Below are 288358 nucleotides of genomic sequence, written 5' to 3'. Positions count from 1 at the left end.
TTTTTACTACCTTAACTGAAACATGAATCCATAGTCATCAGGTCACTTGGCATGTCACTTAGTGGCTTGAGGTTCTCACTACCCAACTTAAAGAAGACCAAGTCCCCAACTAAAAACTCTACCTCCATTTTATCATGATCTACCCAATATTTCATCCTTTCTACAACATTTTTCAACTAAATGTGAGTCATCTCCAATTTTTCCTTCCATCCCTCCATGAACCTTAAAGTTGATGATTTGATTTCATATTAGTATTGCAAAACTAAAAGGGGTTACAACAATTATTATCCATTTTGCAACACAAATTAACTATAACGCACTGGAGAACTTTTCAACATGGTATAGCTAAACTAGATTGCATCCAACAAATTTGGAAGTCAATACGAAGTTATAGTTTTCTTACCTTGAAAAAAAATTATTATTAAAGTTAAGGGGTCAATAAAGTGCTTCCAGGTAACCATGTCTTGATGCCTTTTGGATTCTAATGCTTCAAGTGAGTTGCATCACCCCTCACCAACACTATGAGAAAAATGACATATAGGAAGGACTTATATAGATATATTGATTAACTTAGAGTAGAGGGATAATAAAAAGTGATCATTTACATTATCTACAATATCCACCAACTTGTTTGCAAATATCACCAACGTGTTTGAAAATGACATGATAACTAACTACATTCTCCCTCAGAATTCATACACAAGAATAAATTTAAAGTCATCCATTTTCAATATGTTAAAGTCTGCAAGGCCCTTCCACTTGTCTAATTGTACTTGAACTATGGATGCAACCGTATTTGTTTCCCTATCCTTAGTATTGACAACCTTAAATGAAACATTAATCCACAATCATCAGGTAACTTGACATGTCGGTAAGTGGCTTGAGGTGCTCACTACCCAACTTAAAGAAGACCAAGTCCCCAACTAAAAATGATACCTCCATTTTATCATGATCTACCCAATATTTCATCCTTTCTACAACATTTTTAAACTATATGTGAGTCATCTCCAATTTGTCTTTTTTTCCCTCCATGAACCTTAAGGTTGATGGTTTGATGTCATAGTATGGTTGCAAAACTATGAGGGGTTACAACAATTACTATCCATTTTGCAACACAAATGAACTATAACTTATTGCCGAACTCTTCAACATGTTATAGCTAAATTAGATTGCATCCAACAACTTTGAAAAATTATTTTTGTAGGCATTGGAAAATGATTTTCCAATGCTCTTATAGGAGCTGGAAATGATTTTCGAGCGCTCTTGTAGGCACTAGAAAATCATTTTCCAGTGCCTACAACAATGCTAGAAAATGGTGATATTGAAGTGTTAATGCGACGTTATAGTTGTCTTACCTTGAATTTTTTTTATTATTGAAGTTAAGGGGTTAGTTGAGTGCTTCTAGGTAACCATGTCTTGATGTATTTTGGAGTCTGATGCTTCAAGTGAGTTTCATCACCCCTCACCAACACTAAGAGAAAAATGACATATATGAAGGATTTATATAGATATATTGATTAAATTAGAGTAGAGGGCTAATAAAGAGTGATCATTTATAATATCTATAGTATCCACCAACTTTTTTTCAAATATCACCAACTTGTTTGCAAATGACATGATAACTAACTATATTCTCCATAGGAATTCCTACACATGAATAACTTTAAAGTCATCCATCTACAATATGTTGAAGTCTATAAGGCCCTTCCACTAGTCTAATTGTACATGAACTATGGATGCAACCCTAGTTGTTTCCTTATCCTTAGTATTGAATACCTTAACTAAAACATTACATGATCCAAATATAAGTTCAAATTTAATTGCTAAATCCTTACCCAAGTTCATTACAATCAAACATGAATTCTAGTTCATTATAAGTATATTCCAATAAGAGCTAAAAATCCTTCAAAACTCTGGCAGAGGCAACACAAGTATTGGATTCTTTGTTCAGATTGTAAAAACCATTATGTAATAGAAGAATGACATATTGATCTAAAAAAAAATAGAGCACCACATAATGATTTTTGTAACCTCTAGATGGAAAATCACTTAGAGCAGAGAGGAAACTATACTGATCTTGAAAAGCCCACAATACAAAAAAGTTTTTTCCCAACTAGTTCTGAAGCCTTTGTCCTTCTTTTTCATACATTATATATCGAGATGTATAAAACTTTAAGCTCCATAATATCCAAGAAAGAAACCATATAATATTACAATCTTTTCATGACACAATTTACTAAACAAAGTATATCCCTATCTACAAAAAACCATTAGCAAAAAACCCTAGCTTGTAATGGCCTCTGTTGCCTCTACAAGGATTCTTAGCTTGTCTTGTTTTGCAATTTCCCTCGTGGATCTTGCTATTTTCTTTTCTTCTGTGGAGTCTTCTCAACTACTGGAGCTCTTTTTATTTTCTTTCGTGGGGTGTTCTTAGCTACTGGAGCTCTTTTTTTTTTCTTCCGTGGGGTCTTCTCAGTCGCTGGAGCTTGTGGCACCGATTCCACTAACAACCCATCCTTATCTCTAGCAGGTTCGTCTTCCTTTTCATCTTCAATGAAAATAGGCTCCTTAAACTTGGGATTCAGTTTACCTTTAAACCCCAACCTTAGTTTGTTCGTAGGTCTGGTTCTTGGCCTCGCATAATTTGTTCTAGGGTCAGGTTCTAGACGATCTTCACCCTTATTTTGGCCTTCCTCCATGGTCTCATCTTCCTTAGTCTCCTATAATTATGACAAGTGTCCTATAGTCCTTCTTCTATAAACCCTAGAAATCCTAGGGTTTTTTCTCCTATTAGGTTTTTCTGTTGTTTGTCCAACAGCTTGTTGACTTATCTCGGCCAGTATAGCAACAATTTTCTTCTTATTATTGTTGGATTGTGTTATATTCTTTCCACATAGTTAACCGGGGGGTTAGAAGGGGGCGGAGCCCCCCCTTCGTTGCGCTGATTGCGTAGCGGGGGGAGTCATAGGGGGTTTGAGGGGTGCAGGTAACCCAACTCTATGGGGTCCAAGGCAGTGCCTCAGGAAATTTTGTTTTTGGACCCTATATTAGGTTGGGCGCACCTACCTATGGTTTTGTGCAAGATTTTTCGCACATGGTTTTGGATGTGATGGTTTTTGGTCCATGTTTTGGACGCGATGGTTTTTGGTCCATGGTATTGGATGCTTCAGCATGTGTAAATATGTATTGTAACATTGAAAGGAACATAATGAAAAATAAAGTTGGTAGTCTCAGTTTTGGGATCCATGGAAAATCTCTGTGTATATGTGTTTTATGTGTTATGCTAGGAATTCGTATGTAGGTAATTTTTGTATGGGGTTAAAACCTGAATTTGGTATCAGAGTTGTTTTGGCTTCAATGGGACGCCTTTGTTGCTAAGGGGTTTCGCTCGGGCCTATGGTAGACCCTGTTCAGTGGGAGATCTGCGAGATTGATTCTGGTGGTAAAAGAATATGACGAGCAGTGGACAGATAGAGATCGAAAAATTTAATGGTCAGAGTTTTGAGTTGTGGAAACTCAAGATGGAGCATCTGTTGGTGGATAAAGATAAGTGGATTGCGGTAGATCCGGGTACTAAATCAACGGGAGTGTCCGATGAAGAATGGAAGAAGTTGGATTAGAAGGCAAAGAGCACAATACGATTGTGTGTCTCAGATTCAGTATTTCTGAATGTATCAGGGGAAGATACGATGAAGGCTTTGAGGGAAAAGTTAGGGACTTTGTACCAATCTAAGTCTCTGGTGAATAAACTGTTCCTGCAAAAAAAGCTGTATAACCTGAGGATGAAAGATGGAGACTCGGTGACAGAGCATCTGAATGCATTTAATACTGTGGTAAGTCAATTATTGTCTGTTGATTTTAAAATTTCAAATGAAGATAAGTGCATCAGTTTGTTGTGTTCTCTACCAGATTCGTGGGATAGTTTGGTTATTGCAATAGGTAGCAATGCAACTGCCTTGCAGTTTGATGAAATAGTCTCATCCTTGCTGACGAAGGAGATGAGACGGAAAGATATGGAGAGCCAGAATGGTGATGCCTTGTCTGTACGAGGACGGTCCCAGAACACAAACAAAAATAAGTCATCGAGTGCGAGATCTAAATCTAGAGGGAGATCTAAATCTCTAGGAAAACCTTTAAAGGTGGTTTGCTGGAAATGCGGAAAGGAAGGGCACTACAAAAGGGACTGTAAATCTAAAGCTCCTGACAAAGGAAAGCGATCTGATGATGCTCCTTCTGCAGAAGCGAAAACCACCTCTGATGAAGGTGGGGATGTGTACTTGGTTTCTTCAAGTACACATGTAGATCATGAGGCATGGTTGATTGACTCAGGTGCATCCTTTCACTTCACTCCCCATAGAGAGTGGTTCTGCGAGTATGAGAAATACGATGGTGGTGATGTCTTCTTAGGGGATGATAACAAGGCCAGAATCATTGGTCGCGGAAAAGTAAAGTTGAAGTTGCAAGGTGGAAGTGTTAGAAGACCTCCCGGTGTTCTGCATATTCCTGCATTGGCCAGAAATCTGATTTCTGTAAGCAAGCTAGATGATGTAGGTGTAAAAATAGTGTTCGAGAAGGATACCTGCAAGATGGTTCGGGGAGCACTGGTATTGATGCAGGGAGTTCGGATTGGAACTCTGTACAAGCTGCTAGGTAGCACTGTTGTTGATGGGTGTAACAATGGTTCCTGAAAGTGGAGCAGAAAATCTAGTGGTCTCTGGAGAGAAGACCATGGTGTGGCATCAAAGGCTTGGAAATATTGGAGAGGCCTTCGAATACTTCATGGTAAAGGTACGGTAGAAGGTATGAGTAATAGCTCTCTAGATTTTGATTTTTGTGAAAATTGTGTATATGGGAAGCAGAATCGGGTGAGTTTCCCCTTTGGTGGTAAGAGGGCGAAACGTATATTAGAGCTTGTGCATAGTGATGTGTTTGGACCTATGAAGGTTCCATCACTGGGTAAGTCTGTGTACTATGTATCATTTATAGATGACTTCTCAAAGAATACATGGATATATTTCCTTAAGAAGAAACCTGAAGTCTTTGACAGGTTTAAAGAATTTAAGGCTTTGGTGGAAAACCAGACAGAGAAGAAGATAAAGGTGTGGGGGACAGATAACGGTGGAGAGTTCTGCAGTAAGGAATTTGAAGAATTTTGTAAGAGTGTGGTATAGCATGGCAGAATACTACTCCATATACACCTCATCAAAATGGAGTTGCAGAAAGAATGAACATGACATTGATGGAAAGGGAAAGAAGCATGCTTAGTGGTGTTGGGTTCGGACAAGAATTCTGGGCAGAGGCGGTGGAGATAGCATGTTACCTGGTCAACAGCTCACCTTCATCAACATTGGAGGATAAGACTCCACAAGAGGTATGGACTAGTAAGAAACCCTATCTTTCACATATGAGGGTATTTGGATGTGATGCATATGTACATGTTCGAAAGGAGAAAAGAACAAAGTTGGATAGTAAATTTGAAAAGTGCATCTTTATTGGGTATAAGGATGGTTTAAAGGGTTATAAGCTTTGGAACCCAGTAACAAGGAAGGTTGTGTACAACCGAGATGTGGTGTTCAGAGAGGTGAAAGATGTTATTAAACATGAATTCCAACCAAAGGAACTTGCGAAGATAGAGTTTGAGCTTAAGGAGGAAGATTCAAACTCTATAACAGAGGAGGAATCAGAAGATGAAGAGCCACAAACTCCGGGTGTGCGAAGATCAGTTCGAGAAAGAAGGCAGCCAGAAAGGTATATTCCATCTGCTTTGTGTTCAAATTTTGCTTTATCTATTACAGATGATGATCCCAGAACTGTGAAGGAAGCAGTAGATTTAGAGGATGGAAAACTCTGGAAAGAGGTCATGGTTGATGAAATGGCATCTTTGCACAAAAATGAGGCATGTGATCTGGTGGAGTTTCCAGCTGGAAGGAAACCCATTGGAAGCAAATGGGTGTTCAAGAAGAAGACAAATGCAGAAGGAAAGGTGGAGAAATACAAAGCTCGGTTGGTAGAAAAAGGTTATTCCCAGGTGCCGAAAATTGATTTTGGTGATATTTTTTCTCCTGTTGCCAAGGTAACTTCTATTAGATTACTTTTATTTGTTGCTGCCACTTTTGATTTTGAGGTAGAATAGATGGATGTGAAGACAACATTTCTCCATGGGGATCTAGAAGAGGAGATCTACATGAAGCAATCTGAAGGCTTTACGGTGAAGGGTAAGAAAGAACTGGTATGCATGTTAAAGAAGTCTCTGTATGGGTTAAAATAGTCACCAAGGATGTGGTATCAGAAATTTGATACATTTATACGGGGACTTGGCTTCACCAGAAGCAAAGTAGATCATTGTGTGTATTTTAAATTAATTGGTGACTGTGTTATTTATCTGGTCTTGTATGTGGATGATATGTTGCTGGTTGGAAATGACAAAGAAATTATCCAGGATTTGAAGACCCATTTGCCCTCCAAATTCGACATGAAAGATCTTGGTGCTGCAAACTATATTTTGGGCATGGAAATTAAAAGAGATCGGACAAATAGGAAGCTCTGGTTAAGCCAGAGGAAGTATGTTGAGACAATATTGCAGAGGTTTAATATTCAGGATAGTAAACTGGTGAAGGTTCCTATTCCTGTAGGTGAAAGTTATCTGTTGAACAGTGTCCCAAGACACAAGAAGAGGAAGAGGACACCTCCCGTGTTCCATATGCAAGTGCAGTCGGTAGCCTGATGTATGTGATGATTTGTACTAGACCAGACATTGCACATGCAGTGGGATTATTGAGCAGGTTTATGTCAAAACCAAGGAAGGAGCACTGGACAATAATGAAGCGGGTTTTGAGGTATTTGCACGGCACTAGTGATTATGGTTTGTGCTACCAAGGAAGACTAGGATTGGAGAGAGTGTTGGATATTCGTGGCTTTGTTGATGTAGACTGGGCTGGAGATCTGAATTAGAGAAGATATACAAGTGGGTATGTGTTTAACCTATTTTGAGGTGCAGCCAGTTGGATGAGTAAGAAACAACCTGTAGTGGCACTATCAACTACAGAGGCAGAATACATGGCAGCCACTCATGCAAGCAAGGAAGTAGTTTGGTTGCAGAGATTGTGTTCAAGTATGGGGTTAGTACAGGGAGCTATAAGGATAGACTGTGACAACCAATGTGCAATTTTCTTGGCAAAGAACCCTGCATATCATTCAAAGACAAAGCACATTGATGTTCAGTATCACTTTGTGAGGGATATGATAGAAGAAAAAAAGGTGTTGATGGTAAAGGTGGACACTTTGAAGAATATTGCAGATGCATTGACAAAATTTTTGAGCTCTGAGAAGTTCTCTTGGTATAGAGAAGTAATGGGCATTGTAGGGCTGGATAAATGACTAAGCTCTCTTGTGGTCCCTTGTGGAAAGAAAACAACAAGTGGGAGAATGTTGGGTTGAGTTGTATTCTTTCCACAACTAGCCCACGTAGTTAATCAAGGGGTTAGAAGGGGGGCAGAGCCCCCTCTTCGTTGCGTTGATTGCATAGTGGGGGGAGTCACAGGGGGTTTGAGGGGTGTAGGTAACCCCACTCTATGGGGTCCGGGGCAGCGCCCCAGAAAATTTTGTTTTTGGACCCTATATTAGCTTGGGCGGACCTACCTACGTTTTTATGCATGATTTTTTGCACATGGTTTTGGATGCGATGGTTTTCGGTCCATGGTATTGGATGCTTCGACATGTATAAATATGTATTGTAACATTGAGAGGAACACAATGAAAATTTCAAGATGGTAGTCCTTGTTTTGGGATCCAGGGGAAAATTTCTGTGTATATGTGTTTTATGTGTTATGCTCTCACATTGTTTATTTTATGTGTTTTAGAATTCGTATGCAGGTAATTTCTATACAGGGTTAAAACCTACACTTATGCCATCTGAAAAAGGGGTGTCCCAATGTACTCCTCAGCTACTGTGCTTTCTTGTTCATTTCATGGATGTATAAAATCTTGATCAAATCATGGTGGTATACATCTTGTGGGTACTGTTTGGTCAATTTAGTGTATTCTAAATTGCTATTTAAAATGTCAATCCGGAATTCGTAAACTGACGAAGTGAAGTGTACTATATGTACTAGATAACCATTTCCTTAGTCTTTTGTCGTTTTTGAGTTTTATAGTTTGTTTTTGGATTTATCTTTTCCTAATGTGTGATGGCGAAAATGAAAGTTAAGTGTGGATGGTGATGGTGGTTTCTACAGTGATTTCGCCAAACTTAAAAGTGATCAAAGAGAAAGCTTTAAAACAACTATAATGAAATCAATTCTTAAGAGGAAGTAAATGTATCAAACAGTGAACTAATGACAATGGCCCAGTATCCTTGCTGCTGAATGAAAAGAAAGTAAAAACTGAACTTAAAGCAACTCAAATTAAAAGCAAAGTAGCTAATTCACACTACTTCAACTCTTCAGATCCTTTACCCTTCAGCTCAATCTACCTTGTGGGAAGCAATCATGAACAAGTCAAGTAATATGATATCTAAATGGCAAGAAATTAAATTGCATAAAGGAAACTAATCACACTACTTCAACTCTTCAGATCCTTTACCCTTCAGCTCAATCTACCTTATGGGAAGCAATCATGAATAAGTCTAAGCAATATGATATCTAAATGGCAAGAAATTAAATTGCATAAAGGAAACTAATCACACTACTTCAACTCTTCAGATCCTTTACCCTTCAGCTCAATCTACCTTGTGGGAAGCAATCATGAACAAGTTTAAACAATATGATAACTAAATCACACTACAATAAGTAATATTCTGATTCCTTACTAATAGAGCCACTTGACTATAGAAAGAAACCATAAACAAATGAGTAGTATGATGTCTAAGTAGCAGAAAAAGAAATAAGCAAATCACAACTTGAAAAAGGACAGTGCTGGAATTAAACTTCAGAAAATGGAAATTAGAAGGAAGGACAAGATGATCTGATTTGTCAATAGTTATCAAAAAGATGAAAATTTGCCCGGGCTGCCTAAGAAAACCTGTAGAAACGTTGATCAGCTGACAGCTATAAGAAAACAAAAGTGAAAATATAATCAGCAGTGAATTAAAACATCAAAACAACATGTTATATACAAGCTAGTAATTATAAAAACAGAAACATAATAAAATCAAATGACAACTATACAGGGCTTAAGTGCGCAGGGGCCCTCTGCCACCTCAGCCAGTCAACGAACAGTCAACAAGAACGAGTTCAAGAAAGTAGCCTTCTCATGTATTAAAGCAACAGCAACATATATAAAACAGAGTACAGTGGGGTGATAATAGAAAACAGTTCAAAAATTACATTCCCAAAAGCTTCTTTATAGCGTTCATCAACGCGTTATTTATAATGAAAAAGTGCTGAACTGACTCACTGAATCCTATGCTATTAACTACGTTGCCAAAGACATGTAGATCTCCTCAGCCGAGATCTAGCGTAACTGTCATCATGCCTATTAAATCTTCGGAGTGGTAGCTGTTGGATTCAGGTTACGGGGATGATCTCCAGGTGTGCCGATGTCTCCGTGGGCTGAGGACTGGGCCACGTAAACTCTCACGTGCTCCAAACAGAGACGTGCCACCGCTAAATACCTTGGTTGGCTTTGCCTTTGACCCTCGTTGACCGTGACCTTCTATGGATGATTTGGCAGATTTGAAGGGACACGTTCCATGTACCCGTCACCTGTAGCTTGCCCATGTGGCTCGTTTCTTCATAGGACACCTGTAGCATAGCTTTTAACAAAATAGCTGCGGAATCTTGTGCTGGCTGCGGAAACCTGTGCTGGCTGCGGAAACTGACAAGTTTACGCATCTGCCTGAACAAAAATGTAAACCAAACAACAGTCATAAGTATAGTTAGAAAACCATGTCAGAAGCTCTTTTTAGACTATAATGCAATGATTTAACAGCTTGATGGATGAAGTAAGTGGAAAAAGAAGGCTGAGAGGGTGTATGGGAAGATGCAGGTTTGAGGCTCAAGATACCCCCACTGTGAAGGTGTTGCATGTTCTCATGCAACCAAAATTTAGTTATTTCCCTCTAATCCATATGCTCTGAGGCTTCTGCTAGGACATCTAGCCCTCTTTTCTTCTTCTTTGATGCTAACATCATCCTTGGTTTCCTGACTAGACATTTGAACTTGAGATTAATCAATGCTCTACTTAACTTTTTTCACTTCTTCTTCAGTTTCCTATTTTTCTTTTGCCACAGTCCTAAATGGAGCATAGTGTTATCATGGACAATCTTGTCTACTTTACTTTGCTCTTTGAGTGCTTCATTTTCCTGTTTGATATGCCTATTTAGGACTTCTAGTTCAAATACTTCCTGTTTCAAAGACTGAACTTGTGCATCTAGTGGCAGAGTGGTACTTGGTCCTGCAGCTGATTGTTCTAAGGATTCCAGGTAGTTATATGCCTCTTGCTAATTAGGATCTACCTCAGGTGTCTTTCTCGGACTAGGCTCAAAATCTGGTGGAGGAGGAGGACTGCTCTCTCTTTCCGGCCGAAAAGGGCTTTCATCCTGTGGAGGACTTGATTCAATGCTTGGCTAGGCTGGAGATTTCTCAAGTGTCTCTTCACCTAAATCAATAAAATGAGACTGTTTTTCTTGGGTTTTATTCACTTTTCCTTTTAGCCTAGTGCTCCTCTTTAAGTATGGACTAGTACTCTTCTCTTGTGCACTCTGTTTTCCTTTTTGCTTTTTCTTTGCTATAGCAGCAGCTTGAAGATGTACTAATCTTTCTGACAGAGGTTGATAATCCTCCTCTATGGATTGCTCAGGGGATGGATAGACTTCTTGAATGGTTATTTTGCCTTTTTCTTTCTTCTGTTTCTTATTTTTAGCTCTATCTTCTTCTTCTTTGTGGACAATTTCTTGAATTTCTATTGTAGGGGAGTCTTGGACTGTAATGTTCTTTTCTTTCCTCCTAATTTTCCTTGGAATCTTTGGTGGACTGCTTCCAGAGGCCTCAGACGGCTCTTGGAAGTAGTTTCTTGTCAAAAATTGCTCCCAAGTATCCTTAGTTTTCTTTAACTGGTCCTCAATAAGAATTTTTATGAATCCATGATGGTAGAGATGAGATTCAATGTTGCCTATGTGTTTTTGAACTGTAAAACTCATCTTTTTCAAACTCAATAACAGAAAATGAGGCAAATTAAGAGTGTGACCCTCTAGGAAATTCATCATAAGTCTAGCATGATACATATACATAGAACCAAAACGACCTTCACATGTGATAAATTTCTGGATGACTAACAGTAGACTAGACCATTCCTCTTTTAGTGCATGAACATGGATGCCTCTTGTAAATACGGTGGTATCCATACCTTGGTTTTGTAGCATAATTCTCCATATTTGATCGTCCACACTTCTATTTTTAAACCACCTTTCACCTTCTTGAGGTAGGCCTGTGGCAGCTGCTACTGTGGCCTCGGTCACTATAAACTTTAAGTCTCCAATCTCCACTGTTTGTCCAACAAAAGACCGCGCAAAATCTTTGGTCACCTCCTTGTTATGGCCTTTAAACTTTTGGATAAATCGTAGCCATCTGGCTTTCTTCAGCAATTCCTTAGTTTGAGGATAACCCTCCAAGTATTTCGGTCCTTCTGGCTCGGCTCTCAGTAATTTTCCCATCTGCTGTTTTAAATTCCAACTGAGATTTCTTCTGCGTGTGAGGGTTCAGAAAAAAAACGGCTCTGTTACAGGGTTTAGGATAGACTGTAGTGACTGTAGTCGGGGTTTTAGGATGACTGTAGTGACTGCAGTTGGAAATGGAGAACAGGGAATGGAAGTACCCGAATCACCGGAGGAACAGAGGGTGAGCAGCAGTGAACAAGTTCAAAATAAAATGCGAATGCATGCGAGAGGTATGGTATTAGTGGAGTGGTAAACGAATGGAATCGGATTGATGACTGTGTATGAGATTTTTACACGTCTCAATAGACGGCTGCGGAAATTACGGCTAAGAAGAACCGTAACACAATAGGTCACGTCTCAAGAGTACGGGTAATAAATGGAAGTGCAGTCAGTCTTGAGTTTAAACTCGGAATAATCATGAGACCATTGGAAAAATGAATGCAAGGTGTGTGGAGTGATATCGTGGAATAGGAGTGGTAGTGGAGCTATCGTATCAAATCATTGCACATAGTAGAACTTGTTATGGTTTGATAACTATGCGTAATTATGACTTGAATTGTTATTTGATAAAGATTTTTTGATCATACCTTTGGAAACTTTGTCAATTTTTCCTCAAGGCTTCTAACCAATTGCTCTTCCTTGATGTTTTGGAGATGCCCCATGTCTTTAGCTCAATTACACCTGCATTTCATGATTATGGCACTAACAGTTGACTGTAAATTTGAAAACAGAGTGATGCTGGCTGCGGAAATCATTTCTGGCTGCGGAAACTGCTTCTGGCTGCAGAAACGGTGTCCAGCTGCGGAAACTGAGACAGCACCCCCTTAACTGCACAAATATAGTTAGAGAAGAACTAACTGAATGAAAATAGTCCTGAAAGGGACTTTTATTGATGAAGTGAAATGGAATGAGTGGAATGAAATGAAAATGAAGTGGAGTGAAGTGAAATGGTAATGAGAGTGAGATGGAGGTGAAGTGAGATGGAAAATGAAATGGAGTGAAGATGGAAAGAGAAGGAGAGGAGATTTTTTTGGAAAATATAGAGTGTCAGGTGTCCCTGATTTTCACTCTACATTTTCTGTATAAGACTGCCAATCTATGATTGGTTTTCAGGCTTATACGATTTTATTTTTTTTTTTATTTTTTTTCAAAGACTAGGCTGATGGGGGAGAAGGATTCTTCTCCACCAGCCTTATTGCAGAATTCTCCTGGAACATTTTGAAAAATTCCTCTTTTGAGAGTGGCTTATGATAAATTTTCAATCAGTGGCCATTCACAATGAGAGGAGTTTGAAATTCATCAATAGTCTTGATTCTTACCGCTCCATTGTTAAAGACTTTGTCAATCTCATATGGTCCAAGCCAATGAGTCTGAAATTTTCCTTTGAAGTCTTTAAACTTGGAATCAAACAGTAACGCCCAATCTCCTTCTTGAAACTTTCTCTCTTTGATGTATCTGTCATGCCACTTAGCTCTTTGATGTTGAACTAGATCAGTCCTTAAAATTGCATCTTGTCTGATCTCATCTAGCTCATTCAGCTGCTCCATTTTGTGCTTTTGGGCTTCTGATAGATTCATCCACAACTGGACTGCCATCTTAAAAGTCTTGATTTGAAACTCAATGGGGAGCAGGACCTCCTTCCCATAAAAAAGTTCATAGGGAGAATGTCTTGTTGTATTCCTCCATGTAGTTCTGTAGGCCCATAAGGCTTCAGGAAGCCTTTCTGCCCAATCTTTTCTGTGTAGATGAACAGTTTTGGTGATGATGCTTTCAAGAACTTTGTTTGTAGATTCCACTTGGCCATTTGCTTGCGGATGGTAAGGAGTAGATTTTCTATGCTTGATTTTATATTCTTCCATCAGCTTCTCCATCAACTTAGATGTAAATTGACTTCCCTGATCTGTCACAATTTCTCTTGGGACACCAAAGCGAGTAAAAATATCCTCAAAAATAAATTGAACAACTAAATTTTCAGTGGCAGAAGGCAATGCTTTGGCTTCTACCCATTTAGTGACATAATCAGTACATACCAATATATACTTCTTTTGTTTAGATGGTGGATTAATGGGTCCAATGAAATCTAAAGCCCATTTTTCAAAGGGTTCGATGAGTACCTGTGGTTGTAATGGAATTTCATTTGAAAGAGTCGGTCTCCCAACTCTTTGGCAGCTATCACACCTTCTGACATATTGTTTTGCATCTTTGAAAAGGGAAGGCCAATAATATCCTAAAGAAAGGATTTTATAGTCAGTCGTCTTGTCAGCAAAGTGTCCCCCGCATGGTTCATCATGACATGCCTTGAGGATGTCAGGCATTTCATCTTCCCGAACACATCTTCTGATCACACAATCTAGCCCTGTTTTAAACAATTCATTAGAAATCCATGAATAACTTGAGCTCTCCTGAATAATTTTTCTTTTTTCACCAGGAAATAGATGTGGAGGTAGCTTCCCTGTAACCAAGTAGTTAGCAATATCTGCATACCAAGGAGTCTTAGTAGTTACTGCAAACAAATATTCATCTGGAAACTTATCCTCTACAGGAGAATCTTCGTTAGTATTTTGGATTCTAGACAAGAAATCAGCTACTGTATTTTGTTTCCCTGGTCTATCCAACACAGTGATATTGAATTCTTGTAAAAGTAAGAGCCATCTTGTAACTCTGCCATTAGTAACAGGTTTATTCATAAGATATCTAATTGCAGAATGATCAGTATGGACAAAAGTTTCATAGCCGGTTATATAGTGTCTAAACTTATTGATTGCATGAACAACAGCTAAGAACTCTTTCTCAGTCACAGTATAGTTTAACTCAGTGGGAGTCAAATTTTTACTGGTGTAGTAAATGGCATAAGGAACTAAATCCTTTTGTCCTAACATAGCTCCTAGAGCTGTATCTGAAGCATCTGTGGAAATATGGAAAGGAAGTTTCCAATTTGGACCTCTCAAAATGGGTGCTTCAGATATTCTTGTTTTCAAAGTTTCAAATGCAGATTGACAATCAGGATCCCATTTGAATTCACAATCTTTTGTAAGTAATTTGAAGAGTGGAGATGCTATTTTGGTGAAGTTTTCAATAAATCTTCTATAGTATCCAGTAAATCCAAGAAAACTTCTAACATATTTTTGACAATTTGGAATAGGCAACTTGGAGATGACTTCAACTTTTGATCTATCAACTTTAATCCCATCTCCTGAAATATGATGTCCTAAAACAATCCCTTCAGTAAACATCATAAAGCATTTTTCATGACTTAATGATAGGTTTGTTTCTTTACATCTTATAAGGACTTTTTCCAAATTCTCTAATGCCTCTTCAAACGAATTACCATAAACTGTAAAATCATCCATATACACCTCTACACAATCATGGATTAGATCAGAAAATATTCCTAGTACTGCCCTTTGAAATGTTGCGGGTGCATTGCATAATCCAAAAGGAAGTACTCGATAAGCAAAAGTTCCCCATGGACAGGTAAATGTGGTCTTGTCCTGATCTTCAGGTGCTACCTGAATCTGATTGTAACCACTAAAACCATCCAAAAATGAAAAATACTTTTTGCCTGCTAAAGTATCTAATACCTGATCGATAAAGGGTAAAGGAAAGTGATCCTTCAAAGTTTCTTTGTTCAATTCTCTGTAATCAATGCATACCCTCTATTAACCATTCTTTTTAGGTACTATAACCAAAGGAGAAACCCATCGGCTATCTGAAATTGGATAAATGAAGTTCACATTAAGTAACTTTTGGAGCTCTTCTTTCACTATCTCCCTAAGGTTTGGATTCATCCTTCTCTGAGGTTGTCTGATTGGTCTACTGTTTTCCTCAATATAGATGTGATGAATGCAAGTCTTAGGGTCAATACCTTTCATATCGGTATACTCCCATGCAAATGCAGTAGAATGTTTTTGCAAGATTTTGGTTAGTTCTTTCTGTTGTGATCTTTCCAAATTTTTGTTGATATTCAATGTTATTCCTGGAAAGATCTCAATGGTGGAACTACCAAATTCTTCCATAGAGAAAAGAGACATTTGTCTAGATGATAGATACTCAATGTCAAAATCTAACTGAAATTGTGTGTGGTCATATTCTGAAGATGTTTCAAAATTTTCTAGTGTGTTCAGAATTTGACTATCTTCATTAACTTCAGAAATGGTAAAGACAGGTTGTATAGTATCTTCATCATCAATCCATTCATTATCTCCTATTTCTGTGATTGCTTTTGCTGGAGGATACAGATTGAATTTCTTTGTCGAGTTACCATCAGAAATATACATATCTCCAGACCTACAACTGATGAAAGCATCGGCTGTGGCTAGCCAAGGTCTTCCTAAAATGAGAGGATGTCCTCCTAAATTACTCTTTGGAGTTAAAATCATGAAATCCACTGGATATTCCTAAGAGTCTAAGGAGACTGAAATGTCTTCTAATACACCATCTGGTTTAATAATTGATCGATCTGCAAGTTGCAGTAAAGTAGGTGTAAAGAGAAGATTAGGAAGTTTCAGCTGTTCCATAGTCTGTCTACTCATAATGTTGATAGCAGCCCCTAAATCAATCAAAGTGTTTGTAATTTCAACCTCATTGATATGTCTTTTGACAATTGGACTACCGGGATCTACATACTTCTGCATAGTAATTTTTCCCATCATGATGTCTGCAATTTTCCCTACCAGGTGGATTCTTCTTGTGTCTCTAGGTTTCCTTCCTGGTCTTTTAAGACTCAACTCCTTTATTGTTTTTGCTAGAATAGGAATCTCTTTAATGGCTTGTAACAAGGGAATCTTGATACAAACATTCTTCAATTCATCTAGAAAATCATAGTCAGGCAACAAGATTTGTTTTTCCACCCCTTTGTCAATTTGTAATCTTTCAGGAAAAGGAGGTGTGGATGAAGATACAGGTTGCTCAACTATAGGAGCTGTAGGGGTTAGTTCTTCTTTTTCTTTCTGAGTGTTTGGGTTTTGAAGAGATGCTTCAGAACCCTTATTGGCTTCAAGAGATTCTTCCTCAGAAATGCTTTGATTTTGGGCATCTATAGAAGGTTTATCTAGAATTCTACCAGATCTGAGTTGTACATCACTGAGAGGAACAATCATATAGGAAGGAAATTGTTGACCTTCTATCATGTAAGAATTTTTAGGGTTTTTATTATTGGGGTTTGGCAATGGCTGAGAAGGAAGTTGATTTGACTTCTGTTGGAATGGAAGCAAGAGTTGAGAATTTGGGTTTTGTTGAGAAGGTTGTTGTTGTTGAAATGGCAATGATAGTTGTGGGTTTTGATTTGGAAATTGTGGAGCCTGTTGGTTTTGAAAAGATGGAGGATATTGATAAAATTGAGCAAATCTCCCAAAAGGATTTTGCATACCTTGTACCCATGATTGAAAAGGATTTTGAGGTTGGGACCAAGGTTGTTGCCAAGGTTTCCAATTTGGTGAGGGTTGAAAGTTCATAGAGTTGTTAAACCCTTGATTTTGTTGCCCCTGCCAAGGTCTCCTTGCAACAAAACAGAGAGACTCAATTGTATTTGGATCTTCTTGAAAGACAGCTTTGAGCCCAGGAATTGAAGGACAATCCTTGGTCTCATGATTCTCTGAACAGATCACACATGTTTCTAAAACTTTTGCATCCAAGGGACATTCCCTGAGAGCATGTTTTTTTCTACATTTTGGGCAAAAGATGGCTAAAGCTTCAGCTTTTGCTTTCTGCTTGTGGATCTTAAGAGTGTCTAGTTGCTCACTAAGACTCCCTCAGATATTAGTTTTGAGTTCATCAAGCATATTGCCAATCTTAGCCCTACTTATTGATCCAGTTGCAGATTTGTTTGCTCTGATGAGAGAAGGATCTCTAGGCCCTTTTCCAGTTTTAGATTTTCCTCTTGAGAGATGGACACATAGTTCTGCTATGTCATGAAGTGGAAGTTGAGATATGTCTCCTTTTCCCATCATGTTCAAAATATCTATCCATTCATCTCTAATGGCTTTTAATAGAAGGGCTTTCAAGGTCTCCTCATCTAAGTTACTCATCTTTGCTCTCTTCAGATTATATTGGAATCTTTCAAGTAAATCCTCCAAGTTTTCATCTTCTTTTTGTACCATTTTAAATACTTCATCCTTGTGGTTGGTAGGCATATAATAATCCATGTATCTATCCAAGAATGTTTGTTTCATATCATTCCAAGTCCTAATGGATTGAGTGAGTAATCCCATGAACCATTTCAAAGCAGCTCCTTTCAATGTTGAAGGAAACAATTTGAGTTTTTTAGAGTCTTCCAGATAATCATAGGTTCGACACACGACCTCAAACTCAAATAGAAATGTTTCAGGATCTTCATTTCTTAACCCATGAAAGTTTGGGAGGACAGATGGTGAAATAATTTTCATTGTTGCTCGAGAATCCTCATCGACTATAGGAAATCCAAATGAGTTATCTCCATCCCTATTTCCCCCATTGTTACCTCTACCTCCTCCATTATTTCCTCCTCCTCCTCCTCTACCTCTACCTCTACCAAATCTGTTAACTCCCTCTTCTGTCATGGTAGTTTTCTCAGAGATTTCAGAGTCCTCTGGTTCTTCTACTAATGGCGAACGAGGAGGAATTTCTCCCTCTTCTTCCTCAGGTGATTCTACTTCTTCAATTATAATGTGTCTCCCTATAGAAGAAAAGAAAGAATCTTTTCCTAATTCAGATTCAATGGATGGTGAGGAAGAGTCCCTTAACTCAACTACTGTCTCTTGAATTCCAGGAATCCTAGGGCTAGGAGTGTAGGTTGGAGATGATGGAGGTGTCTCTTGTCTATTCCTTGAGGTAGAAGGAGTTGTAAAAATCGAACTCTTGGCTCTAGCTAAAAACCTTCCCCTAGAATCTCTTGCTCTATGCATGTCATTTTTTTATTTTTCTTCAAGTCAGGCTAATAATTCTCTTTATGATCTTCCAGGTCACTCTAGGTGCAAGAAGAGAGCATACTCAAGAAACTATTAAACCAATAACTTTCTCTTTTATGATCCTCCAGATCACACTAAGTGCAAGAGGAGAGCATACTTTGAGAGGTTATCAATTTTCCTTCCTTGAAATTTTCTTGTTGTTTTTTTAAGAAATTGGCTACCTAATTTCACTTCCCCGGCAACGGCGCCAAAATGTTTGGTCAATTTAGTGTATTCTAAATTGCTATTTAAAATGTCAATCCGGGATTCGTAAATTGACGAAGTGAAGTGTACTATATGTACTAGATAACCATTTCCTTAGTCTTTTGTCGTTTTTGAGTTTTCTAGTTTGTTTTTGGATTTATCTTTTCCTAATGTGTGATGGCGAAAATGAAAGTTAAGTGTGGATGGTGATGGTGGTTTCTACAGTGATTTCCCCAAACTTAAAAGTGATCAAAGAGAAAGCTTTAAAACAACTGTAATGAAATTAATTCTTAAGAGGAAGTAAATGTATCAAACAATGAACTAATGACAATGGCCCAGTATCCTTGCTGCTGAATGAAAAGAAAATAAAAACTGAACTTAAAGCAACTCAAATTAAAATCAAAGCAGCTAATTCAGACTACTTCAACTCTTCATCCTTTACCCTTCAGCTCAATCTACCTTGTGGGAAGCAATCATGAACAAGTCAAGTAATATGATATCTAAATGGCAAGAAATTAAATTGCATAAAGGAAACTAATCACACTACTTCAACTCTTCAGATCCTTTACCCTTCAGCTCAATCTCCCTTATGGGAAGCAATCATGAATAAGTCTAAGCAATATGATATCTAAATGGCAAGAAATTAAATTGCATAAAGGAAACTAATCACACTACTTCAACTCTTCAGATCCTTTACCCTTCAGCTCAATCTACCTTGTGGGAAGCAATCATGAACAAGTTTAAGCAATATGATAACTAAATCACACTACAATAAGTAATATTCTGATTCCTTACTAATAGAGCCACTTGACTATAGAAAGAAACCATAAACAAATGAGTAGTATTATGTCTAAGTAGCAGAAAAATAAATAAGCAAATCACAACTTGAAAAAGGACAGTGCTGGAATTAAACTTCAGAAAATGGAAATTAGCAAGAAGGACAAGATGATCTCATATGTCAATAGTTATCAAAAAGATGAAAATTTGCCCGGGCTGCCTAAGAAAACCTGCAGAAAAATGTTGATCAGCTGACAGCTATAAGAAAACAAAAGTGAAAATATAATCAACAGTGAATTAAAACATCAAAACAACATGTTATATATAAGCTAGTAATTATAAAAACAGAAACATAATAAAATCAAATGACAACTATACAGGGCTTAAGTGCGTAGGGGCCCTCTGCCACCTCAGCTAGTCAACGAACAGTCACAAGAACGAGCTCAAGAAAGTAGTCTTCTCATGTATTAAAGCAGCAACAACATATATAAAACAGAGTACAGTGGGGTGATAATAGAAAACAGTTCAAAAATTACATTCCCAAAAGCTTCTTTACATCGTTCATCAATGCGTTATTTATAATGAAAAAGTGCTGAACTGACTCACTGAATCCTATGCTATTAACTGCGTTGCCAAAGACACGTAGATCTCCTCAGCCGAGATCTAGCGTAACTGTCATCATGCCTATTAAATCTTCAGAGTGGTAGCTGTTGGATTCAGGTTACGGGGATGATCTCCAGGTGTGCCGATGTCTCCGTGGGCTGAGGACTGGGCCACGTAAACTCTCACGTGCTCCAAACAGAGACGTGCCACCGCTAAATACCTTGGTTGGCTTTGCCTTTGACCCTCGTTGACCGTGACCTTCTATGGATGATTTGGCAGATTTGAAGGGACACGTTCCATGTACCCGTCACCTGTAGCTTGCCCATGTGGCTCGTTTCTTCATAGGACACCTGTAGCATAGCTTTTAACAAAATAGCTGCGGAATCCTGTGTTGGCTGCAGAAACCTGTGCTGGCTGCGGAAACTGACAAGTTTCCGCAGTTGCCTGAACAAAAATCTAAACCAAACAACAGTCATAAGCATAGTTAGAAAACCATGTCAGAAGCTCTTTTTAGACTATAATGCAATGATTTAACAACTTGATGGATGGAGTAAGTGGGAAAAAGAAGGCTGAGAGGGTGTATAGGAAGATGCAAGTTTGAGGCTCAACAGGTACCAAAATATCCTTTTTCTTGCAGAGGCCACCATATTAACCAAACATTGGTGAAGGTAAAAAGGCAGTTTCATCCTATTAAAACCAGCCAAATGTACAAGAAATCACATATGGTATAAGAAAATTTTGGAAAAACGACCATCACATGTTAGATAAAGTTGAATCTTCCTCATATGATCAACCCATTCTAGCTTTAAAATATTTATGTGCACCCCAATGCTCCAGCAAGGATCATGGCTATCGTCCTTCAAGAAATAATTTAGATTTACTCCTTGCACCATATGTCTCGTAAAAAATCTTTTCCCCTTAGCTGGTGTTTTCGTTGCCTAAATGATGCTTTCTTTTTTTGCTTGAAATAGCAACCCTTTAACCCTAGCGCTATTGCTATCAAACGAATCAATGAAATCACTGGTGAGCTTAAGATCATACCCGGTGAAGAGTTCAAAAATCGGCTCCTAATTAGCTTCTCTGAAAATTGCAAATGTGTTAGCCCCATACACCTGTAAGAGCATTGCTCCATCTGGATCATACTGTTTTAGGTGGCCAATTTTACCCATTTGTGCAGTTAGCAGGTTTGAAGAATTTACCAATTGAACTTTTTCCCCTTGCATGCTTCACCGCCTTGGAAATGGTTACCAACGCCTCAGAAATGGCTGCCACCAACTTAGATATTATAAACCCTTGTTTTTCATGCATTTGGTTGCCACCGAATCATATTTGATTAACACTTGTGTTTCATGCACTTGGTTGCCACTGACTCAGACTTGATAAACCCTTGTTTTTCATGCACTTGGTTGCCACTTTATGCAGTAGGCTTACTTTACCAAACATCTAATTTACCAACGTGTACAATAGTGCCGAAAACTCACATTGCAATGCTTTTTCTCTTCAAATCTTCAACAATCTTTGTTAAAGGAGCATTATGATATGGGATAATATCAATAAGTACCTATTTCCTCACTATTCCCCTTGTTGGTTTGTGGTTTCATTAAAGAACATGGTGGAGACTCCAATCTCATCCTGCTCTCTTATGGTTCTAGTTGGGTTAATTGTCTTTTATTCCAGCCTTAGATTTACCACATTTCCCCATTTGCTCTAAATATATGGGAATATTTGGACATGCATCCTTTAAATAACTTATCAAACTCATCAATGAAAACTCAATGCCCAAGCACATGTGGACACCACAAATAAAGGGGTAAATAAGTTAAATGCACCCACACAACAACGATAGTTATAGCCATGGTTATTAGATTGGGTTATGAGAGTTTAGGTGCGATGACAACACCCACTTTCCCCATAAACCATGGCCCCTCTTGTAAGGACATATGACATGGGTCCTTGGGAATTAATAGTTTAAAAAGCCTTTAAAACTTAGAAGAAGGTTAAAATTTATGGACCATGTTTTCATGAGCCAATCGTAAAGAACTACAATGAAAGGCTACAACCCGTTACATATGTATATGAGACCATGGGTTTTGTAATGAATAATGTATTCAATAACCCCCTATATCTATAATTTTAAAAATTAATTAACATTGAAAAATCCCATGTATGGAGCGAAAGAAGAGGAGGAATTCCATTTCTAAGCGCGTGCCTCTCCTCGACACACCACCACATTGGCATAACAATGACCACATATTGGCTTACTCATAGATGGCATATTATCTTATCAATATGCATTTAATTGCTTTCCAATACATAGGATATGTTATTGGATTCATCTAACTAAACATAACAGAGAGTATGATCTAACTAAATGGAAGATCTGAAATCACAATTCTAAGGTGGCAACTATGTTATGATCATACTAATAGTTACATAATATAGTTAGTAACATAACATCATCAACCCAAATTCAATGAACCCAACTCCCTCACATTATGTTAGATCATTGAATTCATTGAATATCTAAGTTAATAAATATATCTATATAATTCCTTCATATCTGTCATTATTCTCTTGGTGTTGGTGATGAGTGATGGAACTCACTTGAAACATTAGACTCCAAAAGACATCACCATTTTCTAGCATTGTTGTAGGTGTTGGAAAATAATTTTCTAGCACTGGAGAATGATTTTGCAGCTTTTTCCAAATGCCCATGCATAGTTTCTTTTTTCAACCCATTTCAACCCAAGCACTACTATGGGTCTCCTAGAGATAAGGATTGAAAGAACCTAAGGGAAACAAGTAATGTTTCCAATGAATTTTCTCTTTGGTTTGCCATTATTCACACATGTTTGAAATCACATCCTCAAAACAGATCTTTGCTTAATGAAATTTAAAAAATATATAAAATTAATAAATATAAATATTAAAGAATAGGGACAAATATATATAAACTAGAAGAGGCAATGACATTTTTTTGTGAGAATAGATAAAAGTAAAATTGTGACTTTTTAATATTGAAGTAATGAAGTATAGAATAGAAAGAAATAAATAAAAAGTCAAAAGTTCTATATTATTAAGTTTTACTTATGTTTTACTTTTCTTGTTATTAAAATCTTTCCATTTTCATTTTGTTAAGCTTTCTGACATACATATTTGGGAATTTTTCTCACATCCATTTTACAAGTTTAATATTGTCCATAGTCACATTTTCAATTCAATCAATAAACCCATATGTACATTTTAGGGTTGTATGGATAAATATATATAATGAATTTTAATTTGAAATTATGAAATTTTGTGACTCATGAATTTTAATTTGAAATTATGAAATTTTGTGACAGGTAATAATGTAAGTTTGACAAACCACATATTTTCAAACTACAATTTACAATAATTACTCTTATTCTTTTTTAATATGATTGTCATATTTTTAATTTCACATTTTATTTTGTTTTTTTAATTAGTTTTTGTTCCTTATCTTATTTATTATACATGGTTTAAAAATAATAAAAATTCAAATTATATTTTATGATTATTTTTATTATTTTAATCATTTCAAATCAAATTAAAGTTTTAATAATTCTCTTATCGGACTTTTTTCTCTACTTTATAAATAATAATAACTAGACCCAAAACAAATTCTTAAAGTAAAAAAATTCATTAAATTAAAAAACCATAAATAAAAAATATATTTGTGAAATATTTAGATTTCAAAATATTTGTGGAACATAATTAAATTACACCAATTTGTAAAAAGCAAAATATTAATAGAATATAATAAACCACAACAATTCGCTACAAGATAACAAATTCTGCTATTTTTTTACAACATATCCATCCTATATATGTTCGGTGTTCCCTTCCCTGCTTTGGGGTATGCTAGTTGTAACTATCATAATGCAATCGCTAAGAAGCTCAAATTTGGTGAAATTAAGAATACATATAAGATGGCAGGCCGTGGTAAGAAATTTGATTAGTGAAGGCCCTAAGTATATTGGTTGGTAATTTGTTTTTTAGGTTTTTGCGATTTTGATAATTGTTAAATTATTTTTCGGATTTATAGTATTAGGTTTCTGTGATTTTCATAATTATGTAAATTATTTTCTACATTCATAATATTATTTTATTTTGATCCACATTTCGAACCAACAACAGTGATGAGTACTTGTTTAAAAAAAATAAAATACAAAACCACGCCAGAATTTGGGATGTTGGGGGACGGGGCTGTGAACCCCAGCTACCGATCTAGAAGCGACGTCTATGAAATCGATTTAATCTCCCACACTTTGAAAATTCCAGGCCAATGTCAGATCTCAGTCTGAAGATGCCATAAAAGTCTAAATATTCGTGCTGTAAAATTCTTGAACGCATTCCCTTAATATAGAGATCTGACCATTTTTAAACATCACATCCTCGTCCAAGTTTTCTATTGCCTTTTGGGATGCTTCTACCTCTGCATTTAATCTCACGACTTCAAAACCAAATCGCTCTGCTTCTTCCCGTATCATATCCCTGTCCTTTGAAACCTTGCACAGATCCTCTTTAAGGGCTTCTATTTGTTTTAAACATCTCTGCAAGTTCTCTTCTAATCCACTTATTATTTCATCCTTCCTTCCCGGCTGAGACTCCAAATCTGCCACCTTGTGGTTTGCACTTCCAAGCAGATTTTGCATCCTTTTGATTTCAGCCTTGGAAATCTCTTGATTCTTCAGAAGCATTGCAATATCTTCTTGCAAATGTTCCACTTCAAGGTCTCTCGAACCAAGTTTTTCTCTCACAAGTCTGGTAATCAAAGTTTGGGCTTTGAGCTCATTTTGCAGTTCACTCAACTCGTAATAGAGGTTCTCCAACTGCCATTCTGTGTTGAAAATATAATTTCAACAGCGATTGCCGATATCGCATATCGGCAAGTCGGCATATCGGCAGGTTGAAGCATAGGAGGCAGGCAGTGGCAGCGATATAAAATGTTGCCGACGAGCGATCGCCGATATCGCATCGGCAAAGTCAAAGTGAAGGGCCGATATCGCATCGGCAAAGTTGAAGTGAAGGAGTCATAAGGAAGCTCTTGTGTTTGCGATGAGCGATCGCCGATATCGCATCGACACTTCGCTATCGGCAATATCATAGGGTCGGGGACTTTGACATGAGTAAAGTTGCGATGCGATGGAGTGGACCCGATGGCTTCCCAAAACCAAATTGCATAATGTTTGAAATTCACCCGACGGCAAATATTAAATGTTGCGTGGAGTAAAGCTAAGTTTTGGTTGACCATACGTCTTAATGAAATGTCATAGTGGTAGGTAGAATATTAAAGTTTTACATAGAGTTCGTAAGTTTTTTTTATGAGAAGGTATGGGCGTATGTACTTATCACATAAATTCTGTATGGGATAGGTGTATGTAATTTATTACTGTGTTGACTTGTGTTTTCATGTATGGCACACGGGAAGTTTAAGAGTGTGAGTTCACAGTAGAGTAAAAAAAAATTAGAGTGGTGAAGCGAAAACCATGTGTGGTATGTATTGAACACACAGCAGTGTGTAAAAAGATAGAACCAGGGTGATGTAATTTCAGGTGTAAGAAAAACCATGTGTGGTTTTGCACAACAGTGCATAAGGATAATGGTGGAGCGAGTTTTTGTAACTCTGTAAGTTTTGTTTTTACAGCAGCATGTAAAAGTGTTTCACACCAGTGAATGTAAATTTTGTTTTACAGCAGTAAGCTCATGTAAACTTTTGTTACAGCAGTAAGTTGTTTTTCACAGCAGTGAATATGAAAATGGTTTTACAGTGGTAAATCCCTCTCAGTAAAAGAGGATGAAGTTTGTATCGGTTTTTAATGAATAGAAATTTCTTATGGTGAAATACTCTGATTCTCTGAGTGAAATTTTTTTTAAGTCTTCTGTGCATAAAAGATCCTGGAGCAAAGTAAAAACAGAGCATTGCCTCTGTGTGTTTGAATATTTGGTTTTTGGTATTTTCCCCATTTAAAAGAAAAATACCCAACAGTGGTATCAGAGCAGGCTTAGGCTCTTGAAGGTGTTCAAGAAGCTGAAGGGAGAAGGTTGTTGCTGCAGCAAAACTTCTCAGTTAGACAGAAGACTCAGACAACAAAGGGTTCAGGTATTTCTCAAAGATTTTTCTTTGTGCTGCTGCTGAAAGAAACAGTCATTTTTTTTAAATACACAGTCAAGGAATGGCTAGCACAAGCACTGGTATGGGTTTGTTTAACACCCAGCTCCCACAGTTTAATGGGAAGAACTATGACTACTGGTCAATAACTATGACAGCCCTGCTTGCTTCCCAAGATTTATGGGAAATAGTTGAAGAAGGTTTTGAAGAACCAGCAGATGGAACTGAGTTCAATGCATTAACTCAGGGAGAGAATGATCTGCTGAAGAACAATAGGAAGAAGGACTCAAAAGCCCGTGTGTTGTTGTATCTAGCAGTAGACCAGAGTATGTTTCCAAGGTTAGCAGCAGCTAAGACAGCCAATGAGGCATGGCAAACCCTTAAGACAGCCTATCAAGGCATGGAGAGAGTGAAGACAACAAAACTACAATTGCTGAGAAAGAATTTTGCGAACTTGAACATGAAAGAGTCAGATAATATTGACTCATTCTTCACTCATGTGATTGGTGTAATCACACAAATGAGAACTCATGGAGAAACCATTGAAGACAGAAGAATTGTGGAGAAAATATTGAGGGTCTTACCCTCAAGGTTTGATGCCATAGTCACCACCATTGAAGAGACAAAGGATCTCTCAAGATATTCAGTAGATGAGCTACATGCATCACTGATAACACATGAGCAGAGGTTGAGTAGGAATGAAAACTCATCCCTTGAGCAAGCCTTCAAGACCCAGATGTCCTTTGGAAGAGGCAGAGGTCAAGGCAGAGGAAACAAAAGAGGAAGAGGCAAAAGCCAGAACAGAGGTGGAAGGAACAGCCCAGCAAATGCACAAGGAAGAGGCAGCAATCCAAATCAGAACCAAGGTCAAGGTAGCAGCCAACAAAGAGATCAACATCATGCTCAAAGACAAAGGTATGATAAATCTAATGTTCAATGCTATTATTGCAAAAAGTATGGACATTATGCTAGTGATTGTAGAAAGAAACAACATGATATGAACAGCAGACAAAATGCAAATGTTACAAGAGAAAACAGCAGTCAAGACAATGTTCTGTTAGCTTGTAACATGGCTGAAACACATAGTGAGGACATATGGTTTTTAGACTCAGGTTGCAGCAACCATATGACCGGAAACATTGCCTTCTTTTCTGCCCTAGATAAAAATGTGAAATCAGAAGTCACACTAGGAACTGATAGTAAAGTGTCTGTTATGGGAAAAGGAGAAATAAAAATACTTTCAAAGCAAGGAGAAAGGAAAACCATAGCAGATGTCTACTATGTCCCCGGAATGAGATGTAATCTCTTGAGCATTGGACAGCTTGTCCATAAGGGGTACAATGTTTTCTTTAAAAATGATGTGTGCACCATCATGGATATACCACCCAGCAAAAGATGCATTGCTGAAGTGAAGATGACAAGGAACAGGATGTTCCCTCTCCGGATCAGGGCAGACATGAAGAACAAGAAGGAAATGGCAGCAGTCAGCCAAGAGGCCTTCCAGAGCGTGCCAAAGGATGAGAACTGGTTATGGCACTTGAGATTCGGGCATCTAAATTTTGGAGGCCTAAACTTATTGAGCAGAAAAGGAATGGTAAGAGGATTACCATTGATAGAGAAACCGGACAGCCTATGTGAAGGCTGCATTTTGGGAAAACAACACAGAGAAAGTTTTCCATCAGGGAAAAGCATAAGGGCAAAGACACCCTTAGAGATTATCCACTCAGATTTGTGTGGACCAATGCAAGCTCCATCATTAGCTGGCAGCCTATATTTCTTGACATTCATTGATGACTGTACAAGAAAAACTTGGATATATTTCCTTAAAAACAAAAGTGAAGTCTTTGAGAAATTCCAAAATTTCAAAGCACTTGTGGAGAACCAAAGCGGGCTGCATATAAAAGTTTTGAGAACTGATAGAGGAGGTGAGTATATCTCCAAGGAATTCCTAAGATTTTGTAGAGAAAATGGAATACATAAACAGTTCACAACTCGGTACACCCCACAGCAAAATGGAGTTGCTGAAAGGAAGAACAGGACCATCATGGATATGGCGAGGAGCATGTTGAAGGCAAAGCATTTGCCGAATGAGTATTGGGCTGAAGCTGTACATTGTGCAGTTTATATATTGAACAGGTGTCCTACAAAGGCAGTCATGAACAAAGTGCCAGAAGAGGCATGGAGTGGGAGAAAGCAAGGAGTCACCCACATGAGAGTTTTTGGGTGTGTGGCCTATGCACACATACCAGATCAGCTAAGGAGGAAGTTGGACAGCAAAGGGGAGAAATGTCTTTTCATTGGATACAGTGATGAATCCAAAGCCTACAGGCTGTACATTCCATCTACCAAGAAGTTCTTTGTAAGCAGGGATGTTCAATTCATTGAGGAAGAAGCTTGGGATGGAAGCATAGAGAAAACATTGAATGTCAAAAACTGTTTGTCTCATGATGAAGATGATGAGGAGGTGGTTGAAATACATCCCCAAACAGCAGCGCCAACACAAGGACAGCAAGGGACACCATTGAGGACAACACAAGGACAGCAAGGAACACCATTGAGGATCAATGAGAGTGTTTCTCCAAGCACACCACAAGGAGGAAATTCAAGTGCATCTTCAAGCACTTGCACACCAAGTGAAAGAGGTAAGAAGTTTAGAAATCTAAGTGAAATTTATGAAGAAGGAATGAATTCCTTATTTGCCTTGTATTGTCATGTTGATGATCCTATTCATTTTGAAGAAGCTATTAAAGATAGGAAATGGATAGAAGCTATGGATGAGGAGATGAATGCCATAGAGAGAAACAAAACATGGGATTTGGTTGAGTTACCAAAAGGCAAAGAAGTCATTGGTGTGAAATGGGTTTATAAGACCAAGAGCAATGCTGAAGGCAAGATAGAAAGGCATAAAGCAAGGCTGGTTGTTAAAGGCTACAAGCAGCAGTATGGAAGAGATTATGAGGAGACTTTCGCACCGGTTGCAAGGATGGAAACCGTGAGAGCAGTGCTGTCCATAGCAGCACAAAACAAATGGAAAGTCTACCAAATGGATGTGAAATCAGCATTCCTAAATGGAGTGTTAATGGAAGAGGTCTATGTGGAACAGCCTCTCGGATATGAGAAGAAAGGTGAAGAGCACAAAGTGTGCAAATTGAAGAAGGCTCTTTATGGGCTGAAGCAAGCGCCAAGAGCATGGTACAGCAGGATAGATTCTTATCTATTGGATAATGAATTTGACAAGTGTGAAGGAGAACCCACAGTCTACATCAAGGAAAAGGATGGTAAAATTTTAATTGTTGTCTTGTATGTAGATGATGTTATTTTCACTGGAAATGATATTTATCTCATTGAGAATTTTAAATCAGTCATGAAGGATGAATTTGAAATGACTGATATGGGTTTCTTGAGATACTTCTTAGGCATAGAAGTAGAGCAAAATGAAAAAGGAATTTTTATATCTCAAGCAAGATATGTAAATCAAATTTTGAGCAGATTTAAGATGGAAGAATGCAAGGCAGCAATCACTCCCACAGTAATGGGATTAAAACTCAGCAGAGAGGACAGCAACAAGGATTTTGATCCTAGCCTGTATAAAAGTATTGTTGGCAGCCTTATGTATTTAACAGCAACTAGGCCTGATTTAATGTATGCTGTTAGTTTAATTTCCAGATTCATGGAGAGACCAAAGGAGGCACATTGGCAGGCAGCAAAGAGAATTTTGAGGTATGTCAAAGGTACCAAAATGTTTGGCATATTATATAGTGTCTCAGAAAGTTCAGATTTAATTGGTTACACTGATAGCGATTGGGCTGGAAGTGTAGATGATCGAAAGAGCACTTCCGGTTATGTATTTCATATGGGTTCAGGAGCCATTTCATGGGCTTCTAAGAAGTAGTCCATTGTAGCATTGTCTACAGCAGAGGCTGAATATGTGGCAGCTACAGCAGCAGCATGTCAAGCAGTGTGGATGAGAAGAATGTTGAGAAGCTTAGGCCAAGAGCAGGCAAAAGCGACAGTCATCTTTTGTGACAATAGCTCAGCTATTGCATTGTCAAAGAATTCAGTGTTTCACAAGAGAACGAAGCACATTGATACAAGGTTTCATTATATCAGAGAATTGGTAAGCAATGGAGAAATCAGTTTACAACATTGCAGTACTCAGGAACAGGTAGCAGACATTTTGACAAAGCCATTGGATCAGAAGAGCTTTGAATTTTTGAGGAAGTGTTTGGGTATGATTGAATGCCCGACAGTTGAAATTAAAGGGGAGTGTTGAAAATATAATTTCAACAGCGATCGCCGATATCGCATATCGGCAAGTCGGCATATCGGCAGGTTGAAGCATAGGAGGCAGGCAGTGGCAGCGATATAAAATGTTGCCGACGAGCGATCGCCGATATCGCATCGGCAAAGTCAAAGTGAAGGGCCGATATCGCATCGGCAAAGTTGAAGTGAAGGAGTCATAAGGAAGCTCTTGTGTTTGCGATGAGCGATCGCCGATATCGCATCGGCACTTCGCTATCGGCAATATCATAGGGTCGGGGACTTTGACATGAGTAAAGTTGCGATGCGATGGAGTGGACCCGATGGCTTCCCAAAACCAAATTGCATAATGTTTGAAATTCACCCGACGGCAAATATTAAATGTTGCGTGGAGTAAAGCTAAGTTTTGGTTGACCATACGTCTTAATGAAATGTCATAGTGGTAGGTAGAATATTAAAGTTTTACATAGAGTTCGTAAGTTTTTTTTATGAGAAGGTATGGGCGTATGTACTTATCACATAAATTCTGTATGGGATAGGTGTATGTAATTTATTACTGTGTTGACTTGTGTTTTCATGTATGGCACACGGGAAGTTTAAGAGTGTGAGTTCATAGTAGAGTAAAAAAAAATTAGAGTGGTGAAGCGAAAACCATGTGTGGTATGTATTGAACACACAGCAGTGTGTAAAAAGATAGAACCAGGGTGATGTAATTTCAGGTGTAAGAAAAACCATGTGTGGTTTTGCACAGCAGTGCATAAGGATAATGGTTGAGCGAGTTTTTGTAACTCTGTAAGTTTTGTTTTTACAGCAGCATGTAAAAGTGTTTCACACCAGTGAATGTAAATTTTGTTTTACAGCAGTAAGCTCATGTAAACTTTTGTTACAGCAGTAAGTTGTTTTTCACAGCAGTGAATATGAATATGATTTTACAGTGGTAAATCCCTCTCAGTAAAATAGGATGAAGTTTGTATCGGTTTTTAATGAATAGAAATTTCTTATGGTGAAATACTCTGATTCTCTGAGTGAAATATTTTTTAAGTCTTCTGTGCATAAAAGATCCTGGAGCAAAGTAAAAACAGAGCATTGCCTCTGTGTGTTTGAACATTGGGTTTTTGGTATTTTCCCCATTTAAAAGAAAAATACCCAATATTCTGAATCTTTCTTCCCATTCATGTTTACCATGAGGGCTTCATTGCAAGCAAGATGGGTGTTTTCTTTCATATCTGAAACTTGTCTTTGCAAAGCAACATTCTGCTCTACAAGATCTCTGATTCTGTCCCTCAATCGCAATTCACCGAACTTGATCTTCTCTTGCTTATTTGACCTCCTATCCAATTCCAACTCTTTCTCTAAACTTGACTGGAATCCAATCTTCTCTTTCTGAGTCAACATAAAAGCTTCATTTGCAACATATCTTTCAGCCATTCTACCTCTGATTTCACTGGCTAAATCAAGAGCCAAATCCCTTTTCTCCTGCAGCAATGTCTTCACCTTTTGCTGCAATTTCTCTACAGCAACAATCATAGACTCTGCCTTGTTGCAACCTATTTCTCCTTTTCCACCACCATATGATGTTTTTGTTAACTCCTCCTGCAACAACAACGACTGAGCTAGTTCCTCTGCTGCTCTTGCTTTCTTTTCCAACTCTTCTGTATCAGTAAATATATGTGGAACAACATTTTCATGTACCTCTGCTGCTCTTGCTTTCTTTTCCAACTCTTCTGTATCAGTAAATATATGTGGAACAACATTTTCATGTAAGGATTCAGCCCACATGATTTTAAGCTTTTGTGTATCATCATCTTCCTCTTTATTTTTCCTCAAATTCAATGACTCTGAAGATTCTGATTCTTGTTCTTCTTCTTCACTGGTCCAACAATGGTGTTTCACAAGCGATGTTGTTGATGATGATGGAATAAGTTGTGGAAACACAACCTCTTTATCCTCAACAACATCGCCATCTCGGCTATTATCTGTAACAAAGGTAACATTATCCTCTACTTCGCTTGGGGAAGGCCTAAGTCTTCTTCTTGGTGGCCAACAGCATCCTAAATTAGTAGTATCCACCATTTTTCCTTCATTAGTTGGATTTGGCACTACGCAAGTGCTTTTAGCGGAACGAGATGATTTCGATTTCGATTACAATCCTAAAATCCTGAGCATTTTTGTAAAATTGGCTTCAACCACAACCTCTACTGAATTTGTCAAAATTTAGTTATAAATCGTTGTTCGGTAAATGCTAAAAATTTGCAAGTTCAACGTCAAACTTCAGAATTTTTTTCTTGCCACGACAACTATTTATCTGTTATTGATATAAAATCACAAGTTTTGAATGGTATAAGTACCAATTACAGACAACAGATGACATTCAAAATTGTTAACATTTTTCAGCTTGGTCGGCTTGCGTCAACATCTTTTCGAGGTTCAATTCGTTATGAGATCTAATTAAACTATATATCAGTGATATCGCTTGAATGAAATATAATTGTAATAGTTTGAATGATTATGATAGATTTTACATATTTTTAATTAATTCTATGGGTTATAATAAAATTTTATATCTTAGTAAAATCAATTTTCTCAAATTTCAGAAAATTTTTGTACTTATTTTAATTTACGATATTACTAAAATTAATTTTCTTAATTTTTAGATTTTTTTTATATTTATTTTAATTTATAATATTGATAATGATGATGGTTAACGTTCATTGAAACCAAATTGATCTATGGGACTTACATTAAGAAACACATTAATAAATATGGTTGATATGAACTCATAAAAATATATTAATAATATATTTAACTATATATTAATTTTTTTAATATATTAATATAAATATTATTATTAATATTTTTTTTTGATAGGTAACCACTCAGGGGGATTTGAACTAATGATTTATTGCAAGGAGTGCCTTAACAAAGAAAAATAATATTAATATTAATAATAATAAAAATATTGTTTTATTAATGTTAATGTTGTTATTAATTAATAATAATTTAAATTATATTATCAATAATAATAATTTTCATTCATCTAAATAAAATTTAATAATATTAATATAAATATAATTTTAAATGTAAATTTAAATACAATTATAAAAATATAATTTGCTTAAATCTTCTCATTTTCGAGTTTTTACATGTCCGTTATTCACCCCATTTCCAGGGAGGGTAGCACAAGAATCGAACCCAAGATCTCCGGTTCGGTGAGACTTCATTTCCACGGTCATTGCCACTTGAGCTACCCCATGTGGACTAATTTGCTTAAAATTTTAACTAGCACATTTACATTATATATATATATATATATATATGAAAAATTTTATTAAAATATTAAAGTAGTTGATATATGGGAAAATTTTATTTGTATTTATCTTTGATAAATATATAATTAATAAAAAATAATATTATTACAATAAAAATATTATTGTTATTTTTTTTTTGAATAGAGACTAATTTTATTAAGATAAGAAGAGTATAGTACAATCAAGCTTGCATGCAAGCGAAGCAGAAAAGCAAGGGAGCCAAAGGAGATAGGCTCCACCTTGCTCCTTGGCGACAAACCAGGAGAGGGCTATAGAGAACACGGAAGAACAAAAAACTGGAACTAAGCAGAGAGAACTACCCTGAGGGGGCAGTTACTATCACATGACCTTTTTTTCCTTTTTTCTTGCTTACTTTGACCCATCCAGTGGAGTTTGGCTGAGCCGTAACGAGTTGAAGACTATTCTGCCCTGGCGGCGGAATATCCTTATCAGAGTCTGAGGATGAAGGAAGATGAGAATGTTTCTGAGATATCTGAGAGACGGAGGGGTTTGCCGGATCGTCCAAGGGAGCTTCCAGCGGAGTCTCAACGTTCTACCCATTTGCTGCAATTTCCTCCTCATCCGAACTGGAGGAATCTGAATCGTCCATAGGGGGGGAGGCACACAGGGATTCCAACTTTTGGACTTAGGTTTGCGCTTCAGATTCTTCTTTTTGTTGAGGTACTGGAAACGGGAACTTTGGAGGTGCCCTGTTTGATGACAATGGCGGCAACAGAAGGCTGTATTCTCGTAATCCAAGGTTTGAGTCCAGTGGAAATCTCCATACTTGAGATTAATCTGATCCGGCAGACCTTTGCTCATATCTATTTTTGCACAAATTCTACCGTAGGTGTAGAGCCCATTTTCCTTCCGAGAAGAATCTACAACCAGGTAGCCTCCTAAAGTGTCTGCAATGGCTATGAAGACAGAGATATGCCATAGATGCGCCGGAAGGTTCGGGAGCCTGACCCAAATGGGAATCTTGGTGATAATAGCTATAGAAGGGTCGAAGTCTGGAAACCAAGGAGTGAGAAAAAGCCCAGCGGAGCCCCAGAACCAAGGACCTCCCGTTAAGGCCTTCTGGTAATCTTCATTTAAGTCAAAAGCCACAATGAAGAATCCTTTTGAACATAAGTATATCTGTCTTTTTTTAGTCCAATTGGTATGGATCCATTGGTATAGATCTGATGTGCGAGGCCATAGCCCATTAAATCTGCATATAAGTGTGGATTATGCAAAAAAACTGATAGCGATCATCAATCCCAGGATGGGAGAGATTGATAGAAGGAATGTCCTCTGATTTGTCTACCAGAAAAGGCTTTGGAGCCCCAAATGGATGGTTTGCTGTCGAAGAGGGCTGCGAATGGGCAACATCTTTGCGGACAACATCTTTATAAGAGAAAGAAGGGGCAGAGGATGTCTGCCTAAATGAACCCCCTCTCAAGCGAAAGGTAGCTACAATAGAGGCATCCCTCTGAATTTTGTAATAGGAGAGAGGAAGGGTATTCATAAGTTGCTTACCCTTGTATAACAGTCTGAGGTAAGATGAGGGGATCCCTAGCCGGCTTTCAAGATTTTGCAAAAGGTCCTACACAAGATCCGTTGCGCGTACCCATTGCATTGTTGTCTTTCCCGAGAGGTTGACTTGGATCTGGAAAACATGTGATTCTTCATGCAAATCTGGTTCAGATCTGGCCCCTGCTACCCGGCTCCAATAGGTCCAGGATTTCTTAGAACCATGGCAAGGATAGGTAGGGGCATTCTCCTGAAATGCATTCAAAACAACAGGCCCAATAGCAAGCGCGCTACCACAGCTAGCAACAGTAAGCGCGCCGCCATTGCAAGCAATCACGGGTGGTACTGCTTGGGCAGACGCCTCAAGAAAGGGCTCCAGCCATACGCGTCCACTGCGTTCATTTCTTGCCTCCGCCGACCCTCCTGTGTCCTCGTATGAATCTTGGTTCAAGTATGGCAGCCAAGCGCAGAGAAGAAGTTTCTCCCAAAAAGCATGGCGGCGCGACTTCTCTTCTCTGTGAGGGCGGTGGACTTGGCTCGGGGCTCCACTGGTAAAGGAAACAGCTTTGCAGCTTTGGATCAGGGCCTAAAGACAGTCAACTGCCTGGTTCTGGAACAAAACATCGTGTTTCGGCTCAAACCCTAGCACAGGAGGAAAAGAGCAGTCTTGTGAAGCGAGGAAAGCACTCTGGGGAACGAGGGGAGTCATCCTCAAGGAGATCGAGAATCCTCAAGTCTGAAAAATATTATTGTTATTATTATAATTAATATTAATTATTAATTTATGTCAACTACTATTTAATATATAATTTTATTTAATATAATGTAATTATTTAATAATAATATTAATTGATAATAGTAGTAATATTAATTAAAAATAATACTAATAATATTAATAACCATAATTATTTATTAATAACAATAATTATTTTAGTAAATATGGTTGATATGCACAAGGCTTTATTTGTATCTATCACAAAAAAAATTAATAAATATATTATAAAAATTTCTAAAAAGAACTCTAAGAGGAGCGTTACCAACACCCTCATCTCCCCTAGCGCAAATAATGAGCTCCAAAAGGTAAATAAGAATAATGCAAATAATGTTGTGAATGCCAATAATAAGAATAATCCAAATACTTTTGTGAATGCTAATAATAATATAAACAACAAGTTGGTTAATATTTCCTCTTATGAGCTAAATAAGGACGAGTTGGAAGTCTTAAGTAAAGGGCTCAACTTTGTTATAGCACCCAAACACATTTCAATTGAAGATATTATCTACAGCCTTGAGGATGGAATACAAAGTCTAAGGGATGAAGATAGAGAACAAGTTAGACAAGATTGTGCATTCATCTTAAGAAAAGTGAAACCTTCAAAAGACAGCCTTAACCATGGACAATATATTGCCCTAAGGAGCTTGAGGAATAATGAGAGCATTGTCATCTTAAAAGCAGACAACAGAGGAGCAATAATAGTAATGGAAAAAGAAGAATATGTCGCCAAAATGAGGGACCACCTATATAATAGTGGTAGTTACAAGAAACTCAGGGAAAACCCTATTTTTAAAATCACCAAGGTCACGGTCAAAAAAGCCATCAAGGATTGTAACTTTGATGATAAAATTAAGAAGCGCCTTTCACCATACCGTGAAATTACCCCTCGAATTTATGGAGCTCTCAAAATTCATAAAAAAGGTGTTGAAAATGGCAACAAGAAATGCTAAAAATAGCATTGCTATAAATAGCATTTCAGGATATACTCCAACTCTGTTGGAAACAACAAAATATAGCATTGCTATAAATAGCATTTCGGGATAGATTCCAATTTTAATTAGTCCCTAAATTAAAATTACGAATTTGGTCTTAGCAGTTGTTTGAAAAATAATTAATTAATTCATCTTGAGTTAATTAGTTGGAGAAATTCAAACATGAAGTCTTTGTGAAGACATGCAACAATTATCCCTTTGATTGAGGAAATTATCCCTTAATTAAGCAGATAAGGATGAGTTGTATTTGAGTTGTAATTAGTTAGCTCAGTTAACTAAGTTAAGTCCAGTTAAAATAGTTCCAAACAGTTGGAGGAACTAATTGTGAGTTCAGTCAGTTAATGCATGCATGCATGCAACTAATGTTCTCCAGATATCTGAATATTCTCTCATAAATAACTCATGCATGTCAGTGCAGAGAAAAACCCAGTTGAGATTAAAGGAAGGGATAGTGTACTATCAATTGGAGGATTTTTCTTATAAAGGAAACTCATGTAGAAGGAATTATCTCCTTCAGGATTGTGCAGTTATTTTAGAGGTCAGTGTTGTGTGCCAGAGGATTATTCACACAAGTTGCAGCTAGAGGACCCAGGAGAAACTGCTCAAGGAAATAAAAGGCTTGGAGGATTGAAGGAAGGAATATGTGTTGTTTATTTTGTCTATGAGCAGTAGTGAGGGATTTTACTGAGAGCTGGATAGCTTGTGAGCTAAAGCTTTGTGTAATTCTAAGATATTTCCACTTGTATGATAATACAGATAGCGGGGTTTTTAGCTGAGGCTTTCCCCTGAGTATTCTTCTGTGTTTCATGTGTATGATTTCTTCTTCTCTGTTATATGTGTTCCGATTGATCTTGCTCAAATTGATTAAGCTTCTGCAAAGTTTGATAGTAGAAGTAGATCAAGTATTTTGCTTTAGTATATTGCAGTATTAGGTGATCTACGATGAAAGTTCTACATGGTATCAGAGCGAGGTTTTGTAGAAAAAGTTCTACATGGTATTGGAGCAAAGGTGATCAAAGCGGAGAATAGTATACAAAGAAGGGAGAAGTTCAAAGTTCAAAGTTCTTGATTGTAGGTACAAAATCAATTTCTTATCACATCTCGAAGTTCACCAATGGCGGTTAATGGCTTGAGACTTGAGTATGCCCTAGATGGCAACTCGAATTACATAGCATGGAAGGATCGCATGGAAACGGTATTAGAGGACAATGGTTTGAAGGACTTCATTGATCAAGAAGTCCCCAAGCCAACAACAACTAATGCCCAGGAATTGGTAGAATGGAAGAAATGTGTGGCGAGATCGAGGAGGATTCTTCTGGAGGGAGTTCGAGACCATAATGTATCAAGTCTCCATGGGAAGGAGACTCCATTTTCAATGTGGAAGACATTGAAGGATCTATATCAGAACAGCACCGACCGGAGAAAGCTGGCACTAAAGGACAAGCTTCGGAAAATCAAGCATGAAAAGGGCGACACGATCTCTACATATCTGAACAAGCTCACCACCTGTAGAGATGAGCTTGGAAGTGTAGGAATCACGAAAATCGATGAGGATATGGTAAGTCTTTCTCTCCTCAGTCTTCCTAAGAGCTGGCATAGCTAGTAGGACTCAGTGAATGAAATAGAGAAACTTCTAGATTGGGAATGACTGTGGTCAGATTTGATGCAGGAGGAGCTCAGGAGGAGCACTAGAGATGGTTCTTCATCCAAGGAGGATGAAGAAAAATTTGCCTTAGAGAGTAAGGCAAGGAAAGGGAAGGAGAAGGATCCTCAACCCAAATCGAGTTCTTCTCATGGAGGGAAGAAGATTGACAAATCTAAAGTGAGATGCTTTAATTGTCATGAAGTGGGCCATTATGCAACTAATTGTCCATTGAAGAAATCCAAGAAGGGATCCTTGGAAGGATCTGAAGGTGAGGCATTGGCCTCTCAGTTCGAATTGGATTTTACCCTCATTGCATGCATGCTTTCATAGATGATGGGTTGTGGTTGGTTTCTTGACAGTGGAGCCTCATTCCACATGACCGATGATAAAAGTTTATTCAATACCTTGGATGAGAAGGACCTCCAGATGCGCATAGAGATGGGTAATGATGAAAAGTATAGTGTTTCAGGAATGGGCACGATTGCTTTTTAAAGGGAGCATGGAGCTCACATCACCTTGATAGATGTGAAGTATGTGCCAGGACTGAAGAAGAACTTGGTATTGATCGCGATGTTAGAGGACAAAGGCTATGATGTAGTCTTCAGTAAGGGAAAGGTTTTCCTTAGACACGTCACCACGAGGCAAGTGAAGTAGATTGGCTCATGAGTCAAGAACTTGTATGCTCTTGAGGTTCAAGATGCATGCAAAGCCTTGAAGAGCAAGGCAATTGTTAGAGAATTGGTGGTTGAGAGTGAGAGTAAATTAACTCTCAACATGCAGTGCTAGAAGAAGTCTCAGACAATTATGGAGGAGCCACAATTGGTGAAGCAGCTTCAGGAGGTTATGGAGCAACCAAAACTAGAGAAGCAAAGAGGAGACCGAGTGGAGGCATCCACTCATGTAGAGGCCTCCACTAGGGGGAGATTTCGAGCCAAGTGGGAAGAGGGATCACATGCATCCATACCTCCACGTGGGAGGTGGGGCGATGTGGAGTGACAGTCCCAAGAAGGCTAAAATAGGGGTATGATCCTTGAGGCACCTAGCCTCTTTGATTAGACCTTACTACAGGAGCCTCGACGAGGAGTAGCAGGACTGACTAAGTGGGTAGAGACAGATGCAGATGGAGCGACAAAGGAAGCTTCAACATCAGAGGGTGTTTCTAGCCCAACAGGGAGGTCAGTTCGGAGATCAGTTACTTACTTCTCAGTAATTGAGTTGTAGTGTAGCAGTGGGCAGCACGATGCAACATGATGAGAGGAGGTGCAATACAGATGTAGTGCTAGGATATAGGACCAACAACAAAACGAATGCAGCAGGAGGAATCAGTGTGATTTATGCAGTTAGAGATCAAAGTGACAGAGGCTAGAGTAGTCAGATATTGAAGAGCACAAAGGTGCAAAGTTTTCAGTTGACAGAGGCAATAACAGTCAGAGACTTTGATGACAGAGGCATCCCTCTGATTCAGGTTGGATATTTTTGTGTTCCTAGAGTTTCTCCAACAACAACACTTGAGAGAAGTGTTGCATGCAAAACATTCCAAAGGTTTAGGATCAGGTTCGAGTTGAATGCCTTTCTTGTTGAGAGGGAGTGTTGAAAATGGCAACAAGAAATGCTAAAAATATTGTAGGAATTTACAGGGTAAGTTCCTCAGAAAGAACACCAAAAGGACACCGCTCACAACCAGATCACAGATCAATACACCAATATTTTTGACGTGGTTAAAACCCTCAAAGAGGGAAACAGTCCACGGCCTTAGCCAACGCGGCCACTTCAGGCAATTTATTAATCAAAGAATGAAATTTTACATAAGCTTCTCTCATGCACGGATTACCCTACAAATGACCCTCCATGCGCTTTAAATAGAATTCATGGACCAATCGGGTGTCAAGCCACGGATCAAGTGTCGGTAATACCGAGGAGAGAATGAACCGTCGGATCACTACATATCGTGACTGTCAGATTGTAAGTTACAAAATGTACAATGGTAAAGAAACACACTTTACCTAACTCTATACCTAACTCTATACTAGACCAAGTTGTACTTAACTATTTCCTATGTGTCGGAATATCCTAACATCCCCCCTTAAGAACAACTTGGGATAGGATTGAAGGATTTACAAATATGACACAATAGGAGAAGGAAGGAGGCACTAGAGCCTATCCCCCCTTAGTGACAACTTCCTGAACTCCAACCATAAATCGAAGTTTAGTGAACTTCGCCTCTGTGAGAGCCTTTGTGAAGATGTCTGCAACTTGATCATCTGTTGAACAATATTGCACTTCAAGAACATGGTCGTGAATGAGCTTTCTGATGAAGTGCATGTGCAGCTAAATGTGTTTGCTGCGCTGATGTTGAACTGGATCTTTGCATAGCTGAATGGCACTTTGATTATCACACCAAAGTGTAGTCGAATGTTGCTGCTGAAAGCCAAATTCTGACAGGATCTGACGAAGCCACAAGGCTTCCTTACTAGCTTCTATGGCACCACGATACTCTGCTTCTGCTGATGAAAGAGAAATGGCACCCTGTTTCTTGCAAGCCCATGTAATAGGTCCTGAACCAAGAGTGAACACATAACCGACAGTAGACTTCCGATCATCAGGGTCACCAGCCCAATCGGAATCAGTGAAACCAACCAATAGAGGAGATGCTTTGGCACTGTAATGAATCCCAAACTGAACTGTACCTCGAACATAACGAAGTATTCTTTTAGCTGCTTTCCAATGACTTTCACGGGGGTTTTTCATAAACCGAGCAACAAGGCCAACAACAAAGGAAAGGTCAGGACGAGTATGGGTTAAATACAAGAGTTTTCCTACAAGTTGACAGTATAATGTAGCATCAACTTCAGGAGAAGTACAAGTGACTGAAAGTTTGACTCCAGACTGAAAGGGAGAAGGGGCTGGCTTACAGTCTTCCATGTGAAAATGACGTAGAATATCACAAGCATACTTGGACTGGGAAAGGGAAATACCCTCCTTGGGTTGCAAGACTTGAAGACCGAGAAAATAGTGTAAGTGTCCTAAGTCTGTCATTTCAAATTTCTTTTTAAGGCTAGACTTCACATGGTTTATAAGGTTGGGATCACTACCAGTAAGGATAAGATCATCAACATAAATAACAAGGATGAGAAGAGAGGTGCCCACTTTCTTGGTGTATACAGTATTGTCAGAATGACACCTAGAAAAGCCAGATTCTAAAAGAAAGCTATCCATTTTGGCATACCAAGCCCGAGGAGCTTGCTTGAGACCATAAAGAGATTTCTTAAGTCGACATACAAGGCTGGAGTCTGTTTGTATGAAGCCAATGGGTTGTTCCATATAGATTTCTTCATGCAAGAAGGCAGATTTAACATCCATTTGATGGACTTCCCATTTGAAAGAGGCAGCAAGGGAAAGAACAAGGCGGATAGAGTTCATTTTTGCAACAGGGGAGAAGGTTTCAGTGTACTCAATGCCTTCAACCTGTGAAAAGCCCTTAGCAACAAGACGAAATTTATGTTTATCAACTTTCCCATCTCATCCATACTTGGTTCTGTAAACCATTTGCATCTAACAAGTTTTCGTCCCTTTGGTAAAGGAACAAGATCCCATGTATCATTTGCCAATAATGAATGATATTCTTCATTCATAGCTACTTCCCAATCTGGATGGCCTGAAGCTTCTTCAAAAGTGTCAGGATCATAATTTACAGGAGCTTGAGCCAGTAAAGAAGAGGCTCTCTCGAACTGAGAACGTGTGCGTCGCTGATCTGTAGGATCACCGGCAAGATCACCTGCTGCATCTCGAGTAGCACGAACCCATTTTGGAAGCTCAGGAGCTGAAGGAGGATCCTGAGATGGTGGGGGAGGATTGTCATCCTCAATTTCATCATCTGAAGAGGAAATGTTTTCAAAGGTAGAAGAGATAGGGAGAGGTGGCACATCCGCCGGACTAGGCTCGCAGGCCGATATATTTTCATCAAATTTTACATCTCTTCTAATGATAACATTTTTGGACTTAAATGGAATAAGTCTATAGCCTTTGACATCTTCAGAATATCCAACAAAAGTACATTTTTCACTCTTAGGTTCTAAAGCTTTATGCTTTTCATCTGGAATATGGGCCCACGCTTCACTTCCAAAAACACGAAAGTGACTTACATCTGGTTTGATTGAGCTCCATGCTTCTTCTGGAGTGATATTCTTAAAAGCCTTAGTAGGAGTGCAATTTATTATGTAATTTTCATAGTTAATTGCTTATGCCCAAAAACTAAGACTAAGTCCTTGAGATTGTAGCATACAATTAGCCATTTCCTTTAAGGTGTGATTCTTCCTTTCAGCTACACCATTTTGTTGTGGAGTGTATGGAACAATATGTTGCATTTGAATTCCATTCTCAGTGCAAAAGTTTATGAATGTGTTTTTAACATATTCTCCACCATTATCAGATCTTAGCTTAAGAATTTGATGTCCAGATTGTTTTTCAACAAAGGCCTTGAAGGCCAAAAAAGTGTTAAATACTTCGCTCTTGAGTTTTAAGAAGTATACCCAAGTGCGTCTGGAGAAATCATCAATGAAAGTTAAGAAATACTTGCAGCCAGAGAATGAAGCAACTAGAAGTGGACCACATAAATCACTATGCACAAGCTGTAAAGGGGCTGAGGCGTGCCAAGAGGCACGTTTTTCAAAACTGTCCTAATGATGTTTTCCGAGTACACATCCGGAACAAACACCATCTCTGCAAGATACCATAGGAAGACCTGTCACCATATTTTCTTTACATAGATGCTGAAGGGAGCGATAGTTTAAGTGACCAAATCGCTCATGCCAAAGTTTGCTCACTTCATCGTTATGAGCAACAAATACTGAGGGAAGATTTGATGACCCAAAGTTGTGAAACTTATACAACCTTGTAGAATCATCAGCGATGCTAGTAGCCAAAATCTGTTTAGGATCTTTTAAGTCCTTGATTACAACATCATGAGGTGAAAATTCAACGATTTTACCTTCACCTGAATGAGTTATCTGATATGCAGATAGAAGGTTGCAGGATAAGTTTGGAACACATAATACATCATTAAACTGACCATTGTCTAGATGAACAGTTCCAGTCCCTACAACATTAAGAGATCTATCATCACCAACATATATATTTTTGGTGTTACAATCATTTAAAGAAGAAAACATGGCTTTGTTTTTGGCCATGTGATAAGAAGCTCCAGAATCAATGAGCCACTCATGAGAATGAGAAGAAGAAGATACATTTAATGCATAGCCAGACCGAGATGCTTGACAACCACATGCAGAAAGTGCCATTCCTAAAGATGAAGTTGAAGTTGAAGATTGCCCCAAATGGATGTTATGCTTCTTCATTGCTGCTTCCAAGGCTTCCATCTTTTTAAAGCATTTTGATTCTAAGTGGCCATCTCGATTAAAAAAATTGCAATGTCTATCAGTCTTCTTCCCTTTGTTTTTATTTGTCTTATCATTTTGTTGAAATGATTTTTCATTTTGGGGCTGAAATTTCTTAGGACTCTTGTTTGGTTTAGGACCATTCTTTTTAGGATATGACTTCTTAAGATTCTTTGAATTTGGTTGCTGCTGGGCGGCTAACGCTTTCTTGGAAGAGTTTCCAAGATTAAGAAGACCAAGGTGTAAGAGTTTTTCTTGTTCTCTTATTAAAGAATCACAAAAAGAGTCAAAGGAAGGGGGCTTGTAGTCTTTTCCTTGAGAAATGAAGGCTTCTCTTGTAGAATGGAAGGTGGAAACAAATACAGAGTAGGCTGGTCCCAACTTAGTAAGGATGGAATAAATAAGGTTACTATCTTCTTTCTTAACCTTAACACTTTCCAAGAGATATCTAAGGGTCTTGAACTTGGACAAGAAATCTTCAATGCAAGAAAAATTATTAGGGTCCAATATAAGCAACTCATTTTCAAGTTGATGGGCTCTAATTTCATTTTTAATCCCAAAAACTTTAGTGATTTGTTCCAATGCTTCATTAGGAGTATCAAGTTCTGCAATATGGAATCTAAGATCAAGAGAGATAGACATCCCTATCAAACCACGTGCTTGATCTTGTCTATTTTCCCATTTAGCAACCTTATCTTCATCCTTCGGTTTCTTCTCTTGGCCTGTGGCTATTCTGTAGAGACCTTTACTTCTAAGTAAATCCTCAATGTAGGACAACCATTGGAAGTAGTTGGTGTTGTCAAGGGTAACTTGGTATTGACTTTCCATTTCAACAGAAAATGAAGCTAAAGATGCTGAAAGTAAGTGTTCCAATGGATAGATCTCGAAAAATTAGGCTGGTTTAAAAAAAACGGCTTTGAAAAAGGCTTCCGGATGAAGAAGTTATGGCTTTTTGAAAAAAAGTTGTTGAAGTTGCCGACGAAGTGCGGGAATGTGCGGAAATGAAAAAGTCCGCCCCCACAAAATGGAGACTTGAACCCAAGACCTCTACTCTCTTAAAATAACTTTGAACCAATTGATCTATACAAAAAATTTGAGAGAGAGAGAGAGGGGGGGGGGCTTTGGGTTGCGTGCTTGCTTTGAGAAAGCTATTTTTCCCTACAAAACAAAAAACACAAAACCCAACATGGACATGCAAAGAAAACGAACCTTATGGCTCGAAGTTAGCTTTAGCCGAAAAACTAAATATTTTAAAAAATGAACCTTGTGGCTCAAAGTTAGCTTTGGCCGGAAACTAAATATTTTCCTCAATGTTTCTGATTTTCCGAGATCACCCTAAGGCGCAGGGAAAAGAGCATACGCATGAGAAAAATCCTTCATTTCTGTTTCTGATTTGCCCAGATCGCATAGAGTCACAGGGCAAAGAGCATATGCAGAAATGAAAGATATAGATCCGGTAATAAAAAGGCTAAATAAACCGAAACTGAAATAAACAGAGAGAAAATAACAGTAAACTGCAAATAAACACTGTATACCTCCAGATCTTAAAAATGACGCAGCTAGGGCTACCGGAAACCTTTTTGCGTGAAACGAAAGGGGTTCCTCACTGGAACAGATGCTCTGAACACAACAGAGCAGTCCTCTCGGCCCGAAAGTAGTCAGAAACAACAGATCTAGGAAACGGCAGTCGGATGCAGTTCTACCGGCTTCAGATTTGGATCACCAACGAACGCGGCCCTCAACTTGGCTCTGATACCATGTAGGAATTTACAGGGTAAGTTCCTCAGAAAGAACACCAAAAGGAAACCACTCACAACCAGATCACAGATCAATACACCAGTATTTTTGACGTGGTTAAAACCCTCAAAGAGGGAAACAGTCCATGGCCTGAGCCAACGCGGCCACTTCAGGCAATTTATTAATCAAAGAATGAAAATTTACATAAGCTTCTCTCATGCACGGATTACCCTACAAATGACCCTCCCTGCGCTTTAAATAGAATTCATGGACCAATCGGGTGTCAAGCCACGGATCAAGTGTCGGTAATACCGAGGAGAGAATGAATCATCGGATCACTACATATCGTGACCGTCGGATTGTAAGTTACAAAATGTACAACGGTAAAGAAACACACTTTACCTAACTCTATACCTAACTCTATACTAGACCAAGTTGTACTTAACTATTTCCTATGTGTCGGAATATCCTAACAAATATCATTGCCATAAATAGCATTTCAGGATATACTCCAACTCTGTTGGAAATAGAAAAAATAGAAATGCTAAAAAAACATCACTATAAATAGCATTTTGGGATAGATTCCAATTTTAATTAGTCCCTGAATTAAAATTCGAATTTGGTCTCAGTAGCTATTTGAAAAATAATTAATTAATTCATCTTGATTTAATTAATGGAGAAATTCAAACTTGAAGTCTTTGTGAAGACATGCAACAATTATCCCTTTGATTGAGGAAGTTATCCCTTAATTAAGGAGATAAGGATGAGTCGCATTTGAGTTGTAATTAGTTAGCTCAATTAACTAAGTTAAGTCCAGTTAAATTAGTTCCAAATAGTTGGAGGAACTAATTGTGAGTTCAGTCAGTTAATGCATGCATGCAAACAACTAGTGTTCTCCAGATAACTGAATATTTTCTCATAAATAACTCATGCATGTCAGTTCAGAGAAAGACACAGTTGAGATTAAAGGAAGTGAAAATGTACTATTAGTTGGAGGAATTTTCCTATAAATGAAACTCAGCCATGCAGAAGGAATTATCTTCTTCAGGATTGCACAGTTATTTCAGAGCTTAGTGTTGTGTGTGAGAGGATTATTTATACAGGTTGTAGCTAGAGGACCCAGGAGAAACTGTGCAAGGAAATAGGAGGCTTGGAGGACTAAATGAAGGCATATGTGTTGTCTATTATGTCTATGAGCAACAATGAGTGATTGTACTGAAAGTTGGATAGCTTGTGAGCTAAAGCTTTGTGTAATCCTGAGATATGTCCACTTGTATGATAATACAGATAGCGGGGTTTTTAGCTAAGGCTTTCCCCTGACTATTCTTTTATGTTTCTTGTGTATGATTTCTTCTTCTATGTTATATGTGTTCTGATTGATCTTGCACAAATTGATTAAGCTTCCACAAAGTTTGATAGTAGAAGTAGATCAAGTATTTTGCTTTAGTATATTGCATTATCAGGTGATCTACAATGAAATTTTTACAAAAGGTGCCCCCCTCAGATCCATTGTCAATACTATTGGGGCACCCACATACAAATTAGCTAAATATGTTGCAAGCACTTTAGCTCCTCTGGTCAGCAAAACTAGTTCATACATCAAAGACTAATCATTATATGAAGCTTATAAGGAAAGAGAAGTTGGATGTTGGTGATAATATTGTAAGTTTTGACATTGTTCAACTCTTCACAAAGATTCCTTTGGATGAAACTATCCCAGTGATAAAAGAGGTCACTGACCCCCAAACTGCAAAGATTGCAAAGATATTTCTTCATTCCACATTCTTTACCTTCAAAGGAGAATTATTTGAGCAAACATATGGAGTAGTTATGGGGTCCCCACTATCCCCCATAGTAGCCAATCCTTTTATGGAAAAGTTTGAAAAGAAAGCCCTGGATACCTTCCCTCTGAAACCAAAATTTTGGATTGGGTTTGTTGATGGCACCAATGAAATTGGCCACATGGAGACAATGGGTTAAGAAACTTTCTAGACCACCTCAACAGTTTATCTAATGACATTAAGTTTACTATGCAGGTGGAGGAAAACAATTACATTCCCTTCCTTGACATTCTCATCCTTAAGAATGAAGATGGATGATTAGGGCACAAAGTGTTCAAGAAGAAAGCCCATACTAATAGCTACCTACATGCAGAGTCACATCATCATCCAACACAAAAGATGGGTGTGCTCAATACCCTCTTCACTAGAGATTGAAGAATATCAAACTCTAAACATGTAGAGGAAGAGATTACATATCTAAAAAAAGTCTTTGCTGGCATCGGATATAAGAATATAGACATCATGAAAACCATCAAAAGAGCTAAAACCAATTTTAGAGCAAGATCCTCTTCAACCAACTCCCAACCTTATAATGGTCCTATCTACCTTACATTCAAGGTTTCATTGATAAGCTTGCCAGGGTTCTCAAAAAGAAAAACATTGATACCTCTTTCAAACCCTTAACTACCATCAGGAAGAATATGAGATCAGTGAAGGACAATATTGATCACCTCCAACTCAAGGGTGTTTATAAGGTCTTATGTTCATGTGGAGAATGTTATATTGGAGAAACTAGAAGATCTTTCAAGATTAGACTCAAAGAACATGACACTGACATTGAAAATGAGAGAATTCAATCTTTTGCACTTGCAGAGCACTCATCAAAGACATGTCACCATGTTTGTCACGAAGACACGAAAATAATCACCAGGGAAAGACATCAATATAAACAAAAGATCCGTTATGCCCATGAAATTATTAAGCATCCTCACAATCTTAATAGAGATGGCGGTTTAGAAGTTAGTAGAAATTGGATCCCTTTACTCACACAAGAGACATAGTCTTCCATTCCTCATCTTAAATATCTTTCTCTTGGTCCCTTCTTCACTTTGTCCTCATTTGTTCATCCCTCTACCCCTCCCCATCATATCCATTTACCCTTTGACTCTTCTCTCCGCTCCCCCCTCCTCCTTGTCCTCCATTTCTACCTTATTAGTTTCTTGTCTTTAGAGATTATCTATGCACATCCCTAATGATATACCTTATGATACCTTCCCCTAAAATTATTATTATATTAATAACAATGATAATAATGAATACTAATTATAATTATTAACTTTATTAATAATTATTATTATCAATGCATAAAATTTATAACAATAAATATTAACTTATAAGGTTGATAATAATGATTATTATTATTATTTCTAATATTAATTAACTTCTTTTTTTGCTGAAGCAAGAGTCGTACCTTCTATATCATTAATAAGGAAAATGGATTACATAAAATACAAGAGCTTACAAGGAACTGTGGGCTACAGGCAACAAGTTGCATGCCAAAACCTCAAACCCTACCAACAAAACCTCAGAATCTTTCAAAAGACAGAAAATAATAAGACTGATCGATCATCCTGCCAAAGTCCATTGGATGCAAATCAAATCGAGCTAGCACCAAACACCCTCTTTACAATTAAAATCGGGCATGGGGAGAAAAGGAAACCAATTCTGAAAGGATATTAGGTCCACCTGTTGAACGTGCTCATTCCATCGATTCCTGCCAAGAAATAAAACAAGTACGAGAACTAATCCTCATCCAGACTTGCATCTTTAATCTTAACTGTTCAATCTCCTTTCTCAATCCGATGATAGTGGAAGATATCGCGGTACCTAGCAGCATGGCGCTTAACCCCCAGACCCACCTACATGCTCGATCATCCCTGACCATAGATCCACCTTGTTTAATTCGACGGTCAAGGCTCATATCGCACGGGTCAATTGTGCTGAACATTAGCACGTGATGAGGGCGGTATTCGATCCCTCCCCTTAGCCACGTGTAAGTTGATAAATGGAATCGCTCCCAAATCTTCAAAACCGCTTCCCACTTAGAATGCTTGCAATATACCATATACCACCCTGAGAGTGGTAAAGTGTCCATTGAAAGCGAACCCGAGGTATTACGACCGCCGAAAAGCTTGGATTCTAGCCCCTCACATTAATCCTACTGTGCCATCCCTCCAGCCAACACTCCGCTAACACGAGTCTTCTAAGTAGTTTCCCACTGGAGCATCCGTCCCTGTAATTATTTGGGATGCAGAGACCTACACTGGTCAGCTGTCTGCAAAGACCAGCCTGTGAAAAAGGCCGTGAAACAGAATGAAGCCTAGTCATCTAGACCCTGCCTCCATGGCTCTGATTTGAAACACCATTCGATCTTCATCAGCTTGGTTGTGACAATACGCCTTTAATATATCCTGAGGCATCTCTTGCCACTTTATTATGACCTTGCACTTAATGTAGATCACACCTTGATTGGCCAGAATATTCGCCAATTTATTGGCCGATCTTCATACATGATTAAAACTAACTGTGCGTCGGCTCTAGAGGTGAAGTTGAATCTGTTGAAAGGCTTGGATTAGCCTCTAGTGTTTAGAGACTTTTTCCGGTGCTGTGCCATAGCTGATTTTCTTGACCAAGTTAATAATTATCTCAGAATCAGCTTCAATAATCACATTTTGGCGGTTATCTTGCTTCATGAGCTCTAGACACTGTTCCATAGCCATTAGCTCTGCCATATTTTTAGTGGCTCTACCTAAATGGCAATGAAAGATGAAAAGAATGCTTCCATTTTCATCCCTTAACACCCCTCCAAAGCCAGCAGTTCTCAGGTTGCCTTTTGAAGCCCCGTTAATATTGAATTTTAGAAAACCCTGAGGGGGAGGGTGCCAGAAATCCTGTTTAGTGTCCATCTTCATCACCTTCCTATCCAGGTCCTGAGGGATGAGCCCCTGCATACCTAGCCAACTAAGAATCCTCAATTCTACATCAGAAGGAGGGTTCTGCACTGTGGAACCAACCGTTTCCTTAATCTGGATTAAGATCTGCTCAAAAAGGCGATGAGAGGGGATTTTTCATTCTTGAAGATTCTTTTGTTCCTTTCTTTCCAGACATTCCATATAATGAAGCTTGGCATAAGAGCCCAAGCCGTGCCTAGAAATTCATAATCTGAAAAGTTACTTCTCCACTTGGTTAGGGTATTGATGATACACCCTTGGTCCCTGTCAGTTTGCTAGAATATAAAAGCAAAAGTATCCCACAACCAGGAGGTGAAACTGCAATTATTAAGAAGATTCTCCATTGTTTCCTCTTGGGCTTCACAGAGCTGGCATTTGGAAGTCCCCAAAACACCCCTCTTCCTGATGTTATCCGAAGTCAAAATTTTCTTATGAAAAATAAGCCACATGAAAAGTTTGATCTTCATCCAGCCTTGATGCCTCTATAGGTTCAACCAAATTCTATCCGGAACATGGGAGTCTAGCTCAAGGAGTAACTGTTTTTCCTCCCTAAGATTGAAGGAACCCTCATTATTGTTGCCCCATTTAAGTTGGTCATGCCCACCTATCACTAATATCTTCCTTTGTTCCACCAAATTCCTAAGCTCATTTGCTTTTTCTTTCAAAGGGTTTCCATCCCTGTAATCCATGTTCCTCTAGGTTCTCCATTTTCCGGCACAGTTGTTTTGATCCCAAAAATATTTTACCTTAATTAGCCCTCTAGAATCTGTCTCATTCTTGAGATCCCAAAAGTCCTCTGTTAACAATATAGGTTCTTGTTGCCATTTATCCTCCCAAAATAAGGCCATATTTCCTTCTCTAATTTCCCAGAAGCTGTTTTTTTGAACTAATGCTCTGTTCTCCAAGGCTTTGTTCCAGATGTGTGAGCCTTTTATACTTCCAGACATTCTTATGTGATCACTATTTTTCCAAGTGCTAGCATATTTTTCTTTCCAGATACTAGCCCACTGTGCCTTTGGATCTCTGACCCAGTGCCACCATAATTTTTCCCCTGAGACCTTGCTAAGAATCTTCAGATCATCCAATCCAAGTCCCCCATGGTATTTAGGTTTACAGACTTTATTCCAGGTGACCAAAGCCCATTTCTTTCTTTCCTCCCCTTTACCCCAAAGAAAATCTCTTTGAATGGATCTGATTTGTTGCAAGACTCCTTTTGGTGCTGGGATTGCTGAGAGCATGAAAACTGGGATTGCTTGAAGAACGACCATTGTGAGAACCAACCTTCCAGCCAATTGTAAAGATTTTATAGTCCATTTCTTGATTTTGTCTTGCATCTTATTAATCATTGGCTCCCAAATGCTCTTATACAGAGGTTTAGCAGTTAGAGGAACTCCCAGATATTTTGAAAGGAGGGTATCCCTTTGAAAACCCAGAATTCTAGAGATATTCCTCTAAATGGCAATATTAGTATTAAAGAAAAAAAATCTTAGATTTGGAAATATTAACTTCCATACCTGAAGTCATGGCAAAGTCACACAGGATTTGCTTATACGCAAGAGCTTCTTTGACCGTGGGGATTCCCTATAGCATGGTATCATCCACAAATTGTTGATGAGTTAAGGCCTGTCCATTATCAGAAAGTTGGAGACCTTTAATCTTACCCACTTCTTTTTCATGCTTGATAGACCTACCCAGTCCTTCCATCATGAGGATGAAGAGAAAGGGAGAGAGTGGGTCTCCCTGCCTAAGGCCTCTTGAAGGAATAAAAGTCTTCGAGGGAGAGCCATTGACCAAAATTGAAAAGCTAGAAGAAGTAACCAAAGCCATGATCCATCTAACCCAGTTGTGATCAAACCTAAAATCAATAAGAACTTTCCTGATATAGGTCCAATTCAGCTTATCATTAGCTTTTTCTATGTCCATTTGCATGATCATTCCAACCTTCCTATTGTTGTTCAGAGAGTGCACCAATTCATGTGCTTGAACGATATTATTGAGAATTTGTCTATCTTCTACATATCCAGATTTTTCCACAGAAACTAGAGTAGGAAGAAGAGGTTTGAGTCTATTGGCCACAACCTTGGAAATTATCTTGTAAACCACATTGCACAAAGCTATGGGTCTAAACCTATCAAGAGTTTGAGCCAAGTCCTGTTTAGAGATCAGGGAGATGAAGGAGGTATTGAGCGCCTTCAAAATAGTTCTATTCCTTCTGGAATCTTCTACTACATATAGAATATCTTGTTTGACTATACTCTAGCAGGCTTTGAAGAAATCCACATTGAAGCCATCATGGCCTGGCGCCTTACCATTCTGCATTTCTTTAAGGACCTCACTAACCTCCTCTTCAGTCACTGGCCTATTAAGGTTGAAATTGTCCTCTCTAGACACCAGCCTAGGTATATGTCTTATTAGGTCCCTGATGTAATGTTCTCTATCTAGAATGGTTTCCTTTGCAATATTTCGAAAGTGCTGAACTGGCACAGCTTCTATTTCTTCATGAGAATTGAGAAGATTACCACCCTCGTCCTTGATTGAAGAAATCTTGTTAAGAGCTCTATTCACAATTGTGGACCTATGGAAAAATCTAGTATTTCGCTCACCTTCTTTTAGCCATTGAACTCTAGAATTTTGTCTCCAAAATATTTCCTCTTGTTTACATAAACTCTCCCAGTCTTGATGATATTTTGAAACCTCATCAATTTTTTTTTTTATCAAAGCCATCCATGATAAGGGCTTGGTTGAGTTCCTGCATTTTGCCTTCGAAAGATTTTTTAGCTTCAAAAATATTGCCATATTTGTTCCCGTTCCAATATTTGAGCTTGAACTTGATGTGTTTTAGTCTTTTTTGAAGAAGGAACATTCTTGAGCCATGAATATTCAAATCTTCTCACCACCAGGTGGCAATGTTGCTAATGAAATCTGAGTGGGAGAGCCAGATATTCTCAAATATAAAAGGTCTATTCCTGGGGGTACCAATGTCCTGAACCTCCATTTGGACCGGCCAATGATCTGATTCTCCGAAGGGGAGAACTCTTGCTATTATTTCCTTGTCAATGAGCATAAGGTCCTTTGAGATTATGAATCTGTCTAATTTTGAGGCCACCTGAGACTCTCCTCCTCTTTTGTTGTTCCAAGTAAAGAGACCACTACTTGTTACAATGTCCAATAACTTCATATTATCTATGAAAGTTTGAAATTCTAAAGAGTCTTTACTTGGTCTTTTGGTTCCCCCTTTTTTCTCCGAAAGTGATTTGATCATGTTGAAATCACCCCCCAAGATCCATGGTAATCCTGCATGTCTGTCTCTGAGATCCTCCAGAGAGTTTAGAAACCTGAGTTTATCATCCATTCTTTGAGGGCCATGCACATGTGTTACCAAATAGGTTTCCTTATCGCCCATAAGCTGAATGATCACTGATAAATAATCCCTTGATGCCTCAGCATCTATTATGCCAATCTTTTGGGGGTTCCAAAGAGTGAGTATACCTCCCGCTGTATTCTCTGCTTTGACCTCTAGAAAATCAAATCAATTGAGCCATTTAATATGTATTTCTTTTATTTTTTGAATGGAACATTTGATTTCCTGGATGAAGATCACATTCGAAGCTACTTGTTTCATTTTATTACTCAATAATCTTTGTTTTCTTTTACTACCTAGACCCCTGATATTCCAAGAAGTAAACTTCATAATTAAAGATTTGTAAAGGAGTAATTGGTTAGGTCTTTCATCTTACCCGAATCTATCATTAGCATTCCACATTCCATTAATAGCTCGTTCTGCTTTTTTCTGCCTCTTTTTCTGCCTAGGTTTCTCAGTGTTAATCTTGGTGTGGTTTTCATCATTTTCACACCTTCACTACCTTGCTTTTCATTGTTTCTTTGCATATCCTGCCCTTTGGTCTAGGTTTTCCATATAAACATCTATTTAACTCTATTGAATTCCTCTGGAGGTAACGAATCTACCCCTTCCCTGGTTCCTTGATTTAAGAAACCTTCCAGATCTAGGTTATCTTTCTCAAGAATCTCCTGAAGTTCATGGTCCTCCATTTCCATCTCACTCTGGGTCATATCATGGTCCATATCTAGTTCTACATCGCTCATCATAGTTTCTTTCTGTTTATCATTGTCTTGTGTTTGTTCACTATCTTCTTCTTTCCCCTCCTCCATTGGACTTCCTCCCTTTGCCTGATCTTCTTTTGTTATCCCTTCTTCCTCTTCGAGAACTTGGAACCTATTTTGATTGGCTTGTTTCCCTTCTGATTTTTGTGGTTTTGGCCTCCTTTTGCTTCCTTTTCCTTTATGTGCCACTTTGTGAAATCTTTTAGTATCATTCATTGTGTTAGCATTACTCTTGTTGTCTGTTTTACTGAGACGATAGTCTCTTAATAGGTGCCCATGCTCATGGCATTTGCGACATATGAATGGAATGTGTTCATAATCTACTGTTTGCACCCATTCGTCATCAAATACTTCCAATATTACCTCATCCGGTAGAGCTCCAGAGAGATTCATCTCCACACATATTCTAGCGAAGGAAGTATACTTTCCCCTTCTAGTGGCCTTAGAAGCTTTGACAAAACGTCCTAACTTATTTCCTATGGTAGACATGGATTTCGTTTGCCAATAATCTAGAGGTAGAGAGTAGAGTCTTACCCAAACTGGGACCGAAGTAAAAGTCTCACACTCCGGAACAAAATTCATGATCCATGGTCGCATATAAAGGCTTGTTGTTGCATAGAAGTAGGGGCCTCCTTCAAACACTCCATCCTTATCTTCAATATTTGCAAATACCACATTGAAGAAACCCTTTGACCCCAAATGTAGGTCAATGTTTCCTTTTGGTTTCCAGTGGTATTTAATCCAAATTTTTAGATCTTTTTCAGTGGGCCATAAGCCCATGAATTTACAAATGATTGCATATGTTTGCATGTGGTCCCTGTGCGCCTGCAGAGCAGGATCATTTAAAACGAATCTGGGTGTAACCACAACTTTGGGTTTACAAGGTCCCTTTTGTGCTTTGCCTTTTGTGCCTTGTTCCTTTTCTTCTTCCTCATTTTCCTTAGTGCTATTAGTCTCCCTTGATTTTGTACCATCATGTTCCTCTTCACTATTTATTTTTCTTCCTTCTGAAGGGCCTTTATCATTTTCCATTGGTTTTTTACCCCTGCTGGCCACAACCTGCTTGTAGGAGGGAGTGGAGCTCCCTCCTTTGCAACCTTCCATGGAGAGCAACCTCTACAAAAGCTTGTAACCCTAGCTATTCGCCTTTGATCTCTCTCTATCAATTTTCCTCAAGCCGCCAAGTGATTCCTCAAGAGGTTTTTCATTTTGTAGCATTCTCAGAAATTTTACAGTCTGGAGTGTCCTAATATTAATTAACTTCATTATTATTAAATAAAATTAATACTAATAATGATAACAATTAATACTATTAATAATGTATAATAATTATAATTCATCATAAATTATTAATAATAAAATTTGTTCCAATTTACTAATAAATATTAATATTTTAATTTATCGTTTCTCCCCATCGATTATTATTCTATAGATTAGACTGGTCGGCTTTCTTGTTTTTCTGTTCGTTTATTCCATATTAAATCCTTCATTTACCGCTCTTGTCTATGGAAATTTGTCCTGATGATGAGTCTTGATGTAGACTCGAAACGTTGACTCAAAAATGAATAATGTGGCATCAAATCCAAACTCCAATAATCAAAATATATTTAAATAAATATCAATAAAAATTAATTAATTAATAGTAATTATAATAATAATAATTAATTATTTCATTTCTTGATGATGATGATGACAATGACGACTAACGTCCGCTGAGACCAATATGGTCTATTGGACCTTAAGAAAGAAGTGGCTAGTTGAGATTATTTAAGATTTTATTTCTGTGATCAAAAAGAAGGGAAAGAAGTGTTCCGAGGTCACTATAGTTTTCCTGACTCAGCAAGTCAAGGAGGTTGGTAGTGGGGCAAATGTTATGGAAATGAGAACGAATGTGAGTAAGGGTTGGACAATCCAAGAGAAATTTCTTTTCATCTTCGACTTTCTTAGTATCACAAAGGAGGAATATTCTTTCGTCCCAAGGAATCTTGGGAATAGACCAACGTCCAGTTTCACTCCGGAGCTCATGAGAATTAGTTTTGATCCTTGCAATATTCATTCGCTTCTTAGAACTGGTTAATACAAAAAGGTAATTATGGTTAGCAAGTGTGGGGTTGATTACCTCCTTATAGTATCTTAACTTTCTTTTCCCCTCTAACTCCTTATCACTCCACAACTTATCCTTAAATTTGGAAGTAATGATGTTTTCATTATTATCCTTATTTCCCAAGAGGGTCTCCTTCCTTATCTCCCAATGGTCGAGCCAAGACTTGGCATCCTTATGCCACCCTCGCTTGAGCTGAATGTGGTTTTGACTAGAGTTAGAAGCAAATTTGGGGAGCCTCTTGGATTCCATGTTGTACAATTACTTCTTATGCATCAGCTACCTAAACATAACCGTGCATTTAATGGGGGAAATTCTAGCCTCAATTAAGAGAATAGGGAACGGGTATTAACTTTAATCTTGAGGTTGTAGGTTATGAATTGCTTTTGGATCATTTCAAGCATTCTCCAGGAATATCTAGATAGACTATAACCCCACACCTCACATCCATATAAAGTAACAGGGGTGACGAGAGCCTCGAAGAGAAGTTTTTTTACTCCAAACCCAAAGATCAATAGTCTTACAATTTTCCGTCAACGTTTCAAATCCCAACCGGGATCCATCATCAGGACTTCTTGAATGCTTGATAGTAGAAGACTATGTCAAAAGATATAAACACCAGATGTCTTAAATCCAGAGTCTTACAATTGTTTTGAAGCTCATAGTAAGCTTTCCAACCTCCTAAAATCCTTTTCTCAATGTTATAGTTTCAGTTGAGCTGATGGTGAATGTTAATACCTAAATATTTGTAAGAAGAAATGTTCTCTAAGTAATTTTTATCATAGATGAAATTGTCATAAGTGATCTTCTTGGATTTAATAATCATAACTTTAGTCTTATCAATGTTAATAGTCATACCCATCTTAATACAATAATCATGGAGGGTTTTAAGTTGTTTTTTGAGATCGTTGGGACTCTTGGCAAGAAGAATGATATCATCGACATAAAGAAGAAGATTAATGACTATACCAGCAAGCTTGGGCCCATCACATCCAACAACTTCTAAGCATTCCTCAAGCTTGTCAATGTAGATGCCAAAAAGGGTAGGGGATAGGGGATATCCTTGTTTAACACTGATGCTGCATTTAATGTCAGTAGACTAATGCTCAGTGGTCTTAAGCTTGGGAATAACATTCTCGTATAATCTAATAACAACGACCCTTAACTTAGGAGGAACCATTATTTCATCGAGCCTTTTCCATAGCTTCTCTCGAGGAACAATGTTGAAAGCTTTTCTAAAGTCAACAAAACAACAAAAGAGATCAGTCTTACTGTTACGACAACCCTTGACAATGGTCCTAGGAGTGACAAGGTGGTCAATCGTAGAGTGGTTCCTTCTAAAACTAGTTTGTCAAATCGCCCTTTTACCATGGGTTTCAAGCCAAGCATTAATCTTCTTCTCCAGAATGAGCCCATACAACTTGGCTAAAATGTGGCTAATCATGATAGTTCTATAGTTAGAGGGAACATTTTTATCCCCACTTTTAAAGATAGGAATGATAAGGCTCTGCGTCCACAACTTGGGGAAGCCATGTTTAATCGATAAGTTGAGGAGATTGTGCAAGTGCGAGGTGAGGATGGATCTTACAATCTTGATAATGTTAGCTTGGTAACCTTCAATATCCCTAGCTTTCCTAGTGGCGAGCTTCTTAATCCCAAACTCCACGTCATATGAAGAAAATGTATCTCCCTCTATAGGAATGTTACTGATGATGCCCATGGTGTCAAGGGAGTCATATAGGTTCCTAAGATAGACATCCCATTCATTTAAAGGGATCAAATTGTTCTCTTTTGATTTACGGACGAGAATGCTTGTCTAAAACTTTCTAGGCTCAACTTTAGAGAGGTGAAGGAGAAGATCTCGCCTCTTGTTTATATACGCTCTTTTTTTTCTCTTTTGATAAGAGCTTTGTACACCTTGATTTTATCATCCTTAATATTTTTTTTGGGAGCATCTCTAATCAATTTCCTATCATATTTACAATCCTTTCCATACTAGGGGTTGGAAACCCTATTATTCTTATTATATGAAACCTCCTTAGAGAAGTTGTTAATGGTAGTGGAGAGGATAGTAGTAAAATTGTGGTAGATGTGATCAATGTTATCATTATATGTTAAGGAACCTAATTCCTTTGTTAAATATTTTAAGAAGATATCCGTTTTACTTTTGTCAAAATGTATGTGCCTTTGACTCTCATCATTCTTATGCATGTGGTTGGTGCACATATCAATATTAAGGGTTAAAGAGAGAGGTCAATGGTCAGAGTCGAGCTCATGGTCATTTAGAAGATCAAAATTAACTATACGGTGAAGAATCTGGGTATCAGATATCGCATAGTCCACAACACTGCTACCACGCCCATGAATACAAGTCATCTAACCAGAGGAAGGCCACTTATTGATCCCATTACAAATAATTAGGTCTTGGGAATTGAAAAACTTAATTAACTCAATGTCAAAAAGGTTCTCGGTAGTGTCTTTAGAGTTTCTTTGGAATTTACTAGCAAGAACATAATCCTCACCAAGCCATAAGGGGTTAGGGTTAGAGTTATTACTTAATAGAGTGGCTTGGTTAGTGGCAGTCCGAGCATTAAAGTCCCCAAGCACAAGGATGTTTCCTTCATTCCTTAGGCTGTGGATATCACATTCTAAGTTAATGAAGGGACAATTCTTATCTAGGTTGTTCTTCTTATAGGAGGTAGAGTTAATGGGAGAAAAGTAACAAGTTGCAAGGAAAATTCTATTGGTATTAGAGTCAGAGATTTTGATCCAAATGTATTGATTAAGGGGGTCAATCTTATGAAGCTGTATGTGGGAAGCAATGTTATTTTTTATATAACAAGCTATACCACCCACCCCTCAATGCGAGGATTTCTTGTTCTAGGTAGACCAAAGAATGAATCCATCAATGTGGGGAACCCTACATTCATCATGCTCCCAAGTTTCGACTAAGAGAATAAGATTAGTATCACTCGATATCCAAATTTTACAATCCAACTATGGTTTTTAGTTAGCAATCCATGATTTGGAAGTAAAATCCAAGGACCTCGATCCTATCACTTATTTTTAAAGCTCATAAACTATGCACAAAACATCAAACTACCACACAATTCTTTGTAGCCATACTCTATTAATGAAATAACAATACAAATAAAAAATTTACACATCAACTATGAATTTCATAACCAAAATCATAGTGTATAGATGAAAAGCACTAACATAAACCCTCATATGTTGCTTTTAAATCCTAATATATTTATTTTTAAGGATTTTCGAACCTATATAAGTCGATGCCATGATTTGAAAATTATAGATATGACATATTTTAAAAATTCTATACATTAATTATGAATCCTAATGTTGTTATCAAGATTGTACTAGTCTCTTTGTAAGTCTTATTAATGTTTAATAGGATAGTTGATGTTTCTTGTTAAAAAATGATGAGATATCATGTTTGAGATTATATATTTATATAGTCATACTTTCATTATAAAATGGAAAATGATTTATTTGAAATTTCATTTTTTTATTGTAATGATAATTTATATTTATATTAGAATATGTGTTTGGAGTGTATCCTTACATTAAAGTTTGATAAAAATTTCTATAGAAACTACAACTCTATAATATTTAGTGGTGAAAAATCTCAAAAGTTTACTTGATTTTGTATACATTCTAAATTATAGAAGCAAAGGGGTTGGAACCTTCTAAATTAATATCAAATGGATCATTATGATAAAGGAAATCTATCACTAGATGACTTACAAAGTTACTAGATGAAGAGGAACCCAGTTGGCTCTATCAAATGGTCAATTGAACCTCCTCAAGCTATTGGCTAAGGATCGTTATCTTGTCCTTGGTCCTCCAAATGAGATTCCTATGGTCAATGAGCGTATTCATGATTGAAGTGATACTAGAGACCAATTGATTATGCTATAATTGCAAATTGTTAATCTTTGGTTGTAATTGTTACAACTGCTCTTGAATTGACCCAACATTTTTGCCATAATTTCATTAATTTTTTACTTTACACTCTGATGAGGTCCTTCAAGCTTCAAAGCACATTATGTATTTAGATGAATTGATTATGATTCATCTAATAGGCCTCATTTCCTATAACTAATGCCCAAGAAAAATTGAGATAAGAAATTGAGTGTATGGATCTTCTTTCCAATTCCCAACCAATACTATGCAACATATTCCTTAGTTTCGAAGACAAATAAAACTAGATTTAAGAGTATCTTGCCACATATGTCATCATTCTATTGATGTTGAACTTGTAATACCTTGGAGACCTTCATGCCATTTACACAAGGGGGAAAGGACCACCCTCAATTCTAATGATGCCAAATTAATTACTGAAACTCCACAAGCATTCCAAATTAATTATGTTGACATGAGGGATAACCACCATTAGGGACATCTCCTTCCCATTTTTTCAAATTTCCCAATCAATAACTAAATGATCCAACAATTGGGTTCATATTCATACCCACATGATATTGACAATTGATCTCAGAACAATATGAAATACATAATGAACTAGTATAAACTATTGGGAATTCATGGATCTACCTCTGTCCCACAAAATTCATACCCCAAGTGACCTCATGTATTCTGTAGCCATGATTTTCCATACTACCTTCCCCTTCTCATCAACACTAATGGTACATTAAGGAGAATCCATCTCCCCTGTCACACCAACCTATGGGTATATAAAACAACTCTTGCATCTGTCTTTTCATTTGATTGTGCCATATGTGGCCTGCCATTTGGGAGGCATTTATCTATTAAGCCTATTAATCCACAATGTTCCCATGGCCAAGTTTGGTCCCCTATTGAACATGTTATCAGCGTCTTGATTTTTCTGATGAAGCACATGGAACAATGAAGAGGATTGAAATTTAGATAGAATATTTCTAATTATATTGAGAATTCTTTGTATTTTGACTTTTCAAAAGGTGTCGACAACTAATGGAAAATCAAGTTATTAGAGTCTTCATTAATCACCAAATTGTTGAAAGTGAAAGCATAGGCCTCAGTTAGACCCTAGAATGGTGCATAAGCTTTGGCTTAATTATTTGAACCATTTCCCAATCCCCATGCATGTGAAATTTTTTCTTTTCCATCAGGGCAAAGAATACCAACTCCACTGCCCCTCACTTGACCTTACCCCACCACCTTACCACCCCATTAAAAATTCAATTTCTTTAAAGTAAAAAAATGATAATTCTTTATTATATAAAAATATCATGTAAATGTGAAATATTTTAAAATTATATTGTATTTCTTTATAATTTAGTTATGTTTTTAAAATATCTATTTATAATAAATAAAAACTAAAAATTAATTAGTATATTAATTTTTTAACTCCACAATTATAACTAACTATAAAATATTACAGGCTAAAAATAACATTCTTATGTTATCTTTTAACTTTACCATTATAACATGCTAAAAATAACATTCTCATGTTATCTTAATTTTTTAACTCTACACTAATAACTAATTGTAAAATATTACATGTTATAGCTAAATCAATTCTTATATCAAACTATTTAACCAATATATTTAATTCGGTTTTCAAAAATAAAAGGGTAAAAGAGGTTTTGAAAACTTCGAAAACTTCTGCTAAAATTGTTTCGTTGCATAATTATTTACATGACTTTTTCAATAGTAAAATAATTAAAAAGGTTTTAAAACTTCAAAGATTTTTAATAAAGTTGTTTTGTTATAACAATTATGCACACGGATATTAAAATTAAATGACTCGTCACTATTAATTGTAACGATCATATTGCAATCGCGGTTACAAAGAATCTCAAATTTGGTGAAATTAAGAATTAAGTATAAGATGGCGAAGTTTTTAAGTCCGACACTGGTAAGAAATTTGATCAATGAAGGTGCGAAGTATATTGGTTGTTTTTTTTAATCATGTGTTGAATTGATAATTGTTATACTTATCTAATTTATAAAAGATCTAAGATAAATTTTGGTCACTGTTACTATAATACTAAGAGTACATCTAATAACTTGTAAGTAGATATATTAATTTTTTACGATTTTGGCAAGAGCCGAGATTCATGGATAAAGGGAATCTACTACTCCTTGAACCACACACCATAGCAAGACATTATACTCAATAAAATTTGAATCTCGATCTCTTGAACTTCGCCCAAACAAACTTTTACCTTTATACCACACATCACTGTATGGAGTACATTGGTTGTTACTTGTTTAGAAAAGATAAAATACAAGGCCACGCCGGAATTTGGGATATTGGGGGACGGGGCTAGCCATCTAGAAGCCATGTCTATAAAATCGATTTAAGCTCCCACACTTTGAAAGTTCCAGGCAAATATGAGATCTCAGTTTGAAGATGCCATAAAAGTCTAAATATTCGTGTTGTAAAATTCTTGAACACATTCCCTTAATATTGAGATTTGCGCATTTTTAATCATCACATCCTCCTCCAAATTTTCTATTGTCTTTTGAGATACTTGTACCTCTACATTCAATCTCACAACTTCAAAACCAAGTCGCTCTGCGCTTTCATCCTGTATCATATCCTTGTCCTTTGAAACCTTGCACAGATCTTCTTTTAGGACTTCTATTTGTTTTAAACATCTCTGCAACAGCAAGTCACCTTCTAAACCACTTATTATTTCTATTAGATTACTTTTATCTGTTGCTGCTGGTTTTGATTTTGAGGTAGAACAGATGGATGTGAAGACAACATTTCTTCACGAGGATCTGGAAGATGAGATCTACATGAAGCAACCTGAAGGCTTTGTGGTGAAGGGTAAGAAAGAACTAGTATGCAAGTTAAAGAAGTATCTGTATGGGTTAAAACAGTCACCAAGGATGTGGTATCAGAAATTTGATACATTTATACGGGGACTTGGCTTCACCAGAAGAAAATCATATCACTGTGTGTATTTTAAATTAATTTTTAACTGTGTTATTTATCTGGTCATGTATGTGGATGATATGTTGCTGGTTGGAAATGACAAAGAAATTATCCAGGATTTGAAGACCCATTTGTCCTCCAAATTCGACATGAAAGATCTTGGTGCTGCAAACTATATTTTGGGCATGGAAATTAAAAGAGATTGGACAAAGAAGAAGCTATGGTTAAACCAGAGGAAGTATGTCAAGACAATATTGTTGAGGTTTAATATGCAAGATAGTAAACCGATGAAGCTTCCTATTCCTGTAGGTGTAAAGTTATCTGCTGAACAATGTTCCAAGACACAAGAAGAGAAAGAGGACATGTCCCATGTTCCATATGCAAGTGCAGTCGGTCGCCTGATGTATGCGATGGTCTATACTAGACCAAACATTGCACATGCAGTGGGAGTATTGAGCAGGTTTATGTCAAAACCAGGGAAGGAGCACTGGACATTAGTGAAGTGGGTTTTCAGGTATTTGCGTGGCGCTAGTGATTATGGTTTGCGCTACCAAGGAAGACTAGGATTGGATAGAGTGTTGGATATTCGTGGCTTTGTTGGGCTCATGCATAGCGTGGATCTAATTATAGTATTGTGCATCGTGTGTTGTTGTATTATCTGAAGACCTACCTATCTGCATTGTGTGAACTATTATGTGGAAATTTTATGCATCAAAGCCTCTCTAAATTTGTCATCTTGTTTAGAACCAAAAGATCATTGTGAAGGATTTCTAACAGAGATGTTTGAATCTGCAAATGCCACAGTGATAATGTGTTAGCGAATATCAAAACTGATTGTTGTGGGTCATTGGGGTTCCACACGCAAGCATTTGTGGAGGATTGCACATAATGGGTTATCAAATCCCAGCGGGACTCAAGTTATGGTAAACCTTTGGAAGGAACCCAAAGTCATGGGATGCAAAGATTGGGATTTGTTTTAAATCAACTGCATTGATTTTTTTTTTTTTTAACAATGGATGCTCTAGTATCGTGGATTCTCCAACGATGTCAGCTCGTTTCCTAATTTCTGCAATTCACAGAACTGAAAAAAAGGGTAGATATGAACAAAATGAATGGGAAGGAATTAGGATTTAGGAGGTGCAGAGCACGTGCTCATCACACGCTGATGCTATCTCTCAAAGATTATCCACACACATGTCGCCAGATCTTTGATGACCTAGCCACTAAGATCCCTTAAAAGTCCTTCTAATACCCATTGCATACACATAGGCTTAAGGAAATTTATTCATTATTATTGTGGTGCGCGTTGTCTAGCCTTCTAGAGGAATGACTTGACTAGTGTGGCACCCTGTGTGCATTCTATTATTTCGACATTCTTTGTTGAGCACCTTGTTCGAGATATTTCATGGAGTTGCTTGTTAGATGGAAGGTTTCTAGGTCATTGTTTATCTTTGGATCAATTGCAAGAAAAGATTGAGTGGTATGAAATTGTTGAAGGTGAGCATGTATTTTGGAATGGAGCATCCAGGCCCTATCAGAAAACTACTTGTTCTTTTTTAGTATATTTTCAAAATCAGATTCTTCAGCAAGCAAGTGAAAAAATTTCTTTTAGAAACGAGAGCATTGGGAATTTCTTCTTTGCATGAGCTCGAATATTTTTTCTCAGTCCTTGGAAAGGCCTAAAAGTTGTGTGTGATGATGCACAATCATAGAGGAAAGTTTGTGGTAAGTTTTATTGAGGACTGGAAATTCTCCAATTCAGTAGACTGACTATGATCAATGAATTTGCAACATTAATCCTTGCAACATGAGCCCACTGGTGTAGTGTGGAAGAACCGAGAATATGGGTTCAACCTAGGAGATCCTTACTACTGGAGAAATGTGGAACACATCATTTTTGTCGCAATGATGATATCCAACGCCATCGTTAAACATGTGTGCTATGTGTCATAGTATGTGTGACACTATGCCATATTTTTTTCTTTCTCTGCATTAAACAAACTAGATATGCCAATGAATTCACTTAAGGAAATTATATGTGGTTACAGTTACAACCGGTGTCAGATGTAATCTTATGTGAGAATTGAAGTGGAGATTTTTAATTCATTGTAATTTAGTTCTTGCACATTACAAGGTGAAAGTGAATTTTTTATAAAGTGATATCAAGCCTTTGGAGGAATAAGGAAATATTTTAATATTTTGGAGTGATAAGTTTTGGAGAGATAAGGAGATTTTGTAATTTTTTGTGTAATGGAGTAATAAGTGATTTTGTGAAGTCATAAGATGCATAATCAGTATTTGGAGCAATAAGTGAATTTTTGTATTTGGAGTGATAAGTGAAAGTCCTTATTGTAATTCAAAGTAATATTTTACTTTGAGAGTGATTGAGTTAGTGCGGGCAGTTTTTTGAAGACAATTTGCTTCCAAAGTTTGCAAGTGTGACATTCTCATTGATAAGTTTCCACGGCAAAGTTGTGACAATGAAGAATGATGTACTTCAGTAATTAATAAAATCATAATTTTTGTGGTGCTTATGTTCTAGATCCACCCGAAATTGAATAAGGGGATCTTAGGCACACCGTGTGTAATGAATGCATGTGCATGACTTTATTTCAGATTATCAAAATGTTCTCTTTGTATTATGCTTAAACAACTACATGCACATAAGCAAGCTTAAGTATAAGAACACTTAATCAAGCTCTCGTAATCAAGCTTAAGTACACAAGCACAAAATGTCACATCATCAACTTGATAAGATGATATTCCAAGAAAGCACATTTCACATCATGTAATCAAAGCAATCAAGTTAACCACGCTAAAAAATAAAGCATTTCAAACCAAGACGACATTAACATCATCAACACTTTTGTATCACTTGCAAATAAACATTTTTTAACTGAACTGTATGGGTGCATTCTCGGTTGTAACCGACACCCTAATTTGAATTGTTAAGGTGAATACATTAAGTCAAGTAAGTCTTCAACTGAGTCATCAAGATTGAACTTGTCATTTGTCTCTTGGGTGCATTTTTGACAATGTTCGACACCCTTTTTTAAAATCATCACATTCAGTGAGTACATTCAAGAAAGCACAAAGTGTCAGTAATCAATCAAGCAAGTTCAAGCAAGCAATAATCATCAAACGAGTGTGAATTCTAGTATTCTATTCTTCAAGTGTGCATCAAATCAAGCCAGTGTTTAACACAAGTGCATTAAGCAACAAAGAAAGCAAGTGTGTCATTTAAACAACCAAGAAATCGAGCGTATCAAAATCAAGTGCGAAAGTTCAAAGCACAACATCTACAACAAACGAGCCAGTGTGAAGTTGATTGAAGCATTCACAAAGTGTCAGTGAAGCATTCAAGCAAATCGATCATTATCAAGTGAGCGTGAAATCAAGAGTTCAAGCAACCAAGTTATAAAACTCTAGCAAGTGTATAAAGCATCAACAATAAGCAACAGTACAAGTGAGCCTGAATTCAAAGTGAGCAAGCTATCATGGCGACACACATTCAACTGTCCCAAATTCTTAAAAAATTGATTTTATCATTAGCTAGCGACATAGTGCACATCAGCAAAACAACTCTTGTTGATATTCAAGTGCATCTTCAAGATGCACATGAAATGATTGAGTTTTTTCAACTGGAGTTGCAACTTCAAGGAGATGAGTTGCAACAGAAGAGAAATGTTTCCAAGTATTTCATCTATACAGATGAAGATAAATATGTTGATTCCAAGTCACTAATCCAACCAACTTCAAGTGTCAAAGTGGTCCCTGATCTAGTTCAACTTTATTCCAAAATAATAATCAAGCCATGGGAAGAAATCCAAAGTAACATAAATTGACGAGGCTTAGGATATGTCAAAGATGATGCCAAATTGCATATCCCAGGTTATTCAAGGCCCATTATGTTTGTCAGTGCAGGGTTTCTTGCACAAATCACATCGGCTAGTTCTGAGAAAGTTGAAGACAAACAAAAATACACGCAATCTGAATTTGTAGTCAAACCAAACTACCTTCATTGTCAAAGAAACGGTCATCTGGAAGATCAGTGTTTTGATCTCCATCCTTGTCACCATTGTGGCGAGTCAAATCATTCATCAGCACAATGCAACAAACAACAACAATCAACTAGATTGAAAATTAATTATTCATGGATTGATCCCTGGGAATGGTCATCCACGGTCAGAAGATTGTATAAGTTTTACAATCGAATTCACTTACACATATTGCAGCCAACAGTTAAAAATGAAAATGGTACTTTCGTGTAGTTGAACGGGGGAGTACACCAGTGAAACACTCTTACACCTGAAGGGGGGGAGTTAAGAAATAATTTGAAGAAGATTGTCTCTCCTTTAAACTGACAAGGGGGGAAAATGTCAATGTAATTGACAGTGGTTGTCAGACTGAAAGTCTCGACAACATCAGCGAAGCATCCAGTGGGCTTTTTCATCAGCGAGTGAGCATCAACAAATTCACCAGTGGGTGATCGACAACAAAGTCAACAGTGAGCAGTTTTCAAACACAACAAAAGCAACAATGAGTTGTTTTTCAATGTCATCAGCCAGTGAGCGTTCTCAATATTTTGTCAGTGGACATAGGATGTTGATTTCAAGCAATGAATAGTTGGATCCTTTTGCAGCTTGGCACGTGATGGAGCTGTCAAGTGACATTCAGAGATGAATCGGACATGCAACTGACTCATGGTCTCTTCATATTACAGTTTCTTTAGCATCCAGATTTGACAGTTTTTTAGGCAAATGTTTTTTGAGGATCAACTTGAGAACTTGGAAGAGGGTTCCTTGTTCTTATTTTGGATTTATGATTGAGGGGGGGAATTTTAGCCTCACTCTCATAATAAAACTATTATAAATCCAAAGTTATAACTAAATAAATCAAATCTTGAGAATTAGGAGTTAGTTCCTCAAAGTAGGGAGTTTAGTTAGGATGAGAGGTTCTCTCCAACTAGTTCTCCTAGATTAGTGTGTTGTTGAGATATTTTCTCAACCAAGTTTTTTCAAGATAGACACACAATCTTGAGACAACTTCCTCATGTATTTATTTGTACTATTATCATTATTTGAATAATGAGAATGAGAATGTGAGGAATGTTGTAAGGTTGAAGGTCTTTTCCGCCATGTCTGGTTTTTCTATATTTCTGTTGTTTATTTTATGAGTGTTATTATTAGTTTAGTAGTTTTCTTCCCATTTTTACACAATCTTGAACCATAACAAACTATGCTTGGATTTAGTTTCATGTTTACACAAACTTGATACGAAAAACTATGCTTGGATTCAGTTTCATTTTTACACAAGCTTAAAATGAAAAACTATGCTTGAGATAGGTTTACATGCCCCTAACATGATGAAAGGGAGAGTCTCTTGTAACCAGATGGAAGTCGCGGCGGTGAAGCAGGATGGTTATCAAACACCTTTTTGGCTTTGTCTAGATAGGGATGAAGGTGAATGGGGTGATTCCCTTCACGCAACCTACAGGGAAACTTAACTTTACCACTAGGTGGATGCCCCCCAAGCTTCATTACATGCACCTAAGTAGACTACTCATGGCTATTAGGTGGAGGGAATGAAGGTTCGTTTATGAGATCAAGTGAAAGACTCGACTAGGATTTTATGAGTTCTACTCAAAGACTCGACTTGAAACTTTTCTCTAGGGGACCATGTTTCATTTTTTAATGAGCTTGACACAAGACAAGGAAATCTTCTTAGATTCCATGTTTCATTTTTTAACGAGCTTGACACAAGACAAGGAACTATGCTCATATCTTGTTTCAATTTTTAATGAGGTTAACACAAGATCATGAACTATCCTCATCTCTTGTTTCATTTTTTAACGAGGGTGACACAAGACCAAGAACTATCCTCATCTTCCTTGTTTCATTTTTTAATGAGGGTGACACAAGACCAAGAACTATCCTCATCTTCCTTGTTTCATTTTTTAATGAGGGTGACATAAGACCAAGAACTATCCTCATCTTCCTTGTTTCATTTTTTAATGAGGTTGATACAAGAAAGAATTGTCCTCATCTCTTGTTTCATTTTTTAATGAGGTTGACACAAGACCAAGAACTATCCTCATCTCTCCTACCCAAAAGGCTAATGCTAGATCATTCTTACAATCAATACAACTCCACTCAAAACCATCCCAAGCTAAGTTATGTCAGAGGATACTTCCACACTCTAGCAAAACTCTCTACTTCTACTGCTGAATTCTGGAACTCTGAAGCTAGCTAATCTCAGTCATGGAGGAAGTATTTATAGGAGGAGGAGGTTCCACAAGAAATGGGAGAGAAGAGCTTATCCCTTTGATAGGTTGCACAAAAGGTGGAACAACCAAGAGGTGAGTTCATCCAGTCCAACAACCAACCCTAGGACCACCCATGAAGCTGTTACACTTAGAAGCTTCGATAGTTTGTTTAAAAAACTCGCCAAAAGTAGCTCGTCGAGAGTGCAACACAGGGACAGACCGAAGACTTCACTAGGGCTAGTGCGATCTTGGCCATCTTCACGGGTGAAACAACTGATGACCTATGATGACCCAAAAACATAGGTAAAAAAGGGTCTGCTCTAGGTGTAGTGCACTGAGGTATTCTTCCTGAGATGACAAGGAATACATTGACACATAATTTACAACATGACACAAGGCAGATGTCAATAACATGGACAGGTAGTGTTTGGGATTAGGGCATGTAGGGCCGGTGACAAATCACTGTGTAACAATTGTATCCTATAGGATTCATGTGTAATCATGTAGGATTTCCTGTGTGATCCTGTAGGAATTCCATCACAGGAGAAAGATGAAATTTCTCTCCTCTGTAGGTTTCTTGGGTTTGAGAACGACTCTACTAGAGCGAGCCTTGAGAAGATGAATGCATGAGTGCATGGGGATCAAATTTTATTTCTTCTTATGTTCGAGTTGAGTGAGGTGGTGTGCTGGCAGCTGAGGTACGATTTTCTATTTTTGGACCATTGGTCCCCATTACCACATCATCTTTCCCCTCTCCTCATAATCAAATCCCACTTCAGGCATCTGTAGTCTCAACTGCTTTCGTCCTCATCCTCCTTTTCTTTGACTTGACTATTGCCACGTGTGGGAGGACCAATTGTTTTGTCCTTGTTGACTGAACGAAGGTGGCCAAGTTAACTGGCCACCTTTCGCTTATAAACCAACTCACTCACAACCTTTACATCTTTTGATTACATTATCCAAATGAGAGAGTGAAGCGAGATACTTACTTGTGGTAACAATACCTTGCTACAGTTTGTTGAAGAAATGAGGTTTTTTGTTGTACGTTGGCTGCATGTGATCTCTCCTTCTCTTTTTTTTTTTTTGTCCTTTGATGATTTCCTTGATGTGCAGGTACTTAGTGTTGAAGATGATGGTGTTGTTGTTGCTCTAGCTTTTTCTAACCTTGGATCTCCATGTTGGAAGCTTGCTGCAACTTATGATTTTTATTCTGTAGGATAGGCTGCTACAGGATTCCTACAACATGTCCTATAGTTGCTTCTCCCTCGAAATTTTTAATCATTTCTACTACAGCTGGGATTTGAGGGTGATGAACATGGACAAAGAGGAGCTCTAGGGGTGTGTGAATAATGATAAATACACTCAGGTGTTGTTCCCCTTTTCTCTCTGTTTCATTTTTTTCTATGTTTTCTTTAAGACTGTGATTTTTTTATTTTTATTTTTTGAAAACTGATATTATTTTGGATGAATGCAGGGGTGATCAAGGTGGAGAATGTATGGTAATGAAGTGGTGAGGTAGGTATTTTATTTTTATTGACATGGGCAGGTCATTACCTTGCCTAGGGTTACTTCCTTTAGGATCCCAAAGTCACCGTAATTCCTACAAGATCATCCTATAAGTTTTCAGGGGATCCTATAGGTTTATAGAGGATCCTGCAGAAAACACAGTACCCTTGCGAACTGAGGAAAATGAGTGAAAAAATGAAAAGAATGGTGGAATGATGGAGGATAATGGATGGAGAACTGAAAATATGAGTAGAATAGGTCCCTTTTTATTTTCCCTTTCTCTCTGATCGTCCTCCTACTGACCTGAAAACAATTTTTCATGATTTTTCCTTTCTCTTATATATATATAGTTTGAAAACAACTAGTCTACCTGCAAGAGGTTTTCATCCTAGTTGTTTTCTTTGTGCACCTTAAGAGAGGTTTTCACCTAGAGATCTTTTTTTATTTCTCTATTTTTTTTTTTTTTTTTGACACCATTGGGCAGCCTCAAGAGGTTTTCAACCCAACAGTGGGAATTGAGCACCTCATGGAGGTTTTCACTTGAGTCTCCTTATTTTTTTCATATTTTTTTCTTTCCTCAATGACTTGATGAGGCAGGAGCTGAGACTCGCTCCACCACCATCACTGTTTTATTGATACCATCAATGAACTCTTTCTTTGATGATATCCTTTTGTAAACTTTCAATATGTGCTCGTTAACAAGTAAAGGAATGGCCTCTGCATCTATGGTTCTAATCTACATTGAACCATTGCCATGACATCTCTCTATAACATAAGGCCCTAACCATCTTCACCTAAACTTGCCCTTAAAGTATTTATATCTGGAATCATATAACAAAGCTCAATCACCTTCTTGAAATTGTTTATCCTTGATGTTCTTATCATGCCAAATATTCATTTGAATTTGAGTTACCATTGTGTGTAGGAGGGCTTGCATTCTAAACTCATCTAAACCATTCAAGTGGAGCAATCTCTCTTTTTGTGCACTGCTGAGATCTAGATCTAGTTGGGCTGCTATCATCAATGTGTTATACTCAAATTCAATGGACAACAGGGCCTTTTTCCCATAGACCAGCTCAAAGGGTGTGAATCCAGTGGTGGTCTTCTAGGTGGTATTATAGGCCCAAGTGGCCTCAACTAGTCTATCTACCCAATCTTTCCTGCTGCTGCTAACCACTTTGGTAAAGAAGCCCTCCAACGCTCTGTTGGTCACCTTCACTTTCCCATTAGCTTGTGGGTGATAGAGAGTGGAGGTTCTATGCTTGATCTTGTTCTGGCTTAGCAAGTCTTCAATCATGTTAGAGTTAAACTGGCCTCCTTGATCAGTGACTAGTTCTTTAGGGTACCAAAATTTGTAAAATACATTCTCCCTTAAGAACTCAGCAACCTTCTCCTATGTTGTTGCATTAATTGTCTTGGTTTCATCCCACTTAGTCAGATAGTTAGTACACACAATGATATATTGCTTCTGCTTGGAAGGAGGGTCAATAGGTCTAATGAAGTTCAAGCCCCACTTATCAAATGGATCGAAAGTCACTTGAGATTGCAGAGGAATTTCATCTCTTGGAGTAGGCTTTCCCATCCTTTGGCACCAATCACACTGACTAATATATCTTTTCAAATCCTGATGAAGAGTGGGCCAATACCCAGCTTTTAACACCTTAAATTTTGTCCTCTTTGATGCAAAGTGACCTCCATAAGGCCGATCATGACAGGTAAGAACAATGTCAAAGACTTCCTCCTCCCTGACACACCTTCTCAGAATTTGATATGGGCCTAGTTTGAAGAGGTTTCCCCCAATCCTAGTGAAGGGGGCGCTCTTCCTTAAAATCTTGCTTTTCTCTTTGGAGGACAAATTCGGTGGGAACTGTGCAGATACCAAATTGTTTGCTATGTCAGCAATTCATGGAGAGAGAAGTGAAATGGAAAATAAGTTCTCTTCCGGTAATTGATCATCAACCATTCCCTCCTCACCTGCAAGCACAGTTAATCTGGACAAAAAATCCGCAACAACATTTTCCTTACGAGGCTTATCAACAATAGTTAGATCAAATTGTTGTAGTAAAAGTAACCATCTAATAATATGGGCATTCACATCAGGTTTATTCATTAAATATTTGATTGCAGCATGGTCAATATGTACAAATGTTTGATAGTCTCTAATATAATGCCTAAATTTGTTCAATGAATGCACAACAGCCAGGAGCTCCTTTTCAGTCACTATGTAGTTCATTTCGGCCTTTGAGAGATTCTTACTGATAAAGTAAATGGCATAAGGATATTTTTCATCTATATGGCATAGGGGTGCTCCTATGGCTTTGTGTGAGGCATCAACATGTATATGAAAAGGAAGGGCCCAATTTGGGCCTAAGAGAATTGGTGTAGTGGTTAACTTATCCTTCAGGGTGTCCAGGGCCTCCTAACAACTTTTTGACCATACAAACTGAGAGTCTTTGGCCAAAAACGAAAATAAAGGAGAAGCCAACTTGTTGAAGTCTTTTGTAAACCTTCGGTAGTATCTAGCTAACCCTAGGAAACTTCTAATATCTCTCTGCTTTTGTGGAGGTAGGAACCTTTGGATGATAGTTGTTTTATTTGGGTCCATGTGCAGTCCTTATTGAGATATTGAAAGACCTAGCACGGTCCCTGGAGTCATCAAGAATTCACATTTATCGGGACTAAGAGATAGGTTCATTTCAATGCATTTGTGCAGCACCTTACCTAAGTTGGACAGAGCCTCCTGGAAATCACCCCCATAAGGTGTAAAATCATCCATATAAATTTCTACTACATCGTGGACTAACTCGGCAAAGATACTCAGGATTTCCATCTGGAAAGTAGCAGGAGCATTGCATAGGCCAAAAGGAAGGACCCTATAGGCGAAAGTACCCCTAGGAAAAGTGAAGGTGGTTTTATCCTGGTCTTTTGGGTTGATATGGATTTGATTGTACTCGTTGAATCCATCTAGGAAAGAGAAAAACTTTTTCCCTGCTAGGCCATCTAGCACTTGGTCGATGAAAGGTAGAGGGAAATGGTCCTTCTTTGTGGCTTTGTTTAACTCCATGTAATCGACACAAATCCTCCACTTACCATTTTTCTTTGGAACCAACACTAAAGGAGAGACCCACTCACTATTTGAGATGGGGTAAATGAATCCTGCATCTAACAGCTTTTGCAGTTCTACTTTGACTATATCTTTGATAGTTGGATTCATCCTCCTTTGGGGTTTCTAAACTAGCTTGCAACCTTCTTTGATATAAATGTTGTGAGTACACACTGAGGGGTGCACTCCCTTCATTTCTTTGTAATTCCAAGAAAAGGCATCTAGATGTTCCTTTAGCATGTTGCACAACTTTTCTCTTGGAGAATAGAAAGAGATGGATTGATTTTCAAAGCTTTCTCGGGGCCGAATTCTATGGTTTTGACATGGAGATGGTTGGAATCGGCTAAGCATAGATCAATTTGATGGTTGTTTTGGGTTTCCTTTACTACTTCTTCTAAGGACAATGTACTGGGAGTTGGACTTTGTAGTATGTTTTCAATCAAATCATCTTCATCCTGTTGTCCCCCTCCCATGGTTGCTTCTAAGGTATAGAGTTGGGTGGAATAAACTTCATCTTCTTACTCCTCTTCCAGCCACAAAGGTAATTCATGTCCTAGAGATGGTTGAGTAGGAGGGTATAGGACTAACTGCTTGGACATATGCTCATTCTTGATGGTCATATTTCTAGCCCTGTAGCTAACGTACACATCGGCAGTGACTAACCAAGGCCTCCCAAGGATGATAGGGTAACCAGTAAGCCTATCCTTAGGCTGGAGAACTAGGAAATCTACAGGCTATTCCCAAGAGTCAATGGAGACCATCACATCCTCCACTATCCCCTCAGGGGTCACAGTGGAGCGGTTTGCAAGTTGCAGAACTGTTGTGGTCTTTCTCAATGAACCTTGGAGGTTGAGCTTGAGCATGGTGTCCTTGGTCATCACATTAATGGCAGCCCCAAGATCGATCAAAATGTGTGGGACAATGGTGCCATTGATGTGCACATCTACTACAGGGCTTCCAGGGTCCAAATACTTTGGACAGATTACCTGCCCCAACATTAATTCAGGCAACTGTCCAATGACATTAATGGTAGGGGAATCTCTTCTTCGCCTCCCTGGATTCTTGAATCACTTCTCCTTAATCAACTTGTTGTAAATAGGCACATCTTTAATAGCTTGGAGAAGTGGAATTTTGACACACAGTTTTTTCAATTCTCCTAGAAGTTTTGTACTTTCTGGAGTAGGCTGGAGTGGTTGGGTTAATCCCTCAGCAAAGGGTGGAGGATTTACTTTAAGCATGATTTCCTCTCTTTCTTCCTCAACCTCCCTAGGTGGAGGTAGAGGTTGGTTTTTCGGGAGTAATCTCCCAGATCTCAGGCTGATTTCCTGAATCTTCACATCATAAGCTGGATAAGATGTCTCTCCACTGTATACTTGTTGTTCTTGTTTGTTGTTCAGGTTCATATTTTGTTGGGTAGGCATCTGGGGTTGTTTAGGTGGAAAAAAGTGTAAAAGTTGTGGTTGAGCAGGTGGCGAAGGCAATAAAGCTGGAACATTGTTATATGGGGGCCTCCACCCCTGGGGCAATACATTCCACTAAGGTTGTGGTGGAGAATATGGTTGAAATGACTGGCTTGCTGGTTGGGAATGATACTGAGGTGCAAAGGACCAAGGAGGAGGTGTAGACCAGGAAGGATGAGCAGGGGGGCCCCAAGAAGGTATGGATGTGGTCTAGTTGGGGTTGTAATATGCATAGGATTTCCCTTGCATGCCCTCCTGGTATGGCATAGGTCCATGAGGTCTCCTTTGGTTTATGTAGCCAAGCTACTTAGTTTCCCCTTTAGCTCCTTGATATACAACTTTTAGTCCAGGTAAAGAAGGGCACTAGTCTGTGGAGTGGTTTTCTTCATAGACTAAGCAAATTTCAATAGAATTCAATGGACATTCATTCCTAGGGTGCTTGATGGTGCATCTAGGGAAGAAAATGGCTAAGGCTCTCTTTTATTCCTCCTGTTTTCACTTAATGTGCATATTGTCCATTTGTAGGGCAAGGGTTTGTAGCATCTCACTCTTGAAATCCTCCAACATGTTTCCAATTTCACCCTTGATGGATGAATTGGAAGAGGATGGACTGACCATAGGTTGACTACCCCTACCCTTTTTCCTGATTGCCTTATAATGGTTTCAAAAGATAGTCTTAATATCATCATAGGGTAACTGGTAGATATCCCCTCCTAATAAGTGTAGGGTATCCAGAAGATATTCCCTTACTCCTCTAAGTAGGACCAACTTGAGTGACTCAGGATCAAGTGTGCACCTAGCCCTTTTGTAGCTAAGCTGGAATATTTCTCCATAATCCTCTAGGGATTCATCATTTCCTAAGGTCATCCTAAAAATTTCCTCTTTAGTGTCTTTAGACCTACAGTAGTCTCGATACTTGTTGTTGAAGGCTTGCTGCTTCTGAGCCCACATTGTGATCCTATCTCCAGGTAAACCCATGAACTAGCACAAAGCTGCATCCTTGAGAGTGGATGGAAATAGTTTCAACTTCTTCTCATCATTTGTATAGTCATGGGTTTGGCATATGACAACAAACTCAGATAAGAAAGTTCCTGGACCTTTTGTGGTCAAACCATGGAAATGACGAAGGAAGAGGGGCTTATATTTTTCATCTTAGTATCCCCATTAGTTTCCTTGATGGGGAAGGCACCGTGGAGGTATTTGGAAAAAATTTCCCTAAGTTATCCATATTCCTACGAGGCATGAAAAGAATGTTTTTGTTTTGTTTTGTTTTGTGTTTTTTTCAAACTTGGAAAGTACTTGTGGAACTGAAATTGCAGATTGAATGAACACTACTGATTGAATGAAAAATTAATTGCTTGATTTGAAATCTTACTTGCAAAATGGAAAGGAAAGTAAAGAATGCAGAATGAAAAAGGAATCAAACTAAATTACTTTTGCATAAATGAAACTAACAGCTGAATATTAGAAAGAAGAAATGGAAGAAAGAAAGTAGTAATCATATATTACTCAGACACCTCCATGGAAACGACGCCAAAAAGTGATGAGCACCATTATTAGAGCAAGAATGCTGCAACTCCTGGGGCTACCAACTTTACTTTATCAACCCGGGGTTCGTACAAACTTAGAGGTGACAGTGTTGTATACACAAGTAAAAGTGATGGTTATGCCTTTTGTCACTGTTCAGCTGGTGAGATAGACCACTAGGGTTTTCAAGCTAGACTTCTATGGATTCAAAAGAAGCTTGATTACTAATGAAAGAAAGAGAAATCTACTCTAGGAGAAAGCTTGTCTACTGCAATAATGAAAAAGACTGAAATCTAATGCTAAACACACCATTTCCTAACTAACTGCTAAGAAACTATAATTTACAAGAATGCCAAGATAGCATGTATGAAATTCTACTGTCCTAAGGATGGAAGTTCAAAACATCAAACATCACTACTGTGCATGTAAAGGACTGAAATAAATTTGTTTTTTCTTTTTATTCTTTTTGTGGAAAATCAAGTGGGAAAGCTAATCTCTTTTTGTGATGTGGCAGGTGGCTTAGGGATGCTGGAGGATGGCTGGGAGGTTTGGGAGACCCTCAGGTGACCTTGTGTGGCTTCCTAGAGGTTTCCCCTTGATTCGGCCTCAAAACAGGCCACTACAGGAAAACCTATAGGATGTCCTAAAAACTTACAAGATCCCCTATATTTCTACAGGATACAGTCGAGAAAAAAACGATGGGTGTTGAAGGCGATGGAAGGCTTAGGGAAGGTGGATGGTGGGTGGAATGGAGTGAGAAAATGCCTAGGGTCACTTAGATCTCAAAACCAAGGTTGGGAGATGGTTGGATTTTCTCAACATTCTTGGAGGAGTTTCTATGTAAAATGATGAAATTGGTGAAGGTGTTGGCGAAAGAAAGGAATGATTATGGATGGATGAAGTGTGAAGGTGGTCACTTGCTATGAGATATCTCTCTACTTCTGAAACACCTGCTTTGCATCAAACATTGATATTTTCCAAAAATCATCTAAACAAGAGGAATTATAACAAGCTATAAAAATAGAGTTTAATGATCTAGCTATCTACTTACGCATGAGGAAAATTGAAAAATAAAATGGAATCATTGATGAGATCTACTATAAGTCTGGTAATTAAATCCTACACTTAAATTGATCAAATGTTGGTTCAAGTACAGTAAACTATAAATTCTATGAGAAAATAGAAATTTGTTTTTTAGGGGCTGCATAAGGGTCCTTTCCTCAAATCATGATCCCTGAAGGAAGAGGTGAGGCCAAGACACCTACTGACAGCTTTGTGATGCTCCTTTTATCCCTTCTAGTCTACTGCTAAAGTAAAGCACAAATGGAAGCAAACTAATAAACAACTAATCACATCTACACTACATGCAGTGAAATACTTCTAAGGACAATCTAACCATGAATCTATGAAACTAAGCTAAGCATAAAAATACAAGAAGAGGAGCCTTTGTTGCTAGGGTTGGGCCCTAACCCAAAAGCTTCAACCCTCTTAGTTAACTTAGCGTTGGATCAAGAAAAAGCTCATTCTCATTATCAAAACATAAAATTACATAGTAATGTCTTCCACAAGTCTGGAGCTCGAAAATAACTAGAGTTTTTACAACAAAAATTCGAATCCTAGTGAGGCTCTAGGCCACTTTATTTATACCAATGCAGTCCCCAACGACTTCCTTAAATCTAGTGATGATCGGCTCCCAAACTCAAGATGAACTAACTCTTTGACTATCACTTGCTCGGTTGCCTTTTGATCTTCATGAGTTGGTTTCTTATACTCTGAGTTGGTGTGATTGATGGAGGAATATTTGAATGAGGGAGGAGTAAATGAGGATCATTTACCTCTTACAATCTCTCTCCCTTGTCCCATTCGAGTTTCAGACCTTAATCTTGCTAAAATTCCTTGATTTTCTCTTTCAAACCTACATTCAATGCATATTAGTCCACTAGGAATAAGATCTCACTTTAACTCATTAAACAAAATACAATCAAAACGTGTAATAAATTGTGAGAAGAGTTGAATAGACTAATCTAGGAGGTGACTTAATTTCCATATAGTTACCCAATGATGAGGCTCATCAACAGACATGGGGACAAAATTAGCCTTCAATACAACTTATCGTCCACAGACAAATGGACATACAAAGAGGGTTAACAAGATTCTTGAGGAAATGTTGAGGATGTATGTCATGCATCAGTAAAGGAAGTGTGAGGAGTATATTCCTCTGGTGGAGTTTGCATATAATAATGGGTATAAGTAATCCTTGAGGATGATTCCATTTGAGGTTCTTTAAGGGCGGACTTTAATACTCCTATTAATTGGAGTGATCCAGTGAACAGGGTGTTGATTGGACCAGATATGTTGGCTGAGATGGAGCAGAAGATGAAGGGTATCAAGAGGAATTTAAAGGCATAAAAGGACAAGAATAAGAGTTGTGGATCAACATAGAGCAGTCAAGGAGTTTTAGGTTGGGGAGAATTTGCACTTACACATCAAGCCTAAGAGGAGCTCCTTGAGGATTGGGTCATGTGTCATGTTGGCACCTCGATATTGCAAGCCTTTTGATATCCTTGAGAGTATTGGACTGGTCGCCTACAGACTTTCACTATCGCCAACAATGAAAGTCCATGATGTTTTCCATGTTTCATTGCTTAAGAGATATGTCCAGGATTTTGATCATGTGATTGATTGGTTTTTATCCGAATTGGATCCATAAAGAACATTCAAAGAACCATGATTGTATCAGGTCGGGACAAACTTCTAAGAATTCAAAACAACATTCAAAAACATACTGAAGCAGTGGCAATGGTAGCCAGCATGGAACAATGAGGACCTCGTCAAAGTGCGCTGACCGAGGCCCATGGGACTACGCGGGAGGTCAAAGTAGCCCCTGGGAGGCTCGGATCGAGAAATGGAGGTGATTTTTGATGCACGATTAGCGATGGGTGAAAAGGGTTAAATGGAGAAGCCCCGAGCACTTGGTCGAGTGGGGAGCCGGAGAACCGTAGGGTGAAAAGCGAAAAAGCGCTAAAGCTAAAAGGCGTGACTCACACTCTGGAAACCCGATAGTATTGATCGGGACACCCTCAAATAGTAAGCAGTATTCGATGAAAGCAGAGAGATTCCACTCAGAGGTCGACACGTGGCAAGTGGAGGAGAGAGAAAACCACCATTGATCGCATGCTAATGGTCGAGCAAGTCAATCGCACGAAACATGCGTATGGTGTTGGATCTGGAGGCCCCAAATCGGATGGCTGAGATTGTGCCTGATGGGGGAAGCATAATCGATGAAGGAATGAGCCGCGATTTAGAAGGATTTGAAGTCTGTTTTGACCACCACGGTGGAGGAAGACTTCATCCACAACATAACCGAAGAAATGAATCGACGAAACATCATGGCGCTAGTTATAGGAGGACATGTGGCCACTCCCTATGAGCTAATGATGATGTCGAGCCAGGGAACTCCAAGCGCAGCTGCAAAATGCAATTCGGCAGAGGCAGAAGAGGAACCAAATAGACATGGGAAATGAATGGTTTCAAAGCCATGAATTGAGACAGAAGACACAGTCAGAGATATATAGAGAGACAAAGAGACTAGAATCCCGAGAGGAGGATGGAAAACAGAGAGAAGAAGACAGTGAAGCAAAAGCAGAAAGAGGACAGAGGTCCAAGCTGACCAAAGTTAGTGTCGAGCACCAGCAAGCTTGAGAGATTCAAGCCATCCCAGAGAGTATCTGTCTGTACTGAGCACCACACTGGGCTCTCTCCATTGTAGACCAGAAGGTCACAGAGCTAGTAGGCAGCAGAGTTTGTGCACTCCAATGGCTTGGGAACCCAAGAACCACCCTATCAAGCAAATCTGTTTTAGGTGACTCATATTGAGCTCCTGCATTGTATGTCTCTACTTAAGACACAATAAAACAAAGCCACCACTGAAAGTTGGAACAGATATGTAGGCCTGGAGAATAGGGTGAACTCCTTGTTAATTTCTTGTGTTCTTGTATTTGCTTACTGTATTTCTCTGTTGTATTTCCATTTAAATGTCTGTGTATTGGCAATCTGATCGATCTATTGCTTAAATAACACAGAAACACACTAGCACATGAGTCTGTAATACCTTTATCAATAAATCTTTAACTGAGGTCACTCAAAGGGTGATTATCATATCAAGTGGTATCAGAGCTCTAGGTTGTAAGGTTAGACAAGCTTATGTTGGTTAGCTGGTGAATGCTCACTAGATCAAAGCTCAAATTAGGAGAAGGAGAGTTGGTGGAAACTAATCCTGAAATTGGGAGAGTCTATCCTCAGAAGACAATGTTAGAGGAAGGTTCTGTGGGGCCAGACCCTCAATTCATAGAAAGTTTCCTAGCTATAAAGTCTATGGTAGAAGAAATGTATAGGGACTTTAGAAAGCATAAGGTTGAGGACTCCTAAGGTTCTAAACAAGATAAAGAAGAAGATGAGTCTCACTTCCATGACCACTCCAAAGTAAAAGGGAAATAGGAAAGCTTTCTCACACCTCCTAATAGCCCTGTGCATAATAAGAAAGCATCTTTGATCAAGCTAGATGTTAAATTTGATTTGCCTACATATGATGGAGAGCTAAATGCTGAAAAGTTGGACAATTTGATTGGAAAAATTGATGTGTATTGCAGGGTACAGAACATTGACTCAGACAAGAGTAAGATTTAGCTGGCAAACATACGCCTAGGAGGCACTGCCTTGGTTTGGTAGGAAGGCAGAACCCAAGATGATATGAAAAGACATGGTAAGACCATCTCTGTCTGGAGTGAATTTGTTTCTGCAATAAAAAATCAGTTCTATCCATTGGCCTACATGCAACAAGCCATGATGAGTTGGCAAACTCTTCGACAGTTGAAAGGGAAAAGTGTGCAAGGGTATACTCAAGAATTTAGAAAGAGAGCATTGATGTTGGGTATCTCATTGATGTGGTCTACACAGCTACGTGAGGCATACCATCCTCATGTTTAATCCCACGAGTATAGATGAGGTATCTGTACAAGCTACTCATCTAGAAGCTAGAGGAAAGAATGGAAATCCAGAAGTTGGGGGACCATCCCAACCCATTGTAAGTAAGAGAAAGGAGAAAAGAAAGCAGAAGTGGAAAGCAAGGAAGGCTAACACTGCACAAAAAAGCAAAGCTTCATGCACTCACTGTAAAAAAGGATGGGCATGATGATGAGCATTGTTGGGTTCTGCATCTAGAGCTGAGACCTAAGAAGTCCGAGGGCAAGAAGAATACTGCTGCAGCTATTCAGAGAGATTTGGGGTCAGACTCAGGAGATGAAACAACTATTACGGCCACAGGTATAAAAGGTAAGAATTCTAAAGCATATACTAGTAATTCTGCTCAATCTGTTATTGATGAAGAAAATGAGAGAAAAAGACATGAGCTTTTCCATATTCGAGTTATTTCCAAAAATCAAAAGATTGATACTTTGTTTGATGGTGGCTCACAAGTAAATCTAATTTCTGAAGCAATTGTAAAGAAATTGGGATTAACAACTACACCTCACAAGAAACAATACCCATTAGGATGGTTGAATGATAAAGCACAACTACAAGTGACTAGACAATGCAAACTCAAGTTTTCTTTTGGGTCAGAATTTGTAGATGAGGTTGAGTTAGACATAATTCCTTTGGATATATGTGGAATTTGTTGACCTAGGTTGTCATTGATGTCAATATGGCAATATTTTGGATACTAGAGGATGACATGAAGCCAAGGGGATGCAGAGCAGATTCATGAAGAGATAGGAGCAAGGCCATCAAGATAGCCAAGCCATAAGCAAAGAGGAGTTACCTAAGGAGGCATATCAAAGCATATTATAGGATATCAGAGCAAGAGAGGCATTCATATATTGAAGGAGGTCCTTGAAAGACACTGCCAAGCCAGAGGAGCCACATTGGACTAAGAGGAGTTGCAGGAGGAACCATATAGCAAGGAGGCATATCAGAGTCATCAGGAGCCATCAGAGGAGCAATGGATGCGTTTAACAACAAACAGAGGACGCAGAGAGCTAACAGAGCACGAAGCACCACCATTAGAGCCATAGAGGAAGTAGATAGAGCTAGAGGAGCCAAGAGGAGCACACAAGAGGAGCCAAGAGGAGCCAAGTGGAGCACATAGAGTGATGTAACACTATCCACAACATAAACATGCATATGGCGGCAAACACCTGTATATGCATTTAACACAAATAGAGCTATTGGAGGCGAAAGACTTAGACCTATATGCAAATACACTGACGGAGTGGAAAAGGCAGAGTTTATATTGTATGAACATAATACATTATCGGAGGAGAAAACCCATATACATATGCTTTAACACTATCGGCAGGCACATATTAAAAAGTTGGAGAAAAGTTGTTGAAACACCAATTTCTCCGTTGCTGAAACACCGATACTTGTAAAAAAGTTGTCGATACACCAGTTTTGGTGTTGCTGAAACACCAATTTCGGCGTTGCTGAAACAACTTCGCGACGACATTATATTTCGGCGTTACTGAAACACCTCCGTGACAACATTATATTTTCAGAACATCGTAAACATGAGGAAGCTTAAGCGAATGGAGGAGGGAAGCCAGAAGGTCGAGCAAGTGTTGAGGAAGTTGAAGCTCAAGCGAGCGAGGAGGAAGCCAAAGAGCCATTGAGTAAGCAGAAATGAATAGACAAAGGCATGAGAATGTATAAAACAATAAAAATAGAGAACTGTTGTTGCTGTAGCTATTGGTGTTGTGAAGAACTAGAATGTATGGTAGCAAAAGCAGCAGAGGTGGTTAAGCATTGTATGAAGTTGTTGGTGAGCATTGGTCAAGGCTGCTGTAGTTGCTAAAAGTTGCTGAAATACGCTGGAGGAAATAGAGGTCATGTGAGGGTCCAACATAACAGAAAGAGGGTGCAGCAGAACAAAAAGAGGGATGAACGACCAACAAAACAGTAGGCAGTCGAAGGGGATAAATAGCCAGCAGAGAAACAGTCATGCTAAAGCATTCACTGTGACAATGAGAACATAAGCTTGAACAGAAAGTTGTTCTTTATACAGAGTTTAGTGCAGCTAACAGTAGATTGACTAAAGCTGTGTGAAGACATTATCAGAGAGCACAAAGACTATTGGAGATTCTGTGTGGACAGTATGGAGAGTTGTAAAGACTTCTCCATAAGAAGATTGGTTGTCATTGATGTTGTAGCATGGAGACTACAGTGAAGCTGTAAACAGACAGAACTCAGTAGAGAAGAGTTCTGAGAGCAGAATATTATTACCAAAAGTGTCTTGACAAGATTGGATTGGAGTCCTTGGGGCTGGTGCCTCAGAAGTGAGAAGGATTGGAGTTCTTGGGCTGGTGCCTTAGAAGTAAGTTGGGTTGGAGTCCTTGGGGTTGATGCCTCAGAAGTAGGAAGGATTGAAGTCCTTGGGAGTTTGTGCTCCTAAGTCCAAGATTGGTGTCTTGGTGAAATAGAGTTGGTGCTCTGGAGGTTGGAGCCTCACCAAAGTCCAAGTTGGAGCTTGGCAACTAATTGTAACCATCTATATATTGTATCTATTTTACTGCACCTTTTATATTAATAAAAGCATTTATTCTTGCTGTTCATCTTGTGTTCTGAATATATATGTTTTAACTGGTAAAACAATAGTGGGAAAAGGAAATACTGATTCACCCCCCCCCCCCCCAGTATTTCCAACAATTGGTATCAGAGAAGGTGCCTTCATTCAAAAATTAACAGCTTGAAGGTCGACATTTAGAACACAAATGGCGAGGTCAAGGAAGAAATTCTCCAATCCTCCTAAGGATGTGTCTCCCTCTACTACTAAAATAGAAGACAATCAATTTGATGAGGCTCCAAGCCTCAATGGGAACTTTAATAAATGGGAAGCAAGAATGAGGAATTTCTTACAGACTCAAGGCATTGAAATCTGGAAATCAGTGATTGTTGATAGCAGGATGGATGAAGAATCCAAGAAGTACAACGCAAAAGTAATGAAGGCAATCTTGAATGGGCTACCTGATTCTGTAAAGAACAATCTAGGAAAATATTCATTAGCAAAGGATATATGGGACAAACTTCATGACCTTCAATCAAAAGGAGCACTGACCATGACCATCAATCAAGAAGGAGATCCTAAACCTGTCATAGAAGCTGAAAATGAGAATGATGACATCAAGGCTAAAACAGACTTAGAAGATGAAGAGAATGAAAAAGATTTTGTAGAAGAACTCCTCGCTAAACTTATGATTGCCATGGAAGAAATTAACAATTTGAAAGAGGAAAATGAGGAACTTAAGAAGAGAGCACTAGTTGGTAACCAAGATCAAACAAGGAAGAAAGTTGACCTCATCAAGCTTCAAGTACAAGAAAGGGATGAAGAGCTTGCCAAGCTTAAGAAGGAATATCATCAAAGCAAAAGAAAGCATCATGAATAAGTCATATCCATGACAAATCAATTGGATAAAGCAAGTAAGGAGGAAGATATCTTGTCAAGCCAACTTGAACAAAGGCACAAGAGCTTGAACAAACTTGAAGAAGAGATTGGTCAGTACAAGGTAGAGGTCTCCTCCCTTAAGTCTCAACTACAAGAAGCCAGGAAACAGGCACAAGGAGCTGAGAAGAAAATGGAGAGCAGTCAAGCAAAGAATGAAGAAATCTTCAAAGTAAAGTCAGATATCATCTCCCTTAAAATAGAAGCAGATGAAGCTACTTGTATTAAGGAAGAAACTGAAGAAAAACTTGCTAAGAAGAATAATGAGTGTGAAAGATTGGAAGAAGAGATTATCTTCCTCAGAACAAAGGTTGAAAGGATGAACAAAACCTTGAAGAGCTCTCAAGCCTTGGATGACATGCTCAGTTATCACAGATGTCCATCTGACAAATTAGGTCTTGGATATGTAGGTGAATCCTCAAACAAGAATGAAAATTCTTTAAACAAAAGAGATGTGAAGAATTCAGAAAGAAGTGGTGATGCTCCCAGCTCCAGCAAAGGAAAGGAGAAAAATCAAGGTTGCAATAGAACAAATCCTCTTCCAAGAAGAAAACCAGCTCCAAGAAGAAATGTAGATGATGTCAAAGATGCGAGGGGCAATGGTTATCATCAAAGGATATCAAGGCAAAAAGGCTTCAGAAGTACATCAAGGAAATCTCCATCTCCCAGGTACCAAAGTTCATTTTTTGGTTATTGTTGTTCTTGTACAAACTTTGGTCACATGGCAAAAGACTGTAAAGCATATCATAAAGATAGATGTTATGGTACCCAACCATCTCATAGAGATAGATGTTATAGTCCCCAACAATCTACAAGAAGCAATTTTGCAAGAAGAAATCATGAATGTATAATGTAGAATGCTCTAAGTGTCATAACATTGGTCATATGGCACGTGATTGTAACTTAACATGGGCTCTTACACAAGCTAGAACCATGCAAAAGAAGAAAGTTACACAAGTATGGAGAAGGAAGGAAATACAATCCGAAAGTCCCTTGAGCTCTCCAGCCAACAGCATATGTTATTGGCCTAAATTTTGACAATCTAAGCATTTTATGAGAAGACTCTGCCAAAAGAGATGATGCATACAGTTAGGGGGAGCCTGTGATTCTTGATCATTATTGCTGAAGCTATTAGTGAAAGGGTCCTTATGAAATCCTTGTTGAACTATATTAACAGTCATTCCTTGATAAAGATCATTTCTCAGGAATACTCCATTGAAGAACATGATTCTGTAATAGGGCAAATAATTATGGTGCTGATATTACAAATGTTGAATGTATTGACTCGGGAATTTAATGTGAGAACAGAGAAATTCTGGACACTAATAGAGGTAGTCTTCAAACAAACAGATATATCTAGAATGGAGTTTGAAGTAAGAGCAGCTAGCAGCATATAACAAACTGAAGCATTACAAAAAGATGCATATCTGCAATTATATTTAAAAGACAGTCACAGATTGGATATCTAAATCTGTTAAGAGGAAATAACTAGTTGATATATGTACAAAAACACAAGGAAAGGATAGCAGTGAGTTAAGAAGAAGCACAAAGACACAAATAAATTCAGATCTGAAGAAAGACAGGATGAAAGACAATCTCAGCGGAAACCTCTCTTGATTCAGACTGTGAAGGTCTCTCAATTATGCTTATGAAGACAACAATATGGATTGCAACATAAAAAGCCTGGACTTGGACACTTGGTGTATGGCTATTTTCAATCTAAATGAAAGCATTAAAGTAGAGAATTCTTAAGCATTGTTGAAGCCATGATAAAGTAGTTCTGAGACATGAAGAGGGAATAATGTGCTAATTGATGATAAAATATCAATTCTTCTATCTTGAGTAAAAAGAAGAAGAGCACTATGACAGGGGGAGTCACAGACCCATGAAGATCTACCATTTAGGAAGAACAAAAGCAGTTTGATAAGGGGAGTCCCAGAGCACTCCTTTGCCATTGATGTCAAAGGGGGAGAGAAGAAGAATATTGCCATCAATAACAAAGGGGGAGATTGTTGACCTAGGTTGTCATTGATGTCAATATGGCAATATTCTGGATACTAGAGGATGACATGAAGCCAAGGGGATGCAGAGCATATTTATGAAGAGATAGGAGCAAGTCCAGTAGGATAGCCAAGCCATAAGCAAAGAGGAGTTACCTAAGGAGGCATATCAAAGCATATTACAGGATATCAGAGCAAGAGAGGCATTCATATATGTAAGGAGGTCCTTGAAAGACACTGCCAAGCCAGAGGAGCCACATTGGACTAAGAGGAGCTGCAGGAGGAACCATATAGCAAGGAGGCATATCAGAGTCATCAGGAGCAATGGATGCGTTTAACAGCAAACAAAGGACACAGAGAGCTAACAGAGCATGAAGCACCACCATTGGAGTCATAGAGGAATCAGACAGAGCTAGAGGAGCCAAGAGGAGCACACAAGAGGAGCCAAGTGGAGCACACAGAGTGATGTAACACTATCCACGACATAAACATGCATATGGCGGCAAAGACCTATATATGCATTTATGCAAACAGAGCTATTGGAGGCGAAAGACTTAGACTTATATGAAAATACACTGACGGAGTGAAAAAGGCAGAGTTTATATTGTATGAGCAGAATACATTATCGGAGGAGAAAACCCATATACATATGCTTTAACACTATTGGCGGGCACATATTAAAAAGTTGGAGAAAAGTTGCTGAAACACCAATTTCTCTGTTGCTGAAACACCGATACTTGTAAAAAAGTTGTCGATACACTAGTTTCGGCGTTGCTGAAACACCAATTTCGGCGTTGCTGAAACACCTCCGCGACGACATTATATTTCGGCGTTGCTGAAACACCTCCGTGATGACATTATATTTTCAGCACATCGTAAACATGAGGAAGCTGAAGCGAATGGAGGAGGGAAGCCAGAAGGTCGAGCGAGTGTTGAGGAAGCCAAAGCTCAAGCGAGCGAGGAGGAAGCCAAAGAGCCATTGAGTAAGCAGAAACGAATAGACAAAGGCATGAGAATGTATAAAATAGTAAAAATAGAGAACTGTTGTTGCTGTTGTTGTTGTAGCCGTTGGTGTTGTGAAGAACCAGAATGTATGGTAGCAGAAGCAGCAGAGGTGGTTAAGCATTGTATGAAGTTGCTGGTGAGCATTGGTGAAGGCTGCTGCAGCTACTGAAAGTTGCTGAAATATGCTGGAGGAAATAGAGGCCGCGTGAGGGTCCAATAGAACAGAAAGAGGGTGCAGCAGAACAGAAAGAGGGATGAATGACCAACAAAATGGTAGGTAGTCAAAGGGGAGAAACAACTAGTAGAGAAACAGTCCTGCTGAAGCATTCACTGTGACAATGAGAACATAAGCTTGAACAGAAAGTTGTTCTTTATACAGAGTTTAGTGCAACTAACAGTAGACTGACTAAAGTTGTGTGAAGACATTATCAGAGAGCACAAAGACTATTGGAGATTATGTGTGGACAGTATGGAGAGTTGTAAAGACTTCTCCATAAGAAGATTGGTTGCCATTGATGTTGTAGCATGGAGACTACAGTGAAGCTGTAAATAGACAAAACTCAGTAGAGAAGAGTTCTAAGAGCAGAATATTATTACCAAAAGTGTCTTGACAAGATTGGATTGGAGTCCTTGGGGTTGGTGCCTCAGAAGTGAGAAGGATTGGAGTTATTGGGTCGGTGCCTTAGAAGTAAGTTGGGTTGGAGTCCTTGGGGTTGATGCCTTAGAAGTAGGAAGGATTGAAGTCCTTGGGAGTTTGTGCTCCTAAGTCCAAGATTGGTGTCTTGGTGAAATAGAGTTGGTGCTCTGGAGGTTGGAGCCTCACCAAAGTCCAAGTTGGAGCTTGGCAATTGATTGTAACCATATATATATTGTATCTATTTTACTGCACAGTTTATATTAATAAAAGCATTTATTCTTGTTGTTCATCTTATGTTATGAATATATATGTTTTAACTGGTAAAAAAATAGTGGGAAAAGGAAATACTGATTCACCCCCCCCCTCAGTATTTCCAACAGAATTGTTTTAGGAAGTCCTTACTTATATGATAGAAAGGCTATCTTCTATAGAGCCGAGAACAAGTATCTACTTATTAAAGATGGAATCGAATACTTTGTAAGAGCTCACAAGCTCAAGAATAATTATACTCTCATAAACTCAGGACAAATGAAAAGAATGATAAATTCATGCAAACAATTCTTATTGATGGTTGTAAAGGAAAGGAAACCTGATAAAACCAATGTATTTGAGGGTTATAATGCTGAACAGAAAGTTGATATAGGAAAGTTTGTTTCAAAGTATGATGTCTTATTTCAAGATCCTAAAGGTCTGCCACCCAAAAAGAGAATAGTACATTATATTGTTTTGCAGCAAGATGTTCCATTGCCTAACATTGGGATGTACAGGTTGTCTGCTTTAGAGAATGCTGAAATCAAGAAGCAGGTGCAAGAGTTGCTCGAGAAAGGGTTCATCAGGCCTAACACATCACCATGTGGATCACCAATCATTTTGGTGAGAAAGAAAGATGGCTTGTGGAAAATGTGCATTGATTACCGAGCACTGAATAAGATAACAATAAAAAAATATATTATCCCATTCCTCGCATAGATGATCTATTAGATCAATTAAAGGAAGCTATTTATTTCACCAAGCTGGATTTGCACAGTGGATACCATCAGGTCAGAGTTGTAGAGCAAGATGCATGGAAGACTGCTTTCACAACAAAGCATGGATTGTATGAATGGCTGGTTATGCATTTTGGCTTGACCAATGCTCCTGCTACTTTCATGAGATTAATGAATGATGTACTTAGACCTTCTCTTGATGATTTTGTTAATGTGTACCTGGATGACATTTTGATTTTTAGTAAAACGTGGGAAGAACATTTAAAGCATGTTAAGAAGACACTAGATGTTTTGAAAAGAGAAAAACTTTATGTTAAACTCTCAAAATGTGAATTTGGCAAAACATCTCTAAACTACTTGGGTCATATAGTAGGGGGAGCTGAATTCAAAATAGATCCCTCTAAAGTGGTAGTCATTGTAAACTGGCCTACACCCAAGTTTGCTACAGAAGTGAGAAGCTTCTTAGGAGCAGCACAATATTGGAGGAAGTTCATTTCTAACTTTTCCTCAATTGCAGCTCCATTACATGCTTTAAAAATATTGAATAAGGTGTTTCAGTGGGGAGGCAAACATCAGAAATCCTTTGACACCTTGAAAGAAAATATTAGTACAACACTTGTACTAGCATTGCCAGATCTGCAAAGGCCATTTGAGATCCAAACTAATGCTAGTGACTATGCCATGGGAGCAGTGTTGACACAACATGGTAAACCCATATGTTATCATTCTAAGACTTTTAATCCTGCAGTAGTTAACTATCCTACATATGATAAAGAATTGTATGCATTAGTTCAGAGTGTGAAAAAGTGGAAACATTACTTACTGGGCAAAGAGACAGTAATACATATTGATCATCAACCACTTCAATATTTACACTCCCAAACTAAGTTGCAGCAATCAAGACATTACAGATGGATGGGTTTTCTACAACAGTTTCATTTAGTCATCAGGTATAAAAAGGGCATACATAACAAGGTTGCAGACATGTTATCTAGACCCATTATAAATGCATCTACCATACTTAAGCATAATTTTGTACTACATGAAAGTTACATTGAACAATATGCTCAGGATATGGACTTTAAAGATGTATATGCAACTTTGAGTCAAGGCAAAAGAGTAGAAGATTGGATTATCATGTGAAGGACCGACTCTTATATCATAGTGGGAAACTCTGCATTCCACAAACTGAGAGGATAAAGATAATTAGGGAAGCACACACTTCTCTAATATCAAGTCACTTTGGGGTAAGTAAAATAGTTTCACAGCTGCAAAGATTTTGTTATTAGCCGAAAATGAATGAGACAATTTCTAGATATGTAAGAGGGTGTGATATGTGTGCTAAAAGAAAGCCCAACAATAGAAAACTAGGCTTGTACACTCCATTGCCAATTCCTTCTCACCCTTGGGAAAGTGTTTCCATGGATTTTGTTGGAGGACTGCCTAAATCTAGGAAAGGTCATGATTATCTATATGTTGTTGTGGATAGGTTCAACAAAATGTGTATTTTGATACCTTGTAGTAAAACGATTACAGTTGAACATGCTACAAAATTGTTCTTTGAACATGTATGGGTTCATTTTGGATTACCCACTTCCATTGTATCTAATCGAGACACCCAATTTGTGGGGAAGTTTTGGTTGAGTCTGTGGGAAATGATGGACACCAAACTGAAGAAAAGCACAACTTTTCATCCACAAATAGATGGCCGGACATAAGTAGTTAACAAGATAGTGATCCAGTTACTGGGAGGTTATTGCAGCAAACATCCTAAGCTTTGGGATGAACACTTGTGTTATGTGCAGCATGCTTACAACAGAGCAAAACACTCTTCTACACATAGATCTCCTTTTGAGACCTATTTTGGTTTCACACCAAGGTCTCCTTTGGATTTTGTCTTTGGTAAAGATACCATGGTTGATGGACACAGTGATGTGGACAAGGCAACTAGGTTCATTGAACAGATCCAGGAGATCCACCAGGCAGTACACGAACAACTGGAAAAGAGCCAAGCCAAATACAAGGCTAGGCATGACAAGCATCGGATGGAGCATAGTTTTCAAGTTTGTGACCAAGTCTGGCTGTATATCAGCAAGGACATGATGCAAGGTGAAGGTAAAAAGCTAAAACCTATAAGGTATGGACCCTTTAGGATACTTGAGAATATTGGTGGAAATGCTTTTCTCCTTGATCTACCATCTTACATGCACATCTACTCAGTCGTAAATGCAGATTCCTTGAGATTGTTTGAACCTTCAATGCTTGAGGACCCTAAAGAGCAAAGTCAATTGCCTTCTATTGATGACTTGCTACCTAAATATCTTAATGAATTGTAGGAAGACACAGTGCTGGGCAGGAAGGTGAGGATGATGCGTAGGAGAGATGTGGAGTACCTTAGGATTGGGCTCAAAGGTTCAAAGCCAAGAAGTGCAAAGTGGATTGAGATTGGACAAGTGAGAAAGCAATACCCTCACATAGTCGATGCTTGAAAACCAACTTTTGGTGGTCCAAAAGTTTCTTCAGTGGGAAGGCCGTGATCTGAATTGGATCCATAAAGAACTGTCAAAGAACCATGACTGTATTAGGTCGGGACAAACATCTAAGAATTCAAAACAGTGGTTAAAAACACCTTGAACCAGTGGCAATGGCAGCCAACGTGGAACGACGAGGACCTCGATCAAAGCGTGCTGATCGAGGCCCATGGAGACTACACGGGAGGTCAAAGTAGCCCCTAGGAGGCTCAGATCGGGAAATGGAGGTGATTTTTGATGCATGATTAGTGCTGGGTGAAAAGGGCTGAAATGGATAAGCCCCGAGCACTCGGTTGAGTGGGGAGCCGGAGAACCGCAGGGTGAAAAGTGAAAAAGTGCTAAAGCTAAAAGGTGGGACCCACGCTCTGGAAACCCAGCGGTATTGATCGAAGTGCCCTCAAACGGTAACAGTTTTGGATGAAAGTGGAGGGATTCCACTCAGCGTTCGACGCGTGGCAAGTGGAGGAGAGAGAAAACTGCCATTGATCGCACGCTAACGGTCGAGCAAGTCAACCGCGCAAAATGTGCGTATGGCGTTGGATCTGGAGGCCCCAGATCGGACGGCTGAGATCGTGCCCGATGGGGGAAGCAGAATCGACGAAGGAATGAGCCACAATTTAGAAGGATTTGAAGTCTGTTTTGACCACCACGGTGGAGGAAGACTTCATCCACGATGTAACCGAAGAAATGAACCGACGAAGCATGCTGGTGCGAGTTATAGGAGGACATGTGGTCACTTCCTACGAGCTGATGATGATGCCGAGCCAGGGAACTCCAAGCATAGCTGCAAAAGGCGATTCAGCGGAGGTGAAAGAGGAACCGAACAGACATGGGAAATGAATGGCTTCAAAGCCATGAACCGAGACAGAAGACACAGTCAGAGATACAGAGAGAGACAAAGAGACCAGAATCCCAAGAGGAGGATGGAACACAGAGAGAAGAAGATAGTGAAGCAAAAGTAGAAAGAGGACAGAGGGCCGAGCTGACCAAAGGCAGCGTCGAGCACCAGCGAGCTTGAGAGATTCAAGCCATCCCAGAGAGGATCTATCTGGATTGAGCACCACATTGGGCTCTCTCCATTGTAGACCAGAAGGTCACAGAGCTGGTAGGCAGTAGAGTCTGTGCACTCCAGTGTCTTGGGGAACCCAAGAACCACCCTGCCAAGAAAATCTGTTTCAGGTGACTCATATTGAGGTCCTATATTGTAATTCTCTGCTTAAGACACAATAAAACAAGGCCACCACTGAAAGCTGGACCAGAGATGTAGCCCTGGAGAATAGGGTGAACTCCTTATTAATTTCTTGCGTTCTTATATTTGTTTACTATATTTCTCTAATGTCTTTCCATTTAAATGTCTGTGTATTGGCAATCTGATCGATCCGTTGCTTAAATAACATAGACACACACCAGCACATGAGTCTGCAATACCTTTATCAATAAATCTTTAACTGAGGTCACTCATAGGGTGACTATCAGATCAGTATTGCCGGTGGAACCAGAGGGAGAATTCCATCCAAAACCTCATTGCATTTTGTAGTGGAAAACGATCATGATCTAGAACTAAGAAATTGAGCAAGTTAAAGCACAGTGGAAGCACTTTGGGTTCGATGAAGCTGCATGGGAGATGGCTTATCAGATGTGGGCTTTGCATCCTTCTTTATTTTTTGGTTGAGCATATGCGTTTAGTTTATGTGTTTTATTTTATATTTATATATGCATATGTGTATTGTAAATATTGGAATGGGTTATGTTATAAAGCTCCAATAAGTGGTATGTTGTAAATACTGCATCAAGTTGTGTTATAAAGCTCTAATAAGCAGTATGGTGTTAATTTTTTCAACAGATGTTATGTTGTAAATGTTGCATCGAGTTGTGTTATAAAGCTCCATAGGAAGCATGTGTTTTTCTAGTTATAAGCATCATTGAACACTATGGACAGTGTTCCCCTAAGGGGGAGGGGTTTGTAATAACCCTTTATGATTTTCCATGTAAATAAAATACGACCAAGGTCATGGGACACGTATTCCAAGTTGAATGTTGGGAAAAACATTATAGTGAGAATCACTTGTGATTAATTAATGGTTATGAAAATTGGCAAAGGCAAGTGGAAATAATTGGCATTTAATTATGAAAATAAAGTAAAATAGTAGAAAAGAAAGGTGAAGAGACACAAAATTACATGCAAGGGAAATTAGAGGAAAAAATGAAGGAAAATGAAGAGAATAGAGGCATAAATGATAAAAAGGCATTAGGGAATTAGTTCACAACTTTTGTTACTTTAGCTTTTTGCCAGTGTAGCTTTGGATAGTTTTGAGTCGAGATCACTCTCATTCTTTCACACTCTTTCAAACTTAGATCATTCTTGGAGCACTCTAGCATTCACTTGGATTGAAGAAAGAAAGTAAAGGAAAGCAAGGGAGCGCAAAGGAAAAGTTGGATTAATAGCTACAACTGGATTGCTTTGCAGATAATAGGTTGCATGTGTGATTTCCTTACTTGTTTTTGGATGTATGGTATATGCATGTGGTTCCTTAGTTATGTAATATCATTGGCCTGGAGATTTTCCTGGATTGACAGTGCTTTCAAACTTTCCTTGTCATTTCATGGATAACCATGGTATTGTAGTTTTCCCATTTATTTTATGATTGGTGCTTAGTTTCCCTATGGTTGTGGGTTGGAACAAATAATATGGAACCCTAGAACAACTTGGGTTGAGTTGCTAGTTCTTGGAGCCTGCCAGTTGGGACAAATGCTCTTGAGCCTTATGGGTTGAGTTACTAGTCTCTAGAGTTATGGGTTGGAACAAATGCTATGGAGCCTTGGAAGGCTATGGGTTGAGTTAATAGTTCCTGGAGCCCTAAATAGATTGGGTAGAGACCAATCTGGTTGATGTTCATGATTTCCGGACTGTAGAGGTGGAATCATTGTGGTTGAGAATTGAGTTGGTTTTGCCTCTGGAAGCCCTGGTTGGTTTTGTTTAGTTTAACCCATGAGATACCACATTTATGCTTGGAATATGACTCGGGGGTGATTGGATGAAAGAGATATTTGGTTCATTCCAATCTATGGTTGGGTGGTACATGGAAGTCCTTGAGTTGGCTAGCATTTCACATGTTAATATGAAAAAATTTCCTACTATGATCTATGAAAATTTTTAGTGCTTATGATGGTGATTTTATGGCTCATTTGCCATGGTTTCCATTCTGTTTATATGTTGGTTATATTTTGGTTATATGATGTAATCTATATATGGATCTTGACATGTTTTGATAAGTTCTTGGATGGTTGATGAATGCATGAGATAACAAGTGTTATTATAGCTAGATAGAGAGGGCATATGTCCTTCTTGGTGATTCTCAGATGAATATTATCAATATATGATCAAATATGCATTCATGACATGTATCTTTCACGTTTACCATATGTTCAACGAAATGTCTATCATGGATTATGCTTGTCTAGGTCATGTTCTTGCTTAAGTTTGGATTGGCTGGATTTTTCATCATATTTTTTATGTTTCTAGAAATTTATAGTTTGTTCTAGGTAGTGCTATGGAGGCTAGCCTGAAAAAGTGGCTTAGATATTGGAACTGCTAGAACTGAACTGAAGAAGACCTCATAATTGCACTAATGTTGTGTTGTGCATGTGGTTGGGGAGTTTCCATAGTGAAAAAGAGTTCCAACTTAGGGATTTACTACCCGGGGTGGCTTGCAACCTCCTGAGTGGTATGTCGTCTATGATGGATGTCAAATTTTTGTCGGTTTGTTGGCCCCGCTTCCATAACTAGAACTTGGAGGTTAGGTCATATCATAGTGACACTCATCTCATGCTTACCCTCATGAGCTTATAAAAGTAGGTAAACATAGAGTGGCATGTTATAGAACCTCATATCCCTGTTTGAGATAATGCTTAATGTAAGACCCCAATAATTCATTACATTCCTGAAAAACATCCAATCCTCCTCTTCTAATCGACAAGACTACTTCATTAGAATGAAGACTACATACTTATAAAAACAATAAACCATAACCATGATCCTATTGTATACTTGTGCCACCAGAAGTTGTGTGATGAAGTCTATTGAAGCACTTTCCCATGGCCTCTCTGGAATTGTTAAAGCTTGAAATAGATCTACCTGTAATCTAGTGTAAAAATTATCTTGCTGAAAAATAGTATAATCTCAAATGTACTCCTCAACATCTCTTCTCATATGCTCCCAAAATTGTCCTCTCTCTAACAACGCTTGTGTTTTACACTGTCCTAGGTCACTAGCCCAGGGCGAGTCATGAAATTCCTTCAAGAGCTCCTTGTGGATTCTACTTGACTTGGGCTCATAGATGCTCTTACCAAAATACAAGATTCCATCGTAAATATGAAACTTCCTCATCTTGCCTTTATTCACCTATTTCATAATGTACTTCATAGTTGAATCAACCCGTAAATCATCTCTAATCCCACTATGCATCTCCTTGAATATCTGGATCTGAATCCCATATTATGTAAGTAACTCCTCTTCCTCAAGCACAACATTTTGTGTCATCTTACTAATGGAATTGATTATGGTATTAATGTGGCTTGGGATATACTCAATGGACATCTCAAATCCTACTAAGAAATCTGACCAATCTGCCTACTTGGGGCACAAATTGGGTTGATTCATGAGGTAGTTCATTGCAATGTTGTTTGTATTGAACAAAAATGGTATACACAACAAGTAATGCCTCCATACTAGTAGAAAATGCATTATTTCTACCATCTTCTCATAAACCAGGTATCTCCTTTCCTAATCCTATAATGTCAAGGTGCCCATATTGTGTTGTGTCAAAATTACTCCTATGGCAAAGTTTGATGCATCTATCTTCACCTAAAATGGTTGTTTAAATTTTTTCAGCTTCAATACTGGGGCAGAAGAAATCCTACATATAATCTCCTCACATTCAAACTTTATTTTATCTACCTATCTCCATGTTCTCTTCTCTTTTAATAAGTTGGTCAGTGTTGCAACAATCTTGGAGTATCCCTCCATAGATCTCTTGCATTAATTGACCATCCCTAGGTAAACCATCACATCATGCACATTGTGTGGTTCCTCCTAATCCATAATCACCTAACCTTCACAAGTTCCACACAAATACATCCCTATCCAATCCGATGGCCCATAAATGGTATCTTGATTTGCCCAAAAACATAGTTGCACTTCTTCAAGTACAACTAATTCCTCCTCACTGCCTCAAATATTGCTACCAAATGTTTCTTGTGCATCTCCATACACTCATTGTACACCATGATGCCTGTAGGTTTTAACCCCGTACAAAAATTCCCTGCATACGAATTCTAAAACATAGAAAATAAACAATACGAGAGCATAACACATAAAACACATATACATAGAGATTTTCCCTTGGATCCCAAAACGGGACTACTATCTTGATTTTTCATTATGTTCCTTTCAATGTTACAATACATATTTATACATGTTGAAGCATCCAATACCATGGACCAAAAACCATCGCATCCAAAACCATGGACCGAAAAATCATCACGTCCAAAACCATGTGCAAAAAGCATGCACAAAACCATAGGTAGATCCGCCCAACGTAATATAGGGTCCAAAAACAAAATTTTCCAGGGCACTGCCCCGGACCCCATAGAGGGGAGCTACCACACCCCTCAAACCCCTTTTGACCCCCCCGTTATGCAATTGGCGCAACGAAGGGGGGGCTCCACCCCCCTCCCCTCTAACCCCCCTGTTAACTACGTGGGATAGTCGTGGAAAGAATATAACACAAGCCAACAATGCCATCCAAGCACACCACAATAAATGTGTCGAAGAAGGGGTAGAGTGTCATTCATCATAGTGCAAAAAGTGTTTGTGGCATTACATATGTTGAAGGGTATCCCCAAGAACTCAAAGCTCCCATACCTCATCACCATGGCCATCGTCACCTCGTATTCCTTCTCAACTTTCACCTAATAATACCCATGTATTAAATCTAACTTTGAGAACACCCTTGACTTAGATAATTTTTTAAAATAATTCGTTGCAAGTGGTAGTTAATATTCATTTTTCATTGCCTGCGTTTTTAATGCTCTATAGCGAAGGTACATCCTTTGTTTCATTGTGTCCTTATTCTTCTAGAATACGACTAGGGAACCATAAAGGGACCATGAATGACATATGAAACCTAAATCAATCAACACTGCCAATTGATGTTTCAACTTCTCCAAATCTGACGCACATAATCAATAAGGAGTTCGTGTATTTGTAGCCATGTCTCTAGCTCTATACGATGGTAAAAAATGCATCTAGGTGGGGGAACTTTTGGAAAATCATTTTTCATTTGATCCACAAAGTCATCTAATAGGTTAGAAAGCTTCGATATTGCATTAGTCTCCACCCCATCCTTTACAACCTCTACAAACATTGCTGCATAAAATTGCCATCTTGGGCATCATGATTCCGTCTTCATGCTCAATGCATATATAATTTCACCTTCCTCTCAACTTATTTATAGTCATGCACATAACTCGTGTATTATGCCACATATAATCTTGGGTGTGGAGCCTGCTTATCTTCTTGATTTAGAGGCCTTGTTTTAGCCGCATTAGACCCTAGTTCCTAACGGGGTGTCAATGTCGCACGTAGGATCACCGAAGCGGGGGGCGACGATGATTTAATGAGACCCCCCTTGGAGGGGTGGACGGGGGCTAGTGCCCCCCGAAGAAAAAATTTGATAAAAAGTCCCTTGTAAAATATTGTAATTTTGTAGTCAATCTGCATCGTTCATTAGGCGAAAAATATGACAGTAGAAGTTATGTTAATTTAGGGTTTTATTTTCCCTAGAAGGAAACCCCTGATTTATATGAGGGAATTTTATTGCAATTGTGGATCATTATTTTGTGCAAGAAAGAGAGAAGAATGTGTGAGAGTGAAGAGTAAATTACAATGGATTTGTCGTACGTTGTATCTCTTCATTTTGCTGGATAATATAAAAGAAAGGCATGGTTGTTTCTTCGTGGACGTAGCCCAAATTGGGTGAACCATGTATATCTATGTCTCTCTTGTTTTATGCTTTTCGTTGTTCGTGATTTTGCAACATTTTATGTGTTCCATTTCTCTTTTAATTAAATTCTAACATATAATGAATTAATCCAACCATAGTATCAAAACAACCTTCTTCCTCCTAAGAAAATATTTCTCCATTATAACTTCATAGTCACCCATTAAGAGCATGGTAAAACTCATACATCCATGCCACTATACCATCTATATTTTAAACAATGCGGAAAAAACCCTTGCTTCCTATGCCTTAGTATTTACCGCCTTCTTTGCAACATTACTTTTGACTACTTTCAAACCAAATTCATTCACCACAATTGTACTTATGAAATAGTGTGATGCACTTGTGTACACAAGTGCCTAGACTTTCCTTCTATTGGTCACAGCATCCACAAAAGATAATCTATTCATGTACTCATCATGTTTTCCACCTAGCTAAAACACAAATCCTAAATTATATCAATTCTTCCAAGCCACTTGTTTTGCATAAAATGAACAACAACAAAATTCGTAACCCAAAATATCTCTATGATTTCACTTTTTGTCATAACCTATATGCTTTCCTTTAGATTATTTACATGCAACACCCATCTTCATCTTAAGTGATAATTGAGTGATATCCATAGTTCATCTTTTGTTCATTATCATTCGGCTCACATACCAAATTTTACAAAACTAGAGGACTTATACAATCATAAGTGCTTTGTCATCCTCTAGCTGTTCAACACCAACATTTTTCCAACCAACAATATGCCCAAAGCATACAATGTACACATGAAAATTGTTAACAATGTGTGGATGGGTAGTCTAACTTGGCCTCAAACCCAAATTATTATATCACATGGAAAATTTTACATAAACTTGGCTAACCATCCATTACAACAAAGTAGACACATGACCTATTACAAGAGATATCATATATCTCCCACCTGGTTACAACATACATGCATACCATGCCCCAACACATCACTCACCTGGTTTCCCTACTCAAGTAGTGCAAGTCCTAACTATGATACAACACTCAAGTCATTCCATTAGCCTATGATAATCTCTTTCCAAACCTATGGCCTAATCTGTGCGACTTGATATGTGATCACTTGAGGCCATGACATGGTGCGCAACCACAAAATTATCTAGTGAGGGGATTGGGCACCTCATGCACTCAATTCAATTTGTGTCTTGTCATGGAATGTCATGGGTTCTATAAGCATACACTGGGCCTTAGCTCTAGGGTTCTTACATCCTCCCCACACCAAATTCATTATCTCCCTTGAAAACCTTGGTGTGTATGCTCCATGATACTTCTCCTCAAACTCATATATCTTATGCCCCAATCTCCACAATGACTCATATTCCCAACTATTTTCCTCATCCAGTGTGTCCTTCCATCTCATGAAATACTCATTTCATTGGTTGTTCCCAAAACTTGAAATATGTATGCCAAGATCTCCTTAATATCCATCTTTGGTCAATCAACAATCAATGTAGGTGCATGTGATAACTCAACTCTACTCATTTCATCCATGCCTACCTGTCATGTCATGAGTTGATTGATATCAAATACAAGGCAATTACCCTTCACGTGAAATGGAAACTCCAACCTGTCCTTAGGGGAATCTTGAGGTCTAAAATGAGCCTCCTAAGGAAATTATAAAATAATAGTGAAAATAATAAAACAAGATTATATTACATCATAAAATTTTAGAGGGAAAAAAAGATAAAACTATTTTTTCAACTTATCTCCCTATGGGTTTACTCAAATTTTGAGCGGAAACACTTGTTGGATGAAAAATTTGATTCCTCATCCAAGGATTACCCATGTTCCATACTTCTGATGGACCCTGCTACACAAAAAATGAGAAACACATGAAAAACATGATTGCATTAACGTTTTTTTCCATGTATTTCTCATTTTTCTTGTAGCAGGGTCGACCGAAAGTATGCAACATGGGTACTCCTTGGATGAGGAATTAGATTTTGCATCCTTCGAGTACTCCGACTCGAAATCTGAGTAAAATCTTAGGGAGATAAGTTTGAAATGTGAGTTGAAAAAGTAGTTTTTGTTGGGCATGGAATCCCCCCACAACATGTTTTGGGGCTCAAAGCCCAAGTTTTGGTCAAATATGTTGCAAGACTCCACGAATTGCGGGCGCGGAGTGTGAAATGTATGTTGAGTTATAGGGTTTTCCGCCCTAAGTTTCGTAATGTAATGTCAGCCTACCCATGGTCCGTGGACCATGGGATTGTATAAATAGAGCAAGGCTCTAAGTTGTAAGAAAAGGAGAGAAGAAAAGGAATGGAGTCTAGAAGATAGAAAGCATAGAGAAAAGGTCTAGTGTCTTGGGTTGTAGTAGTAGGAAGAGGCTCTGCAGCTGAGTGCACAGAGGCCTAGTAGAGTCTGCAGCTAAGTGCGCGGACCCCTGCAACTGAGTGCGTAGGGCAAAGTTGAGTCTGTAATCAAGGAAGAAGAATAATAAAGAGAAGTTTGATTCCAAATCTTGTGTATCTGTTCTTATGCTACTTCCTATTTAAATATATTGTTTTCTTTATCGCACGCACTTATATGAATACTGAACACTGTTAAATATAACTAAACACATACTGATAAGCTAAGTGATCGACAGTTATTGGGTTAGTAGTAAGGAATTGGGTCATAACACAGATCATGCCTTGAGCAGGGCTGCGTGAAGGCAGCATTGCAGGTTGTGGGGTACTGATAGATGCACGTAGCGATGAGCCCAGGGAAAATCTGCGACCATTGAAAATCATCAAGCATCTCTAGGGTGTGGAAACTTGGTTCTAGCACCCTCCCCTACTACTTCGGGTGAGATCTCAATTCGCGCTCTGCAGACTGTTTCCGAAAGGGCCAGTAGTACCGGGATTTGTTTGTCTAATCACCTTTGAACCTGGGTCAGGCCCCCATAAGCCAACAAATGGTTCCATTTCTAGGACTGGGATCTGGATAAGGGATGTCTGATGTCGTTTCGCTAGAATCCAACAAAGAAAGAAATTGAAGGGTGGTTGGACAAGAAGATTCATGAGTTTGCGACGCAGGAAAACAAGAATCCGCGAGTATTTAAGGACAGTGGTTGGAGTGCTACTTATATATGGAAATCCACGAAATTTTCATTGCATCCTTTCCTTCTGAGTTGTATGAGTGGATCGCAAAGCTAGCAGACAGTTAGGGAAGATGTAGGCTCGACAAACCAATTGTGTGGACTTCGGAATTAGTGCGCAAACTAGAAGCATCAGAAGATAAGATCGGGCGAGATGTGGACCATTGGCTCGATAGAATTACAGGGGGATTTATCGCTGAGTTCGTGGTAGATATGACCGTCTGCTACAGTGAGGCGAAACGACGCTTCCTCAAAGGACCGCCAGGTAAGTATATTAAATCTTTGAACACTTGGATTAAGATGCTATTGTGTGAAAAGCAGGTTATGCAAATAAATTAATGTTTGGGACTAAGCGAAGTGGGAAGATCTACAGAAGTGGAAGTAGTGAAGAATTAGAAGCTAGTCCCTTAATTTCACCCTCACAGGAAAGCGAGGAAGAGCTCACGAGAGTTTCTCTGAGAACCGCGTCAGTTTGATAAGGAAGCGAATTCTGTGCTTACCATCTCGAGCTACACCGCCACCCGTTTCACCCTCCTCACCTCCGTCTCCACCCACCCCACTTCCTCCACCACCACAGTTCAGTATGGCAAGTGCGATCAAACCACCGGTATTCAGAGGAGTAGGGAATGAAGATCCGGACCAATTCTGGTTCGTGGTAAGGGCAGTATGGGAAGCACAAGCAGTCGTGGATGACAATATCAAGAAGGCTACACTGGTAAGCGCATTGCAAGATCGTGCATTAACATGGTACATTAATCATTCTAATGACCATCCAAATGTAGGAATCGCAAAAATCCAAATCGCGCTGAACAAGGAATTTAGCAGGCCAAAGTTGGAGATGCAATCAATTATTGGGTTTAAGGAGATCGTGATGATCCTGGGCGAGACCCCCTGGGATTTGGACCAAAGGCTAAAGAGTATGATTTGCGAAGCCAACATGACTTTTATAGATGGACACCACCGCGTGTGGTTTGTAGTGTCACTAACACCGCATTTAAGGACGACACTATCACAACAAAAGCTTTCCACCTAGGTCGAAGCCTTAGAGATGGTAATGAGATTGTATGAGACCCCTATATAAGACCCTGGTCTAGGAGTCCAACAAATCCACGCACAACTGCAAAATATGTGTATGGAGATGTAGAGTTTGAAACGGGACAGGACACCTCGGCCAGAGGTGCGTGAGGAGGTATGGTGCATAAAATTCAAAGGCCAGGGGCATGACAACAACCACTATCCAGTGTTCACAAATTACTTGGCGGGAGGAGGGTCGATGCTGTTAAGACCTGAGGCACAAGCAGGACCAAGCATGGCACTTGCACTATGGTGCACAATCTGTCAGATAGGAGGAAAACACACTACGGATAATTGTCATCTATTGCAGAAGTATACGCAGACGTCCCAACAATTGTTTTGTAATTTCTACAGGTCGGTAGGCCATGATGAACGCACCTACAAAAGCTACAAACTAATGATGGATTAGACTCCTGCCTATAGGATGCAGACCGAAACACGAGCCCTCGACCCAAATGCAGGAATGGTGCGCGCTAGATTTTAGGGGCGTGGACGAGGTCGAGGTGGAATGGGACCAGGAAGGGGTTGCAGACAACTAATTTGTTACAATTGCGGAGGGCCAGGGCACTATGCCCGCAATTGTACAAACCTGACAAGGACATCATGTTTGTATTGTACTCAGTTTGATCATGAGGTAGAATACTGCCCTACATTGATATTGAGGCTGTGCGAAAAAGGGGTACTCCAACCTCCTCCGACTTAGAATTTGCAGATGATGAGGTCTGAGCCGCGCGAAGAAGACCCGAATGTAAACATAGTGCTCAGGAGCGATATGACCACTGGCAATGATAAAGGTAAGTAGTCAGAAGAAAGTGCGTGGGTTCACAAGGCTCCTACAAAGGAACCCGAATTTGATTTAGAACGCGTGAAGGAGACATTCATGGAAGCTAAGAAGAGCTTCACGGAGGCCTCCACTTCAGGTAGTAAGGATTGTTGGGTTGTTTTATATTCTTTCCTCATAGTTAACAGGGGGTTTGAAGGGCACCCGTAACCCCACTTTATGGGGTCTGAGGCAGCGCCACAGAAAATTTTGGTTTTGAACCCTATGTTAGGTTGGACGGACCCACCTATGGTTTTGTGCATGATTTTCGCACATGTTTTTTTGGACGTGATGGTTTTTCGGTCCATGGTATTGGATGTGATGGTTTTCGGTCCATGGTATTCGACGCGATCGTTTTCGGTCCATGGTATTGGATGCTTCGGCATGTATAAATATGTATTGTAACATTGAAAGGAACATAATGAAAAATCAAGCTAGTAGTCCCGGTTTTGGGATCCAGGGGAAAATCTCTGTGTATATGTGTTATGATCTCACATTGTTTATTTTCTGTGTTTTAGAATTTGTATGCAGGTAATTTCTGTACAGGGTTAAAACCTACATTGGTATCAGAGCTGTTTTGGCTTCAAGGGGACGCCTTTGTTGCTGAGGGCTATGGTAGACCCTGTTCAGTGGGAGATCTACAAGATCGATTCTGGTGTTGAAAGAAGATGGCGAGCAGTGGAAAGATAGAGATCGAGAAATTTAATGGTCAGAGTTTTGAGTTGTGGAAACTCAAGATGGAGGATCTATTGGTGGATAAAGACCAGTGGATCGCAGTAGATCCGGATACTAAACCAACAGGAGTGTCCGATGAAGAATGGAAGAAGTTGGATCGGAAGGCAAAGAGCACAATACGATTGTGTGTCTTAGATTCAGTATTGTTGAATGTATCAGGGGAAGCTACGACAAAGGCTTTGTGGGACAAGTTAGGGACTTTGTACCAATCTAAGTCTCTGGTGAATAAATTGTTCATGCGGAAAAAGTTGTACAACCTGAGGATGAAAGATGGAGACTCGGTGACAGAGCATCTGAATGCATTTAATACTATGGTAAGTTAGTTAGCATCTGTAAATATTAAAATTTCAGATGAAGATAAGTGCATCAGTTTGTTGTGTTCTCTACCAGATTTGTGGGATAGTCTGGTTATTGCAATAGGTAGCAATGCAACTACCTTGCATTTTGATGAAATAGTCTCATCCTTGCTGATGGAGGAGATAAGATGGAAAAATATGGAGAGCCAAAATGGTGATGCCTTGTCTATACGAGGGCGGACCCAGAACAGAAACAAAAATAAGTCATCGAGTGGGAGATCTAAATCTAAAGGGAGATCTAAATCTCCAGGAAAACCTATAAAGGTGGTGTGCTGGAAATGTGGAAAGGAGGGGCACTACAAAAGGGACTGTAAATCTAAAGCTCCTGCCAAAGGAAAGGTATCTGATGAGGCTCCTTCTGTAGAGGCAAAAACCACCTCAGATGAAGGTGGGGATGTGTACTTGGCTTCTTCAAGTACACATTTAAATCATGAGTCATGGTTGATTGACTCAGGTGCATCCTTTCACTTCACTCCCTATAGAGAGTGGTTCTGCGAGTATGAGAAATATGATGGTGGTGATGTCTTCTTGGGGGATGACAGGAAGGCTAGAATCGTTGGCCGCGGAAAAGTAAAGTTGAAGTTGCAAGGTGGAAGGGTTAGAATGCTTCCAGGTGTTCTACATATTCCTGCATTAGCCATAAATCTGATTTCTATTAGCAAGTTGGATGATGAAAGTGTAAAAATAGTGTTCGAGAAGGATACCTACAAGATGGTTCGGGGAGCACTGGTATTGATGTGGGGAGTTTCGATTGGAACTCTGTACAAGCTGCAAGGTAGCACTGTTATTGATGGGTGTAATAGTTCTGTGGTTCCTGAAAGTGGAGCAGAAAATCTAGTGGTCTCTGGAGAGGAGACCATGCTGTGGCATCAAAGGCTTGGACATATTGGAGAAAAGGGCCTTCGGATACTTCATGGTAAAGGTATGGTAGAAGGTATGAGTAATAGCTCTTTGGATTTTGATTTCTGTGAAAATTGTGTATATGGGAAGCAGAATTGGGTGAGTTTCCCCTCTGGTAGTAAGAGGGCAAAACAGATATTAGAACATGTGCATAGTGATGTGTTTGGACCTGTGAAGGTTCCATCACTGGGTAAGTCTGTGTACTATGTATCATTTATAGATGACTTCTCAAGGAATACATGGATATATTTCCTTAAGAAGAAATCTGAAGTCTTTGACAAGTTTAAAGAATTTAAGGTTCTAGTGGAAAACCAGACAGAGAAGAAGATAAAGGTGCTCAAGACAGATAACGGTGGAGAGTTTTGCAGTAAGGAATTTGAAGAATTCTGTAAGAAGCGTGGTATAGCGTGGCATAAGACTACTCCATATACACCTCAGCAAAATGGAGTTGCAGAAGGAATGAATAAGACGTTGATGGAAAGGGCAAGAAGCATGCTCAGTGATGCCGAGTTAGGATAGGAATTCTGGGCAGAGGTGGTGGATACTGCATGTTACCTGGTCAACAGGTCACTTTCATCAGTATTGGAGGATGAGACTCCACAAGAGGTATGGACTGGTAAGAAACCCTCTCTTTCACATCTGAGGGTATTTGGATGTGATGCATATGTACATGTTCCAAAGGAGAAATGAACCAAGTTGGATAGTAAATCTGAAAAGTGCATCTTTATTGGGTATAAGGATGATTTAAAGGGTTATAAGCTTTGGAACCCAGTCACATATAAGGTTGTGTATAGTCGAGATTTGGTGTTCAGAGAGGTGAAAGATGTTATTAAACATACCTGAGAAGATAGAGTTTGAGCTAAAGGAGGAAGAATCAAACTCTACAGTAGAGGAGGAATCAGAAGATGAAGAGCCATAAACTCCGGCTGTGAGAAGATCAGTTCGAGAAAGAAGGCAGCCTGAAAGGTATATTCCATCTACTTTCTCTTCAAATTTTTCTTTATTGATTACTGACAACGATCCCAGAACTGTGAAGGAAGCAGTAGATTCAGAGGATGGAAAACTCTAGAAAGAGGCCATGATTGATGAAATGGCATCTTTGCACAAAAATGAGGCTTGGCATCTAGTGGAGTTGCCAGCTGGAAGGAAACCCATTGGAAACAAATGGGTGTTCAAAAAGAAGACAAATGCAGAAGGAAAAGTGGAGAAATACAAAGCTCGGTTGGTAGCAAAAGATATTTCCAGGTGCTAGGAATTGATTTTGGTGATATTTTTTCTCCTGTTGCCAAGGTAACTTCTATTAGATTACTTTTATTTGTTGTTGTTGCTTTTGATTTTGAGGTAGAACAGATGGATGTGAGGACAACATTTCTTCACGGGGATCTGGAAGAGGAAATCTACATGAAGCAACCTGAAGGCTTTGCAACGAAGGGTAACAAAGAACTGGTATGCAAGTTAAAGAAGTCTTTGTATGGGTTAAAACAATTACCAAGGATGTGGTATCAGAAATTTGATACATTTATACGAGGACTTGGCTTCACTAGAAGCAAAGCAGATCACTGTGTGTATTTTAAATTAATTGGCAACTGTGTTATTTATCTAGTCTTGTATGTGGATGATATGTTGCTGGTTGGAAATGAAAAAGAAATTATCTAGGATTTGAAGACCCAATTGTCCTCCAAATTCGACATGAAGATCTTGGTGCTGTAAACTATATTTTGGGCATGGAAATTAAAAGAGATCGGGCAAAAAGGAAGCTCTGTTTAAACCAAAGGAAGTATGTCAAGACAATATTGAAGAGGTTGAATATGCAGGATAGTAAACCGGTGAAGGTTCCTATTCCTGTAGGTGTGAGGTTATCTGTTGAACAATGTCCCAAGACACAAGAAGAGGAAGAGGACATGTCCCATGTCCCATATGCAAGTGTAGTCAGTAGCCTGATGTATGCAATGGTCTGTACTAGACTAGACATTGCACATGCAGTGGGAGTATTGAGCAGGTTTATGTCAAAACCAGGAAAGAAGCATTGGACAGTAGTGAAGCGGGTTTTCAGGTATTTGTGTGGCACTAGTGATTATGGTCTGTGCTACCAAGGAAGACCAGGATTGGACAGAGTGTTGGATATTCATGGCTTTGTTGATGCAGACTGGGCTGGAGATCTGGATCAGAGAAGATCTACAAGTGGGTATGTGTTTAACCTATTTGGAGGTGCAATTAGTTGGATGAGTAAGAAAAAATCTGTAGTGGCACTATCAACTACAAAGGTAGAATACATGGCAGCCACTCATGCAAGAAAGGAAGCAGTTTGGTTGCAGAGATTGTGTTCAAGTATGGGGTTAGTACAGGAAGCTATAAGGATAGACTGTGACAGCCAAAGTGCAATTTTCTTGGCAAAGAACCCTGCATATCATTCAAAGACAAAGCACATTGATGTTCAGTATCACTTTGTGAGGGATATGATAGAAGACAAAAAGGTGTTTCTTGTAAAGGTGGACACTTTGAAGAATACTACAGATGCATTGACAAAATCTGTGAGCTCTAAGAGGTTCTCTTGGTGTAGATAGACAATGGGCATTTTAGGGCTGGGCAAATGACTAAGCTCTCTTGTAGCCCCCTATGGAAAGAAAACAACAAGTGGGAGAATGTTGGGTTGTGATATATTCTTTCCACGTAGTTAACAAGGGGTTTGAAGGGCACCCATAACCCCACTCTATGGGGTCCGGGGTAGCACCTCGGAAAATTTTGGTTTTAGACCCTATGTTAGGTTGGGTGGACCCACCTATGGTTTTGTGCATGATTTTCGCACATGTTTTATTTGGACGTGATGGTTTTTCGGTCCATGGTATTGGGCGCGATGGTTTTCGGTCCATGGTATTAGACGCGATGGTTTTCAGTCCATGGTATTGGATGCTTCGACATGTATAAATATGTATTGTAACATTGAAAGGAACATAATGAAAAATCAAGCTGGTAGTCCCGGTTTTGGGATCCAGGGGAAATCTCTGTGTATATGTGTTTTATGTGTTATGATCTCGCATTGTTTATTTTCTGTGTTTTAGAATTTGTATGCAGGTAATTAATGTACAGGGTTAAAACCTACAAGGATCAACTAGAACTAGGGATGGATCCTTCAATTCTCACTACCTTTCTGGAGACATGCATGAAACTGCTATGTGACAGCAAGGCATTAAAAGGACTACATGAACTTATCACTAGGTGTAAGGGGTCAGGAGAACCGCACGTGGTCCAGAAACTTGGAAAGCATGCATTGCGCATAGGACGGGAAATGAGGTTGACTGCGCAAATCAGCAAGGTGTGAAATGGATCAGGTAATCCTGGATCTCGGATCAGACATGAATGTACTGCCGAAACAAACATGGGAACGCATGGGCAGATCCGTGCTACAATGGTTTCCTATTCAGTTGCGAATGGCGAACCAACAGAAGATCTTACCCATGGGAAGATTGCAAGGGGTAACAGTGGATATTAAAGGTGCAAGCGCGCAGGCGGATTTTGAAGTGGTAGAGTTTATCGATGAAAACAATCCCTATCCTGCGCTACTAGGAATAGACTGGGCCACCGAAATTAATGGAGTCATAAATCTGAAGAAGCGCAAAATGATATTTGAGAAAAAGTCACTACACATACTAGTATCGCTAGATCCAGCCGAAGGAGCGCGATACACTGAACCGGTGCGTGACGATGATAGTGATGATGATCTCGATTGCATCTACAAAATAACTACGCAAGAACAAGATTGGGTGAATCCAACTGCAGATGGAAGGATTTCATGGGTGCATGAAGGCTCCTGCACTTCGGATGAAGATGAAGAAATAGAACGATGGAAGAATCAGCTGCACGAAGTAACAATGCTCAACTATAATACAATGATGAGATCACTGTGTTGCATGACAATAGTGGTAAAGAATCTGCCTATGTACGATGGGTTGATAGCAGTGGAGGAATTTCTGAACAAATTTGAAAGCGAAGTACCAAAACAATAGCGGTTCGATGCGCTGAAATGGGCACTACGTGCTACGCCCACAAGATGGTGGGGTACGCATCAAAGAATTTTCAAGGATTGGTGCGAATGAAAAAGAATGATGTGCCTACAATTTGGAAAACCCCAGTTACGAATAAGATCCAGTTGTTAGGGACAAAACAACTTGCGCACCCACCTTTCCCAATGGGTGCAAACCTATGACTTGTAGCCCGCCCTAGCACACACCATTCTTGGAATAGAGAATCAGAACAAAACGCAGCAGTAGGGAAGGTGACACGCGCTACAAATTATCCATGTAGAAGAGTTCAACAGGCTGTGCGAAGTGCTGAACAGGGTTCACCAGGTGTGACGTACCGACTGGGACCTGCGTTCCAATGATCCAATGGGCCTATAGGAAAATGTACAAAGTCCTGACCGCGAAAATGATTCCAAGGTTGCGGAATAGAGTAGGGATCGTAATTGCTGAAGAGCATGTAAAGAGGAATCCACACGTAATAACACCTACAAGTGTGGCAGTGCGCAAAGCCCAGGACAAAGAAATCACACAGTTACGCGAAGTAGCACACATAAGACTTTGGGAAGCCATTCGGCAAGGGAACCTTAGACTTCGCACACTTGAAAAGGATCAAGTATGGCTAAGGAAGAAAAGCATTTTTATGGACACAAAGGTCAAGAAGTTGGAAGACGAAATAAAAGAAGCCTTTATTGAAAAACCAAGGGTGGTACGACAAGGTGCACACACCCATAGTGATAAGTGGGAGAACTACCACTGAGATTAAATTAGTCTTCTGTCGTGGCTAGGAATGTATATCACCAAATGCATTAATCAAGAAAGCGCACTACAAATAATAGATCATGTGGCACCGATTGTCATGAGTACAACTGAAGGTTTTTCGCGGACTATCCTGAGGGGTGAAATGGAGCCCCGCACGAGTGGTGCGACCACCTGACTAGTCGTCGAAAGAACAGTCTCAGCACTCCAAGTAGTTGAAAGGGAGCGTGAGACTATAAAAGAGTCTGCTTGGGAAGTGCGCAGAGTCATCATGTCAAAAGATTCGTGCCCACACATGGAGGGTTGTGTTGCCACGCAGGTAGGCTAGAAAGTGACCGTTGGTGTCACTGTTCATGACGGGATGTCCGGTTTGAAGCCAAATGGAGCAGGTGGCAGACATTTAAGACAACAATTATGGGCAAGATTTCAACAAATCTGCCGCCAAGAAAGCATTGATGGCTCGGAATTGGGGGGAACGATCAAATTTGAATTCAAAAGGTGCTATAAAACTCTAGGGGCTAGCCACGAGACAACACTTGTTCACTTGAGACTTGAGTAGTTCAATAGAGCACAGAGTGTTGAGCGTCGAGTGATATTTGAGCCCGTAAGTTTGCGAAAGACCACATACAGCATAGAAAAATGACAGCTACCAAGGGAGGTTTGGGCTTTGAAGAAGGAATAGCCGGCGAGGCCGCACCAACCCATACGGTACATGATGTTCCTGAAGGTACTAGGGTTGCGCCAGAAATCTCGAAATCACCTCGGACATCGAGACCGAAAAAAGATAAGCAGGTAATGGGACCAGTCTGCATGTCCTCGAGGAATCCGCGGTTTGGTAAGCTATCAATGGAAGAAAAGGGAAAGGATGTCACCATTGAGACAGATGAAGAGGAGGAGGATTTATAGGCTCTGATTTTCGAGGTAGAGGAAGAAGAAGACGTGGAGGCGGACATCCAACTGATGCGCTCTGCAGCAAAATTACCCGAGTATGTCCCTCTGTGGAAAGGGAAAGCCAAAGTACCAAAGGATCTGGATGCAATGAAGAGTGCACTCCAGACCCCGCTCCTTCCTGATGGAATTACCTTTGAGGGTCCGCTCCTAGGCCGCGTGCCCACCCTAAAATTTGAAGACTGGGACCTTGCGGACAATAAGAAGTTCTCGCACTTAGAGATGGATAGCCTAATGAAACAGAATACGGAGGGGCTGGTAATAACATTGGAGCCATGAAAATGGTTGCATGGGGTGGAAAAGGTCGGGTTGCTTCATCTGCTATCGATACCACATTTTCATCGTGCTCCCATCACCATTTTTGTCATCAGGCAACTACTTTGCTTGGTGCATGATGGGTACTTATGGCTAGAAGAGCCTATTCCCATCATGGCAGATCTCATCCACCAAATTTCTCGGCTTCTTTGTAAGGGAAAGGACCCTGCGATGTGTTAGCCTCCTGTTGCAACAGGGTTTCATTTTTCATGATTGACATTTTTACATGCCAAATATGTCATACTTTGCAAGCTGCAGTGTTCCATATTTCCAGAAGATACCATGAGAGTGTGCTAGTCCAAATGCCACTGCTGAGATTCCATTTTGTTGAGTTGTCCCAATTTTGGAGAGTTTTCATTTAAGGGAGGTCCAAACAGTCTAATCTTGGTCTCCCTAGGTTTCAATTTCCAGTTTTAGAATATAGAGAATGCATCTGTCCAAACAGTTTAATCTTGGCAGATTTGTAGATAGGTAGAGAATCAAAGGGACCCAACTGTTTAATCTGGGCCTTGGCAGAAATAAGTGTAGATCTAGATAGGAAAATTCAAAAGAAAAATTGTGAATCTGGGTTTGCAAGTCTAAGTGCACCCAAAACAAAAAGAAGAAAAAATGTTAGGACAGTAGGCTAGGTAGGTAGCTGTTTGGTGGCAGAATGATGATTGATGATCAATTTTTGTATCTCACAATGTCTTATCTTTTCAGATCACAGTTATCAGGCAGTTTTGCATTCAAAGGAGGTACTCAAGCTGGAATTCACTAACCTCCCCTTCTCCTCATTTCCCCCAAGTCACTTACTAACATCCCCCAAGAGGTCAAGATTTTCTTGAGCCTCTCAGTTTCATCATTTCCATGACATTCACCTTGGTGAGGATCTACTTCACTCAAGGACTGCTCACTCATCATCTGTGAGCCTTCTTTTCCCCAACAAAGCCTAAGGTCTCATACCTTAGCGCCCTCTTTTCATCTTCATATTAACTGCTAACAGTATTATATAACTCCCTATCAGTATTCCCCTTCCCCTACCAAAGCTATGTACATATAACCCCCCTATGTAAATATCCCCTCCCTGGCAATATAGCCATATTTTTATAAGTCTGGGAAAAAATGGTCCATCTGGGGCTGTTTTTAGCCCATCCGAGTCATTAAGGAGCTAGTTTGACTTCTGGTCAGCTAGTAACCTCTTCCCTAGCCCAAAACCCCTAAAAAACCTTCAAAAACCCATTTTTTGCACCTTTTTCTTACGTTCTGTGCATAAAATATTAACCTGCGCCGTTTTTTCACATAAAAGCCCCATTCCCTAAGTCTAAACCCACCCGCATGCATCATTAAAAAAGGAATATTCTTTGAATATTCCCCCACCGTATCTCCCTGCCGTGTTACCTTTGCTGCTAGCCGTCCGATCCATAGCCCCGCAGATCTACGACTGGCGGGCCGCCCCATCCCCGAACCGCCCGAGCTTTAGCGTCTGGGAGATGGGCGGTATTACCGCCGTACTCCCGCCACGCGTCAAGCGTTGGGCTGTGGCGGAGTGCCCCCTCACGAAACCACCATCCCCAAAAAGCGATCCACCACTAAACTGCTTACCGCCCGTGACGTCACATCCCATGTCACCCTCTGCCCTGTCACTGCTTACGTCACCCCCTTTGCCCAGTCACCATGTCAAGTCACCTGCCTGCGTGGCCTCCTGCCACGTCACTGCCACGTGCCCCTGCCACCATACCTGCCACGTCATCATCCGTACATGATGACGTCATGCTGATGTCATCCCGCCACGTCGTCATGCTGACGTCATCCGCCGTACAATGTCACATCATTGCTGATGTCATGCTGACGTCATCAACACTTTTTTGGCGCGAAGGAAAAAAATCGCACTTCGGAGCCCCGGAATCCAATTCTGAGGCAGTTTTTGATGAGTGATTTGCGCCTAGCCCAAATGGAGAATCTTTAGGGAATCTTCAGGGAATCTTCTCATCGTGCAGCCTAGGAAGCCCAAAAGGCGCAAAAATGATCCGTTTTCTTCACAGAGCATACCGAAAGGAGCAGAAAACAATTTTATAGGATACAGAGGCCGAACAACGGCCATTAAAATGATGATTTAGACCCACGACATGTTAGAACAACATCGGTTTATTGCCAAAGAGTATCAGTGGAAGAAAAGACACCAAAGAGTATCAGCAAGGATTTGTTTAGGGGCTCGAAGCACCTGCACATTAATGAAGCCCCCAAAAAGTCAAATTAAGAGGCATAAGCCCATCCTTGCCCTCAAATCACAATTAAGGCATTCAAAGCCACAGGACAACAAAGAAGCAGAAACCCATGCACATTTATTTCAGAAGCACCTGCACCAAGTCACCAAGGACTACATAAGTTATTCAGATTTGATACAGCCGCCCTCAGCACAACCCGAGTTATTTCATGCATTTATTTCTGGTAGAGTTAGGTCAGTTAATTATGACCTGATTAGGTCAAGATGTAATAAAGAAAACTCTGTAGATAGTTTTTCCCTATATATACCACCCTCTGTATAGTTTTAAGGGTTGGTCAATGGAGAATTTCACTAGAGACTCGCATTGTATACCTGAGTTTTTCCATGATCAAAGATTGCTGAAAGTTTGGAGAGCGAACTGTCTGTTGTTAATCACTGTTTGAAGACCTGAAGATGGAATTCCTGTGCTGTAGCCTGAAGCAATAAGTGCATCTTTTCTCTTTGTATTATTGTTCACCACTATCTAAATAGAAAGAAAGAAAGAATAGCCTAGAATTAGTTTAAATACTCTCTATGCTCAGTTTCTGCTATTTCTTTATGTTTTCCTCTAATTGAATTGGCTATGAATATGAATTCCTACTAGCTCATGTTTACCCCAATCCACCTGTGTTTGCCAATTATCTAGGGATTCTTAACTGCCCCTAGGTAGCGCTCTGTTACCTCCTTTGTTAAGTTGATTGAGAGATTCTTAACTGCCTTTCATTACTTAGCATTTCTTTCCATCCCTTAAACCTGAGAAATTGTTTCAAGTGCAGCTATCTTGCTCTGTTTTCCCTCACTGTTACTAAGGAAACACACCAGTGGTTTTCTCCTCGACTCCACGCCCAATGGTTCGAAACCCTTAGACTATGCTCTGCCTCTCTACCTGAAAAAAATCAATTTTCCCACCAAAACAAAACAAAGAACCCCCTGAACCCAAGACCTAGCCTAAAATCCTTTCAAACAAAGCTAAATCTAAAAGAGAGAGCCCTCTCTGATTGCAGGCAGGCTAGAACCTGCAGTCCAAAGTTGGTTTGTGGTTACCTCGGCCGTATCCTTTTCGGAGCTTTAAGGACAACCTGAGTGATAACACGATGATAGCACGAAAAAGCAGCAACTTGGCTCTCGCAGAAGCCATGAAGAAAAAAATATAAGCTTGAGAAGAAAAAGAGGGGTTACACTATCAGCAGTATCAAGGATAAAGGGTTGCGTGTAGCCATCCAACTCTTGGCTGGTAAAGTAATGAGAAAATGCCACGGAGATGAAGTACCAGTGCCAGTAGTTGCATTGGCTAAACAATGTGCGGAAGGGGTCCAGTTCAACTGGACTGAGTTACTCTGCGAAGAAGTTTTGCTCAACTGCCAGGAGGCCCAGGAATAGGGTAAGACCTTCCACTACACATGGTTTCTCTTATCCATCTTGCTGGTAGCAAGGGAACTACTGGAGGATAGATAGTTCATGAGCATCGACCGAGACTTACTAGAGGCCGCGAAGTACGCTTCGCTTTGGGTCACCAAGGAAGCGCTCCAAGAAGTTATGACGGAGTAGCAAACTGTATTGCGGGCCCTAAGGGTGCAGTTGCAGGAACTACAGGTGCAGCCCCCGCAGGAAGGTACCTTGTCCACCTACGTCGCAGTAGGCACATTAGCAGTAGAACAGATGCTACGTGCAAGCATGGCCAATACCATAGTGTTACTGGAAGGAGCGCTAGTAGCATTAAATGAGATCAACAGAGCTGCGGTTGGCAGGATCAAAGGACTTGGCCTCAATTTGGCTGCCCTTTCGTGAGAAACACTGTACCAACTGCAGGATGGAATAACAACAGAACTCCACGCCAGGGAGGGTTGCGCGATACAGGTTCTGAGTGAGCAAAAGATAAACATCGAACAGCTCAACCTATAGCGTGATGAGTTGGTATCACAGAATCAGCGGTTGGAACAGGTGGTAGACGATGCTTGCAAATGCATCCCAGAACTGGCCAACCCAGCAGATCTACTATTAGTAGAGCGGATCCACAGGTTGGTGACCGGCATTTGCGAAACTAGATCAGAAACGACAAAGGTTCAGCTGGAGTTGAATCTTCAAATCGCCAAGCTGCAGTTGAAGGCGCAACCTTCCACTCCCCCGAAAGTCAGAGAATAGTGCGCTAGCACTATCCAAATAGGGTTGGAAGAAATTGGACGTGCAATACAAGACTGTACCGGTATGCTGGAACAAGAATTTGTGGTCCTCACATCTTTGCAGGAGGACCCCAACACACAGTGCTTGGAAACATAGGTGCGCGAACTTCAGGAGCAATACAACAGTGTCTGAGGAACTGCGCAAATAGTATTCCTCACTCAACGACTTGTGAAGATGTAGCAAGCTAAGGCACTGAAGGGGCAGGTGGATGCGGTGCAACAGAAAGAAGCAGTTCTCAAAGTGCACATCCAGCCATGGATTGATGAGGCCTTCACCATCACGGCAGATATCGAAGGCAAGCTCACAAATATGCAAGGTATGTACGTGCTAAGGCAGGGATTTTCTCCTAACAAAGAGGCTTCAGAAGAGTGCATGAAGCAGGTCCAACGAACCGCAGAGTAGTGCACTGCGGATCTCCGAGCAGCACGGGACCAACTGGAAGGACTCCGCGCCAAGATCGTCGTGCCAACAGAGTGACTCGAGGGTGAGTCACAATGTTTTTTTTGGGGGCTTGTTGGGCATGAAATCCCCCCACAACATGTTTTGGGGCTCAAAGCCCAAGTTTTGGTCAAATATGTTGTAAGACTCTGCGAATTGCAGGCGTGGAGTGCGAAATGTATGTTGAGTCATAGAGTTATCTGCCCTAAGTTTTGTAATGTAATGTCAGCCTACCCATGGTCCGCGGACCATGGGATTGTATAAATAGAGTGAGGTTCTAAGTTGTAAGAAAAGGAGAGAAGAAAAGGAATGGATTCTAGAAGATAGAGAGCATAGAGAAAAGGTCTAGTGTCTTGGGTAGTATTAGGAAGAGGCTCTGCAACTGAGTGCACAGAGGCCTAGTAGAGTCCGCAGCTGAGTGCGCAGACCCTTGCAGCTGAGTGCGCAGGGCAAAGTTGAGTCTGTAATCAAGGAAGAAGAAGAATAAAGAGAAGTTTGATTCCAAATCTTGTGTATCTATTCGTATGCTACTTCCTGTTTAAATATATTGTTTTCTTTATCGTGCGCACTTATATGAATACTGAACACTGTTAAATATAACTAAACACATACTGATAAGCTAATTGATCGAAATTTATTGGGTTAGTAGTAAGGAATTGATTCATAACACAAATCACACCTTGAGTAGGGCTGCGCAAAGGCAGCATTGCAGGCTGCATGGTACTGATAGATGCGCGTAGTGACCAGCACATGGAAAATCTGCAGACCACTAAAAATCATCAAACATCTCTAGGGTGTGGAAACCTGGTTCTAGCACCCTTCCCTACTACTTCAAATGAGACCTCAGTCCACGCTCTGCAAACTGTTGCCGAAAGGACCAATAATACCGAGATTTGTTTGGCTAATCACCTCTGAACCTAGGTCAGGCCCCTATAAGCCAACAATTTTATTATTTTATTATTTTTTAATATTTTTATTTTTTTACTCCAAAAATGGTGAATCATCCCCCATGGTTGACATCATCATCTTGAATCATGTTGGTTCTTATAAAGTTTAATTTGGTTGTACATTTTTCTTAGGAGGTCCATTTTAGACCTCAAAATTCCCATAATAATGTGACATATTCAATCATATAAAGTACTTTGAATAGGCCATCAAAACTCCACACTAACAATGAATACATCCCACTCGGTGGCAAAAATCATTCCTTGCTCAACATGACGAAGACCAAATATCCCACATTTAACTCTACATCATGTCTCTCATAATCTACCCACTTGAGACAACTCCAACCTATATTGCTTACTCACCGTGAATGCAAAGGTTGATGGAATCGTCCCATAATATCCCTACATCACCAAGTACGGTATTGTAGGTTGTTGTCTATTTTTCAAATTGAATGGATTGTAACTTGCCACTGAAATATTCTACAAGTTGTAGCTAAACTGTGTTGCATCCAACAAATTTGGCCAGTTTTCCTAATTAGATCTCACATATTATCTCAAATAGTCCAGTGGGTCATTGATGTGTTATGTTTTTCTTTCTATCCAAGGATGAATGTTGGAAGTCCACAACAACTTGAACGAATATGTCCGAGACTTCTTGGTGAACCTCACATCCTTGTTTGACACAATTCTCAATGGAAGACCCCAATACTTAACTCCATTCCTAAACAACATATGTTCCACCTCCTTTACTCCACAAGATATATTCATTAGAATGAAGACCACATACTTGGAAAAATAATCAACCATGACCATGATCTCATTGTAGCCTTATGCCTCTTCATGTCACTTGAAGCTATGTGATGAAGTCCATCAAGGCACTTGCCCATGGTTTCTCTGAAATTGGTAAAGGATACAATAGACCTGCTTGTAATCTAGTGTCACATTTGTCTCTCTAACAAATAATACAAGTTTGGATTTACTCCTCAACCTCTTGCCTCATACACTCCCAAAATTATCCTCTCTCTGACAATGCTAGTGTTCTACACTATCCTAGGTTTCTAGTCCAAGGAAAATCATGGCATTCCTTTAAGAGATCCTTATGGAGACTACTTTACTTGGGATCATAAATGTTCTCACTAAAATAAAAAAGTCGATCGTGAATACAAAACTTCCTCTTATTTCCCTCTTTCACATACTTCATAATGCTCTTCATAGTTAGATCAACCTATAAACCATCTCCAACCCTACTGCACAACTATTGAATTTTTAAATATGAATCTTGTTTGTTGTAGGAAACTCCTCGTCCTCAAGTGCAACAAGTTGTTCCTTCCTACTCAATGCATAAATTATGGGATTGAGATAACTTGGGTTATACTCAATGTACATGTCAAACTTTGCTAATAAATATTGTCAATGTGCCTACTTGATGGAAAACTTGAGTTGAGTCACAAAGTATCTCATGGCAATATTGAGACAAGGCACTATTGTAGTCATCTCCTTCTCATGAACAAGGTATCTCATCTCTCAATCCTGTAACTTCCTATTCTTGAAAGTTACAGGATCCCCATCTTGTGTCAAAACTACTCTAATGTAAAAGTGTGATGCATTTGTCTACATCTCGAACGGTTGGTCAAAGTCTGCGAACTTCAAAACCGGGGCAGGAGCAATCCTTCTTTCAAACTCCTCAAATTAAAACTTTATCGTATATATCTACCTCCATGTTTTGGGCCTTTTCCAATAAGTTATTGATTTTTGCAACAATTTTAGATTATACCTCTAGGAATCTCATGTGGTAGTTGGCCATCCTTAGGGAGACCATCATACCATGCACATTGTGTTGTTCCTTCCAATCCTCAATCACCTTGACCTTTGTGGGGTTGATATGAAAACATCGTTTTTCAATCAAATGGCCTATAAATGGTATTTTTATTTCCACAAAAGCATACTTGGAATTTCTTCAAGTAAGTTTGTTGTCTCCCTAGTGCCTCAAAGATTGATGCCAAATGTTTCTTGTGATGCTCCATCCTCTCATTGTACACCATGGTTTCATCTAAGTATACCACAACTAACTTTTCCATTAAGGGATAGAAAATGTCATTCATCAAGTTAAAAATTGATAAGGGTATTACATAGGCAAAAAGGAATCACCAAGAATTAAAAGCTCCCATACTTCATCACCATTGTCATCTTTGCCTCATCTCATTTTGCAATTTATGCCTAATAATACTTGTGCCTAAAATCTAACTTTGAGAACACATTTTCCATAGTTAGTTTTTCACAAAAAATTGTTGCAAGTGGTAGTGTATATCGAATCATTGTTGTTTGGTTGTTTAATACTTTGTCGTTAAGGCACATCCTCAATTTTGTCATGTTTTTATTCTAGAATAGAACCAGGGAACCATATGGGGAGTGTTAACAACATATATAACTTTCATAATTAATAAACTCCATCAACTAAAATTTCACCTCCAACTCTGGCCCAAACAATCGATAAGGAGACCTCTCCACTAGTTACAACCCTAGCTCTAGCTCTATAGGATGGTCAACAATGTGCCTTGGTGGGAACACTTTAGGAAACTAATCAAGCATATGGTATGCAAAATCATCCAACAAATAAAAAATATTTAGTAGAGTAGGCATCCCCACTCCATCCTCTGCAACCTCTCCAAACCACTCCTACATAAAGCTAGGGTCCTGAGCATCATACTACGCTCTTCATGCTTAGTGTAGACACATGATGCACCTTTCCTCCCATCTTCTATGTAGTCATGCACACTAGTCATGTTTTATGCTCATTGAGTTTAGTCCATTGATCCAACCATGGTATTGGAACAACCTTTTTCCTCCTAAGAAAATATTTCCTCAATATAACCTTAAATTCATCCATCAACAACATAGTAAAACTTGCACATCATTTCCACTCGCCCACCTATATCTTAACTAATGAATAAACACCCCTTGTTTCCTTCACCTTAGAGTTTAATACATCCATCATAGTCTTACTTATGGTTACTTTCAATCCAAGCTCCTTCGCCTCATCTGTGCTCATGAAATTATGCATTGCACCTATGTCCACACGTGTGTAGACTGTCTTTTCATCAATAAAAAAAAGTCCACAAAACAAAAAACCATGTGCATATTCTCATCTTGTTTTCCACCAATACACCAATATCCATACTACATTGGTTTTTCCAAGCCACATGCATTGCATCAAATGAACAATGACAAAATCATAATCCAACATACCTTTATGATCACGCCTTCCATCGAACATGTGTACTTTCCTTTGGTTTGTCTACATATGGCACCTATCTTCATCTTAAGTGGTGATTAGGTGATCAACACAATTCATCTTAGATTCACTTTCGTTCTATTTTCATAACACCTATCATAATGCTATAGGACTCATACATGCCTAGGCATGCTAACATCTTCTAGGTATGTGGCACCAAGATTTTCCCAATCGATTATATGCCTGCATTGGTCATACTTAACTTGCACTTTGCCTCACTTATTTCTTATTTAGTTAAGTCTCTAGTTCAATTATTATACTTAACCAAAATCCCATACCAAACCATACACCATACCCATGAACACAACAATATGTGGATATGCAACCCAACTCAACCTCATACTCAAATTGTTATACCATATGCAAATGTTACATAAATTTGGATAGTAAACAATTAAAACAAAAAAGGCGCTTAGCATGTTGCAAGAGATATCATGTAATTCCCACCTAATTAAAACCTACATGTATAACAAACTTCACATGTCACTCACTTGATTCCCTAAATCAAACAGCGTTCACCCTAACTATCATACAATGCTCAAGTCATTCCACTAGCTTGTGTGACTCCTTACCAAACATGCAACATACTTCATGCAATTTGTGGTGTGTTCACTTGTGTTGCGTCTTGTGAATTGTTGTGTGTTATGCTCACTCCATTGGGTCATATCTATATAACCATTCCCTATACCAATGAAGAGTTATGTCATTTAGCATTCCCTCAGTTTTTAGCTTTCACTTGGTGCGTGTGGTTGGTAGAAACCCAAAATTTCATATGTGGTGTCCATTTGAAGTTCCCTTGCTTGATCTAATGGTCTCATGCTTTGTTAACCTGCTCATACATCCACTTCACTCGTTGAACCTACTTGCTTGCTTGGTGTTGTGTGCTCATGCCATGTGACTATGCCCACCAATCCATGATGGTTGTGTCACGACATGGCATGTCAACGTCAAAATCATCTAGTGATGGGATCAAGTACCATGTCACACACTTAGTTCTAATAGTGTATTGTCATGGAATATCATGAGTTGTGCAAGCGCATTCTAGGCCTTAGTTCCATGGATCCTACATCCTCCTCTACCCCTCGCCATTACCACACTTGGAAATCCAGATGCAGGTGATTCATGGTACTTCTCCTCAAACCCATGGATCTTGTACCCCCATGTCCAAAATGACTTCTTCGACTCCTAACCATTTTTCACATCCAGTGCATCCTTCCATAAAAAAAATCTTTATTTTGCCTATTGTTGCTAATACATGAAATCATATATGCTAATATCTCCTGAACCTCCATCTTTATTCTACCAGCAATCAATGTGGGTGCATGCCATGGCTCGACTTTGCTTGGGTCATCCGTGTCTACTCAACATGGCTTGAGCTGACTGATATGGAGGAAAGGATGATGATCATTTAAGTGAAATGGAAGCTTGAAATTGTATGTGACATATTTGATCCTCTCAAGTACTTTGAATGAGCCCTTAAACCTCTACACTCGCAATGAAGACATCTCAATTGGTGGCATGAACTATTCCCTACTTAGCTTGAAGAAGACAAAATCTCAAAAATTGATCCCTACTTCACGTCTCTCACAAATTTCCCACTATGTCATCCTATCAAACCCAGGTCAGTCAAATGCACTTGAGCCCACTCGAACCTTTTCTACCAACTGACCACGAATCCAAAATCATATGGGATCCTTCCATAACAGTCTTACATCACTAAGTATGGTTTTGTAGGTTTTTTTGTGTTTTTCAACTCAAATGCACCATAACATGTCATTGAACTCTTCTGCATGTTGTCGCTAAATTGTGCCACATCCAACAAATCCAACCAATTTGTTTAATCAACTCTCATATAGTGTCTCAATTAGTTCTCTAGTAGTTCGTTGATGTGCTCTATCTTCCCATCCATCTAAGGATGAATGTTGGAATTCCAAAAGAATTTTGTATCGACAAGTTTGAACAAAGGTATATAAAACTTCCTAATGAATCTCATATTCCTATTTAAGAAAATGCTCAATGGAAGACTCCAATACTTCACTAATTTCTTGTAAAAAGTCAGTGCCACCTACTATGCTCCACAAGGCATGTTCATATGAATGAAGACCACATACTTGGAAAAATTAAACCATGGCCATGATCATGTTGTACCCCTGTGTAACCAAAAGTTGTATGATGAATTCCATTGAGAAAATTTCTTGTGGTTTCTTCAAATCAACAAAGGTTGTAATGCCTTCTTATAATGTGGTTTCAAGCTTTTCTTGCTAAAAACAATATAAGTCTAGATGTATTCCTTAACTTATCACCTCATACACTATGAAAAGTATCCTATCTCCAACAGTGCCAGTGTTCTACATTGTCTTGGGTAGGTATCCCAACGTGAGCCATGGAATTACTTCAATAGCTCCTTGAGGATACTACTTGACTTTGGCACATCAGTACGCTCACCAAAATACATAGCTTATCTGGAATCTGAAACTTCCTCATCTTTCCTTCCTTCACCTAATTCATAATTCCATTTAGAGTTGGATCCACAACTCCTCCAATATTTGAATCTGACTTCCATGTGAATTTGGAAACTCCTCCTCCTCAAGTGCACTAAGTTATGCCTTCCTACATAAGGAAGCAGCTCTAAGATTGAGATGACCTGGGCTATACTTAATAGACATGTCGAACTTTGTTAGGAAATTTTGCTAGCATCCCTACTAGGGGGACAACTTGGGTTGAGTTGCAAAGTAGTCAGTTGCAATGTTGACTATTTTAAACAAAAATGTCTTGGCCAATAAGTAATGCCTCCATACCTATAGACAATGCACTGTTATGGTTATCTCCTTCACATGAACCTGATATCTCCTCTCTCAATCCTGCATCATTCTATTCTAAAAAAGCTACAAGGTGCCCATCTTGTGTCAAAACTCCTCCAATGCAAAATTCTGATGCATCTATCTGCAACTTGAATAATTGCTCAATATTTTCCATATTCAATACCGGGGAAGAAGAAATCCTATTTTTAAGCTACTTAAATGCAAACTTTCTCTTAAATGTCTATCCCCATGTTCTCTTATTTTTCAACAAGTTAGTGATTTGCGCAACAAGATTGAAGTAGCCCTCCACAAAATCTTATAATAGTTTTCCATCCCTGGGAATACTGTCACATCATGCACATGGTGTGGTTCCTCTGAGTGCTTGATTTCCCTAGCCTTCATAGGGTCCATACAAATACATCCTTGCCCAATCTAGTGGCTTGGACATGGTATCTCGGTCTACCCAAAAGCACACTTCGATCTCCTTCAAGTACAAATGATGCCTACTTAGTTCCTCAAATAATTCTAGCAAATGTTTCTTGTGCTCCTCCATACTCTTTTTGTACATTACTTTGTCATCCAAGTACACCACAACAAAGTTTCCCAAGAAGAGGCTGAGAACATCATTCATTAAAGTGAAAAAAGTGGTTGGGTAATTATATAGGCCAAAATGCATCTGTAATAACTCAAAGTTCTCGTACCTCATCACCATGGTTGTCTTCAACTTGTCTCCCTCTGCAGTCCACACATGATAATAGCCATGTCTCAAATCTAACTTTAAGAACACCTTGGCCTTAGCTAATTTTTCAAAACAATATGTTACAAGGGTACTAGATACCAATTATTCATTAAATATCATATTAAACATAGAATGGACTCATAAAGAGGATGTATAATCTTAGTAACAACATTAGGATTCGTAGTTAATGTACACAAGTTTTTAACTATGTCATATCTATGATGTTTAAATCATGGGATAGGGTTATATAGGGCTTAAAAGCCTTAAAAAGCAATTTGTTAAGATTCAAAAGCAATATATTAGGGTTTATATCAATGCTTTTCATCCATATACTATAGCTTGGGATATGAGATCCATAGTTGATGTGAAAAATCTTGATTCGTATCTCTATTATATTAGTAGATTCAATTTACAAGGAATTGTGTGGTAGTTTGAAGTTTTGTGCATAACTCATGAGCTTTAAAAATAAATGATAGCATTTGAGTCCCTAGATTTTACCTTCAATTTATGGCTTGATAACTAAAAACCATACATGGGTTGCAAATCCTCAAAATGATGTTCATGTATATTTGGTAAGTCAAAGATTCTCCATCTTGAGCATATGTAGTAGTTCAAGGTCTCATGCATGATCCATACTCCGTAAAAGCAATGTTTAGGACCTAAGACACATTGTTTTCATTCCTAAACCATGCCTAGGGTCTGGAGACCTATTCCTACTGCATAAGATCTCAAAACGATGTTACTATTTTACTCACAATCCAAATATTCCATATATAGGGCCCATATGATGGTTTGGGACCATGTGCATGGCCAATAAGCCATATAAACATCTTTTATGGTCTAAAATATCAATTTTCATCACTCAACCATATCCAAGATTCCAAGATCCATCTTTAATGCATGAACTCCTAAAATAATTCCAATATCCAACTTGTAGGCCAAACATTTTGTTTACATGGCATGTGTGATGCTTTGAGGCAATATGTATAACACATGTGCCTTAGAAGAAAGGATGTTTTGGAGTAATATGTATAACCTATGGGCCTTAAAAGCAGTATATAAGTCCTTTGCTTTTGGCATCAAACCATAACTTTGGCCTTGATGCGCATCCCTTATTACAAAATCTCAAAATGATGTCCATATTCCATTCTTAAGCCAAAGATTCCTTATGTAGGTTAATATGGTGGTTTTAGGCTCATGCATAGCTCATGCACATCAAAATAATTTTCTTGGGCCTAAGGCCCCACTTTTGACTCCCACTACAGTTAAGGCATTAAGGCTTGTATCTAGTGTACATCTCATATTGGTGTCCCCACCTTGTAATTATAGGCCAATGATTATTTTTGTAGGGTATGCATGATGATTTATATTCTCGTGCATGGACTATTATTCTAGAAACATATTTTAGTCTCTCTCTCTCTCTCTGTATATATATATATATATATATATATATATATATATATACATACACACACACACACACACACATATATCATGTGGGGCTTGAAAGTGTGTACTAAGTAGAGTTTGTGGGTGAAAATATGCATTAATTCCATTGCCCACCCCCATTTGAATGGGGGTGAGAGTGAGTGGGTATGGGGGTTGAAAGTGTACATTTTCTCAACCCCTATTTCCACCTAGGTTAGTGGTGAAAGAATGCAGGGTTTCAAATGTGCACTTTCACCCCTATCCCCATCCATTGTGTAGGAGGTGAAAGTTGGTGGAAGTTGAAAACTCGCATTTTTAAATGCACACTTTCACCCTTCACCTCATCTAGGGTGAAAACATTCATTTTCACAAAAGCAATTGGAAGTTAAAGAGTGCATTTTGAAATGTACATTTTCACCCTCCATTCCACCTAGGTTAAGGGTAAAAGCATACATTTTTATTATGAAACATGCTATGATTCAATTGGTACTCTCACCCCCGCCCTTATATTTATATATGTTGTTAATGCTAATTAAGAGTGCGTGCTTTTTCCTAAGAGGTCACATGTTCAAATCTAGAGGTAGGAGCAAGAGAGAGAGAATTAGAATATGTACACCTTGGTAATCTTTAGCAACCCAAACACTATATAGAGATGAGTCCCTTATCCCACAACAAAAGAAGTCTCATACACCAATTTAGTCTAACATAATTGTAACTTTAAAATTAAATTATTATTATTACTATAATTATAAAATTAATAATATATATATATATATATATAATATTTTTAAAATATTAATTTTTTGGAAATAAATCACTAAATTTTATTTTTTTTTGTTACAAACTAAAATACCAAAAAAATAATAATCATATGATCAAATTATATCATTATTATATAAAGTAATATTCTTCTTCAATTCTCGTTTAAAAAACACCGATCGAATTTAAATTTATTTTATTTTTTATAAATATCTTAATATAATTTTTATTTTATAATATTTATGAATGAGAATAAGAATAAGATTTTTTCAAGATTCAGGAAGGTTACTCCTACTAATAAGGTTCATTTAAGGGCAGATATATTAAAACACATCTTAAAGTGCCATATTCCTATGGGTTATTTATCCATTTAACTTTATTATAACCCAGGGAATGTTTTATTGTAAAAAATTGTAAAATCTATCTCTCAGCCATTCAAACATTTAATTTTATATCATTATGTCTTATTCGAGCGATATCTACTTCTATGCAATTTAATAAGATCTCATGAGCAATTTAGATAATAATAACGAAGCAAGCCGACCAAGCAGAAACCTGATTTTTTTTTACAATTTGAATGTCGACTGTTAGTTTGTTGGTACTTCTACCCTTCGGAACTTGTGATTATATCAATCACAGATAAATAGTTTTTTTCCAGAGAGAAATCTCAGAATACGGCCGAAGCCAGTCAAAAATACGACTGAAGCCAGCTGATTTTACGGCAAAGCTGTCACATATATAGCCGAAGCGAGGGATCCTCCACAGGAATCGAACACGACTGAGGAGAGCGAAAGCCATCCGCCCCAGCCGTCATATCGCTCTTCCCAGCCATCATATCATGCAGGCCGGGTGCAACAGATAAATAGTTAAAAAAAAAAAAAAAAAAAAAAACAAACTGAAGTTTGATGTTTGAACTTGGAAATTTTAGCATTTAGTGAACAACGATTTTAGACTTTCGTGAAAGGAGCGAACTTTTTGACGAATTCAGCGGGTTGTGGTAGAAGCGAATTTTTGAGAAATAGTACACAATGCTGAGGATTTCTGGATCCAAATCATCTGGTTCAGGTAAAAACAGTTGCGTAGTGCCAAATTCAACTAGTGAACGAAATATGGTTACAAGAAGATGTTACAATGCTTATGGAATCGAGAGATTTCCAAGGCTGCAATCAAAAGGATGCAAAATCTGGTTGGAAGTGCAAACCACAAGGGTGGCAGATTTGGAGTCTCAGCTGGAAAGTAAGGATGAAATAATAAGTGGTTTAGAAGGTGGCTTGCAGTTGCAGAGATGTTTAAAACAAATAGAAGTCCTAAAAGAGGATCTGTAACGGCTAGTTTTTTTTTGTAACGGCTAGTTAAAAACTTTGCCATCTTATACTTATGCTTACAAGTAGCATACCTCACCTTCAAAACTGGGAAAGAGAAAATTGAGGATAATATAAGTTTGGATATGTTCTAAAAAGATCGTAGATTTTTTTCTCCCATAATGAATGGTGGTCTATTATATTCTACCAATATTTTGGTTTCTACAAATATTTGTAATTCAACTATGTTTCATAAATATTTTGAAATCTAAATATTTCACAAATATATCTTCTATTTATAGTTATTTTCTCGCTTTAATATTTAGATTTATTAATTTTATATATTTTTTATTTTATTAATACCAATTAATAAACCCTAAAACTTAAACACCCTAAACCCTAAACCTAATCTTAAACCCTAACCCTAATCCTTAAGCCCTAAACCCTAAACTTCTTGAACCCTAAACTTCATAGAGAATTCCAGAACTTCCCTCAGTTGCAGCGTATCTTTAGACCCTTGATCTGTTAGCGAAATCCTAGAAAGATGGGCACATTTTACATCAGCACTGCTGACCCTAGATCTTGACACCTTCAAGAGCATCATTCTTTGTCTACAATTCTTCGTAATTTTTTTAATTAAATTAAATTAATTAATTAATTAAAATTATGATGCATAACAGTTAGTTTTTTGAAAAGCTAGCTTTTTTTTAACGGCTAGTTTTTTAACCGCTAGTTTTTAACAGCTAGTTTTTGCTCCTGTTCACTTTATAAGGACATCTTGCACTCATTTGTTATGTATCACTCATGAGTCCTATTTTAATACAATAGTTTTTTTTATGTGCATCTCTTTTGTTCTTTGTTTCTTAAGTTGTAATTTTATCTAGGTTTTCATTGATCATACTTGAGTTATTTCCCCTTTGAATACTTTTTGGTACCCTAAATTGTCTATGGCAAGGAATAATTCCGATTTATCGTTCAACATTCGCCGTGTTACTCGCTCTGATTCAATGTCTCAGCGTTCTCAAAATTCTCAGATTTCTTTGAATTTAGATTGCCGAGATTCAGCGTCTTCAGCTGACAAGCGAATATCTGCCACTGAATACAAACGTTTTCTTGAAGATTTTTTTATTTTTCATGTGAATTCTGAACGGGTCCCAGCGCTGGTTGAGGAAGCATTAAAATTCTCTGGCCCGTGTTCTTATAATCAATTATTTGATTTAATGAATCAAGCTCCCACGCAGAATAATTCTGCTTCTCCCGCTCAGATTTCATCCATGCAGCGTTCTTCAGATCCTACTTCCACGCAGTGTGTGCAGCACACTTCACTTTTCCCAAATCTGCCAGATCCAACCACGCAGCATGCTTCAGGATTGCAGCGTTCTTTGCCAGAGCTGACAGATCCAGCTTCCACGCAGTGTTTGCAGCACACTTCAGATTTGCCAGAGCCAACCACACAGCATGCTTCAGGATTGCAGCGCGTTTCTGAATTGAGAAATTCATCAACGCAATGTTTGCAACAGTCCTCAGATCTGCCAGAATCAGTGTCAAAAACTGCGCAGACTTCCACTCTTGACAATCCGGTTTCTTCTGTTCTTCATGCTGCTCCTTGTAGTCCTCATGTTGCTGCTTCTTCTATTCCTCCTGCTGCACATTCTATTGGCCTTTCATATTCTAATGTCAATACTTTTATGTTAAACCGCTCAGGTTCTAGGCATGTCTCATCATTCGGCATTCCGGGCTCTTCCTCTGCTGCAACTGCAATAGGGAATGCTGTTCCTTCTACTTCTATGCAGCGTATTCCTTTGGCTTCTTCACCAGATCAGTTGCCCATGGATGAATTTCCTCCATTGCCTAAATCCTGGGACGAAATAATTCACTGTGCTGTTAAGGACTTCCAGAAAGCCACTGAGGTCTTTCTTAGATCTCATGCTTTGGTAAAGAAGCTTGAAGCCCTTCAAAAAGATGGGCGTGTAATTCAGAGTCTCATGGTGAAAGTCCCCGACCTTGTTGCTTCAGATCCTGATAGCTCTCTCATTCTTAAATCTGGACTAGAATCCATCACTGATAAGTTCAGGAAAGAATGCCATGCATTCTATCTTCAGCATGAGAGATCCATTGTCACTAAAAATGAAGAAAAGCTTAATCAGCTTGCTTCATCTTTTCATGACAATCTCCAGAAGCTTGCTGAACCATTTGCCAATATTCAATTCGCTAGCTGCTCCGGTCCTGTTTCAGGTAGCACTATTGCTACTCAATGGGTCTCTCGTGCCACTGCTTCTTATAACAGACAAATCAATCAATTCAGGGTTGAAATGATCGAACGCCTTGCTACCCGCACTGCTGCTCAACCTGCCAAAAATGCTTTGAGAGAAGATTGGGCTAAATTAGCCAATAATATACCTCGGGAAGAAGCTATTTCGGTACTGGTCCAAAAAGAGATTGACAGATCTCTTCAGACCCAGCAACAAAAGTTGGATGCCGCCCTCAAACCTATTCAGAAACAAATCGCTTTGCTGATAGATTTGCAATCTTCCAACTCTCCTATGCAGCAGAATCAGCATCCGCCACCCCAGCAGCAGCAGCTGCAGCACCCAAAGCAGCAGCAACGCAGAAAGCAACAACAATTGCAACAGCAGCAACCACAGCGCAGAGGGCTGCAGCAACCACAGCGCAGAGGGCTACAGCAGCAACAGCAGCAACCACAGCGCAGAGGGCTACAGCAGCAGCAACATCAGCAGCAGAAAAGGCAGAATAGGCAGCAACCACAACTTTCTCAGCAGATCTCAATAGTAAGGGAATGCGTTCAACAATTTTACAGCACGAATATTTAGACTTCTTTTATTGCATCTTCAGACTGAGATCTGACATTTGCCTGGAATTTTCAAAGTGTGGGAGATTAAATCGATTTCAAAGACATGGCTTCTAGATGGCTAGCCTGGGTTCACAGCCGCGTCCCCAACATCCCGCATCGCCCCTCCAACCATCAAATTTCTTACAACTGGCGGAGTTAAAAACTTTGCCATCTTATACTTATTCTTACAACTAGCATACCTCACCTTCAAAACTGGGGAAGGGAAAATTGCGGATAATATAAGTTGGATATGTTCTAAAAAGATGGAAGATTTTTTTTTCTCCGCTAATGAATGGTGGTCTATTATATTCTACGAATGTTTTGGTTTCTACACATATTTGTAATTCAACTATGTTTGCATAAATATTTCGAAATCCAAATATTTCACAAATATATCTTTTATTTATGGTTTTTTAATTTGATGAATTTTCTTAGTTTAATATTTAGATTTATTAATTTTATATATTTTTAATTTTATTAATACCAATTAATAAATTTAGAAGTTTATATTATTTTAATTATTGTTCATAACAATGGGGTAGATTTACCTTAATATTCTTAATTATTTTTTAAGACTTAAAAAAATTATATATAAACAAATGAATTTATATATCTATTAGGTATGAAATTATGTTTATCTAATTAAAATACTTGCATTAAAATATATATCTATATATATATATATATATATTGAAATTATATTTTAAATCAAAATTTTATTTGAGTAATTTAATTTATTTGAAAGATATATTAGCAACTTTTTAAATTTTTGTTTGTTTGTTAAGTTGTGTGAGTTTTGATATGACTACAAGTTTAATTTTTGGTTAGAGAAACTGCCATGCACAGGTATCTAAGGCATCAAAATTACCCAAAATCACTTAGTGCGGGCTATATCAACCATTAACATGGTTGGATTGTAACCTTAACACCACAAAATGCCTTAAAACTATACTTTTTATCACCATCTATTCTACTAAGTAAACTATCAACCTTTAATTTTTAATAATGAAAAATTATATAAATAATTAATAACAATGAAGAGTTATAAAATAATTATATATTTTATTAAAAAGTAATATAATAAAATATTGAAAATCCTGAGTTAACTAATTATTTAATAGAAATTTTATTAATATTTTAAATAAATAAATACATTTTATTTTAAATTAAATTGATGGATAAAAACCACTTTTCAGATTAAAAAAATGTAGAGAATTTAAAAATGAAAATTCTTAAAAAATAATTTGAGAATTTTTTAATTAGAAAGACTCTTAAAAATAATATACTACAAAATTTACTATTTTCATAAAACAAATACAAGTGGTCGCTCTTTTTTTCACAAATCACATAAGTTTAGTAGGAAAATCCATGATTATGAAACTCCATGATAGTAACACATTTCAATTACAACCATGACACTGTAGCATATCAATATGTAAATTATTTGTAATTACAATCATGACTTCGACTTCAAATCATAGTAGTTAATGGTCTAAATGATCTACAATTTACTTCCAATTAATAAATCTAAATTTCTCAAACATTAAGAAAAAAGCTCCTACATTTTCAAAATAAGAACTAGTAAAACTGAAAACCACCCAGATATGAGCCATGTGAATTTGCAACTATATTTCTCTGAAATAAGTTATCATATTGGAAAAGGCAACTTGAAGTTGTTATAGTATGAAAAGAGTGAGTTCAGCGATAAACATGTAAGAACTACTAAATATGCTAGTCACAGGTAAAATGGTCCAAAGTAGGATACACACAGATATGGAGACAATAATCAAACTACTGAATATGCTAGTCATAGGTAAAAAGGTCCAAAGTGGGATATAGACAGATATGGAGACAATAATCAATCGTTTTTTACTTTAATTGGATAGTCAGAAGTAAAAAGGTCAAAAGTAGGATACAGATATGGAGGCAATAATCAATCGAGTGAAAAATTCAATATGTGTTTTACTTTAATTGGATATCTACAGACCCGAAAGCGCTCAATGAACCCTCCCCTTAAAAACACCTTCTTTGTAATTAATAGAGATGAGTCATGTTTAATTTCAATATCTATGTATAATTGTTATAACAAAACATTTTTCTTAGAAATCTTTGAAGTTTTAAAACATTTTTATTATCATATTATTGAAAAAGTCATGTTTAATTTTAATAATGGAAGTTTTCGAAAAGAAGTGTGATATAAGAATTGCTTTAGTTAAATTTATTTTATTCAAATTAGCATTTTTTTTCATTCTTTGTGTTTTCTCTATCTATATTTGATTTAATCTCTTAAAAATGCCACTTTTATTCAAAAATAGTGTATGCTTTCATTCTTTGTGTTTTTTCTATTTATATTTGATTTAATTTCTTAACAAAACCACTTTTTAAGAAGTATGTGGAGTGGCCTTTTGGCTTGCAATAACTTAAATTTTGCAAAAGAAATTCAACTCTTTAAAATTTTGCAAAAGAAATTCAACTCTTTAAAATTTTGCAAAAGAAATTCAACTCCTTAAAATAATACTCACCATCATTATCATTTCTTCAAACATTCACTTCTTTCCCATTTTACTTTTCAAACTATGCAAGGAAGGCCTTAAAAATTATAGATGCATTGATTTTTTTAATTATGAAATATACCCATAACTTCGTTAAAATTTCATTAATGAAAGTGATAAAATAATGAGATCCTTTGATGGACCTTGCATTGAACACTAGATTGATAATTAAACATACAAATTTTCATTTACTTGCTAAGAAATTAGAAGGTAATTGAAAAACACATTGTAACTTGTCATTGCATAAAGTTCACTTTTTGCAATGGCACTACAACCATGGAAACCATGGTTTACATGTATGGTTCAAAACTCCATCCCTCTCTTTTCTTACTTGCATAATCCATCATGGGCTACTCCTGCGTCATGGTAGTCATGGCATCCTCCGATATAACTCCCATAAACATCGCCCACAAGTTTGGCATGGTTCATATTATGATGGCATGTTTACTTTCACTCACCTTGTAGAACAAACAAATCATCCATACTTTTTGTTATCTCTTCAACAACATCTTGCTTTCCTATTAAGATCAACCACAAAAGTTAATGAGCTACATCATTAAATCCTCCTTGCCCATCACAAATTACTGCTCAATCCATTCCACACCCTCACAATAATAAATTAATACAACATGATTATAGTGATGAACTACAAAATTGACCTACCCTTCACACCCATTTTATCTCACCTACACCACTGTGGGAAAATTATACTAGGTCTCAGAAGGTTTCAAATCCAAAAGTTGCATAAATCATGGAAGAAAGTGAAGTTTATTCTAGTCTTTATCATCAGGTAGACGAGATCAATGAGACATGGGTAACATCTGATGAAGAACAAATATCAAAAGCAGAAATTGAAGAATTTCTTGCACCATTGTCACCGGATCTAGATCCCTTATGCATTAAGGAAGATCAATTTTATGAAGAACTTCATGATATGATAGCTACGGGAAATCAAGGAAGTGAAGTTTATATTGACGCTTGGTTTCAATCTGTATGATTATTCTACAACATCACTCCATACTTTGGCAATTCTTGGCACCTTCCTTTCAAGAGAAATTGGTCGCTTATATCATGGTATTTATCAAAGTGCATTTTTCATATTTTGATATGTGCATACTTGAGAACTTGTTTCAGAAATGGATCCATTGGATGTACTATTATACTTGAATATATCTCATTTTTCAATTAAAGTAGGCTAAGATAATAAAATAAATAAAATTGTTGCAGCATTTTCAAATTCAACACTTAGTTACTAATCCTTTTACAACACTGAATTATTGATTGCCTCTACCCATACTCAGTCTCTTAGATCTTATGCATGTTAAAGAAAGATTTGATGATGGTTGTATTTATTATTTGAATTTTTCAGAGCCTGCATCATACAAAAATCCCAACTTAATAAAGGAATGTGGAATTTATTTCATGGATAATGAGACACTCCATAGGCTATTCTTCCAGTGGTTATCTCACGTTTTCATTATCTTATATTTTCAATAATGGGACACTTCGTGACCTCTTTTTGAGCTCCCATTGGAACCCATTGCCACATTTTTGGATTTCACAATTAATTCATCTTTTACTTCTAATTCTGGGTATAATCTTTACACTTGTTGCATATGTCATAATGAACAATCTAAGAACGGGGTGATTGCAATTTTTGGTGTCATAGAGAAGTACATGTATATGAAAAATTACACATATATCATTATCTAGACAAATCTCTTTGTGATTAGACTCTTATGGGACTTTATTACATTGACTTCACTAAAAACACAATTGGGATAGTTTTATTTTTGGGGTATCATATAGGTAATTTCTAAAGCTTGTTTCTATCTAAAGTAGCCCTTTGGATCTATTTTATAACACATCTTCAATTTTTTTTTATTTTTTTATTTTGGATCTCAAAAGAAGAATTTATGACCAAAATAGTGATTGAATATGGAGTAGGTAGCTTAGGGACATAGTCAAGACAGTCAAAATTTGAGAGACTAAAATTGGGAATTTTTTAAACTTGTTTCCAAGGGAGATATGCCTTGGATTCTAGTTTCCAAACCAACTTGAAACATTCAGTTTGGATCTTAGACAAAAAATTTATGACCAAATTATTGACTATTGGTTATAAAATCTGCATCATGATAAGTCGTCATCTTAAATGTTCACAAGCATATATAATATACCAAAACAAAACATATTAAAAACATGTTTATAAGGGAGAAATGTATTCAAATTAGTGATTGCTTGTCCAAAACCAACATAACAAAAACTTTGCCTCTTAGGTCTGTTAATCATAGGTTTTCATACAATAAATCAAATTCATATTAAAAAGTGTTTCTATTAGAGATGGAAAAATGAATCTAATTTAACCTTCAAGTTGAAACATGTGAATTCAACCAGTAATGGAAGAGGTGTGATTAAAATAGCTATTGTTGGTCTATCGGTGAATTTGAAAACACCTTTGTCATGCAAGTTGTTCCATAGAAAATTTAACATGTGATATGGATAAATTTTTAAAATTTGTTTCTACTAGGTTTAACCCTGTTAATATACTTTCATATCTATTTAGATTCACTTGAATCGATATTAGAACAAATAAGTTATCAATAAATTATTGTAGGGCAGTCTAAGGCAGTCGCCACTCCTCAGCAAGTAAAATATGAACTTTGTTTTGGTATCTTTCCTAGGGTTTGTCTTATTGGTACTTATTATCATTTATTTTTAATGTTTGGAATGAAGAGATACTACACACCTCTCTTCCTCCATGATCTCACATTTTATTGTAGGAAAGTGCTAGTTTTTTGCAGATCTCAGGAAGATAAAAAAAGAAGAAGTAATTCTTAAGGCTAGTTTTTTGTAAATGAGGTAATTATTGGCTCTAGAAATGTTCCAAGATTCTTCACAAGAATGAGGGGTCATGCTACAACTTCCTACCTAGAAGCACCATTAAATATATTTTTGTCACTTCTACCACCTTCATCATTATAGAATCTATCACTGCCATCATTAGATTGATCAACATTGGTTGTTGTTTGTTTCGACATCAAATACTCCTGTGTAATTCTTGTGAAGTACAATTCTCTTTTAATTCCTCATTATTTTGTAGAGAGACTGTGATTGTTGATTATTTGATCCTTCTCCATGTCACCTAGTTGAGATCATCCACTGAGTTAGTTAGGGGGGTTGTCACTGTCATTCTCGCTACTTCCTATCCACAAGTTTAAAATGATGTGGGGAATGTACAAGCAACAATCGTACTATCAGGTGAATACATCATATAAGTCTAGTTGCTCTAAAAATATGTTATCCAATAAATATTTCCAAGTTCCTCTAAGGGGTATTGTAAAAAAACCTCCTATGGTGGACCGCTTTTGTAGAACCTCAATAAGCTTTCGCAAGAACTCTAGCATGATCGACTAGAGGGGCATTTTAATTATTATCTAAAATGCTTTATTTTGCAACACATTAAATAACTGAGATTTAAGATTATTATGAATGGTGTCACCCATGGGCTAAACAAGAATAATGAGTCATGTGCCTAGAAAATATAAACTACTCTCGTACCACTCAACTTCCTTACACTCTAAAAATTGCTAATGAGAAATACACATTATTTCAAATCTCTTGAATGGTGTGTGTGTGTGTGTGTGTATATATATATTCTTCATATAAAGAAAGAAAATAATAATAAAATAAAGTATCGTGAAGTACAAGTAAACTTGCCAAGGTAATGAATAGGCCTACTAGCAGTGGAGTTATGCTTGTATGGTACCAAGGAAAACCCACCAAGGTACCGAATAGGCCTGCTGACAACGAGGCTATGCTGGGTAAGAGAGATGAGGAACACACATTGGCACACATATAACTCACATTAAGTGATGACCCCCGGGACACACACTAAAACAATTGTCATTGAATTTCAAGCTAGGAAGAATAAACCTCATATCTTGGCTCTTGAAGAATGGATTTAAGTTCCTTCATGTCTTATGCTTTGAAGTTTTATATAATAGAAAATAAAGATGTTTTCATGGAAGTGGGACCCTTAGTGTAGGTGATTTAATTTTCCCATATAAGGGAGCTTCTGTTATACACTTGGATAATGATAAGGCTTTGACAAACAAAGACAAAATAACTAGTTCATCTTGAGAATGTATCTCTTTGTCATTATTTTTTCCTTATTTTATATCCTATTTTCATCTGCCTTTAATGCCATGACATTCAAAACATGATTATGTCACTTTTATTAAGGTGATGAATTACTAACTTAAGGCTACTCATGAGATGTTTTTTAGAAATCTTGATGGCAGGTTGGTTAGTTGTTGACAACAGTTCAACAATATTCTTTCATTTAGTTAAACACTTTATCAGTTTCACTACAATGTCTTAACCTTGATCACTCTTAATATTTCAATGTTCTCTTGGTCCTAATGAAAATCATTTTTAGATTTCTTTATTTGATCCCATCTTCAACTATCATGACTCCCACCTTCAACGTCACTCTCAACATTAATTCGCCTACATCAACTTCAACAAACATTATTCCATCCATGCTAATCCAAGCTTTCATAGAGGAAAAACTTGAGGTAAAATAGCATGAGTTTTTTATTTATTAGAAGTTTAGGAGAATGTGATGAAAAACCACCAAGTATTATTCACTCCTATTTTTAGACTATTATTTCCACTTCTTTATCATTTTTTAAGGACATCAAAAGCTTTCAGTTTGGGGAAGGATATTTTTAATTGTTTTTCTTATCATGCCCATGACATTAATACTCTTTATCATCCATCACCATCCTTATTCATTCTTGAAAAAACCTCGCTTGTTCCATATGCGATATGGAATCATCCCACCTGTGGCATCATCTTCCACAACCTTACTGAAGGAATAAAATGATTAAAATGGTTGCTACATAAGAATTCTTGTTGTTGTTACAAAAAAAGAAATAAAGAAACTGACACAAGCCAATGCCACTACTAAGAGAGAGGAATAGGTTAGCCACAAGTAGAATAATTTACTATAGAAGGCATTTTGTCATATTTACACATTGCCATACACCCAATAGAAAAAACAGAGGTATAAGTTATCTGATTCATGGTTCACTTAGTGCATAAAATTGGCTCACTTCTTCAAACTTGTTGTGAATAGAAATCAAGGAGGCCATGTGGTATGTAATTGTGGAATATTTTAGACATGGGAAATGTTGTTACACTCATATTTTCCATCCTCTTGATGCACGACCCTCCCATTTGGAGCATCATGGTTATTATTCATTATTGATACCCGAAGCTAGATTTCAATAGAGATTGCAACAATAACATCAATTTATTTTCCAATGTAGCATGAGTACATGTCAATTCTCTATTTTTTTGGGGGGGGAGTTTTTATGCACGATAGTTTATTTTCTCCTTTGTTGTTCATATTTTTGTTGCTCATTTAAGGCACACAATTTTATTTTTATACAGTGCAAAAAATGATTTGAGCATATCTTTAAAACTGTAAAATGGGTTCTTGTGATTTTTAGACAACAAGAAGGCATCATTAAAATGAACATATCCACAAAATCTCAAGCTAAATCAGTTTGTAAAATTCCATAAATCAAGCTTTGTCACCTATAGCCAATTTGTCTTTTTCTCAAAAACTATGATGTGAGGAACCCTAATTTTTTGTGAGGAGAAGAAATGAAATGGTAGAAATATTCTTTCAAAATTTCAAAGAAACCCAATTTGTAGTTTATGAGAAATGATTAATGAATTTTGTTGCTATTTGTATTATTTTTTCTACAACTTCATATGCACATTGTTGAAACTCCATGAGCAAATTACTACAACTTCATCAACATTGCTAGAATAGAATACCCATTGTTTTGGAGAGGTTTTGGGAAAGAAGTATTATTTCTATCAGTGTCATGAGTTGAGCAAGAAGAGTTGTGTTGGTTATTGTGCGTTGAAAAATGGAAATTATAGCTAGTTTGATGCAAAGGTATTGGTTGCATGAGGACATGTAACATATTCAATTTGGGGGAGATGTTGAGTTGTTGATTTGCCACTATCGTTAATACTTCTAGACATTAATTCCATCCATTTTTACAACTCCTTTATCGCTCCATTTACCATAATTTCTTATAAAATATCATATCATACTTAATTATGCTTTGTGGTTAAGTAATGTTCGTTTTCCTTTATTTCTAATAGATTAAATATTAGTATGCATAATTTTATTGATGATAGTTGATTGAAATAATTATTGTAACAAAAATTATGGTTCCAACCTCCAAGACCTCACCCAAGTCACAAAATCTAAGCTCCAGCTCATGGTCAAACGTCCCTAGTTAGAAATCTGACATATAAGAAGTGATCGCTTGTGTTTGATTTTTCAGGTAACTAAGGATGAATTTCGAAAGTCTAAGACATTGGTTTTGTGTAGAATTGCAAATTTAGTTGACCCATGAGGGGCTTTCAAAAATTCATCATGGTTTGAGAGATATATATGGTTCTTTGAAGGTAATATTTCCAAATTTATTGTTGCAGTCATTGACAGACTACGTCCCAAAACAAAGCATTCAATCAGCTACTAAAGCAACTTCAACATACTCTAATATGATTCTATGTTGAATAAATCAAATATAATCTGATTTTGAGTTGTTGAAGAACCAAGATCTCCCAAAACAAATAGAGTCAATATTTTGTAATTTTTCCATAGTTGTTACAACCCAAATTTTGGTGAATTAGTTCCAATTTTCCCCTTGATTTTTTCTTCTATCAATGTATGGGTAGATAGTAGATTAAGTGTTAAGTTAAGTTAGGGGAATAAGAAGTAGAAACAAGGGTTTTATCAGTAAATATAGGCACAGTGAGATTATTATTGAATCATCCTTTTAATAATGTATACAATTTTCTATTATCTGAAGCATTAAATTGTGAGTAAGATTTCACAACCTTGATTGGCGAAGGAGGGCCCCCTTCACTGGTCATGAGTAAGATTTCACAACCTTGATCGGTGAAGGAGGGCCCCCTTCATTGGTCAGGTGCTGAAGTTTCATTTGTTAATTAGATTTATCATTGGTGTTGCAGTTTCATTTATTAATCAAATTTATCATATGATTTTTGTAATTCCTTATGCCTTGATATTTATGAGTATTTGATAATTTCCTTAAGTTAGTGTTTACATATGTTATCTTGATAAGATTGATTTGTCGAAGTTGATATTATGCTACATTGGAATTTCCTCGTGATTTATTTCCTGTTATTCGCAGTGTGGCTTAATTGTTGTTACTTGCCAAGTGAAGTGGTTTATTTATTGTTACATGAAAAAAATTTACTTCTTGTTACTTCTGGAGTATTTAATCATTGTTACCTTTTTTCCACAGGAAAAATAACAAACCTTCTATTAAATACAGAGAGTTATAGAGCATATGCAGAGCATTGCAGAAAGACTTGTTTTTCGCCTTGATGGGAGAAAAATAAGTCTCGACTGGTTGTCATTACAAGCCAAAGGAGTAGATGCGCACCAGTCTAAACAACAAAGAAAGAACAAAGCAAACGCCTCCACCTGAATATACGCAACTCCCGGGATCTGATTCACACAGAGAGAATCTGGTATAAAGCAGAGGCTAAGAGACCAAGAGAAATGCGCGGCGTACAGCGTCCCCATAGAAACTCATAGGTAAGCGACAAAACATTGAGGGCTCACAGCGTCCCGGGCCTCCTATTCAAAGGAAAAACAACCTAGGAGCCTTGAAGAAATGCTTCAAGAAAAGAAGTAAAAACTGAATGAAAAAGAAAATGAATTATGTACATGACACATAATAGATTCCTGTTAAAACACAAACTTAAGCAAAAATGGGTTGTTCAAGCAGTCGAAACACCCCATTTTCCTCCTCCAAAACTGTCCAAGACCCAGGATCTTGTTCAACAACCTCTTTAGAAAGACGGTCAGCTTCAAAATTCCTTTCCCTATAGATATGGCAAAGAGAAATCTCCAAGAAATGACATTTAAGGCGTGAGACTTCTTTAAGCAAAGGGAGTAGGATGAAATTTCTGCATTGTTGAGTCCCATTAAACCATTTCACAGCATTCATTGAATCCCCAAATATCTGGACTTCTCTCACATTCCTAAGGATAAGCTAACAGAGAAGGGAGTGTAAGGCTTTCAATTCTGCAAAGTTATTGGAGCCCTGTCCAAGACCAACAGAAGCTTTAACAACCTTATCCTATGATAAATAAATAATCAATCCAGCCCCACAACGTCCATTGATATCTGAGGCACTGTCAAAATAAGCCCACGGCATTGAATATCTGATAAATTCTTGGTGTACAGCTCTGGTAGTAGGAGGAGCTAGTAGAACAGGGATACTTTCATAAATAGCAGCTCCTTCTGCGGCAAGATGACCAATTGGGAAAACAGAATCCTTAAAAATAACTTGATTCCTAGCAAGCCAAGTCCCCCAGGTAATGAGAAGTAGAATGGATCTCTCTCTATCATTTGTGGCTTCATTCCACCACCTCTGCCAAGCTTCCAAGAGCCCCTGCCCTTCCCATCTGAAAGGAATTTTTAGCAGCCTTAACATTTCGGCCCAAAGGCTAGTATTAAAAGGACAAAGAAGGAACAGGTGTTGAGCTGATTCAACACTATCTTTACAGAGGGGGCACCAACCAGGACCAATCCTACCTCTTCTTTGAAGAAAATCCCAAGTAGGGACTTTCTGGAGCAGAACACACCAGAAGAACAGTCTTGATTTGGCTGGCCCTTTTAACTTCCAAAGCGGTTTAAACCACCAATCCAGATTCTCCCACCCTTTTTGAGACATCATCCATTTATACCCCATGTTTGGAGAATAAATCCCATTCTGGGCAAAGATCCATCTGAGTTCATCTAGAGAGTCAGAGAACGTGACTGAGGAGTTGAGAAGGTCCCTTCTGAATAGGTCCCATTCCTCCAGCCATTCTTCATCCAAATGTAAATCTCTTCCCTGAATCCATCCTTGACTCCGAATGGAGGAAGCCCGAGGATCAGCCACCTGATTTAAAGTGAAGAGCCCCCTGTCTTTTAATGCCGAAACCAACCCCTGAGAAAGAGAGACACTCTCAGTACATCCTATCCAGGGGTCTCTACCCAGCCTGATCTGAGTTCCATCCCCCAAACTCCAAGCCAAACCCTTCTCTATAGTTTTGATAGAAGCAACCACAACTTTCCAAACCAACGAGGAGTTTTTGGAAGTCTTTTGCGGCAATCTGATCCAATCTAGCATTGATAGCGGATCAATATATTTTCTTTTAGAGACAGAAGTCCACAGGTTCTCAGAAGAAATGAGCCTCTAGCTGAGCTTTGCTACTAAAGATTGGGAGAAGCAATCAATATTTTTAATACCCCAACCTCCCCACTCTTTAGGACGAGCCACTTTATCCCAAGCAATCTAAGGGGTAACTTTCTCCGACTTGGACCCCGCCTAAAGAAACCTATTGCATAATTTATCTATTGAGGATAAGATTCCTTTGGGAACCCAAGTCAAACTAGCCCAATAGACTGGGATTGCCATCAGAACAGATTTTATTAACACTAACCTTCCTGCCCTGGACAGCCACTTGAAACTCCAGTGTTTCAGTTTGGATTCAATTTTTACAAGTATCCATTTCCAATCTTTGATCCTGTAATTATCGGGCTTCAGAAAGAACCCCAGGTATTTAAAGGCATCCTCCAGTGATTTGACTTCAAAATTTAGGACCAGCTCCACTCTGCGCACCAGCTCTCTGGACATACCTGTACATGTGAGAGTGGATTTTCTCTCGTTTATGCAGAGACCTGTAGCCTTCAGGAAAAGGTCCAAAATCTTCTTGAGCGTCCTACAGTCCTCGAGACTTCCATTGCTGAACAAGATAATGTCATCCATGAAAAGGAGGTGGGTGACCCAAAAGTTAACAGCTACTTCAATGCCTTTGAGAGTCCCCTGTCTTTTTGCGTCATGGATCATAAGACTGATGCCATCTGCTGCCAACAGAAACAAAAGGGGAGAGAGCGGACAGCCTTGACGCAAGCCACGTTCAGGACTAAAAAAACTGGAGGCCGCTCCGTTGATCAGCACAGCTATGGAAGAAGAAGAAACACAGCTCATAACCCATCTCACAAAATCATACCTAAAACCCAGATGTGTTAGCAGAAGCCTGAGATACAACCAGCTGATTCTGTCATAAGCCTTTGACAGATCGATTTTCACAACTACTCCTTTTTTTTTCCCAATTTTTAGACTATGAAGAGTTTCTTGAGCCACTCCGACTGCTTCATGAATTTGTCTGCCGTCTAGAAAGCCAAATTGCTCAAGTGAAATATTTCTGGAGAGGACAGGTTTAAGCCTGGAGGCAATAACTTTTGCAATAATTTTGTAAACACAGGTGCACAGTGAAATGGGCCTGAATTCGTCAAAAGAAACCGGGAGATCCGATTTGGGAATGAGGGCTAGAAATGTGGCATTGAAGGGATGATGGATTGTACCTGTACGCCTGGAATCTTCCACAACTGCCACTAGCTCATCTCCAATGAATTCAAAAAAGTGTTGAAAAAATTCGACAGTCCAGCCATCCGGGCCTGGACTTTTGTCCTTTTGCATTGACTTGAGGATGTCTTCTACCTCCTCCTTAGTAACAGGCGCCATGATAGAATCATTTCCTTCCTCCTCTATGAACCTTGGGAAGAACTGCGCTACTCTTATAACTTCTGCAATAGAAGCTTCCTCTGTCGCTTTGTAAAGATTCTTGAAGAAATTGACCCCTAATGAGGCCAGATCTTCAAAAGAACGTGCCTGTTCACCATTGGCTTTCTTCATTTCCCAGATTGTATTAGAATTTTTCCTTCCTTTAGCATAATTCTGAAAAAACTTGGTGTTATCGTCCCCCGCCTGCAACCAGATCGCTCTACTTTTTAAATGCCAACTTTCCTCTCTTTGCTGAAGGATTCTCCTCCTTTCCCTCTCCAACTCTTGTAGTCTAGCCCGAGCTTCTACTGTTCCATAGCCATTACCACCTGGGACTTCCAGGAGGGCAATCTTAGAGTTAACAATTTCCAGTGTTTCTTCTTCCTTCAGTTTCTTTTGGAGGGCCCATTGTTTAGAGGCGACCTTCATCCTTTTTAAATTATCCAAAAAAATCTGGTTGCGACTCTCATCTTCATTGAAAACATCTTTCTTCCAAGTATTATGGAAGAGACTGATAAAAGTTGCATCCGAGAGCCAAGAGGCATTAAATTTAAAGGGAGTGCCCGGTTTGGTGAAAGCTCCCTTCACTTCCAGGAAGACAGGGAAATGATCCAAAAGACCACCTTCCCCAACCCAATGTCTAAAAACCTGTAAATTTTCTGCCAGCGATTCACAGAGCATGAATCGATCAAGTTTCTTCCTAATCCATTCAACTCCAATTCTTCGATTCCTCCACGTCGGGCGTAGCTTGAGCAGGGGGACATCCACCATGAGAGAAGAGCCCAGTTTATTTTGAAAGAAATCAGAAAGGGGATCTACCCTAGCTCTGACCCCCCAAGATTTTGTCTCCCCCAAAGAAAAATTGAGATCTAATTTAATCATTGTTACTTGCAGAGTGGAGTGATTTATTTGTTATTAATTGTGGATTGTTTAATTGTTGTTACTTGTAGAATGTTTAATTGTTGTTACTTGTGGAATGGTTTAATTGTTGCTACTTGCAAAGATCGAATCACTATTAAGATAGGACTCTATTTCATATGATTGTTAAGATTTATTTTGTAGATTAAATTTCATTTCTTTACAGCCAATGAATTCTCTTGTAATTGATTGAAGTTTCTATTCTATTGAGTTCATGTCTTTTTATTTCTTGAGTTGGACTTAATATGCAAGTGTGAGTTTTCTAGCTACACGGCCGATAGAACCACCAACACTAGGAAATGATTTCTTCCCCGCATACGTAACCTTGAAATAACAGACGACCCCATATTGATAATTAAATGTGAAGTTTCCCTATACATAAATATAATTTTGATTTTAATAATAATTATGAATTATTTTATTTAAAAAATAATAATATAATTTTGATTTTAATAAGATTTATGAATTAAAATAAGGATAAGATGTTTACAAGATTCAGAAAGGTTACTTATCTAATAAGATCATTTAGGGCCATATATATTAAGACACAACTTAAAGTGTCATATTCTTATGAGGTATTTATCCATTTAATTTTATTATAACCCAGGGAATGCTTTATTAAGAAAATAAATTTAATTCAAAAATTGCAAAATCTATCTCTCAGCCATTCAAACATTTACTTTTACATCATTATATCTCATTCCACCGATATCTACTTCTATGTAATTTAATTAGATCTCATGACCAATTTAGATAACAATAACGTTTAAAATATTCTTAAGCAAGCCGACCAAGCTAAAAACTGAATTTTTTTTACAATTTTGAATGTCATCTGTTAGCTTTTTGGTACTTATACCCTTTAGAACTTGTGATTATATCAATCTCAGATAAATAGTTATCATTACAAGAGAAAAAATCTGAATTTTGATGTTGAACTTGGAAATTTTTAGCATTTAGCAAACAACAATTTTAGCCTTTCGTGAAAGGAGCAATCTTTGACGAATTCAGCGAGTTGTGGTTGAAGAGATTTTTTTAGAAATAGTACACAATGCTGAGGATTTTTGGATTGAAACCCAAATCATCTCGTTTACTTAAAACAGTTATGTAGTTCCAAATTAAATTAGTGAACCAAATATGGTGGAACAAGATACTACTAATTTAGGATGTTGTTGGTCACTAAGAAGAAGAGCTAGGCCTTTGCCTAGCGAAGTAGAGGATAATGTTACCTTTCATACATATATTAGCGGAGATGGAGATGTTGTTGAGGATAAAGAGTTTGTGTTTGAACAACTTATTCCATAATCAACAACATCGCTTGTGAAACACCATTGTTGGACCAGCAAAGAAGAAGAACAAGATCAGAATCTTCAGAGTCACTAAATTTGAGGCAAAATAAAGAGGAAAAGGATGATAGAAAAAATCTTAAAATCATGTGGGCTAAATCCTTATATGAAAATGTTGTTCCACATACATTTACTGATAGAGAAGAGTTGAAAAAGAAAGCAAGAGCAGTGGAGGAAGTAGCTCAGATGCAGGACATGGAGTTAACAAAAACATTATATGGTGGTGGAAAAGGAGAAATAGATTGTAACAAGGCAGAGTCTATGATTGTTGTTGTAGAGAGTGTTGGTGTTCATATATGAATTATAGATTTCTCCCTTCCACGCATTTATTGTCAACCCAGGGCTCGTTAATTGTTTCAAGGCTACCGTGCAAAGTTTATGCATGCCACAGGTTCCGTACCCAACATTGAGCATTCAAACCAGCGTAAGAATTGAGTAACAAAAAGCTAATGACAATAATAGAAAATTATAGTAACAACAATTTGAATTCACAACAACACAAAATCGATAAATCATTAACAACAATAGAAAGGCAAATACAACCAATATAAATCTATGCACACAACTAATCCAACAACGCTTGATCAAGAGAGTGGGCCACCCTCTTCGATCAAGGTTGTGGCAAGGTCAGAGATTACACAAAGTTTAGGAAATCATAATTGCATTAATCATGAAAGAAATGCAATCAAGTTTGTTGTTACACCTCTTGGATCCAGTGTCTACATTTCTTCCCCGATAACCATTACTTATACATTGTATCATTACAAAAATAGTATTAACAAACTCAGAAATTATGATAGCTCTGTCTGCTCGCAAATATATAGTAATCCTTAAACCAGAAGAAAAAAAATGCAAAATATATCAATTGTATCAATCCATCAACTCTTCGTTGGTTGAACATTGTTGCAGCCCCTGTCCAAGAATAATGATGTCAGCTCATTAACAACCTTTGCCCTAATCTGTAGCCTGTTGGTCATCATTATCTTGATTCTGCAAAATAACTTTAATCAACAAGTCAGATAGGTAGTGTTTCCCTAGGACTACGTTTCATTAATCAATATTTCAAAAAGACATGCCAAATTAATATAGCTTCATTGTTTTGAGACATAAATTAACCTTGCAAAACTATGGAATGGATAAGGTGAAATGGATAAAAGCAGGTAAAAATGGGAAAATCTATCAACCAACATCTCTCCCAACTAGCTTAACTGTGCGACTCATTTCCTGTGAAGGTCTAGGTTAGATCCATTGTGGCTAACGTGGAGCTATGTGAGATCATACCGTGTGGCCATATCTATCCTGGGAGGTTTAAATCCATCCGGCGGATGATGTCCTTCCACTAATACTCATTTGCCTCATAAGTCGGTTCATAATGCTGAGAAGGGAGCTAAATAATGGGAAATTTGAAGCTTAGCCCTATCCACTGGAACCCACAGTGTCATATGCAAGCAATATAACGTCAAATTCTCTTCAATGCCTTGGAAAAATTGGGGGCCCCAAAAGGTTCTCATGTCCGAACTACTGATGATGACATCATCCAACACTTTTGACAAGCATCCTTGGCTTCCTCTTGACAGGTACAAAGTTTCCTCATACACATGGCAACACACCATCCTTGTGTCTTAAACATCTGGCCTTTTCATCCTTCCAGCTGAAGGAACCCTTGATTATGTCTGTTATAAATATCCATAGATTGATAGTGTTCCATTCTGATCACAAGTGGCCGATTTGGTTGATTTTCTTTGAACGTGTCAAAAGCCTTCTTCCACTTAACTTGATTAATTGTGAAGGATGTGAACGACTGATCACTTTCGAGGATGTAATTATGCATGTAGATCTTGTTAGCGCTCGAAATTTCACCTCAGGCTGAGAAAGGTAAACTTCAAGGCAACATCAAACCACTTAGCCTCGTAGCTAGCCCTACGGGGCAGGAGAGGGCTCTCTCCGGTCTATCTCAGTAAATATCTTCAATGGACGAGATGACCAATAGGAAAACACTAATTTTAGGCTAGTAAACTGATCAAGAGGTTTAAATTTGGGATTTTTAAAGTTTTGGTGGAAAATTGGGGAATGGCAATTTTGGGTGCGGGGATTGGACACAGTTTCTGCAGGGGGTTCTTTGGGGCGAGGTAGGAAACCCTATTGATGCCTTTGATAGAGATGGATGGATGAGAATGACTGGTGAGGAGTTAAGGAGAGCAAGCAATAACCTTGAATTCCCCTTAAACAGTTGAAAACATTGATATTAAAGCAAACTTAAAAGCAGAGCATGACAGTCATGAATTCTACTTTAACACTTCATTTGCCTAATTTGCAGAAGGAAAAGTAAGGAAATGATTCACATAGCACACTTAAAAGTACAAATAGAAACACACCATCAATACATGTGACCACAAGAATCCCAAAAAGGACTGCAAAACCCTGGTCTTCCTTTGCCAAAAATTGCAGAGATACAATGAATAATACAATAAGAGCTTCTCCCTCAAGAGTCCAACCATGAAAATGCGCAAGAGAGTACATAATATAGATCATCTAACATCTTTCCCTACCTCTAGGGGTCGAGCTCACTATCCTAGGAGCTGTTTCAACCAATTCTAAACTAAGCACTGAAAACTAGGCAGTCAAAACAACTTGCCTCTATAAACTAGGAAACCAGTTCATTCATTTAATTTTCACCTATCTCATGAATGAATCTTCTAGAAGAGATACATAAGTGTAAAAGTGTCATAAAATTACATCATTTACAACAAGGAGGATAAAAATCAACTCCAAAAAGTCAAACATAGTCAAAACTGCGTTTTGCTGATCTATACGCTGAAATCCTGAGCAATTTGCCTGATGGGTCGCGCGCCATTCCTGAACGGGTCGCGCGCCTTTGAGAGAACTTTTGGGGCACTTACAGGTGTCCAAATGGGGCAAGAGTAGGCTTGTTGGAAAGGTCTGGATATCTAATTTCCAACCCAAGTGGAATTTCTGAATTTGGTTGTAATTTTCCCCTCCAAAATTGCAATCTCCAAATACTGCTTTCTGTGTGTCAAAAATGTGGCAGAAAGTCATTTTTTGCTTGTTTTTTTGACTTTCTGGAGGCCCAAAACTTCATAAAATCTCTTGGCAATGGGTGAGCATGTGTAACTTTTCATGACAAATCCAGAAATTCTGAGTTTTCCCAGAACGTAGTAGCCAAATGAAAGGTCGCGCGGGGGGTGAGACCCGTTGAGGGGACAAAACCTGTTTTTTGCCTGAAAAAACCAAAAATGACCCAAAATGCTCAAAATTTCTTGGAATTTGTGCTGGGGCTGAGCTATTTAGTGCCATGCTCCTTCAAGGAAGCCTCGGCCAAGATGTGGAGGGGGTCGGACCTTTTTCTTCGTTTTTGTGCTTTGGCCAACCGCCTTTGGAGCACTTTCATCTTCGCCTTGCACACGTGCATCCATGCCCAATAATGATTCTTCATGTTCCGGAGCAGGCTCAACTTCTGGTGTTGACTCACGATCATCACTTTGCTCATAGTCGGTTTCGGTTTCTGACATGGTTTCAGGGGCAAAGTGACTGAAATGTACTGCTGCTTCTGCTTTGAAATCTGTTGTTTTAACTGTTTTGAAATGCTGTTTCAAGGGAACAAGTAGCACAAGGGAAATGTTAGGGAAGGGAGACTTGGAAGGGAAATTGGGAAAAATATATGAAACAAGGGTTAAAGAGAGGAATCATGACATCAACATCATCATACAATTTCATTTGCAAGGATGTTATGGAAGGTAGGGTTTAGGGTTTGGTTTTTGATTTCTTAATATTTTGGTAGGGAAATTAAATAACAGTGATAAGGGAGTAAGAAATGGGAGGTGGGAAAATGTAGGAACAATAGGAATGAAAAGGAATACCTTAAAACATCAAAACAAACCCTAGCAACTTTGATATTTTCAAGCAAAAGCACATGGAGTCTTTACTTGCAAATGAAGGCTTTTAAAATATTATCATGATGTTCTCAAGCTTTAGCAAACCATAATTTATATGATTGAAGGCCTATCGGACAAGCTTGAACAATTTACGGTTGCTTGGCAGCTTGCTGGTAATTTTCTGTGGAGGAAACCCTGATGGGTCGCGCGCACTGCCCAACGGGTTGCGCGCCCTCAACGGGTCGCGCGCCTGGTTCAACGGGTCGCCCGCCTTCCCAACTCACACAATTCGCTCAAACCCTCTTGGAAACAATTGCTCTATCACTTGAATGCACAATGAGGCTTGATGGAGGGAGATTAGGGCTTTTATAGCCTTGTTTGAATTAATTTCATGTCATAACCCACTTTATAATGTTTTTCCATGACACTTTATAAACTTGACTTTTTTGGTTTCCTTTTGTCCTGAAATTGATTGATTTGATGTTTTCCTTGATAATTTTTTGCAGGGATAGCTTCTGAGGGGTCTTAGCAAGGGAGCCAGGGTTGTATGCTGTCCTTTGAATCATTTTGAATTTTTACAAGTTTTACAAAATTTTGAGAAATGACCTTGGCTTTAAAAACAGGGTTTTTAAATCCAAGGTTAAAATTAACTGTACAAGATGAAATATTTTAAAGAAACACTTTGATAATCATCCCTCTGGCCTGTTGGGCATTTATTGACTTTTAGAGACATGACCTTGAAGACAAACTGGACCTAAACCCTAGACCTAGAAATTTTGACCTCAAGACAAGACAAATAACCTTGAAAAAGTTTATTGACTGAAACAACTTGATCCAGCAGTGCCAAGAGGGGAATAAAGACACCAGCTCCTCCATCAGGGTTATGGAATGCCTAATGGAATGCAATAAGATGACACTGATGAGACACCTACTTATGCAAATGCAAAGAGCTTTGATCGCTGATGGAGGGCTACTAGACCGACTCTAACAGATCTCACACAACAAATGTTGGTTGAAGTGATTGTGAGTCCTCAAAATCCTCGGGAACTGCATGGAGTCTCTATATCATGGCGTATTTCCCGGTGGATGCTTTCCAGACATAAAAACATATATTTTTCATGGAGGAACAAGGCATAGAAATTAGCAAGGGGTCTACATGCCATTATTTGTTGTGTCAGGGCGAACACTTCATCCTTGTTTGTCTTTAATAACTAGACCTGCCCCTGCAATTCTTTAAGCTTCTTCTGTAGCTTTTTCTGCTACTACTTGGCCTTTTCCACCTAGATGATATTGACCAGCCACCGCTCTTGTTTCTTGTTCCTAGATTTCCTTCACCCCCTTTCGGTGAGATTCTATGGGAATTGATCCCCATTGAAGACTCGAAGCAGTGGCCTTCCATTTTTTAATCTTTGTTGTCAACAGGAACTCTCGGGCCTCTACCAAATGAAGAAGTGACTCGTTTTGCATATATATTGAAGTCATTTGCTTATCCTCTATTTTCACTTACATCGAAGCTATTTTGTTGATTCTAGGGGTTACGGTAGCTTGACCAGTGTTGCCTTTTCATTTTCATTCCCGTCTTCACAACCATATTAGCCATTTTCTTAATTTAGTGATTTCCATTTTCAACTGAATGTTTTCTTTGAACAACAACCGATATCGGAAAAGGAGAAATAGATTGTAACAAGGCAGAGTCTATGATTATTGTTGTAGAGAGTGTTGGTGTTCATATATGAATTATAGATTTCTCCCTTCCCCGCATTTATTGTCAACCCGGGGATCGTTAATTGTTTCAAGGCTGCCGTGCAAATTTTATGCATGCCACAGGTTCCCTACCCAACATTGAGCATTCAAACCAGCATAACAATTGAGTAACAAAAAACTAATGACAGTAATAGAAAATTAGAGTAACAACAATATGAATTCACAAAAACACAAAATCGATAAATCAATAACAACAATAGAAAGGCAAATACAACCAATTTAAATCTATGCACACAACTAATCCAACAACGCTTAATCAAGAGAGTGGGCCACCCTCTTCGATCAAGGTTGTGGCAAGGTCAGAGATTACACAAAGTTTAGGAAATCATAATTGCATTAATCACGAAAGAAATGCAATCAAGTTTTTTGTTACACCTCTTGGATCCAGTGTCTACATTTCTTCCTCGATAACCATTACTTATACATTGTATCATTACAAAAATAGTATTAACAAACTCAGAAATTATGATAGCTCTGTTTGCTCGCAAATATACAGTAATCCTTAAACCAGAAGAAAAAAATGCAAAATATATCAATTGTATCAATCCATCAACTCCTCGTTGGTTGAACATTGTTGCAGCCCCTGTCCAAGAATAATGATGTCATCTCATTAACAACCTTTGCCCTAATCTGTAGCCTGTTGGTCATCATTATCTTTATTCTGCAAAATAACTTTAATCAACAAGTCAGATAGGTAGTGTTTCCCTAGGACTACGTTTCATTAATCAATATTTCAAAAAGACATGCCAAATTAATATACCTTCATTGTTTTGAGACATAAATTAACCTTGCAAAACTATGGAATGGATAAGGTGAAATGGATAAAAGCAGGTAAAAATGGGAAAATCTATCACCAACATCTCTCCCAACTAGCTTAACTATGCGACTCATTTCCTATGAAGGTCTAGGTTAGATCCATTGTGGCTAGCGTGGAGCTGTGTGAGATCATACTGTTTGGCCATATCTATCCTGGGAGGTTTAAATCCATCTGGCGGATGATGTCCTTCCACCAATACTCAACTGCCTCATAATTCGGTTCATAATGCTGAGAAGGGAGCTAAATAATGGGAAATTTGAAGCTTAGCCCTATCCACTGGAACCCACAGTGTCATATGCAAGCAATATAACGTCGAATTCTCTTCAATGCCCTGGAAAAATTGGGGACCCCAAAAGGTTCTCATGTCCGAACTACTGATGATGACATCATCCAACACTTTTGACAAGCGTCCTTGACTTCCTCTTGACAGGTACAAATTTTCCTCATACACATGGCAACACACCATCCTTGTGTCTTAAACATATGGTATTTTCGTCCTTCCAGCTGAAGGAACCCTTGATTATGTCTGTTATAAATATCCATAGATTGATAGTGTTCCATTCTGATCACAAGTGGCCGATTTGGTTGATTTTCTTTGAACGTGTCAAAAGCCTTCTTCCACTTAACTTGATTAATTGTGAAGGATGTGAACGACTGATCACTTTCGAGGATGTAATTATGCATGTAGATCTCACACAACAAATGTTGGTTGAAGTGATTATGAGTCCTCAAAATCCTCGGGAACTGCATGGAGTCTTCTATATCATGGCGTATTTCCCGGTGGATGCTTTCCAGACATAAAAACATATATTGATCATGGAGGACCAGGGCATAGAAATTAGCAAGGGGTCTACATGCCATTATTTGTTGTGTCAGGGCGAACACTTCATCCTTGTTTGTCTTTAATAACTAGACCTACCCCTGCAATTCTTTAAGCTTCTTCTGTAGCTTTTTCTGCTACTACTTGGCCTTTTCCACCTGGATGATATTGACCAGCCACCACTCTTGTTTCTTGCTCCTAGATTTCCTTCACCCCATTTTGGGGAGATTCTATGGGAATTGATCCCCATTGAAGACTCGAAGCAGTGGCCTTCCATTTTTTAATCTTTGTTGTCAACAGGAACTCTCGGGCCTCTACCAAATGAAGAAGTGACTCGTTTTTCATATATGTTGAAGTCATTTTCTTATCCTCTATTTTCACTTCCATCGAAGTTGTTTTGTTGATTCTAGGGGTTACGGTAGCTTGACCATTGTTGCCTTTTCATTTTCATTCCCATCTTCACAACCATATTAGCCATTTTCTTAATTTAGTGATTTCCATTTTCAACTGAATGTTTTCTCTGAGCAACAATCGATATCGGAAAAGGAGAAATAGATTGTAACAAGGTAGATTCTATGATTGTTTTTGTAGAGAGTGTTGGTGTTCATATATGAATTACAGATTTCTCCCTTCCCCTCATTTATTGTCAACCCGGGGCTCGTTAATTGTTTCAAGGCTGTCGTGCAAATTTTATGCATGCCACAGGTTCCCTACTCAACATTGAGCATTCAAACCAGCGTAAGAATTGAGTAACAAAAAGCTAATGACAGTAATAGAAAATTAGAGTAACAACAATCTGAATTCAAAAAAACACAAAATCGATAAATAATTAACAACAATAGAAAGGCAAATACAACCAATATAAATCTATGCACACAACTAATCCAACAACGCTTGATCAAGAGAGTGGGCCACCCTCTTCGATCAAGGTTGTGGCAACGTCAGAGATTACACAAAGTTTAGGAAATCATAATTGCATTAATCACGAAAGAAATGCAATCAAGTTTGTTGTTACACCTCTTGGATCCAGTGTCTACATTTCTTCCCCAATAACCATTACTTATACATTGTATCATTACAAAAATAGTATTAACAAACTCAGAAATTATGATAGCTCTGTCTACTCGCAAATATACAGTAATCCTTAAACCAGAAGAAAAAAAATTCAAAATATATCAATTGTATCAATCCATAAACTCCTCGTTGGTTGAACATTGTTGCAGCCCCTATCCAAGAATAATGATGTCAGCTCATTAACAACCTTTTCCCTAATTTGTAGCTTGTTGGTCATCATTATCTTTATTCTGAAAAATAACTTTAATCAACAAGTCAGATAGGTAGTGTTTCCCTAGGACTACGTTTCATTAATCAATATTTCAAAAAGACATGCCAAATTAATATACCTTCATTGTTTTGAGACATAAATTAACCTTGCAAAACTATGGAATGGATAAGGTGAAATGGATAAAAGCAGGTAAAAATGGGCAAATCTATAAACCAACATCTCTCCCAACTAGCTTAATTGTGCGACTCATTTCCTGTGAAGGTCTAGGTTAGATCCATTGTGGCTAACGTGGAGCTGTGTGAGATCATACCATGTGGCCATATCTATCTTGGGAGGTTTAAATCCATCCGGCAGATGATGTCCTTCCACCAATACTCATCTGCCTCATAAGTCGGTTCATAATGCTGAGAAGGGAGCTAAATAATGGGAAATTTGAAGCTTAGCCCTATCCACTGGAACCCACAGTGTCATATGCAAGCAATATAACGTCGAATTCTCTTCAATGCCTTGGAAAAATTGGGGGCCCCAAAAGGTTCTCATGTCCGAACTACTTATGATGACATCATCCAACACTTTTGACAAGCGTCCTTGGCTTCCTCTTGACAGGTACAGATTTTCCTCATACACATGGAAACACACCATCCTTGTGTCTAAAACATCTGGTCTTTTTGTCCTTCCAGCTGAAGGAACCCTTGATTATGTTTGTTATAAATATCCATAGATTGATAGTGTTCCATTATGATCACAAGTGGCCAATTTGGTTGATTTTCTTTGAACGTGTCAAAAGCCTTCTTCCACTTAACTTGATTAATTGTGAAGGATGTGAACGATTGATCACTTTCGAGGATGTAATTATGCATGTAGATCTCACACAACAAATGTTGGTTGAAGTGATTGTGAGTCCTCAAAATCCTCGGGAACTGCATGGAGTCTTCTATATCATGGCATATTTCCCGGTGGATGCTTTCCAAACATCAAACCATATATTGTTCATGGAGGAACAGGGCATAGAAATTAGCAAGGGGTCTACATGCCATTATTTGTTGTGTCAGGGCGAACACTTCATCCTTGTTTGTCTTTAATAACTAGACCTGCCCCTGCAATTCTTTAAGCTTCTTCTGTAGATTTTTCTGCTACTACTTGGCCTTTTCCACCTAGATGATATGATCAGCCACCACTCTTGTTTCTTGCTCCTAGATTTCCTTCACCCCCTTTTGGTGAGATTCTATGGGAATTGATCCCCATTGAAGACTGGAAGCAGTGGCCTTCCATTTTTTAATCTTTGTTGTCAACAGGAACTCTCGGGCCTCTACCAAATGAAGAAGTGACTCGTTTTGCATATATGTTGAAGTCATTTGCTTATCCTCTATTTTCACTTCCATCGAAGCTGTTTTGTTGATTCTAGGGGTTATGGTAGCTTGACCAGTGTTGCCTTTTCATTTTCATTCCCGTCTTCACAACCATATTACCCATTTTCTTAATTTAGTAATTTCCATTTTCAACTGAATGTTTTCTCTGAACAACAATCGATATCGGCTCTGGATGGGGTCTTTCCTTTTCACCCGCTCCTCAACAAATTCTTGTTTTATGACGACCTCCTCCATTTGTCTTGCGGACGATGTCAGATTTGGTGGATTAGCTTCAACAAATTCGTCACTGGTTCCTACTTTACTATCATTTCCTCGACTTTTTCGACTACCGATATTTGTGGAGTGGCCTCAACGTCCTCTTCTACAGATTTCGGTACTGTCGGATATCTTTCAGGTGGCTCGGGAACTAGTACTGATTCCTGATGAGTAGCACCATAAATATTTCTTGTCCTGTAGTTGTTATGTGTCGATAATTTCTTCTCCTACTTGCTCGAGAATTGATGTTGATTCCTGTAGGTCAGTATCAATGACCACTTCTCTTTCCCTTTGCTCAACGTTTGACACTGGTTCTTGTGGAATAGTGTCAACAGTAACCCTTTCTTCTATTCATTCAACGGTTGACACTGTTTCTTGTGGGACAATGTCAACAATAATTTCTCCTTCTATCTGCTCAAAGTTTGACATTGGTTCTTATGGAATAGTGTTATGGGTGGCTTCTACGTCCATTTTTCAACAGTAACTTGACATTGGTTCTTGTGGGATAGTTTTTCCTTCTATCTGCCCAGAATTTGACACTAGTTCTTGTGGGATAGTGTCAAGGATGACTTCTTCCTCCATTTTTTTAACAACTAACATTGGTTCTTGTGGGATAATGTCAAGGATAATTTCTCCTTCTATCTGCTCAGAATTTGACACTAGTTCTTGTGGGACAGTGTCAAGGATGACTTCTTCCTCCATTTGTTCAACAACTAACACTGGTTCTTGTGGGATAGTGTCAAGGGTGGCCCTTTCCTCTGTAATTACTCTGAAAAACCTCAATTCTAGAGGAAATATATTTTATTTTTTCTCTCGGGTAGGAGAATGGAACTCCCTTTCACCTCTCGGCATGGAGGCCAAGAGTGGAGAGCATGGTGTAACATCCTTAATTTCCATTCTACTAAGACCCTTTTCTTCAGTTCCCTCATCTCCACCTCCATTCCCCGAATCATCCAGCTGGTTTGTCATCTCTTCATCCCCCTCTTCTTCTGCTCCCTCCGGTACTTGTCCTGTCACTTCCTCCTCTAGTAATTATTCTTCGGCCCTTACTGGCATCATAGCTGCAACCTCTTCTTCTGCTAACTCAACCAATTGTTGCCAAGTCACAGGGGTTTATAACAGGGCATGTATCACTAATAGTCTGACGAGTCCATGATTTTTGAGGACTGCTAATGCTGGGCGTGGCTGGTGCATAGATCGTGCTATCAGTTGGAGATTGTTCCAAAGGAAGAATGAAATATCTAGGGATACATTTGACGAAATATGAGACATGCTAAAAGATTAAAATTATACTTAAAAAGGGTAGAGATCTGACCTTCATAGGTGATGTACCACATTACAAAGTATGCAACTGTTGACATGGCTAATGTGCACTATGCCAACAAGGAGAACTAACTCGATCGCAAGTCCCAATTAGACCTGCTTTCGTTTAGGTTGGCTAGCTCTAATGAGTTTTAAGGGACCCCATAAACTGCTTGAACATGTTGAAAGATTACTTCCGAGAGGAAGACTTCAATTAAATCAATAAAATGAAACAACTAACCTCTATGTATTGAATCCTATCTATACTACTTCTAACTACTCTAATCTATCCTGCAAGAGCATGATACAGAGGTTTAAACATCATAAATATGTTCAGTAGGAGCGTGATAGAGAAGGTTAAACATCATACATAGATTCAAGTCCAAATGAATCAATCACTGAATTCACAGCTGGATAAGACTGTATTAAAGCTAAATTGAAATCCAATCACTCATATAGGAATCCACATTCTTCTATGGAATTAAAACTGCAACTGATGTTTAATGTAGTTTTAAATTAGAGACCATTCACAAGTTAACCATGAAACTGAATCACATTCAATTTAACAAGACTAGTAGTGAACTGTAAGTCATCAATATGCTTAAATATAAATCACATTTATATTCATGCCAGTAACAACATTCTGATCCAAAACAATACAATGAGTTTGAAACTAATGGCTCCTTCTTCTCCCAAAAACAATACTCCTCATTCACAATAAAGCAACATTGTTCTTCTCGAAAATCAAAAGCCCTTTCTCCTCTTCGGAGGTAATGCTTATGTGGTCGTGAATGACTCTCCGCCTTCCATGACCTTTCCCTGCCTCTTGTCATTACACAGATCAGTATGTACAGATGCAATAGGTTGGTGAAACTTCCAACAAGCTGAGGTCACCCTGCCTCTTCATCTTCCCACTGTTTCAGATATGCCAATCGAGTACACAGAGATAGGATCATTAGCGTGACTACTGGCACGTAGAAGGCATAATGGCTTAGTTGATCCCTTTCCTGAGGAGGAGAACAGATGTTGGCAAAAAGGATGACTGCGTGTTGCCTCCCCATAATGAAGATCGGGACAACTCTGCTTATAGAATGCACAGGCAACACGTGGGATCCCGACCTGGAACGCTTGTAGCCAAACCCTTAAACGCAGCGCTTCTACATCCATGGCTCTTCGTATTCCCTCCTGCATCCTCTACTTCTCACCTGTAGAGATAGCTATCATTAGCTTCATAATTGTGAGCGATATAACAGAGATATTCACATGAAACACAAATGTTGCTTCCATTAACTTTTATAACTATGGGAACAAGTGTGAAAGGATCTATGCATAAAACACAATCAACATACAATTTCCTGCTTAAAGCATAGGCTTGGCACAGTTTTCGAGGGCTTCCTTTCATCGCAATCGGGTATCGGCTCCCTCTCAGGTCACGAGACCCATGCCTTCCATCGCCCCAATGTGCAATTGCACTATCGGGAGTCCACAGGCTTGCCCATTACACTGAAAACCCGATCCCATTATAATTTCAGAAAATTTGGAAAACAAATAAATACACAGGAAAACCCCGAGTAAATCACCCAAGCCAGATTTCAAATATTATATGTTGGAGCCAATAAACATCGTCGGGTCTGGCCTATCGCATATCACAATATGCACAAGCTCGGGGCTCCGCCGATCACGGTGTGCGATAGGGCTTCAGACCCGAAAATACATATATATCATATTTGATAGGTCGGCGGGTCCGCTATATCGCTTTGCGTACTATGTATAAGGCCCAGGGCTCCACCGATATGTGATATGCGATTGGGGCCAGACCCGATATATTATATGATATGCTTAATAGGATCAGCAGGTTCGCCACATCACTGCGCACCGTATGCTCAAACCTTGGGACCCCGCCAATTGCGATATGCGAAATGCTCCATACCCGAAAATATATGTATTCTGGTTGATAAGGTCATCGGGTTTGGGGGGTAGCGACATGCCATGTATGCATATGCCTTGGACTTAGGCCAATTGCGATATGCAACGGGGCTTTCAGACCTGACAATATATATATTGTGGTTCATAATGCCGTCAGGTCCAGGGCCTTATGGCATGCATTATGCGCCTAGGATGAATGCGATAAGCGAAAGAGGGAGGATTTATGTATTTGCGAAGGGTTTCCTTTGTAAAGGGATTATAACAGGACAATGATGCAATGAAGGGTCTTCACTATAAGGCATTGTAATGGGAATAATAATGCGATGAGGGTTTTGAGGGGTTAAACAAATCCCGATAAACATAGGAATGAAGGGCTTAAGCGAGGGGTTTGTTAAAGGGCTTTACCCATTTGTGAATGGAAGATTGGGCCCTCCATAGAGTTAAATTTAATGGGATGAAAAGGATCATTCAGAGAGATGATAGATCAGACTCATAGGGGGCCCATTTAAAATTTGCTATCAGAGCATGTTTTAATAGGGTGGTAGTTGTGGCCACAACGAATGGCAAACTGTTGGGCGAACCAGTTATCTCTATTTCCAAATAACCTTCAGATCAAAAGAGCATTAGGATGTTAAAATAATCTTGAAATGAAAACTATATAGATGGAAAATCATAGGTTCCACTTAAACATTATTGCTTCAGAGGGTATAGAGACAAATAGCTTCTACTTTCTAATATGATTTTGATAAGCATTCTCCAATGGTAGTATTATGGGGTTTATTGACCTTCCTTTACCTGTTTCCCACTTTCAAAAATCCCTTTGGAGCCGTCACTAGTCTGTACATACCTATTTAGGTGTGTACCTCAGCTCTTTATTGCTCATCAAGCTTGATGTAGACATGTTTTCTTGCACTTTATATGAGAATTTCAGTGCTATATTTTCATTGATTGAATGGGGCGCAATCATGGATCATGCCATATTTTTAAACCACTTCAGCAAGGTTGGGCTTGCTGTGTCAACCGGTACTCTGAGCCCAGCAACAATCCTTACTCTAACTGGCTTCCCAAACAACCTGTCCTTCTAGATTGGCACAAGGACTTGACATTTCATTTCTTTTTAGATAAGTCCTTCCAGTTTCAAGCACAAGGACTAGAGAACAATTAGATTTGCCACAGGGTATGAGATAGTGAGCTTAGCCCATGAAAGGAGGTTTACTTGTGAGTAATACGTATTGGACCATTTAGTGTAGTGGATGGGACCAATGGAGAATGACTGTGAATCTTACAAGCAAGCATAGGCTAGGTCTGAGTGGGATTTATTTAAATGTAGCTTTCCTCCATGCCAGTCCAGCTGTAGTTACACATGTTTTGTTTTATAAAGATGCCCCCACATGCTCCAGATATCCAAGTTATCAACAGATTTCACATAGTTCCTAACAGATGCCAATGAGGGGTTTTGGTTTGCATTCCACTACTGATTCTCAAGTGCTCATGGGCTGATAGAAAGTTCGTTTGATCTATGGGGAAATGATGGATTTAGGAACAACAGAATCATCAGCAAGTTAATGAGGAAGGGAAAGGCCGCGATCAATTAATGAGGGAAAATCTGGAGGGTAGAATGAGTCTGGAGGACTACAATCAGCTGGCTGAAAAGGAATGTAATTCAAAACAACAGAAAAATAGACTTGGCAAAAAAAGAAAAAGAGAGGACGGAAATACAACTAAACTAACAACAGAATGAAATGAACTCTAACCTACTCAGGAGGTAACCACCATGTGGTGGCTACTGGAAGTATCTCTTGAGATGCTGGCCATTAACAAGGAGTTTTTCAGTTTCTCCCTGTAAGGTTTTCAATCTGTAAATTCCATGACCAATTTTTTCCACAGCTTGGAATGGGCTCAGCCATGGGTGTTGTAATTTTGTGTGCTTACCTGTTGGCTCACTCATGAGAGATGAAAAGTAAATAAATTTCTCAGTGAAAGATATCACCTCGTCTTCACTTCCATTTAAGTCATGCTCCCTTTTGTTAATGGCTGCATTTCTGAGTGTTCTTTCGCAATGCAGGAACTCAAGGATTTGGTTATCTCCTTCGAACACCTGCCAATTTGAGATGTTATTAGTTATGGATGATCCAAAAATCAATTCAACATAAAGTTTATTCTTGTTTAATCTAATATTAGGCAAAAGTTTCGCAACCATAGCAGTCATCAGATTGGCCTCATGATTATATTTTCGAGGTATATATGTGACATTGAAGGAATCGAAATTGTCAATTAAACTCCATACCTCGTGTTGGTACCTCACCAGGTGTGGCGAACTGTAGTGTATCTTTGTCTTTACCTGGTCCACCATTATCTATGGGTTATCAAAAGCTCTAATATTTTTTACATTCCTTTCAATGGCTCTTCTCAGGCCTTTCAGCAAGCCTTTATGTTCTGTTGTGTTACTGGTGCACGTGCATTCCAACCGACTGGCCATCAGACGTTGTTTCACTAGTGGGTCAATGAAAATGCTCCTAGCGCCTACACTTTCAAGATAGTTAGAGTCATTAAAGTGAAGTGTCCCAAAAATAAACTCTAATGTTACGCTAAAAGAACTACTTCCTATGAAATTAGTCCTATCATCTACTATAATACAAGGTAATTGATCAGTTGGATTATGGGGTGTTTAATTATTTCTTCCAACTGTGTGTTTTTCAAAGCCTCCTTGACTGTTTCTGCATGGCACTCCCCGAAACAGGTTTCTGTGGCATAAACATTGGAACTGTAATTCCCAAGGATAGAGTTATAGAACATTACAGGTTCATTGGGGCTGTTTGGTTCTGTTACCACGTACTTCATGTATCTTTCCTAGTCCACTCTCAACATATCACTTTTTCCCCTTTGAGGCAACAAAAGATGGGACCAATCAATTGAGAAATATCCATTTAGATTTGATGACCAGTCCCTACTAAGCAGCATCCCATAAGCCTCAAGTATATCCACTACCACTATATCAATGACTTGAGTGTATTGAGGCTTGGCAACAATCCGAATCAACACATCTTTTAGCTCCCCAATAACTCTCGCATTCGTTATGTCCAACTGCATAATTCGAGTTTCAGTTTTATCATGTATTGTGTGAAGTCTCTACCAAGGCATAACATCGTAAGGCATAACAGTGGATGAGGCGCCAGAGTCTACCAAGAAATTATGCACATTCATGTTGAAGATTTCAAATGTGATAAGGAAGGGTGGAGTCATAGATTTTAATTTCCTCCCTATCATGGTTGCACTGACATCTTGGGGCTTTCGATTCATTTTAGACAACGTGGCCTCCATAGCTGATGGTATTTGGGCTGTGCTAGTCGTACTAACAGGTTTGGATATTGGCTTCTTGGTTTGGGTGCTTGAGGTGGTGGGGGTTTTGCAGTTTCACTCATTCATAGCTTTCAACAACAAATCTCTTTGTTGCGTTAATTTTAACAAGTCAAAATACGTGATATTAGCCCTTGACTTCTTGAGATCATCTACAATATTGTAGTCAATGTTATAAACAGGATAGGGCAAGGTAAACATACCTGTTTTTCCATTCTTCGATGGGGTTTTACCATCTTGAGTCGCCTTAGTTGCAGTGGGAGACGTCTTATCCTTTTCTGGATGGTTTGCAACTGGGGTATTCCTAGAATCACCACTAGATCTATCTTTTCCAACAGAGACTTCGGGAGCGGATGTTTTCATAGGGTGAGCATCTTGCTTGATCCGGTCTATGGGTTTTATCGCACCTAGGAGCGGCCCTTTACTTCACATGTGGATTTCATTAGTGTTGATTTCTATGGGGTTATCTCCCTCGTCGTCATTCTCATTACTATGGAAATCCCACAGCACATTAATCTAGGTTTCCTCTTCTGAGGGTTCTTCTACTTGGTATTCCTCCTTGTCTCCTTGTTCTGGTTCAAGCTCCAGTATAGGTTCTTCTTTGTTAAGGAGCGATCCAATAAGAGCCAACTCTTCTGTGTTTAAAGCCCCTTCATTAGGTGGAGCAGGCAATGCAAGTTGACTATGACCACCTTCTATTTTCTTATGATAGAAAGGCTTGAAGGGCTTTCTGTTGTTATAGTCTCCTCCATTGCCACTAGTACTCTCTCCATGATTCCTTTTCATATCAATGATCGTGCTTGCTATTTTCTTAATGATCCGATGCAACCCTTCCACATCCGTGGTGTCCTTTTCTTTATTTTCAACCCCTTTGTTATCATTTCCATTATTCTTCTTGGATGTCTGAGAGGCTTTCTTTTCTCTAGTTGTAGGGTGGCATGCTGTAAGACTGAGCATTTCATTCTCAACCTTTACTGCTTCATCGATAGCACCTTGTAAGGTTTGCACATTACTCCTTTTAACCCACATCATTGTAGGGACAGGGAGAGCAGAGACATAGAACTCCATGAGCACTTCCTCAGTAGGTCTAGCGGTGGCTAGGATTCTATTGAATAAGGTGTTGAATCAGATATTAAAATCCTTAACCTTCTCCTTGGTCTCCATTTTCAGACGGGATAATTCTAAAACTAAGGTCGCAAGTGTTTTGTCATCACCAAATTTGTCTAAAAAGGCCTACTGAAAAGCATCCCAAGAGGTGATTGGCCCTATTCTCAAGTTGAAATACCATGTGGAGGCCGCACCAGTCAAAGTAAAAGAGAACAGGCGGCACACCACATCTTCGTCAGCGACCCCCAACCTGCGCAAGGCTAGGAAGAAAGAACGAATATGGTTATCAGCGGTATCTCCCCGCTCAGGGTCGAAATTGGGTAACACTCTTTTTGTATTTTTGGGTAAGGGATGTTGTTGCTCGGGTACCGCTACAACATCCTATGCAAGCCAAGGAGGGAGTGCTCTTGGAGGAGATGGAGGTTGATTCCCACTAGGAGGAGGAGGTGGAGGCTGATCCCCACCTGGAGGAGGGACATTGGCCATATTATGGACAGGGAAGTTTTGGTTGGAGGCTTCTCTATTAGGATTCTCAAAATCAAGTGAGGAGTTGCCTTTGGAAGGGGAATCCTCAGGAATTTCTTCCCAAGGGGTGTCAATACTTTGCAAGGATTCTAGCACAATATCTTCAAGAGAACCGGTTGCAGATGTATCTTTGCTCAGGGTAAAAATCCTTGGCTTTCTCTTAGTTGTCAGAGGTAAAGAGTGAAAGATGGGAAGCTGAGAGAGGGAATGAGCATAAGCCCGAGTAAGCGCTCTGACTAGTTGTTCCTGAGTGACAGGATACTCCCACAGTCTCTCTTCCTTGGGTGACCCAGAAATAGGACTTAGAGGGGTCTCTGTTTCTTCAAAATGAGGCTCTTTCAGATGTGTGGCAGGATCTCTCTGACCTTTACGATCCATACATTAATCCTTTTGAATCCATGTGTGGCACTTATAGATGAAATCTTGAAAAGCTGGAGAGGGCGGTTCAGGCCCTCCTTCTAGCACCAATTTGTTGACATGGCTAATGTGCACTATGCCAACAAGGGGAACTAACCTGATCGCAAGCCCCAATTATACTTGCTTTCGTTTGGGTTGGCTAGCTCCGATGGGTTTTAATGGACCCCGTAAACCACTTGAATATGCCAAAATATTACTTCCGAGAGGAGGACTTCAATTAAATCAATAAAATGAAACAGCTAACCTCTATGTATTGAATCCTATCTATACTAATTCTAACTACTCTAATCTATCTTGCAAGAGCATGATACAGAGGTTTAAACATCATATATATGTTCAGCAGGAGCATGATAAAGAAGGTTAAACATCATGCATAGACTCAAGTCTAAATGAATCAATCACTGAATTCACAGCTGGATAAGACTGTATTAAAGCTAAATTGCAATCAAATCACTCATATAGGAATCCACATTCTTCTATGGAATTAAAACTACAACTGATGTTTTATGTAGTTTTAAATCAGAGACCATTCACAAGTTAACTATGAAACTAAATCACATTCAATTTAATAAGACTAATAGTGAACTGTAGGTCATCAATATGCTTAAATATAAATCACATTTATATTCATGCTAGTAATAACATTCTAATCCAAAACAATACAATGAGTCTGAAACTAATGGCTCCTTCTTCTCCCAAAAACAATCCTCCTCATTCACAATAAAGCAAAACTGTTCTTCTCGAAAATAAAAATCCCTTTCTCCTCTTTGGAGGTAATACTTATGCGGCCGTGAATGACCCTCCCCCTTCCATGACCTTTCCCTGCCTCTTGTCGTTACACAGATCAGTATGTACAGATGCGACAGGTTGGTGAAACTGTCGACAAGCTGAGGTCACCCTGCCTCTTCATCTTCCCACTGTTTTAGATATGCCAATCGAGTACACAAAGATAGGATCATTAGCGTGACCGCTGGCACGTAGAAGGCATAATGGCCAAGTTGATTCCTTTCCTGAGGAGGAGAACAGATGTTGGCAAAAAGGGTGACTATGTGTTGCCTCCCCATAATGAAGACCGGGACAACTCTGCTTACAGAATGCACAGGCAACGCGTGGGCTCCCGACCCAGAACGCTTGCAGCCAGACCCTTAAATGCAGCGCTTCTACATCCATGGCTCTTCGTATTCCCTCGTGCATCCTCTACTTCTCACCTACAAATATAGTTGTCATTAGCTTCATAATTGTGAGTGATATAACAAAGATATTCACATGAAACACAAACGCTGCGATATCTGATACCTATATTTTTCACTGTATAGTTAACTTTGATCTTCTAAATGACCATGAGCCCGACTCTGACCATAGACCTCTCTCTTTAACCCTTAATCTTTATATGTGCACCAACCACATGCATAAGAATGACGAGATTCAAAAGCACATGCATTTTGACAAAAGTAAAATGGATCTCTTCTTAAAAGCTTCAACAAAGGAATTAGGTTCCTTAACATATAATGACAACATTGATCACATTTACCATAATTTTAATACTATCTGCATCACTACCATTAACAACTTCCCTAAGGAGGTTTCATATAATAATAACAATAGGAATTCCAACCCCTGGTATGACAAGGATTGTAAATATGCCAGGAAATTGATTAGAGATTCTCCCAAGGAAACTATTAAGGATGATAAAATCAAGGTGTACAAAGCTCTTATCAAAAGGAAAAAAATGCCTATATAAATAAGAGGCAAGATCTTCTCCTTCACCTCTCTAAAGTTGAGCCTAGAAAGTTTTGGAGGAGCATTCTCGTTTGTAAATCAAGGAACCTATATGACTCCCCCGACACCATGGGCATCATTAGTAACACTCCTATAGAGGGAGATACCTTTTCTTCAAATGATGTGGATTTTAGGATTAAGAATCTCGCTAATGGGAAAGCTAGAGATAATGAAGGTTACCAAGATGAAATTATCAAGATTGGAAGGTCCATCCTCACCTCGCACTTGCACAATCTCCTCAACTTGCCGATTAAGCATGGCTTCCCCAAGTTGTGGATGTAGAGCCTTATTGTTCCTATCTTTAAAAGTGGGTATAAAAAGGTTCCCTCTAACTATAGGACTATCATGATTAGCCACATTTTAGTCAAGTTGTATGGGCTCATTCTGGAGAAGAAGATTAGTGCTTGGCTTGAAACCCATGGTAAAAGAGAGATTGGACAAGCTGGTTTTAGAAGGAACCACTCTACGATTGACCACCTTGTCACTCTTAGTACCATTGTCAAGGATTGTCGTAATAGTAAGACTGACCCCTTTTGTTGTTTTATTGACGTTAGAAAATATTTCGACATTGTTCCTCAAGAGAAGCTATGGAAAAGGCTCGATGAAATAATGGTTCCTCCTGAGTTAAGGGTCATTGTTATTAGATTATATGAGAATTTTATTGCCAAGCTTAAGACCACTGAGGGTTGGTCTACTAACATTAAATGTAGCATTGGTGTTAAGCAAGGATGCCCCCTATCCCCTACATTTTTTGGCATCTACATTGACAAGCTTGAGGAATGCTTAGAATTTTTTGGATGTGAGGGGCCCAATCTTGCTGGTATAGTCATTACTCTTCTTCTTTATGTCGATGATATCATTCTTCTTGCTAGGAGTCCCAACGATCTCGATAAACAACTTAAAACCCTCCATGATTATTTTATTAAGATGGGCATGACTGTTAACATTGATAAGACTAAAGTTATGATTATTAAATACAAGAAGATCACTTGTGACAATTTCATCTATGATAAAAATTACTTAGAGAATGTTTCTTCTTACAAATATTTAGATATCGACATTCACCGTGAGCTCAACTGGAACTATAGCATTGAGAAAAGGATTTTAGGAGGTTGGAAAGCTTACTATGAGCTTGAAAACAATTGTAAGATGAATAATCTTTGGGTTTGGAGTAAAAAAAATTCCTCTTCGAGACTCTCATCACCCCTGTTACTTTATATGGATGTGAGGTGTGGGATTAAAGTCTATCTATAGATTCTTAGAGAAAGATTGAAATGATCCAAAAGCAATTCATAACCTACAACTTCAAGATTAAAGGTAATACTCCCTACCCTATTCTCTTGATAGTGGTGTTATAGACATTTTTGGGCACTGCAACCCCAATCATAAATGTCAATAAACCAAGGGCTCTTAAGTCCCTAAAAGTGTTGTTCCAACCCCTAAAGGAACAAGGTCAACTGATTACACATTCTCCCAGAAGTTCTCCATGAAAAACTACTCAGAACTGGTCAAAAATGGACCATTTCACCTGCTCCATAGGCAAAGTGCGCTGCATCCCACCTAAATAGACACAGTAGGAGCGATGCATTTCAAAAAGCCTTTCTATGGGGTGCGATGGGTGAGAAGGGACAAATGGAAGGGTCAATCCACAAGGTGGAGGAGCATGGAATCTTCCAGAAACTTCTCCTGTGACACTTGCCTCTCTGAATTCGACCAGGGATGAGTAAGAGATCATCAATCTCCAAGTGGAATCAAGAACTATCAGAGAGAAGACACCAATCAACTCTCAAAAGCTGACTCATCTCCCTTGCAGACATCTATATATGGATCCGTCATCCCAGAGATCCAGAGGCTGGAATTTTGTATCTTGTGAGGAAGTGCTGCTGGTTTCTTGGTGTAACATCATAGTTTTGGGTGATCTAATCTTGTCATGAGGTGAAGAAGGGCTTCTTCTTGCTGAGAGGATGATGCTGGGTCAGAACATTTGGTTGTAACTCTCTTGGCTTTTTCTTGATTATCAATAAAGCTATTCAAGTTTTCCTCCATACTCTTGTGTGATTTATGTTTTTATGCATCTGTATGGTCAATTTACATATGATCCTAGATTTTTTATGATAATAGATCTATGTTCTCCTATAGTATTGTGCTGCTTTGATTCTACAGGTACTTTGTGAAGCTGGGTATACAAGGAACCAAGTAGCAAAGGACTATCAGAAGAGAGAGGAATCGAGCAAGGAACCAAGCGCAAGACAAAGGTTGGTCTCCTTTATTCTTCTCTCATCTATCTCTCATAAAGGAAAACGAAAGTAGTCTTTACTTTGTTTGTTTCTAAGGTAGCCACTAGCCTTATTGGGATTAGCAGTTCTGCATAGACACTATTCCTGGTAACAAAATGGCGACTCCACTGGGGAGCGACTAGGTTGTTTGTTTATCTACATTTGTTTACTTTATAAACTTATAGACGGAGCCTGAAGTTGAGCTAGGTAGCTTTCGAACTGCATTTGCTATGCAAATGCAAAGTAGATAAATGCTGCTTCAGTCAATCTCCGGGTTTTGTTTATGAATTAAACAATTGATTTACAAACTCTCTAATTGCCCTTGTGGTGGCTCTAGTAACCTCCTTAGATCTACCCCTGTGATTGATTTATTGATTACCACTTGCTCGGCCAAAATCCCTGAACTGAACTACAAACTGTGACCCGGAACCCAATCAAAGTCTTGTCCCTGGTCCAGCGCACTGTCTGTTCTATGAACTTCAAATGCAGCGCACTTCTCGAGTGTAGTAGGTGCGCTGCATTTCAGTTTCATTGTGCTACATGTGCGCTGATCAGACAAAGCCTTGTTCCTAAATTTTGGTTTCTATGCTCATTCTTTTCAGATCTATTCAGGAGTTTTGCTGCCTGTAGTTAGTACACCTCTGTTTAAAACCCCTTTCCTTGTTGATATTCCACCTCCATTGTGCAAAGAACTGTAAATGTTTTTATGTATTTTTTGAGTCATTTTCAGTTCTCCTTTACAAAGAAGTAGCATAATTGTACTGTCGTTTCTTGATTTGAAAGTGTCGCAAGTGTCGTTTTCAGTCATAGAAGAGAATCTGATTGTTCTTGATAGTCGATTATCTTGTTACTATTGTATTTGGTCTGAATTAGTAGTTTTTCTAAGTGTCGAAAGCAAGTTTTCAATTCCAAATCGCAAAGTGTTGTCATTGTCCTCATTTTGTTTTGAAAAGAAACTTGTTAGTAATTGTCGCTTTGAAAATAATTCAGATTTGCGCATTAGCTTTCTTTTTATCATTCACATATTAAGAAGGCTGAAAACAAATACATGCATGTGCATTTGCATTTAGACTGTTTGTTGGTTTGATTTAGGACAGTGCATATAGTGTGTGCTCTTTTCTCTTTGCTGAAAGAACGCCATCTCTCTTTCCTTAGTAGCTAGGATTTTCATTTGCCAAAAAAGAAGATTAAACGACTGTTTATCATCTTAGATTGAATTTTAGGAATTGTACATCTACATCATGTGGTGAACCTGAAAGGCAAATTTCTTAAGCAAGATCAACTATAAAATAAATTTAGTGAATCTAAAAACGCTTTGGAACCTAACGCACAACATCTAGAAGTCTAGGTTAGAGACGTATTCCGGCGTCGTAAAACCTGGTAACTGTTGCTTTCACTGTTGGTTGGGTGATTCCTCCACTTTGAGACAATAAGTGCCAATACAGACTTGTGCTCCCACGTACCGTCGAGTATATTTTGGGAGACCACAATAGGCTTAATCCTTTATCCATAGGAAGCCGTGTCTGCTGCCCTATCGATCGCAATGCACTGAACACAGCATTCGGGAAGATTGACTGTCGTACCATAAAAAGTATTCTGAAGTTTTGCGATTGGTTTGGTAATCCCTCTGTCCAGATTTCCAGAGCAGTCCCTTTCGTTCCTTTTCAGACTCCTTAATAGAAAAGTTTCATCTGAGCACTTGTCACTTCAGGCTCATTAAAAATCGAAGGCGACTAGAGTCATCTTTTGTTTTTTCTCAGCTCTTTAAAATTGAAAAAAACAAGTTGTGTCAAAGCGTCTAAAATTTATTTTAAACGGAATAGTCATCACCTTTCCTACGTTGATCTTAGGTTGAGGAAAATGGAGTCCACCAACCAAGGAGTTCCCCTTGGATGAAATCCCAGTCCCTTCTACTCTTGGGGAGATGTTGGTGCACCCCATATGGCCACATTGTCGCTTCCAGGATTGACAATCGGCTTGCCTGTATGGCTCTTCTCAACCTCTGTCGTTCAGAACACCGCGATTCCTGACCAATCGAGTCAGCAACTAAACGATTCTGGAGTTACCCCCCAACCCTCTACTTCATCCAATTCTTCCTCTCCCCCTTCCTCTTCGCTTGATGAAGCTGGTAAAGCCAAAAATCAAGTACCTGAGAAGAAGAAGGAAAAGAAGAAGAAAGAGAAGAAGAAGAAGGAGCCAAAGGCGAAAAGGGGCAACCAAGCATTGTCTAGTGAAAATCCACACACTGCACTGACTAGGCCTAAATCACCGTGTGTCATTTGCAAAGGAGACCACTATCATCGAGATTGTCCTTGCATCCCTCAGATCTTAAGGGACTGGTATCCTCGTTTGCACAACCCAGTGTTGTCAACCTCTGGTGATCATGTTGAAAGTACACCATCAACTAGTGAAAGTGGAGCCCCTGGACAAAAAGGAAAATGTAAATTTCCTTGCAAACTGTGTGAAGGCGATCATGCCATCCACCGTTGTCCCTTCTTAGATGAGGCTAAAAGAGTTTTGGACGACCGTCCGGTTTCACCGTTACGGCTTCCTCCTGGATATAAGAAACTCTTGCCGAGTCCGTCACTAGTTGAGAATCCGGCTGACATGCCCTTGTGGTCGGCCGAAGTGCCTATCATTGAAGATGAACCATCTGAATCCACACCAGACGAAAGTCAAAAGGTCGAGGCGGCAGTTGACCCAGTCTTGCCTTCAGAGGTTCCATCTTCAGATGATACAATCATCGAAGAGAATAAGGATGACACCGTCCAAATTCTTTTCGTAAGCACAGACTCCGATGAACATGGGGGCAGTCTACCCATTCCTTTACCGCAGGAAGGAAGTTCGTCAGAGTCATACCTGGCCGTCTATTCGGTCCCACCTCCAAGCAACCTAGTTGTTTCCTTTAACTGGAATCTACTAGGCAGACCCCGCTTACCTGCTAGTGTACCATTTTGAATCATTGCTCAAATATATAGAATGGTCATGGCCGGTACCATCATAGATGAAGGGGCTTATGTGAGTATCCTTTCCTCGACTGCTTGGAAAGCGCTTGGTTCGCCGTCACTTTTGCCTGAGATGAGAAATCGAATAGGCTTTGACAAAGGAACCAGTCAACCATTAGGGATCCTTCCCAATGTGCCCATAACATTGAGAGGGAAAACCGTTCACATAAACGTAATGGTAGTCCAAGGACCCCTGGATTATAATCTGCTCCTTGGACGAGACTATATTTATTACATGGGAGCCATTGTCTCCTCACTCTTTAGAGTAATGTGTTTTCCGCACAAAGGAAGAATGGTCAAGCTCATAGACCAACTTTCATTCCCCGGTTCACACATAGCAAATAGTCATATACCATCCCTAAATGGTCTTTTCATGCAAGGAATGTCTCATCAATCCCCAGTCCATCTGCCTGATGAGCACGAGTGATTCGGGGGACATGACTGAAACCCAGGGGGCATGCACCTTGGTCTGCTTTGGCAGGAGAACCTTGGGTATAGGTTTGATTTCCGCGAAGGATATATGACTAATCTGGCTAACCCGTCTTGACAGGAAAATGGGAACAGACTGGAATAAGATACTTTCGTACAGGTTATGCCGGGTGACACCACCTCCCTTTGCCTATTTCGATAGGCGTCGCCGAGAAAGAATTTTATCCGCAGTGCGGATGAAACTTTCTTGGTATCCTGGAAATTTTTCTCTATACCTGGGGGCATGCAAACCTTTTGGCATGCGCGCGAAGAGCGACCATTTATTTTTTTAAATTTGTAGGTCCTCTAACCCTTAAACTCGTAGGATTGGTCGTTTCCTAACTTGCATAAAGAAAGGATGTGGGGCAAAGCTTTGAAACAATGTCGTTTTTATGAGACATCCTTATTATAAGACTGGATATAATTGAGCAGTTTTAGCACATAGTTCAAGCTCGTTAAAAAATAAACATAAGTCATGAGAAAATGTTTCCCCTAGTGTTTAAGCTCATTAAAAAATGAACCAATTTCTGGTAAATAATCGTCATGAATGTAATACTTCAGCCTTTAAAGCCTTGGTCGTGTTCTCATCATCACCTCCACTCTGTATTGGCTGATCATTCACCTCCACTTGATTGTTTACCCCTTTTGAGGAACAACTGCGAAGAGTGATCCTATTAGCCATCCTTGTAACACTTCCGTGATTGGGAAATTCCAAACCTTACCTGGAATCAGCTACTACCCGAATTTATCACTCGTTCCTCAAAGATGAGTCTCCTTTAAGCTCTTTTCAACTGACTCGTAAAATATGAAAAGATTGCCGAGCCATTGGCTTCTCCAGCTCGTTAAAGTGACCGGAAGTTCTATCCCTCCTTTAGATTTTAATCTTTTTGGACCTGAGGGATTATTACACAAAAAGATCGAGCGCTTGTTTTGTTCGGCTCGTTAAAAGTACCAAAAATTCATCCCTTATGTATTATTTTATACTTTTTCGGACTTAAGGGATTAGATGACGAAAAAGGATCTTTGGAGTTTCCTTTACGTCCCTTTTCAAACTCTCTAAAATTAAAAAGGACCGAGTTATCTTTGTCGTTAAACTCGTTAAAACCTAATAGCGACAAACTTGTCCATAGCAGACAAGAGCGGGTTTCACTATCGCTAGGCTCGTTAAAACATAGCGATGGGTTTGCCCGAAGGGAAAATTATAGAACAAGAATATGTTATCCTCCTCAAGCTTGACAAAAATAAAGAGGTACTGGTCAGCAATGACTGGGGAAAAATTGGGAAGAAAACTTGAATAAACTTTATTGGTAGCAAGTCGCTCTTGAACATGACACTTTTACTCTACATTCAAGTCGGGTTGGGTTGTTCCATTCACCGGTCACATCACCATTGTTCCATCACACCATCCACCTTTGGGGTTAATGCTACCAATCCATCATGTCAGTGTCGCCGATATGTTCAAGAGAAGTCATTCAGAGAATTCACCTGTGTCTCACCCACTATAATACATCTTCGCTCCATTCTTTCATGACCGCCACCCTGAACTATATATCACCAGATCGTTTTCACCTCCAATAAAAACATTTGCTCCGTTCCATGTCATTGATGTGGGATTCACTAAGGCCCTCCTATGACGGATCGCTTCTTGTCAACATCAGCTCATTATCCAAGAAGTCAATCTAGGAACAACCCTTTCAATACTTTGAAACTTGCATGCCTCAATGGCAAGTTTCTCACTTCCGGCGACAGGTTTACATCAATGGCCTTCGACTGAAAGATTATGCGTGGTGTTCAATGCCAAGTCCTCTATTCACACCACGTGAATTGTACTGTAGTACCTTGAGGGTCATCATCATTATTAATGATTCCTCCCGTGCCTGTTAACAACTTAAATCATTGGCTGGTAATCAGGCGATGTCTTTCCATGTTCGACTCCAGAACATCTCTCACATGGATCGACTTGTACTTTGAGTGAAGATCGAACGAGATTAAAGACCCTGGATCTAGTTTCATCCATCCGGGTTGCGATATATATTCAGAAAAATAAAGACATCAAATGTACATCATTGCTGCACAGATAATCATCCAATCTAAGGGATGATGGCTCTATCAGAATCATCAGTCTACACTCAGACGATTGTCTGTCTCATGTACATGAAAATGAATTTATAAAGCTGAGCATGGGAATGCCTGCCTCAGCTAGATCGTGAAAATATTATGAAGATAATGTCTTGTATTGTATTGTATCTTATTACAGGTCTCCTTCCAGCTTGAAAGAACTTCAGATCCTCATGATAAAGCATTTCACCCGACATCAACAAATTTACGACCTCATGCTTTAGGGGGCAACTGTTATAGACATTTTTGGGCACTGCAACCCCAATCATAAATGTCAATAAACCAAGGGCTCTTAAGTCCCTAAAAGTGTTGTTCCAACCCCTAAAGGAACAAGGTCAACTGATCACACCTTCTCCCAGAAGTTCTCCATGAAAAACTACTCAGAACTGGTCAAAACTGGACCATTTCACTTGCTCCATAGGCAAAGTGCGTTGCATCCCACCTAAATACACACAGTAGGTGCGATGCATTTCAAAAAGCCCTTCTATGGGGTGTGACAGGCGAGAAGGGACAAATGGCAGGGTCAATCTGCAAGGTGGAGGAGCATGGAATCTTCCAGAAACTTCTCCTGTGACACTTGCCCCTCTGAATTCGACCAGGGATGAGTAAGAGATCATCAATATCCAAGTGTAGGTTTTAACCCTGTACAGAAATTACCTGCATACGAATTCTTAAACAAAGAAAATAAACAATGCGAGAGCATAACCCATAAAACACATATGCACAAAGATTTTTTCCTTGGATCCCAAAACCGGGACTACCAGCTTGATTTTTCATTATTTTCCTTTCAATGTTACAATACATATTTATACATGCCGAAGCATCCAATACCATGGATCGAAAACCATCGCGTCCAATACCATGGACCGAAAGCCATCGCGTCCAAAAAACATGTGCAAAAATCATGCACAAAACCATAGGTGGGTCCGCCCAACCTAACATATGGTCCAAAACCAAAATTTTCCGGGGTGCTGCCCCGGACCCCATAAAGTGGGGTTACGGGTGCCCTTCAAACCCCCTATTAACTACGTGGAAAGAATATAACACAACCCAACAATCTCCCACTTGTTGTTTTCTTTCCACAGGGGGCCACAGGAGAGCTTAGTCATTTTTTCAGCCCTGGGATTCCCATTGCTTCTCTACACCAAGAGAACTTCTCAGAGCTCACAGATTTTGTCAATGCATCTGCAGTATTCTTCAAAGTGTCCACCTTTACCAGCAACACCTTTCTATCTTCTATCATATCCCTCACAAAGTGATACTGAACATCAATGTGCTTTGTCTTTGAATGATAAGCAGGGTTCTTTGCCAAGAAAATTGCACTTTGGCTGTCACAGTCTATTCTTATAGCTCCCTGTACTAACCCCATACTTGAACACAATCTCTGCAACCAAACTGCTTCCTTGCTTGCATGAGTGGCTTCCATGTATTCTGCCTCTGTAGTTGATAGTGCCACTACAGATTGTTTCTTACTCATCCAACTGACTGCACCTCCAAATAGGTTAAACACATGCCCACTTGTAGATCTTCTCTGATCCAGATCTCCAGCCCAGTCTGCATCAACAAAGCCATGAATATCCAACACTCTGTCCAATCCTGGTCTTCCTTGGTAGCACAAACCATAATCACTAGTGCCACGCAAATACCTGAAAACTCGCTTCACTGCTGTCCAGTGCTCCTTCCCAGGTTTTGACATAAACCTGCTCAATACTCCCACTGCATGTGCAATGTCTGGTCTAGTACAGACCATTGCATACATCAGGCTACCCACTGCACTTGCATATGGAACACGGGACATGTCCTCTTCCTCTTCTTGTGTCTTGGGACACTGTTCAGCAGATAACCTCACACCTACAGGAATAGGAACCTTCACCGGTTTACTATCCTGCATACTAAACCTCTGTAGTATTGTCTCGACATACTTCCTCTGGTTTAACCAAAGCTTCCTCTTTGACCGATCTCTTTTAATTTCCATGCCCAAAATATAGTTTGCAGCACCAAGATCTTTCATGTCGAATTTGGAGGACAATTGGGTCTTCAAATCTTGGATAATTTCTTTGTCATTTCCAACCAGCAACATATCATCCACATACAAGACTAGATAAATAATACGGTCACCAATTAATTTAAAATACACACAATGATCTGCTTTGCTTCTGGTGAAGCCAAGTCCCCGGATAAATGTATCAAATTTCTGATACCACATCCTTGGTGACTGTTTTAACCCATACAGAGACTTCTTTAACTTGCATACCAGTTCTTTCTTACCCTTCACTGCAAAGCCTTCAGGTTGCTTCATGTAGATTTCCTCTTCCAAATCCCCGTGAAGAAATGTTGTCTTCACATCCATCTGTTCTACCTCAAAATCAAAAGCAGCAGCAACAGATAAAAGTAATCTAATAGAAGTTACCTTGGCAACAGGAGAACAAATATCACTAAAATCAATTCCCGGCACCTGGGAATAACCTTTTGCTACCAACCGAGCTTTGTATTTCTCCACCTTTACTTCTGCATTTGTCTTCTTCTTGAACACCCATTTGCTGCCAATGGGTTTTCTTCCAACCGACAACTCCACCAGATCCCAAGCCTCATTTTTGTGCAAAGATTCCATTTCATCGACCATGGCCTCTTTCCAAAGTTTTCCATCCTCTGAATCCACTGCTTCCTTCATAGTTCTAGGATCATTATCAGTAACAAACAAAGCAAAATTTGAACTGAAAGCAGATGGACTATACCTTTCTGGCTGCCTTCTTTCTCGAATTGATCTTCTCACAGCTGGAGTTTGTGGCTCTTCATCTTCTGATTCCTCCTCTGCTGCAGAGTCTGATTCTTCCTCCTTTGGCTCAAACTCTATCTTCTCAGGTTCCTTTGGTTGGACTTCATGTTGAATAACATATTTTACCTCTCTGAACAACACATCTCGGCTGTACACAACCTTCCGTGTGACTGGGTTCCAAAGCTTATAACCCTTTAAACCATCCTTATACCCAATAAAGATGCACTTTTCAAATTTACTATCCAACTTGGTTCGTTTCTCCTTTGGAACATGTACATATGCATCACATCCAAATACCCTTAGATGTGAAAGAGAGGGTTTCTTACCAGTCCATACTTCTTGTGGAGCCTTATCCTCCAACGCTGATGAAGGTGATCTGTTGATCAGGTAACATGCAGTATCCACCGCCTCTGCCCAGAATTCCTGTCCTAACCCGGCACCACTGAGCATGCTTCTTGCCCTTTCCATCAACGTCTTGTTCATTCTTTCTGCGACTCCATTTTGCTGAGGTGTATATGGAGTAGTCTTCTGCCGTGCTATACCACACTTCTTACAAAATTCTTCAAATTCCTTGCTGCAAAATTCTCCACCATTATCTGTCCTCAGCACCTTTATCTTCTTCTCTGTCTGATTTTCCACCAAAGCCTTAAATTCTTTAAACCTGTCAAAGACTTCAGATTTCTTCTTAAGAAAATATATCTATGTATTCCTTGAGAAGTCATCTATGAATGATACATAGTACACAGACTTACCCAGTGATGGAACCTTCACAGGTCCAAACACATCACTGTGCACAAGCTCTAATATCTGTTTCGTCCTCTTACCACCAGAGGGGAAACTCACCCGATTCTGCTTCCCATATACACAATTTTCACAGAAATCAAAATCCAGAGAGCTATTATTCATACCTTTACCATGAAGTATTCAGAGGCCCTTCTCTCCAATATGTCCAAGCCTTTGATGCCACAACATGGTCTTCTCTCCAGAGACCACTAGATTCTCTACTCCATTTTAGGAACCATAGAACTATTGCACCCATCAACAACAGTGCTACCTTGCAGCTTGTACAGAGTTCCAATCCGAACTCCCCGCATTAATGTCAGTGCTCCTCGAACCATCTTGCAAGTATCTTTCTCGAACACCGTCTTTACACCTGCATCATCCAACTTGCTTACAGAAATCAGATTTCTGGCCAATGCAGGAATATGTAGAACACCCGAAAGTGTTCTAACCCTTCCACCTTGCAACTTCAACTTTACTTTTCCCCGACTAATGATTCTAGCCTTCCTATCATCTCCTAAGAAGACATCACCACCATCGTATTTCTCATACTCGCAGAACCACTCTCTATGGGGAGTGAAGTGAAAGGATGCACCTGAGTCAATCAACCATGCCTCATGATCTACATGTGTACTTGAAGAAGCCAAGTACACATCCCCACCTTCATCTGAGGTGGTTTTCGCCTCTGCAGAAGGAGCATCATCAGATCCCTTTCCTTTATCACGAGCTTTAGATTTACAATCCCTTCTGAAGTGCCCTTCCTTTCCGCATTTCCAGCACACCACCTTTGTAGGTTTTCCTAGAGATTTAGATCTCCCTCTAGATTTAGATCTCCCACTCGATGACTTATTTTTGTTTCTGTTCTGGTACCGTCCTCATACAGACAAGGCATCACCATTATGGTTGTCCATATTTTTCTGTCTCATCTCTTCCGTCAGCAAGGCTGAGACTATTTCATCAAACTGCAAAGCAGTTGCATTGCTACCTATTGCAATAACCAGACTATCCCACGAATCTGGTAGAGAACACAACAGACTGATGCACTTATCTTCATCTGAAATTTTAATATCAACAGATAATAACTGACTTACCACAGTATTAAACGCATTCAGATGCTCTGTCACCGAGTCTCCATCTTTCATCCTCAGGTTATACAACTTTTTTCGCAGGAACAGTTTATTCACCAGAGACTTAGATTGGTACAAAGTCCCTAACTTGACCCACAAAGCCTTTGCCGTAGCTTCCCCTGATACATTCAGCAATACTGAATCCGAGACACACAATCGTATTGTGCTCTTTGCCTTCCGATCCAACTTCTTCCATTCTTCATCGGTCACTCCCGATGGTTTAGTACCCGGATCTACCGCGATCCACTAATCTTTATCCACCAACAGATCCTCCATATTGAGTTTCCACAACTCAAAATTCTGACCATTGAACTTCTCAATCTCTATCTTTCCACTGCTCGCCATCTTCTTTCACCACCAGAATCGGTCTCGCAGATCTCCCACTGAACAGGGTCTACCACAGGCCCGAGCGAAACCCTTCAGCAACAAAGGCGTCCCCTTGAAGCCAAAACAACTCTAATACCAAATGTAGGTTTTAACCCTGTACAGAAATTACCTGCATACGAATTCTTAAACAAAGAAAATAAACAATGCGAGAGCACAACCCATAAAACACATATGCACAAAGATTTTTTCCCTGGATCCCAAAACCGGGACTACCAGCTTGACTTTTCATTATTTTCCTTTCAATGTTACAAAACATATTTATACATGCCGAAGCATCCAATACCATGGACCGAAAACCATCGCGTCCAAAAAACATGTGCGAAAATCATGCACAAAACCATAGGTGGGTCCGCCCAACCTAACATATGGTCCAAAACCAAAATTTTCCGGGGCGCTGCCCCGGACCCCATAAAGTGGGGTTACAGGTGCCCTTCAAATCCCCTATTAACTACGTGGAAAGAATATAACACAACCCAACACCAAGTGGAATCAAGAACTATCAGAGAGAAGACACTACTCAACTCTCAAAAGCTGACTCATCTCCCTTGCAGACATCTATATATGGATCTGTCATCCCAGAGATCCAAAGGCTGGAATTTTGTATCTTGTGAGGAAGTGCTGCTGGTTTCTTGGTGTAACATCATAGTGTTGGGTGATCTAAGCTTGTCATGAGGTTAAGAAGGGCTTCTTCTTACTGAGAGGATGATGTTGGGTCAGAACATTTGGTTGTAACTCTCTTGGCTCTTTCTGGATTATCAATAAAGCTATTCAAGTTTTCCTCCATACTCTTGTGTGATTTATGTTTTTATGCATCTGTATGGTCAATTTACATCTGATCCTAGATTGTTTATGATAATAGATCTATGTTCTCGTACAGTATTGTGCTGCTTTGATTCTACAGGTACTCTGTGAAGCTGGGTATACAAGGAACCAAGTAGCAAAGGACTATCAGAAGAGAGAGGAATCGAGCAAGGAACCAAGCGCAAGACAAAGGTTGGTCTCCTTTATTCTTCTCTCATTTATCTCTCATAAAGGAAAACGAAAGTAGTCTTTACTTTGTTTGTTTCTAAGGTAGCCACTAGCCTTATTGGGATTAGCAGTTCTGCATAGACACTATTCCCGGTAACAAGAGGCTAGCCTTTCCCCCAGTGAATGCACGGCTAAGTTTAGGTATCTCATGTATAAGAAGAAATTGTACAACATGGAAGCCAAGAGGTTCCCCAAAATTACTTCTAACTCTAGTTAAAACCACCTTTGGCACAAGTGAGAGTGGCATAAGGATGCCATGTCCTGGCTCGACCATTGGGAGATAAGGAAGGAGACCCTCTTAGGAAACAGGGATAATATTAAAAACATCATTACTTCCAAATTTAAGGATAAGTTGTGGAATGATAAGGAGTTAGAGGTGAAAAGAAAGTTAAGATACAATAAGGAGGTAATCAACCCCATGCTTGCTAATCAGAATTACCTTTTTGTATTAAACAGTCCTAAGAAGAAAATGAATATTGCAAGGATAAGAACTAATTCTCATGAACTCCAGAGTACGACTAGACATTGGTCTATTCCCAAGATTCCTTGGGATGAAAAAAATTGCCTTCAATAACGTTTTCCCCACTACCAACCTCCTTGACTTGCTGAGTTAGGAAAACTACAATGACCTCAGAATACTTCTTTCCCTTCATTTTCATCACATAAATAAAATATTAAATAATCTCAACTAACTGCTTCTTTCTTAAGGTCCAATAGACCATATTGGTCTTAGCGGACGTTAGTCATCATCATCATCATCATTAAGAAATGAAATAATTAATTTTGACTGATGTGTATTTAAATATATTTTGATTATTGGAGTTCGGATTTTATTCCACAGTTTCCATTTTTGAGTCGACGTTTCGAATCTACATCAAGACTCATCATCGGGACAAATTCCTACAAAGAAGAGCGATAAATGAAGGAATTAATATGGAATGAAGGAACATGAAAACAAGAAAGCCATCCAGTGTAATATATAGAATAATAATGGATGGGGAGAAATGATCAATTAAAATATTAATTTTAATTATTAATATTTATTAGTAAATTGGAACAAATTTTATTATTAATAATTTATGATGAATTATAATTATTATACATTATTAATAATATTAATTATTATTATTATTATTATTAGTATTAATTTTATTTAATAATAATAATGAAGTTAATTAATATTAGAAATAACAATAATAATCATTATTATCAACCTTATAAGTTAATATTTATTGTTATAAATTTTATGAGTTGATAATAATAATTATTAATAAAGTTAGGGAAGACTAGGGCTCTTTTTTTTCCGGGGAAAGAAAATTCATAATTTCATAAATAGAAATTACATGTTTTGGATGCCTGAAGGCATATGCTGTAAATGTGGCTATGAAGTCCACTGTCAAAAATCAAAAATAAAGATACAAGGAAACCCAGAAGGTGTACTGTTCTGTTGCATATATCTGCTATGTATAAACCTGTTGTGCTCTACAACAACCCCCCATTTCATATCATTTTTATTCACAAAACTATCATATGAAATGGGTCCCTTTTAGTTTTTGATTGGTATTAACTTTGTATTATCCAAAAAGGTTCGAAAACAAAATGAAAACATTACAAAAAACCTTTTTGACAAACCAATTTTGGTCTTATAATATAAATAATCAATATTTTATCATTGCGATAAAGCGATCGCAAGATCGCATATCGCAATGACAAATGAGGCATAACTTAAAAACCCATTGGTTTGCTCCGACGCGATAACATGCAATAGCCTATCGGACATCGGCAATCATAAGTTCCCATAATTAAAGTGCCTTTCGATCCGATGCGATGCGATACGATATCGCTATCGGCGTTCGGCGATATACCATGCATGCTTTTAAAGTGCTCATGCTCCCAATGCGATGCGATGCGATATCGCTATCGGCGATCGGGGATTTCAAAAGGTGTCAATATGAAGATTTAAGTTTTCCCCCGACACTCGATTGTGATAAAGCCAAAAGCGCAAACTTCAAAAAGCCGTTAAAGCAGAGGTATTACGATTAATTCGTATTTAAGGCCTTATCTTTCAAACAGTGATTCACCTGCGCTCAACCGCCAAAACGTCCAAAGGCACGCTTAAACAAATCATGCGGCCGATAAGAGATATGATGAGCATTTAAAGGATTGGCAGGTTTTAATGGCCATTTAATGAAATAGTAATCTTAAAAAATCTTCTCATAGATTCTATCCGTGACCACTTTTAAGTTAATCCCTCATCATGCATTAATCAATATATCTCACTCGTATTTGGTTTTCGCTACCAATTCTCTGTGATACGCTTATTTCCACTACTATGAAGAATTCTTTCGAAGTAATAGATTCAAGAAGAATGGGGAAGAAGTCTAAGAAAACCACAGTCGCTTCCACTGCACCAGCCACAGGACAAGCCGTCGCTGATCCAACAAATAAAAAGAAAGGATTAATATCTGATACTACATGTTTAGGACTTGCCAAGACCACTTGGCAAAGTACCTATAATTTGATCGAAGCCGAAGAACCAAAGGTGACGGCAGTACAAGCTACAACAGGTTCCAGTAGAAAATCTGATGGTACTTTGAAAGACTTGGGCGACTCTTTCCTTCATCGGATAGCGGCTCGGGAACAAATTCTCCCATAAACGGATGTAGTAAAGTGGGCAATTGAGGAAATCCCAATCATAGACAGAACTTTCTGCACCAGAGATGGGAGAATCTTCGGTTCATTCAAGGCTGATGATTTGAGGCAAATGTATCATTTGCCTGAGCCAGAGAAGAAGTACAACAAAGCATTTCTGGAGAAATTTCGAAATGAGAACGAAACTAAATCTGAACCCATTCGGAATGGAGGCAAAATCCGGTGAAACACAAGCATGAAACTTCCGGTAAGTACTCTGTTGATTCTCTATGTTCTCCGTATTGTTATGCTGGGATAATGATGTGTAGATTGTGGGGGTTGCACGATTCCGCTAATTTCACTATAGAAATGGTTCCCTTGATGGAAGCGGCATGTAATAGTGAGATAATGGATTGGGCAACCATACTGTCAGATAAGCTAGCGACAACAGTTCTTAGTTTTAGAACTAAAACTTCCGTCTCAGAAAGGCTTATTCCCCCATTCTACTACAGTGCTTATATACTAGATACCCTGTGTTTTAATTCTGAGTTTCCTGTACTCGGCTGGAGGTGGACTCCACAAGACCCCACGCCTATTCACATATACCATCAGAAATTGTGGAAGACTTCCTATAAGCACCATTTGTACCAAGTCTGCAACGACTTCATGTTACCCATTCATTATTCTATTTTTAATAAACATGCTCCCAAGATTTCTTACCAAGCAGGGATTGATTTGACATCAATAGGAAGATGGTTCGGAGAGGAGAAATTTTCTTATATAATAATTTTCAGCAGCCAAGCCGAACCTCATGTTCTTCCTTTGTACATACCTGATAAACTGCTGGCAAGGGAGATAGCCTATCAGATTATTGCTGAAGGAGTTACACAAAATCTCAAGAAAAATAAGAAGCAAGTCTGGCCCTCCTTTCCTCTGAGATGTGGTGTCTACACTTTGCATGATTTCAAACATGCAGAAAAAGAAGCTACGAAAATGAAATCATTAACTCTAGTGACTCTCCCAAATAGGCGATTTGATCCCAACAAAGTCGCCTATAATGCACTTGAACAGGCCAAATTAACAAAGTTTGATCATGTAGAAGATAAGTTTGATGACCTGTTCTCTTTAGTTGAATCAATGTATCAAGTTAGATCGCTGACCATAATGCAATACAAAGATGAAGGGTTAGCTGAATTCAACAGACTTAGAGAACAGAGGTTGCAAACTCTGCCTCTAGATCTGTTAGCGACAACCCCAGCAACAAGACCAAGCGAGTCTGAACAACGACATACTAAGGAACCTCCGGTTACAACAAAATAACAGGAGAAAGTGCAGGAGGAAACCCAGAACAAAGAACATGAGAAAGTGCAAAAGGAAACCCAGACTAAAGAGCAGAAACAAAGCAACATAGAGGTGAATGTGGATACTCAAATTGATCCCAAATTGCTTCAGGAATGGCATCAATTTGATTCAATTATCAGTAATCTTGAGTGCTCAAAAGACACCGAAACTTCGAAAGCAGTAGATACACAGGAAACCACTTCACAACAGGTTCCAAGTGGAACCAGCGGCCTACCCAGTTCAAAGGAAGTAGAAATAATCCCAAAAGACCCCTCCGATCAAATCATTTTGCAGATAGAAGAAATTCCTCCCTTGGATGTCTTCTATAGCCCAAGGCACAAAGCTGTGGTAAAATGACAGAGGAAGAGAAGAAGGACTGATCAACCTTCCCTTTTCCCAGAACAGACGGTCACGGGAAATGTGGTTTGGAAGGAGGAATTTGACCCCTCTGATGACCTAACAAAACTATCACAATATGCTGGAGCCTATTCGGCAGCAACAATAGACAAGGCATCAGAGGTGAGTCTTTTATTAAAAACAAAAGACCAGGTGGTTGAAGGGAAAGTACCCCTAGGGTCCTTTGGGCTAAGACTCTACCAGACTGAAAATTGCTTATTCAAAGAAACACACACACACAGCCATCATTTTTACTTTTAAGCAAATTCTAATGTTTAGGGCACGTACCTAAGGTCCTACGTTCGAGAAGACCTTAAGGGTCCAAACCCTTCTTGGAGTTCCCTTCTTCTTTCTTCGACCTGCAAGACAAACAAATCAAAGAACACAACAGTACATGTATAGATACTTATGTATAAATCATCTTTATGCCATAAAGTTAGTTATAAAAAATCTTTAAGTAACCACTTGCATAAGAATTCAAGACAAGAATCTCATAAGCATAAAGAAAGATTGTTTCGGGAACAAAGACGTGTTTCTTTATAAATAAAGGCAAATAAAGTACATATATCGGAAAGATATCACCTGAACACCTTCAGCAGGCTCCAAGCAAAGCTTCCTCCCGGATTCGTTCCAGCCTCAAGCCTCCGACAAGAGCTCCTTCCAAGTCCTACTCAAATGATGATATCAAGGATGGATGATCACCAAGACACATGGAAACAAGGGTTTCCTATGCAAGATGGGGGAAGTGCAGAAAACACCAAGGACTTCAGACCTGGTCTAAGGGAAAAATCTCAGCATAATGATCTTGCTCTCTTCTCTCTCTCCTTGGCCTTCCCTTTGATGTCTTTTTATACCCTCTCCAAAGTAGTTTTTTAGTTAGGAGTTAGTTGGGAACAGTTGGGCCACGGGCAATAACAGGTGATCCAGCAGGTAAAACCCGCGATCTCCGCCCGAAAAAGAGGAATTTATTATTTTTTAAGTGTTTTAATAGATACACGCGGGTTGGGTATAACAGACCCGCGTGTACACGCGTTTAACTCAGGGCAATGTCGCGTATAGGGAATAAAACACTGTTTTTTAAATTTTTGGACCAGGTCTGGAAGGAGGGGTTGCCCTAGGCCATGAGTGCAGCATCACAAACCATAAGAGTGAGATTTGGAGCTATAACAGATGCCCCCTAATGTATGAGGTCAGAAGGGGAACATGATGGCCGAAATATATTAAGTAAGTACAAGGAAAGGAACTCTGCCGAAAAACCGAGGAGGACTTCACCAGAATTCAGCCTGCCAAGCCACCGAAAGGAGATCAGAAAGAAACACTGTCTGAGGCAGGCATACCCATGCTCAGGAAAAGTAAAGCATGTCCGCATATCAAGTATAAGCGGATCCACTAAGTATACAAGTATAACTGACTGGAAAATACATAATGGATCATCTGATCATAATGAGTAAGTACATGTCTGAATATCACATATAAGACTGTCAATGATGCTGAAAGATGCAACGGATCACTGAAATCAAAGACTGATCCCATAAGGTACCAACTGAACATGATGGAATAGGATGGTACTACACTGCAAACTCAGGTGCCAGCATATAGGATGTCACCGTGACTAACTGCAACATATAAGGTGGAGTGGTATCAACTAGCAGCAACAGGAGCAACTGTCAAGTGAACCAATGAATGCTGATACAACCTGAGGTCTTCACCGACCACCGTGGTACATTTCTACACCATGGGAATAAATGATCTGAAGTCGACCATGTGAGAAATCGTTTGATTACCGGTCATTGATGTATACCGTTAACAAACGCGAGACTACTCACCGATAATGATAATGAGCGTCAAGGTACCCAGTACAATCTAACAAGTGTGAATAGATGAGCTGAAGTCGAACACCTGTAAGAATCTATCAATCAGGAGACAATGATGGTTTCCCACTGTCGATAGCGAGGAATCTTCCACTAATGACTGCAAACCCCAAGGTACTGCCAAATGGACTCTAGATCTTTGCTCCAGAGCAATGATTCGGAGTCGATAGGGAAAGATCCGCTAGAAGGAAGGCATTAAGGCATCCTCCATCAATCTAGCGCGAGTGTAACCCGTAGGCCAATAATGTGGAAGGAATCGGACGAAAAAGATGTAGTAACCCAACCGAAGTACGTTTCCGGCGTACACAAGATGTGGCTAGCGCACGGCAGAAACCCTCTGAACCAACCAATAATGAAAGCCGACACAGAGGCGAGGTATCCACCAATAGGGTCAAATGGAAACCAAGGTACTGCACGAATCCCAATGTGTGATAATGTATGCTGATGTCGAACACAAGGGAAACCACTCAGTCAAAGACCCATGATACTGATTGATGCTGAGCACAAGGTAACCTATCAATAATGAAAATAGGGCCAGGGTGCGGCTCTAGGCCTGTCCTCAGAGCAATGTGTCGTCGTCGATAAGGACAAGACCCGCCAGCAAGAAGTCAATGGGGACCTTCTCAAACCGACACGAGTAAAGGACCAATATAACTGATGTGATGATAGACATGACACTGACAAGCAGGGATGGCCGACTGAAAAATGAGTCAAGAGACACCGCAGAAAGGCCGACTCAGGCTAACTTCCCTTGAACAAAAGCACGACCCAATGTGACTATGTGGCAACATATGATGAATCTGTATAAGTTCGTCATGCAGGAGGCACGAACGAACCCTCCATATGATTGGAAGAGATAACCAATCGGGGGAGAACTGACTCGATAACAAGGTTATGGCGTACCTAAGTCAAACTAAATCCCACCCATGCGGAGGAGACTTTGTTTTGAGTGATTTGTTCAAGGGCGACACGACTGACTCTAGCTGGCAACAATAAATGGAAATAATGTCCCTGTTCCCGCTCTTTTTGGAATATTTAATTTTTTTGTCTTTTTCTGATAAGCCGGAAAAAGAATAAAAGAATGCTATGGTACAGTGGAAAGAACGAGTGTCGGTGAAACAGATGATCTAGTTCCTGGGGAAGGAACGTTCCTATGCTCAATGCAGGGAGGTGAAAAACTGGTCAGTGACACTCAAAGGTAAGTTCCTTCCACGGATCTGGGTATGTCAAGCTGCAGAAGTCAAGGGTATGCAAGGTTGATTTTGCAGATGTCATGGTCAAACGTTGGCTTAAACACGAGTCCAAGTGAAGCCGGCTATAGGCCAAAAGGTGCAAATGGTCAACATGCAATGCAGAAGTACAACTCAACACACATAGGAGCCTCTAGGGTATAAGGCCAGAACGAAGCGCAGAAGCAAAGAGGAATGAGTCTTCAACGCATAAGTCATGGCGGGACTACAGAGGACTCCCGAGCCTAGGGATGAAAATCAGCATGAGTGCCAAGCGACAAAAAGGTACTAACTAGGGCACCCATGATAAGGTAGGCTCTACCACACAAGTCATGATACTTTTAAGCAATGAGAAGGTTCCGCACCATAACTTGGTGGGGTCGATCCTAAGGCCAAAATGGGAAAGGAAACTGATAAATGCACAATGCAGGTGGAAAAACCTAACCTATATGCCAGTTTCGAGAACTAATACCTGTCAGAACGGACCAACCATAAACTTCCAAAGGAGAAATCTTCCAAGTTCTGTAAACATAAATAGGAACACTAGACACGAAGTTAATGCATCCCACATATAAACGTCATATAAAATCTTTGTGTTATAGAATACAAAACTTGAAAATGCGTACCTCATATGTACAATATGGTACAGGGAACCACGCAGCCTGGCGGCTTACGCATAATAGTTCTGCTGGACAAACCCTTTGCAGGGATCGGACCAAGGACTCCTTTGGTAATCATAATTCATGGCTTCAAAGAGTTCCTCCTGTGAAGGCAAAACAAGTTCTAAGAAATCATGAGAACTACAAGGATCAAAAGAGGGAATTAAAGGGTCCCATGTCCCTATAGGAAGAATCTCTCGGTCAACTGCCGGGACCAAGTCCCAAGAAGGAGAATCATAAGTCAAAGGATCCTTCTTAGAAGCAATTGAGCATTGAGGATTCAATGCCACATAATTGACCCGTGGCGGGGTAGAGTCTACTTGAACACTTGGAACAAACCAAGGGGCATTCTGCAGTAAAGTCGAATTAGGGTGGTGATTATCAGATGCAAGCTGATCAATAGTGACAATATTCCCGTTATGAGGAAAGCACATTACTCGAAAGAGTGAAGACACCACAACATTCATAGCATAGACATAATCACGCCCAAGTAGCATATTAAAGTCTAGAGGGCTATCAACCACCATCATATCGATTAAGACAGTCTTCCCACCTAAAGTGATAGGCACTCGAGGAAGAACACCCATAGATTCACCAGGTCTTCTATCATAGGCTAACAACTGACTCTGAGCTGTCAACAACTTTGGGGAACCAAAGCTTTCCAAGTCAAAGAGGATATAATACTTGCAGAGGATCCTTCATCCACCATACATCGATAGACATTTGTGGAATTAACTCTGACCTTTATTTGGAAAGGTGCAGCGGAAGGAAGACGAGGCTCAACAAGACTATCCCAATCAAAGGAAACACTCTTAGCACTTGGAGGGGGAACATTCGAAGTAACCGGAATGCCCCCTATACTAGAAGACTCAGTACTAGAGATCAAACAGACTCTTTTGTTAGGCACTTCACCCCCCAAAAGAGGAGTGTAATCGGCCAGCGATTGCACTGACTTTACCACATTTTCAACCGATGGTTGATGGGATTGATGAGAAACCATATCAGGTTTAGGAGTAGAAGTACTTTCAGACTCGGACCATATCTTTTGAACCTCTGGAATACCAGGGCATAAATGAGTAAGATGATCTCCCTTGCATATCTTACAAGGGAACTTAGGTTTAAAACTTCTACGTCCAGGTTTCTTATCAACCTCCATTCCGCCAACATGACTAGCAGTGGTTTGCGGAGAGTCCTGAACATGACTTGCAGAGGTCGGTGACTCTTTGCTAGTATGACTCGCATTGACTAGACTCATGCCCCCAGCATGACTTGCAGCGGCTGAAGACTCATCTCCAACATGACTCGCAGAGGTTGAAGATGAAGTGCTAGTATGACTTGCAGTGACTAGACTTGTGCCCCTAGCATGACTTGCAGTGGCTGAAGACTCATCTCCAACATGACTCGCAGAGGTTGAAGACGAAAGGATAGACTTATTCTTCTTCTTTGACTTCCTTTTTCTCCTTTTTTTAGATTTCTTGTTACAAGAAGGAGGAGAAGAAGGAATCCCAGATTTCTCTTTGAAAGAAGATGAACAATTAGCACCCATGTGATGCCCCTGAAATAAAGCATTCAACTGAGAAGCTTCAAGAGCATTCGGAATATTCGGAGTGGACCACAGCCAAACGGGTAGTCCAACATTCAACCCAGGAATATTCAAAGTGGCCATCAAGGGAGTACCAATGTTTCCAAAGAAAGGAAAAGCACAAGGATCCCCTTTTGGGAGGGCACCTTGGTTGGTTTCCACAGGAATATTGGCCATATCTAACTAACCCAAAGACCCTTCCCTTGCGGGAATATAGAAATAACTCTTCAAAGAATATGGATAAGCAATCCAAACCTTTGCCCTTGAGGAGGCAACTCCACAACTTCCGAAAGAACGACCAAAAAGCCTTTCAAGATCGGTAGAGCGGCAAGCCAGTCACTCAGACCACAAAGTCCAAAGGTGACTAGACAAAAATACCTAAAGCCAACTATATACAAGGAGCAAAGAACACCCACTAAAAAGTCCCTAAAGATACAACCAGTCAAACAACTTTCAAGTATTTCCGCTCCGGGTGATTGGGACCGGACACCAAAATACGAGAAAGTGAATCAAAGTGCCTTCCGAAGATAGTCTGGGATGATGAGGGCCCAGTCCTATCAACGAAGGTATCAGAGGAAGTTACGCTGACCTCCTAACAACAGCCTGCGCCGGTGCAAGCCCCCAAGCTTCGCAAGGGTGCCCTCCAGAAGTACTGTCGAGAGTGATACAACGTCGACCTCAGGTGCCACGGGATTCCCCTCCGCAGCCACCTATGCAGATCCCTAGGAGAGGCAACTATGGGCACCAACTCGTCGCAGAAGCCAGGCGGAACAGTCGTGAGGTAAGTTCGGACAAGTAGGAGAGGGGGTATCTCTCTTCCCTGTCTTCACAGACCCTCGTGCTTAACTCCCAGATCCGGAGCTTTCCTGGTCTTCCTAACGCTATTGGATTTACTCTCGTTAATCAGACTCTTATGTTTGACGTTTTATGTGGCCTTGGAGAGTTAACTCTCCACTCGCCTATTCCAAGGCCCTAAAATCCTAAACTTGTTGGTGTAATAACTAAAACAAAAAGTTCTAATGGATTTTAATTAAGCGCTTGATTTTACTAGGCTGTTCTTTAAGTCACAGGGTTATGGAGATGAAACTTGTGGCGTTTTTATGGACGCAAAAGAAATTAATAAAACTTAGCTACATGCACATGCACTTTTGTTTTCGATGAAAAGCAATTTCTATGAGGTTCAGAGGTACTTCTAATATAAACAAATTTTTTTTCTTTTTCTTTTCAGACTCCACACTCACAAAAACTAACAAAACTAAATATGCCTAAAAAGAGATGCAAATTTTACCCTAATGCAAGAACTATATGTGGATGCAAGATTTAAAGACTATTTCTAAAAACAAAGAAGGAAAGTTGCTGCTTTACCAAATTTTGTCTTGCCACTAAAATGCTTAGATAGAAGATGATGTGTTACCAATCATTTCGTCCAAACAATAAAAACAAGTTCTAAGATAAAAAACAAAGCACTTTCACTTCGCAAAAAAAAGGAAATCAAATGAGAAGCAAGTTTAAGAAAGCGAAACTCAAAAACTTTCAAAAGATTTTCTTTCAATCAAACCAAAAAAATCTTTTTCAAAGGAAAGCTCTCAAAAACTGACACCAATGATTGATAAACAAGCAACCAAACACTTTTGTGAATTGACACCTTTCAAATGATGAAAACTCAACAAAAATAAAATGTGTTCGAAATCGCTTTTGACAATCAAAAGCAGCCATGAAAGTCCTAAATATCAAAAGACAAGTTTCAAGAAAATGGTAACAAACAAACTTCCCGAAACGAAGGAGCAAATGGTCATAAAAATGATTTCGTTAAGCAAACAAAAAGTGTCATGAAAGAAAAAATGGACACAAAGATTGAACCCAATCTTCCCACTCTGCCGAGACAGAGCAATCAAGATTCTTAAACAGAAATCTTGTGTGTCAAAAATCAATGACGCTTGCAATCAACGAAAACAAGACTAATACTCCTTATGACTAGAGAGAGTTCAAAACAAGATGCCCCCTGTCAAACAGAGAACTGTTACTGGAGAAATAACTGCTTGACACTGACCCAAACCACCAGACAAACATTCAGCAAAAAGAAAATTTATAAATCTTGAAATTTATGTAATATACGCGCCTGCAATTAAGTGCAGAATGCGTGTATACGCGACTGAAACTAAGGAAACCTGCGTATACGCGGGTTCACTTAGTGCAACTAGCGTATATACGCTTCTGTAATCCAGAAAAAGAGCGTATCTGAAGTCTTTCAAGAAAAATAAAAAAACACAGACTGAAACTGGAAAAGTTTGGAATTCAAGAAAAGATCAGACAGTCAGAGCCAACAAACAGAGGGGCTGAGCCTTGATTGGCTTGAAGACTACCCAAACTAGGAACAACAAGAGTGTTGTCCCCAGCGGAGTCGCCAATTCTGGTTGAAGGGAAAGTACCCCTAGGGTCCTTTGGGCTAAGACTCTACCAGACTGAAAATTGCTTATTCAAAGAAACACACACACACAACCATCATTTTTACTTTTAAGCAAATTCTAATGTTTAGGGCACGTACCTAAGGTCCTACGTTCGAGAAGACCTTAAGGGTCCAAACCCTTCTTGGAGTTCCCTTCTTCTTTCTTCGACCTGCAAGACAAACAAATCAAAGAACACAATAGTACATGTATAGATACTTATGTATAAATCATCTTTATGCCATAAAGTTAGTTATAAAAAATATTTAAGTAACCACTTGCATAAGAATTCAAGACAAGAATCTCATAAGCATAAAGAAATATTGTTTCGGGAACAAAGACGTGTTTCTTTATAAATAAAGGCAAATAAAGTACATATATCGGAAAGATATCACCTGAACACCTTCAGCAGGCTCCAAGCAAAGCTTCCTCCCGGATTCGTTCCAGCCTCAAGCCTCCGACAAGAGCTCCTTCCAAGTCCTACTCAAATGATGATATCAAGGATGGATGATCACCAAGACACATGGAAACAAGGGTTTCCTATGCAAGATGGGGGAAGTGCAGAAAACACCAAGGACTTCAGACCTGGTCTAAGGGAAAAATCTCAGCATAATGATCTTGCTCTCTTCTCTCTCTCCTTGGCCTTCCCTTTGATGTCTTTTTATACCCTCTCCAAAGTAGTTTTTTAGTTAGGAGTTAGTTGGGAACAGTTGGGCCACGGGCAATAACAGGTGATCCAGCAGGTAAAACCCGCGATCTCCGCCCGAAAAAGAGGAATTTATTATTTTTTAAGTGTTTTAATAGATACACGCGGGTTGGGTATAACAGACCCGCGTGTACACGCGTTTAACTCAGGGCAATGTCGCGTATAGGGAATAAAACACTGTTTTTTAAATTTTTGGACCAGGTCTGGAAGGAGGGGTTGCCCTAGGCCATGAGTGCAGCATCACAAACCATAAGAGTGAGATTTGGAGCTATAACACCAAGAAACCTTTTTGTTTCAAGCACAGCTAACAAAAGCACAGAAGAAAGCGGAAAAGGCAGAACAACAATTGTTAACAAAACAACAAATAAATAATCAATTAACTCAACAATTGCGGGAAGAGAAACAGAGGATTGATCACAGCGCAATCTAGAAGCAGAAAGAGTTGTCTGAAGCCTTGGCACAACTGAGGGCAGCAAATGAACAAATTCTGAAGTCAAAATATGAGCAGATTGCTCAACTATCAGCACAGCTTGAGAAGACAAAGGGCGTTCCACAAATAGCCGAATTCAAATTAGAAGCGTTGCAGATAAATAGGGCATTAATAGCACACATCAAGCTTCTATGTCAACAAATCGCCTAGGCAGAACCACTATGCGAATTGACGGCATCAATAAGTAAATGAACAGAAAAGACTAGAACAGAATTAGATCAAGCTGAAGAAACATTAACTGAATTTCTTGACTGGCAAGATACCGATCAGGGACAAGCGGCAAATTTACCAAGAATTTTAGAGTCACATAAAGAAATATTGTTTACAGAATGGCAGTCCCAGTTAATGAAAGCAGAGAGGGCAATTTCAAGATGCAAATCAACCACAAGTAATTTGGTTGAATTGGTTAATAATACTCTCTACTTGTCAAACATGATTTCCCAATGCACTCCAGGTAAATTGACAGCGGTGAAAACATTGGAGCAGTCATGTTATCCAGATCTAGAGGAAAAGGGGAGATTAATTGCTGGAATTAACAGTTTAACATGGGACACATATTGGTTCTTCTTGGTAAAACCACACAGTCAAAGAGCCGCCCTCAAATGCCTTACAGATGCAATCGGGTATATTATCCCCGATATTCAGGATGCCACCTATGCCGCCCAGCTTAACTCTCGCCTCAATAGACCGCCCGAAGTGGAGCCAATGCTTGCGATAAGTCAGCTCAAGTTTAAAGGCAAACAACCTACTTGATGATTCATGCCGCCGACTGCCAGGTTGCTGAAAAGGAGATATTCAAAATCATTTGATACCAATTAAGTAGGATTTTAGTTTCATAGATAGTTAGTTTAATTCAATATTTATAGACCCTTTCATGTTTTTAGAAAGGGTCGTAAAGTTCTGTACTTGACTTAAAACCTGAAGTTGCACTACTGTACTTCAGGCATATTCTTTTATAAAACTGGACCAATCATTCTAATTTTGGCAAAGAAGCTTTTATGCAAATGTGCACTACTGTCTTTGTTTGAAAGTATTTCTGCGTTAGAGGAAGAATTTCAAATAGCGATTGATATTGGAGAGTGACTCGCAGCTCATATGGTACTATTATCTATGTCTGAATCCATTCTTTTTATATGCATTGTTATTTGATCGCCTTTGCTATTATCGAATATATGTATGTGTTTTAACAACATTTCTTTATTCCCTCCACTATTGGATGTTTATGGTAATGCTTTTCTTTTGATCATATATGTATTGATGATATAAATGATGAGTGTAGCAATATTGCGTTAATCACCTTGTTTAACTATTTAAGCAAAGTAATCCTTGAATGAGTAAATGTCCATGTTTATTAGATGGAGTCATCTACATGCCTGTTAATAAACATAGATCATCAAGCGCTACACTTCAAAGTACAATAGTTCCCGGGATTAGTAGTAATTCTTTTATTTTGCTAATGAACTAAGTTATTCGCCTATCATTATATTAGTTAATCAATCATTCATTCATCTCGTTTATTCATTGCTGGGAAACTAGCCCATTATCCCCAGTCGGAGCCACCATTCCAAACGGAAAAGGAGCTGTATTAAGGTCCGGACCGGGTGGTTATCCCCCAATGTTGATACAACGATTTTTGGGGCATCAACAAAACCCAAAAATTTACCCACACAGGGGTTGACAAACTTATGGTCTATTCGTTTATGTACAGAGCAAAACTAAAAAGGTTCAGATTCAAAAAGCTGTGTAAATTAGAGGTTGTTGCCCGTCAGAAGTCCCTCTTCTATATATGGTCTGTGGAAATAATGATAGATCCCTACAGGAGTATGTTCTGCGATCATCCACTCTCCTAGAGGACGATGTGTCGCTTCTTTTGATAGCCTGTCAGCAGTTTCATTCCTTTCCTCGGCAGAGAAGTAGCTTCTGCTGCAGATTTGGAGCGAGTCCTAGGAGGGGATGCTAGAGCTTTTCGCTGGTTCCCAGTATTCTTTGTAGCCTCCACCACAGCTTCAACCCGTGCCCCTCCTTGTTCTTGTTCACCCTTGTTCTGCTCTACAGAGGTCTGTTGCTTCGTCCCCTTTGAGTTTTCCGTGGTCACCGAAGAATTCAGAGGGAAATCCTTGTATAGGTGACCCACTTTGTGGCACCTCCTACAGCGAAATGGGACTCCTTCATAGTCCAGAAGTTGTTTGTGAGAGAAATGCCTCCTGTGGAGAGTAATTTTTTCCTCCAGCCCAGCCCTGGTGTCAAGGTGAACCAAAATCCTTGCCATTGTCATGATTCCAGTTTTTTTGAAGGACTTGTCATGTTCCAGGTAAGTCCCCAGGGCATCTCCGATACGTTTGAAAACTTGAGGTGTCCAAAATTGCATAGGTAGTCTGACCCAGATGGGTCTAGCTCTGAGGTGTTCACGTTCAGGATCGAAAAGAGGATCCCATCGTTTCAATAGAACAGGTGCGAGCTCAATGTGCCAATACCGTGACAAGATCCAATCCGTGTACTCCTCCCTATGAAAGCGGAGGGCGAACCATCCTTTGGCCAGCACTCGAATTACAGGGAGTTCTTTCAGCAAGGAACCCCATATCTCCACTATCCAATGATGCAATCTCTCCACCGTGTAGTTTCTACCTCAAACATAGCCTACCAGAACTTTTCTCGCCGTATCCATTGCGTCTTCCATTTGAACGTCTTCTCCAAAGGTCAGGTTGATATCAGTGTCCACAGCTCTGAGACACCGACCCTTTTTCAGTTTATCCGAGCGCCGTCCCGTAGGGTATTCTTTCAGAAGGTTCCTGCAAGGTTCCGAAGAGCTGTGCTGCGCCGAAAAAGTGGGTCTAGGGTTAGGTATAGGTGTGCTGAAACAACCAGAATGAATCGGGGAGTGAGGGTTGAGACTACATGAGCCCGGGTGAGAGAAGGATTGCGCCGGTCGCGGTGGGTTTGACGAGCCAGTCTGTGCCAGGGAGATGGAGGGAGGGTACATAGGCAGGGAGAGCTACGAGGGAGGAGGAGGGGGTTGCTGCAGGTGGAATGTCAAGGGGGAGTCGAAAGTAGGGGAAGCCTATAGGCAGGAGCCGAGGAGGTTCAGAGTGGCTGGGGAGAGGGGGGGACATTCCAAGCTCGGAAGGTCCGCTACATTGACTGCAGGGTGTTGGTTCTTTCCGGAGATAGACGAGTGTTTCTTTGTTTTTTTAGCAGTTGTCTTCCGACCCAGAGTATTCTGCTAGGGGCCCTCGACCGATGTGGAATTGTGCGCCCATATCTCTTGCTCCGGCATGGGGTACTCCTCGTAGTCCACGAGGTCCTCTTCCACCATTTTAGCCAGCTGCAAAACCTGACCTCCGCGTGACCAGGGGGAAGCAGGCAGTATTGAACGGGGTTGACTGTCTTAGTAACGGAGGTGAGGCCAAAACCCACAAGCACTGTCACATGAATAAACAAAAGAAACCACCGACAGGCTCTACTATAGAGAGCAGGAACCATTAAAAAATGAATAATAAACAAACCGTGGTCAGACCCGCGAAGGTACTCGTGCTATCTTGTCCATAGAGCACTCGTTGTTGCAGTGCCGCAGTTCTGTCATCTGAAACCCTAGGGTTCCGCCATGGTTAGGGTTCGGAGCTCCACACCAGTTCCTATAAATTCTTCTCGGAAGACTAGGGCTCTTGTGTGAGTAAAGGGATCCAATTTCTACTAACTTCCAAACCCCCATCTCTATTAAGATTGTGAGGATGCTTAATAATTTCAAGCGCTTCACAGATCTTTTGTTTATATTGATGTCTTTCCCTGACGATTATTTTCTTGTCTTCAAGATAAACATGGTGACATGTCTTTTATGAGTGCTCTGCAAGTACATAAGATTGAATTCTCCCATTTTTAATGTCAGTGTCATGTTCTTTGAGTCTAATCTTGAAATATCTTCTAGTTTCTCCAATATAACATTCTCCACATGAACATAAGACCTTATAAACACCCTTGACCTAGAGGTGATCAATATTTTCATTCAATGATCTCATATTCTGCCTGATAGTAGTTAAGGGTTTGAAAGAGGTATCAATGTTTTTCTTCTTGAGAACCCTAGCAAGCTTACTAGTGACACCTTGAATGTAAGGTAGATATGCCCTATTATTATAAGGTTGGGAGTTGGTTGAAGAGGGTCTTGCTCCAATATTGATTTTAGCTCTTTTGATGGTTTTCATGATGTCTATATTCTTATATCCGATGCCAGCAAAGACTTTTTTTAGATATTTAATCTCTTCCTCTACATGTTTAGAGTTTTCTATTCTTAAATCTCTAGTGAAGAGGGTATTGAGCACACCTATATTTTGTGTTGGATGATGGTGTGACTCTAAATGTAGGTAGCTATTAGTATGGGCTTTCTTCCTTAGCACTTTGTGCCCTAATGATCCATCTTCATTCTTAAGGATGAGAATGTCAAGGAAGGGGATGCAGTTTTTTTCCTCCACCTCCATAGTAAACTTAATGTCATTAGATAAACTGTTGAAGTGGTCTCGAAAGTTTCTTAACTCTCTATCTCCATGTGGCCAATTTCACTGGTGTCATCAGCAAACCTGATCCAAAATTTTGGTTTCAGAGGGAAGGTATCCATGGCTTTCTTTTCAAACTTTTCCATAAAAAGATTGGATACTATAGGGGATAGTGGGGACTCCATATCTACTCCATATGTTTGCTCAAATAATTCTCCTTCGAAGGTAAAGAATATGGAATGAAGACATATCTCTACAAGCCTTGCAATCTGGGGGTCAATGACCTCTTTTATCACTTGGATAGCTTCATCCAAAGGAATCTTTGTGAAGAGTTGAACAACGTTGAAACTTACAATCTTATCACTAGGATCCAACTTCTCTTTCTTTATAAGCTCCATATAATGATTAGAGTCTTTGATGTATGAACTAGTTTTGCCGACCAGAGGAGCTAAAGTGCTTGCAACATATTTAGCTAATTCATATGTGAGTGCCACAATAATATTGACAGTGGATCTGAGGGGGGCACCTTCTTTATGAATTTTGGGGGCTCCATAAATTCGAGGGGTAATTTCACAGTCTGGTGAAAGGCGCTTCTTAATTTTATCATCAAGGTTAGAATCTTTGATGGCTTTTCTGACCACCTTGGTGATTTTAAAAATAGGGTTTTCTCTGAGTTTCTTGTAACTACCACTATTATATAGGTGGTTCCTCATTTTGGCGACATATTCTTTTTTGTTCATTACTATTATTGCCCCTCATTTATCCGCTTTTAAGATGACAATTCTCTCATTATTCCTCAAGCTCCTTAGGGCAATATGTTGTCTATGGTTAAGGTTGTTTTTCGGAGATTTTGCTTTTCTTAATAATAATAATAATATCCATTTTTAAGGTCACAGCCAAGCCATACACCAAATTGGTGTATGAGACCCCCTTGTTTGTGGAACAAGGGACCCACCTCCGCATATCGATTTGACTGCTAAGTCTACAAAGGCATACATACTCTATCCCCCTCTGGTTTTGAACCTGTGACCTCTTAGGAGGAAACACTTGCTCTTAACCATTAGACCCACTCAAGCTGTATTAAGATGAATGCACAATCTTGTCTAACTTGTTCTCTATCTTCATCCCTTAGACTTTTTATTCCGTCCTCAAGTTTGCAGATAATATCTTCAATTGGAATATGTTTGGGTGCTACAACAAAGGTGTGCCCTTTACTTAAGACTTCCAACTTGTCCTTATTTAGCTCATAAGAGGAAATATTAACCAACTTATTGTTTATATTATTATTAGCATTCACAACATTATTTGCATTATTCTTATTTACCTTTTGGAGCTCATTATTTGCGGTAGTGGAGATGAGGATGTTGGTAACGCTCCTCTTAGAGTTCTTTTTAAATATTATTATAATATATTTATTAATTTTTTCTGTGATAGATAGAAATGAAACCTTGGCGCATATCAACCATATTTACTAAAATAATTATTATTAATAATAAATAATTATAGTTATTAACATTATTATTTTTAATTAATATTATTATTAAATAATTACATTATATTAAATAGTAATTATATTAATTAACAATTAATTATAATTATAATAATAACAATAATATTTTTATTGTAATAATATTATTTTTTATTAATTATATATTTATGAAAGATAAATACAAATAAAATTAATTATATATATATATATAAACTACCTTAATATTTTAATAAAATTATATATATATATATATATATATATATATATATATATATAAATATATATATATATATATATATATATATATATATATATATATATATATAATAATGTAATTGTGCTAGTTAAAATTTTAAGCAAATTATAATTTTAAAACGGTATTTAAATTTATATTTAAAATTATATTTATATTATTAAATTATGAATGAAAATATTATTATTATTATTATTATTATTATTATTAATGATAATACATTAATATTATTAATGTATTATAATAACAATAATAATAATAATAATAAGCCTTAAATGAAACTTTTAAATATCACCAAATTAAAACTGCTAATATTTAATACATTAATAAGCCCTTCTTATACTTGATCACCAAATGAAAGTGTTGCAAAAACCCCATCCACTTGTAATGCTTGGTCTGTTGTAGCTTACTCTGGGCTTGCAAGTATTGTAACGGCTAGTGATATGTGTGGATTATTGTCTCCTTTCCCATTAGATACTGCTTCCACTTCTTCACGTTTTTCACCATGGCATATAGCTCCTTCTCATAGATAATATAGTTAGGAACTACCCCATGAAATACTTCAGGTTGGTAGCCAGCCATGTTGACTACCAACCTAAGTATAAATAAGAAGGTTGGATTATTAGGTCCCAAATGTTGGAGTTGTCATTTTAGTGTTTTATTAATATTGTTTTATTATTAATGATAATTATTATTATCATTAATAATAATGATAATACATTAATATTAATAAAACAATATTTTTAATATTTATATTAATATATTAACAAAATTAATATATATTTAAATATATTATTAATATATTTTAGAAATTAATATCAATCATATTTATTAATGTGATAGTGCTAGTAACATTATAAATTAAAATAAATATAAAAAATTTCTAAAAAATAAGAAAATTAATTTTAGCAATATCATAAATTAAAATAAATATAATTTTTTTTTTAAATTAAGAAAATTGATTTTACCAGGATATCATATTCTGGTAAGATATTTATCTTTTTTAATTTTATTATAACCCATAGAATGCTTTATTAAAACAAAAATTAATTAAAAAAATGTAAAATCTGTCATAAGCATTCAAACTCTTACTTTTATAGAATTATATTTCATTCAAACGATATCACTTATATATAGTTTAATTAGATCTCATAACGAATTTAGGTAATACTAACCTCGAAAAGATGTTGAAGCAAGCAAGCCGACCAAACTGAAAAATGTTAACGATTTTGAATGTCGTCTGTTGTCTGTAATTGGTACTTATACCATTCAAAACTTGTGATTTTATATCAATAACAGATAAATAGTTGTCGTCACAAGAAAAAAAAATTCTGAAGTTTGATGTTGAACTTGGAAATTTTTAGCATTTAGCGAACAACGATTTATCATTTTGGGAAAGGAGCTAAATTTTGACGAATTCAGTAGAGGTTGTGGTTGAAGCGAATTTTACAAAAATGCTCAGGATTTTAGGATTCAAATCGAAATCATCTCGTTCCACTAAAAGCAGTTGCGCAGTGCCAAATCCAACTAATGAAGGAAATATGGTGGATACTACTACTAAAGGATGTTGTTGGCCACCAAGAAGAAGACTTAGGCCTTTGCCAAGCGAAGTAGAGGATAATGTTATCTTTGTTACAGATAATTACCGAGATGGCGATGGTGTTGAGGATAAAGAGGTTGTGCTTCAACAACTTATTCCATCATCATCAACAACATCGCTTGTGAAACACCATTGTTGGACCAGTGAAGAAGAAGAAGAAGAATCAGAATCTTCAGAGTCATTGAATTTGAGGAAAAATAAAGAGGAAGATGATGATACACAAAAGCTTAAAATCATGTGGGCTGAATCCTTATATAAAAATGTTGTTCCACATACATTTACTGATACAGAAGAGTTGGAAAAGAAAGCAAGAGCAGAAGAGGAACTAGCTCAGTTGCAGGAGACGGAGTTAACAAAAACATCATATGGTGGTGGAAAAGGAGAAATAGGTTGTAACAAGGCAGAGTCTATGATTTTTGCTGTAGAGAAATTGCAGCAAAAGGTGAAGACATTGCTGCAGGAGAAAAGGAATTTGGCTCTTGATTTAGCCAGTGAAATCAGAGGTAGAATGGCTGAAAGATATGTTGCAAATGAAGCTTTTATGTTGACTCAGAAAGAGAAGAATGGATTCCAGTCGAGTTTAGAGAAAGAGCTGGAATTGGATAGGAGGTCAAAAAAGCAAGAGAAGATCAAGTTCAGTGAATTGCGATTGAGGGACAGAATCAGAGATCTTGCAGAGCAGAATGTTGCTTTGCAAAGACAAGTTTCAGATATGAAAGAAAACACCCATCTTGCTTGCAATGAAGCCCTCATGGTAAACATGAATGGGAAGAAAGATTCAGAATGGCAGTTGGGGAACCTATATTACGAGTTGAGTGAACTGCAAGATGAGCTCACAGCCCAAAATTTGATTACGAGACTTGTGAGAGAAAAACTTGGTTCAAGAGACCTTGAAGTGGAGCAGTTGCAAGAAGATATTGCAATGCTTCTGAAGAATCAAGAGATTTACAAGGCTGAAATCAAAAGAATGCAAAATCCGGTTGGAAGTGCAAACCACAAGGTGGCAGATTTGGAGTCTCAGACGGGAAGGAAAGATGAAATAATAAGTGGATTAGAAGGTGACTTACAGAGATGTTTAAAACAAATACAAGTCCTAAAAGAGGATCTGTGCAAGGTTTCAAAGGACATGGATATGATACGGGAAGAAGCAGAGCGATTTGGTTTTGAAGTCGTGAGATTAAATGCAGACGTAGAAGCATCCCAAAAGACAATAGAAAACTTGGACGAGGATGTGATGATTAAAAATGGTCAGATCTCTATATTAAGGGACTGCTTTCAAGAATTTTACAGCACGAATATTTAGACTTTTATGGCTTCTTCAGACTGAGATCTCACATTTGCCCGGAATTTTCAGAGTGTGGGAGATTAAATCGAATAGACATGGCTTCTAGATGGGCAGACGGGGTTCACAGACCCGTCCCCCAACATCCCAAATTCTGGCGTGGCCTTGTATTTTATATTTTCGAAACAAGTACCAACCAATGTACTTAGCGCCTCCACTGATCAAATTCTTTCCACTGCCGAAGTTAAAAACTTTGCTTATCTTATACTTATTCTTAATTTCACCACATTTGAGCTTCTTCGTCACATCTATTGCATTATGATAGTTACAACGAGCATACCTCAAAGCCCTAGCTTATCTAGATCGCTGATTCCCGAATAGTAAGGATTGATATTGGTGTGGTCAATTTTGAAAACAAGGAATCCGAGATAGAGATAAAAATACCTCCAAAGTGGGGAAGAGAACACTTAAAATAATATAAGCTGGATAGGTTGTAAAAAAGTAGAAGAGTTTTTTCTCTTGTAGTGAATTGTGGTTTATTATATTTTACAAACATTTTGGTTTCCATAAATTGTTGTAATTTAATTATGGTTCACAAATATTTTGAAATCTAAATATTTCACAAATATACTTTTATTTATGGTTTTCTAAGTTAATGAATTTTCTAACTTTAATATTTTTTTCAGCTCTAGTTATTTGTAAATTAGAGGAAAAGACACTACAAGAGAATCATTAAACTTTAAGCAACATCATGCATGTCTCATGCACAGACATTTTACAACCTTACAACTTACAACCTTCTACTATTGTGTATAAAATAATGTTCAAAACATATCAGAAGAGACATTATTGGCCCCTCCCTATTATAAGTAGATGCTTTAAATATTGGGACATGTACCACTAACTTTGGATCCAATATAAGCATGTATGCAAAGAATTTAATACTTTGTAGTAAGTAACTTGGTTCAAATATGGAAAAAAATATAACTTGGTTCAAATATGGAAAAAAGATAAGCTAGTTCAAATATTTTATATTGAAATAATATGTAATAGTAAATGCCTTTAAACTTAGTGGATGCCGTAGAGCTTACTTTATAAATCTTTAAATCTACCAAAAGCCACAGTTCTTACTTGAAAATGGTATATTCGTAGAAGCTTCACAAGTATCATGTCTTCATAAAGAGTATCACTATAGTGATTATTTATACCTTGGTAGACCTTACATCTCGAGGCATTAGTTTTTTAATAGTTGACGATTAAGTAGTTGGCACAATGGGATGTTATCCCCTCCACTCGGTTTCAAATCCCACAAGGGGACATCTTTGATCAGTTGTGCTAAGGCTCAAGGAGAATGCTCGACCACCCTCATGGAGTCTCAACTCTTGCTAAGTCATAAATTCCTAGTATATCTAGCTTATAAGTTGTTGGATATACTCTTGGTGTTGTTGGATATGCTATAGGTTTGATCTTGGGCCTAGCCCAGATTACTACAACAAGTTACCAACTCACCATGGTTAAAAAAAACATTAGACATTGTTTTTTTATTTAGATGTAGAGAGCCTTCAAAAAGATGGATATGGATTCTTTCATTTTGAAGCCACATTGTATTTATGACTTAACTTATTTTGGCATTTGCATGAAATGTATGCATCTAGTGATCACTCTCCCAACAAGCCATGTGCTTTCTTCAAATAATAGATTTCCATAAAATAGCCACAAAATTAAGGATCCCCATGCACACACCATGTTATTTTAACCATTTAAAAGTATAACACATGGTCATTCATGGGCCAATGAATAAATAATATAATTTGATGTTGTATGATTTCCACTACTTTTATATGATCTTTGATAAATGAAATAGAAGGTGGACATTTAATAAATTACACACCATGTTATTTTAACCATTTAAAAGTATAATGCATGGTCATTCATGGGTCAATGAATAAATAATCTAATTTGATGTTGTATGATTTCTACTACTTTTATATGATCTTTGATAAATGAAATAGAAGGTGGACATGTATAAATTACACACCATGTTATTTTAACCATTTAAAAGTATAACGCATGGTCATTCATGGGCAATGAATAAATAATATAATTTGATGTTGTATGATTTCTACTACTTTTAGATGATCTTTGATAAATGAAATAGAAGGTGGACATTTAATAAATTAGATAACAAAAGAATAAATGAAGAAATGAAGAAATAAAAAATTGATAATAATAACAAAAAAATAAGAATATTAATTGGATGATTCCTATAACATTTAATTAATCTATAGTAAATGAAATCTACAATAAACATTTAATGAATTAAATAAAATAAAAAACAAAACAAAAAATGTGTTTTGTAGGCAACATCATTGTCATGTTGAGAATAACACTCAAATAGGGTTGGGAATTGAACATATGACTTAACATCTAGGAGTGCCTTAGCAATGCACATGATACCTTGTGGACTTTACAAGCTTAACCTTTAGGTTAAGAAAGGTCATTAGTTCAAATCCACCGTGAGTGCTTACCTATCAAAAAAATATTAATAATAATATTTGTATTAATATATTAAAAAATTAATATATATTTATATATTATTAATATATTTTTATAAGTTCATATCAACCATATTTATTAATGTGTTTATTAATGTGATAGTGCTAATAATATTATAAATTAAAATAAATATAAAAATAAAGAAAATTAATTTTAGTAATATCATAAACTAAAATAAGTACAAAAATTTTCTGAAATTTAAGAAAATTGATTTTACTAAGATATCATATTCTTATAAGATATTTATTTTTTAAAATTTTATTATAACCCATAGAACAAAAGTTAATTAAAAAAATGTAAAATTTATCGTAAGCATTCAAACTATTACTTTTATAGAATTATATTTCATTCAAGCGATATCACTTATATATAGTTTAATTAGATCTCATAACGAATTTAGATAATACTAACCTCGAAAAGATGTTGAAGCAAGCAAGCCGACCAAGCTGAAAATTGTTAACAATTTTGAATTTCGTCTGTTGTCTGTTGGTACTTATAACATTCAAAACTTGTGATTTTATATCAATAACAGATAAATAGTTGTCGTCGCAAGAAAAAAATTCTGAAGTTTGACGTTGAACTTGCAAATTTTTAGCATTTACCGAACAACGATTTATAACTAAATTTTGACGAATTCAGTAGAGGTTGTGGTTGAAGCGAATTTTACAAAAATGCTCAGGATTTTAGGATTGAAATCGAAATCGAAATCATCTCGTTCCACTAAAAGCAGTTGCGTAGTGCCAAATCCAACTAATGAAGGAAATATGGTGGATACTACTAAAGGATGCTGTTGGCCACCAAGAAGAAGACTTGGGCCTTCGCCAAGCGAAGTAGAGGATAATGTTACCTTTGTTACAGATAATAGCCGAGATGGCGATGGTGTTGAGGATAAAGAGGTTGTGCTTCAACAACTTATTCCATCATCATCAACAACATCTTGTGAAACACCATTGTTGGACCAGTGAAGAAGAAGAAGAAGAATCTTCAGAGTCATTGAATTTGAGGAAAAATAAAGTGGAAAATGATGATAGACAAAAGCTTAAAATCATGTGGGCTGAATCCTTATATAAAAATGTTGTTCCACATACATTTACTGATACAGAAGAGTTGGAAAAGAAAGCAAGAGCAGCAGAGGAACTAGCTCAGTCGCTGTTGTTGCAGGAGGAGGAGTTAACAAAAACATCATATGGTGGTGGAAGAGGAGAAATAGGTTGTAACAAGGCAGAATCTATGACTATTGTTGTAGAGACATTGCAGCAAAAGGTGAAGACGTTGCTGCAGGAGAAAAGGAATTTGGCTCTTGATTTAGCCAGTGAAATCAGAGGTAGAATGGCTGAAAGATATGTTGCAAATGAAGCTTTTATGTTGACTCAGAAAGAGAAGATTGGATTCCAGTCAAGTTTAGAGAAAGAGTTGGAATTGGATAGGAGGTCAAATAAGCAAGAGAAGATCAAGTTCGGTGAATTGCGATTGAGGAACAGAATCAGAGATCTTGCAGAGCAGAATGTTGCTTTGCAAAGACAAGTTTCAGATATGAAAGAAAACACCCATCTTGCTTGCAATGAAGCTCTCATGGTAAACATGAATGGGAAGAAAGATTCAGAATGGCAGTTGGGGAACCTATATTACGAGTTGAGTGAACTGCAAGATGAGCTCACAGCCCAAACTTTGATTACCAGACTTGTGAGAGAAAAACTTGGTTCAAGAGACGTTGAAGTGGAACAGTTGCAAGAAGATATTGCAATGCTTCTGAAGAATCAAGAGATTTACAAGGCTGAAATCAAAAGAATGCAAAATCTGGTTGGAAGTGCAAACCACAAGGTGGCAGATTTGGAGTCTCAGACGGGAAGGAAAGATGAAATAATAAGTGGATTAGAAGGTGACTTACAGAGATGTTTAAAACAAATACAAGTCCTAAAAGAGGATCTGTGCAAGGTTTCAAAGGACAGGGATATGATACGGGAAGAAGCAGAGCGGTTTGGTTTTGAAGTCGCGAGATTAAATGCAGAGGTAGAAGCATCCCAAAAGGCAATAGAAAACTTGGACGAGGATGTGATGTTTAAAAATGGTCAGATCTCTATATTAAGGGAATGCGTTCAAGAATTTTACAGCACGAATATTTAGACTTTTATGGCATCTATCTTCAGACTGAGATCTCACATTTGCCTGGAATTTCAAAGTGTGGGAGATTAAATCGATTTCATAGACATCGCTTCTAGATGGGTAGCCGGGGTTCACAGCCCCGTCCCCCAACATCCCAAATTCGGGCGTGGTTTTGTATTTTATTTTTTCTAAACAAGTACTCATCATTGTTGTTGGTTCGAAATGTGCATCAAAATAAGAAACCTAATATCATGAATGTGGAAGATAATTTACATAATTATAAAAATCACAAAAACCTAATACCATGAATCCTAAAAATGATTTACACAATTATGAAAATCGCAAAAACCTAAAAAACAAATTACCACGGCCTGCCATATACTTAGGGCCTTCACTAATCAAATTTCTTACCACGGCCTGCCATCTTATATGTATTCTTAATTTCACCAAATTTGAGCTTCTTAGCGATTGCATTATGATAGTTACTAACTAGCATACCCCAAAGCAGGGAAGGGAAAACCGAACATATATATGATGGATATGTTGTAAAAAAATAGCAGAATTTGTTATCTTGTAGCGAATTGTTGTGGTTTCTTATATTCTATTAATATTTTGTAAATGGTTTTTACAAATTGGTGTAATTTAATTATGTTCCACAAATATTTTGAAATCCAAATATTTCACAAATATATTTTTTATTTATGATTTTTTAATTCAATGAATTTTTTTACTTTAAGACTTTGTTTTGGGTCTAGTTATTTATAAAGTAGAGGAAAAGGCACGACAAGAGAATTATTAAAATTTTAATTTGATTTGAAATTATTAAAATAATAAAAATAATCATAAAATATAATTTGAATTTATATGATTTTTATTATTTTTAAACCATGTCTAATAAATAAGATAAGGAATAAAAACTAATTAAAAAGTAAAATTAAATGTGAAATTAAAAATCTAACAATCATATTAAAAAAGAATAAGAGTAATTATTGTAAATTATAGTCACAAAATACAAAATTTCATAATTTCAAATTAAATTTCATGAGTCACAAAATTTCATAATTTCAAATTAAAATTCATTGTATATATTTATCCATACAATATTAAACATGTACATATGGGTTTATTGATTGAATTGAAAATGTGACTATGAACAATATTAAACTTGTACACATGGATGTGAGAACAATTCCCAAATATTTATGTGAGTAGTGTAAAAAGCTTAACAAAATGAAAATGGAAAGATTTTAATAGCAAGGAAAGTAAAAAGTAAGTAAAACTTAATGATATAGAACTTTAGGCTTTTTATTTATTTCTTTCTATTCTATACTTCATTACTTCAATATTAAAAAGTCACAATCTTACTATTATCAATTCTCACAAAAAAAATGTCATTGCCTCTTCTAGTTTATATATATGTTTGTCCCTATTCATTAATACTTATTAATTAGTTTGGAAACTATATATATATATATATATATATATATATACACCCGCTAAAGTGTTTCTCTATTTTTTTAATATTTATACTTATTAATTTTATATATTTTTTAAATTTCATTAATACCTATTAATTAATTTGAACATTTATATTAATTTAGTTATTTTTCATAATAACTTGGTAGACTTATATTAATGTCTATAATTATCTATTAAGAGGTAGAAAATTTATACATAAAAAATGAATGTATATATCTATTAGATATGAACATATGTTTATCTAATTAAAATACTTGCATTTAAAAATTTTCAAAAAAAATAATATTAAAATTATTTTATAAATCAAAATTTAATTTTTGAGTAATCTAATTTATAAATTTAATTTAATTTATTTATTTTTGTTAAGTTGTGTCAGTTTTCAACGGATTAAAACTTGGCTTGAGAAACTGCTACCCACGAGTATCTAAGCCATCAAAATCACCTGGGATCACTTAGTATAGACTACGTCAACCATTAACATGATTGGATTGCAAGTATTTCCCTAATCTACTTCCAACGTGTTTGATCATTCCATATTCAAATCAACAGGCCCTTGAATGGAAAGACCAGTCCTGACAGCTCCCCTGCCCACACCCTCTGCCACCCTCCCCTTCCCAGCAACCCGACACCCTCGCTGCATTAAATTCCTGATTTCGAAGATTCCAAATGAAAATTGCGCGTGTAGGTATTTCCCTAATCTACCTCTGACGGGTTTGATCATTCCATATTCAAATCAACAAGCCCTCGAACAAACAGACCGATCCTGATAGCTCCCCTGCTCTCCAACAGCTCCCCTGCACTCGAAACTGGTATGCGTCTTTCTCCCATGTGCTCCATTATTTCGCAGCATCCAACAATGTATATAGATACACGATCCTGTAATATTACTTACAGAGGCAATGTATATAGCTTCAGATTATCCTTTATTATTTTTGTTTCAATCTATCAAGCAAGATTGATGAGGATTGCATCGTTGCTTTGTGTGTATAAGAAACATAACCATTCACGATTCACTAATCCTCATTATTCCTACTTGATAACAATTTAATAGATTGGATCCAAATCAAAAAGCAAAATGCCACACTTCATGACAACTATTTCTAGGCAGGCCTAAGTGCCAAAAAGGAAAACTAGCAAAATGTAGTCACTCTACCATCACCATAAATAATAACTAAAGGAGATCATATAGAATTTCTTGTCTTTCAGTGGGCCTCTTGGAATCTTCTTCAACACTTTGGCATCAAATGTCATATAATGCTTCTTAGCTTCATCCATTGCGTTGAATGCAAGTTCATCAACCTGATCTTCATATATTTCATAAAGCACGGGCATTGTATGCCCAAAAACTAACGTTGCACAAAACAAGAGCACAACCAATCAAATTAATTATGTGTTCATTCCAAAAGTAGATTGAAAACACTTCACAAGAATTTGTAGCCACAAATTATTATCTTAAAATAACAAGCACGGCCATGTGAAAGGGAGGGTGGCACTTTGAACATATTTTTCCCTATTCCAATTAGTTTAAGCAAGCCAGACACCAACTCCACTCATGTGGTAGAAAGTTTAATAATGGAATTCAAATATGTAGACCTTAGGTTCCAACAGGTATTGAAAAAGAGGCTTTGTATATGCTAAGTGGCCTACCTAGACATTCTATTGTGGAAAACCAATTGCCAAATTTTAACTAATTGCATAAAGAAAGGATGCAGTTCTCATTAATCCTGCTTGATTAAACATATATAAGTGGTAGTATATGCTAAAAATAAGATAATTATAATAGTATGAATATATTTCAATTTATAACAATATCTTCAGTTTCCTAGACAAGAAAACAAACAATAAAAGTTGATATTGAAATGTTAGCTATAGGGATGGAAGACACCCTCAGGTTGGGTGTCAAGAACATCATCTTAGAAACGAATTATGAAATCATTATTGGCCACTTCAAAGGTATCATACACCACCTTTAAAGGGGGGTATTGAGTAAAGTTATATGGATCAATCAAGCAAAGATCTATTTTGAGGATGTGATTTCAAACATGTGTGAATAATGGCAAACCAAAGAGAAAATTCATTGGCAAAATTACTTGTTACCCTTAGGTTCTTTCAATCCTTATCTCTAGGAGACCCATAGTAGTGCTTGGGTTGAAATGGGTTGAAAAAAGAAACTATGCATGGGCATTTGGAAAAAGCTACAAAATCATTTTCCAGTGCTGGAAAATTATTTTCCAACGCCTACAACAATGCTAGAAAATGGTGATGTCTTTTGGAGTCTAATGTTTCAAGTGAGTTCCATTACTCATCACCAACACCAAGAGAATAATGACAGATATGAAGGACTTATATAGATATATTTATTAACTTAGATATTCAATGAATTCAATGATCTAACATGATGTGAGGGAGTGGGGTTCATTGAATTTGGGTTGATGATGTTATGTTACTATATTATGTAACTATTAGTATGATCATAAAATAGTTGCCACCTTAGAATTGTGATTTCAGATCTTCCATTTAGTTAGATCATACTCTCTGTTATGTTAAGTTAGATGAATCCAATAACATATCCTATGTATTGGAAAGCAATTAAATGCATATTGATAAGATAATATGCCATCTATGAGTAAGCCAATATGTGGTCATTGTTATGCCAATGTGGTGGTGTGTCGAGGAGAGGCATGCGCTTAGAAATGGAATTCCTCCTCTTCTTTCGCTCCATACATGGGATTTTTTAATGTTAATTAATTTCTAAAATTATAGATATAGGGGGTTATTGAATACATTATTCATTACAAAACCCATGGTCTCATATACATATGTAACGAGTTGTAGCCTTTCATTGTAGTTCTTTACGATTGGCTCATGAAAACATGGTCCATAAATTTTAACCTTCTTCTAAGTTTTAAAGGCTTGTTAAATTATTAATTTCCAAGGACCCATGTCATATGTCCTTACAAGTGGGGCCATGGTTTATGGGGAAAGTGGGTGTTGTCATCGCACCTAGGCTCTCATAACCCAATCTAATAACCATGGCTATAACTATCATTGTTGTGTGGATGCATTTAACTTATTTACCCCTTTATTTGTGGTGTCCACATGTGCTTGGGCATTGAGTTTTCATTGATGAGTTTTATAAGTTATTTAAAGGATGCATGTCCAAATATTCCCATATATTTAGAGAAAATGGGGAAATGTAGTAAATCTGAGGCTGGAATAAAAGACAATTAACCCAACTAGAACCATAAGAGAGAAGGATGAGATTGGAGTCTCCACCATGTTCTTTAATGAAACCACAAACCAACAAGGTGAATAGTGAGGAAATAGGTACTTATTGATATTATCCCATATCGTAATGCTCCTTTAACAAAGATTGTTGAAGATTTGAAGAGAAAAAGCATTGCAATGTGAGTTTTCGGCACTATTGTACACGTTGGTAAATTAGATGTTTGGTAAAGTAAGCCTACTACATAAAGTGGCAACCAAGTGCATGAAAAACAAGTGTTTATCAAATCCGAGTCAGTGACAACCAAGTGCATGAAACACAAGTGTTAATCAAATATGATTAGGTGGCAACCAAATGCATGAAAAACAAGGGTTTATAATATCTAAGTTGGTGGCAACCATTTCTGAGGCGTTGGTAACCATTTCCAAGGCGGTGAAGCACGCAAGGGGAAAAAGTTCAATTGGTAAATTCTTCAAACCTGCTAACTGGACAAATGGGTAAAAGTGGCCACCTAAAACGGTATGATCCAGATGGAGAAATGCTCTTACAGGTGTATGGGGCTAACACATTTTCAATTTTCAGAGAAGGTAATTAGGAGCCTATTTTTGAACTCTTCACTGGGTATGATCTTAAGCTCACCAGTGATTTCATTGATTCGTTTGATAGCAATAGCGCTAGGGTTAAAGGGTTGCTATTTCAAGTAAAAAAAGAAAGCATCATTGAGGCAACAAAAACACCAGCTAAGGGGAAAAGGATTTTTACGAGACAGATGGTGCAAGGAGTAAATCTAAATTATTTCTTGAAGGACAATAGCCATGATCCTTGCTGGAGTGTTGGGGTGCACATAAATATTTTAAAGCTAGAATGGGTTGATCATATGAGGAAGATTCAACTTTATCTAACATGTGATGGTCGTTTTTCCAAAATTTTCTTATACCATATGCGATTTCTTGTACATTTGGTTGGTTTTAATAGGATGAAACTGCCTTTTTACCTTCACCAATGCTTGGTTAATATGGTGGCCTCTGCAAGAAAAAGGATATTTTGGTACCCACAAGATGTATACCACCACGATTTGATCAAGATTTTATACACCCATGAAATGAACAAGAAAGCACAATAGCTGAGGAGGACATTGGGACACCCCTTTTTCAGACGGCATAAGTGTAGGTTTCAACCCCGTACAGAAATTACCTGCATACAAATTCTAAAACACAGTAAATAAACAATGTGAGAGCATAACACATAAAACACATATACACAGAGATTTTCCCTGGGATCCCAAAATAAGGACTACCATATTGATTTTTCATTATGTTCCTTTCAATGTTACAATACATATTTATACATGCTGAAGCATCCAATAACATGGACCGAAAACCATCGCGTCCAAAATCATGTGCAAAAAATCATGCGTAAAAACATAGGTAGGTCCACCCAACCTAATATAGGGTCCAAAAAAAAATTTTCCGGGGCGCTGCCCCCGACCCCATAGAGTGGGGTTACCTACACCCCTCAAACCCCCTATGACTCCCCCAGGGAAAATTTTAAGAACCCCCCCCCCCCCCCCCCCCAAACTTATAAATATAATAATTGGGCGAATCTCCATGGTATATAGGAAAAATGGAAGGCAATTTTATCAATAATATAATATGTATATATAATTTTCTGGCGAATCTCTCACCAGGCATGGCGAATATTTTACTCAATTATAAAATCTTGTAAAAACTTGGCAAGTCTTTCACTAAATAATAAAACTTTGTAAAGTCCTAGTGAATTTTAGCATTGTGAACTCTTAGAGAATTTTTTGAAGAAGTATAAAACCATATATGATAAGAGCCACATGGTGGCAATATCACTATTTTTTTTCACATTTCCACGACATGGAACTTGTCTATAAAATTATAAAAAAACCAACCGAGTCCCTTATAATATGTAGGTAAGCTTATAATAGAGTATGATACCTCTATTATGCTTGTCTTCATTCAAGTGTCATAGCTGCTATACTTAACACTGTGAATCACAACTCGCTCAGAACTCAACTCTATAGTGTACTTAAAACCTTTGGAAATTGAATCTGACAACTCTATAAAAAGGATTAGTGAAATAGAAGCTTTTGTGAATGAGCCCACTAACTATCACTGCTAAACAATCAATCTAGACTATGAAGTCTTCCATCTTGATCATAATCGCGCTCATGATCAAGGGAGTGCGATCACCTGGCCTGACATAATGGCCATCATAGCTTCCCTGCCAATACACAAGTATGTTCCTGTTTGCAGTTAGAAAAATTACCCAAATTACAATCTATTTACTCCAGCCTATGTTGGAAAGTTATAGAAGGATGACTAGTGCAATCAATCCATTCCTTTTAGCCCTGGATTTGTTTCAGTTTAAAACAGAAGTATACAAATATACTTGTCCAATGTCTACTGCTACTGAGCATTAGTTAATTCATAAGAAAGTATGTAAACACACAAACATAAATTCACACTCATGAATATCCCAACTTTCTATCAAGTGCTATGACTAGTGATGGAAATCACAATTATTTTCAAAAGCCTAGAATCATGCCTAAGCATCCTTTATGAATGACCCAATGCCTTCCTGGTTAGCTGTCTACATTAAAGTTGCAACAAACAATATGACATTAGGCATGGCTTGAAAGTAACAAACCGCTGCAAAACTCAGGCATAGATGGCAAGTGCAGACCGCACAAATTGAGAAACTCATAATGTCCTGTCTGTTGAATATTGTAGCCAATTTTCTCACAGATTATACTGCAGAGCATAAAACTGCTCATAAATTAACATAACATGCAGGCTTCATATTCCTTGTATATGGCTTCATATTCTTTGTTTTTCTTCAAGTTTGTTGCTTTACAAGACTTAAATTATTAAAGATAATAACAAATCTTCCCAACCATTCAAGATAAATCTGATTTAACTTGAATGCACATATTCTTTATTTCCATTATCTAAATGTTTTACTGTCATGAAAAATAGATATTTCCATCTCAACATATCCTTGATCATTTGACATTTCCCTTGGTTAGTTTTTAAAGGTAATGGCTAAACATTTACAGAAGTTCTAATATTGTAAGCCTTACCATTTCCTTTTCCTTTGTCAAGTTTAATTTCCACATTTTTTATTTCAATGAAACATTAAAGGCTGCAAACTTTGTGGTTATGATCCAATTGGTAGAATAAGGATGACTTTCTATGAAGCTCAAACCACTCACAGGACCCTTTAATACCACCATGCTTATTTGGCATGCCCGGGGTCTACAAAACCAGAAGACTGACATAATAGATTTCATGCTTCAAGAAAACAGAAATACTTCAAGCTTGACTTCCATTACATTTTTTTATACGCACTATATGGTCTACCCTGTCCTCTGAGATGGACAGAGGTTCTTTGTGAAGACACACCAAATACAACCGAGTGATTTATGGCACAATGACTAAATAATGATAAGCCAACAAAATATGTACTATTAAACATAAGATATGCTCACTCAAGGGAAAGATTACTAGTCGAGGATTTAGACTCCAAACACCTAATTGGAAGTTGGTTTATGTGGCCTCAAACCAAATGCACTTGGACTCGTATTTTTTCCTTGACTAACCAGGGGAATGCCCGAATGATTTTCCCCTCTGTGAGGGCTATGTGTCTGTCTGATCTCACTTATACGGGGGCTATATATTTGTTTAGCTTCTGCAACTTGGGGACTTAATGCAGACTCGGATCCATGAATTGGTGTGCAATCACTCGAGCTAGTTATCCGTGGACTATATGTGTGTTTGACCTCACCGCGACTTCATGTAATCATCTCATCCAAAACTTCGCCATCATTTGCACCTGTTCCCATGCTTCCTAGTCCGAACCCCTGAATTCCAGCTTCCTGCAATCAATATATGTTACAGTTCAATTTATTATTGTTTATGCTGCAGGGCTTATGAAATAGAATTGAGTACTATTTTTAAAATTTGTTTGATATGTGTCTTGCACTCACTGTTATATTGCATGGCATTCCAGGGGCTTCTTCATACTCTGCTGCATCCAATTCTTGAAGATGTGCTCCTTTGAAAAACTTGGGAAGGATATACTACCTCGCTGGGACTAACAAGTTACAACATGATTAGTAGTGGGAAGAGAACACCATCTATAGGCACCCATGTGATACCAAAACATGCCAGCAAATAACATGTCTGGAAAATGGTGAAAGTGGCAATTGTCTTGAAAGGCACCATTTCAAGAAATGTAGCATGATACTCCTAAAGTTATCTGTAACCATCAATTCAACATTGATCAGCTTTGAAAACTATATTACAAGCATTAAATTCAATCACATTATAATTTGAATAAAGTTCATACTTGTATCTACGGCTTGGAGCAGTGAAAAGAAACAATAACATTTCCCAAAATTGATTTCCTGGCAAACTCTCTATGGCCATGAAGGCAAAGTAACCCCAAAGCACAGAAGTTGGGATCTTTCTAATGATGGGCATCACTGCAAGGCAACCAACCACCGTCAAAGATTGCAACAAATTACTCAATTGCTGTTCTTTCACCTCAACAGGAAGCAGGTCATCCACGTCCTTGTCAACATTAAAAGTTGATTCATCAACTGGGGCATCCATATTCCCAGTACTTGCGGCCAACTGAATTGTGGTCTCTTTCAATTCCTTAAGTGCCTGCATAAATGGTTGGGACATGACAAGACAAATAAATAAAGGGAGAGGAAAATTAGATAAAATGAAACACCCAAACTCAAAAATAAGACCATTACCAAGGCAGGTGGAGGCTGATAAAACATTAGGGTCTGCATTTGCTCATAGGCTTCTTGCATGTTTCCGTATAATTGCCCTAAGGTTGAATTTTTCTGCATACTTTTCCGAATTGTTGTCACTAACTTGCTAAGCACCAACTGTAACAAAAGTACTTGTAAGTTACTCGTCTATAAAATGTCTGAATTGTGTCTTTTCCTTGAGAAGCTGCAATTGATAATTCCAATATATTGGTACCTGATGTTTGAGGGTAGCTAAGATTTTCATGTGCATTGGAGATTCAGGAATAACACCATTTGAAGGAGGTATGCCAACAATACCACATAAAATGGTCTGTCACAATAAAAGGAAAATTTATGAATCCCCTAGAGATTTTTTATGGAGGTGAAAACAAAGAATGAAGAGTTAGATCAAGATGTCTTCAGGAGAGCAAAAGCTCTTCGAGAATAGGGTAGCCAGTGACAGTTGAACCTAAACATGAACCCTGACAAAAATTACAACATAGTTCTAAATAATATATATTTACTGAGGTAATTTGCATACCAAAAATCCTAAGAGAAGTCATAATGGTATGAAGAAGGTTTTCTTAAGTTGAACTCATTTTGTTGGGCAAGTTGGAATGCAACGCTGTGATCAAAATAATAAAGCACTGCAATCATTGTTGCCCGAATGAAAGCTCCAGAAATGCATAACAATGGCACATCAAGCATTTCCTATGTGGAAAAATAATTACTGTTATTGCATGGAAACGAAAACAAAAAAGGAAAAAAAAATGGATTCTATGTTTTGAGGTGGTGGATGAAAGGCAAGATCAGTGCCTTATCATGTTTGGGCTATGGGAGCACGCATTTTATATCAAATGGAGAATGTAAAGAAGGATTATGGGTTATAAGCAGCCAAGGATCATCCCCCTGCCTTGTGTTGTTGCCACCCCCAACCTTCCAAAGTTCAAACCAACTGTCTTCCAATCAGTGGAAAGGCCAACACCACCACCTTCCAAATCACTGAAGATTTATTGTAGGATTTATTTGGAGATCTTATACAATCCTCAGCAGACAGAGGCTGTATGTACTTCCAACTCACCACCTTTCTCAATAAGCCCTTCCCTTCTATAATTCTCTAGACATATTTAGCAGCCAGGGCTCTTTCCAAGCAATGGAGATTTTAAATGTCCCATGCTCACAGCTCTTTAGGAACAACAATTTTTCTCCATGAGACCCGAGGAATATTCTTTTTTCTGTTTGTCCCTAGCCCATAGGAATCTGAAACTAAGTCTTCTTACCTATTCCAGGACTTGTTTGGGAATAAAGGAAAAAAACACTCAGCACACAGGGATGGCTTCAAGTAGGGATTTCACTAGCACTAACTTATCCCCCTTGATGATAACCATCTATTACACCATATTGACATCTCCTTTTCAACCTTAGAAACCATCCACGCCCATTATATTTTTTTGCAGTCACTGAATTAAAATAAAGACATAGCGCTGCGATTACAATTGAGCTAAGGACAATTCCACTCAAATGTATCTTCTACTCTAGAAACATTAATCATATTATTTGTTATATTTGAATCAACAATAACCTCACAATCATGTTCAAAAGGCCTCTCATTGTCATGCTTATTTGAACTAAGCACCAATCCAGCATTGTAGGCTTCCTATCATTTCCTTAATTTTATTCTCTACTTCAAAGCAAGATCATTCTAAAGCTACATTTATAAAAAATGATCTATTATTATTTTTTTGAGTAAAGCTTCGCCTTTTCATTATGCCATCAATCATTCACAACTGATTTGACCTTGCATTATTGATTTTCCCGATGGGAAAACAGACCAATAACACAAGTTTATGAAGGCAAAGTAACCCCAAAGCACAGAAGTTGGGATCTTTCTAATGATGGGCATTACTGCAAGGCAGCCAACCACCATCAGAGATTGCAACAAATTACTCAATTGCTGTTCTTTCACCTCAATAGGAAGCAGGTCATCCACGTCCTTGTCAACATTAAAAATTGATTCATCAACTGGGGCATCCATATTCCCAGTACTTGCGGCCAACTGAATTGTGGTCTCTTTCAATTCCTTAAGTGCCTGCATAAATGGTTGGGACATGACAAGACAAATAAATAAAAGGAGAGGAAAATTAGATACAATGAAACACCCAAACTCAAAAATAAGACCATTACCAAGGCAGGTGGAGGCTGATAAACCATTGGGGTCTGCATTTTCTCATAGGCTTCTTGCATGTTTCCGTATAATTGCCCTAAGGTTGAATTTTTCTGCATACTTTTCAGGATTGTTGTCACTAACTTGCTAAGCACCAACTGTAACAAAAGTACTTGTAAGTTACTCGTCTATAAAATGTCTGAATTGTGTCTTTTCCCTGAGAAGCTGCAATTGATAATTCCAATATATTGGTACCTAATGTTTGAGGGTAGCTAAGCCTTTCATGTGCATTGGAGATTCAGGAATAACACCATTTGAAGGAGGTATGCCAACAATACCACATAAAATAGTCTGTCACAATAAAAGGAAAATTTATGAATCCACTAGAGATTTTTTATGGAGGTGAAAACAAAGAATGAAGAGTTAGATCAAGATGTCTTCAGGAGAGCAAAAGCTCTTCGAGAATAGGGTAGCCAGTGACAGTTGAACCTAAACATGAACCCTGACAAAAATTACAACATAGTTCTAAATAATATATATTTACTGAGGTAATTTGCATACCAAAAATCCTAAGAGAAGTCATAATGGTATGAAGAAGGTTTTCTTAAGTTGAACTCATTTTGTTGGGCAAGTTGGGATGCAACGCTGTGACCAGAGACATTTATGCCTTGAGGATGAAATAGGGATGGAGACTTCAAGAATGTTCTCCAACTTCTTCATAAAACAAATTGGCTGAGACTTTAAAGATTTTCCTAATGCAGACACCAAACTTCGAAACACAGCCACTTCAGGGCCTGGAGGGGGAGGCAACGCTACTCTCAAAGCAGGATCCATGATTGTGGCCAAGATGAATCTAGGGTTATCTCAAATGCACGCATGGGCTATAACAAATTTATATCTATACATCTACCGAAGATTATTTTTGCATTTTCATGTTTTTGTAGCTTTGAGAATATATGGTAAGAGAATCATATTTCTCTAACTCAAAATGCTTGTTTGCTGTATTTGGTGCATACATGTACAAATACCATAAATATCCATATTTGAAGAAAAAACAAATATGACCAAAATAAGAGTCTAGTCCAAAATTTATATTTGGAAAAAGCAAATACAGCTGAATACGATAAAATACAACCAAATACAATACAATCAATATATAACAAAAATAAGGTCCATGACATATCGACAGTATTATTCATATATATGGCCAGATATGACCATATCAGTACTTTGGCCATATTTCTGTATCTGAAGGCTAGCTACAGCTGTGTGTTGTAAGTGCGATTTGCTGAACATTTTTTTGCTTACCAAACTCAAAAGTAGACTCAAACCTAGGAAATGCAGAATCATATAGATTTTCTATAACTCAATTCTATCAATATAGTTCTTCAGAATAAGACAAATATTATTACCTACCAAGTCTTTGTAAGGTTGCTGAAAACCCCTGCAACCTAACCACCTGTTTATGTAGTAGAACCATTTTGAGGTACAAAACATCCTAGAAATGGCCCTGACAATTTTCTGAGGTGTTGCCAAAACAGAAATGTGCCAACTGCCAACATAACGTTGTTCTCTGCATTTCTTCAGAATCTTGTTTCATAAATTGCAGGTTTGAGGAACCCAAACCTTGTGGTACCCACTCAGAACAACAAAACTAAAAAAAATAGCAGAATCTTTCTAAATGAAACATAAAAATTTGCAAAAAAGGAACAAAATTCAACATATAAAAAGAGGGTTTCCAAGTTTACACGTAACTGCTGCATTTGGATTTATGACCCAGGTAACCATATCCTTGCGTGTTTTGGAAACCATTTCAAAGTTTCGGGTAAATTCAAGGGAAATTCTACTGTAAGAGAGCCTCATAATTTGATAGTATAATGTAAGGCATAATTTTATGGGTAACTGACTCAGCTATGAAAATGCGGATTTACTAAAATCCTCTAAAATGATATTTATCCTTTAACATATTTTTTAAACAACATTGGCTAACATGTGTAATGAGTAGCATTATGGTGTTTTTATAGTGAAATGCAACTGGAGTTTCTTCAAGATCTATTTGTTACTGTATCATCACTTTAAAATAAAGTTTGCCTAACAATTCCATCATTACAAGTGGTCAAAAGCCTAAAACAACAAACAAATGCATATTAACTTCAAAAATTTAATTTCCATATGCAACAACAAGTGTCATACATTTCTCCCTGTTATTTTCTTTAATATTTAAGACAAAATCATCTGACACAAGCTGGCCCCTGTTAAGATACTTTCTTATTGTAATGCAATTAGTAACTTAAAAGTAGAAACATCTGACAGAAGCATTAAACTGTTTTGGCTAGTAGTTAAAGGTATACATATGAGATCCTCGAGACTTAAGTAACCACATTTGATAACCCCACCTCCATAAAAGGACATAAAAATGAACTTCGTGACACAAAATTATTTTCATACCAACTAGCCGGTACCAAGACTACCTCCACTCTTGTATCAAATAAAAGTAAATTGTTGTCAAATTAAGCAATATTGTTAAGCAATTTTCTCTTTGTATATTCAGCAAGCCAAAAATGAAAAATATTATATCATATGTGGGTACATGGAGCAGTTAGAAATTAGTCTACTACCATAGACTGAAATGGAGTACAACCCTTTTACAAGGCCTATGATACCAAGTGCAACATCTAATCTTCTTCTGGAAAAAAACTAAAAGAGCTTTATTGCGCTTTGAATTTCAAATGCTTGTTAAAGGATCAAGTGGTAGTTGCAAAGAACAACTCAAACTGGGTGATATCAAAACAAAATAATTTAGTATTTCCAAGACAAAATAACATTACTGATGTATCTTTGGATTCCATGAAAACAAAGCAATTTGATGTATTGAAATGATATTAAGAGATTAGTAAAGAGGATCAAATTAAGTGATGTTATGGCCATACCATTGTATCCATTTACGCTTCGAGCGAAGAGACTCAGAAACACCAAGAACATCGAGTGCCCTCCAAGAAAATGTAGTCCTTGTGATTTGTAGAGAGTCTTCACACTCTAACATCGGGCTCTTCAAACCATCTCTGCACAAGGTCATTACAAATGTAAAAAATCAGCAAGACACAAATTTGGTAGTAAATATGACCAAAAGAAGAACTAGTGCAAACAATTTTCACAATCCTGTTTTTGAAACCAACATTATAATCTCCTTAGCATTATGATCAGCGGTCAGTGTTCTTCCCAAGTCAGCAAACTCAGCTCCGCCTTGAAAAAGTGTAATTTCATAAAAGGAATGTCGGTCTCATGCCAATAGGTCTCCTACGATGAATGCGCAGGAACCTAGTACATAGACCATTTTTCTCTTTGCTTAGCTACCTAGGGCTTATTTCCCTTTCCAAATATCAATAATTCTTTTCCAAGAAAACATAAAATAAGAATAATATTTTACTATATTCTAAAAGGTGAAGATGTTGAAATCATGCCACAAAGTGAAAGGAAATCAAATATCTTTCCTCAAACCACCAAATATATAAAGAAAACAACAATAATTATAAAAATAAAACTAGATCTGTCGATCTATGCATGAAATGAGTCAAGCGACTAGAAAAAATGACCAAAACAAACCAAAAATTTCAAACTTGACAAAATCCTCTAAACAAGCAGCAAACAAACTGCTAAAATTTTCTAAGATATTAGAGCTAGACATCAACGCAATTTCATGTACTTGAATAAGCCCATTGTTGCTTAGCGTTAGACTTCTTAAATTAGTTATTTATCATTTAATACTAGGACACTCTCTATGTGAAAAGAAATAGGTCCCAGCTTCATCAAATCTGACTTCATTTCAAATCAAAGATCAAATCCAAAGGACACTAACTCGTTACTCTTGGATGGTGCTAATGTTAAATACACAAAATAACAAAAAATAAAGATATGATAAAAAAGTAGACCTGCAAGATTATATTGGTCGAGTGTGACAGGGACACCAATAACTGAGACTAGAGAGATTTATAGAAGGCAGTAGTTACTATTGTGTGATTAGTGGTATGGTGGAGAGACCTACCAAGAAGGGACGTTGGTCTCGGAAAAGTATAGTAGGGAGATCCATAGAGCATTTATGTAAAAGGAAGATGAGAAGTGTCGTCTTCAAGTTGGTTTATGTTATGGTAGAATTTTTTTGGTGATAAGTGGTAACAAAACACTTACATCAATAGGTAAAAAGTAAATTCGGGGCATGAGTTGGACTGACTCATGTTATCTCATCCCTTAATGATCCTAAGGACATGTGGGGACCCGAACAACTTAGTACCTAAAAGACTTGAAAACATGGCTGACAAATGACTGACAAGAAATGGCTAGCAAATGACTTGAAAGTCTTGTTAAATTTGTTATTTATCATTTAATAATAGTCAGAAACTATCTATGTCAAAAGAAATAGGTCCCAAACTCACCAAATCCAGCTTTATTTCCTGTCACAGGTAAGAAACAAACAATGTAATGATTAAATATGAAACATCAATCTTAAAATAACACACATCAAAATAATGTTGCTGCAATGTTATAATGAAAAATACAAATATAGAACCTATTTTTACCTGAAGTTGACATATAGTAATTTTCCATGATCAATGGAACATGTATACCAAAATAAGAGTCCTAGGGTATTTCAATTTCCCAGTTCTCATCTTGGTCCTCATTTTCTACATTGTGAACATGATCTTCTCTAAATGAACTGTCATTATGAGCCTCCAAAACATTATGTTCTATATCAAGTTCATTGGATAGATTTATTATATTGTTTTCTCCCCTTCTATCACAATCTGATCACCAAAGAGTTAGCGCTCTTTCATATGGAAAACTGTCAATGTCATACTTTGTTACATATAATCTTAAACATGTATCCACATGTTTATCAAGCTTGTTCCTCAACTTTGACTTCAAGAATGATAATGCACTAAACATTCTCTCATCCTCCACTGATCCCAAAATCATGGTTTGACACAAATCTGCTAATTTGAAATATTCTGATATGTTTTCTTGCAGGTATTGGCTAGCACTTAAAGTAGTCCATAATCTTGTTATAGCACCATTTTCATTGGGATTCTCCAAAAAAGGATATTGCTTCCACACTGTTTCAGCAAAGTGTCCACCTTATTGATACAATTTTGATGAATCTAAAATACCGTCAATTTTTTCTCCATGTATCGAGACTTTCTTGCAAAAATGGTCTACTAAACATTTTAATCTTTTTTGAAAATCAGCTTTGAAAGTTCTTCGACATTGACAATTGTTCCAATATTGAGGGTATACCACACACATGGCCTCCAACAATTCATCTCGAGGAAATCGTTCTCTTATCTCTAATGATAGTGATCTTGCAATTTCTATCAAATTTTGTCTCACTGAAATCACAATATTATCAAATTGGTCTCTTGACACGGGGCAATCTTTGGTGATTCATCTTGTCTTACTAATATAATGAAAGGGAACCATATACCCACGCACTACGATACATAGTATCCCTTTTTCATCAAAGGTCAAAAAATTTTCAGTATTTTCTATATTGATGATCTCAATCTGGACCAGTAAAAGAGTCTGGCATCATATACAAATTATCCAATGCAAGACATGCTGACTTTCTTGCATTTGTGTATTCCGCAATATACATTGTGCGATTCTGAGACATTTTCACGAGGACATTCATTTCATGTAGCATAGGAAGAATTCCAGCCAATGTCAATAATTTCTCTATATTAGTTAGTTGAGAAAGAAGATCTTGAGCTTTGTCTACATTATAGCGATTTTCATACATCAACCCTACCAAAGATTTGAACTCACTAAATAGTCTTTGAGCTGGTCCATTTAATGAGATCCATCTTGTATCAACATCTTTCAGTAGTTTTTTTCCATCCATAATACCATCTGCAAATTGTTGAAACTCTAAATATCGTTTGGGACTACGAGAAAAGTATGCATGAGTCTCACGTACAATATCTTCAACTTTTGAAACTGATGGAAACTTGCTTACTATTTTAAATGCAAGATTCATCCTATGAGCCATACAATGAATATTAAGCATATATGGTGAAGCTGATAGTTGTAGACTAACACAAAGGCCATTCCTTTGTCCTTGCATTACCGCTGCTCCATCTGCTCCAACACATACCAACTTTTTTGCAATCATTAATTCATCCATACCACTTTCCTTCAATCCATTAAGAACAAGTTCATAAATATTTTCAGCTGTAGAAGTTTCTCTCATCTTATTAATCCCAAGTAGATAGGAATGTCTAATATGGTCATTAACCATATAAATGCTCATGCAAATCCATGAAGTATTATCTATAGCTATAACCTCATCTAAAGACAATGCCAAAAACCTAGCATTTGCAATCTTCTCTTTCAAATCATCCTTTTCTACTTGAGCTAGATATCTTGCCCATCCCCAACCACTAGTTACAGACCAATGAGAAGATGGAAAGTTTGGCACTTGAAGAAAAGATAGTAATTTCATGTGATCTGGATAATCTGTCATAGGACGACCTTTAGATAAGATGTGAAATACAGTGCTCAATTGTATCGTCTTGGATAACAAATTTCTTTCCATCGTCTTTTCAAATAGAGATATGATGGTTCCTCTGTCTGCCTCAAGTTTCCTCTTACTTAATAAATATTTTTTATATTCTTCTGCATATTCAACATGTTGACATTCCTCGGAAGATTTCCATCTAACAATAGATTTCTCTTTACCATTTACAATTTTCTTTTCATACACCTTTCCTGCATGCTTTTGTACCGTATCTAGCTTCATCTGAAATTTCACTTCCTTTTGAGTTTTCCAACTACACGCAATACATCTAACTTGTCGGAAAACCTCTTTCTCATTTGTAGGAGGTATTTCTTCAATAAATGGAAAACTTGAGACCCAATTTTCTTGGAATCGTCTCCCTATGGCCCACTGACCTCTTTTCCTTTTCCGCGAATGGATTGTGTCACTTTCCAAGGAAAAATCTTTAACATTTTCATCACCAATTTCTGTTGAAACTGCATTTATCTCACCCTGACCACTTGAGGAACCTATTTCTTCATCCATCGTATGGATATCAAATGCATTTCCACAAGAGTTAACCTCTCTCTCAGTAACAGATTGTTCAAAGGAGCTTGAATCATGAAAAGAATGTGTATTTTTGGATGGAACCTTTTGAAAGTATGATAATACATCTGTTTGCCTTGATGGTTTCTTCCCATGATTATCTTTTGACATCTCACTAAATATTCCACAAGTAAAATTTCCAATCGATCTGCAAACCTGCATCAATAGTTTTCAAGCGTTGAGATATGCTTCATATAAATTCACTTGTTCATAGAAAATAGAATTGTACTTTGCAAAATAATTGTTGAGTCAACATTGAAAGAACATATATCAGAAATTGAATTTTGAGGCAAAATGGAATTTCACAAAAATTATTTAACAATGATAATGGGAAACTATTAAATTTTAAGACATAAAATATAATAATTCATTTGTATAACATTGAAACAACATCACTTTCTTTGAATTATTCCTAATTTCCTACAGAAGTTGGTTGACAGGATTCAGGACCTGGTCCCCTCCTCCCAAGCTAGCTTACAATATGTCTACCATGCCCAAAACTCAAAAGTTGATGCTAACCCAAATGAAAGGGTATTGCTACCTGAGGAAGAAATTTGAACAACCAGAAATCTAAGTATGGAAAGGGTAGAGCCTCCATCCCTTAGCATGTGAAAAATAAATGGTTAAAATATAATAAGATGGAAAGCTTAATTTGGAAGTCTTGACAGGGTCAAGGAAAGCCACTATTACTTCCACATCAAGAGGTTTGTTTAGAGAAAAGCTCATCTACTGAAAGTCAGGCCTCTTTCTGACCAATCACTAGCCTTAGGAAGATGAGACTTCAAGAGAAACAATCAAGTCTGAAGATATAGGAGTTGATGAATGCCATTGCTCAGTTTGCTTGGCATTCTCTGTTTTATAAATCAAACAGTGTAAGCAGAACTATTTTGAGGAGTGCAGAAGGTTTAAGCATGTCTAGTTCCCGTTTTGGGCAAAATGGTGAACATTGAACCTTAGCAAATAACATAGATCCAAAATTATCAAAACCTGCATTTTGCTTTTTATGATCAAAGCAAACCTTTTTCATTGAAGGATCTCCTTTATGATATACTAGTCAAGGGTAAAGCTGGCCAAGTTTCTTCGTGATAACAACAAAATCTTATATGGTCTAGTTAAGAAAAATATTCAAATTCTGCTTGGCTTCTTGCTAAAGATATTTCCTCAAGAGGTTTTCCATTTTGCAGCATTCTCAGAAATTTTATAGTCTGGAGTGTCAAAGAAAGTTATCTCAGGAATTTTCTCAACTATGATCAAAAGTCTAAAGACCTACCCATTTTTACTGACATCTAAGTGACAACAATTTTCTCATGTAATTCTTCTTAAAGTCAAATTTTTCAAGGGGTTGTGCTTCAAGTGGGCTATTTGTTACACTAAAAAATGTCACCATGACTACTTACAGTTAGTATGGCTCAAATCAACAGTCATGCTACCCTCTTAGGCAAGTCTTATGCCTCTGCTATCCATCTCAAACTCAAAGAAGAGAGAAAGTCTTGTAAAAAATTTGTTTATCTCTGGGGTCGCAGGTTCTCTCTAGCCTTACCTGCGGGGACGCTCACAATGTTCACAAAAGTTGCGTCCATGGACGCTCTGTATGTTAAGGGACAGGTGCGTCCTTCTGTAAAAGGCAAAATGCGCGAGTTTCATCTTAAAAAAGTTACTTGTGGTTACTTCTAGAACTTTCTAGAGGTCGGTTTGATGAAATGGATGCGCCTCCAGTTGGTTCATGTATCCCTATTAAGGAGGAACTTATCCCATCAATAAGGGAGCTATCCCACCCAAAGAGGGGGATTATCCCATTAATGGTGGACCTGAATAACCTCTTTACAGCACTATAAATAAAGACATTGAGCCAGAGGGAGGGGAGGTTGGAGCTATACATTTTCTTTGGGTAAATGCTGCAGGAATTAGGACTCCCATTTAGAACCTTGTGAGGAGAGATTGTCTTTGCTTGATTCTAATTGGAAGTGGGTGAGCTTTGTCAAAGTAGAGGAAAACCCTTGATGGACCCTGGGAGGAACTTGCACAACACCAAGGCCAGGTTGTAAGAGTTTCTTTGTTTCGTTATTAATACAAACTGGTTTATTTTTCTCAATAGCTTGTGTTAATGAGTTATTTCATGTGTTCCTTGGTCTGCATGTTGAATATATGTTTTATTATATGAAATGCAAGTGCTTGGTAATTGTTTGATTGTTTGTGGTTGCAGGAATTGACGTGAAGGAGGAGCTCATCCGGATCGGCAAGGACGGACTACAACAACAGCGTTTTGGAATAAGGTAAGCCTAAACACTTGTAGTTTTCATGTTTTAAAAGGTATATTTAGAGAAAGATCACTCCATTTTGTCGTGTTTGTCGCTAGAGAGTTTAGACTCCTAGGGAGGTCAGTTGTGTCCGCACAAACGACTTTTTCCGCCACGACACTATTAGAGCCTGCCAACCCACAACTTCAATGACCAAAATATTCTAGGCAATACAGTTAGTACAGAAGAAATATATTTTATAGATATAGTATCATCGTTCAATACCTGCCAACAGAAAAATTTAAGCCTGACCAACTTGTAGGATGCTGCAAGTCAAGACTCAGATTTAAAGGTTGTCCTACCTTTATTACAAAGTTCTATCTAATTTTGTAGCATAAGATATAAGGCTGAGAAACAATGTAGATAATGCAAGATAATTTTATTTAAGTCTAAATAAAGCCTGACAGATAGGTAAATGGGACTACAAAGTACAACCAGTGATGCTAATATGTAGGGGAACCCTTATATGGTCTGGTTAACAAAAATATTCAAATTCTGCTTGGCTTCTTGCTAAAGATATTTTCAAGTTGATTATCCTGGTGCTTATCAAAATACTCCATTATATTCAAAAAAATTGAAGTCACTTTCAAAGAAGGATCTGTAAAATTAATCAATTTGCAATTGTCTTCATCTTGTATATTTTTCTGAAGAGGAAAACAAGTATGATCGTCCAGTTTTGATTAGTGCAAAACAAAAGGGGTTTGACCAATTGGCTTCAACTGAAAATGGCCAAAACCAGTCTCAACTAGTTGGCTTTGAATACACCGATTTTCATAATTCAATTGGACCTATTTCTCCTTTACCAAAAAATTATTTATTTATTTTTAAATACCATATTAGCTACTTTTAGTTTATCACTGTGCTTTCCCCTCTTTCATGCAATAGCTTGGGTGTAACAGTGTAACACATTTCAAGAGTTAAAAAGCTCCTAATGGCATCTGTTTTATTTGAAGGTTAACCGTGTCTCTTTTTCTGAGGGGTTCTTCCTTTAGAGATAAAGGATTCATGTTACTAGGCCCTAGTAAACCATATCATGCCATAGAAGACACAGCATTTGAGTCTGAACTGTTTACTAGTTTTTATCTCATTACCTACAGCTTGGAAGATTTCTACTTTTGTATTGCTCCTTTAAATAAACTTAGATATGAGATGCTTTCAGCACTTCTAATTGTTTCATTTCTTGTTTTTTAACCAATTAGATGGACTGTTTTAAAGTTTGTAGTTATTACAATTTCTTTCTTTTCTGTATCTAGTTTCCTATAAACTATAATTAGTTATGGTTTAAATTTTCTTGTTTAAAGGCTTAGATGTTGGAGAAACTATTACTTTGCGTTCTGCTACCTTGTTGCTTCTGTCATCAAAAGAAAGTTGAAGTTTGATGCTCAACACTCTATTTAAACATATAGCTTCATAATGACATCTATCTTGGATACAGCCAGTCAACTCTAGAATAGCAATAATTTCCGCAGTTCTCTGTTTGTTTCTTACACGCTTGCATAAATACACATACAACCCAAAATGTAGGTGTTGTCAGTTAAGGATAAATCTAAATCAAAACCAGCCTCTGTTTTAAAATAAGAAAAGGATGTCTCAGGAATGATGTGGAGAGAAGAACTAGACCTCTCTTATGCTAAATCACTCCAAAATGCTATCCACGTTGGAGATTTTGAAGGCGCATGGGAGGGCACAACTGCTAAACTGGTAAGAGTTTTTTCAAACATAATCTTGTCGTGTAACTGGACATTGCATTTAAAATTGGGGGAATTGTAGATAAGGCAAGATAATTTTATTTTAAGTCTAAATAAAGCCTGACAAATAGGTAAACGGACTAAGAAGTACAACCAGTGATGCCAATATGTAGGGGCACCCTATTCTACCCCAAAAGCATAAAACAAAATATAACAGGATCAAACAAGAGAACATGAACTAAATATGAGATCAAAAAAGTGGAAAGAGGATAGAGTGCAAGAGATTAACTAAAGGTACATAAGACAGGATGAAGAGGAAAAGGGTAAAAAGAAGAATCTACCATGGAATCAATCACTAAGAATGATATCGAGGTGTGGGTATATGGCTTTAGAATACTAATATACCAGGTGTGGGTATATAGCTCACACTGTACTAATAACGCTTATTAGAATCAAGCACAAAATGTCAATCACTCAATACTCAATAGTAAGCTAATACAATAATACAAGGTAATAAAATCAGTTAGAGGTATTACAACGACCTATAAATAAAGCCATCAAGCAGGAAACAAATATTGGTGGCTTTTCATACCTTCATTTGCTGATGGTTTGTAATATGCAATAAATTTTCATCTTCCCCTGGTACACAAAAATGGCAGGAGCTTCCACCATATCATCCACACTGATAATTCTTATAATATGTTCTTTCGTATCTTGGTCAGACGCTCAAGGATAGGTCTAATATCTCACTAAGTATTTTATAATATTTTAAGTTCTGTAATATACCTGGTGGATTGGTAATGTGACACGCACTACCTATCTCCATTTCGAAGCTTAAGGATATGGTTGAGAGATAGAGGTTGTCTTTTCAACTTTTTCTGGAAGCAAGAGAACATGGATAGAGAACATGAACTAAATATGAGATCAAAAAAGTGGAAAGAGGATAGAGTGCAAGAGATTAACTAGAGTTACAAAAGACAGGATGAAGAGGAAAAGGGTAAAAAGAAGAATCTACCATGGAATCAATCACTAAGAATGATCCAATACACTGTCTAACGATATTGCCTGGGCCCTGAAAAGTACCCATGCCTGAGAGGACCTAGCTAGATGATCATGGGAGGCATCTGTCAAACATGAGCAGACCACATCTGCACATTCAAGGGAAGTGAAGTCATGGCTTAAAGTGTGTGCATCATTGAACCTTTTGATGAAAAAAATTCGTAACCAAGCAAGCCACTAATTCTAACTTGTATAAGAAAGAATTTGCATTGAAATATTCTGGCAATTGGAGAGCAAAACCTTGGGATTGGCAGGGTATTGTTCAAAAACACCAATACAAATTGAGAGAAGCCTTACGGCAGTGTTTTCAAAGATGCCATTAACATCAACCGTAGGGATATTTAAAATTTCTGAGATGAGAAATCCACTGCTGCTAAATATCTTGGATCATTCCTCAAATGGTTCAATAATGTAGGCCACTTTGCTTGTTAAAAACGTGTTGTCAGTGGTTTATCAAAGTCCAAATGACCGGGGTAAATGGCAAGATAATGTTAAATATGAAAAATCCATTGCATGCTCTGAAAAACATGGCAGAATAAGTGGAAGCAGAGATTCAGCCATGGGTAAAATTAAGAGAAAAGCAAATTTTTGCAATGCTCGACATGGTCTAGTAAAATATTATGCATACTACGAGCAGCTCCAGTGTTGCATATAAAAACAGTCACCGTGGATAAACTTGGCAGCAAAATAAAGAAACATTCAATACAGTTGCGCATACTTTATATGAACCCTTAAAAATGTCATTCATGCCATTGCTCAGTTGGCTTTGCATTCTCTGTTTTATAAATCAAACAGTGTAAGCGGAACTATTTTGAGGAGTGTGGAAGGTTTAAGCATGTCTAGTTCCCATTTTGGGCAAAATGGTGAACATTGAACCTTAGCAAATAACACAGATCCAGAATTGTAGATAAGGCAAGATAATTTTATTCCACAAGATTTCTTAGTAAGCATTTTTCACCAACCCATTATGTCATGACAACAACACTTTCACGGTTGACATTTGACATTTGATCACTCTGATGGGCTTTGTAAAAATTGCAAATACTTCTTCACATTAAACAAATTAATCCAAGCCACCGTTTGTGTCTGACTTTGACTTTGAGAATTTTCTTGTTTCCAAACTTAGAACATCCCCCAGATTGAGTTAGTTAGGTAGAGACTAATCCTAAACGAGATTTTTCTGCTATATCAACAATAGTCTTAGGGTTAGTGTAGGGATTTCCCCCCTTGGTACGGAATTTTCTTAGCCTAAAGAGCGGAGTGAGTTAATAAGTGATAGCTAGTGACCCACTTGATTGTGTCCTCCAACTCCCCCTTTGAGTGAGGTTAGGGATTTTATTCTAGGAGGGTCTGAGAGAAAACACTTCCCACTCACCATGAAATGCAAATTGATGACCATGAATGGTCTTGATCTCCACATGATCAAGCACAACAAATTCATTGCTGCCATTTCCTTCTCCAATACAAATCAATCCTTCAAATCTCTGAAACAAGAAGAGTTTTGCTCATTGCCATTTGTGCACCCTTACTCCATCAGAGTTCTATAGATTCCAAATGATGCAGCTCATAAGAATTTTGTGTGGGATCTATTAAAGCATGTCTTCCTGAGGGTTAGAACCATTTTCTTCACGTTATGCTTTCCTGTCAAATTGAAAAACTCCTTCAGTTTTAACCAACATTGAGTTTAAATCCCAAATGACAATAGTCAATATTTGAATCTACACAACGTCTAAACATAAAGATTCAAGATCCCTCAGGTAACATGTGGACATGGAAATTGTAAGGATTAGCAGCATCTAAAGTTCACTCGTTCAATTACCTAGAGCCTTTGCATCTCCACATCACAAGATTAAATAATGTTATAGACATTGATCAGAGCTGTTTTGCTTTCCAATGGAATATTTAAAAAATATAAAATTTTGATGCTGCCCAAATAAATGATAAATAAAAGAACATGACCTTTTGACTGATTGGACGCCTGCAACATTGTTGATGGACCAAATACAGGCATTTGAATGCATTTAACTACGTAAAATGTACTACTTGGATGTGAGCTCTTTTGACTAGCAATTGGTCAAAATCTGGTGTGATGATATTATTTCATAATACTGTCCCTTAGAAACATCACAGAATCAGTTATAAGAGACTGCTTGAATATGCCTGTATATATGCTCTTTGTAAACAATTGAATAAAATGAGATAAAAACAAACTGCAAATGTCCATAGTAACATTTTCCAGAATTGGCTACACAAGGCAACTGAATGGTAAATTACTAATAAGTGGCAGACATTTTGTCTTTGAAGAAAGCAATAAATATAGGAGCTCTTTGTTACCATAATGACATAGGGTGAACTTACAATGAATTACTGGAAAGAAAGTATCGATGAGAATACAATTTATCCTTTTAGAATCATTCCCCTTATGTACAGAACCAAAGAAATCAAATGATTTCCATACAACTTTTAGCTTGAGATGTTTTAGGAGTCAGACTTGTCTTAAAATACAATGATTACTCACAATGCACAAGGTTGGCGCATAGGTGTTAGCTGTCTGGTAGTTCCCGTTTAAGCATGTGTCGTCCTAGGAAAGGAGTGTGGAAGGTGTTAGCACTTTAAATTTCACCTCAGGCTGAAAAGGCAAACCTCAAAGCTACATCAAACCATTCAACCTCGTAGCTAGCCCTACGGGGCAGGAGAAGGCTCTCTCCGGTCAATCTCGGTAGATTTTCAATAGGATGAGATGACCAACAATGTAACACTGATATTAGGCTAGTAAACTGATTAGAATGATTTATTTGGGGTTTTTAATTAAATAACGGGGTTTTTCTGGGCTGCATGGGCAAAATCACAGCTTGAAACAGAGAAATATAATGAAAAACACAGGTTGACGACTGAGGCAAGGTAGGCAAGGAATTTAGCATCAAATCTAGATTTTAAATGGGATGGCAAGACTGGTGAGGGGCTAAGGAGGGCAAACAATAACTTTGAATCCTCCTTAAACAGAAGAAAACATTGAATTGAACAAACTTAAAAGTGGAGCATGGCAGGCATGAATTCTCACTTTATCACTTCATTTGTTCAATTAGATATGATCATGTAGTGAAAGGGAGCCATATACACCATGAATCCGGAATTCATGAAAACAGCGGGCTGAATCCGTGAAAACAGGGAGCCACCCTCCATTTGAAAACAAATTAAGCTCCGCCCTCCATTTCAAAACAAATCTAACCTCCCAGGACCAAATCGACCCTCACAAACCACTCCCAAACCAGAAAACCCCACTCCCAAATCAGAAAACCCAAATTGTAAATCAGAAATGGTGATTTTGCTATCCCAAACCAGGAGCAAATATCAAAATGGGGCGATTTTAAGAAAATACGATTCAGTTAGTTTATCCGCCCTGGGCTAAAATAAAAAAATAAATTAATTTTTAAATAAAATGAGGGCTAATTATATAAAAAAGTTTTTATTATTTTAATTAAAAATTCGCCCCATTAAAATATAAAAAGCCTTAAATTTCACCTTTGGGTGATTATTCGCCCCTAAAATTAACCTTGGACTCCCCCCACTATGCCATCAACGCAACGAAGAAGGGGCTCTGCCCCCCTTCTAACCCCCCGGTTAACTATGTGGGCTAGTCATGGAAAGAATACAACTCAACCCAACATTCTCCCACTTGTTGTTTTCTTTCCACAAGGGGCCACAAGAGAGCTTAGTCATTTATCCAGCCCTGCAACGCCCATTGTTTCTCTACACCAAGAGAACTTCTCAGAGCTCACAGATTTTGTCAATGCATCTACAGTATTCTTCAAAGTGTCCACCTTTACCAGCAACACCTTTTTGTCTTCTATCATATCCCTCACAAAGTGATACTGAACATCAATTTGCTTTGTCTTTGAATGATATGCAGGGTTCTTTGCCAAGAAAATTTCACATTGGCTGTCACAGTCTATCCTTATAGCTCCCTATACTAACCCCATACTTGAACACAATCTCTGCAACCAAACTACTTCCTTGCTTGCATGAGTGGCTGCCATGTATTCTGCCTCTGTAGTTGATAGTGCCACTACAGGTTGTTTCTTACTCATCCAACTGACTGCACCTCAAAATAGGTTAAACACATACCCACTTGTAGATCTTCTCTGATTCAGATCTGCAGCCCAGTCTACATCAACAAAGCCACGAATATCCAACACTCTCTCCAATCCTAGTCTTCCTTGGTAGCACAAACCATAATCACTAGTGCCATGCAAATACCTGAAAACCCGCTTCACTGTTGTCCAGTGCTCCTTCCCTGGTTTCGACATAAACCTGCTCAATAATCCCACTGCATGTGCAATGTCTGGTCTACTACAGATCATCACATACATCAGGCTACCGACTGCACTTGCATATGGAACACAGTAGGTGTCCTCTTCCTCTTCTTGTGTCTTGGGACACTGTTCAGCAGATAACTTTACACCTACAGGAATAGGAACCTTCACCAGTTTACTATCCTGCATATTAAACCTCTACAATATTGTCTCAACATACTTCCTCTGGTTTAACCAGAGCTTCCTCTTTGTCCGATCTCTTTTAATTTCCATGCCCAAAATATAGTTTGCAGCACCAAGATCTTTCATGTCGAATTTGGAGGACAAATGGGTCTTCAAATCCTAGATAATTTCTTTGTCATTTCCAACCAGCAACATATCATCCACATACAAGACTAGATAAATAATACGGTCACCAATTAATTTAAAATACACACAATGATCTGCTTTTCTTCTGGTGAAGCCAAGTCCCCATATAAATGTATCAAATTTCTGATACCACATCCTTGGTGATTGTTTTAACTCATACAGGGACTTCTTTAACATGCATACTAGTTCTTTCTTACCCTTCACCGCAAAGCCTTTAGGTTGCTTCATGTAGATATCCTCTTCTAGATCCCCGTGGAGAAATGTTGTCTTCACATCCATCTATTCTACCTCAAAATCAAAAGTAGAAGAAACAAATAAAAGTAATCAAATAGAAGTTACCTTGGCAACAGGGGAAAAAATATCACCAAAATCAATTGCCGGCACTTGGGAATAACCTTTTGCTACCAACAGAGCTTTGTATTTCTCCACCTTTCCTTCTGCATTTGTCTTCTTCTTGAACACCCATTTGCTGCCAATGGGTTTCCTTCCAGCTGGAAACTCCACCAGATCACATGCCTCATTTTTGTGCAAAGATGCCATTTCATCAACCATGACCTCTTTCCAGAGTTTTCCATCCTCTAAATCTACTTCTTCCTTCATAGTTCTAGGATCATCATCTGTAATAGATAAAGCAAAATTTGAACAGAAAGCAGATGGGATATACCTTTCTGGCTACCTTCTTTCTCGAGCTGATCTTCGCACACCTGGAGTTTGTGGCTCTTCATCTTCTGATTCCTCCTTTGTTATAGAGTTTGAATCTTCCTCCTGAAGCTCAAACTCTATCTTCGTAGGTTCCTTTGCTTGGAATTCATGTTTAATAACATCTTTCACCTCTCTGAACACCACATCTCGGTTGTAGACAACCTTCCTTGTTATTGGGTTCCAAAGCTTATAACCCTTTAAACCATCCTTATACCCAATAAAGATGCACTTTTCAGATTTACTATCCAACTTTGTTATTTTCTCCTTTGGAACATGTACATATGCATCACATCCAAATACCGTCATATTGAAAGAGAGGGTTTCTTACCAGTCCATATCTCTTGTGGAGTCTTATCCTCCAATGTTGATGAAGGTGATCTATTGACCAGGTAACATGCTATCTCCACCACCTCTGCCCAGAATTCTTGTCCGAACCTGGCACCACTGAGCATGCTTCTTGCCCTTTCCATCAACATCCTGTTCATTCTTTATGCAACTCCATTTTGCTGAGGTGTATATGGAGTAGTCTTCTGCCGTGCTATACCACACTCTTACAAAATTCTTCAAATTCCTTACTGCAAAACTCTCCACCGTTATCTGACCTCAACACCTTGATCTTCTGCTCTGTCTGGTTTTCCACCAGAGCCTTAAATTCTTTAAACCTGTCAAAGACTTCAGATTTTTTCTTAAGGAAATATATCCATGTATTCCTTGAGAAGTCATCTATAAATGATACATAGTACACAGACTTACCCAGTGATGGAACCTTCATAGGTCCAAACACATCACTATGCACAAGCTCTAATATATGTTTCGCCCTCTTACCACCAAAGGGGAAACTCACCCGATTCTGCTTCCCATATACACAATTTTCACAAAAATCAAAATCTAGAGAGCTACTACTCATACCTTCTACTACACCTTTACCATGAAGTATTCGAAGGCCTCTCCAACATTTCCAAGCCTTTGATGCCACAACATGGTCTTCTCTCCAAATACCACTAGATTTTCTTCTCCACTTTCAGGAACCACGAAACTGTTACACCCATCAACCACAGTGCTACCTAGTAGCTTGTACAGAGTTCCAATCCGAAATCCCTGCATCAATACCAGTGCTCCCGAACCATCTTGCAGGTATCCTTCTCGAACACTATTCTTACACCTGCATCATCTAGCTTGCTTACAGAAATCAGATTTCTGGCCAATGTAGGAATATGCAGAACACCCGGAAGTGTTCTAGCGCTTCCACCTTGCAACTTCAACTTTACTTTTTCGCTACCAACGATTCTGGCCTTCCTATCATCCCCTAAGAAGACATCACCACCATCGTATTTCCCATACTTGCAGAACCACTCTCTATGGGGAGTGAAGTGAAAGGATGCACTTGAGTCAATCAACCATGCCTCATGATCTACATGTGTACTTGAAGAAGCCAAGTACACATCCCCACCTTCATCAGAGGTGGTTTTTGCTTCTGCAGAAGGAGCATCATCAGATCGCTTTCCTTTGTCAAGAGCTTTACATTTATAGTCCCTTTTGTAGTGCCCTTCCTTTCTGCATTTCCAACAAACCAACTTTAAAGGTTTTCCTGGAGATTTAGATCTCCCTCTAGATTTAGATCTCCCACTCGATGACTTATTTTTGTTTCTGTTCGGGGACCGTCCTCGTACAGAGAAGGCATCACCATTCTGGCTCTCCATATTTTTCCGTCTCATCTCCTCCGTCAGCAAGGATGAGACTATTTCATCAAACTGCAAGGCAGTTGCATTGCTACCTATTGCAATAAACAAACTATCCCACGAATCTGGTAGAAAACACAACAAACTGATGCACTTATCTTCATTTGAAATTTTAAAATCAACAGACAACAATTGACTTACCACAGTATTAAATGCATTCAGATGCTTTGTCACCGAGTCTCCATCTTTCATCCTCAGGTTATACAGCTTTTTTTGTAGGAACAATTTATTCACCAGAGACTTAGATTGGTACAAATTCTTTTCCCTCAAAGCCTTCGTCGTAGCTTTCCCTGATACATTCAGCAATACTGAATCTGAGACACACAATTGTATTATGCTCTTTGCCTTCTAATCCAACTTCTTCCATTCTTCATCAGACACTCCCGTTGGTTTAGTACCCGGATCTACCGAGATCCACTTATCTTTATCCACCAACAGATGCTCCATCTTGAGTTTCCACAACTCAAAACTCTGACCATTAAATTTCTCGATCTCTATCTTTCCACTGCTCGACATCTTCTTTTACCACCAGAATCGATCTCGCAGATCTCCCACTGAACAGAGTCTACCATAGGCCCGAGCGAAATCCCTCAGCAACAAAGGCGTCCCCTTGAAGCCAAAACAACTCTGATACCAAATGTAAGTTTTAACCCCATACAGAAATTACCTACATACGAAATCTTAGCATAACACATAAAACACATATACACAGAGATTTTCCCTTAGATCCCAAAACCGAGACTACCAACTTTATTTTTCATTATGTTCCTTTCAATGTTACAATACATATTTATACATGCTGAAGCATCCAATACCATGGACCGAAAACCATCACGTCCAAAACCATGGACCAAAAACCATCACATCCAAAACCATGTGTGAAAAATCTTGCACAAAACCATAGGTAGGTCCGCCCAACCTAATATAGGGTCCAAAAACAAAATTTTCCAAGGCGCTGCCTCGGACCCCATAGAGTGGGGTTACCTGCACCCCTCAAACCCCCTATGACTCCCCCGCTACGCAATCGACAAAACGAAGGGGGGGCTCCGCCCCCCTTCTAACCCCCCAGTTAACTATGTGGAAAGAATATAACACACCAACAATAAGAAGAAGAAAAGTGTTGCTATATTGGCCGAGATAAGTCAACAAGCTGCTGGACAAACAACAGAAAAACCTAATAGGAGAAATGTTAGGATATTCTGACACATAGGAAATAGTTAAGTACAACTTGGTCTAGTATAGAGTTAGGTATAGAGTCAGGTAAAGTGTGTTTCTTTACTATGTACATTTTGTAACTTACAATCCGACGGTCACGATATGTAGTGATCCGACGGTTCATTCTCTCCTCGATATTACCGACAATTGATCTGTGGCTTAACACCCGATTGGTCCATGATCTCTATTTAAAGAGCATAGAGGGTCATTTGTAGGTTAACCGTTCATGAGAGAAGCTTATGTAAATTTTCATTCTTTTATTAATAAATTGCCTGAAGTGGCTGTGTTGGCTCAGGTCGTGGACTGTTTCCCTCTTTGAGGGTTTTAACCACGTCAAAAGTACTGGTGTATTGATCTGCGATCTGTTTGTGAGCGGTGTCCTTTGGTGTTCTGTCTGAGGAACTTACCCTGTAAATTCCTACATGGTATCAGAGATATTTGAGGGCCACGTCCGTTGGTGATCCAAATCTGAAGCCGGTAGAACTGCATCCGACTACCGTTTCCTAGATCTACTATTTCTAACTACTTTCAGGCCAAGAGGACTGCTCTGTTGTGTTGGGAGCATCTGTTCCAGTGAAGAACCCCTTTCGTTTCACGCGAAAAGGTTTCCGGTAGCCCTAGCTGTGTCATTTTTAAGATCTGGAGGTATACAATGTTTATTTGCAGTTTACAGTTATTTTCTCTCTGTTTATTTCGGTTTTCGGTTTATTTACCTTTTTTTATTACCGGATCTATACCTTTCATTTCTGCGTATACTCTTTTCCCTGTGACTCTGTGTGATCTGGGAAAATCAGAAACAGAAAGGAAGGATTTTTCTCATGCGTATGCTCTTTTCCGCTGCACCTTAGTGTGATCTCTGAAAATCAGAAACATTGAGGAAAATATTTAGTTTCCGGCTAAAGCTAACTTCGAGCCGCAAGGTTCATTTTTTTGTATGTTCCTGTTGGGTTTTGTGTTTTTTGTTTTGTAGGGAAAAAGAGCTCTCTCTCTCTCTCTCTCTCTCTCTCTCTCTCTCTCAAACTTTTTGTATAGCTCACTTGGTGCAAAGCTAATTTATGAGAGTAGAGGTCTTGGGTTCAAGTCTCCATTTTGTGGGGGCCGATTTTTCATTTTTGCACATTCCCGCACTTCGTCGGTGACTTCATCAAATTTTCTTCAAAAATCCATAACTTCTTCATCCGGAAGCCGTTTTCAGAACCTTTTTTTTGAAACAGCCTAATTTTTCGAGATCTTTCCATTGAAACACTTAGTTTCAGCATCTATAGCTTTAGTTTTTAAAAAAAAATGGAAAGTCCATGCCAAGTTATTCTTGACAACACCAACTACTTCCAATGGTGGTCCTACATTGTGGATTTACTTAGAAGTAAAGGTCTTTACAGAATAGCCACAGGCCAAGAGACCAAACCGAAAGATGAAGACAATGCAGCTAAATGGGAAAATAGGCAAGACCAAGCACGTGGGTTGATAGGGATGTCTATTTCTCCAGATCTTAGATTCCATATTACAGAACTTGATACTCCTGATGAAGCAATGAAACAGATTACTAAAGTCTTTGGAATTAAAAATGAACTTAAAGCCCATCAACTTGAAAATGAATTGCTTACATTGGACCCCAATAATTTTTCTTGCATTGAAGATTTTTTGTCCAAGTTCAAGACCCTTAGACTTCTCTTGGAAGGTGTTAAGGTTAAGAAAGAAGATAGTAGCCTTATCTACTCCATTCTTACTAAGTTGGGACCAGCCTATTCTGTGTTTGTTCCCACCTTCCATTCTACAAGAGAAGCCTTCATTTCTCAAGGACAAGCCTACAAGTCCCCTTCCTTTGATTCCTTTTGTGATTATTTAATAAGAGAACAAGAAAAACTCTTACACCTTGGTCTTCTTCATCTTGGAAACTCTTCTAAGAAAGCGTTAGCCGCCCAGCAGCAACCAAATTCAAAGAATCCTAAGAAGTCGTATCCTAAAATGAATGGTCCTAAACCAAACAAGGGTCCTAAGCAATTTCCGCCTCAAAATGAAAAATCATTTCAACAAAATGATAAGACAAATAAAAACAAATGGAAGAAGACTGATAGACATTGCAACTTTTGTAATCGAGATGGCCACTTAGAATCCAAATGCTTTAAGAAGATGGAAGCCTTGGAAGCAGCAATGAAGAAGCATAACATCCATTTGGAGCAATCTTCAACTTCAACTTCATCTTCAGGAATGGCACTTTCTGCATGTGGTTGTCAAGCATCTCGGTCTGGCTATGCACTAAATGTATCTTCTTCTTCTCATTCTCATGAGTGGCTCATTGATTCTGGAGCTTCTTATCACATGGCCAAAAACAAAGCCATGTTTTCTTCTTTAAATGATTGTAACACCAAAAATATATATGTTGGTGATGATAGATCTCTTAGTGTTGTAGGGACTGGAAATGTTCATCTAGACAATCGTCAGTTTAATGATGTATTAGGTGTTCCAACCTTATCTTGCAACCTTCTATCTGTATATCAGATAACCCATTCAGGTGAAGGTAAAATCGTTGAATTTTTGCCTCACAATGTTGTAATTAAGGACCTAAGAGATCCTAGACAAATTTTAGCTAGTGGAATTGCTGATGATTCTACAAGGTTGTATAAGTTTCACAACTTTGGGTCATCAAATCTTCCCTCAGTATTTGTTGCTCATAATGATGAAGTGAGCAAACTTTGGCATGAGTGATTTGGTCACTTAAACTATCGCTCTCTTCAGAATCTATGTAAAGAAAATATGGTGACAGGTCTTCCAATGATATCTTGCAGAGATGGTGTTTGTTCCGGATGTGTACTCGGAAAACATCATCGGGATAGTTTTGAAAAACGTGCCTCTTGGCATGCCTCAGCCCCTTTACAGCTCATGCATAGTGATTTATGTGGTCCACTTCCAGTTGCTTCATTCACTGGCTACAAGTATTTCTTAACTTTCATTGATGATTTCTCCAGAAGCACTTCGGTATACTTCTTAAAACTCAAGAGTGAAGTATTTAACATGTTCTTGGTCTTTAAGGCCTTTGTTGAAAAACAATCTAGACATCAAATTCTTAAGATAAGATATGATAATGGCGGAGAATATGTTAAAAACACATTCATCAACTTTTGCACTGAGAATGGAATTCAAATGCAACATACTGTTCCATATACTCCACAACAAAATGGTGTAGCTGAAAGGAAGAATCACACCTTAAAGGAAATGGCTAATTGTATGCTTCAATCTAAAGGACTTAGTCTTAATTATTGGGCAGAAGTAATTAACTGTGAAAATTACATAATAAATTTCACTCCTACTAAGGTTTTAAAAAATATCACTCCAGAAGAAGCATGGAGCTCAATCAAACCAGATGTAAGTCACTTTCGTGTTTTTGGAAGTGAAGCATGGGCCCATATTCCAAATGAGAAACATAAAGCTTTAGAACCTAAGAGTGAAAAATGTATTTTTGTTGGATATTCTGAAGATGTCAAAGGATATAGACTTATTCCACTTAAGTCCAAAAATGTTATCATTAGAAGAGATGTAAAGTTTGCTGAAAATATATCGGCCTACGAGCCTAGTTCGGTGGATGTGCCACCTCTCCCTATCTCTTCTACTTTTGAAAATATTTCTTCTTCAGATGATGAAAGCGAGGATTAAAATCCTCCCCCACCTTCTCAGGATCCTCCTTCAGCTCCTCAGCTTCCAAAATGGGTCCGTGCTAATCGGGATGCAGCAGGTGATCTTGTCGGTGATCCTACAGATCAGTGACGTACACGTTCTCAGTTCGAGAGAACCTCTTTTTTACTGGCTCAAGCTTCAGTGAATTATGATCCTGACACCTTTGCAGAAGCTTCAGGCCATCCAGATTGGGAAGCAGCTATGAATGAAGAATATCATTCATTATTGGCAAATGATACATGGGATCTTGTTCCTCTACCAAAGGGACAAAAACTTTTTAGATGCAAATGGGTTTACAGAACCAAGTATGGACCAGATGGGAAAGTTGATAAACATAAAGCTCGTCTTGTTGCTAAGGGTTTTTCACAAGTTGAAGGCATTGACTATACTGAAACCTTCTCCCCTGTTGCCAAAATGAACTCTATCCGCCTTGTTCTTTCCCTTGCTGCCTCTTTCAAATGGGAAGTCCATCAGTTGGATGTTAAATCCGCCTTCTTGCATGGGGACTTGCATGAAGAAATCTATATGGAACAACCTATTGGCTTTATACAAACAAACTCCAGCATTGTATGTCGGCTTAAGAAATCTCTTTATGGTCTCAAGCAAGCTCCTCGAGCTTGGTATGCCAAAATGGATAACTTTCTTTTAGAAAATGGCTTTTCTAGGTGTCATTTTGACAATACTGTCTACACCAAGAAAGTGGGCAAGTCTCTTATCATTCTTGTTCTTTATGTTGATGATCTTATCCTGACTGGTAGTGATCCCAACCTTATAAACCATGTGAAGTCTAGCCTTAAAAGGAAGTTTGAAATGACAGACTTAGGACACTTACATTATTTTCTTGGTCTTCAAGTCTTGCAATCCAAGGAAGGTATTTCCCTTTCCCAATCCAAGTATGCCTGTGATATTCTACGCCATTTTCACATGGAAGACTGTAAGCCAGCCCCTTCTCCCTTTCAGTCTGGAGTCAAACTTTCAGTCAATTGTACTTCTCCTGAAGTTGATGCCACCTTATACCGTCAACTTGTAGGAAAAATTTTGGATCTAACCCATACTCGTCCTGACCTTTCCTTTGTTGTTGGCCTTGTTGCTCGGTTTATGCAAAACCCATGTGAAATTCATTGGAAAGCAGCTAAAAGAATACTTCGTTATGTTCGAGGTATAGTTCATTTTGGGATTCATTACAGTGTCGAAGCATCTCCTCTATTGGTTAGTTTCACTGATTCCGATTGGGCTAGTGACCCTGATGATTGGAAGTCTACTGCAGGTTATGTGTTCACTCTTGGTTCAGGACCTATTACATGGGCTTGCAAAAAACAAGGTGCCATTTCTCTTTCTTCAGCAGAAGTAGAGTATTGTGGTGCCATAGAAGCTAGTAAGGAAGCCTTGTGGCTTCGTCAGATCCTGTCAGAGTTTGGCTTTCAGCAGCAGCATCCGACTACACTTTGGTGTGATAATCAAAGTGCCATTCAACTATGCAAAGATCCAGTCCAACATCAGCGCAGCAAACACATTGAACTGCACATGCACTTCATCAGAAGGCTCATTCATGACGATGTTCTTGAAGTGCAATATTGTTCAACAGATGATCAAGTTGCAGACATCTTTACAAAGGCTCTCACAGAGGCGAAGTTCAATATACTTCGATTTATGGTTGGAGTTCAGGAAGTTGTCACTAAGGGGGAATAAGCTCTAGTGCATCCTTCCTTCTCCTATTGTGTCATATTTGTAAATCCTTCAATCCTATCCCAAGTTGTTCTTAAGGGGGGATGTTAGGATATTCCGACACATAGGAAATAGTTAAGTACAACTTGGTCTAGTATAGAGTTAGGTAAAGTGTGTTTCTTTACTATGTACATTTTGTAACTTACAATCTGACGGTCACGACCTGTAGTGATCCGACGGTTCATTCTCTCCTCGGTATTACCGACAGTTGATCCATGGCTTAACACCCGATTGGTCCATGATCTCTATTTAAAGAGCATGGAGGGTCATTTGTAGGTTAACCGTTCATGAGAGAAGCTTATGTAAATTTTCATTCTTTTATTAATAAATTGCCTGAAGTGGCCGTGGATTGTTTCCCTCTTTGAGGGTTTTAACCACGTCAAAAGTACTGGTGTATTGATCTGCGATCTGTTTTTGAGCGGTGTCCTTTGGTGTTCTGTCTTAGGAACTTACCCTGTAAATTCCTACAAGAAAAAACCCTAGGATTTCTAGGGTTTATAGGAGAAGGACTATAGGACACTTGTCATAATTCTAGGAGACTAAGGAAGATGAGACCATGGAGGAAGGCCAAAATAAGGGTGAAGATCGTCTAGCACCTAACCCTAGAAGAAATTATGCAAGGAGGCCAAGAACTAGACCTACGAACAAACTAAGGTTGGGGTTTAAAGGTAGATTGAATCCCAAGTTTAAGGAGCCTATTTTCATTGAAGATGAAAAGGAATATGAACCTACTAGAGATAAGGATGGGTTGTTAGTGGAATCGGTGCCACAAGCTCCAGCGATTGAGAAGACCCCATGGAAGAAAAAGAAAAGAGCTCCAGTAGCTGAGAACACCCCACGAAAGAAAAGAAAAAGAGCTCCAATAGTTGAGAAGACTCCATGGAAGAAAATAAAAATAGCAAGATCCACGAGGGAAATTGCAAAACAAGACAAGCTAAGAATCCTTGTAGAGGCAACAGATGCCATTACAAGCTAGGGTTTTTTGCTAATGGTTTTTTGTAGATAGGGATAGAATTTGTTTAGTAAATTGTATCATGAAAAGATTGTAATATTATATGGTTTCTTTCCTGGATATTATGGATCTTAAAGTTTTATACATTTCGATATATAATGTATGAAAAAGAAGGACAAAGGCTTCATAACTATTTGGGAAAAAACTTTTTTGTATTGTGGGCTTTTCAAGATCAGTATAGTTTCCTCTCTGATCTAAGTGATTTTCCATCTAGAGGTTACAAAAATCATTGTGTGGTGCTCTATTTTTTTTTAGATCAATATGTCATTCTTCTATTACATCATGGTTTTTACAATCTGAACAAAGAAGCCAATACTTGTCTTGCCTCTGCCAGAGTTTTGAAGGATTTTTAGCTCTTATTGGAATATACTTGTAATGAACTAGAATTCATGTTTGATTGTAATGAAATTGGGTAAGGATTTAGCAATTAAATTTGAACTTATATTTGGATCATGTAATTTTTTAGTTAAGGTATTCAATACTAAATATAAGGAAACAACTAGGGTTGCATCCATAGTTCATGTACAATTAAACTAGTGGAAGGGTCTTATAGACTTCAACATATTGTAGATGGATGACTTTAAAGTTATTCATGTGTAGGAATTCCTATGGAGAATATAGTTAGTTATCATGTCATTTGCAAACAAGTTGGTAATATTTGAAAAAAAGTTGGTGGATACTATAGATATTGTTAGACTCTGTCCTGTTATTCCTCTGTCAAAGTCAAATTCTAGTTAAAGTTCATTTCCCGTCACTGGCAGTCATTAAATGCCAGTTTGATCAAAAGAGTTATTTTAATTCTTGAGTTTAGGGTTTTGTCTTTAGAAGTGTCTCAATAACATGTGCAAATCCAGAGGAAGGTTTAGGAAGTTATTATTTCAGGAGTTTCATCATCATTAATGATCAAAAGGATGATTCTTCTCCAAAACCCTGTTTTGGAGAAGAAGTTGGCAAATTAGTTGTTTGTAATAACCACATAATTTTCTGTCTTGGAGATTTCAAATGCAGGCTCTATGTCATGCTAAATATCCCTGCAAACAGACAAAGAAAGAGCCATCATTCAAGTTAGCAAAACAAAAAGGAAATTGGAAAGTCTTCTATCTGAAATAGAGAGGGTTGTCTACTTACTTAAAATTGCGGACCCAAACTGGACAGGTTTCTCTAAAACAAGAGACACAGTTGTATTCACTGAACACGGGGCAGTCTCTGTCAGTTTCAGTTGGTAGACCTATTAACAAAAGTGCTTCTTCAAACCAAAAGAATCCTACCATATTACAAAAAGTATGATGTTGAAAAAACAAATTCTGAACACAAAATATCTTTTTCAAACAGCAGTGACTGATGTTAAGGTACTTGAACATGATAAGAATACTACTGTGGGTATTGTTAAAGAGACTTCAGCTGTAATGAAGCCACGATGGCTTGGGGATGTGCACAATCCAGAAGGCATATATGATTTTATTCCCCTATGTGATTTTATTTTGGAGCATCCAACCATTTCTCGGTATCATGCAGTTCACAGTACTAAGGAAATGATGATGTATTCATTTATGATCTTGGCACTGTTGTTAACAAGATTCAGGATACACCAAATATTTATAAACAATTGCATGTAGGAGATATCATTCGCTTTGGCACTTCCTCGTGTCTATATGTTTTGCAAGGTCCTATGGAATTGATGCCACCGGAAAGATCAGCAGGTGTGAAGCAGAGGTCAAAGGCGCATTACAAGGGCGAAATCGTGGTTTTACCCTGCACAATATAGGGGTGTCTGTGGAGGAATTGCAACAACTGCAAATTGGCTTTCAAATCTTCTTGTTGCGCAGTCGTTTTTATCGCTGACACGTTTATTAGGAACATCTGGACTTTTTTCCTGTTTACATGCATGTCTGCGCTGGCTATGATTTTTGTCTTTGTAGCTCTTCCAGAAACAAAGGGACTATCCTTTCAAGAGGTGGAAGCATTGTGGGAGGAAAGAGCAAAGAAAACAAACAGATGGTTTCCCTGGACAACTGACAGCCTTCAGTATTCTCGTGCTAGTGAAAAATCAGTTCCTATGCAAATCTTCTCTGACTTGGATTCTATACAGAGTGGTACCTGATCGTTAAGTTTCATCATAGGCGCTCAAGGCAACTGGTATATTCTTATTCAACCATTCTTTTGTTGGGCAACATAATCTTATTGGCTGAAGTGGAGCATTATTTCTTTTTTGAAGGCCTGCCATGATTTCTTGAATAGGGTGTGAAGTTCACCCTCTGCAATACAATATACTACCGGTGTAGTAGTAGGGATACGTCTTTAATCATTGAAAGCTACTCACTCCCCTTTTGGAGTTACGAAATCAGCTAGCTTATCAAAGTATTAGTCACATTATCGGAGGCCTTCACTCGAGCTCAACACGTGATTGTATTTTAAAGGGATTTCGAATTAAACGAGACTTCCACATTTGGGCATTCGATTCATCTAAAGAACATATGTGGCAGCATGGAAACGTGCCCTCAGCAGAGACACTTGTCGTGATGTTTTGGGAGGGTGGTATAATGGTAATGAAAGTGAATAAACAGTCACACCCAAAATAAATGTAGAATATCAACCATAAGCAGAGAAATAGGATTCGATTCCTATTTAAGACTTCAGTTAAATCTCTAAGTGGATATGCGCTCCAGTTTTACCTCTTAATTAGCCAATCATCAGAAGTTTTAAAGGGACGCTGTTCGATTTTTAGAATAGATCAAACGCTCTTTTCTAATTTTTGTAATTTCAGTTGAAACAACACCTTTGTTGTTGGGTCGATTTGTTTTCCCACAAAGGAACTTATTTTATTGTATTGAAAATTATTTGAGAGGGAGAATTCGGAGAGCTGGTGGAAAAAAAATACAGAGTTTCATTGCACAGTTTTGACAGGGATTTTAATAAAAAATGCAGCTCTGACCCCTGAGATTCTTGTGGTATGAAATTTAGCATTTGTCTCATCCTTTGTTTCATATGTAGCTTGTTGTGTTTCCATTTCATTTCATAATCGTTTCTAAATGAATATTTTTAAGTGAGAAAGGCAGAATTCAAATTATTTGCTCTGTCTTGAGGAAGTGTTCATATTAAATGTTTTCTTCTATTTGACAAGGATTCATCTTCTATGCCCTTGTCAACTTCTCAAACAGTTCACCCACTCCACATTATTTCAAATTTGATGTTTAATTTCTTGTCTATCTTGCCTCAGGAGATAATCTGTGTTTTTGATTATATTTCTCTGTTCAAGCTATTCTTTGCCCCATGCAGCCCAGAAAACCCAATCATTTATCAAAAAACCCCTTTCATATCTCTTTACTAGCCTAAGATCAGCATTCACTATAGGTCATCTGAGCCCCCTTTGAAAACCTTTTGCCGAGATAGACCCAGAGAGAGCCCTCTCCTATCCTCGTAGGGCTAGCTACGAGGTTGAGCTTGGTTTGATGTGGCCTTGAGTTTTGCCTTCCTCAGCCTGAGGCAGATTCGAGCGTTAACATATATTATAAATGATCACTCTTTATTAGCCCTCTACTCTAATTTAATCAATATATATATATAAATCCTTCATATATGTCATTTTTCTCTTAGTGTTGGTGAGGGGTGATGAAACTCACTTGAAGCATTAGACTCCAAAATACATCAAGACATGGTTACGTAGAAGAACTTTACTGACCCCTTAACTTCAATAATAATTTATTTTCAAGGTAAGACAACTATAACATCGCACTGACACTTCAATATCACCATTTTCTAGCATTGTTGTAGGCGCTGGAAAATGATTTTCCAGTGCCTACAAGAGCGCTGGAAAATCATTTTCCAGCGCCTATAAGAGCATTGGAAAATCATTTTCCAATGCCTACAAAAATAATTTTTCAAAGTTGTTGGATGTAATCTAATTTAGCTATAACATGTTGAAGAGTTCGGCAGTAAGTTATAGTTCATTTGTGTTGCAAAATGGATAGTAATTGTTGTAACCCCTCATAGTTTTGCAACCATACTATGACATCAAACCATCAACCTTAAGGTTCATGGAGGGAAAAAAAGACAAATTGGAGATGACTCACATATAGTTTAAAAATGTTGTAGAAAGGATGAAATATTGGGTAGATCATGATAAAATGGAGGTATCATTTTTAGTTGTGGACTTGGTCTTCTTTAAGTTGGGTAGTGAGCACCTCAAGCCACTTACCGACATGTCAAGTGACCTGATGATTATGGATTAATGTTTCATTTAAGGTTGTCAATACTAAGGATATGGAAACAAATACGGTTGCATCCATAGTTCAAGTACAATTAGATGAGTGGAAGGGCCTTGCAGACTTTAACATATTGCAGATGGATGACTTTAAAGTTATTCTTGTGTACGAATTCTGAGGGAGAATGTAGTTAGTTATCATGTCATTTTCAAACACGTTGGTGATATTTGCAAACAAGTTGGTGGATATTGTAGATAATGTAAATGATCACTCCTTATTATCCCTCTACTCTAAGTTAATCAATATATCTATATAATTCCTTCCTATATGTCATTTTTCTCATAGTGTTGGTGAGGGGTGATGCAACTCACTTGAAGCATTAGAATCCAAAAGGCATCAAGACATGGTTACCTAGAAGCACTTTATTGACCCCTTAACTTTAATAATAATGTTTTTTCAAGGTAAGAAAACTATAACTTCGTACTAACTTCTAGATTTGTTGGATGCAATCTAGTTTAGCTATAACATGTTGAAAAGTTCTACAGTACGTTACAATTAATTTTTGTTGCAAAATGGATAATAATTGTTGTAACCCATTTTAGTTTTGCAACCATACTATGACATCAAACCATCAACTTTAAGGTTCATGGAGGGAAAAAAAGACAAATTGGAGATGACTCACATTTAGTTGAAAAATGTTGTAGAAAGGATGAAATATTGGGTAGATCATGATAAAATGGAGGTAGAGCTTTTAGTTGGGGACTTGGTCTTCTTTAAGTTGGGTAGTGAGCACCTCAAGCCACTAAGTGACATGCCAAGTGACCTGATGACTATGGATTCATGTTTTAGTTAAGGTAGTAAATACTAAGGATAGGGAAACAACTACGGTTGCATCCATAGTTCATGTATAATTAGAGTATGAAGGTGGAGTGGAGATGCATGTTTCACTAGCACTTTCTAATAATGTATTAGACAAGTGTGCAAGTTAGATGCCTAATTATTTTCATAAGTTGTCCCCACTTAGGCTCATAGTTGACCATGATATTGATCTTGAAATTCGATTGTAGCCTACAACTAGAGATCCCTATTGACGTTCTGGATCCAATCTGTAAGAGTTGAGGTGGAAATTGATTGAGCTCATTCATGTTGACTTCACCAAGCCTACTAAGTCCCAATATGGCACACTAGTTCTCTTCCAAAAGAATGAGAACATTCCATAATTATGGATGTGCTTGGACTATCATGTATTGATCAAGAAAACCATCAAAATTTAATATCCATTAGCTTTGGTGGTGTGTTTTTTTTACAAGTTCATTGAGGAAAAGGTTCATTGAAAGTTATAACTGAGGTGGGAATACTACCAAGTAAGGATTCTAGAAAGAGAAGATTTGAAGATAACTTGTGTGATAAGGTAGGGAAATTTTGAATTTCTTGTTATGCCTTTTAGGTTATGTAATGTTCTTTTCAATTTTGCATTGAAATATGTCAAACCAAGAAATCCTTAGACTGTAATTTTCATGCTTCAATTTACAATTTTAATATAGATTTAGACTATGGGTGAGACTGAAATCACAATTCTAAGTTGGAAATACTGTAAACTTGAAGTGTTGACATTCAAATTATTGTGTTTAAGCAAATACGTGACTTCAAAATAACTGTAAAATCCCTGCCAAAAGAGGGTCATAAATCTTCAACAACAGAAAAGGGAAAAATGGTAGTTTGAATCTACAACTTGGTGGTTATGTTCAACATTGTCTGAGTTTTCTGAATAATCGCATTCAATATATGCATGAACCAAAAAAATTCTAAATTTAACTTACGAAGATGAATTCAACAACCTCAAAAACCCTAATAGCGGTACCCATCAAGAAAGATAGTGTAAAAAATAAATAGCCATCTCATTTCGGTGGCCCATATATACATATTACTTCTTAAAAGTATCGATAAGAAATCTGATCAACCCAGCTATATGTTCAGCAAAAGGATCAAGATTAGTTCCATTTGCAAAAGCATGGCCCTGAGTGCCTGCCAGTGGGTTATCTATTCACAATACTCAGAAATTTGTGTTTATAGGGTAGATAGTTGAGATCTTTTCCATCATTCAAGCACATTCTAGAGTTGTTCCAAGGCCCATCATTGAAATGTAGATGAGATTTATTTATGAATAGATTCCCAAACAAATTTATAGCTTTGATCAGCTTCTATGTCCATTATGCATAGTTCTCTCATTCCATACATTCTAGCAAATAGAGAAGAGTCATCTCCCGTTTGTGTTATTTCTTTGCAAGCCAGAGTTTGATAGTTTGAACATGATGTGAGGGAGTTGGGTTCATTGAAGTTTTACTTGTAAATGTTCATTGGGACAATAGGTTTCCTAATACGTTTCCTTATTTTTTGCAGATTGTGAAAAAAAATGGCAAAGAAATGGAAGGCAATAATGGGCCTTGAGGTGCAAGACCATAAAGAGAAAATCATAATTTATGGTAAAGATTTAGCCTGGTCTAAAATATCTAAGGCCAACATGAGTATTGATCGATTTACAAAAATTCCTCTACATAGATTCAATGATGTCATTAAAGGAGAGGAAATGAATCCAAAGGCTCCATGTAACTTTTCCCAATGAAAAACCAAAACTTCAGTCTTAACCGAAGATCCAAGCTTAAGGGGTAGTGCTACCCTGCAGTGGGAACTTAAGTATTTTAGAAATACCTTCTCTAGCTGTTGGTATTAATAGTGCTTTATTATTTGTCATATGTTTTGACGTCTTAAAATTTGTTATGTAGTTATGCTTGCTCATATGGTTAATAGGACAATAGAGAAAAATGTACAACCAAACAAAAGAAGTCATTTGTGGAGAGGAGGGGCTGCCAGTGCCATTTTATTGTAAAGGTTATGGTTTAAACCCCTGAGATAGAAATAATAACATACAACATGTATGATCATGAATATGGGGAAGGATGGTCCTGTCATGGAAAAAATGACATTTCAGGTGATGCTAGGTCTCTGCATCAGCCAAGGCTTTCAAGGGACATAAAATTGTTTTTTTCTACAAGTGCCAATTGACCCAGTTTGTAAAATGCATATTAAAAAATATGTTGACGTAGATTCCACAGATCGGGATATGGCTTTTTTCCTATGTATAAAATATGTCATAATCATTTGATGAAAGGAAATTACCAACTTCATAAAAAAGGTGAAATGAGTGTGAATCTTTGGTATGAAAAACACCAAAATGATTTCTTCTTTTACCAAAATCCGAATGGTGAAAATGTCCCTTTTATAGCTAGAATACAAACAAAATGGATGTTGGACACTATGGTTAAGTTATCCCATAATAGCTTAATAGGCATGGATTCAACATTCAACACAAATAAATATGGGGTTAGTATTTTTGCAATGATTCATTTAGTGAAATCATTTTTATTGTAATGATTCAATATGGTTAATGGCGTAAAATTAACTTCATTTTTTTAATATGACAATATTAGTTGTACACACTCGTGGTGTTTGATGAGCAATAAAGCGAGGTTCATGTTGCATGGGTTATGATCTCACGTAGTACATCACAGGATATATCATTGTGGTTGGAGCACCTAATTCATAGGTGTTATCATCTTTGTCCTGATTGGAATGTCAATGATTTTATGGTTGATGATGCATTGGCTGAAATTATTGCTTTTGTTGGGTTGTGTTATATTCTTTCCACGACTAGCCCACGTAGTTAACCCGGGGGTTAGAAGTGGGGTGGAGGCCCCCCCCTTCATTGCGCCGATTACGTAGCAGGGGTGAGTCACAAGGGGTTTAAGGGGTGCAGGTAACCCCACTCTATGGGCAGAACTACCTATGGTTTTGTGCATGACTTTTCGCACATGGTTTTGGACGCGATGGTTTTTAGCCCATGGTTTTTGACACGATGGTTTTCGGTCCATGGTATTGGATGCTTCGGCATGTATAAATATGTATTGTAACATTGAAAGGACAATAATGAAAAATCAAGCTGGTAGTCCCGGTTTTGGGATCCAGGGGAAAATCTCTGTGTATATGTGTTTTATGTGTTATGCTATCCCATTGTTTATTTTCTATGTTTTAGAATTCGTATGCAAGTAATTTCTGTACGGGATTAAAACCTACATTTGGTATCAAAGTTGTTTTGGCTTCAAGGGGATGCCTTTGTTGCTAAGGGGTTTCGCTTGGGCCTGTGGTAGACCCTGTTCAGTGGGAGATCTGCGGGATTGATTCTGGTGTTGAAATAAGATGGTGAGCAGTGGAAAGATAGAGATCGAGAAATTTACTGATCAGAGTTTTGAGTTATGGAAACTCAAGATGGAGGATCTGTTGGTGGATAAGGAACAATGGATCGCGGTAGATCTAGGTAATAAACCAACAGGAGTGTCCGATGGAGAATGGAAGAAGTTGGATCAAAAGACAAAGAGCACAATACGATTGTGTGTCTCATATTCAGTGTTTCTGAATGTATCAGGGGAAGCTACAACAAAGGATTTTTGGGACAAGTTAGGGACTTTGTACCAATCTAAGTCTCTGGTGAATAAACTGTTCCTCCGAAAAAGGTTGTATAACCTGAGGATGAAATATGGAGACTCAGTGACAGAGCATATGAACACATTTAATACTATGGTAACTCAGTTATTGTCTGTTGATATTAAAATTTTAGATGAAGATAAGTGCATCAGTTTTTTGTGTTCTTTACCAGATTCGTGGGATAGTCTGGTTATTGCAATAGGTAGCAATGCAACTGCCTTGTAGTTTGATGAAATATTCTCATCCTTGCTAATGGAGGAAATGAGACGGAAAAATATGGAGAGCGAGAATGGTGATGCCTTGTCTGTACGAGGACGGTCCCAAAACATAAACAAAAATAAGTCATCAAGTGGGAGATCTAAATGTAGAGGGAGATCTAAATCTCCAGGAAAACCTATAAAGGTGGTGTGATGGAAATGCAGAAAGGAAGCACACTACAAAAGGGACTATAAATCTAAAGCTCCTGATAAAGGAAAGGGATATGATGATGCTCCTTCTGCAAAGGCAAAAACCACCTCAAATGAAGGTGGGGATGTGTACTTGGCTTCTTCAAGTACACATATAGATCATGAGGCCTGGTTGATTGACTCAGGTGCATCCTTTCACTTCACTCCCCATAGAGAGTGGTTCTGTGCGTATGAGAAATATGATGGTGGTGATGTCTTCTTGGGGGATGACAGGAAGGCTAGAATCGTTGGTCGCAGAAAATTAAAGTTGAAGTTGCAAGGTGGAAGGGTTATAACACTTCTGTGTGTTCTTTATATTCCTGCATTAGCCAGAAATCTGATTTCTGTAAGAAAGCTAGATGATGCAGGTGTAAAAATAGTGTTTGAGAAGGATACCTGCAAGATGGTTTGGGGGGCACTGGTATTGATGCGGGGAGTTCGAATTGGAACTTTGTACAAGCTGCAAGGTAGCACTATTGTTGATGGGTGCAACAGTACTGTGGTTCCTGAAAGTGGAGCAAAAAATCTGGTGGTCTCTAGAGAGAAGACCATGCTATGGCATCAAAGGCTTGGACATATTGGAGAGAAGGGCCTTTGAATACTTCATGGTAAAGGTATGGTAGAAGGTATGAGTAATAGCACTCTGGATTTTGATTTTCATGAAAATTGTGTATATGGGAAGCAGAATCGGGTGAGTTTCCCCTCTGGTGGTAAGAGGGTGAAATAGATACTAGAGCTTGTGCACAGTGATGTGTTTGGTCCTGTGAAGGTTCCATCACTGGGTAAGTTTGTGTACTATGTATCATTTATAGATGACTTCTCAAGGAATACATGGATATATTTCCTTAAGAAGAAATATAAAGTCTTTGGCAGGTTTAAAGAATTTAAGGCTCTGGTGGAAAACCAGACAAAGCAGAAGATCAAGGTGTTGAGGTCAGATAACGATGGAGAGTTTTGCTAAGGATCAGTTGTCTAAAGAGATAGAATGTTATGATGAATATCAAACTAACCATGTGTTTTTTGACCCTATAGCTGACTACATGGAAAAGATTTACTGTTCAGGCTTCCAATTATATGTTCATCTTGAAGAACAGTCGCACCTCATGCTTCCTTGGTTATTTCAGTATCTGGTTTATTTATGCTTCAAGCACAGTAAGGAGATCCAAGTTTCAGATCAGATTGATGATTGGCTTCATTGGAAGTTTCATGTTCCTTGAGCTACAATTGGAGAATGCAGCTGATAGGGTAGGTAGGTAGGAAAGTGCAAATAAGCTCAAGGTTGACTGAGCATTTTTTCAGTAGTGGTAGATTTCTTTTTCCCACAGTCATCATCAAGCTTAAGCCCGAGGTGAAGGCTCAAGAAGCTGAAGGAAGATGTTTGTCAAATAAATTTTACAAGGCACTGGAACTGCAGGTTCTTAGTGTACCACAAGGGCACACTATCCCAAGTGGAGCCACTGTTATCACTGAAAATATTTCAAAGGAAAAGGAGAGCAGAAATCTTCATCAAATTCAAGCAAGGCAGCTCCTCAATTAAGCAAGGTATTTTCTTCCAAGTTGTTTTGTCTAAAGAAATTTCAAAGGAGAAAATGTCAAAAGAAAGGAAAATATCATCATCAGTACAACCATCACCAATGTACAAGAATGACAGAAACAAGGCAGCCAGCAGTCAAGAAGAAAGACAGAGCTTTGAGGAGGATAAGGAGAAATTTTGAAACCAGCTACGAATCCACGATTTCGTAGCGCAGACAGTGTAAAAATCCTGTTTTGCGCTACGAAATTAGTGTTTTCGCAGCGCGCTGCGAAACCCCTGTAGCAGTCTGTTTCAGCTGAAGAAACTCTGTTTTCTGCTTTTACTAGTCAATTTCTAAAAGCTTTCCTGAGAAACTGAGAACTTAATTTTGCAAACTGAAAGAGGCTTTTCTTCCTAACATGCTGCACTACAAAAACCTCTTTCCGTTTCTTCAAATTCGTTGTGAGGTGGGAGGAATTTATAGTTAAACTTGCGCTACGAAACTGCAGAAAGTCAAGCTTTGTCTACTAGTTTTAGTAGTGTTTTTCAAAATCAGTTTCTGGTCACATGAAAGGCTATCTTGGAATTCTGAAGGAGGTTTATCTTCATAACATGTCCAGATACAATAAACTATCTCACTTTATTCGTATGTGTTTTCAGTTGGGAGATAAGAAGCTTTCATTGAGACCCTAATTTCAGAAAACGGATTTTTCCCTGTTTGCCACGTGTTTTTCAAGGACAGTTTCTGGACAGCTGGAGAAATATTTTCAAAAACCAGGAGAGGTTTTTGTTCTGGAAAACATGGGCTACAAAAACCTCCTCCAGTTTCGTAAAATGTGTCATGGACGAAGAGATAAAGGCTCTGCAATTTTCAAGGAACTAACCCTAAAAACAGGGAAACATGTTCCCTAATTTCTAGGGTTTCTCATCAGCAGTTGGGTGACCACGTGGGAGGCTTCATCAAATTCGACCTCATGGAGTGTTAGGTGTCAAAGAATGCTTTAAATGTTTAGATAAGTTTGTTGTAATCATAATAAGGAGTTACACTCCTAGTTGTATTAGGTCTCTAGGACTACTAGTTAGGTGTCAAATATATTTAATGGTTTGTTTTATGGTTAGAATAGGTGTCACTGATGGCAAATTCGAATTCTCTTGAGGAGGGATGATGGAATCCTAATTGTAAATGCTTTATATAGAGAAAGAGGTCGAATTAGCAAAGGGTTGGAGACTTTTTGGCTCAATTGCTGCTCTATGTGCAGACTGTGTATATTTTTAACCTAATGCAGAATTTCTACTTAGACAACTCAAGATTCATGAAGAGTTCTTGTATGTTCTTGTTTTGATGGCATCTTCCAATACTTACATTGCAGTGAGGTTTACTTATGATACTCAGAATTCATCAATGATGCTCTGACTTCCTTCATAGATAAACTAACTGTGTTTCACTGTTTTATATTTGCATTTCTGCACTTGAACTCTATAATGCCTTGACTTCCATGCTAGGTAGAATGTTTTGGCTTCACTACTCAGGATTCAAAGAGGGTTTTTAATGTCCTATTGTCTCATGGCTTTCCTCTTTCACTTACTTGAAGTGGTATGAATACATGTTACTTAGAATTCATCAATGATGCTCTAACTTCCTTCATGTATTTATAAACTATGTTTCCTTGCATTGTATCTTTGTTTTGTTGATGTATAAAAACTCTCTATGCCCTGACTTCATGTTAAGCTGATCTTGCTGTGGTACTGAACATACTTTGACTCCATAGCCCAATGGTAGCCAACCTTCATCTTTCAACCTATAAACATATACAATCACAAACCATAGAGTTAGCCATCTATCCTATTCTTTAATCAAAATCTTTAACCCTTTGAGAGAGCCCTCTCAGGCTGAGGAGGCTAAGCCTCAGCCAAAAGTTTGGTTTGAAATAGTTACTCAAAGTCTTCCTGATCAGCAGCCTATCAGGGGCATGATTTTGTGATAACATTTTGGTGCGTCTGCCGGGAGTCTGAAGATTATTCATTCCCGAAATTTAGAGGCTGAACTTCTGAAGGTAGCAGGAGCTCAGACATCTTTTTGAGGCTGCAAAACTACCTTGGCGACTCCACACATCAAATAACAAATTAGAAGGTGACTCCACTGCTAGAAGATCAGTAGCTTGATGAAGTTACAAGATGAGTTCCACTGCAAGAATGAATGCCAGGTATGCTCCTATGAATCGGTCTCATATCCCTGGTTTTCCAAATCCTATGCCAAAGGTTGATTGGTTAGAGGATCTTCCGATATTCAAAAATGAAAAGAAAGACAATGCTGCTCTTCATTTGGTTAGGTTTCATATGCATGTACGCAGCCTTAAGGTTCACTTTCCTGAGGATTGTCTCATGAGGATGTTTATGGCCACTTTAGAAGGAAAAGCATGGTCTTGGTATAAAGGTTTGGAAAATGGTTCATTATCTTCTCTTGCTGATTTCCATAATGTGTTCTATGACATGTATAAAGAGTGTCATCCTTCCTTATTGTTGCTCAAAGATTGTTGTAGACATTCTTTAAATCTCATTCAGTACTTGGAGGATTGTTATGATGATGATGAGTTTATGGATGAAGAAATTTTAGAGGCTCTTCATAACAATGCATTTCAGCACCAAGAAGAAAGTACAACATTTCATGAAATGCAGCATGAAGATCAGCAGGGGTTTACTTATGAAAACCATGTTCAATCCTCTGATATTGATGTAGAGATGCAGCAGACTTGTCAGTCTTCGGATCATTATCAAAATGAACATGATTACAAACACCAAGAAGAAATATTGGAGGAAATTTTCTATGACCCTCATGCAGAGGAAAAGCTTGCTCAATTTTGTAATTCCTTGCAGCAGCTCACTTCAAATAATGATCATAGTAGTGAGGAAAATTTCATTGTTTGTTGGAATGATTCAGAAAAGCAGTTGGATAGCTTGTCAAATAGCAAATTGGATAGCACATCAAAGGGGTTTTGTGTGGCTAAGGATCAGTTGTCTAAAGAGATAGAATGTTATGATGAATATCAAACTAACCATGTGTTTTTTGACCCTATAGCTGACTACATGGAAAAGATTTACTGTTCAGGCTTCCAATTATATGTTCATCTTGAAGAACAGTCGCACCTCATGCTTCCTTGGTTATTTCAGTATCTGGTTTATTTATGCTTCAAGCACAGTAAGGAGATCCAAGTTTCAGATCAGATTGATGATTGGCTTCATTGGAAGTTTCATGTTCCTTGAGCTACAATTGGAGAATGCAGCTGATAGGGTAGGTAGGTAGGAAAGTGCAAATAAGCTCAAGGTTGACTGAGCATTTTTTCAGTAGTGGTAGATTTCTTTTTCCCACAGTCATCATCAAGCTTAAGCCCGAGGTGAAGGCTCAAGAAGCTGAAGGAAGATGTTTGTCAAATAAATTTTACAAGGCACTGGAACTGCAGGTTCTTAGTGTACCACAAGGGCACACTATCCCAAGTGGAGCCACTGTTATCACTGAAAATATTTCAAAGGAAAAGGAGAGCAGAAATCTTCATCAAATTCAAGCAAGGCAGCTCCTCAATTAAGCAAGGTATTTTCTTCCAAGTTGTTTTGTCTAAAGAAATTTCAAAGGAGAAAATGTCAAAAGAAAGGAAAATATCATCATCAGTACAACCATCACCAATGTACAAGAATGACAGAAACAAGGCAGCCAGCAGTCAAGAAGAAAGACAGAGCTTTGAGGAGGATAAGGAGAAATTTTGAAACCAGCTACGAATCCATGATTTCGTAGCGCAGACAGTGTAAAAATCCTGTTTTGCGCTACGAAATTAGTGTTTTCGCAGCGCGCTGCGAAACCCCTGTAGCAGTCTGTTTCAGCTGAAGAAACTCTGTTTTCTGCTTTTACTAGTCAATTTCTAAAAGCTTTCCTGAGCAACTGAGAACTTAATTTTGCAAACTGAAAGAGGCTTTTCTTCCTAACATGCTGCACTACAAAAACCTCTTTCAGTTTCTTCAAATTCGTTGTGAGGTGGGAGGAATTTATAGTTAAACTTGCGCTACGAAACTGCAGAAAGTCAAGCTTTGTCTACTGGTTTTAGTAGTGTTTTTCAAAATCAGTTTCTGGTCACATGAAAGGCTATCTTGGAATTCTGAAGGAGGTTTATCTTCATAACATGTCCAGCTACAATAACCTATCTCACTTTATTCGTATGTGTTTTCAGTTGGGAGATAAGAAGCTTTCATTGAGACCCTAATTTCAGAAAACGGATTTTTCCCTGTTTGCCACGTGTTTTTCAAGGACAGTTTCTGGACAGCTGGAGAAATATTTTCAAAAACCAGGAGAGGTTTTTGTTCTGGAAAACATGGGCTACAAAAACCTCCTCCAGTTTCGTAAAATGTGTCATGGACGAAGAGATAAAGGCTCTGCAATTTTCAAGGAACTAACCCTAAAAACAGGGAAACATGTTCCCTAATTTCTAGGGTTTCTCATCAGCAGTTGGGTGACCACGTGGGAGGCTTCATCAAATTCGACCTCATGGAGTGTTAGGTGTCAAAGAATGCTTTAAATGTTTAGATAAGTTTGTTGTAATCATAATAAGGAGTTACACTCCTAGTTGTATTAGGTCTCTAGGACTACTAGTTAGGTGTCAAATATATTTAATGGTTTGTTTTATGGTTAGAATAGGTGTCACTGATGGCAAATTCGAATTCTCTTGAGGAGGGATGATGGAATCCTAATTGTAAATGCTTTATATAGAGAAAGAGGTCGAATTAGCAAAGGGTTGGAGACTTTTTGGCTCAATTGCTGCTCTATGTGCAGACTGTGTATATTTTTAACCTAATGCAGAATTTCTACTTAGACAACTCAAGATTCATGAAGAGTTCTTGTATGTTCTTGTTTTGATGGCATCTTCCAATACTTACATTGCAGTGAGGTTTACTTATGATACTCAGAATTCATCAATGATGCTCTGACTTCCTTCATAGATAAACTAACTGTGTTTCACTGTTTTATATTTGCATTTCTGCACTTGAACTCTATAATGCCTTGACTTCCATGCTAGGTAGAATGTTTTGGCTTCACTACTCAGGATTCAAAGAGGGTTTTTAATGTCCTATTGTCTCATGGCTTTCCTCTTTCACTTACTTGAAGTGGTATGAATACATGTTACTTAGAATTCATCAATGATGCTCTAACTTCCTTCATGTATTTATAAACTATGTTTCCTTGCATTGTATCTTTGTTTTGTTGATGTATAAAAACTCTCTATGCCCTGACTTCATGTTAAGCTGATCTTGCTGTGGTACTGAACATACTTTGACTCCATAGCCCAATGGTAGCCAACCTTCATCTTTCAACCTATAAACATATACAATCACAAACCATAGAGTTAGCCATCTATCCTATTCTTTAATCAAAATCTTTAACCCTTTGAGAGAGCCCTCTCAGGCTGAGGAGGCTAAGCCTCAGCCAAAAGTTTGGTTTGAAATAGTTACTCAAAGTCTTCCTGATCAGCAGCCTATCAGGGGCATGATTTTGTGATAACATTTTGGTGCGTCTGCCGGGAGTCTGAAGATTATTCATTCCCGAAATTTAGAGGCTGAACTTCTGAAGGTAGCAGGAGCTCAGACATCTTTTTGAGGCTGCAAAACTACCTTGGCGACTCCACACATCAAATAACAAATTAGAAGGTGACTCCACTGCTAGAAGATCAGTAGCTTGATGAAGTTACAAGATGAGTTCCACTGCAAGAATGAATGCCAGGTATGCTCCTATGAATCGGTCTCATATCCCTGGTTTTCCAAATCCTATGCCAAAGGTTGATTGGTTAGAGGATCTTCCGATATTCAAAAATGAAAAGAAAGACAATGCTGCTCTTCATTTGGTTAGGTTTCATATGCATGTACGCAGCCTTAAGGTTCACTTTCCTGAGGATTGTCTCATGAGGATGTTTATGGCCACTTTAGAAGGAAAAGCATGGTCTTGGTATAAAGGTTTGGAAAATGGTTCATTATCTTCTCTTGCTGATTTCCATAATGTGTTCTATGACATGTATAAAGAGTGTCATCCTTCCTTATTGTTGCTCAAAGATTGTTGTAGACATTCTTTAAATCTCATTCAGTACTTGGAGGATTGTTATGATGATGATGAGTTTATGGATGAAGAAATTTTAGAGGCTCTTCATAACAATGCATTTCAGCACCAAGAAGAAAGTACAACATCTCATGAAATGCAGCATGAAGATCAGCAGGGGTTTACTTATGAAAACCATGTTCAATCCTCTGATATTGATGTAGAGATGCAGCAGACTTGTCAGTCTTCGGATCATTATCAAAATGAACATGATTACAAACACCAAGAAGAAATATTGGAGGAAATTTTCTATGACCCTCATGCAGAGGAAAAGCTTGCTCAATTTTGTAATTCCTTGCAGCAGCTCACTTCAAATAATGATCATAGTAGTGAGGAAAATTTCATTGTTTGTTGGAATGATTCAGAAAAGCAGTTGGATAGCTTGTCAAATAGCAAATTGGATAGCACATCAAAGGGGTTTTGTGTGGCTAAGGATCAGTTGTCTAAAGAGATAGAATGTCATGATGAATATCAAACTAACCATGTGTTTTTTGACCCTATAGCTGACTACATGGAAAAGATTTACTGTTCAGGCTTCCAATTATATGTTCATCTTGAAGAACAGTCGCACCTCATGCTTCCTTGGTTATTTCAGTATCTGGTTTATTTATGCTTCAAGCACAGTAAGGAGATCCAAGTTTCAGATCAGATTGATGATTGGCTTCATTGGAAGTTTCATGTTCCTTGAGCTACAATTGGAGAATGCAGCTGATAGGGTAGGTAGGTAGGAAAGTGCAAATAAGCTCAAGGTTGACTGAGCATTTTTTCAGTAGTGGTAGATTTCTTTTCCCACAGTCATCATCAAGCTTAAGCCCGAGGTGAAGGCTCAAGAAGCTGAAGGAAGATGTTTGTCAAATAAATTTTACAAGGCACTGGAACTGCAGGTTCTTAGTGTACCACAAGGGCACACTATCCCAAGTGGAGCCACTGTTATCACTGAAAATATTTCAAAGGAAAAGGAGAGCAGAAATCTTCATCAAATTCAAGCAAGGCAGCTCCTCAATTAAGCAAGGTATTTTCTTCCAAGTTGTTTTGTCTAAAGAAATTTCAAAGGAGAAAATGTCAAAAGAAAGGAAAATATCATCATCAGTACAACCATCACCAATGTACAAGAATGACAGAAACAAGGCAGCCAGCAGTCAAGAAGAAAGACAGAGCTTTGAGGAGGATAAGGAGAAATTTTGAAACCAGCTACGAATCCACGATTTCGTAGTGCAGACAGTGTAAAATTCCTGTTTTGCGCTACGAAATTAGTGTTTTCGCAGCGCGCTGCGAAACCCCTGTAGCAGTCTGTTTCAGCTGAAGAAACTCTGTTTTCTGCTTTTACTAGTCAATTTCTAAAAGCTTTCCTGAGCAACTGAGAACTTAATTTTGCAAACTGAAAGAGGCTTTTCTTCCTAACATGCTGCACTACAAAAACCTCTTTCAGTTTCTTCAAATTCGTTGTGAGGTGGGAGGAATTTATAGTTAAACTTGCGCTACGAAACTGCAGAAAGTCAAGCTTTGTCTACTGGTTTTAGTAGTGTTTTTCAAAATCAGTTTCTGGTCACATGAAAGGCTATCTTGGAATTCTGAAGGAGGTTTCTCTTCATAACATGTCCAGCTACAATAACCTATCTCACTTTATTCGTATGTGTTTTCAGTTGGGAGATAAGAAGCTTTCATTGAGACCCTAATTTCAGAAAACGGATTTTTCCCTGTTTGCCACGTGTTTTTCAAGGACAGTTTCTGGACAGCTGGAGAAATATTTTCAAAAACCAGGAGAGGTTTTTGTTCTGGAAAACATGGGCTACAAAAACCTCCTCCAGTTTCGTAAAATGTGTCATGGACGAAGAGATAAAGGCTCTGCAATTTTCAAGGAACTAACCCTAAAAACAGGAAAACATGTTCCCTAATTTCTAGGGTTTCTCATCAGCAGTTGGGTGACCACGTGGGAGGCTTCATCAAATTCGACCTCATGGAGTGTTAGGTGTCAAAGAATGCTTTAAATGTTTAGATAAGTTTGTTGTAATCATAATAAGGAGTTACACTCCTAGTTGTATTAGGTCTCTAGGACTACTAGTTAGGTGTCAAATATATTTAATGGTTTGTTTTATGGTTAGAATAGGTGTCACTGATGGCAAATTCGAATTCTCTTGAGGAGGGATGATGGAATCCTAATTGTAAATGCTTTATATAGAGAAAGAGGTCGAATTAGCAAAGGGTTGGAGACTTTTTGGCTCAATTGCTGCTCTATGTGCAGACTGTGTATATTTTTAACCTAATGCAGAATTTCTACTTAGACAACTCAAGATTCATGAAGAGTTCTTGTATGTTCTTGTTTTGATGGCATCTTCCAATACTTACATTGCAGTGAGGTTTACTTATGATACTCAGAATTCATCAATGATGCTCTGACTTCCTTCATAGATAAACTAACTGTGTTTCACTGTTTTATATTTGCATTTCTGCACTTGAACTCTATAATGCCTTGACTTCCATGCTAGGTAGAATGTTTTGGCTTCACTACTCAGGATTCAAAGAGGGTTTTTAATGTCCTATTGTCTCATGGCTTTCCTCTTTCACTTACTTGAAGTGGTATGAATACATGTTACTTAGAATTCATCAATGATGCTCTAACTTCCTTCATGTATTTATAAACTATGTTTCCTTGCATTGTATCTTTGTTTTGTTGATGTATAAAAACTCTCTATGCCCTGACTTCATGTTAAGCTGATCTTGCTGTGGTACTGAACATACTTTGACTCCATAGCCCAATGGTAGCCAACCTTCATCTTTCAACCTATAAACATATACAATCACAAACCATAGAGTTAGCCATCTATCCTATTCTTTAATCAAAATCTTTAACCCTTTGAGAGAGCCCTCTCAGGCTGAGGAGGCTAAGCCTCAGCCAAAAGTTTGGTTTGAAATAGTTACTCAAAGTCTTCCTGATCAGCAGCCTATCAGGGGCATGATTTTGTGATAACATTTTGGTGCGTCTGCCGGGAGTCTGAAGATTATTCATTCCCGAAATTTAGAGGCTGAACTTCTGAAGGTAGCAGGAGCTCAGACATCTTTTTGAGGCTGCAAAACTACCTTGGCGACTCCACACATCAAATAACAAATTAGAAGGTGACTCCACTGCTAGAAGATCAGTAGCTTGATGAAGTTACAAGATGAGTTCCACTGCAAGAATGAATGCCAGGTATGCTCCTATGAATCGGTCTCATATCCCTGGTTTTCCAAATCCTATGCCAAAGGTTGATTGGTTAGAGGATCTTCCGATATTCAAAAATGAAAAGAAAGACAATGCTGCTCTTCATTTGGTTAGGTTTCATATGCATGTACGCAGCCTTAAGGTTCACTTTCCTGAGGATTGTCTCATGAGGATGTTTATGGCCACTTTAGAAGGAAAAGCATGGTCTTGGTATAAAGGTTTGGAAAATGGTTCATTATCTTCTCTTGCTGATTTCCATAATGTGTTCTATGACATGTATAAAGAGTGTCATCCTTCCTTATTGTTGCTCAAAGATTGTTGTAGACATTCTTTAAATCTCATTCAGTACTTGGAGGATTGTTATGATGATGATGAGTTTATGGATGAAGAAATTTTAGAGGCTCTTCATAACAATGCATTTCAGCACCAAGAAGAAAGTACAACATCTCATGAAATGCAGCATGAAGATCAGCAGGGGTTTACTTATGAAAACCATGTTCAATCCTCTGATATTGATGTAGAGATGCAGCAGACTTGTCAGTCTTCGGATCATTATCAAAATGAACATGATTACAAACACCAAGAAGAAATATTGGAGGAAATTTTCTATGACCCTCATGCAGAGGAAAAGCTTGCTCAATTTTGTAATTCCTTGCAGCAGCTCACTTCAAATAATGATCATAGTAGTGAGGAAAATTTCATTGTTTGTTGGAATGATTCAGAAAAGCAGTTGGATAGCTTGTCAAATAGCAAATTGGATAGCACATCAAAGGGGTTTTGTGTGGCTAAGGATCAGTTGTCTAAAGAGATAGAATGTTATGATGAATATCAAACTAACCATGTGTTTTTTGACCCTATAGCTGACTACATGGAAAAGATTTACTGTTCAGGCTTCCAATTATATGTTCATCTTGAAGAACAGTCGCACCTCATGCTTCCTTGGTTATTTCAGTATCTGGTTTATTTATGCTTCAAGCACAGTAAGGAGATCCAAGTTTCAGATCAGATTGATGATTGGCTTCATTGGAAGTTTCATGTTCCTTGAGCTACAATTGGAGAATGCAGCTGATAGGGTAGGTAGGTAGGAAAGTGCAAATAAGCTCAAGGTTGACTGAGCATTTTTTCAGTAGTGGTAGATTTCTTTTTCCCACAGTCATCATCAAGCTTAAGCCCGAGGTGAAGGCTCAAGAAGCTGAAGGAAGATGTTTGTCAAATAAATTTTACAAGGCACTGGAACTGCAGGTTCTTAGTGTACCACAAGGGCACACTATCCCAAGTGGAGCCACTGTTATCACTGAAAATATTTCAAAGGAAAAGGAGAGCAGAAATCTTCATCAAATTCAAGCAAGGCAGCTCCTCAATTAAGCAAGGTATTTTCTTCCAAGTTGTTTTGTCTAAAGAAATTTCAAAGGAGAAAATGTCAAAAGAAAGGAAAATATCATCATCAGTACAACCATCACCAATGTACAAGAATGACAGAAACAAGGCAGCCAGCAGTCAAGAAGAAAGACAGAGCTTTGAGGAGGATAAGGAGAAATTTTGAAACCAGCTACGAATCCACGATTTCGTAGCGCAGACAGTGTAAAAATCCTGTTTTGCGCTACGAAATCAGTGTTTTCGCAGCGCGCTGCGAAACCCCTGTAGCAGTCTGTTTCAGCTGAAGAAACTCTGTTTTCTGCTTTTACTAGTCAATTTCTAAAAGCTTTCCTGAGCAGCTGAGAACTTAATTTTGCAAACTGAAAGAGGCTTTTCTTCCTAACATGCTGCACTACAAAAACCTCTTTCAGTTTCTTCAAATTCGTTCTGAGGTGGGAGGAATTTATAGTTAAACTTGCGCTACGAAACTGCAGAAAGTCAAGCTTTGTCTACTGGTTTTAGTAGTGTTTTTCAAAATCAGTTTCTGGTCACATGAAAGGCTATCTTGGAATTCTGAAGGAGGTTTCTCTTCATAACATGTCCAGCTACAATAACCTATCTCACTTTATTCGTATGTGTTTTCAGTTGGGAGATAAGAAGCTTTCATTGAGACCCTAATTTCAGAAAACGGATTTTTCCCTGTTTGCCACGTGTTTTTCAAGGACAGTTTCTGGACAGCTGGAGAAATATTTTCAAAAACCAGGAGAGGTTTTTGTTCTGGAAAACATGGGCTACAAAAACCTCCTCCAGTTTCGTAAAATGTGTCATGGACGAAGAGATAAAGGCTCTGCAATTTTCAAGGAACTAACCCTAAAAACAGGGAAACATGTTCCCTAATTTCTAGGGTTTCTCATCAGCAGTTGGGTGACCACGTGGGAGGCTTCATCAAATTCGACCTCATGGAGTGTTAGGTGTCAAAGAATGCTTTAAATGTTTAGATAAGTTTGTTGTAATCATAATAAGGAGTTACACTCCTAGTTGTATTAGGTCTCTAGGACTACTAGTTAGGTGTCAAATATATTTAATGGTTTGTTTTATGGTTAGAATAGGTGTCACTGATGGCAAATTCGAATTCTCTTGAGGAGGGATGATGGAATCCTAATTGTAAATGCTTTATATAGAGAAAGAGGTCGAATTAGCAAAGGGTTGGAGACTTTTTGGCTCAATTGCTGCTCTATGTGCAGACTGTGTATATTTTTAACCTAATGCAGAATTTCTACTTAGACAACTCAAGATTCATGAAGAGTTCTTGTATGTTCTTGTTTTGATGGCATCTTCCAATACTTACATTGCAGTGAGGTTTACTTATGATACTCAGAATTCATCAATGATGCTCTGACTTCCTTCATAGATAAACTAACTGTGTTTCACTGTTTTATATTTGCATTTCTGCACTTGAACTCTATAATGCCTTGACTTCCATGCTAGGTAGAATGTTTTGGCTTCACTACTCAGGATTCAAAGAGGGTTTTTAATGTCCTATTGTCTCATGGCTTTCCTCTTTCACTTACTTGAAGTGGTATGAATACATGTTACTTAGAATTCATCAATGATGCTCTAACTTCCTTCATGTATTTATAAACTATGTTTCCTTGCATTGTATCTTTGTTTTGTTGATGTATAAAAACTCTCTATGCCCTGACTTCATGTTAAGCTGATCTTGCTGTGGTACTGAACATACTTTGACTCCATAGCCCAATGGTAGCCAACCTTCATCTTTCAACCTATAAACATATACAATCACAAACCATAGAGTTAGCCATCTATCCTATTCTTTAATCAAAATCTTTAACCCTTTGAGAGAGCCCTCTCAGGCTGAGGAGGCTAAGCCTCAGCCAAAAGTTTGGTTTGAAATAGTTACTCAAAGTCTTCCTGATCAGCAGCCTATCAGGGGCATGATTTTGTGATAACATTTTGGTGCGTCTGCCGGGAGTCTGAAGATTATTCATTCCCGAAATTTAGAGGCTGAACTTCTGAAGGTAGCAGGAGCTCAGACATCTTTTTGAGGCTGCAAAACTACCTTGGCGACTCCACACATCAAATAACAAATTAGAAGGTGACTCCACTGCTAGAAGATCAGTAGCTTGATGAAGTTACAAGATGAGTTCCACTGCAAGAATGAATGCCAGGTATGCTCCTATGAATCGGTCTCATATCCCTGGTTTTCCAAATCCTATGCCAAAGGTTGATTGGTTAGAGGATCTTCCGATATTCAAAAATGAAAAGAAAGACAATGCTGCTCTTCATTTGGTTAGGTTTCATATGCATGTACGCAGCCTTAAGGTTCACTTTCCTGAGGATTGTCTCATGAGGATGTTTATGGCCACTTTAGAAGGAAAAGCATGGTCTTGGTATAAAGGTTTGGAAAATGGTTCATTATCTTCTCTTGCTGATTTCCATAATGTGTTCTATGACATGTATAAAGAGTGTCATCCTTCCTTATTGTTGCTCAAAGATTGTTGTAGACATTCTTTAAATCTCATTCAGTACTTGGAGGATTGTTATGATGATGATGAGTTTATGGATGAAGAAATTTTAGAGGCTCTTCATAACAATGCATTTCAGCACCAAGAAGAAAGTACAACATCTCATGAAATGCAGCATGAAGATCAGCAGGGGTTTACTTATGAAAACCATGTTCAATCCTCTGATATTGATGTAGAGATGCAGCAGACTTGTCAGTCTTCGGATCATTATCAAAATGAACATGATTACAAACACCAAGAAGAAATATTGGAGGAAATTTTCTATGACCCTCATGCAGAGGAAAAGCTTGCTCAATTTTGTAATTCCTTGCAGCAGCTCACTTCAAATAATGATCATAGTAGTGAGGAAAATTTCATTGTTTGTTGGAATGATTCAGAAAAGCAGTTGGATAGCTTGTCAAATAGCAAATTGGATAGCACATCAAAGGGGTTTTGTGTGGCTAAGGATCAGTTGTCTAAAGAGATAGAATGTTATGATGAATATCAAACTAACCATGTGTTTTTTGACCCTATAGCTGACTACATGGAAAAGATTTACTGTTCAGGCTTCCAATTATATGTTCATCTTGAAGAACAGTCGCACCTCATGCTTCCTTGGTTATTTCAGTATCTGGTTTATTTATGCTTCAAGCACAGTAAGGAGATCCAAGTTTCAGATCAGATTGATGATTGGCTTCATTGGAAGTTTCATGTTCCTTGAGCTACAATTGGAGAATGCAGCTGATAGGGTAGGTAGGTAGGAAAGTGCAAATAAGCTCAAGGTTGACTGAGCATTTTTTCAGTAGTGGTAGATTTCTTTTTCCCACAGTCATCATCAAGCTTAAGCCCGAGGTGAAGGCTCAAGAAGCTGAAGGAAGATGTTTGTCAAATAAATTTTACAAGGCACTGGAACTGCAGGTTCTTAGTGTACCACAAGGGCACACTATCCCAAGTGGAGCCACTGTTATCACTGAAAATATTTCAAAGGAAAAGGAGAGCAGAAATCTTCATCAAATTCAAGCAAGGCAGCTCCTCAATTAAGCAAGGTATTTTCTTCCAAGTTGTTTTGTCTAAAGAAATTTCAAAGGAGAAAATGTCAAAAGAAAGGAAAATATCATCATCAGTACAACCATCACCAATGTACAAGAATGACAGAAACAAGGCAGCCAGCAGTCAAGAAGAAAGACAGAGCTTTGAGGAGGATAAGGAGAAATTTTGAAACCAGCTACGAATCCACGATTTCGTAGCGCAGACAGTGTAAAAATCCTGTTTTGCGCTACGAAATCAGTGTTTTCGCAGCGCGCTGCGAAACCCCTGTAGCAGTCTGTTTCAGCTGAAGAAACTCTGTTTTCTGCTTTTACTAGTCAATTTCTAAAAGCTTTCCTGAGCAGCTGAGAACTTAATTTTGCAAACTGAAAGAGGCTTTTCTTCCTAACATGCTGCACTACAAAAACCTCTTTCAGTTTCTTCAAATTCGTTCTGAGGTGGGAGGAATTTATAGTTAAACTTGCGCTACGAAACTGCAGAAAGTCAAGCTTTGTCTACTAGTTTTAGTAGTGTTTTTCAAAATCAGTTTCTGGTCACATGAAAGGCTATCTTGGAATTCTGAAGGAGGTTTCTCTTCATAACATGTCCAGCTACAATAACCTATCTCACTTTATTCGTATGTGTTTTCAGTTGGGAGATAAGAAGCTTTCATTGAGACCCTAATTTCAGAAAACGGATTTTTCCCTGTTTGCCACGTGTTTTTCAAGGACAGTTTCTGGACAGCTGGAGAAATATTTTCAAAAACCAGGAGAGGTTTTTGTTCTGGAAAACATGGGCTACAAAAACCTCCTCCAGTTTCGTAAAATGTGTCATGGACGAAGAGATAAAGGCTCTGCAATTTTCAAGGAACTAACCCTAAAAACAGGGAAACATGTTCCCTAATTTCTAGGGTTTCTCATCAGCAGTTGGGTGACCACGTGGGAGGCTTCATCAAATTCGACCTCATGGAGTGTTAGGTGTCAAAGAATGCTTTAAATGTTTAGATAAGTTTGTTGTAATCATAATAAGGAGTTACACTCCTAGTTGTATTAGGTCTCTAGGACTACTAGTTAGGTGTCAAATATATTTAATGGTTTGTTTTATGGTTAGAATAGGTGTCACTGATGGCAAATTCGAATTCTCTTGAGGAGGGATGATGGAATCCTAATTGTAAATGCTTTATATAGAGAAAGAGGTCGAATTAGCAAAGGGTTGGAGACTTTTTGGCTCAATTGCTGCTCTATGTGCAGACTGTGTATATTTTTAACCTAATGCAGAATTTCTACTTAGACAACTCAAGATTCATGAAGAGTTCTTGTATGTTCTTGTTTTGATGGCATCTTCCAATACTTACATTGCAGTGAGGTTTACTTATGATACTCAGAATTCATCAATGATGCTCTGACTTCCTTCATAGATAAACTAACTGTGTTTCACTGTTTTATATTTGCATTTCTGCACTTGAACTCTATAATGCCTTGACTTCCATGCTAGGTAGAATGTTTTGGCTTCACTACTCAGGATTCAAAGAGGGTTTTTAATGTCCTATTGTCTCATGGCTTTCCTCTTTCACTTACTTGAAGTGGTATGAATACATGTTACTTAGAATTCATCAATGATGCTCTAACTTCCTTCATGTATTTATAAACTATGTTTCCTTGCATTGTATCTTTGTTTTGTTGATGTATAAAAACTCTCTATGCCCTGACTTCATGTTAAGCTGATCTTGCTGTGGTACTGAACATACTTTGACTCCATAGCCCAATGGTAGCCAACCTTCATCTTTCAACCTATAAACATATACAATCACAAACCATAGAGTTAGCCATCTATCCTATTCTTTAATCAAAATCTTTAACCCTTTGAGAGAGCCCTCTCAGGCTGAGGAGGCTAAGCCTCAGCCAAAAGTTTGGTTTGAAATAGTTACTCAAAGTCTTCCTGATCAGCAGCCTATCAGGGGCATGATTTTGTGATAACATTTTGGTGCGTCTGCCGGGAGTCTGAAGATTATTCATTCCCGAAATTTAGAGGCTGAACTTCTGAAGGTAGCAGGAGCTCAGACATCTTTTTGAGGCTGCAAAACTACCTTGGCGACTCCACACATCAAATAACAAATTAGAAGGTGACTCCACTGCTAGAAGATCAGTAGCTTGATGAAGTTACAAGATGAGTTCCACTGCAAGAATGAATGCCAGGTATGCTCCTATGAATCGGTCTCATATCCCTGGTTTTCCAAATCCTATGCCAAAGGTTGATTGGTTAGAGGATCTTCCGATATTCAAAAATGAAAAGAAAGACAATGCTGCTCTTCATTTGGTTAGGTTTCATATGCATGTACGCAGCCTTAAGGTTCACTTTCCTGAGGATTGTCTCATGAGGATGTTTATGGCCACTTTAGAAGGAAAAGCATGGTCTTGGTATAAAGGTTTGGAAAATGGTTCATTATCTTCTCTTGCTGATTTCCATAATGTGTTCTATGACATGTATAAAGAGTGTCATCCTTCCTTATTGTTGCTCAAAGATTGTTGTAGACATTCTTTAAATCTCATTCAGTACTTGGAGGATTGTTATGATGATGATGAGTTTATGGATGAAGAAATTTTAGAGGCTCTTCATAACAATGCATTTCAGCACCAAGAAGAAAGTACAACATCTCATGAAATGCAGCATGAAGATCAGCAGGGGTTTACTTATGAAAACCATGTTCAATCCTCTGATATTGATGTAGAGATGCAGCAGACTTGTCAGTCTTCGGATCATTATCAAAATGAACATGATTACAAACACCAAGAAGAAATATTGGAGGAAATTTTCTATGACCCTCATGCAGAGGAAAAGCTTGCTCAATTTTGTAATTCCTTGCAGCAGCTCACTTCAAATAATGATCATAGTAGTGAGGAAAATTTCATTGTTTGTTGGAATGATTCAGAAAAGCAGTTGGATAGCTTGTCAAATAGCAAATTGGATAGCACATCAAAGGGGTTTTGTGTGGCTAAGGATCAGTTGTCTAAAGAGATAGAATGTTATGATGAATATCAAACTAACCATGTGTTTTTTGACCCTATAGCTGACTACATGGAAAAGATTTACTGTTCAGGCTTCCAATTATATGTTCATCTTGAAGAACAGTCGCACCTCATGCTTCCTTGGTTATTTCAGTATCTGGTTTATTTATGCTTCAAGCACAGTAAGGAGATCCAAGTTTCAGATCAGATTGATGATTGGCTTCATTGGAAGTTTCATGTTCCTTGAGCTACAATTGGAGAATGCAGCTGATAGGGTAGGTAGGTAGGAAAGTGCAAATAAGCTCAAGGTTGACTGAGCATTTTTTCAGTAGTGGTAGATTTCTTTTTCCCACAGTCATCATCAAGCTTAAGCCCGAGGTGAAGGCTCAAGAAGCTGAAGGAAGATGTTTGTCAAATAAATTTTACAAGGCACTGGAACTGCAGGTTCTTAGTGTACCACAAGGGCACACTATCCCAAGTGGAGCCACTGTTATCACTGAAAATATTTCAAAGGAAAAGGAGAGCAGAAATCTTCATCAAATTCAAGCAAGGCAGCTCCTCAATTAAGCAAGGTATTTTCTTCCAAGTTGTTTTGTCTAAAGAAATTTCAAAGGAGAAAATGTCAAAAGAAAGGAAAATATCATCATCAGTACAACCATCACCAATGTACAAGAATGACAGAAACAAGGCAGCCAGCAGTCAAGAAGAAAGACAGAGCTTTGAGGAGGATAAGGAGAAATTTTGAAACCAGCTACGAATCCACGATTTCGTAGCGCAGACAGTGTAAAAATCCTGTTTTGCGCTACGAAATTAGTGTTTTCGCAGCGCGCTGCGAAACCCCTGTAGCAGTCTGTTTCAGCTGAAGAAACTCTGTTTTCTGCTTTTACTAGTCAATTTCTAAAAGCTTTCCTGAGCAACTGAGAACTTAATTTTGCAAACTGAAAGAGGATTTTCTTCCTAACATGCTGCACTACAAAAACCTCTTTCAGTTTCTTCAAATTCGTTGTGAGGTGGGAGGAATTTATAGTTAAACTTGCGCTACGAAACTGCAGAAAGTCAAGCTTTGTCTACTAGTTTTAGTAGTGTTTTTCAAAATCAGTTTCTGGTCACATGAAAGGCTATCTTGGAATTCTGAAGGAGGTTTCTCTTCATAACATGTCCAGCTACAATAACCTATCTCACTTTATTCGTATGTGTTTTCAGTTGGGAGATAAGAAGCTTTCATTGAGACCCTAATTTCAGAAAACGGATTTTTCCCTGTTTGCCACGTGTTTTTCAAGGACAGTTTCTGGACAGCTGGAGAAATATTTTCAAAAACCAGGAGAGGTTTTTGTTCTGGAAAACATGGGCTACAAAAACCTCCTCCAGTTTCGTAAAATGTGTCATGGACGAAGAGATAAAGGCTCTGCAATTTTCAAGGAACTAACCCTAAAAACAGGGAAACATGTTCCCTAATTTCTAGGGTTTCTCATCAGCAGTTGGGTGACCACGTGGGAGGCTTCATCAAATTCGACCTCATGGAGTGTTAGGTGTCAAAGAATGCTTTAAATGTTTAGATAAGTTTGTTGTAATCATAATAAGGAGTTACACTCCTAGTTGTATTAGGTCTCTAGGACTACTAGTTAGGTGTCAAATATATTTAATGGTTTGTTTTATGGTTAGAATAGGTGTCACTGATGGCAAATTCGAATTCTCTTGAGGAGGGATGATGGAATCCTAATTGTAAATGCTTTATATAGAGAAAGAGGTCGAATTAGCAAAGGGTTGGAGACTTTTTGGCTCAATTGCTGCTCTATGTGCAGACTGTGTATATTTTTAACCTAATGCAGAATTTCTACTTAGACAACTCAAGATTCATGAAGAGTTCTTGTATGTTCTTGTTTTGATGGCATCTTCCAATACTTACATTGCAGTGAGGTTTACTTATGATACTCAGAATTCATCAATGATGCTCTGACTTCCTTCATAGATAAACTAACTGTGTTTCACTGTTTTATATTTGCATTTCTGCACTTGAACTCTATAATGCCTTGACTTCCATGCTAGGTAGAATGTTTTGGCTTCACTACTCAGGATTCAAAGAGGGTTTTTAATGTCCTATTGTCTCATGGCTTTCCTCTTTCACTTACTTGAAGTGGTATGAATACATGTTACTTAGAATTCATCAATGATGCTCTAACTTCCTTCATGTATTTATAAACTATGTTTCCTTGCATTGTATCTTTGTTTTGTTGATGTATAAAAACTCTCTATGCCCTGACTTCATGTTAAGCTGATCTTGCTGTGGTACTGAACATACTTTGACTCCATAGCCCAATGGTAGCCAACCTTCATCTTTCAACCTATAAACATATACAATCACAAACCATAGAGTTAGCCATCTATCCTATTCTTTAATCAAAATCTTTAACCCTTTGAGAGAGCCCTCTCAGGCTGAGGAGGCTAAGCCTCAGCCAAAAGTTTGGTTTGAAATAGTTACTCAAAGTCTTCCTGATCAGCAGCCTATCAGGGGCATGATTTTGTGATAACATTTTGGTGCGTCTGCCGGGAGTCTGAAGATTATTCATTCCCGAAATTTAGAGGCTGAACTTCTGAAGGTAGCAGGAGCTCAGACATCTTTTTGAGGCTGCAAAACTACCTTGGCGACTCCACACATCAAATAACAAATTAGAAGGTGACTCCACTGCTAGAAGATCAGTAGCTTGATGAAGTTACAAGATGAGTTCCACTGCAAGAATGAATGCCAGGTATGCTCCTATGAATCGGTCTCATATCCCTGGTTTTCCAAATCCTATGCCAAAGGTTGATTGGTTAGAGGATCTTCGATATTCAAAAATGAAAAGAAAGACAATGCTGCTCTTCATTTGGTTAGGTTTCATATGCATGTACGCAGCCTTAAGGTTCACTTTCCTGAGGATTGTCTCATGAGGATGTTTATGGCCACTTTAGAAGGAAAAGCATGGTCTTGGTATAAAGGTTTGGAAAATGGTTCATTATCTTCTCTTGCTGATTTCCATAATGTGTTCTATGACATGTATAAAGAGTGTCATCCTTCCTTATTGTTGCTCAAAGATTGTTGTAGACATTCTTTAAATCTCATTCAGTACTTGGAGGATTGTTATGATGATGATGAGTTTATGGATGAAGAAATTTTAGAGGCTCTTCATAACAATGCATTTCAGCACCAAGAAGAAAGTACAACATCTCATGAAATGCAGCATGAAGATCAGCAGGGGTTTACTTATGAAAACCATGTTCAATCCTCTGATATTGATGTAGAGATGCAGCAGACTTGTCAGTCTTCGGATCATTATCAAAATGAACATGATTACAAACACCAAGAAGAAATATTGGAGGAAATTTTCTATGACCCTCATGCAGAGGAAAAGCTTGCTCAATTTTGTAATTCCTTGCAGCAGCTCACTTCAAATAATGATCATAGTAGTGAGGAAAATTTCATTGTTTGTTGGAATGATTCAGAAAAGCAGTTGGATAGCTTGTCAAATAGCAAATTGGATAGCACATCAAAGGGGTTTTGTGTGGCTAAGGATCAGTTGTCTAAAGAGATAGAATGTTATGATGAATATCAAACTAACCATGTGTTTTTTGACCCTATAGCTGACTACATGGAAAAGATTTACTGTTCAGGCTTCCAATTATATGTTCATCTTGAAGAACAGTCGCACCTCATGCTTCCTTGGTTATTTCAGTATCTGGTTTATTTATGCTTCAAGCACAGTAAGGAGATCCAAGTTTCAGATCAGATTGATGATTGGCTTCATTGGAAGTTTCATGTTCCTTGAGCTACAATTGGAGAATGCAGCTGATAGGGTAGGTAGGTAGGAAAGTGCAAATAAGCTCAAGGTTGACTGAGCATTTTTTCAGTAGTGGTAGATTTCTTTTTCCCACAGTCATCATCAAGCTTAAGCCCGAGGTGAAGGCTCAAGAAGCTGAAGGAAGATGTTTGTCAAATAAATTTTACAAGGCACTGGAACTGCAGGTTCTTAGTGTACCACAAGGGCACACTATCCCAAGTGGAGCCACTGTTATCACTGAAAATATTTCAAAGGAAAAGGAGAGCAGAAATCTTCATCAAATTCAAGCAAGGCAGCTCCTCAATTAAGCAAGGTATTTTCTTCCAAGTTGTTTTTGTCTAAAGAAATTTCAAAGGAGAAAATGTCAAAAGAAAGGAAAATATCATCATCAGTACAACCATCACCAATGTACAAGAATGACAGAAACAAGGCAGCCAGCAGTCAAGAAGAAAGACAGAGCTTTGAGGAGGATAAGGAGAAATTTTGAAACCAGCTACGAATCCACGATTTCGTAGCGCAGACAGTGTAAAAATCCTGTTTTGCGCTACGAAATTAGTGTTTTCGCAGCGCGCTGCGAAACCCCTGTAGCAGTCTGTTTCAGCTGAAGAAACTCTGTTTTCTGCTTTTACTAGTCAATTTCTAAAAGCTTTCCTGAGCAACTGAGAACTTAATTTTGCAAACTGAAAGAGGATTTTCTTCCTAACATGCTGCACTACAAAAACCTCTTTCAGTTTCTTCAAATTCGTTGTGAGGTGGGAGGAATTTATAGTTAAACTTGCGCTACGAAACTGCAGAAAGTCAAGCTTTGTCTACTAGTTTTAGTAGTGTTTTTCAAAATCAGTTTCTGGTCACATGAAAGGCTATCTTGGAATTCTGAAGGAGGTTTCTCTTCATAACATGTCCAGCTACAATAACCTATCTCACTTTATTCGTATGTGTTTTCAGTTGGGAGATAAGAAGCTTTCATTGAGACCCTAATTTCAGAAAACGGATTTTTCCCTGTTTGCCACGTGTTTTTCAAGGACAGTTTCTGGACAGCTGGAGAAATATTTTCAAAAACCAGGAGAGGTTTTTGTTCTGGAAAACATGGGCTACAAAAACCTCCTCCAGTTTCGTAAAATGTGTCATGGACGAAGAGATAAAGGCTCTGCAATTTTCAAGGAACTAACCCTAAAAACAGGGAAACATGTTCCCTAATTTCTAGGGTTTCTCATCAGCAGTTGGGTGACCACGTGGGAGGCTTCATCAAATTCGACCTCATGGAGTGTTAGGTGTCAAAGAATGCTTTAAATGTTTAGATAAGTTTGTTGTAATCATAATAAGGAGTTACACTCCTAGTTGTATTAGGTCTCTAGGACTACTAGTTAGGTGTCAAATATATTTAATGGTTTGTTTTATGGTTAGAATAGGTGTCACTGATGGCAAATTCGAATTCTCTTGAGGAGGGATGATGGAATCCTAATTGTAAATGCTTTATATAGAGAAAGAGGTCGAATTAGCAAAGGGTTGGAGACTTTTTGGCTCAATTGCTGCTCTATGTGCAGACTGTGTATATTTTTAACCTAATGCAGAATTTCTACTTAGACAACTCAAGATTCATGAAGAGTTCTTGTATGTTCTTGTTTTGATGGCATCTTCCAATACTTACATTGCAGTGAGGTTTACTTATGATACTCAGAATTCATCAATGATGCTCTGACTTCCTTCATAGATAAACTAACTGTGTTTCACTGTTTTATATTTGCATTTCTGCACTTGAACTCTATAATGCCTTGACTTCCATGCTAGGTAGAATGTTTTGGCTTCACTACTCAGGATTCAAAGAGGGTTTTTAATGTCCTATTGTCTCATGGCTTTCCTCTTTCACTTACTTGAAGTGGTATGAATACATGTTACTTAGAATTCATCAATGATGCTCTAACTTCCTTCATGTATTTATAAACTATGTTTCCTTGCATTGTATCTTTGTTTTGTTGATGTATAAAAACTCTCTATGCCCTGACTTCATGTTAAGCTGATCTTGCTGTGGTACTGAACATACTTTGACTCCATAGCCCAATGGTAGCCAACCTTCATCTTTCAACCTATAAACATATACAATCACAAACCATAGAGTTAGCCATCTATCCTATTCTTTAATCAAAATCTTTAACCCTTTGAGAGAGCCCTCTCAGGCTGAGGAGGCTAAGCCTCAGCCAAAAGTTTGGTTTGAAATAGTTACTCAAAGTCTTCCTGATCAGCAGCCTATCAGGGGCATGATTTTGTGATAACATTTTGGTGCGTCTGCCGGGAGTCTGAAGATTATTCATTCCCGAAATTTAGAGGCTGAACTTCTGAAGGTAGCAGGAGCTCAGACATCTTTTTGAGGCTGCAAAACTACCTTGGCGACTCCACACATCAAATAACAAATTAGAAGGTGACTCCACTGCTAGAAGATCAGTAGCTTGATGAAGTTACAAGATGAGTTCCACTGCAAGAATGAATGCCAGGTATGCTCCTATGAATCGGTCTCATATCCCTGGTTTTCCAAATCCTATGCCAAAGGTTGATTGGTTAGAGGATCTTCCGATATTCAAAAATGAAAAGAAAGACAATGCTGCTCTTCATTTGGTTAGGTTTCATATGCATGTACGCAGCCTTAAGGTTCACTTTCCTGAGGATTGTCTCATGAGGATGTTTATGGCCACTTTAGAAGGAAAAGCATGGTCTTGGTATAAAGGTTTGGAAAATGGTTCATTATCTTCTCTTGCTGATTTCCATAATGTGTTCTATGACATGTATAAAGAGTGTCATCCTTCCTTATTGTTGCTCAAAGATTGTTGTAGACATTCTTTAAATCTCATTCAGTACTTGGAGGATTGTTATGATGATGATGAGTTTATGGATGAAGAAATTTTAGAGGCTCTTCATAACAATGCATTTCAGCACCAAGAAGAAAGTACAACATCTCATGAAATGCAGCATGAAGATCAGCAGGGGTTTACTTATGAAAACCATGTTCAATCCTCTGATATTGATGTAGAGATGCAGCAGACTTGTCAGTCTTCGGATCATTATCAAAATGAACATGATTACAAACACCAAGAAGAAATATTGGAGGAAATTTTCTATGACCCTCATGCAGAGGAAAAGCTTGCTCAATTTTGTAATTCCTTGCAGCAGCTCACTTCAAATAATGATCATAGTAGTGAGGAAAATTTCATTGTTTGTTGGAATGATTCAGAAAAGCAGTTGGATAGCTTGTCAAATAGCAAATTGCATAGCACATCAAAGGGGTTTTGTGTGGCTAAGGATCAGTTGTCTAAAGAGATAGAATGTTATGATGAATATCAAACTAACCATGTGTTTTTTGACCCTATAGCTGACTACATGGAAAAGATTTACTGTTCAGGCTTCCAATTATATGTTCATCTTGAAGAACAGTCGCACCTCATGCTTCCTTGGTTATTTCAGTATCTGGTTTATTTATGCTTCAAGCACAGTAAGGAGATCCAAGTTTCAGATCAGATTGATGATTGGCTTCATTGGAAGTTTCATGTTCCTTGAGCTACAATTGGAGAATGCAGCTGATAGGGTAGGTAGGTAGGAAAGTGCAAATAAGCTCAAGGTTGACTGAGCATTTTTTCAGTAGTGGTAGATTTCTTTTTCCCACAGTCATCATCAAGCTTAAGCCCGAGGTGAAGGCTCAAGAAGCTGAAGGAAGATGTTTGTCAAATAAATTTTACAAGGCACTGGAACTGCAGGTTCTTAGTGTACCACAAGGGCACACTATCCCAAGTGGAGCCACTGTTATCACTGAAAATATTTCAAAGGAAAAGGAGAGCAGAAATCTTCATCAAATTCAAGCAAGGCAGCTCCTCAATTAAGCAAGGTATTTTCTTCCAAGTTGTTTTGTCTAAAGAAATTTCAAAGGAGAAAATGTCAAAAGAAAGGAAAATATCATCATCAGTACAACCATCACCAATGTACAAGAATGACAAAAACAAGGCAGCCAGCAGTCAAGAAGAAAGACAGAGCTTTGAGGAGGATAAGGAGAAATTTTGAAACCAGCTACGAATCCACGATTTCGTAGCGCAGACAGTGTAAAAATCCTGTTTTGCGCTACGAAATTAGTGTTTTCGCAGCGCGCTGCGAAACCCCTGTAGCAGTCTGTTTCAGCTGAAGAAACTCTGTTTTCTGCTTTTACTAGTCAATTTCTAAAAGCTTTCCTGAGCAGCTGAGAACTTAATTTTGCAAACTGAAAGAGGATTTTCTTCCTAACATGCTGCACTACAAAAACCTCTTTCAGTTTCTTCAAATTCGTTCTGAGGTGGGAGGAATTTATAGTTAAACTTGCGCTACGAAACTGCAGAAAGTCAAGCTTTGTCTACTAGTTTTAGTAGTGTTTTTCAAAATCAGTTTCTGGTCACATGAAAGGCTATCTTGGAATTCTGAAGGAGGTTTCTCTTCATAACATGTCCAGATACAATAACCTATCTCACTTTATTCGTATGTGTTTTCAGTTGGGAGATAAGAAGCTTTCATTGAGACCCTAATTTCAGAAAACGGATTTTTCCCTGTTTGCCACGTGTTTTTCAAGGACAGTTTCTGGACAGCTGGAGAAATATTTTCAAAAACCAGGAGAGGTTTTTGTTCTGGAAAACATGGGCTACAAAAACCTCCTCCAGTTTCGTAAAATGTGTCATGGACGAAGAGATAAAGGCTCTGCAATTTTCAAGGAACTAACCCTAAAAACAGGGAAACATGTTCCCTAATTTCTAGGGTTTCTCATCAGCAGTTGGGTGACCACGTGGGAGGCTTCATCAAATTCGACCTCATGGAGTGTTAGGTGTCAAAGAATGCTTTAAATGTTTAGATAAGTTTGTTGTAATCATAATAAGGAGTTACACTCCTAGTTGTATTAGGTCTCTAGGACTACTAGTTAGGTGTCAAATATATTTAATGGTTTGTTTTATGGTTAGAATAGGTGTCACTGATGGCAAATTCGAATTCTCTTGAGGAGGGATGATGGAATCCTAATTGTAAATGCTTTATATAGAGAAAGAGGTCGAATTAGCAAAGGGTTGGAGACTTTTTGGCTCAATTGCTGCTCTATGTGCAGACTGTGTATATTTTTAACCTAATGCAGAATTTCTACTTAGACAACTCAAGATTCATGAAGAGTTCTTGTATGTTCTTGTTTTGATGGCATCTTCCAATACTTACATTGCAGTGAGGTTTACTTATGATACTCAGAATTCATCAATGATGCTCTGACTTCCTTCATAGATAAACTAACTGTGTTTCACTGTTTTATATTTGCATTTCTGCACTTGAACTCTATAATGCCTTGACTTCCATGCTAGGTAGAATGTTTTGGCTTCACTACTCAGGATTCAAAGAGGGTTTTTAATGTCCTATTGTCTCATGGCTTTCCTCTTTCACTTACTTGAAGTGGTATGAATACATATTACTTAGAATTCATCAATGATGCTCTAACTTCCTTCATGTATTTATAAACTATGTTTCCTTGCATTGTATCTTTGTTTTGTTGATGTATAAAAACTCTCTATGCCCTGACTTCATGTTAAGCTGATCTTGCTGTGGTACTGAACATACTTTGACTCCATAGCCCAATGGTAGCCAACCTTCATCTTTCAACCTATAAACATATACAATCACAAACCATAGAGTTAGCCATCTATCCTATTCTTTAATCAAAATCTTTAACCCTTTGAGAGAGCCCTCTCAGGCTGAGGAGGCTAAGCCTCAGCCAAAAGTTTGGTTTGAAATAGTTACTCAAAGTCTTCCTGATCAGCAGCCTATCAGGGGCATGATTTTGTGATAACAGAACATAAGGGTAAAAGATATTCCATAGGAGCATAGGATTGATGTGTTCATAGGGTCTTTAAAGGATAATATCCAACATGATGTTCGTCTTTGGGAACCTGATTCATTAGAGAAGGCATTCAGGTTAGCAAGAAAAATGGAAAGCAAAATTATGGCAACTAGGAAGCATACCACTCACAACTATAAAGACGGAAGTGTTGTTTCCCCTAGTCTTCCACAACCTACAAGGTTGACACCACAACAATTGGAAGAAAAAAGAGCAAAAGGGATTTGTTACAATTGTGATAGAAAATACACAAAAGGTCATAAGTGTGCTGAGAAGAAATTATTCTACATAGATTGTGAAGAGGAAGAAGAAAAGGAGCAAGAAAGGTCAAAAGAAGAGGATATATTCCAGGAACAAAGCCTAGATGAAGAAAAAATAAATCTAACCATATCTTGTAATGCATTGGCGAGAATTACCACTCCTCAAACCATCAAGATAGAAGGACAAATCAAGAAGAAAAAGGTAATAGTGTTGATTGATTCAGGAAGCACTCACAATTTTATTCATTGTAGGGTAGCAAAAGAATTGAATTGCTTCCTATATCTAGCACCAGAGTGTCAAGTGATGATTGCAAATGGAGGAACAATAAATTGCTCTGGAATGTGCCATAATATCAGGCTATCCATGGGAGAATATGTATTAACTAGCCCAATGCTTTCCATTCCAATGGGAGGTGTCGATGTTGTACTAGGAGTCCAATGGCTACAATCCTTGGGTACAATAGCTTTTAATTTTCAAGAACTTTTCATCAAATTTTCTACGGAAGGAGAGGAAGTTGAATTAAGGGGTATTGCAGGGAAACCAGGAAAGATAATAAGCTCTAATGGCATGACTAAGCTTCTAAAAAAGTAGCAAAGAGGTGTAATTGTACAATTATGTTTGCTAGATGTTTCCACATTGGAATCATCTATTTCTCCAGATCTCCAAAAAGTCCTGGACAATCATTCCAAGGTATTTGAGACTCCCAAAGGTCTCCCACCTATGTGTGATCATGATCATGCTATTCATCTGATTCCAGGAAGTGTTCCTCCAAACATCAGGCCGTACAGATATCCCTATGTCCAAAAAAGTGATATTGAACGTATGGTTGCAGAAATGCTAGAGGCTGGTATAATTCAACCGATTCAAAGTTATTTCTCAGCTCCAGTAGTATTGGTACACAAGAAGTATGGATCATGGCGCATGTGTCCGGATTATAGGGAGCTCAACAAGCTCACTATTAAAGATAAGTTCCCCATTCCTGTCATTGATGAATTACTGGATGAATTGCATGGATCAATTTACTTCACCAAGTTGGATCTTCGTTCGGAATATCATCAAATCAGAATGAAGATTGAAGACATTCCGAAAACGGCATTTAGAACTCATGAGGGTCATTATGAATTTTTGGTCATGCCTTTTGGCCTTACCAATGCACCTTCAACATTTCAAGGTTTGATGAATTCAATTTTCAAACCATTCCTTAGAAAATTTGTGTTAGTATTTTTTGATGATATACTAATCTACAACAAGTCTTGGAAGGATCATGTTGAACATGTTGACAGGGTGCTACAACTATTGGAGGAGAAAAAATTATATGCAAAAAGATCCAAATGTTTCTTTGGAGTCCAGGAGGTGGAATATTTGGGTCATATTGTATCTCATGAAGGAGTTAAGGTAGACCCTAGCAAAATTAAAGCTATTAAAGAATGGAAAATCCCCACATCCATAAAGCATCTGCGAGGATTTCTTGGGTTGACAGGGTATTATCGCAATTTTGTTAAGAATTATGGGAGAATAGCAGCACCTATAACAACATTATTGAAGAAAGATTCATTTTCATGGACTCCGAAAGCAACAAAGGCCTTTGAACATCTTAAAGAGGCAATGTGCCAAGCACCGGTCTTAGCTACACCGGACTTCACAAAAACCTTTATTGTGGAATGTGATGCTTCAGGCCATGGAATTGGTGTTGTTCTAATGCAAGATGAAAGACCCATTGCTTTTGAAAGTCGTCCAATCAAGGGAAAGTTTTTAAGCAAAGCTATTTATGAGAAGGAAATGTTGGCAATACTCCATGCACTTAAGAAATGGCGACCCTACCTGATGGGAAGACACTTCAAGGTAAAAACGGATCATGATAGCCTTAAATACTTTTTAGAACAAAGATTATCCTCTGAAGAGCAACAAAAGTGGGTCACAAAGATGTTGGGTTATGACTTTGAAATCATCTACAAAAAAAGGAAGCAAAATGTGGTGGTAGATGCACTCTCAAGAAAGGATGAGGATGTGGAAGCATTGTTGTATGCCATTTCTATTATCCAACCAGATTGGATAAACGAAGCAAGGGAGGAATGGAAGAATGACGAAGAAGTGTGGGAACTTATTCAAAAGCTACAACAAGATTCCAGTACTTCTGATACATTTAGCTGGAAAATTGATTCATTATGGTACAAAGATCGCTTATACCTCTGTAAGAATTCCCAGCTAAAACAAAAGATTCTTATGGAATTGCACACTTCTCCCTTAGGAGGG

At 38.2% G+C, this 288358-nt stretch overlaps 1 protein-coding gene across 1 annotated transcript; it reads right to left on the bottom strand.

The window, feature by feature from the left end:
* Positions 1-200381: 200381 nt before the first annotated feature.
* On the bottom strand, positions 200382-201059 carry LOC149156890 (uncharacterized). Its single transcript, XM_089444903.1, has one exon. It carries the CDS (start codon positions 201057-201059, stop codon positions 200382-200384), a length of 678 nt encoding a protein of 225 aa, XP_089301029.1.
* Between the last annotated feature and the right edge of the window lie 87299 nt (positions 201060-288358).

Source organism: Pinus tabuliformis, chromosome 9, assembly GCF_031772625.1.
Source record: "Pinus tabuliformis cultivar Carrire ecotype Pingquan chromosome 9, CPIR1, whole genome shotgun sequence".
Lineage (NCBI taxonomy): Eukaryota > Viridiplantae > Streptophyta > Pinopsida > Pinales > Pinaceae > Pinus > Pinus tabuliformis.
Note: the sequence above shows the minus strand (reverse complement) of the source record. Positions and strands in the feature narration are given on the sequence as shown.

Excerpts from the sequence above, each read along its gene's own strand:
- LOC149156890 (XM_089444903.1), bottom strand. The coding sequence starts at position 201,059 with ATGAGGAACCACCTATATAATAGTGGTAGTTACAAGAAACTCAGAGAA.